Consider the following 288358-nt stretch of genomic DNA (forward strand, 5'->3'; position numbering starts at 1 on the left):
ACAATAACACTCTGTTTGTTGTGTCTTTTATATACATGTCATGAACATGTCTGCCTGTAAGTGGCACTCAGAGGATTTAGAGTTTTACAAATTGTTTACATTGGATGAGCTCGGCCGCATATTTTCAGCTATCCATCTAAGGAAGAGAACAGCTTCCATTTTACCCGACCCAGCTGTCCGGACCAGCCGTGCAGCAGCTCGCTCTGATTTATGCACCATAGCTGTGAACTGAAGCATTTCTATGTCCGTGCTGGGACTATTTTCTTTCCACTTACTAATGTAAATATTCCATATCGCTTCATCACTCCAACACATGCATTTTAATCATTTACTGTATTGTTATTATTATGGCTAGTGGGACTTAGAAATATTTCTCATTTAAACCACTGCACACCTCAGGACACTTTCTGATTAAGGTTGTGTGCATTCTGGAATAAAATTAAAAAAAAGAACTGGATGGCATCCGAGTGAGTTCAGTGTTTAATTGAACATGTTCTTCATTTGAGCCTGCCCAAGGACATCCTGTTGTCCTTTACCTCAGTCTCCTTAATATTTAAAAATAGTGTTAATGTACAGCCAGTTATCATGTACAGTTCGTTAGCCTTGACTCTGACACTTGAGGCTGAATGCATTTTTTGAAAATCGAGCCCAAATCTAACTGAACGTGGAACCTCTGCAACATAAGCAATGTTAGTCATTATGTATTCACAGAAAATTAATTAAATTGATCGAATTTTAAAAAGAAAAATCATAGAAAACTACTAAAAATGCCAAATATTCACTCATTTCCGCTTCAATCTTATTGGTTTCCTATATCTTATAAAGTTGTAAATAGACTATATTTTAAACAATGGATTGACCAACTGAAAAAAAATCAATATCAACTCAATCAATAAATCAAAACCAACAAAAAACTAATGTGTTGTGATCCATAAATGTGAGCTAAACATGTTTCATCTCATTGGAGCAGAGAGCAGTATCAGAAATTGCTCTAATTAATTTAGCCTGGAAGTGATTAATTCAAAGAGTGAGACTTTTCACCCTGACAAAGCTGAGATGTGTGTGTCACGCTCCGTCCATTCATCACTATTGAACAAGCCCTTTATGTGACTTATCTTTGTGACTTTCTCTTTCTGAACCGCTGACTTAATCCTCCCGAGTCGTCAGTGTTTCACTTACAAAAGAGGAAAGTGGGAGAGAGCGAGAGTTCGGGTGAGCTCGGCGACGACAAAAAAGAACCGTTTGAATCCAATGACGTGAGCGCCGTTATCGAAGTCGCAAAGTCAACACCAGGATTATCAACACTTCTTTAATTAGCCTTTAGCTGAACTATCACATAGCAACAGAAAAAAAAAAGTCATACACATTTCAGCTCCCTGAAAGAGAAGCCTTTTCTTTTAATACATGAAAATACCCATTTTGTTCTGTTAAAATAAATACTGAATAGTTTTATAAAAGTTCTTTTTGTTTATTATTATGGTCTCCTTTGGACAGTTTGTGGGAGTTCTTTTCTTTATATACACATTCATGCTGTAAGCTGCAACATAAATGAATAAATAAATAAAAAAAGAGATGGAAGAGATACAGGGCAGGAATGACACAGGATACAACTCAGGACATTTCACAAATGGCAGCCATTGCCAAAATCCTTTTTTGCACCACATTTATATTTGTAGATTTAATTCTTTACCAAATTAGGCCTGTAATCAGTAAATTCAAGCATTTGCCTCTCAATCAGAAGTTACCAAACTCATTGAAACCTCCTTGAGTCTTGAGACTATCACTATCTTGAGACTTAGACAGTGGCTGCATCTGAGCAATTCTGCAACATTTAAGAAGGCAGGTAAACGTACGGGTGAAATAAGTTCAAGGGACATTTTTCATTTTGCAAATAAAAAAGGCAAAGTGGTTGTTTGAGAACTTGGTGTCAAATATCACCTGTGAGGTTACATGAAGTATAGAATCCAGCATTCGAAAACAAAAGTCATACCTACCAGAAAAACCAGAAACACTGTGATTATTCTGGATTAACTCATGCTTACTGTTTCTGTATTTGAAGAAATATTAAACCGTCGACTGTGGAAACCATTTATTGTTATTTTGGAGGTGAATTCAACGTACGCCGTGGATCATGAGATATTTATGAGGCAGATTCTGCTGAACGTGAAGAGAAAAAGAAAGTATTCCAAACTGAATCAAATACTTTTATTTATTACTTTCACTGTCCACTGACTTATGCTCTCTCACCAGTCACCATGCCAACTTCATGCTGAAGGGACTGCAGAGTTGTACAAAGTTAGATAGGACTTACATACTGCATTTAGTTGGACTGTGTAAGTGAATACAGAAGCAGGATGCTGTTTTGGTTTTGCTTTAGTACTGACATTTCTGCAGTCTGTGATGCTTTCTGAGCAAATCACACATAAAATAAAATAACATCAGAACAATAATCTTCAGTTATGCAGAGTTTCAAATATTAACTTCGGTTCACTCTCTTTTATTGTCTGAAAAAAGCTCTGAGACGTGCTTGTGATTAAAGACTTAAATGTTATAGTATGGTTGGTCCATGTAGTCATGATTTTTTTTTAACACAGTAAAGCATGACACATTCAATCTTCCTTCTACTATTGTTTGTCATTGTCATAAAGACCAAACAGTTCTTGATGCTGCATTGAATTCTTGCTTTCTGCGGATGCAGAATTTGGCCTCTATGCATCTTTTACAATACACAGAATGGCAGCTTTAGAAAGAAACTTCTCTTTGATTCTGTGGGATTGACATTAAAACCTAATGGAGTCAAAAGAGACTTCCAAGAATTCAGAAAACTCTTGCGGTTGACCACAGCTCACCTCCAGCACTGTGAACTCACCCTGCCTGAATATGAAGTGCATCACTGATGATCATATGAAAACATCAGACTCAAATACAAACCAATGAACCAAAAATTTTGTAAAAAAATGAATACAAATTCCTTCACAGGTGAACGGATGCTCGGTTTCTTTGAAGCAGTGAACATAAAGTATTTTCATTTGGGGCACCAGGGTTTAATTAATTCTCGCCTCTTCTAACTGGAGCATGCTCAGATTGAGTTCGAGTTTCTTTTTTTTTTTTTTGTATCTCGTGATGTGTTTGCACATCTCCAAAAATGGCCTTCCTTCCTTACACTCATTGGCTCATGGTAGGCAAGCTTGACTTAGATCTTTGTGGAGCTTCCCACGCAGCACACACATGCAAGCACAAACATCTCCACACAAGAATGGACATACATGCTGCCTGACAAACAGATGTCATGGAAACTGCAGCCATGGAAGTGGGCGGCTAGTGGGCAGAGAAGTTAAGAAAAAAATAGATGGAATATAGAAAAAAAGACAGAAAAATGCACGGCACTCAAGCCACAGTCATGCAAAAACAATAAACAGATGTTTATTTGAAAAGAAAGTTTTTGGGTTTAAAGATGCTGAAAACTGGAATGTAATTACTCACAAAAAGGCTGAATTAAAAAACATCTCTGTTGTTATTGAGTTTATAATCTGATGTCATTCTCAGGATTTTGTCGTGTACGTAGAAGGACAGTGCGAGGACACGAGGGCTTTTTAAAGCTCATCACGAGGATGCGTTTTCAGAAAACTGAACCATTATTACCTGATGTATGTTTAAAGATGTAAGTCATCAATCATGTAAAAATATTTTCAATCATAGATTATCTATCAATATATAATTGTATAATAATTTCAAATCTTCACTAACTTTCACTGATTTTAAATTCATTTCCGTAGTGTTGGAAATCCATAATCATCAGCAAGTTAAGGCCAATTTACTTACAAAATATCAAAATATCCATTAAAATAACTATTTCTTTTATTCACTTAACTAATACAAAATATACACAATTTCAAGCTTCTTTAATTTAATATCAAAAATCAATATTTTTATTTTCTAAAAGAAATGGCATTACAGGTTTTGTTTTACAATCTCCAGTCTTAAGTTTTCATCACATACTGCAAAACTTTCTCTCTAACTGTATTTATTTTTTTTTTTAAAGAATGAACATTGACAAATTAGGATTTGCAAATGGGGGGAACAAATCAACAGGCAACTGGTCCTAACGCATAATTTGCACAATCAGTTTAATATTAAAATAGGTCATCTAGATCTTAATTATCTTCTGAACATTGAACATATATCGGAAAATAAATAATATTCAAATGCAATTCAAAAGAAAAACAAACAAACAAACAACAACAAAAAAAGAAACATCCACAGGTTGTTTTTGGGAGGGATTATCAACTCAAGGAATTACTGAACATCCCTAAAACTTAACTGTGATGACAACGCTCAATTGATCCTTCCTTAAATCACAAAAAAGTGCTTGTGCTTCAATTACGGAAGAGGTCACAGTTTCAGTCCATTTTTTGGAAACAAAAACAAAAAAAAAACAATTCAAACAATGAAATGTAAGTACTTGTTCATCAGCGAATAGGAAACATTTCCTATTTTGTCTATGGTTTGATGTCTCATTTGTACTGCAGAAAATTCAACAATACTGAAACAACCAACGAGAAAATCAGCATACATATAACAAAGTGTATAAGAACATCTTCATGAATTACTTCTTCGCCTGCTGTGTGTTGAGATACAGATGCTTCTGGTTGTCTTTGCTGATGTCTGCATGGCCTTTTAAGTATTCAGAAACTGAAACTACTATAAAACCCCAATCTTCCAAGATTGGAAGAATCCGAATCAGCTTGGAGAAATGACTTGAAACTGAAAATGGATTATGGGTAGAGGGAGAATGATTTCGACATTGTTTTTTATGCTTGCAAAGTTGAGTATAACACCGTGAACTGGGGATCTGGGGAACTAGGATCATAAGCACCAAAATCAAATGAACAATGTTTTACTTAATAAATTAGCTTTGACTTCCTCCTTCTAATACAGTAGCACCAAACTTGGTGAGATGTTACCAGAACTCTGTCCACTATAGAAAGCTCGAACTGTGGCGCCATTCACCAAGCTGAAGTGTCTTTGGGTAAACCACTGAACCGCCATGAGCTTAAAAGAGATCCTCCATCCCAAATGTTTATTTAAAACTTATGGATTCATGGATTTATCATATTCATGGATATCACACTTCAGCATGATAAACAGGACATTAAAAATTTAATGGGGAGAGTTCAATTTAAATGGTACAATACATCAACTGGCACCATTTATGCTAAATATTATACATGGTCCCTTAATATTTTTTTGGAAAGGGTATCAATTTAAGTGAGCTCTACCGTGGCACTGAACTATAGTATCTAGCAGATGAAGTCTGCCTGAATCAGCCTGACGTGTCATAGGCTCATATTTATGTATCTGGAGTAACATGAGGGATGGTGTCATTTCTGGAGGTTCAGTCTGGATTGGATCTGTCCTCTGAATCGTTAAACTGGGTCAATGGGCTTGTCTCCGCGGGGATTTGTAATTACTCGTCTGCCCAGTGATTCTAGTCAAGAGCTTTTTGGCTTTTCTTTGTGCCAGTGAATTAGCGCTCAGCAGTGTTTTTCATCTGATTAACTGATTTGAGAGTGCCGTTTTTTTTCTTCTATGCAAACATTTTTAGAACGTTTGCTTCTGTTTCTGTGTCTGCTTTCGCCTCTGGGAGACGTTCACTGTTTGTTTGTTTGAATTTCATAGTCGGCATTGGATTTTCTTTAACTTTTGATTAACGAAATACAAACAGCTTTACGCTAATTGGTCCTGAGGTTTATCTCTAAACTGACATGCAATCAATTTGGAGCAAAAGATGTTGCTAAATTGTGCGTATCATAAATAAAAACATGGGTAGCAACATTTAATTATTAACACAAAGTCTATCACTGATATAACTGGTCATTGGTTTTCATAAACTGGTTCTTTTATCCCTCTTGAGTTTATTTATTTTATTGGTTTCTTCATGGCAGAACTTCTTGGAAAATTCTTCGCTGTCATCTATTTCTGTCTTTACTGCTTGAATCTTGAAGCACTTTGGGCTTCACGTTTATGTGAAATTTCAGTATTCGTAGAATTGAAAAAAAAAACATAGTTGGGTTGAGTCGATCTTCAGAGGACAATCAGAAACATCAAATCACAAACTAAAAATGAGGAAAACAGAAATCTGGGGTCTATCTCACATCTTAACATTTCCAACCACAGCTTCAAGTCAAACTTGAAATAATGCTTTTGATGAATTGATTTTTTCTTTAGCTTCATCTTTCGACCACTTGGCAGCAGAATAGCTCCACAGACACGCAACCCTGACATATTAAAAAATATATACATTTATGGCTAATGGGTTAGAAATCAGTGGCACGTTGGGCAGACGAAGAGAAACAAAATCCTGTTTCTCTCCACCTGATGAATACAAGTCCACTTATTTCTGGTCTGGTCTCCACCATCACTTGAGCGAATTATCTGCTTCTAAATGTTCCATTGTTTTCACCAGCTGGTTATTAACTCTCTCTTTGCTGTTTGGTGCGTCAGTTTGGGGACCGGGAAGTGATCTGTTGAATAACATCTAAGCTACAAGTGCTGGAGGACACAAAAAGGTTTGAGGACAGAAAAAGGGACAAGGGTACAGGTAAACAAGTTGGCTATAGTGTTTTCTATTTCCATGAATATAAATGAATGGAAACACTTCCGGTACATTCTTTAACGTGGCCTCCGAGGCGAGCAAGGACGGAGGGAATAAGTGGTGTGTTAATGCGTGGAATGACGGGAGAAGGCCGTTTTTATACATACTTACATCACACATGTTGGCATATTTAGACACTCAGAGGCACACATGGAAACATGCATACAGACAAACATAGGTTGCAAAACCCTGCAAATATAATCTCTCCCTCTCTTACACACACACACACACACACACACCATAACCTTGCACATATTGCTCCAATGCCTGTTGAATCATTCATGAGTATGCGTTGCAGTCCTCTAACTTCTTATTGTGTGAAAGAACAATGATTCAGATGAAGCCTCGTGGAGTGTGAACTAGCAGCCTCTATAATAATGCACTTCAACAGTTTAGGTCAAGGATTTAACGCAGCTTTGGAACCGTTTTCCTTTCAGCTCAGTGAGGATTTAGCAAAGCTGGAAAAGCTTCGACCTGGGAGACACACAGGTTCTCCAGCTTTGTGTCTGAGACACGTGACGTCGACGTGATGTCAAAAGAAATGTTCTCGACTCTGCCGGGAATAACACTTTGAAAAGCTCATTTTTGGCAGCTTATTCTGCAACAACCTTCTAAGATCTGTCGCCAATCATTCTGATTTTGGAAAAACAACAGTGAGCATCTTAATAATAATTGGAAACAGGTCCTCTGTAGGTAATATCAAATAGCTTTGGCAACATAATTCACTTCCATGACTCCCAGTCATTAATCACATCTCATGCTGTGAAATTCTCCTACACATTCCACAGAAGCTGCTGGTTCTCCACAAGACAAGCTGAGCTTCACAGATAAGCTACCAGCGGGCCTGCTGATGGGATCACGGCCGCGTTCTGGCTCCCGATTCAGTTCGACTGGGACAGCTCAGTCTCTGCGGGCCTGCAGACGGGAGAACCAGTGTGACAAAAACAGCATCAGAAAAGACAGAGAACTAGTTTTTGTTCCAGCCCATGAGGGTCCCCTGCCACCTTCAAAGACCACAGGATGAGTTTCAGCTGAACTTCGAAAAAACCAGATGCACCCCTATAATGTCACATTCCTCGCCTGGGTTCCTAATGTCCCATCAGGGCTCTGGTTTCTGGAGCATCTGCAGTTGGATTTCAGCTCCGGATGTGTGGCTCTGTGGTGTGTTTCCATCGACTCTGTGGTGACAGTGTGAGGGCCGAGGTCGTTGGAGATGTGACTTGAGGAGTCTTTGTTGGTCACAAGCAGGACTCGTGGGACTCGTTGTGCAGAGACTTCTTCTCCTGCTCCGTGTGGTTCCCGTTGTGAAGGACAGAATACCTGAGAGAACAGAGGGAGGCGTGGGGAGAAAGAAATGATTCAAGTTATTAAGCAAAAATAAATGTTTCAGATTGTGAATGTGTGGATCTGCACTTTGAACATAAATTAAACTTTTTTATTATTATTAACCTCAGAAGTGACAACCACAGTAGCTGTAGCAGATTCAACTCTCACTAGTAACACATAATGACAAGCACCAAAAGTTTAATATGGTCAAACCACACGGGCAGAAAATTGAAGATTCGGAGCATTATCCCCTTGTGCTCTGCTGCCACTACTGCGACTGGCTGAGTAGTAAATCCACTACCAGGCCCTCGAACCAAAAAAAAGAGGTGCTAAGTTGATGCATTTTTTTTCTCCAGTCTGAAATGGCCTTCAGGGATGCAGCAAATATTTAACAGCAGAAAAGTAGCACTTCATCTACATCTTTAAAAAATAAAACAATTTCCATCCTGGAGCAGATATTTACCACTGTTAACAGACTGTACAGCAACAGTATAATCAAATAATTTACCATGATTACCAACATTACAATCAGTATCAGACTGGGCGCCCTCCTGTAGTCTATTCCCTGCCAAACAGTTCAGACTTGATAGGCTTTTGTAACGGGGATAATGCAATTTGTTAAAGCCTCATAACATTCCCCTGATGGCAAGTGAGTCATTTCTCAACACAGTCTGATCCCTGCTTACTGGAAAAGTGATCACTGAGTCTGGGTTAGAGGAGGGTGACTGAGAAAAGTTGTCAAAGCTGACCGCATGTTGACTCTGTTACGAGACATCGGTGGCACTTTAAGGAGAGATAGTAAAAAAAACAAAACAGACAGAGGTAACCTGAAGATGTGAAAGGCTTTTGGTCCGCGGCTGTTCAAAACTAAAATAATGCTGAGCAGAAAGACACACAAACCGATCCTGTCTTGAATCTTAATCTAGTTACATTTTTTATGATCTGATGAAAGTCCAAAAGAGTTTGTCTCACATTGATGTTTTCATTTTATGTCTGTTGATATGGTTTAGTCATTTAGCTGAAGATACAGAGTGACATGTTTGAAAGTGAGTAAACAATCTTTTTGTGAATTTCAACAGAACTGGTTTTATTAAATGTTGCCGTAGTCACTGCAAGTGGATATTTTGTTGTGACATATGTTGTTTGTTCAATATAATTATTTCAGTGCTGAGAAAAATTCATTGGATCACCATTACATTCCCCGTAAAGTGTATTCGCTAGTGTTCATTAAATCAATTGCATATAAACACAGTTTCTAGGAGATCGACGTTTCATGACTTCGGGTGTGTGACTGGCAGTATAATTAGTGGACACACCTTCTGAATCTGTAAAGTGAAGCAAGGTGTCTTAACCCTGAATCCGCTCTAATGGCCAGCAGAGGGCAGTACATGTGGATGCAGAAAAGATCAAATGTTTGTTTTTCTAAAACATATTTTAGTTACTGTTTAGCTGTAATACGAGAAGCTTTCTGATCAGCTAGGTCATTTTTCCTGCTCGAATATAGAGTCAAAACCGAACCCAGCCCAACAGCTTCACACTCTCACCCAATTTGGTTATTTCTGGCTCCATGAAACAAAAAGGGCAATGCCTGTAACTACTGCAAGTCTCTCTACAGCAAGAAGATCCTCCATTAAGTGTAAAAGTGTTGTGTAGTGTACCGCATAGAGACTTTCAAACTTTATTTCCATCTGATGTTTCCCAATGAAAGAGCTGATCCCACAACACCACCACGGCTGTGGACAAGTAGAGGCTGGGTTGTAGAGGATGATACATTCACAATGATACTTCAACACAAACACTGACGTCACAGCCATCGGGAGCGATTTGGGGTTCAGGATCCGGGGTTGAGCAAGACACCCTGAATACTAGACTTAGATAAGAAGCTTGAACTGCTTGAAAAGAAGAATTCAGAAGAACTGACAAACATGTATGTATCTCCAAAGTTGCTAACTTTAAAAAACAACAACCAAGGATATCTATAATTAGAAACTAAAGTAGTTTTTTTCTTTCTTTGTGGGCTGACAAAGCTGTCCTACTTCGTCGAACAAATGATCACAAAGCTGAAAACATCGCTAGTTATTAACCTAATAGGGCAATCAAGGTTGGCATGGAGGAAAACACAATTTTCACAAACTAATTGATCCAAACAGCCAAATCTAAGTTGGCGCACACATCTCCTGTAACACTCTGCTCTGAAAGAAATGAACCCAACAACCACAATGATAATAAGGTCATTTTTTTCCCTCTGCTGTATGTTACACTAATTTGTTCAAGCAAGCGTTTCTAATCTGACAAAAAGACACATTTAGCGGCACAAAGGATGAACGTGACACAGAGATTAATGCTACACGTCCAAATACGTATCGCAATTAGTTCATCCAAACAGTCTTGCACGCACAAATTTAAATGTGACATTACTGCACGGCAGCCAGCACAGCTCTTTTCAAGAGCGAGAAGCACATTCGGTGGTTACCTATTACAGAAACTCATTTAGCAGCCATAATGGCTCCATTTGTATACAGTCTATAGGCTTCATTGCATTTAATTGAGAAAAACGAATGTGATCACGTATGCATGTGTGTACGATCTATGTACATTTTGTGTATCTGTGTGTACGTGTATCCACACCGCAGAGGCCTCGCGGCGGGGTAAAACCATTACGAGCTGTTTACACAAACACCCCGACCAAAGACACTTCCTGCTGCCAAAGTGGCCGTGAAATTTACCTTCCCGACAGCCTCGAACATTTAGGGCTTTTCAAAAGGAAACAGGCTGCAGATTCTCGCCAGAGCGGAACCCAAAATTGCTGCCACATTGCGGGTTAAACCCTCAGCTGGTCTCCCTGCAGTTCTGCGAGAGCGACGGTGTTGCTGCATGTGCTCTTTGGTGGACACAAAGATGCGAGTGAGTTATGTCTGAGAGGACAGCTCTGGGAGTTATCGATGATTCTTTATTGATCTTTCACTTACAGCTCAGTAAGACATATGCTCCCAGTCGCCAATGAGTAAGGTAAATAAATGTCAGCTGTTGAGATGAAATGCATCATGTAAGCAGTGACTTACGCTCTCACTTGCTGTATCAATCTTCATGGTTTGAAAACTACACTGCTAAGATGTTTTATGCTTCACAACACTGAAATGAGTCTCAATGATGCTGTGAATGATGGTGCAGTCTGTGATGTGATACCACACATCCGGAGCCTCTCAGCAGCTCCATCAAAAAGCACCAGCTCGTTGTTTGACGTGAGATTTTTAGGATTTTCAGACACTTTTTCTCATTTCATGAAATGTTGGACAGTCGTGTCAAGACATGTTGGCTTCAGTTTTAATAATAACAGACTGCTAACAGACTATAAATAGTCATTATTTTCAATAAAACTTCTATTTTTCTACCATTTTGCTATTATTAGACTCCATCATGAGTCAAAACTAAAGTGGACCCAGGGCATAGCAAGTATTCTCGCTCCAGGGGGTCTCTCACATCAAAACAATTAAAAACAGATGTAGTCTGATGACAGCATGAAGCAGACGAGGTAATATTAAATATTCATTCATGTCAGCAACTAGAGGCAAGGAAGGAAATGTCATGCAACGCATCGTTACACAAATAAAATGACAAATATCTCTGGGTTGAATACAGATTTTTAGAAGATGTAAGTTTAAAGTTTGGATTTCAATAATAATTTCTAAATGCGAGGGGATGCATGCATGTATGAGTGATGTTAATATACAGACATATGTATAACAATGTTCAGGAAACTGCAGACTGAGAATTTCTTCCTTTCTATACTGGGATCAAATGAAAATTTGGAGCAGGACACATGTGGCTGCATCCATTCTGTGTTTATTCGTGGTTTTGTTTGTACACAGCTGAGCCACCAGGCCAACTGGCAGAGCTGGAGACAGGATGGAGATTTGTCTAATGAGGCCAGGGGAGAGAGGAATAGAGAGAGACAGAAGGCCCGGATTACAAGCAGACTAAACATTTCTACATATTTTGGGCAGCAATGTGGCGGACATTCATCTTGATGAAGTGCCCTTTAGCAAGATTTTGAACGTGATGTACAGCAGAGCTTGACATCTGATGTCAGTGTGGAGGAGCGGAGGAAGGGAAAGAAAAAATTCTGAATGAAGATCATTACGGTAGAATATGTGAGTTCATAACCTGGAACTAAGTTGGCAGAGTGCTAACATTGTATATCACACGTGATAATAACAGTTATTAGGTTTGATTATTGTTTGCCATCTGGTTTGATTTTCCAAGAAATTGAATGCAGCAGCTGTTTAAGTTTGAAATGTTGGACTTTCTTTTTCCCACCACAGTACAAATACAGCCTAATAGTGTAACTTTAGGACTTCTTGCTTACAATAAATACAAACTATTTATTGAAAACAAAATCTGATTTGAAACATAACCATCTGGGAAACCTCAGGTAAATCGGAGAAAAAGAAATCTTGTGCCTGTCCCATGAATCCAAAGGACTTTTCCTCCTGGCTGGTAGCGCCCTGAAGGACTTTAATAGACTGAAAGGGGAAGTGCACCGGTTTTACAAATTAAGGCCTGTTTACAGGTCTTGGGTTCTGCATATAAGGGGGGAAAAAGGTTGTATAAATCTTTTTGTGGCTCCAGAGGGAGATGTATAAAATCTGATGAAGGAATAATAACTGAGGCTGAAGATCTTACATGACATCTGTGGCTGCTCCTCGACTCTGCTGCAGGCTAGAGGCTTGAGGCTATTCAAGCTGCTACAAACGTAACACCTGAATCTCTGACAGAACTGTAGGCGGTCTAGGTGAACCGTGGGACCGATGTAGGAAACAGGTTTTGACTAGGAAACTAAAAAAGACAATGTCTCTGATTCTGCTGCATCGATGCTGATACTTGCTTGAGAATCGTGTTCTGTTTCCAGAAACACATTTGAGATTTGAGGAAGTTTGTGACCAGGTCTACATTTTTTTACAACTTGCTCCAACTTGCATGTGTCACTCAGAGCCCCATCAAACTTGTGATGCAAATGCTCTGTTTCTTTGTAGGTTTATCCAGTTGTATATAGAGACATTTGCGCCTGTTGATAACTTCTCTTGGAAGTCGAAAATTAATTGAGAGTTTCCAGACTTATTCGATGTCAACAAGTATGAAACTGACAAACAGTTCCTATTGAGTCATTTAGAGACTTTGGGTACTTTGGGAATGTTTTTATAACTACAAACGACAACAAGCCGTGCAGGATTTGTTTCCATACTGGACTTAGTCCAAATTAATATCCAGTTATTTTTGACATCAAACGTGAACTGCATCATAAAGTTTAAGAAGAAATGGATTGTCAACCCTGGATCATAGATATTTCATACATCCACCTGAAGGACACCAGTAAGTATTATAATAATTAAGTTAATGCATTTCAATCTATGGCTGACTTCACTGCTCTTACTCCTCTGCATTAACCTAAGAATGTGCTCATATGCTGAACTACTCTTGTTTTATTTGCTGAGTATATTAAGGAGAATAAAATAAGAGAGGAAATCTTTGCAAAGGTTCATTTTCTACTTCTACTTTATAAATTCTGAGAGGAAATTTACACCATGCATCCTCGAGTGTGTCTAGACATGCAGTAAAAGGAAAGACAGCTCTTCAAAAAAACGAATAGACATTTTAAAAGTTAATTTCATTTCTTTGTACTCTTTTAAATATATTGGCCTTTTCTTTTCATCGTACTTCTTTTTATTGAATCCAAACGACTTTGGAAAAGTTTTAAGGGCCTAACAATCAGAAATGAAATGAGTCATTTATGAAGTTAAAATATGGAAATGTTTTTTAACCTATTTTTGCACCTGAACAAACTTATACTTCTTTGATGTCCATGTCTCTGCACTCTTTACGAGTTCTTAGATATATGTGTGTGTGCTGTAAAAGGTAACGTTCCTTCTCTCCAACATATGTACTGTATGTTTCTTATTAAGCGTAAAGATTAGGGTCATAAATGTCCACCTGGCTGGCTTCATGATTTTACCAGCCAAGACATAAACAAAATATAAAGCCTAATTATATTTTGGCAGTTGTTGTTTACAGGGTTAGGGTTACATATTCACTGCATACACCAATGTGGACTTTTATTTACCCTTTTATGAACAAAGAAGCTTTTCTTAACTATTCCCTGTTTTCATTTGAACAGACTCCTTTATATTCAGTCCTGGAGCAACAGGTTGTTCTTGCAATAACTTGTGGTGGTGATATGAAGACTGTGACATGATGGAAATTCCAAAGTTGTGCTATAAAATGTTATTCGCATCTAGCACATTTTTTCAGATTTATAGAATTTATTAAAAAGGCTGCCAACACACCATATCCACACATGTGGTTTGATCTGGGCTTGTTTGGGACCTTTTGTTCCAATGCTATAGCAGGAACCTTTCAGAGAACAGCGTGGTTCCAACTTTGTTGAAACAGTTTCACTATGACAGTTTCATTGTGGATGAACTTGTCTGGCCTGCACAGTGACCTGAGCTCAACTCAGTCCATTCTCACTCCCAACTCATTAAATACGACAGCTTGGCAACTGGCCATACTCTTCAAACATTGATGCTGTAGGTACCTCTTTGGAGTCATTTCTAGAGGTGCTTATCGAGCAAATGTTTTGATGTGCTCTTGAAGTCAGGTAACTTAGTATCAAAGTCCACATATGGATGGAGTAGGGTGGATGGATGGAAACACAGGACTGATGATTACGCCCCATGTGAAGTTAAAAAGCAATATTTTAAGTCACATGTATTTTATCCAAACCACGATCGTGTCCTAAACCCAATGAAACTGTTTTCATGCCTCATCTAACCTTATTGCAAATGTTAAAACTCATAAAACTCAAAGTAAAACTCGATTGAACTTGAACTGATGTTAGAAGGTATCTACAGCATCATAGGTTAAAGTTTTTGATGAGCTGAGCATTTACCAATGATTGGCGACTGCAAGTTAGGCGTTTTCACCCAACATCAGCGTTGAACCTCAAGCATGGTTCCACCATGTGGTTGAAAGTCTGAAACTAGAGTATGTTATAGTAGCATACCATGTCAGAGTTTCGGGGTGACATGTTCAACTAGCAGTGTCCACATTGTTTTCGCCATGTGGTGTAAATATTAAAATAATGTAATGTAACACAATGATAGAAAATAGAATCCACCAACTTTGGCGTTCAGTCCAATGAATCTGCTTCACAACTCTATTGAAATTGGATCTAATTTACATTTTAAAGCACATTCGGAAAATGTTAAGCAGGGTATCAGATCTTTGGAGAAAAACACAGCACTTGTGCTACCTCAGATGTTACTGAAAGCCAGGCTGCATGGGGTTTATAACAATTAAACAGTTCATTTGCTGGAATCAATGATTGAAAAAGACCTATGCCAAAAAACACATTTTCTGATGTGCAGGTTTAGTGTTTTGTAGGGTAGACATTTTGAACAAACATCATTACAAACTCCTTATACCTTATCATCAATGTCCTGACTTTGTATGAATGACAGGGGAAATCTATATATTTGCAGCTCAAGGTGAAAACTGACTACATCTTTTTATCACCCAGTTTCTCCACAACTGAGCCAATCTTCCACTTCTATAGTCTATGGGCTGCCAACACCCTCCAACTCACTCTCTCTTTTGATGACCACTCTAGATCTCTTGGTCTCCACTTCAACTAATCACATACTCAGCTTCTCTATCTCCCCACTCGTCCTGATGATGCCACTCAGAATTTGTCCTGTCTGAAGTATAGTAATTGATCAACACAATCTAGAAGCCCCCCCCTCCTTTCTTTCTTCTCTTCTGTGCTGTAGGGTCTGTCTCTGTCAAGGCCACCTCCCACCAGAGCAGCAAGACCATTTCAGCCGGAGGCCACTTCAGGCAAAAGCATCGGACTGAAAAACGAGCACTCACAGCCCACTGTGATGCTGATGAAAGGAGAGGAAGGATAGGGAGAAGGATGATATATATGAGATGAATACAATAGGCTGAAATTTAAATAGGAAATATATTGCACAGCACTGAGCTGAGAGGGAGAGGGAAATTATGCAAAAAGTATTCAAAGTTTACACCCACAAAGTTTGCTTGTAGCTCAGCAACAAAAAGATGTGTTGAGCAAGAGCAGCGTGACTTTCCAGAAAAAAACAAAACAAAAAAAACAGAGATTTGATTTCTACACTCCTCTGACCTTGAAAGAAGATTTGTTTGCGACCCAAAGCTCCAAAAATGTGCAAGGTAAGCACAAAACATCACAAGTCTTCACTGTAAAATAAATCACAGAGGGCAAGTAGATAACTTCACCTCGATTACAATGACATTGAGTAATGTTTTCTGTTACGGGATGTTGGGGAGGGGAAAGGAGAGAGGTCAAAAAGAGGAGAGGAGAAGAAAACAAAAAAACAAAGGCAGTTTAAGAAGTTTTAATGTTTGCAATCTTTCGACCTGTGAGAAAAGTTCATGGTGCAATAGTTTCCAGAATGAAATAAAGTTGTAAAAATAAAACCCAGGAAGACGATCCACATGGCATGACTGCATGAGGGTAAAATGTTGATTGGAACTTTGGAGTCAAAAAAGCGTCAAAGTTTGCAGCCGGTCATTGCCAAAGGAACATTGCTGACAACAGGTCTACTGAAGGACTCAAAAACTTTGCCTTTCATGGGATTGAATCTTGCCGGTTAGTTTTCTTCCTTCCTGCTTGATGAGGCAGGTCTGAAGACATGTCAGAAGGCATTAGGCAGAGCTGAGAGATTCTTAGTCTGGGTCAAAGCAACCCAATCTGCTCCAGACAAACAGAAAAAGAGATAAAGTATTGCTGAAGGAATGTGGCCGCACAGATCGGTGTTGTTGTTTCCACAGTGATCGAGCACCATGAACATTTCATGTAATGTCAGAGGAATGGAAGTGGGAGATTAATGAGTTCTGGTCTTAAGTGGAAAAAAGAAATTTGAACAAAGGTTGTTAAAGAAAACTTTGCGAGCGCAAACTAGTAGCATAAAAACCCCAGAGCAGATGATTCAAGAGTTTATTCCTACCTCGTTTAAAGATTAAATTTTCTGCATAATTATTTAAAGAATATCTTGTCAAATGATTTTGAATTGCAGCCTTACTGCAGCCTTTCAAAGCTTGGACTCACACAGTGCAGGGACGCATGATCGTTCACTTTTGTCAGTTGAGATGGCGACTTTACAAGTCAGCTAGAAAGACATCTATTTTGGAAGCGCTATAACAATTGACTAGGACTCGAGTCAAAGTTAAGGATTTGACTTGAGTTGAGTTGTGATGACTCGAATGGCTTGTCTGTGTTCGTTTTATGTTTTCAGTTTGAAAATTAAAGTAATCTGAAGAAGTTTATGTGAGGGGCTGATCATACAAACTCTGTAGCCTGATATGAGTAACACAATCGCCAGAATAAAACGCTGGTGCAGCATCGCTGTACCATGGATATGTTGAAAGGTTTAAATACTGGGTGGTTAAGGTCTGGTTAAGTTTAGGCACAAATACTTTTGGGTTTGAGTTAAAAGACCCAGGTTTGTCAACAGAAAAACGGTTGTCTCAACTTCTTGCTAAATATCCAGTTTTGTCAAACTTTTTGAACAAGTTACATATTTGGACGTTGGAAGTGACTTGACTTGGGACTTAACTTGCCCAAGTGAAAAAAGACTTGGGACTTGCTTGAGACTTGGACCAGATGACTTGAATCAAATGTCGGTAAACAAGTGATCGTGCACTATGGTGCAGATCTGCAGATTAAGGGTGAACCAGATCACTAGTTCAGCCAAAACAAGCACCACAAAGATGAAAAGAACAAAGATGTGAAGGCATGTTTGAGTTTTATCATCTCTCACTGGATCATCAAATTGACATGACATGTTTCTCCATGCAGGGCACCTAAAACAAAAGTCAGGTTAGAATTAGGAACAGTCCAGAATACATTGCTGATACACTGCTGAGACGACGACTCCTCTGAGTTGCATAACAAAACTCCAGCTGCTCTGCTAATCAGGATAAAAAACACCACAGCGTTCCCCGTCTTCCCTTCGACGTCCCTCGTTAGGATCTAATGGCAGCCAGCTCCCCCCGCTGAGCCGTGTGGGATTAGATGGCAGAGCAGAGCTGCCTTTGCAAAGCGTCACTCGGAGCAAACAAAAACTTCCTTCCCCTTTTCCGTGACAGCGATACCATCTGCAATTTCAGGCATTTCAAGAAAACGAGGGAGGGTGTGTGTCATAACCCTGGCGAGGCCTCTCTGCGTTCTTACCAGGGCACTGCATCAGCGTGCAGAGGTGTCAGAATGCATGCTTAGATTCAGCCTGCTATTTTATGTTTTTCTTTCTTCTGTCTTCCTTGATAAGAGGTTCTAAGCCCATGGGACTGTGGGGCTCAATCAGACTCTATTGTTGACTGAGCAATTCTGAGTGCAGCAAGGGTGATGGACCTGGGCTATCTTGGGGAGAAAACAGTTTAATCGGAAACAAACCTTTTACTGATAACAGGGATGCTAGTCAACATGATTGGCACAGAGGAAAGGTGTTTTTTTTTTTTATATATGGGGACTGGTAGCACTCTGTTCTGTTCTCGAATACACATGAATATATTGGTTCTCGCTGACTGACTTCTTTTGCCTTCGATTATCCCATCGAGGACATTTAATCATCACTGCAGACCTCACACTGATTCTCCAATGATCGACCAGAGCACCTTGCAAAAAATATTGATCTATACATAGTGTAAATGCCATGTGACACCTCACATTTTTGAAAATACACACATACATGTTCTTCTATCTCAACTTGCTTGCAATGACTTGTTCCATAGATGACTTCCACATGAACTAAACATAAGAACGAGTTCTCTGAGGTCGCTATTGGTCCTAATTTAACGTTCTACATTAGAAATAAAGATAAGGTTGTCCATAGCAAATGAAATACTATAAAACATAATTACTATTGAATGCTTTAACAAACAAGTTTGGAGTGTCTGTGGCTTAGAAGCAGCCATTAATTAGCCAATAAAAGCCTTAAGCTGCTACACAAATATCCCCAATGGTCATTTTAAAAGTGAAAAGTACTTTTCTAAATTGTCAATATTCCTTCATTCCTCTCCTTCCTTTACTTTCTCTTTGCTGTGGGTCAGGTAACATCCAACAACGGATCCTTACTTTGAAATCAATAGTGGACTTTTTTAGTGAGAGTGTACTCTCAGATGGCTGTAGGCGTACTGAGCTGACCTGCAGCGTTGAGCTGAGCAGCACTGAGGCTGAAAACACTGAACCTCCTGCTCTGTTTGTCTCAGAACATTAAAACGAGGCTTTGGCCTGGACGCAAGCACCCAGGCGTGAGGGTGAAGCAGGCAGGCAGGCAGGCAGGCCTGTGGGGAAGCAAGCAAGCACAACACACATGCATGTCTCCAGTATGTGTGTGTGTGTGCGCGTACTATACAGCATGTGGACACACACTTGTGAGCTGAATCGTTAAGCAATAAGGATTCTTCGTTAAGAAGACGCTGCACCCAAAATACATGTAGAGTAGCCCGAGCTTTAAAGACAAAGGGAGGTTTGTGTGTTTCTGTGTGTGTGTTTTAGAAATGAGTGTGTGTGCTGCAGAAGATCAGAGGTTTGATTATTTCTGGATGCCTGCAAAGCACCCTTCCTCAACTAATTGCTTACATGACTGGAATGAGGAGAAATCACCACTGTGTGTGTGTCTATGTGTAACTGCACATACTGTATCTCAGCCATACCTGCATGGAAGTTAACTGCAACAACCCAGGCGTGAAAGTCCAATATGCTTCTCTGGCTGTTTTTATTGATACTTGACTCCAATTTTTAAAGCACACCATGGAGCCTAATCGACCACTAACGCTGACATATTCCTTCTTTACAGTATATAGATGCAGCTTCTCTTTTATCGTCATGTAACTTAACACCTGGAGGTCAACTGCCCCGGTAACTGATGGCAGCAGGTTGGAGGTTTTTCAAGGCAATTAATTGTTACTCTAATCAAGCTGATCACAGTAACCCGAAACTACAAAAAGTAAGAAAGCATGTGTACTTGTATGAACACTGTAAAACTGAGAGTATATACTATGTGTTTTATAATATATATTTTTACATGTATTTCACAAAGTTCTAATCAATTTTATGCAGTAGGTCTGCTACAGGACACTAAAGTCAAGTGCACGTCAGGACAAATAAATCCTGCACACTGTTGATTACTTGTACTCTTCGATTTAACTGAATACAATCAGAAAAGTTCTTTCATTGCAGAGATGTATTCAAATGCATACTACAAGTAAATAGTTTAATGTTTTTGCATATTAATTGTCTACTGGCGTACATGTAAGAGGAAAGTGCAGCACAGCCTTTAGTAAAGAGTGAATGTGCTTTGTGATGGTAACGTGTTCAACAATTGTTGTGCTCGTTTCCAAAATTGTTTCTGGCATCGGGAATTTAGATAATAACTGTAGCTATTCATCCCAAACGGACCAAAATAATACATGTGGAACTGAAAATAATCTTGTCTCCTAGAAACTGAACTGAAATTTACCTAAACAAATAAAAGATAATTAAAACCCACAACTGTAATGAGATAGCTTACTGCGGTCCATAAATATAAAAGGTCAGAGTTAATGACAAAACGTTCTGAACATGAGGACATGTTTTCCCCCAAAATGGAAAAGTTGGAACTAAATCTTTTTATTTTCACATCGTTGCGCTGTGTGAACGTTCATTATTTCTTGTTGGCTAACCAGTCGGTTTGGTTGTCTGGGCAAATGAGATCCTCCTACACTGACAAAAGAAGTTCGCCTATCTTTATGTGGTGAGAGAACATTCACGTTGACACTCCATTATCTACACCGCCCACAACGAGATTGCACAGAAGATTGCACAGACTGGGAGCAGAAGGCCGAAGGCATGAAGATCTACAGTAACTGGGTTAAGGTTCAAGCGGGGCCAAGCACTTCTCTGTGCTCTGCAGTCACAGATGTGCAGGATATGTTCAGTTTTATTACATTTATCATTCAATGGAAGTGGCGGAGAATAAGAATGTCGTGCAACTTTTAATACCAACATAATTGTCTTGGAGTCATCACCTGGGAAGGTTTCATGGTGATATCTTTGAGTCAACTAGGGAAGTTGTAGTATCTATAAAGTTACGTCCATCTATTTCACAACCATGTTATTGGACCCAGTAATTCTGGACTAACATGGACAAAGTCAGGCATTTTTCAATAAAACCTCAAAATGTCCAGTGAGTTCATTCGACCGCAGCTACACTAAACTAAACTCAACTACTGTAAAGCATCAGATCAGATATCAGACTTAACAAACTGTCACGACTGCGGTGGTGCTACGTTTGGATTGCCTCTCTTGACGTCAACATCATCACTGGAGATCAGCCGACTCGGTGAAGAAACACATCGAGCACGATCAATCAACTCTGCTTCAAATAACACATCTGTAGCACACTGCATCATACCGCAAGGAAACCGAAGGCACGAGAGGTCAGCAGCACAGGAAAGCCATGTTTAATGTCATCGTTTAAGGCTTTGACAGAGACAACTTTAAAAGAAGCGGTCAGTATTAGCATGAAAAGCTGATCTGATTTCACTGTAAACACAGAATGAAAACGAGCCTCCATGATTTGAAACCAGTGTTTGTCTTTGTTTTTCCTTCAAGTTATCAGTAAAATCTTAAAAAGCATTCTGTGTTTTATGAAAGAGCCTGTCAGCATCCGGATGAAGGAGCCATAATTTGACTGTAAACGCTTGTTTTGACATGTTGTTCTAAATATCTCGTGTTTGCCATGCTCTCCCGGGATTTTAAAACCAATGTTTGGTGTGTTTTTTTTCCGCCCGACTGAGGACAAAATCAGCCATCAGATCCTCTGTCAGACTTAAATAAAGAAAATGGCTGGCTCGAGTTGGACATGCATGCAAACGCACTCAAAGACCAGGTCGGAAACATACAATGATACTTTGTTTAACATGTAAAATCACTAATAACACATCGAGCAGACACTAGCAGCAAGAATGAGCACACAGAAGGAGCTGGTGTTTGCATCCCCACCTCACCAACAGAAGACTCAATGAACATTGCCTTGTCAAGAGTTCGATGCCGTCGGCTTTGACTGGTTAAAACTGTGGTGTCACGTCCATCAGCTCTCCACTCTGTGAGGGAATTTTCTATCTAGCGTGCAGCACACAGGGGCAAGCATACTGTATGTCTTAAGGTCACTGTAGGGACAGTCTTAAATCTTTGGTTTTGTCTTCTTGAGAACCTGAGCAGCTGTATGTTTGTGTTGAAGAAAGCAGGCGCCGTTCTGATCATGGCTATGGTAACTGAGGTCAGAGGATAGGGCTGTCTCAGTCGGTAGACACAACAGATAGGTAAACTAGCTTTTACAGAGTCACATAACAATGTCGGACCACTATGGGTAAACATATTTCTTTGTTGTATGAACATGAGCTGAGGGCATATAGACGAGCCGCAGAGGAAAGCATGTCATGGCGAGTATCGATACGTTCTCTGTTCTCCTTGGCCAAGCTTCAATCAACCGTTCACTATAAGACATCTTGGACTTACTCTCCACTGACGAATACAATACTCCACAACAACAACACATTCAGCCTCACTGACCAAACTTCAACAGGTATAAAGGCAAAATTTCTAATGGAGAACGACATAAAATAGATATTTGATTGATTTTTGATGCCAAACTACATTTATTACTGTAGATAATCTAAAAAAAAAAGCCTTCTGATTGAAAACAGTCTGTCTAACCTACATGGACATGTTCTGTCACAACTGTACCATCCCTGTTGTTAGACTGAAGCCACCAGTAGCCTACAGGGAGCGTTTAATCTGATCCCTGACGGCCTGACCTGTTGGTGACGAGGCTCGACAACACTGATGTCAGTCAGTCAGTCAGTCCATCTGTTTCCAACTCTGGAGCAAGATGTGCTCGCAGCTACAAGCCAGACTGCCATTAGTAAATTTGGTATCTATATTTATAATGCCAAAAATACATATTATGCATTCCATAACAACTTCCTCTCACTTTCTAGCAATTTAATTAAGTGTCTCTGAAGTTCTTATGAAGTTTATTTTATCAATATTTATATTCTTCATAAGATATGTGCTTCTTTTTTTGTCCACACACTGTGAATGCATTTCCCCTTGAGGATAATAAAGCTAAATTAAGAAATCAATTAACAATATCACACCACACACACACACACAAAGGACTGCAGCCTTTCTGAGAAGATAAGTGTTGGCGGGGTCCCAGATGTTTTGACAGCAACACAGCCCCTAAACTTCACCACAGATCTACCAGATGAAAAGAAATGTCTCATCAAATGAACCAATACGCTGAAGGCCACATGACCCTCAAATTCTGATCACAATTGTATGATCTATTAATCTTCAACAGCATTGTTTATTAGTTCAAACCTCTGGCTGTGTTAATAAAGACTCTCTGGTAAAGAATGAAGTGCTATTAGGATGATGGACAACATCTTTGACGGCCTTAGGCTCATTTGGGAGACACTAACCTAATTTGTCATTTAGGAATGAAGACTTGTTGAATCATAACCATCACTGGCAGATGATAATGATGACACCAGACAAATGCCCTCATAATGCACATTTCTCCATAGCTCTCTTGTTTTTTCTGCCTATTTCACCGACTTCAGGCCACTGCGTGAGGCACAGCGAGGAGGAGAAAGAGGAGAAGGAGGAGAGGGATGGAAAATTTCCTTTCTACGTGGAAGGGAGGAAAAATTAAGACTTCTGCAGCGCGGATTCCCGTGAGACGAGGGGGGAAACATCTTCATATTTACGTGATGCTCAGACAAGAAAATAAACAGACCTCCATCAACAGACGAGAGGTAATCATGAATGAAACCTCAGAGAGACAGAATATGTGTGAGGGCAGATTTGATTTTTGATGTTCGTGTGCCACAGAAAACGAGGAGAGAGAGTCTGTGTGAGTGCTGGAGAATGAGACAAGAAGCAAAAAGCTCTCATGCTGCTCAGAGGCACTAATAAAGAAAAAAAGTTTTTTTGTGCCCACTGTTTTATTTTCCAATCACAGAGTGGTGCCACCTACATCGGTGACAGCGTCACCCGTAGCAACACCATCACCACTCGACTCTGCCACCAAGTTGATGAAAAGTTCAAATTATTTTTTAACTTTAAACACGTCGTGGTTGATGTAAGCAGGTGTTGTCAGGAGAAACTCTCATTTATCTCCGAGTCTCAAATAATAATAGTATCTCAAATGAAGGCGTCAATGATGACGCATCGATCCGTCAATTATTGTGCGATAAAGAAAGAAGTACAGAACGTTAATCACAAGTTTTTAGGAGAAGCTTTAAATAAACTTTTGAGAACTTGTGCAGTCAGAGCTGTGCATCATCGGGGTTACAAATATTTGGAGGGATTTAATCATAAAATGTGTTTAAAGTGGGAATAAACAAAGAGGAATTTATGGCAATTTAGGCCAATAAAATGACACAAATGCAAAACTTGGTATTTACAGGCTCCATTTTCAATGTCGCAAACCATGAAACGTCTGCTTTAACATTTCCATTACCCCGTTTCTCCAAACCTACATCGAGATGACGAGTAAAACGTTTTATTTAGAGTACCGCTCAGTCAGATGACCCTTTACTCTCGTAAAAAGGTCGTGAATTTGTGAAATCCGCAAATAGTCAAGAACGAAAGTGCAAATTTAACAAAGCTCTGACACTACGTTTGCCTTTGTTTCTCTAAAGTCAAGCTCAAAATGCTCCCGCGTGGATTCTCGCCTTCCTTTTTCAGCACAACCATTCTGGCATTCACCTTATTTGTCCACTTATTGGAGTCAAAACACTGTCAGACATTTTCCAAATGGTGATCCTATGATAGCAATTTTTGGGAACAATAGTAATATTTCTGGAACTATTCCACTGGGATATTTCTCATCCACCGAGCTCGATACATTCAAGCTAAGCCCCACACCATCCAAAGTCATTAAAGTCGCTCAATTATTACCCTCTATCTATTTCTGTCTTTTTTTAGCACATCACTGTGGAATAAACTTTGTCCTTTGTATTGCTGTGTCTCTTTTTGGAAAATAAATAAATGTACCAAAGTGACGTACATTAACCTGATTAATAGACCTGTACAGACACATGTAGCCATGTCTATACTGTTAAAAGGAAACTGCTGTCTCTGACCCTGACGGAGTTGACAGATTTCTTGTATGTGTGAGGGAACAGCAGACAGAGATGGTGAAGTTAACGAGACGACAACCCACACAGAGAATCAATTCAATTAGGAAGTGAAAGTCCTTCCTGACCAGTTTAATGTGGTTACCGACAGAGGACGTCTCTCTCTAGCTGTTCTCTGCACATTTCATCTTTGTGTATTTCTTGTTCTCCTGCAGAAAGCACCACGCAGATACTCAAAGTGATGAAATGAAACGGTTGGATTTACAGGACATCTGTGCTTGGCAGATAATGCGTGTAGCTCTGCTTTAAAAAAGGAACGCAGCTTTTCGGGAGTTTGTCCCATTAATCAACTTGGCTGTTGCACAGTGACATCACCAGTTAATGGAGGTCAAGAGTGCTGCCTTGCTGCTGCTGCTGCAAAAAATGCAATTTAATATTATTTTTAATGAGTTGTGTAAGTGTACACAAACTCCTATCACCTACTACACAGCAGAACCTCCCTGAGAAATATTATGTTTATGGAATAATAATTTGTATTTCCGCATATTGTCACAGGAAAATGTCATTTCTGCCTGGATTATGTCCCGTGGAAATGTTTTTTTTATGATTGAAGGAAGCGCTACATGTAAAAAAAATATTCATAGATAGAGTGAATGCAGAGAATACGAAGTGTCCTGTCTGTTGCTCCTTTTGGCATTACATGCACTTTGGTTAAAGTAAAGTGAAAGATTGTGGTTTCAATTATATGTTAACATTGTTAATGGTCATCACTGTTAATCATTTTCTGTATTTAACCAAAACTATGACTATACTCGAACCCTAACCAAGAGCTTTGAGTGCCTGCACGTAACAATAAAAATGTGTGAAGTTCAGTATCTACGTTTTGTGACCTTTCTGGTCTTTATTCTAAGTGTAGAATGAGGTTTTTTCAGCATTAGTCTGTTGTTTTTGCAGACTTGAATCTAGTTTTTGGACTATGAAGATGCAAGTGGCCCATAATTATAGAAAACATGCATAATCTCTGTGTTTATGTTCTCATCTCACCAAAATCTGTTGAAGTTTCTTGAATGTGTTCCCTTCACTCGTGCTAAAGCTGAAGACCAGTTGTCTCTCTCAGTGTGACATATGGAACTAAACCAGTTTGAGTTCTCTTCTACTGTTATTTCTGTTACAATAAAAAGAGTCTCCATACATAGATCTTTCATCATAGCCAGTAACACACATTAGAGCGTTTCTCAGGCCCGAGAACCTCTAATGGTTCTAAAAGTCAGCAAAACATAACACAAGTGCTTTGTTTAGCTGTAAAAAAAAGCCTTTTCAGATCAGCTCCGACAGGGTTCACTGCACATTAAGCAGCCAGACGCACAAATGCAAAAGGACCGCTGACAGTGGAAAACACACATATACTGTTTTTTGATCTAGACTAAAACCTCGAAGCCGTTGCATAAAATACTTTAAATATAGTTTTGCTCTTTGATACGTCTCTAGTGAAATCCCATTGACTCAACTGTTTCTGAACCAATGACCTGATGGGTTTTAGAAACTGTACACTGAAGTACACACCTACTTCTTCTTCTCTAAGAGAAAGTAAACAGACTGATTTATGCATGATCTCATCCTTGACACGTCCAATGAGAGTATGTGAGTGTCAGTGACTGCCCGGGTCACCCCAGTCGGGGACAATGTCATTTTTTTTGTTCTGAATATTTTAAGCACCAAAAAAATTTGAAGGAAGACTTTTCTTTAAGAAAACAAGCTCCTGACTGACAGATGACCTACTGTGTGACAGTTTGAGGGGGCCAAATTTCAATAATATCACTCACACACACACATACACACCCTCATTCAGGAACTGTCCGCACACACAGAACGCCCTCAGTAGACATTAAATGCACCAAAGACATCTTTTAAGAATCCATGCCCAGCCGCAAGTACAAAATTTGTGAGTCAATGGCTACTAGTGCAAGGCAGAACAGTCGATCTGTGACCTTATTAAGTCATCACATTTACATTTAATTATTTTGCTGACGCACAGGCCAGAGTTGAACCAGTCACTGCAGAAAGGACTTTACCAGTCGATCCACCAGGGCCTCTGTCAGGCACGACATGACGTCATAAACGTTACACTCGGCCACTCGAGAAAACCCGAATCTTGATTTTTGTGATGCCTTTCCTTCAAACATACTTCATAATGATTTATTTATCCACTTCGGCAGCGACGGAGACATGAAAGCGTGTCATGTTTGCATGTAAGTATGTTTCCTCTGCATCCATTAGGGTGTCAGTACTGAGTCTGACTGACAAAGAAGAGTTCCTCCACAGCGCTGGATCTCCGATGGCTGGTTTAGTTGAGTGCATACAGCAGTACCATTTAAAGAGCTATGACAACTTTCACACTTATAGCTCTGAAAATGGCGCTGCCATCTGCAACAAACAGAGATGTTTGAGGCTGGCACACACACACACATGCCTATTTTGATCTTTCCCACACGGTTAAGACAGCCAGTGACCACAGTTTAGGATCAAGTCAGATGGCAACGTGAGGTTCCTCTGTTCTGGTCTGGAGGTCTGGAATCCACATCAGGACGAGACCAAATGAAAATCAGAGCGGAAAGAAAAACAACAGCAGAGCGGCGGAAAAGTCGGCGACAGGTTTGCAAACATTTAGACGTGTTCCGCATGTCAGCAGAAAGTCTGCGGAATGAAGAAAAAAAAAAAGTTTGTTTGTGACATGTGACACTTGAAACAAATGGTGTGTCCCCTTCATTTATTTAACATCTGCACACACACACTTACCGGCTATTCAAGAGTCTGGCATGAATATCCAGAATCCATCCATGTTCACACCAAATATATTGTACAGTGCACGTTTTGGTATCTGTGTGTATGCACTGACTGTATAATACATACTTTTGCATGTTAGTATTTCTAATAAAATTATAGTTGAAGTTATTATTATTATTATTATTATTATTATTATTATTATTATTATTGTTATTATAGCTGCTGCATCTGCATCAAATCCCGCATCGGACAGCTAATTTACTGCGTGTCACTCCCCCTCTCTCTGCCCCCTGCTTCCTGTCTATCTTCAGCTGTACTATCAATAAAGGCATAAAAAAATCATCTTTAAATATATATATATATTATAAAGGATACAGTCTGGACCTGCTCTATGTGGAAAGTGTCATGAGATATATGATTATAATCACCTTTTTCCAGTGCTGTCAATATAAAGAGACCTCGACAGCCTTTCTGTTCCTTCCTTCTTGTAGATTTATTGTACAGTTAAGCCTAAATGATAAAAGTTGATGTGCAGTTATGTCACACTAGTTCTCTTTGACCATGGTACAATATATTCAACATTGCTGTTTTATTTACTGGAAAACTTTTGGCTGTGGGCAGCCACGTTGTTGAAGCAATCATGGACTTCTGTTTCCTACGTGCTCCGGATGGATGATTTGATTTGACTTTGATCATCCCTCCAGGAATCAAATTTCAAGTCTTCCATAATCAAGCAAATGTGTGTGTGCAAGAGAGAGGATTTCAAAACATGCAACTCACACAAGTATGCTTTTGAATATGAATACATGTGTGTTTGTGTGTGTCGGAGTGTGTATCTGGCTGTCTAATAACCCCCCCGGGGAGACAGACAGTGATGAGGTGGGGTGTAGTTAGATGTTAGTTAGCGTGCCAGCAACAACAAGTGGACGAGACAGGAGCAGAGAGACTCGAGTGGACGATGGAAGCTTTTCACTCTCTAACCGTCTCTCTGATCCTCCCTGTCCTCTTTCTTCTCCTACGTGCAGAGCGTGAAGCTTCTGCAGTTTCAGGCTCTTAGATGCAATTTGCTGAGATTAAGAGCACGCGCTAAAGTGTAAGTCGTTACTGGAGTCATTACTTGAAATGGTTTACACACACACACACACACACACACACACACACACACACACACACACACACACCACAAGATCTAAGATAAATAAACTCAATATAAAACTGTTTTGTGCTGCGATAAATGATGTGAATTGTTTTAAAACTTTAAAAAATGTTGGCTCCTCTGTTGAGTGAAGAGAATTTGAAAACAAAGCTCAGCATTGCATTCTGCTCTGCAGCTTTCCATCCCCCCGAGGCAACACGCGGAGATGCCAGTACTTCTTCTCTTCAACATTTATCACGAAGCTTCTCCAGCCTGTTATGTATAAAGCTTTGATTTGCCTTATCCTTGCCTTGTCTTTGTCCTCTGAAACTGATATGTATGCATTCAGAAATGTCATTTGAAGGTAAACTAAATGAAAAAAATACTATTTGCCAATTTTATGAAGTACACGCACTTACAAAGTGAAAATGTATTTGCTACATACTAACACCTGAATAAACGACCTTCCTGTCCTGTCCTCTTCCTGTGTGATGACAACAACAGAAACAAATCCAGCCACTAATGGTGTGTCTGCATGACCGTTGCTGACTTGGCGCCTCATTCTACAAGGTGAGAATTATACGTCTCATTATGTTTCGTCTCTGCCCTCCTGCTGCTCCTGTTCTGTCACCACGTAGGTTTGGTACTTCTCGAAGAGAAGATTATTCTCACCTAACGAGGCCTCAGCATGTTAGGTCATCACATGTGCACTGATGTCCGCACACTGCTGCACTTTCATCCATTGCACTCTGCCACTGTACTGTGGACAAATCTACTCCTAACACGTGAGGAAGCCATATGAAATGCCTCTCGGGTGATATGATCAGTTTACATGTGGAAATAAACGCCCTCCTGACAGGCCTCCCGGTCTGCACAGTGAAAAACTTTCGGATGATCCACTGTGTGTTCATGCATGCATCTGCTGCTAATTGAAAGAGCCCAAACAGACAAATGATATATTGTTAGTGGAGTAGGCGGTCATGCAATGTGGCTTAGGATTCATTAGCATTTACACTGCAAATGATATGTTGAAAAAAAAAAATGCAGGCTGGTTGTTTCCAGGCACGTGTTAATACCAGGTGGAAACTGTCTCTTGTTTACAGTTTCTACCATGTCATTTAGAAAGTTCAGAAACTTCAACACACTTTTTTTCCTTCTTTTCATCTATAAAATATGGCTTGTGTTGCAGCCGCCGTGTTTCAGAAGGCGGGGAAGGAGTGTGGGCTCAGCGGGAGCGGTATCACGGCTACAGAGGTGTGCAATCAGGTCCTCATTGCAAGCGGCGATGGCGTTATTAAGAGGATTGCAAAAGCGAGAAAAGCATTGAATATATTTTTGCCTCCTTGGGGAGAAGAAGCAGTCCACACAAACAAACTTTCAATCCATGAGCTACTTTTTGGAGTTTCCCTGCTGTATACTGAAAAGCTGCAATGATAGTTTTCAGCCGTTCTGAGGACTTTAGTGCCGCTGACAAAAATCAATGCACCGCAAAGAAAAGACGAGTCTCTTGGGAATTACAGCTATCGATTATTAGTGTGGTCAACGTGATATTGTGTCACCGTCTTGCAAATAAGCACGCACTCAATTGCACTATTTTTTCTCTGCAGAAAGAAATCTGTCTATCCGTCCTCACAGCGAAAAATAACGATCGAGAGTTTCAGGGAAAACCTTGTGAGCATTCAAAGGAGGAGAAAGCAGAGAGGCTCTGAGAGAGACTCTCAATGTCGAGAGTGGAGGTTGATGAAAAGCCTTGAATTGTTCACAGAAATCCATGCGAGCTAATGATTTTCAAGTAAACAAATGAGGCTCTTTGTTATATTTGAATTTAGGTGTCTTGAGCGAAGACAGTCGACACTGAGCCGAGAAAAAGAATCAGATCACAGACACACAAAAGCACGCACACATAAACAAACCAACACTTATCAAATATGTCAGTATGATCAGTGGCTGAACACTTTAAATCACGAGACTCTACGTACTCCATAGACCCGGCTTCACGCGTGGCTTGCAGTCAAGTTAGCAAAAGTCTGTCTAAGACTTTCAAAATAAAGCTTGAGTTTGCATGTCATACATTGAAGCTTAGGGCCACTGACCAAGCCAAATTTGACAAGTCTGAGAATGATTAAGAACACAAACGCAATGACAAGAACAGAAAAGAAGAAAGAAGCAACACTGAAGAAAATCTGCAGGAGAGAAGTATAAGTATACAAGCCAAGAAGAAGAAAGAAACGGGAGGAGAAAGAAATAAAACAGGCAGCGGGAGGAAGAGAAAATGGAAAAAAAAGGAAGATGGAAACACACACACACACACACACACACACACACACACAGGTAATGGAAAATGAGCTAAAGATGATGGACTGGCTTAAACAGCGGCCACTTATCTCTTAAGATTCTCGATCAGACTCGCAGACAAAGGACAAAATGACACAAACAGTAATGACTGTACATCCAGAGAGTGAACGCTGAAAATAGTCCCAAATAAATAAATACACTATTATTCCTGTGTGAGTAACTAACATTTACTACACTGTTCAGCTGACTCAATGAAATAGGAACCAGTATCTTATGTGTAGACGGGACAAAACTTCCTCCCTGTTAAGGTCTTAGAAGTAAAATTAACTTTGAGTTAAACACATAATATTTTGTGTTTTCTCCTGCTTGCTGGTGCAGGTACGTGCAGGTAAAACATGTATTAATGTTCACCTGTGCTAATATCTGACCTCACTGGGTGTGTTTGTGTAGATCATGTGTTTTTCGTTGATGTGAGTGTGTAAGGCAGCAGACTCACTTGATAGAGCCTTGAGACGCCCTACACAAACAGCAGCTAGACAGGCACTGGCCTGGTGTTGCAGAACCAGAGCAGCAGCTTGGAGGCAGAGGAGCAGCCGCTGGAGAGACAGGAGGAGGAGGAGGAGGAGGAGGAGAAGGAGGGGAGAGGAGGAGGAAGATGAAAGGTTAAAAAAATAGGAAGAGGAGTGGAGAAGGAAGAATCAGCAAAGGAAGCGAAGAATAATGTAAAAAAAAGAAACATGCGATAGGAGATAGAGCAGACAAGGAGGTGAGGAATGGAGAGGGGGGAGAAGGAGAGAGAAGAGAGAGAGAGAAGAGAGAGAGAGAGAGAGAGAGAGAGAGGGAAAAACAAGGTTAGTTTACACCCAGACGACCCATCAGACAGCAGGCAAGACAAAGACTCCTGATTGTGTGTGTGTGTTTGTGTGTGTAAGTCTGAAAATGCATTATAATCACACAAAAAAAACCCTGCAAACATCAACATGAATCAAAATCCAATTAACTTGTTGTCATATAGGTTACATTATAGAACAATAGCAGACACACATGCGCACAAACAGCAATGCAATTTCATTTCAGTGTTCACACACACAGACTTAAAGCGACAGGTTCTCCCTTGAGAGCGCGTGTAGCATTACTGATGCACAGCGGAGCAGATCATTTTCAGAACACCGTATTCCCATGAGTCAGTTTTTGTGTTTAAGTTCGATGGTTAATTATATTACATAGATGAATAGACTAAAAAAATAACCATGTGAGTCATCTCCTCCAAATGAGCTCAGAGAACATTTACACAGAGTTGAACGTCTTTAAATTCAGCTCGGGTTGCTGAGCTCGGGTCCTTTCGAGTCTTTGAGCAGTGGTGGGAGTTTTCTGATGTTTAAATCACAATGAAAGTCTGCGAGTGAAGAGCAAATGTACAGTCTGTCCTGAAGGTGCCACAAGAGGAAAGGTTACGAGGGTCATTAAAATCTAACACTTCAAACTAGAAACTGCCTCCAGCTTGATTTTTACATGCGCAGGGCTCAGTGGTTGAGCAAGCTTTAATAATATCCAACATCCAGTTGAGAGTTTGGTTAAGTTTGGGAACAAAATGTACTTGGTATGTTTTCAGAAAGTCATTGTGTGGGTTCAAATAAGTACGCAAAGTTTGACTTCTGGTTTCAAACAGTAGTCTCCTGGATGAAAGTCTTGATTTGATTCCAACATCTTCCATTTGGACTCTTCTGCTCTTCATACTACTTGCACTTTTATTATTGCCAAGTAGACCATGGAGCCCTGCACGTGCAAAACTGACACTATGGAGTATGTAAAGTATCATAGTTTGACTAAAGCTATATTTGATGGATGGACGAACATGGTTTATCCTCTAAGGAGCACGAATGGAATGAGCTTTTCAAATCAAATCAGATTTTATTTGTATAACCCAAAGTCACAAAGTACATTTGCCTCAGAGGGCTTTACAATCTGTACAGGGAGTGACACCCTCTGTCCTTAGACCCTCGGTTCGAGTGAGGAAAAACCACATAAAAAACCTTTAACAAGGAAAAAAGGTGGAAGAAACCTCAGGAAGAGCCACAGAGGAGGGATCCCTCTCCCAGGACGGACAGACTTGCATTAGATGTCACGTGTACAGAACAAATCAACATTATTAAATAATCTTGTGTGCGAAGTTCAGAGAGAACCCAAAGTGGAAGGCTTCATTCTCTTGAGTCATGAATACAATCAACCAGGCCAGTGGCTGTCAAGAAATCTTGTCATGGATTTTAAATGTTTAACAGAGGCACCAAAAAAAAAGAAAATCATTATTATTTTACGGGGATGACAAATCTCTACTTGAAATTTCATTACGATCACATCAAAAAATCATGAGCTTGGACCAATATTTTCAATGGACCAACCCATCCATCAAAACACTCTGTAAGCAGCTGTCAGCAAAGGGAAAGTAGTGCCATGCTCTATTAATCTCCTCCTTCCCTCTTGATTATACTTTGTTTTCACACTTTGTCACAGTCTCTCTCTCTCTCTCTCTCTCTCTCTCATCCTCACATCAAAACAGTCAGTGGCTTTGTGGAAGCAGTGGACAAATCTGACATCTAATGAGCTCTATAACCAAAGCTGTCTTCTTTTTGACAGGGATGTAGAGCAGACATGGACATAACGAGCCCCAGAGACCTTTTAGTGGACAGAGAAAATGACAGACTGACAAATTATAGATCCATTAACCAGTGAGCAGTCGAAGACGGAGGAAACAGGCTGTGATATCTGACACTGAAAATAAAAGGGAAGCCTATCTGCGTTCCCAAATTTCTAAATTGAGAATATGTCCGGATACCGTTTCCTAAGTCAAAAGCATCTTGAACTGCGACTCCGTACATCTTAAATACTGACTGATGAGAAGCTGAAACAGAATCTTTGAGCACCTGAGCCTAATTTGGATAGGATAGGATTTGTCCCAAAGTCCAAAGACATAATTGGCGACTCAATTGGCGGTCAAAGGAAATGGATGTAAAATAGACCTGAGCCTGAAAAGCTCAGGTGAGATGTCTTTACAGAAAACGCCTTTTGATTTAAGAAGCAACCTGGTGGATATAAAATCTATTTCTCAAGTAATACAAACAGAATTCTTATTTTCAGGTGATTATACACAAATATATAGTTCTTCATGTTGTATTTAACTTCTGCCATATTCTCCTGAGCTCTCCTGACACTTGAGCTTTACATACAAAGGTTCTAAAACTGATGAATGAGAGTGGCAATGGTTCTTTCTCCAATAATCTTTTCACACCAACTACGGAAACCATTCAAACTTATGATGAACGAACGGCCTTTTCAGGGTTCCTGCTCAGCCCGATGAAGGGTCAAATATCGTGACATTTCTTTTAGGCACTGGCTGCCGGGACAGCAGTGGAATTAAAGTCTCTTCAACAAGATTTGTGACTTTCTAACTGGCTGAAGAGTTAAAAATAAAGCAGTAGCAAATGGGAATATTACCTGAGTACACTTTGTTTCTAACAAGACAACAATAATGGAAAGTTGTTTCAAGGAAATATGGGTATCTACAACAAATATTGCAACCAAGACCATTTTTCTAGAATTGTTGACAAAGGACAAATTAAAGTTGGGTTCGGGGAATGCACAGTTTGCAAATCTTTGTATAAGACTTGGAATTAGATCCTTTGGGATCGAGTTCAGTTGCCGTTGGATCGGTTTGGGGATTGATCTGTGTTTATTCCCTTTGAAAAATAGGTTTGTGATTCATCTCTACGCGTTCTAAAACCTCTTTTCAAAATGTTGCTGTTTCCACTCATCCTGGTATATCGTGATCTGTTAGAACATATTTGGAGAGCAGAGCCCGATAGTGAGCATGTGTGGAGTGTTAGCTGCAGTCGTTTGATGTGAGCTTGTGGTTGAACGCAGCCGACAACATCACACAGCAGCGTTTAACCCGACAGCCCGAGAGTAACGCTTCCTGTTAGGATTTTCTCTGTTTGATTTTGTTTATATCCGCAAGACAACGCAGTGCAGACACACACATGCATGGATGTGCGGAGCCCCTGCAACAAATATAGATGCCGTTGTGAAAATACAAACAAATATTCGCGTTCCGACGCTCCTCTTCCTCTCAGACAGACGCACACCTGTCATCTCCTTCCTTTTTTATCTCATGTGCTGTACACAAATACACAAGCTGACAAACACTGCCCGCATGAGTGTGGACAGTGTGTGTGTGGTATTGCCTCAGGTCAACAAAGAGATGCAACACACACACACACACACACACCGAACATTAGTGGGAACTTTGTGGTGAGATGAAGTCAGATCTATTTATGACGAGAAGTGTAGACGGGGAGAGAAAACGACAAGAAAAAGACACAACAGTGAGGAAGACAGAGCAGCGACGAGAGAAGAGACAGACAAATATCTTAAGAAGCAGCTTGCTCCAAATCCATCAATCCTAAATTAACGTTTTCACCTGTCGCCTTTCATCTGAAATGGAAAGGTCCTCATCCCTCATATCTAATCACATAATCCCCATATATCTATTTCCCCAATGTAGCGTTTCCTTGTTTCCCCCAAACACCCATGGACTCACACCATTACACTGTGAGATCCATGGGAAAAAGGTTTAAGAAATATTAATCCGCTGCCACATCTCAAAATCCAGCTTATTAAATAACTGGGTGGTATTTAATAGAGGCTTTGATATGTATATTACGCTGTGCAAAGCCACCGAATCCAGAGTATGCGAGGGTTACTGTAAAAGAGTCAGTGAGTGCAAAGAGAGTTCAGGCTGAAGTTAAACCAATTCGACTTGATGAGAGTGCACAGATAATCTACGGAAGGCAAGAAAGGCCAAGTGAGAAAAATCAAATAAAATCAGATTTTCTTCCATGAGCAAAGAAGTGGAAAAAATGATTTGGTCATAAAATAATCATAAACAATTTTTTAAAATCTGTGAAATAGGCAGGAAAAAAAAGAAGAGTGCACGGAGTAAATGAAACTCACCTGGAAGAAAACATGAATGAGCTTAGTCCAATTTAGAACATCGGGTTGTGGCGCCTCTTGTGGCTGAAATGAAAAAAAAAATGATCCTAATAAAAAAAAGTAATTAATTAAAAAAAAAAAAAAAAGTGATGGGACTTAGAAAATTTGTTGTGCCAGATATTATTTCTTTCTCTCTTGTCCGTCTGTGGCTTCCATACTAAACACTTCCTGCAGTAAAACTTTTGTTTTTTTGCACCATTAACCGATTTGAAGACTTTTATTGTGAAGAGGTTATTAGAAATGCTGAGGTTAGCAACCGTCTGCTAACTTATTACATAAAAGAAGAGACTAATAAAACACTGACACTTTTGAATGATTTAATTTGATTAATCAACAAGTGTCCTGCATGGTCAGCTGAAGAGATTCAGGCAAGAAATACTTTTTTTGCAATTTAGATTATCCTCAAGTCTCCAACAGCAAAAAAAAAACATTCGTGCCATGAGATCAACGTTGCTTACAGGTGGCTGCATGGCTGTTTGCTGTTCACAACATTCTCAGTCTACTCCTGCGATAGTTATTTGTGAAAAGCCCAAGACTCTTTCATCAATATAAGTGGCATGTATAGTGCCAGATATCATACCACATTAAAAAGCACTACGATCGCTCGTTTTTCTGTTCCAAATCAGTTTGGCACAGTGTCCATTTCTGTGTTCAGTAGCTGAGCGTCGTGCCAATATAAATAATAAAACAAGAATCAATGTGTGTGTCTGTGTTGGCTGGAGTTAGTTTGTTTAGTTGGCCTTAGTAGCCTTGGAAGCGATGCATGGAGCTGCCATTTGTCCGTGTGAACATGCCGCAGCATCTTGAATTCTTCAAAAAAGCACCGCACAGTATGTCGTCTGTGCGTGTCCGTATGCTCTATACGTGTATCCCTGTGTGTATTTATGTCTGTGTGTGTTTCAAAGTGTCTGACTCTTTATTCCGGCTCTCCTCCCGCCTCCTGCACACAGACAAAACACAGCAGCGGGGAGGCTCAGCAACAGCTGTATATTTTTCAGCCAAAGGTAATATTCCCAGCTGGAGAGAACTCAGTGAATAATGAAGAGAGAGAGCTGCTGTTTGTTCCACCGCTGAGTGCGATAACATTTTTACATCTCTAAAAACACCTCAGACCGTCTGAGGGAGAATCGACCGCTGACTGTTATTCTGGACGGTACATATTATTTGGATCGTATCGGTGAAACTAACTTCCAATCAGCCCGTCTTATGTGCGGCATCCTAAGTTAGTCGCTTCACTCAAAATTCAATCAAAGTCCAGACTTCACTGGACATCTCAGGCACGTTCCTGGAAAGTGCTGAGAGGTTTCCAAACCCTCAATGTATCTAGTCAACAAGGGGCATAAAGCAGACTTGGAAAGACTCCACTTGGGATGCACAATCAGACTCCACTGACTTCATTTCCTACAAAGACTTTAGGCCTGTCTATCAGTGGCTTGTATAGCTTCAGAGTTTTGGATTCAGCCAGCATCTTGTGGTTGCATTGAATTCTGGTCTATTGGTCCAAAATGGAGCGGATAAATGATCCGTGGCTGTTTGATTTTTGGGGAAGTGACACCAAATTAAAAAGCCCCTTCCTATCCTCCATGCGTCATTACTGCCACACTAACCCACTTTTTCTTGCCGGCGATGAATAAAGGTCATTACATGTTCATTAAGGAAACTTTAACACATTTGATTGAGGATGCTCCGAGGTGGAAAGTCTACACCAATCAAAACCGTCCGTCTTTTATAATGAGACGAAGAGATATAATTAAATGAGCTCATTTTCGCTTTAATATAAGATGCTAAAGTGCTAAATTGATTCCATTTGAAAAGACAATTATCTTTTAATTGAGGCACAGGGCGTTTGACAGACAGAGATTGTATTCTGTTATGTATCTGTTTGTGTATTCGAGTGTATGTGCGTCATGTACTGTATTTACAGGAACACAAGAGAAAGCAGAGGGGCGTGAAAACAGAGAAATTTGTCCACCCGTCTGAATATTTCACTTTTCTTTGAAAAGCTTACACAAAAATACGAGACATACGGCGTGGGGATTACCTCAGAGAAATTAGTTTTAGAACTTAAAATGATCAGGGATCAGGAGGCTAAAAAGAGCTGTTTAAAGGACACAGTCCTCTACAAAAATATAGCCGTGTCGTCTGTTGTCGTGGCTCATTGCAACACATATTTACATTTATTGAATGGAATGTTATGGGCGTAGTCTTCATGGCAATTATGGAAATCAGCTATAGAGACCAAAAACACTTTTTGTACCAGGCTGTTTATTTCTGCTGTGAAGTTGGACATTTTAACATGGGGGCTTATGGAGATTGGCTTGTTTTTTGCAGCCAGCCTCAAGTGGCTGTTTGAGGAACTGCAGCTTTTGGCACTACCGTGTTGCCTTCACAGCCTCAGAAGTTGCCGCTTGGTATAAACAAGAAGAATGAAGTAAACCTTGGCTTTATTTATTTGCCAGAGCGGCTGCTGCTCGGTTTACTGTGAAACTACGACCGCTAGTGGCCGTGAGCGAAAGAGGAAGTCAGGTGACAATCCTGATTCCCAAATATTTGGGTCGTACTCTGTTAATTTGAATTCCACTTATTCACTCACTTAAATAAAGGTCGAACAGGATTTGCAAATCATTGCGTCCAAACTTTGGAACTCAGCTCAACTCTGGAAATGTGACGTCACAACACAAAACCATACATGCATCCCTGTGTTTTATAACATCTAGTAGGAATGTGCTACCATACTTATTAGTATTACTAGTATTTCAGGTGGAATATAAAGACGACTAGTCTTTCCCAGTGTTGCAGAGAGTCATCTTAATTTACAACTGATACTGTACATATCTGTGTGGATTAATTAGGATTTATTTTCCTTACACAAACAGAGAGGAGAATTCAAAATTTCAGTAAAAGTGATTCTTTTTTTTTTTCCCTCCTTGCCGTTCGCCGCAGTTGAAATCACTTCACTGCTGTGTGTGTTTAACCACCTCTGTGTTTTACTGCGGATGGGCTTTGAAAGAAAACCTTCAGTGTGCATACCAGCTACATGAGTGCACAGTGGAAGACTTCAGGCTCTCGGTGTTTTCTCTGCCCGCTGCAGGTGGTGTTCGCCTTCGTACGGCGCGGCAGCGTGTCATAAATGATGGAAATGGCCTATTAAGTCGAGGCTTTTAAACACTCTGACATAAATCATGTAGACTGTCATTTACGGGACTGCAGAGCGAGAGATCCAGTATCAATATAAAGTTGGGAAAGCTCAGACTCTCTGAAACTGAGCTGTCTCTCTTCCAGTACTTTCTCCTGTCCATCTCATTTCCTTTCCATCTCTGCTGTTTTTATGCTTCCCCTTACTCTCCTCTCCCCCTTCTCTCCCCCTTACCTCCTCACCTTAAGTCCATCTCTCTCCTCTCTCCTCACCCTTCCTATTGCTTTAGTCTCTTTGTTTCATTTTAATCTTTTCTTTTACCCCATCTCCTTCTTACTTTACATACGTCTTAAATCTCTTCTGTCTTCATTTTCTATGCATCCTTCCTTTTATTCTCCCTTTTCTCTAAACCCTCCTCTCCTACACTTTCTTCTTCATCTTTTTGTCTATCTTGCCTTGTCCCCCGTCCTTTCTCCTCTTCTCCTTCTTTTCCTTTCTTCCCTTCCTCACTTCCTGCCCTTCCCCTCTCCTCCTTCTTCTGTCTGTTCCTTCTCCACACCTCTCTCTCTCTCATTGAACACAGTTTGTTCCCTGAGCAGCAACAGGCTTCAGATATATGACTCTAATGAGACTATAAACACTCAGCAGGCTTACTGTTAGTGTGTGTGTGTGTGTGTGTGTAATGGAGTGTATTAATATGCCTTGGAGGATAAAAGTATAATGTGTCATGCTTTGCTTCACTAATATTGACCGGTAGTACATCATATTCACTCTGTGTATTGGATTTTTTTCGGCTCATATTGTCATTAGGTGGACAAAGTGACCATGATCTGATCTAAAAGGTTTAAAGGGACATTTTTCATTTCATGTCTAAATATAAAACAGTTCCTGCGTCTTTTTCATTAGCAGGCAAACATCTGTCTGAACAGGAAAGAGTTCCTTACATAGTGAATCCACCAAACCTAAAAAGACAGAAGCCCTGTGTTCTGCTACATTATACTATCAGAATTGTTTTCCCAGTGGAGACAATGTTGAGAGCTCGCTCTCGCATACACACATGCCGCGCTGTATTCAAGAAATTCAGCCATCATTTCAAACATTTGTATGTATGTAATTCAAAAAAACCTCTGCTGAGTTTGAAGCCGCGCAACTTGAATACCAAGAAGCCAGGAAGTTTCACTCTGACGATAAAGTTCTGATCCAAACTGGATCAGTGACTTACAAAAGTACAACATTGTTGTAAATTTGAAGGAATAATTCACAATAATTCACCCATCACCGAGTTTCAGTAACTTCTCATTTCTCCAACACCCTTTTGTGCAGATGAAACTCGCTACATGCAGCCACATTCAGAGGCTGGTCTGTTTGAATCCATTGATTCCACCAATGTTCATCTGCAATTTGCAACTACAGTGGTCCCTCGTTTATCGTGGGGGATACGTTCTAAAAATAACCCCCAATAGACGAAATCCGTGAAGTAATCAGCTTTATTTTTTACAGTTATTCTACATGTTTTAAGGCCGTAAAACCCCTAACCACACACTTTTATACACTTTTCTCAGACAGGCATTAACATTTTCTCACATTTCTGTCTTCTTTAAACTCTCTCAAAGTTCAAACCTTCGCAGATTTAACAAAAATAAGTACAATACTGTATTAGTAAATGAAACCGTATTTCACAGTTCCTCTGACAGTGCCTTGGCTTTTTCCTCTAAAGGCCTTGGTGCAGGTGTTTTTTTCCGAGTGCAGAACATACAACACATTTTGTACAGTACTCCCTTAGCCAATCAGGACACCGAACACAATGCGCGTTCATACTGTACAGTACGCTGTAAAAAACAAGCATGCAAAATTACAATTAAAAAAATCTGCGAAACAGCGAGGAAAGGTGAACTGCGTTATAGCGAGGGACGACTGTATTCAAATGAAATCTATATCTCTCTGTTCATGTAGGTACAAAGAGAGACTCAGAGAAATGAGAAAATGAACAGCAGCGATCATATAGTCTGTTAATCTGTAAAAGCCTGCAATTTTGCAGTTAATTAAGAACAGTTATTGCTGTAAGTATTCTGACATCTGCTCGCCATCAACGCGCTATCATCTGACAAAAACTAGAATTATTCTTTATCTTCATCAGAATACACGTGAGGCGTTTATCAGGTGCGGGGTATCTAATTCTGCCTCAACCCAACTGTTTCAATCACATTCACAGCTGTACATAGAACAACAACAACAATAGGCCTCATCACCATTTATGCTAGAAAGCGTCAGTGAGACGAGTGAGTCATGACCTTTTCCCACTGGGAGCGATATTCATCATTCCTCTGCGAGTGATTAGCTCTGAAACAGAGGCGGCTGAGGGTCAAATGGGAACAAACTCCAATCTGTGTAAATTGAGCGAGCGGCATGAATGTTCTATAACTGGACCGTTTCCCAGAATGAGGCGGCCGGGTGAGCCGTGGTGCTGTATGTCCTTGTAAAGCCGCCGTGTTAGTTAAATTAAGTAAATTGTAGCTCTATTTCTGTGACGGCTCACATACAAATCCATCACTCTGGTGATCAGGATGACCCTTGAACCAAGACTTTAAACCTGTGAGAAGATGATGCCTGAACAATGACGCAGCACAGTGGGAACCTGAAGTCACTCTGTGTAATGCAGAGATTCATGATTCCCACCTTGGGTCACATTCAGCATTCTCAGGTCAAGCTGATATACTTTTAAAAGCCATTACCCTAGCATCATTCAACTAACTCACTCAGGCTGAATGGCCTTGCTGTAATGAGCCGTGGGATAAGGGTTATATAAAACAGGGTCGTACCCATAAAGTTTCTCAGTAAGATGCAGGGCGGCCTGTTAAAAACTAAATAGGGGGGAGTGAGTTGTAGCTTGTGTTTCTGCTTCCTTGACCCTACACAAGGCAACGCCAACTCTGCCATTTAATAGTGTCATCAGTTCCCTTTATTGATGTTGTAATAGTCAGGTGCTCCTATGAACACTGAAACAGGTTTGCCTTGCTGTGATAATTCTTCTGGTTCGCAAGAAGTGGCAACCTATTGAACTCAACACAGAAGTGCCAGAATCTGAATAAAATGGAGGCTGGCTACAGAACGAAACTCCGATGTTAAATGTCCAACTTTACAGCAGAAATCAAGGGTCAAAGTCAGGGGTTAGGGGTAGCGTTAGAGTTCTCCATAGCTAATTTCCCTCCAGAGGCAGGACTAGGACTCTTTTAATGCCATAATCTTGTTGTGCAAGTTGTGCTTTCTCTGCAATGGTGTAACAGTTCCCAGACCGAAGAAGCAACACCTAATAATGACATAACAATAGCGGACGTTCATTTGCATTTTCTTTTGCAGAATTACTAGATTTGACCACTATGGGCAGGAGGAAAGACTCAGTCCCTGACTGTTGTTTTCAGACAGACTTGAAAACTGTAAATGTCTCCTCTAACTATAAACCAATGAGTTAATGGTTTCACATAATTATGATAAGAAAGGCATTTTCATTTGAAAAGACAGAGATTTTTTTTTTTCAAAGTGGTAGTTTGACAAGTGCAGCACACATCAACTGTGAAGTACAGAAGAAGAAGCGGTCAAAGAAAAAGAAACTGGGATGAGCCAATCTGGGGAGAATTTTTGATGAAATTCTAGTGTCGGCACCAGTCGTCTCTGGGAAATAACACTGCAGTGTAGACTGACAAGTGTGTTGATAACACGGCTGTGCTGATTCCGCCTTTATACCCAACAGTGCAGCATGAGGTCCCCATTAAAGATGCACCGATTTCCACTAGGAAACATTTTTTTCCCCTGAACTCGAAAGAAAAGAGCGCTGTGGCAAAGTAAAAAGAACATTTTTAAAGTTTCTCTATAAACCTTTCACCTAATGCACGCCGTGTATGCTCTCCTGTGTCCTAGAAATACAAAGAAATTTGTATAATGTAGACAAAGGATGATGTTTTTGTACAATTTCATCCACTAACCAGCATATCTGGTACAGTTATTAAACATAATCCTTTATAGTTTTATATAGATGTAGCTAGGACATTGTCAGAGCTCCGTTATTAACGTAAAACACGGCTAAAAGAACTTGTCATCTTCATCCATAGTACAAAATCCATCGTTACATTTCATGCTATTTATTTATTACCAGCTAAGCTCATGCAAAGAGACAGCTGGCAGCTCACACATTCTCCTCCAAATTATGACAAATCGTACTGCATATATTACACCTACATATTACTGAGACGGGCACTTTTTGTCCTTACAAGATCATTACTGGTACGCACATTGGTGCCAGTTATCTGGACAAAGAAGCAGTGACGGTTTCCATCCTAAAATCTCAAATCAGATGTTAAGAATCATCTGTTTATTGAGGCCACTTTAAAGGCACCAGGCTGTGTGAATTCATTCTTAAAAGATGAAGCAATTTGTGTTGGAAATTACTGATGAATGTTGATGCGCAGAGCTGATTTTTGAAAGCTTGAGTGGACCAAAAAATCAGCAATCTGCATACAATTATTTGACAATTATATGAAATCTCTGCGGTCTTAGCATACACAAATGCTTAAATAAAAAGTGCTTGAAATGCATTACAGAGTCTTACCCATGTGCCCCATATTAATCGATATTTATGCTTAATAAAAGCAATTATTGTTGGTGCAAGAAGTCATTTGACATTCATACATCGTAATAAAAAGAGTTTCTGGGATGATGGACGGCCTGTAAAAGCATTTGCATGCAGGGATTATTTGAACATAACCACAATCTGTCTCAAGTGTTAAATTGTTTTCACTCTGTCTAACAACATATTTAACTCAACAACCTCATTACCCCCAATTTAACCCAAAAGATATTTCAAGGAGAGTGCTGGGAAATATTCCCCAAGCTGCTTTAGGAGTCCATTAAATTTTGCAGACCTACTTCCTGTTTTAAAATTTGACACACTTTTTTTTGCCATGCTCTCCGGGTGTCTGTGTGGGTTTCCTTCAGGTGCACTGGTTTCCCCCACCATCAGTGCACATATGTTAGGTTTGTTTCCTTAACCAAGACACTGAAGTTGGTCCCCTGGGCACGGCACTGCTCATAATACTTAATATGGAAAACTTGAAGTTTGTTTACAACATGTGTGAAGGTCTCGTATTCCTCACCCAATGGACCCAATGGAGTAAAACTGTGTGGTAACTCATGGAAATGGTGGCCAAACCTATAGAAGAGCAGTCATGTTTAAGTAATCTCATCAGTGTCAGAATTAAAACGTTCTTCACACCAGAGACACATCAATCCTGCTGCTCTGTGTGTCTTCATCGGCCGCTTCAGTTTCTTGATGTATCTCAGATGTCAGCCGTCTGATCTTAATTAGTATCCTTCTGAATTAGTAACTTAAGCAAACCAACTGAAGCTGGGAACCACAGACCTTTCTGCATATTCATTTTTTCTTTGCATGGGACAAACACCATCTTTCTACCTGTGACTGTACATCACCACAATCATTGCCAGCACTACTACTGTTACTGTAAGACAAACAAAACAATGTTTTCTTTCTGTTTTCTTGGATCTTGCTTTTTACATTTTAATGTCAAACTAGACTTAATGTTTTTATGTCTGATAACTGTCTTTGATATCAACAAGCTGCAGCATGGATTTTATCAAAGAATTCCTTTCATATGGTTTCAATCCATCAGTATTAAATCTTAATACGCACTGTTACTGTGAGACTTTGAGTTTGCGTTGGGTGACTTACGATGAATGTTTGTGTTTCACTGTATCGCTATCCCATAAAGGATCTCTTGTTTTATTAAAATTATTTCATATCCGCTTGTTTTGACTAAATAAAGGTTGTGCACGCTCCCCAAAAACTGTTAAAGAAGTGATGCAGCGGGGCGGTCGGTAGCGTAGTGGGTTAAGCAGCCGCCCCGTGTGTGGAGGCTATAGTCCTCGCTGCAGCTGGCCCCGGTTCGAATCCCGCATCGGACGGTCATTTACTGCATGTTACTCCCCCTCGCTTCCTGTCTATCTTCAGCTGTACTATCATTAAAGGCATAAAAGGCCCAAAAAATAAGTGATGCAGCGATCCATCATGTTGAGGGGCGGGAGCTTTCTCCAATATTTGCATTTTTAGGTGAAATATTGAATAGTATCACCTCCACAGGCCTGAGAAGGGCAAGCCTGTGGTGAGGAGTCTCAAGTTGGCAACGGGCCTAAAAGGTTGCGACACATTGCTGTAAAGATGAATTGTTGCCGTGTAGAGTTGACAATAGTGATTCGACCTTTATCCAGTTCATGAAAGTTATCACATTGTTTCAAACATCAAGAGACGGTTTTACGGCTGGTTTTATGGCAGATTCTAAAAACAAAGAGATTGAATGGAAGCTACCACAGCCCCGCACGTACACTTTGACTGACATGTGATCTCTGCAGCACCGGGAGTCAGTAGCCATTAATGGAGACAAAAAATACAAAGAACTGACAGACGATTACCGCAATCTGATTACCTCTCTAATTCCTAGTCTATGAAGGAGGAAACAATAAAAACTGATTCAAATTCAATCAGAGCAGCAGAGAGCAGGGACAATGTCTTCAGGTCTTCTGCTTTAGTGGGTTATCATGCTTGATGCAAAAGCAAATTTCCCGATTGGGACACTGCTGTTTCCTGTCATTCCAGCAGCAAAGTTATACGTAACACTTCCAGTTATTGGAAACAACTTGGCAGCCAGCCTCTGTGAATAAATCAGAGGTGAAATCTCACAGCTATGGTGGCAGAATCTGGTCTCGCTTCTTGGGTTATGAGTGTGTATATGCATGCCATTGCATTACAGGGACGTCTGAAATTCACTGTAATATTTTATGTTTTTATTTAGCAGTTTTGTTTCAAATCAGCCTCTTCTCTTTTACCTTGACATTATCCACACAAATCTATAAAAATCCTGAATGTCGTGCATGTCTCTGACACTTTACTGTGATCAACAACCGGAGTAAAGTACAGTTAAGTTATCATGCAATGTGGAGCATTGGCAACCAACAGAAACAGCAGCAACATAAGCACAACACATCTCCTCCTCTGCAGGATTCCTGTATCTTCACACACCAAAGAGCCCAGGCTGGAAAAGTAGAACCTGTCTAAGTGATCATTAGGCGATTGGTATTTATTAACAATCCTGTCAGCCTCCCACTGGTGATTATTTCGTCCGAATGGCCTCTAAAAATCTTTGAAGTAAAAGTGACTTGCAGTGTGTGTTTGTCCTTGCACTGTTGAGTCGTCTTTGTTTGTGTATCCGTGTGTGTTAGCATCATCTTCATCCGTCAAAAGTCTTGAATATTTTTAGTCTGACAGGCCCGCCAAAAGGGACTGAACCTATAACCTGCAAACCCAGCGGTGCACCAATCTATCAGGTGTGCGAGTGTACGAGTTAAACGTGTGTCGGTGACAGGCTATAAACAGAGACAAGCTTAAGGATATGCTGACAGCCCACATGTCCAGTTTCCAGCTTTCCTGGGAGAGTGAAGCGGACTAATAGATGTCCTCCACTATGAAGTCCAGAGGTGTCTCAGCACACTGTGTACGTCCTATCAATAGCACACTAGGAGGCATAATGAGATATTGTGCAGGAAGATACAGATAACTCCTGTCTTATATAAAGGACACAATTATAGTGAAATATTGCCTGTAGATATTTTGCAGAGGTAACAACATGCAGAAATGTCACCAGGCAGGAAACCATTTTATCATGCAAAGTGTGGTAAAACTCATAACATGCTCTGTAGTTAATGATGGCAAGAATGGATATCTGCCAGTAGGGGATATTGATTTCCATTAGTGTTGAACATATTTTCCTGCAGGGATCTTCGATTGACACTGTAGTCTTGAAGACTAGACTCCGAATCTCTGCACATCTTTCCTTTTATTTTGTTTAAAACCTCTCCAGATCTGAAACATCTGTACACCAGGACTCAAAACCAATCACTAAAAGCTGACAGAATGAGAAACACAATGGTTCATTCTTTCTCTTTCGTCAGACGTATGAATCATTTCCACGCGAGAGATCTCATTTGATCCAGTACATGTATTTCATGTGACACATTCACAAGAATGTTGTTGTGAATCACTCGATATTTTATATTCATAGGTTATGCATACAAAATCTACTGCCAGGAAATGTTGCCCTACAGCACCCAGCATCTCAGACCAAAGCAAATGTGCGCCACGGCCACCAGACTCCATTGACAAAACCAGTAATTTTACCTCACACGTAATCTTGAAATACACTTCACACTGGACAGTTTGTTAGTCTTTCTACTGTTCCAACAACCACAAACACTGGTTTGGATGAAATAAACTCTGAATTCCCCAGTTTGATGTGAAAATATGGCAACGTAAGCTAATCATTGGGGACAAATGCTTCTGTCAAAGTACATCCATTAACAGTGATAGATTTAGCCATTTTTTTACTGTTACATCGTTATTGAAAGGATTCCTAGAGAGAATGAGCTTTTTGTGAAAGAGAAAAACACCCAATACATCAATCTTGCTCCATCTTGCTTGGCAAAAAGTTATACCTCATGGAATATTGTAACATTGTTACTTCATTTAAACTGAACAGAAACAAAATAAAACTCACAAAACTATCTTTGTAAGTATTTCCACTGGTTCGACACTCACCAACTTTGGTTTGGTTTGAATAAATCATTAATTTTGCCAACGTAGATGAGAAAAACCAAAGCCATTTCAGTCGCTCTGCTCAGGAGGGAAGCCTTATCACTTTAACACACTTCCACACACTGTATCGTTTTTATAAGGCTCTAGAAGAAAAGAAAACAACGCAGGTTCATTTTTATTAGTCCTCTAATCTATCTTAGTTTCAACCTGGAAGAGGATGAAAAATTAAAATTCCATTACCTAAGGACTAACATCAGAGTTCACATCTGTTTCTGATTAAATATAGTTGGTAATCTACCATGAAATTAAGGACTGAGAACACAGACAGCCTCTGAAAATATTACAAATCACCGCACCGGTGGTCCCCAGGTATTATTATTCCTGTATAAATAATTGTAATGTCATTTCAATAGCTCTCACTTCTGAGTAAAATGAGTGTATAGATGACTACCATATGGGCAGGCTCACTTTAATAGCTTGTTTTCAATCCTCACTTCTCAACAGCTCCCTGGAGGCGGTCCAGAAATGTCAGACAGGGAATGAAAATGTTCTGTCGTACTGTCGACAGACTGGACATTAATTGATCTGAGCTTCTGTGTTGGTGTAAACACACTCACTGATTGCTTACAATGAACTCCAGCTCCATGATGTCTCGGGGTGTCAACACCATTTTAAATAAAAATTGTAAATTCAATATTACCAAAAGCCAGCAACCCCCATATGGTTTCCAACACAGAGTGAAATCACGTACACTTTCTAGAGCTCAAATACAAGTGTCAAAGGATCTGCAGCCTCAGCATGCAAGAGGAAGATGTCTCATGTACTGCACGCTCTGTTTAGTTAAAGTCTAAGGTCTCAAACATATCTGAACATTTCTGTTTTCTCTGGTCCGAAAGAAATAATCTATCATGCAATAAAAGTAAAACTACATCTGTAATTTATGGATTACATTAACCAGTTTAAAATAGGAAAGATAGCACAGATCATTTATAACTTAACCCTCTGGGGTCTGAGCAATCACCCACCATTGCAAAAGGAAATGATAGGGCCACTGATAGTATCTTAAAGAGTTAATTTATAACATCCTGTGATGTCTCTGTACTTGGAGAAAAGAGTGTGAATTATTGTTGTCACTGCCTAAAAGTCTCAAAGGCACTGACTCTTCTTAGAGGAGCTCAAACTGCCTTCACTCAAAGTGAAGGGACATTAAGCATCGCTGACCTTTCTGAAGTGCACTGCATGAGAAAGTAAGAATTAAAAAGTGCTACTGCAGCAAGATAAAGTTTCTGAAAGTCACTGAATGAAAGGCTGCCAGCCACGTTAAATATAGCACTCGTGCAACCTTGTTAGAAACTGTACCTTAAAGAGGTTTGGTGTAAAAATGAACATGATATGCTCAAAGAAGGTTATTTAGGGATTAAGGTTCAATAGATGCTTTAATTCCTGAACAATGAGGAAAATATCTTTCTTTTAAGACTAAACTGTCTAAACACTTCAGCAGTCTCCAGTAACAGAAGACTGTCTCCGGCCTGTATTTACATAAATGACATAATTGTTGTAGATGATCTTCTCTTTCTCAGTCGGAGGAGCTCACAGAGAGAAGAGCTGCTGGAAATTGTGAGACGAGGACGATATCAGAAATACAAATTCCAGACAACAGGGGAAGGATGTTGAATAAAACTGTCACTGGGATGTACTCAAACTACAGGAGATGGGGTGCTTCTTTAAGTGGCTGGGAAATCTTTGAGTGACTTTACGAGTTCATATCTATAAAAAGTGCCCGGGGGGGGGGGGGGGGGGAGCCACACGGCAGCCAACTGTACACAATGCTAAATATACCGGTGTTTTTCACTGTTAAGATGAACACAAATGTGTTTCTGCTTACTAAAATTGGCTGTGGAAGCTTTTCTTAGGTCTAATATGAGCAGGAGAATAAAACAAAAGGGAGGCAGGACTGTTTTCTTTGGCTGAGAATAAACTTTAAAAAGTTTCAATATGAAAAGTAAAGAAGCTGATTGTTTGTAAATTAATTTAAAATGAAAAATGTAAATTTTCAGTTTTTATTAGTCACATTCATGGTTACATCATAGGCCACGAGGGACAGTCAACTGGAAAAAAACAGAACATTTCTGATATACAGGGGCAAAAAAAAATAAATATTAAAAGTGATTCAATGAAACTGGTTTCTTGAAATGGTTCACAGCTTCTTTCATTTATATTTTTCACATTTTTATTATGATTTCATATTTATGATTCTACACTTTTCCAGTAGTTTGTTTTGCTTATGTTTACTAATTCTTTGTATGCAACAACAGCTTTGATCTGATCCTAATTCTCATTTTTTTTTTATCCAATCAAACAATCAGTTATATGCTCTATTTCTTTTTTTTTTAATTATTATTTTCAGCCTTTATTAGACAGTGACAGCTAGAAAAGACTGGAAGGGGGGATGAGGCCGCAGGTTGAAATCTAACCCAGGACTCAGCCTCAGTACATGGGGGACAAGCTCTACCAGATGAGCTACACTGGCGCCCCTCATGCTCTGTTTCATAACAGCAACTCGCCTTTCCGTTGAGTTCCAACTAAGAAATACAGACGATTGAAGTCGATGTGCTCTGATTGCAAAAGGCCAACGCTAAAGTCGATTTATCATCTTGGTATCATCTCTTAATCTGTTGTAGCAAGTCTCCTCTCTAATTAACTGTCTTGTTTGTCTCTCATTTTTAAATGAGACTGAATATTTGTATCATTTGCAGGCCGCTGTAGTGCTTGTGGAAGATCATCACCGATCTGCCATTGCCTCATTCGTCATTCTTGAATAGAGATAGGATCACAGAGGAGGGAGAGAAGAAAATATGCAATACGTCACGACGATGTACACGTTAAACCTCATAGTCTTATCATGGCCAAACATGTGCTCTATGTTTAGAAACAGTAATGGGTCGGGAGAGTAATGGGTCAAGACCGTGTATTCGAAAGCGAAGAGACCGGAGAGGATATTTACAGAGATAAAGTCGTGTCTATAACATCTAAAAACAAATCATTTTTTTATCACGATGTGCCGCTGCTACTTGCCTTTTGACCCCGCTGAACATTATTCAGGAAATGTCTGCGGTGATTACTGTACGCAGGACAGATGAACGATAAACAGCTCACTCTGTATTCCGTGAGATTACTCCTGCGATGTCCATATGAGGAAATCATGAGAAACTGAAGATGGAGTCTGGATTGAGTAGATACAGCAACCCAAAAACTGCAACTATGGCTGTAAAGATTCATTATCTGAGAATAGAGGGGTGACATTTTAAGAGAATAATCTATACCGTTATCAGAAAAAGTCATAACATGATATTTTGCATGATATATTCTTGTATTATAATGCTCTACTATGACATGGTTCTTTCCGTGTTCTCAGTCGCTCCATGAGTGCTGATATAGAGAATAACAGCACTGAGACTTTTACCTACATGCATTGTAACCATTTTGGCAATGGGCAACCTTTAAATTGAAACTATTAGCTGATAATAAACCTGATCAGCCACCATCAGTAATCAATACCCAACTATTAATCCAACCGACTAATAGCAGACAACATCAGGCAACCTTATCATACTTGACAGTTACCTAGTATTTCTGTAGTGGTGACGAAATGTTGAACATATTCGCAGTTTGAATTAGACTAAAGATCTCTGTGCTGTGTGAACACGATCAATGACAATGGCTGAGAGAGGCGTGCGAATCACAGGCGTACAGATATTCAGCAGAGCAGCATTCATGTGATGAAAGCACACAGAAGCTCCAAATACAAAACACAAGACGACACAATCTTTACATCCACTGAGGAAATAAAACAGGATCATCACACTAAGATACACAAATACGTTTGATTTCTTTGTTATAATTTCACTTTGAGTAGCGTTTCATGCCAGACAACATGGATCCAGACCCGAACACACACAAAAAGATTTGAGGAACTTACTTGAGTACATGTGTGGAGCCGTTGATCTGCGTGGCCGTGCAAGGAGCGTTGGCCCCCAGGATGGACGGCCTGCGGTACCTCTTCCTTCCACAGCACAGGATGATGAGGAAGGCACGGCGGAAGGACTTGTTGAGGAAGGCGTAGAGGATAGGGTTCAGCATGGAGTTGATGTAGCCTAACCAAAGACAGGCCGCCCACAGCTGGTCTGGCACTGTGTAGTCTATAAAGGGGTCCACCACGTTGGTGACGAAGAACGGCGCCCAGCAGAGGCAGAAACACCCCATGATGATGCACAGAGTCTTCGCCGCTTTAGTTTCTGTTCGCATGCGGTGGTTGCGTTGATGGTCAGCGGAGTCCGCGCCAGAAGTACCTGCTCCTCCCGCCCGCTGCAGCATGCTGATCTGCAGGGCGTGTGCACGGGCTGTGACGTAGATCCTCTGGTAGGCCAGCACCATAAGGACCAGAGGGATGTAGAAGGCCACCACAGAGCAGGTGAGGGCGTATGGCTTGTTGACCATGAAGACACAGGATGTGGAGTTACTGCCCTCGCTGTGGCGCCTCTCCTCAATCTGATAAAAAAAGAAAAGCCACATCAGAGAGTAGCAGCAGTTAGAGACGCAACTCAAGTCAAGACTCAGAGATACTGCTGCTGCAAGAGAAGCGCGTAGTATAAAGAATGGATGCTGTATGCGTCAGGTCACCAATTAGTTTAAGGCTGTCACCATGTTGGCAGTCCTGCCTCTTCTTGTCAGTGATTTCCTGCTCAGTCGGTGAGTTGAAACTAAATTTAATCAGACTGAGTTGTACTTTCAGTTGACTGTTAACATTAGCCCATTCTGACAAGCTTGGGAGTCTTGGAAGACCTGAATGATCAGATTCTCTCATATGAATTTGATCATATATCAATCCAACAGTTTCAGTGATTTTATTTTGAAATAAAGAGAATAGATGGAACTATTTAAACAGCTAATGATTGGTATGTGTGTAATTAGTAATTAGGCACTGAGATAAAGTATGATGTCAGTATGTTGGCAGCAACAAGTGAGGGCATAGGCGATGGGTCGACCTTTGAAAAAAAACCTCCTTTAACCAACAGTCAGTTGGCCAGTCTTTCGGTAATTAGTTGGCAATTAGACTAAAAAAGTAAAAAAAAAAAAACCAGCTGCTCCAGAAAGTAATCTGAGTACTGTAATGTATTTACAAACTGAATTCTGTAGCACAGTTATCCTATTAGCCTGTAGTGGTAAAAAAAGTTATTTCATGCTTTGCTAAACTTAAAATTAAAATGCAACCGACCTGAAACAGATTAATATTACAGCCATGCACAAATGACTCAATTCAATCATATGCACGCACACATGCATGACACACACACACACATAGAAATGCACACACTGGCACATGCATCAATTACAGTAAAATATGGATTTTTAAGAATAAACAGTTTGTAGAAATGAGTCCCCAGGTATCTACATGTGTCAAGCTGCCGGACAGCTCTGACCTGCTATACGCCATGAAGTCCAGACTTCATGACAACCCACTTAAAGTCCCACGCTCTCCTCAGCTGAGACTCCATAGTAAAAAAAAAAAAAAAAAAGGGGAACACGGCTCCTGAGGGAGAAGGAGGCTCTGCACGTCACCATTAATCACAATGAAGTCCCATCCCTGTTTTTACTCCGCTATCATCTCATCTCTGTGGGAAACTACAGCTCAGGGCTATGAGATGAATAATGCACAGATCGGTCTATATTACTGCGAGGACAGGATCCCTCGTGTGTGAAACTGAAGTTGTTGTTATTTTTTTATGAATAGGCTGGCATGTTTAAGTGCATTCAGCGTTAAAGTTACTGCCCTGCTGCATGAATGCACACGAGTAAGAGTAAAGTGTGTAGAAATAGGACAAAACAGATGAGCACAGTGAGATATAGATTGAGAGGGAACCCCGGGAGAAGTTCTTCTCACTGATTCTCTATTAATCTTTTGAGCTATAGAAAGCTATAATTATTTTTTGTTTTGTTTTGCAAATCATCTCAAAAAATGTCTGTTGTTCCAAACTCTTTAAAACCCCACACTCCCACACAGATTGCACATGTGGGAAAATTCTACCATCTTTACACCATATTAGTGTCAAGTGACTGCTAATTATCTAAACACGCTAAGACGCGTCGCAACCGCAATAAGAATGAGCCGATGGCTGAAATAAATCATTGAAAAAAATGATTTATTTATGGCTACAAATTTGAAAAAAAAAAAAACGTCTTACAATCTTCGAATCAAGGTGTCAAATAAGATTTTATTTTAATTTTATGGAGGGTATTTTGACCTCACATGAACATATGAAGGTAGATCTGTCATTGTTTAATGAATGTCAAAAGAAGGCCACGGTGGTTATTCTTTATCATTAATCTGCTGAATACAAAGAAACTCGTGAATGGGCTTGATCTGAACATATTTCACTGGCACACACCTGCGTTCTGGTTGCTTTGTTCAGTTTTGGAGCTGTAGTTTGTGCCAGAACTGACTGACTAACCAGAATATTCAACAGCTCTAATTAGACCCAAAGAGAGACGCTGCCACTGCTGCTGCTGCTGCTGCTGCTGCGCTAACTTTAGACTGCTAAACTTCTGAGTGTGCGTTAGAAAAGACATGAACACAGAGGTGTGTGTGTGTGTGTGTGTGTGTGTGTGTGTGTGTGTGTGAGATGTGTGTGTCACTGCCAACGCTGCCAAAAATAAGCCAGCCCGTCCTCCTGATGACAGTCAGCTCGGGAAGTAACTTTCGCTGGCGTTCGGATAAAAGCAGACAGGGGCGAGCGAGGTTAACAGTGGCTGGGGACTCTCTCTCTCTCTCTCCATCCTCTGCGACTTTGTTTGCACACCTGTCTGCGTGTCTCTCTCCTCTCTCTATACGGGTTTGTTTTTTTAGTCATCACACTCTTCTTCTCTTTACTCTTCCTCAAACTTTTCATTAATAAATCTGCATAAACAAAGTCTCTCAGACGTCGATGCAGTCAGTAATCTGATGTTTAATGTTTAATCAAGCTTGAAGGATGAGAAGTCAGAAATAAAGTCAAGAAGAGCGTAAACTCTTCATCGTTTAGTGTCTGATAGGTGGAAAATTGGTTTTATACTCTGGGAAGCCAACACTGGATGCATTTGCTCCCTGTGCTTTGTCTTTGTAATAAGAATCTGCAGCAGCTCCTTAGCTGAGGCAAGAGAATAATGAATTACTGTAATCTAGTCTTGAAGACACTAAAGCATGGGTTCATATTTCAGCACTTTTCCAATGATAAAGTACTGTATGTCCAAACAATGCACAATTGTACACATTTCCAGACAAGACAAAGTGATCTCTATAAACAGATTTGTGCATGTGAATGCAGAATTCGTAGTTAAAGGAGCAGGACTCTGGCACCAGAAGCATGCTGGTTTCCTTTTGTGTTAAGTCGTATTGATCGGTCACAGTTCAGCGGTCTTTGGTTGCAAGTTACCTGCCTCCATGTGCAGATATTAGTTCATAGAGATTAACAGAAATATGTTTTTATCATCATGTTTTACGTATCAAGTTGATAATCAGACTTTAGGGGAAGTTGTGGCCGTTGGCTACACCAGCAGTACAGAAACGAAGCCAAATGCTTCTTCAGACGATTGCACACTGGGTTTCTGATATTGACAGATAAGTTCTTTAGAGGACCAATGATAAGGACTTTGGACCTCTTTCTCCTCATTCTACCTCCGAAATTTTGAAAAATCAATGAGCTCAATATGAGTGAAGCTTCAGTGTTTTATTTATTATTATTATTTTTCCTGACTCCATAATTTGAAAGACTTTTAGAGGCATGTGGGGAATAAAGTACCCCCTATTTAAGAAAAAAACTAAATCTAAATTCAGTGAACCTTGAGTTAAACTCTCATTTCCAGGGACAAGAATTAGAAAGAAAGCAGGTTTAAAACACAGACCTGGAAGCTTTGTGCGAGACTCTGATACCTTCAAACTGTCTGTGAGTTTCAGAGACGGCGTTTTCCTCCTTCTCGTCTCATTCGGTTTGCATGTGACTTAAACAAACCTCAGTGCACAAACAAAGCTCTTATAACACTGACTCACCCATCGAATGCTTTACATATTCAGCTCGACACCACGTCTGTGGTGTCAGTGGCCTTCTCCCTCTGTCTCTGTGTCTGACATGTTGATGCTGTTTCCATAGCGAGAATAAAGCATTTCCTCCTTCTTATAAACAGTGCTCCCATCCATTACAATTTGTTTCTGTAGACTCTAATTGTTTTCTTTTTATGTTTATGTAAAACATGTTTTGTTGTTCTGTTTTTCCTCTCCTCCTCTCCAGGGAACTCCATTATACCATATACCATCATAGACATCCAGTGGAGATATTTTCATATTTTCTCCATCTCCATCCAACAGTTTCACGATGGATTTCCCATGGTGTACACACACACACACACACTACACATGGACATGCACACAGTACTTACAAGGTGGTCGATGCCGATGCTGTTCCAGCCCTGCATTATAGGCAGGAAAGAGATGAAGGTAGGAATAACCCAACAGCCGCCGATCATCAGAGCCACTCGCATGGGCGTCATTTTGTTCCGGTAGACCAGAGGCTGGCAGCAGATAGCGTAGTACCTGCAGGCAAATGATAAACGGGATAACCAATCAATGCAGCCACGCACAAAAGGTGGTGGCGACGGATAACAAGCTATGAGTGGACGGAAGAGTTGCACAAAACTTTTATAAGTGATTAGAGGCATTCAGCTCTAGTTCATCCATTAATTCATGTTTTTTTCTTTTCATGTATTTCAGCAGAAATGGACACCATTGAAATACTTGTTTATTTCTGGAGTTTTCCACCGTCACTCAGTCCCTCTGCCTTTGTCTCTTTTACATTTTTAATTAGCTTTTTTTTTCTTTTTGGCAAGACAAGAGACAGAGAGTGTTCGCTGCCAAAGTATTTGCAAAAAAAAATATACGCCAAGAGACAATAATTAAGCACTAGAACATTTTCAAAATTCAAACGTCGCCCCGTTTTCCCCTCGTGTCCCGTTCTCCGAGTACCCCCTCTCATCATCTCGGTGCCTCTTTTTGTGAGATTATATTCATTTTTCATTTCTCCATGATTACAGCTCTCTCTCTCTCACTTTGTGCCATCATCTCTCCCTCTTTGTGTTACACGTCTCAGCTCTTTTTCTCCACATTTCTTTCTTCCACTTTGGAGGATGCCGGGAGCTAAATAACTGTCCTGACATCGCCACATCTCCATCAGTGGCAACCGTTTTTTCTCCTTTAAAGACTGAGTCAGTGGATTTAGTTAGTTTGCCTCGGTCGCTGCGTTGCTGTAGATGTTCAGTTTGTCAACTGCAGCGTCCCGTCACTCGTACTGCGTGACTGTTGTGAGTTTGACAAGAAAACGCCTTGACTGACTTGCTACAGACACATTGTCACTTGATGCTTTCAGGGTACTTTTAAGAGATGCTTTCTAGGCCTGCAAGTGAGTCTCTGATTCTGGATGCATCGGGTTTTGTGTGGAGGATTCTTTTAAAGAACTTTTAAAGTCAGCATTCACTGTCTTCCACCCACTCTGACCCAGATCTGTCTCTTTTATTGTCTTTCTTCCATTTCTCTCTAGTCGATGCCAAAAAGCAGAGCAGCTTGGACATTAACAAATGTTCTTTCAAATAAATGAAACAAACTGGATTTTGCTCGTTTCCGCTGATCCTGCACAACATGGTTATTTTGAAACAGGAGAAGCTGAATGAGCACGTTTTAATTTAATTGTTTTATACATCTACATGTCTTTCTTAATTTGTATCTTACTCACTACCTAACACACACATTCAGTTTGACTCTGACTGTGTGTGTGGATGTGTGTGTGTGTGTGTGTGTGTGTGTGTGTGTGTGTGTGTGAGCTTGATATCAATCAGTACAGCAGGAATTCCCAGCATGCTGCCGGCTAGTGATATCGCTAAAGGAACGCTGTGGCTGAACTGCATGAATGGAATCACACGGATGGCAGAGAAAAACGATGAATGAGTGCAGGGAGAGGGAGAGGAGGACTAAGAGAGACAGATGGTGAGAGAAAAGAGAGGAAGAAGAGACAAGCAAGACGAGGGGGGAAAAAAAAGAAAAAAGCAGGAGAGATAAGTTGAGAAGGATGACAGGAAATGGAGACAGGGATTAATCCCTTTATAGAAAAGCTCAAATGACAGATGCTGCATTGCTTACTGTAACAAATCCTCTCTCTCATCTGTAATTTTACCTGCCTGCATGGTCAGTGACTGCATGTGTGTGTGTGTGTGTGTGTGTGTGTGTGTGGAGACACTAAGCACTCAGATCTGTTCCAGTGCGATAGGAAACAGATGAAGTTGACCAACCGAGCCATTCAGACCTCCATTACACTCTAACCTGTGTGTGTTTGCTCATGTGTGCTTTTGCGTATGATGTATGGATGTGGATGTGAATCCACGTCATCAGTGCGGTCATGACTTTCTGTTTGTATGCATGTGAGCATAGAGCTGCATGACCGAGTGCAGTTTTCTACAAAATATCATGGAAAATTCCCTTTCCATGTTCCATGTTTTTAAGCGCTGCAATGTGCGACCAAGGGCTAAATGCCTGGAGAAAGCTAAAAACATTCCAGTCTGTCTTTCTGTTTCGATCTTTCCTGACCTTGTTTTCTTGGAGAAATGATCCCACTGAATTGATCAAATCATCAGGTAAGATCGTCTTTTACCTGACAGAGATCAAAACCAACAGGATTTATAATTACATACTTTGGTCCATCTGACCTCCAGTCAAGTCAAGTTGGTTGTAACTTTGCTTGGAATTACATGATGTTACCAAACTCTATGACTTAATGATAAAAATCAATGCAGCCATGCTCTTAATTATGCATAACTTTAACCCTTTATAGAATGAGTGAGTTTACGGCAGTTTTTGGAACTTCCACGTTGGCTCCAATTAGGGATGTACTGATTGTGAAATTCTGGGCCAATACAGATACCGATGTCTATAATAACAACTCGACCGATCGCCAAAGCCAATGTTTTTTCTTTGTTACATGTATTGCAAACTGCATAATGTGGATCTTTCTCGAAACGTCTCAGAAGCATCTCTATGACTAAACGCTCACTTCTGAAAAGTTTCATGCAGGACGGACCGAAACCGCGGCGCGTACATGACGTGCCAGAGACGTGTGCAGTGGGGTTTCAGAGCCTCAAAAAAAAAGGAAAAAAGAAAGATTTCTTCTCAGCACAGGGTTCATGCGACATGTAAATCAACATATAATCATCGGCCACTGCCATTAGTGAATGTCATCCTTATTTGCCAATTCGGCCGATGGCAGTTAAAGGAGGCGAACATCGGCCGATGTTGATGTTCAGCCGATGCATCGGTGCATCCCTAGCTTCAATTCACAGCTACGAAGGTTACCGCTTGACACAAGCACAACTCAAAAGAATGTTACTCGTTTCATTGTCTCCAGGTGTTCCAATAGACAATTAATGCGGCCATAAAGGTACTTGATTAATCATGAGAATGATTGACAGTTTAATTATATAGTAAATAATCGTGTAGATTAAGCCTTCCTAAGATTAAATATCTAACACCCAAACTCATCCGCTGAGGTTTCGTATTTTTATACCCTTTGCTTATCCTCCGAAGGTTGACTGAACACCGGGCTCTGCAGCAGCAGTATTAAAGCTAATCCAGTTTATCCCATCGTCAGTCACTGTTGATGTTTTGCAGCCTCCCCTGCTAGGTCCTACCTCATTACCTACTTGCGGTGCATGGCATTTCACAGCCATCAGTAATTTGGAGTGGCTGTGTATACTGTGTGTGGTCTGCATGTGCTGTGGCATTAAAAAAGGTCAAGAGACCCTTTCTATTTGGACTGCCAAAATAGCCGTGTTGAAAGGTTGCAAATGGATTCTTTTAAGGATCCCCCCCCACCCCCTTAAGTGTCTCCAACACAAGTATTCTTGCATTATCCGAAAACAAGCATCCATACGCACAAACATGCACGTGGAGAAAAGCCTGCACACACAACCCCCCAGATGTTTAAATACATACAAAGGACCAATAGTATGCATGGATGTACAAAGGCACATACACACACATTAACGTAGGGAAGATTAGAAGCAGACGTGTTGCGGTCGAATGGCAGCATGTTCTGAGCACTTTAAATGGCCCCCGTTTCCTTTTGATCTACAAAACATCTCTCTCTGTTTATTTCTGACATTTTTATTCAGACGTTATTTATATGGACGCCGGGTTCTGAGAACAGTTAAACCCAAAGTACGTTGTTGCATTCCATGTTCACACATCGCTGAGAGACATTCGGGGTTTTCTTCACCTCAAACACGCGAGAAGGTTTTCTGACCAGATGGCGACCAGTTTTAATACTTCACTACCCATTCAATTTCAGACATTCACCATGATTAAACATGCATGAAAGAAAGCATGTTTTGGAATAAAGGTCCCATATTGTAGAAGGTGAGGTTTCCATTTGAAATGTTGCCTTAAAACCATCATATGGTTGTGATATTGGTTGTGACATGGACGAAGCATCAACAGAATAGCTGACCTAAGACGTCTTGATTTAACCCTGACCCTGAGGAAAGGTAGGAAAAATATACAGTGGCATTTTCTATAAATGTTACAGAGCAGCTAGTACACCTACAACAATGCAACCTTGGTGAATTAAAAAAGCAGCGAGAGCAACAACAACAATAGCACAACACACATCAGCGTTGCCCTATCTTTGGACAGTTTTGATGACAAATGATATAAAAAGGTAGTTCAGTGTCATGCTGATAAGTGGCTTAAGGGCTGATAAATTGCAGAATTCATGCAGGCTCCACATTAAGTACCCATTAATTTAAATATCTTTCATTATATAAGAGGTTGTCTGAAGGTTTTGCTGTTATAACGAGGCTCTGTTTGTCCTTTCAGTGGAAATAGTTTCCCTCTGACTCTGGTTCACTTTAGTCCACCTTCACACCATTTTGTTTACCTTCTGGTCTTTAATGTGGCTTTCAGCGAATGAGTGTATAAATATGATTTTATCTTATTTCATGTTGACTCTCATCTCTTCTTTCTTAGTCTTTTTCTTCTTAATCTTTACAGCACCTGTCTCTTCCTTAATTTACACCATTCTTTATCAGACAGTAATGTCACACATCCTGCAGAAACAAACACACTTGAATGAACTTGAGAATTCTTGTTAACTTCCTTTCCATCCTTGAGTTTAGACAATGACTTAAAGAACCAGTGTGTACTATGTGATGTAGGAGTTAGTTGCAGTTCCTTGAACAGCCAAGTGGGGCTGACGACGGAACAAGTCAATTTCCATAAGGCCCAATATTAAAATGCCCAACTTCACGGCAGAGATAAACATGTATTAGGGGTTGTTATAATGTGTATAGTTGATATTTACTGTAATTTCATTCAGACAAACGTTCCTGCACACAAAAAGAATTCAGGCAAAGAATTATTTGGTTTGGCATCAGGCACTATATAATCATCGGTATCTGAGATGAATTAAAGTGACTCCAAATATGAATCCATGAAATGATGAATGACTCAAGTTCCATCTCTTATATTTCTCTATCTACCTATTTCCCCCTCTCTCTCTCTGTGTGTCACTTTATCTCCCTCTCAGTTTTCCTGTGTTTCTGTCTCAGTCTGAATGCCTTTGTGTTGGAGCATCCTCCTTGTGGCAGTTCTGGTATTTTTAGTCCTAATTCGTTTCCATTCCGCCCTTTTCAGCATCTTCAGCTTATTGTGGGTGAATGAGAAGCTTTATCCTGCAGCTGTTCACTGGTTTTCTATGTTCTCTTACTTTCTCCCTGTTTTCTCCCGCACTTCCCCTTCTCTATTTCCCTCTGTATCTGTCTCTTTTATTTCTCTTTTCTCTGTCACACAACCTCATGTTGTCTGTCAGCCAAGTTCTTATGGCAGAAATACACCGGGGGCAACAGATGTTTCTTTTTCTCTGCACGACGAGCATCAAGTGACATTTCAAAGCTGCATATTTTCTTCTGCTTTCACTTTCTTTCTTTCTTTCTTTCTTTCTCTTTCTTTCTTTCTTTTTTTTTAATTCAGTGTTTATTTTCACCTCTGACCTGTTGAGAAGAAAGCTACAAGAAGATGAAAAGTCAGATGAGAAAGTCATCACAGCAGGACAAACACAAGTGTAAATAATATGAATCTCATACAGCTGCTTTGATTTCAAGGTCCTTGTGTTCCACATACTGGTTCACTGTCATGACTTTCTAGAGACACTTAATACAAGGAACACATGGTTATTGTTGTTGTCAACACCTGTGCTTCTCTCAAGTCAAGTCAAACTGTCTGCTGTGAAAAAGGCCTAATGTAAGGAGTTACAATGGAGTGTCTAGTACAGGTCTGAAGGCATACACACCAGTGATGTGCGGGTCCATGTTTGATCGACCCGCACTAACTGAAGTTTTAAACTAACCCGCCCGAACTCGGACTGCAGCAAATAATTGTGAAATATTGTACCCAACCCGCTTCCTGACCCGCATTTTAAAAAGTAGTCTGTACTCTTGATTAACTTCGTAGCGTCATCGGGCTACATAAAACTGGCATTACTGAGTTATTATATTCATTTAAAATGCGGTTTAATAGCATTGCTTAGTTCCATGTGTTGGGAAAATCTGGCTTTTTGTCCCGCATCAAAACTTTACTCGGCATCTTTATTTCAAACAACCCGACCGACCACGACCCGAATATCATTAAAAATATTGTTTGGTGACTCGTGACCCACGGGCACCCGCTCAATTTGGATCAACTGATACACACATATGTTTGAATAGAGAATGTTTTTGCATTTTTCAAAAAGGACACCGCTCCGACAGTGTCCTTGTGGCTCTCATAGATCTAATATACACCCATGATCGGTCCACACGGATCTGATGTAACCTTCTTCACATTAATACATAAAACAATCAGCATATTATTTTTTCTCCAGCTGAAGTTCAACTGGCCCTTTCCTTCTAGTTTCCCAACTGGAAAATTGGTCGTGAGTGGAAACAAGCACTCTGTTTTGCTTTTCTTTTGGTGAATGGAGTTAAAATTTGTGATACATTGAGATGGAAAAATGTCTTTTGTGAGCGACGCCAAAATCTTGATGAGCTACCCTACTGAAACCAAATACAAAGAATTCACGATTTAGTAACGTTCCCAATGTCATATGTACAAAAAGACAACTCCTAGTCCTAAACTTAACAGGTCATACTTCTTTCTATGCATGTAGAGATCCATAGATGACTTTTCCACAGAGAAATAATATAATAAGGAAAAAAACAAACAAAAAGAAAAGAAATACAACTTATAAAAAAACATTATCCAATGCAAGTTTTTGGCAGTCACAGGATAAAATCATCCATAGCTCAATTTCCCCAGCAGCTAACTCAGGTTAAACAAAAATATTAAAACACTCACAATGCTGCTCTGAATTAATAAAAGATGGATGCCACCACCACAAACATGACAAACCTCGGGTGCCAACACAGGCTTGTTGGACCATATTTTTTTTGTCAGTGATGTTTACTCCATGTTGTGTTTCTGTAACACTCTGTCAGCAGCTCAACAGAGCATTCATTTTGGGGTCAGGAAATATTTTCTACATATTGAGTGCTGTGACAATGTTTGACAGCGGTAAAAACATAAGTAAAGAGGCAAAATCTGAGATGACAGTATTTATACGCAGGTAGAAATGCGGCAGAAATGTTTGTCATTTTCTGTTTTTGTGTTTTCCGTCCTTCTAAATTTTTTTTATGTGACGCACTCAAAGATGTCTTATTGTTTCCTTCTGTGCTTCTGCTCTTTGTCTTACAGTAAACAGACGCTTCCTTTTAGAGATTCATAATATACTTGGAAATATGTTGTTTTTGTTCCTGCTCTGTTATTGTCTTGTTTTGTTCCTTTTCTCATAAATCCTGTTTTATTCACGATGCTGGAAGCTACAAATGACATCAACAGCCGTCCTTACCTTTCCCTCTCCTCTTCCTTAAAAGGGATAAACAACTGACTTTCACTCAGTTGTTTCCAGAAACTCTGAAACTTTTTTGGTTTGTTCGTGTAATACAGTACTTATTTTAATGCTGTGGCATAAATCAGTCCAATACATTCCTCACCAATCCTCTCAGTGGTGGTATTGATTGTTTCTGAAAAATAAATTAATCTCTCAAAATGAATAAGATATTAATTTGAAGAGGGACACTGACTCTTTCTCATTGAAGGTCAATCAATCAATTACATTTTTGTGTTTATTCCAAAAAGAAGTCTTCTAAGAGGAGTTGGAGATGTATTTCTTTCTTATTTTTTCTTCAACATATACTGTTTGGTGTCCCTCAAAGTTATTTGATTCCCAGCGCTCCGCCCCAAATGTCACTCAAACAGGCTGTTAGGGGATTCTTAATCTATGCTGATTGGCTGTCAGAGTTAAAGGTCGTAAAGGGTTCAGTATGCTTCAAACAAACCAGTGCGTAAGATTTCTACTACAGAGAACTTTGCGACGTCATAGAAATATGAGCACATATTGTTTGACAGTCCCTCCTGAAAGGCATTCATGGGGTTCCACCTCTGCACACCTGGCCAAGCACTGCAGACACGACACCCTGGAGTCCATCATTTTGAACAGAGAACAGAGATTTCACATGCTGTTTAACAAACCCACAAACACTTCATCTATGGTTCTACGGCATGAGCTGCAGGCGATGTCAACTGCTGAATAGGTTATCTTAGATGCTGTCAGCATCCGTTAGATCAAAACTGGAGAGCATGTCTCCATTGAAAGAAGAGCAAAGAAAGACACTTAAGGCTTTTCTCAATGGAAAAGACATTCGCCGTTCTCCCGACCGGTCTCGGTAAGAGATGGATTACATAATATGGTTCATTTGATCTGATTCATTGAAGTTTGCCCAATGGATGGTGATTGTTCCTGCTCAGTGCTTGCCCTTTGCCCGACAACTTCGCAGATGGTTTTCGACCATAGTTGTATACTAGATATCATCAGTTTTTCCAGTTTTGTCATCGTAACTGTTTACCTCAGAAGGGCTGATCGTAATCTTTTGCTCATGAGGCGGTGCAGGGTGCAGCCAATGACAATGATTGTTCTCCTTCGAACCTGCTCAGTATCCTGCATGTGTTTGTGTGTGTGGATCATCTATCAGATATCTGATTGCGTGCTTTGCCTGCGTCTCTGCATGTGCTGCTTTTACTTGGTATTCATGTGTTTCTCTTTTCAGAGCACAAACAGCAGCAGAGGTCAGCCCTCTGGTGAAAGGCCGTTTCTTTTCCCCGTTCCCGCTGCCGTCAGCAGCCAGAACGTAAAATGCCAAAAGCTGTCTGGAGGCCAAGGCTTTGAACTACAGGTCTGCATGCACCACAGAGGTGAACAGACAAGTGACAGACTTTTTATACAATGGCCAAAACCTGTATTGCTCATTCCATGTCCATCTCAACTATGCAACCTTTGGCCAAGAAAGGTAATCTGGACTTTTCCAATCCTGCTTTCTCATTAGTATGACAACGGAGTTGTTTCACTGATGTAAGCAAGGATTCTTTGCCTTGCTTGGGGGCATCTTAAGGGTAGTGGGAGAGGGTTCTTTGTTCAGCACCTCCAGTATCTTTTGCTTCCCCAGAAGGTCAAATATTCAATTGTACCTTTAAAGTTGAGGTAAGAGAGTGTTTCTCTTTCACTTCCTGTCAAACCGTTTTTGTATACAGAGTTCATCTAACCTCAAGGCTACATCTAACCTTAAGGCTACCAGTTTCTACATATAAAAAATGAAAACTCTTCGAGGAACCAAAAAAAAAAAAACGCTCTTCAAAGAGTCTTTTCATGTCGGTAGCTCAGGGGAATTAAATTTGCAGATCGCAACAAAAGTGGATCCTAAAGGATCATAAAGGTTTCATGGATGCTGAAGGAAGGCTACACACTTGAGAAAGTTCCAACATGCAGGGTTGAATCTAGGGTTTCAGTTATTTCTAGAAAGGAAATCCAAGAAACACGACTGTAGAAATCGCAAACAAACATCAAATTGTCAATCTCTCTGTTTGTCCCTGTGTGTGCTTTTCTTTCTTCCTCTCCTCTTATTACTTTGGTTACAGTGAATCTGCCGACCTCTGTAACTACCTGTGCAATATTTCTGTTTACAAGACTTTTGAATTTTTTTATTTTATTTTATTTTTTTTGTGAATGAGAGTCTAACTCTGTAGTGTTTATTGCATGTACTGCCAGTGAAGAAGAATTTCCTCTCAATTTAAATAAACTAAACTGATAAAGAACTATTGCAACAGCCTGCACTCTTTCAAGGATTGTTTAAAGAGCTAAAAGACAGATTCTGACAGACAGCTCTTTGTACCTTTTACTGGATATCGCTGGCCCCCAAATCACAAACTGTCGAGGGAAATCAAGTCCCGTCTCCCTCCCTGAATGGCCAACCTGCCCTTACCAATGGCACTTAACCCCTGTAGTTTCTGTGGAGCCATCCTGTGGTTATAATCAACGTATTTTGCCCTGACTTCGGCTTCTGGGGCTGAACTGCCTCTCAAGTCTCTTTCACTTGAACTATGACCCAACCACAGCCTAATCATGAGCCATGAACAGTCTGAGAGTTTTTGCCTTGACAACCAGTGTGCTTACAGCAGCAGACTGTATGAGCAGGGTGCTGTGGGTTGTTGTGCTTTTTTCCCCCCAGGGGTTTCACTACTGAGGTGACACAGAGGTTGGTTTACCCCTCTGGTTGGTGGAACCTTTGGAGCCTAGGGAAAGAAGTGAAACCACTACGTAAGGATGAAAAAAGTATGTACAGTATGAACTGGACACCAATCTAAAACAATGCAGTACAGGACAGTAGATGCAAGTAAGAGATTATCTATGCAAGGTCGTACCAATTCCAGCTAAATGATATTTATCAGACAAAATGACTAAACATTAGGATCTTTGATGGGTCAAAGCACTTTGTAAACTGTTTTCAAAGGTACAATATATTTAAGTTATTATTGGATGAGGTAGAAAAGGGCAAAGTCATCTACTGTTTATTTTTCGTTGGTTTGCGTGTTTTCATTGTCAGGCTTTTGGCGTTGTCATGTCCTGGCAAAAGGCAAATCCAGTTGCAGCAGCCCTGAGCAGGTCAAGTATATGTACTTCTGTGCACTGCAGAGATTACTGATAAGCTAATATACAACTTCCTAAATAACAACTGAACATGTATTATAAACCAAAAAAATCCACATATGACTCAGTTACTTTCATTGCAGTGCCACCTGGCACTATATGTGGCCCACTGGCCTTTTAATTCACAGCATGGTTTGCAACATGTTAAAGTAGTCGATTCATAGCAACAGGCAAATCACTGGTCCTACTCGATTGTCGAAAATAAATGGCTGTAAAGAGTTTAGCAAATTCTCCCTAAACAAGGTTAAAATATTTTTTTTTGCTAGGAAAACGAGCCCTTTTTTCTCTGAACTCTAAATCCATAATTCTTTGTTTGTGTGTCACACTGAGAGCACTTATCTCACCCTGGCAGAAGAACTCCTAAACAGAGAGCTAGTTATGGTTCTGAGTTATGTTAATGAAGGGGGATTACTGTCAAATCCAGTGTTCTATCTGCCAACGGTTGTTTTAATCTTTTAGTGCTTTTGTTTCTGTTTTTTTCTGCAGAATGTGAGTGTTTCTATGTGTTTGTTGAATTTAAAATATCCAGCAGAACACACATATACACAGACGCTGAGAGAAACAGTTAATCCGGGCTTTGTACGCTACCATATGGGGCTCCAGACTCTTTCTTACATTGTGGTGCAATTGGCTGAGTGACAGTTACATTAATTCTTGTCCTCATACTGCAGTTTTACATAAGAACCAACTTTCAGGCTCTCTGTCAGTCGGTCTGTCTGTCGCTTTAAACACAACCATAAACATCATCTTAAGTTGCGTGAAAACCCGCATTTACAGCCACTCATGAAGGTTAATATTAACTATTTATCATATCATCAGATATAAATTTCACTTACAGTAAATTGGCATGTTGGCATCTTGGAAAAATAATTACAATAAAGTTTTTTTAATTAAATTCTATTATGCATTATCTGTTTTCCCTTTTTACTTGGCTGTTAATTGCTCAGTAAGTATAGCACTGAACTTGAGAGGGGGAAGTGTAGCATCTGCAATGTTGCTCTTGAGAGAAACAACAACAAAAGAAGCAGGCAATTAAAACCAAGTGTAGGAGGAAGATACAGTGTATGGGAGCTGTGATATGATTCACCGGGGACAGCGGGAACTTGGGGGGTAATGAAGGGTGATTGCCTGACTGTAAATTGGTAAAGGAAGTTCCAGGATGCGGAGGCAGCTGTATGTATAGAAAAGCATAAAGCTAATGAAGACAATTGAATGAAGAGACCATTTCCTGCCTCACTGTTGCTGAGCTTCATTTAAAACATGTGTATATACCAATCAGCCAACCAATTATCTTGTTTTTATGTCAGGCAATGTTCTGCTGGGAAACCGTAGGTCCTGCCAGGTTTCTTTGACACGTACCGCCTACCCAAGGATTGTTCATGGAAACAGTATTCCCTGTTGGCAGTGGCCTCTTTCAGCAGGACAATATGCTCTACCAAACAGCAAAGAAATGGTTCAGAAATGGTTTAAGGAACACTAGTTCAAAGTATTAACTTGGCCTCCAAATTCTCCAGATCTCAATCCAATCGAGCATCTGTGGGATGTGCTGGACAAAGAGATCCGATCCATGGAAGCCCCACTTAGCAACTTACAGGACTGAAAGGATTTGCTGCTAACATCTTGGTGCCAGATACCACAGCGCTCCTTCAGAGGTCTATCGAAGTCCATATCTCAACGGGTTAGGGCTGTTTTGGTGGCAAAATGAGAACCTACATGTGCTATGATACAATGTGAGTGAGGTGGTCATAATGTTATAGCTGTATGTTATAGATCTGTTAGATATTTATGCTGCATTTAGTTCTCAGTCAGGGATGAAAATTGGACGTAAATTTCCAATCTGCAACCTCAAGTTTGTTCCCTAAACAGCTCGGCATCTAGTTAGGGTGGCACCAATATCCCGGAACACTTGTTTTTGTTTCTCAGTGTAGAAATCCTTAATGGCCTGATGCATTTTTCATGAACTTGAACACAAACTTTTAATGCATAGTATGCATAATATGCAAGTTTCTCCCTTAAATTTACTCCCTCCTGTTTTTTTTTCAGGGCTTACAATAGTAATAATAGTAATAGTTTCACTCTGGGTGTTCAGATTGAGGTGAAGGCTTACCCCATCTGGTCTGATTTCCTCACATCACAGGATGCCACCCCCGCTTTTGACACGCAACAGATACAAACCGTATTAAGTGAGCAACAGAAAAAATAATGGCAGGAATTTTCCAACCAACAGTTTGTTTACTCAGTAGCAGGCTCTATATTTTCCCATGAGGGAAAAGTAATATCACACAAAGCCTTTACCACCACGGCATATCTGATTTATGCAATATTAAGCAAATCCATCCCTATCAAGCTAACTAATCAATTGATGGCAACTTCAAATAGTCTGTTTTGTTTATGTCTGCTGCTGTGCTGAAATTTGTCAGATCCTGGAAATGCCAATGTGTTTTTTTTTTGTTTTTTGTTTTTCTTCCTCTGTGTTTGAAAATGAATTCCATCAGTCTGGCTGCAGAGGCAATAAAAAGAATTTATCTAGTCTACAACCTCACACAATGTGTGCTATCAGTCTGGAAGTCCTCTCTCCCTCGAGTTAATACCAAAGCCGTGAAAATGTAAGGCGTTGCTTAAAGTCGGATGATGTGCATCTGACTCACCCTTACAGCAAATTCACTGACTAAAGTCTCAGCCCTGGAAGAACTGTATGCGTTTGTAAGAACGGCACCAAGGACGATGCTATGAATAAGTCTCTTTTAGGAGTTTGCTTGCAAAACATGAAATGATGATTTGAGGAAGATTTTATTCGATAAGTTTTGTTGACTTTTTTTTTTTGTGTTTTCTACCTTCACGAAACCTCCTCAATGATTTACGAGATGTAGTGGGAAGGAGGAAAGCCTTGATATAGATCATGAGGGTGCCGTTGAGACCATTACAGCAGCGTTTTAATGACTTTGTCTATAGTGTTAAACAGGTATGGAGAGCGCTGTTTAAGCGAGAGCACCTGCGAATGATTTATTTCTCTTCAATTACATTTTTAATTGCTGTTGTCTGTCAATAAATCTACTGACCGATTTGTCCTGGGCAAAACACAGAACAAATCTACTGCATCAGCAGATCCGCAGATCCTAAGGACACAGACGACTATATATATATATATATATATATATATTGCCAACACGAATCCAAGGCTCTAAACTTCTGCAGTGCAATGAAACAGATCAGACACAGACATTTTAAAGTGCCTCCAATTGGCATTCTCCTCTGTCCACAGGCTAAATCCCTTCTCTTCCAAGAAACTGTTTTGTCCCACGAGAGAGAATGTACTTTTAGCAAATGAGCAAGTTTAACCTGCCAAAGTCAATGATGGTGCACGTATACACCTCCATCACTAAGTCCATTCTCACCTCTTCCATCACCATCTGCTACTGCTGCTGCCACTGCTGAAGACAAGGGCAGACTGCAGCGTATCATCCGCTGAGAAGGTGAACGCTGCAATCTACCCAACCCTCCAGGACCTGTACACCTCCAGCACCCCGAGGCGTGCATGAAAGACCCTTTACCTTTCTGAAATGTGAACATCTGCCTGCCACTGACACATAAATGAATAAATTCAACAGCTACCCGAGAGTAAAATCAACCTGTTGCCTTTATATTTTACCAGCATTTGGCTGGTGCTAATTTCTACACCAGACCCTCCATTGTGTCCATTTTAGGTGTCACATTACATATTGGTATTTCACAACCATTTGACATACATGCAGACAAACCTTCACACACTAGAACATTACACAACAAAACACAGCACCAGGAAGTCTCACCTGTCCAGAGCGATGCAGCACAGGTGCAGTATGGACGCGGTGGTCAGCAGGACATCCAATGAGGTCCGGACCAGGCAGAAGGTTTCGCCGTAGATCCAGTGCTGGTGGACCAGCTCGATGGCACCGAAAGGCATCACCAGCACCGATACTAGCAAGTCGGCAAACGCCAAAGACACGATGAAGTAGTTGGTCTTGATTTTCCTGATGGGGGGGAACAAAATGAGTCGAAAGAAAGTTTAATCATTTGAGAGACAGAAGAACAATTCAATGAAACAGTCGTGTTGTTTTGTGAGAACAAAAAATGACTTTCTGGTTTTGGAAAGGTGTGTAACATACTTTTCTGAAACCTCCAAATTGCATGTGTAATAAACCGTAGTGCGTAATTAAGTTGATTGTGATAGGATGCTGAAAAGAGGCCTGAGGTTTTAGGGTGTCTGTAACTGATGCGCGCTCCTCAGACCATCAGGACCAAAGTACAACAGGCAGGACGTGCTTTGTTATCTGCCCTAAAGAGGTAAAAACTGAACAACCTTCAAGTGCAGGTCTTAAAATGTCCGTCTGTGCATAATCATCTCTGCTGCAGAATGGCATGACCTGCTGAGGGTAAGAGGACTAGAGAACTGGATATTTAGAGTCACCCAAACAGGAGAAACATGGGTTTCCTATTGTTATTTGGAGACTGTTTGGAGATTGAAATGCCCTCGTTCTGTGGTTGTTAGTACTTGTAAATGTTAGCTCCAGTTTATCTGTTAAAACAGCATTTCTTGAAACACATGCACAAATGTATGCATAGTTCACTGCTGACTTACCATCCTATCTTTACAGATCGACCTGTAATTTGGTACGCTTGTGGACGCAGAAAAGGTAAAATTTGAAGAGTTTTATGATCCATATTAAACAACTTCTTTGTGTATCCAATGTCCTATATTTTCATGGAAAGAATTAACTACAGTAAGTTATTATGTTATATTTAATGGTTTAATAGTTCTTTAATTTAAGCCATTATCCATGGTTCTAGGCCCAGAACAGCGACCACAGAACGAGGTTAACCTCAACTCAACAAGGTTCACTGAGCAAATCAAAGGCAAACAGAGGGAGATGAGGACAAAGCCCAGGTTCTAAGTTTGTCTTCCAATACAAGCAAAGAGGAAAAAGAAAAGGTAATCGAATTTGAAAACAAACATTGGTTCTATTACTCACGAAACGATAGATTTCTGGAGAGCAGAACAACAACATCAAAATAGATCGATCGTTTCATTTCGCTCGTGTGGGAGGAAGGAAAACAGGCAGAGATGCTGAGTTGTGGAAGTGAAAAAGTTGAGAAATGTCAAACAGACAGCGTTTAAATGAGGTTAAAGAGAGAGATGAAGGTGGTTTCTTTCTGCAGAAAGTTACAATTTAGGGATTTAAATTCGTCTGAATCCACCTTGACTGCCGTAAATAAAAGCGAGAGGAGACTTTATCCCCTTTTTCTCTGATAAAAGGCGATTTTTCTTTGTCTAAACAATACTGTCACCAAGTATTGCTGTGATTAAAGACAAACATTACAATGAAATTGATCCACATTTTGTTTTTATCGCTCGTTATTTGCAACAGGGGTCTGTTTTACAGCCATTTCAGGGAGGGGTGGAGTACCGGTCCTGCAGTATCGCAGGTTTTAGGGCATCCTGAATATGTTTCCTTTTGTTGTTCTTCCTTCTCTCTTTGTGTCGCTCATAGTCTCTAATATTGTGCACATGCTGTGTGTCTGCGTTTTAGAGTGTGCGATTAGCCGCTCCTTTTCAGACTAGTTATTTCAGGTGCGTCATTTGTACTCCGTGTATGCGAACAGACACTGGATACTGCTGAGCGGGTCGGTGTGGGAGAGAGTGAACGGAGATACAAAGGCGCAGCTGCTGTGTGAATGAGTATTCTGTATTATCAGTGCAACTCAATGAAGGCAGTGAGTAACTACAGTATATCAGCCGGTAAAACGTTCGCACAGCAGTGTTTTCTCTCACATACACACACCAACCTGAGCCAATTTTAAACTGCATCCGGATACCATCAGTAACATCCTTTGAATATATTTACTACAGGCCTGTGAACAAACTTTTTTTAAGCATTTCAGTACGATGACATCTGTCTGCTTCTACAGCACATCCACAATTAGATACCCACTTACTGGTCCAGCTCTACTGTTCATATACATAAAATATATACATGTATGGAAAAAACTAACTGACACTAACACTGCCGATGGTAGGACAAACTTCCCACACTGCCCCCAAACAGAAAATGTCTAACATAATGGCTGACAGTGCTTCATAAGTTCCTGGTCAAAGTGACTTCTTCTATATTTCTTTCCATTGGCCGGGAGGGAGTCACTCCATTGAGTCTTAATGGAAAACGACCCTTCTTCTCACTTAATTTTATACCTCAGTAAAAAGTCTAAGGTCTCAGTTATTAGTTTCAAGTGTTTCATGCAGCATGGTGTTAATTTTACAATTTCTTCTCTCAGTTGGAGTAAAAAAAGACAAAGCAAGGTGTGCTTTAGTGCATGTCAGTCTGTCCAGCACACTTCTCTCACAAAACTCAGCTCAAATTGTCAAATCAGGCAGATCTCACTAAGTTACTTTGTTTTCTGTTTCCCCCCTAAAATGTGTCAAAAACATATTTTAGTTACTGTTTAGCTGTAATATGATAAAGTGTGTGATCAGGCAGGCTGCCAAGACCAAGCACAGCCCACAACTCACAGAACAACACCCACCAGCTCCACATTCTCATCCAAACATGACATCACATCAACTCTGGCTCCTAAAAACAAGATACCAATGACCATAACGCCAAATACCAGCCCCAGACCAATGGGTGACGTCACTGTGAGTTTATACCTGGTCAGACATGAACATAAATTATTCATGAAATAAAATAATTCCAATTGTTAGGTTAACTTTAGAAAAATGCCCTGCCACTTTTATTGATTTATTACTTACATCTCTCATTTGTCACGCTCATGCAGCCGTTAGTGTCGATTTTATTTCCGTTATGCATTGTGGAGAAATAGTGTGCATCAGTACCACCTTCAAAAAAAAAAATCTATTTTACATCACAGGCTGACACTTTAAGCTCTACCATATGTTGTTGTTTGTTTGTGAGGTTATGAACACCTCAAAACAAGGTTAGATCTGATATATATACTGTGCATTATGCAGCCGGGACACCGATCTGTCACCCACACACATGCATAAATATGTGTTCCCTCGCCTGCACTGTCTTTATACCGCTCTCTCTCTTTCACTCACACACACACACACACACACTTAGAGGGGTTTCTCCTGTGCAACTTTGTGCCTGACAAAGTCCAGAGCTGTTGACTCAAAGTGACTGTATACCAGCCAGCTGTTAAGTCAAGGGGCTTCACAATGGGGCTGACATTTGTGACCTTTTTGAAAAATCAGACAGAGTAATTTATTATTATCAGATTAATCAATCTAATCATTCATTTCAGCCCGATATCCCAGTGAGCCTGGTATGATAAGTCAAATGAAGGTCGAACGCATCGTCACAGGGTTTGAGTATAAAAACCTGTCACCATGATGGACCGCTAGGCCCTAAATCAGCTGACCGGCCGACTCTTCAGTCAGTCAGGCTGTCATCTTAGAAATAAATCCTGACAGGTAGCCAATCAGACGGACAATGATGAGATTTGGCAGTTTCTCATTCTCCCTATCAGAGTGGTAAACCTTCGCATTCGCAGATGAAGCCCAGCAGCCGAGCAGCTTATCAGCGAGCGTCGGTCATTCAGCCCGGCGAGTTCTCCACGCTCTCTCTGCGGCGGGGATGATCTCTCCGCGTCTATAAATAGCTTCAGTAAGAGGGGATGGCTGTAAAGGGTTTTCCATCTGCCTGTCACTAACCCAAACAGCCCCTTAAAAACTGATTGTTAGTGCTGGAAACAAGCAGCTGTCTGCTGCATGTGGGGCAACATGTAAATCATGTCGGACATGCACACACATATGTTCACAGACACGCATCAAGCACAAGCACTTAGAAATACTGCACACACACAAACTGTTGATGAATGGCCAGAGGTTTATATACACACACACACATACTGTACACTGAAACAAACGTACAAGACACACACAGTCAGAACAGTTTAGAAAACCATTAACATGCCGAGAGGGAGGAGGAGGCGTCATGTTTAGCTCAGATGACATACCGTGTTTAGCTTAAAGTGCGAAGAATAAATAAACTTTATTAAAAAGGAGTGTGTTTCTGTGAGGTTGGTGTCTGTACTGTTTCACGTGGAGAGGAGAGGAGGAGCGAGTCCCAAATTACAAATTGAGTAAATAGCGAAGCGAGACAGAGTTTGATCAATAACAGCTTGTTGTTCTTTATGATTTTTAATTACTGCGATTATATAGACGATGAGGCACTTAATGATGCTGAAACTTTGGACCAGAAGTGTTGGGAAAAGGTTTTAATCTTATTCTTATGCAACTATTCCCACGTGCGGCGTTTGTTAGGCTGCTTGGGTCTCCTCCAGCTGGTGAAAATTCAAAATGTTTTTTTATGTTGCCGGAGGCTGTAAATGCTTCTGCAAACTAATATTGAGATTAAAAGATTATTTACAGTAAAAGAAATGCAAAACCTTCAGAATTCCCTCATAGCCGTTATATTTATTATTTATGTAACTGTTGCATTTGTTTAGTACAATAATCTCAGTTTTTAATGCCACGTGGTTGAATGAAGTGAACAAAGCATGCGCTGCGCTGCACCATCACACCACTGCTCTAATCCAAATAAAGCCGTTTTGATGCACATACACATGAGCTGCACAATCACAGATTTATCACCTCAATTAATTATATATCTGATCAGTGTCCAGCAAACAAGTTGTTGTTTAGCAGCTTCTGAATAAGCCTCTGCTGGTGTCAGCTCTGTGTGCACGTGCACGTGTTCTCACAGCTTTACCTGCTGTCCAGTTTTTCCACCTGGCTACTTTGATGACTACTAATAACTGACTGACCTAAAAAAAAAACTGCTGGCTGTCTCGCCGCTCCGTTGACAGTTTTGTTGATTTTTTAATGACGTGCTCAGAGGTTTGCACCCACGGGACCTTCCCACTGAGGAGCAAGACAATGAGGCGGGGAGAAACAAATATGGTGTGTCATGGTTCTCTCCTCGGGGAGTTGAGACATCACAGCAGGGACTCATCAGTGTTCCTAAATACACACATACAGTACTCACACACGCAGATAAAACCTCACCCCACACATACTCACGACTGATACACACCTGTCTACGGTAAGTTAAACACACACACGCACATCCTGGGACAAAGGTCACCTTGAGCTCTCAGGTGTCACAAGAAGGACAGAGACGCAGATCGAGAAAGAAAAAGGGACAGAGAGAGAGATGACACGAGGAAAGAGAAAGAAAAACTGGAGAAGAAAGGAGGAGGACGAGGAGGAGGAGGAGGAGAGTGAATTATTGCGGAGACAGTTACTCCCACATGACCAGCCGTCCTCGGGATGACCTGCCAGCTCTGCCTGCGTCTCACATGCATCGTTCGCTTCACAGTGGATGAAAATCAAACTCTCTTTGTACAGCGTTCATGCACTGGTTAACATTTTGTGTGTATTTATATATATATATATATTTCAGTTTTGCAGGATATTGCGCTGTGGATGTAAATGTGGCACACACTCATACTCATTTATTCTCTTATTCCCTCTTAGATACACACAGACAGTCTGAGATGCTAAACCAAACCATTGTTGTCTCTGTATTAAATATTATTTTTAAAAAGTAATAAATCTCTGTCTCACCTGAGTTGTCGGTCCTTGCAGACGGCCACCATGACCAGCAGGTTTCCCAGGATGCTCATCAGCATGACCAGAGACAGAAAGCAGATCAGGGCTATCCGCTTTGGCATGCTGTCACTGTGGAAACGGCAGAAAAAGACAGAACAACAACACATCAGTTCTGATCAGGCAGAAACTATACAGTTTGTATCCGTCTACAGATTACGCACAGTTTAGCAGCACAGAGACGAGATTCTCATGTGCAAATCTGTATTTTCTTTCTCATTCCTCGTCATGAAGTGGAACTGCATCAGTGAAAAGTAATTGCTTGACTCAGCTTTTCTCAATCAAGCTCACATATCGGTGCTGTGATTGTCATAAAAACTTTTAATGAGACAGAACGCTCCATCCAAAGAAAGTTTATGTTGCTCATCAATTTGTCTCCAATCAAAAATCTGATAAAACATTTATATGAATGTTCACTCAGGTACCATCGAGAGTTATTTCCTGCATCTCCAGAGTAGCCCGCTCGATCGGGGTAATCAGCCAAGAAGTGAAACTCGAACATCAGGGAGGCTGCGTAATATATTGTGTAATGTGAGGAAGACGTTTATTTAAGTAAATGTCTTACTCTGCTCTTACTGATTGCTTCAAAAGGTTGTGATAACATTGAAAAGTTCAACATTTATCACAGAAAGTTAATACTTTTCACATTTGTGGCTGATTAGTGGTTACATCAGTATGAGCCACACCAAGCGCCACGACTGGAAAGACACCTCCTACAGAAACAGCTGAAACATAGTATACGGCTGCATAGTGTGTGGTCAGTGGTAACATATCTATAATGTAAAATCCTGAATATTAACTCTTATTCTGCAGTTTGTTTGTAGCTGTCCCAGTAATATTTGTTTTATAGCGTACTGAAGTATCAGATCACATGACATGATTAAGATATGTTGAGTCAGAAATGTCAAAAAGACCATATTATCTTAATGTTTGCATCTCAATAGGACTTAATTAGAATTACTCTACCTATGCGTTTCTCTTTTACATGCTGGATGTCAGTGTTTTTTCTATGACTCACTTGGTATTGAGTGTTTTGTCTTTTTGACTGATTGTTATTCAGAGTTCTTCAACTACCTCTTCTTCTTTCATGGAGAATATCAGTCACTGTTCTGTGCTATCTGTGTGCATATTATACACTGTGATGCATTTGTGAGGTATCATTAGTTACGCACCATAACTCCAGGTTGTATGAGTGAGTAAGTTGTAAGCACAGCCCTCTGTACTGTGGGCTTGAACCAATGGGGGAAACTCCAACACTCCACGGACCATTGGCGTAATCTCATCACTCATAGGGCTGCACATACACCTGACAATACATGAGGCACTACTAATTCATCACCCCATCATCCACCTATAACAGAATTGTCAGCATGTCTTTATCTTCTACATTATTATCCCCTGAAAAAGGGAACATCTCATCAGTGTTAAAGTGCTGAATGTCATAAACCCAACATTCTTGACACTGAACATTAAATTAAAAGCTTTTTGTTCATTTACTCAAACCATTTTCAGGGACACCTCTTTGTGCAGTGTGAATGAAACTGCAAAACATGTCTAAATCAGGCTCAATATAGATAAAAGGACCAGGTGCAGGGCGCAAATTCACTATCCATGAGGGAAAAATAACATATTTTATGGCATAAAACTGCAGATGTTGCATTTTCGCTCCTACATATACAGTACATATAACCTTGGCAAGGATTCAACAAAATGTCTCAAGGTACGGCTAAGGAGCCACATGAGTTATGAATCAAAGCCCTTGCAGTGAGTTGTGTGGTTTAAGAGCCCTCTGAAAATGACTTGTTTAATCTCAGACTTGTTTGACATTGGTAATGCATTACAGTAATCCTTCTGAGGTTTGCGGTGAAGGCTTGACAGAGAGGGAGCAACAGGAGTGTGTATAACTGCACTCCACAAGTATAATTTCAATTTTCTTTTCCCAATGTACTTGTCCTGCAAGTCTATAAAGAATCACAAGTTCAGGGGCAATTTGTGTCGGCCTTTTGTTCTCTGGAATATGCTAATACTCGCCTTTTACTGTATGATCCACTGCTGGAGTCAAGAGCTGTGCGTCGTCCCTCCTTGCCAAATTATTTTACTCTCACCATCTGAGGTTCAAAGGCGAAGTGATGTGTGCAAATGAGGCGTGTTCTTTGATCAGTGGTGCCAACGCGCTAATCGGATCAAATGGGAACTGACACGTTCTCAACAGAAGCATCATTGCCCCCCAAAAGCATCACACTTGTCTTCTTTCATCTTAAATTTGTAGGCTGACCTTTTCACTGAACGAAACATCGACATGGATAGTATTGTCGTAGCAACTAGCATTTAACACAGCTGTGGATATGACAGGCAGCGTACAGAGCCTCGCCTCATTTTGGATTTGACAATGCAAAGTAGAAGCTTTCAAAACACACTTACTGATCATTAGTTGCCTGTCAACTTCAGATACTAAAGCTGCTGGCATCTGCTTTCTAATTCTTTTTCAGCTACCACATTGTGACCTGGGAGCTGCACAGTAAAACCACAGTCGCTTGGTTATTCTTTAACACTCTGTCGAAAGGTAGAATGAAGTGTTTCCTTTTACATTACCCATCATAATTTCCCTGACTTCCAACCACAACACTACACATCTAACCTTTTAGACAGCATCAATCTCAAAACGTATTGGCTGTTGTCTGATGATTTAACCTCTGGGGCCAATGGCCAATGATTTGGAACTTCCGGTGTAGCCAGTGGATATCCAGAAAACATATATATAAATATTTGATTAGCAACTGCAACCAAAACAGACTACAACCGTAAACCAGAACACCTGATGCCAATGCGTTTGTCCTTTGCCTGCAGATTCTGCAATCACATGCAGCACTGAATCGGTAATTTGTCTAGGTGTTTAGGTTAAACTGAGCTAAAGTTGATTGAAAATGATGACTGGGTTCTGGTTCTATGCTTGAAGGTGGGACAAAAAGTCTGCTGTCAAAGTGGCAAGACGCAATGATCATCACACTGTGGATAACAGTGTACAATTTCAGGCAATCTTTTTCTTGATTCATGATGTTGCACTTGATTGGTCGCACAAAAAAAATTGAGCGAGGTAGCTGTGTGAGGAATGAACAAGAGAGGTTGACAGAGAAGTTCAAAAACCTTTTTTCCAGCTCTACACAGCTGCTTTGTTCCTGTGTGTAGTGGTTGTCATCTTGTCAGTTTTGGAAAGTTACAAAAAATGATTTCATGCAGCTCACTGCATTGTAACAGGAGGACGCGATTGGAAATTTAACTAAGCTATGATGAGTTGCCAAAAGTTGTGAGTGCGTCTTTGCCGCAGTTCCATGGCTTTAAGGTTTTTGAGGTGTAGTTTGAACCTGGGTGGCTTCAGTTTGTGAATTCTGCTGCCCTGACTTTATTCCACTGGCCAGAACTGAAGTGCTTTGACTAAGATGACCAAATTAATGTGTGTTTAGAAACAGGAGTCCATAACTCTTGGGAGCTGAGGCAGATACCCCGAAGACAGAAATTAAAGTATTCTGACTGTACAGTCCTAAAATACACTGACAGGTGAGATGTTAGACGCATTTGTGGCACCATGAATGGTCTATCAATCTTCTCTTTTTAATTGCCTTCGTTTTGCTCTGCACCATGGCCCTTTAAACTGATTTTCCAGCTGTGTGAAGAACTCCTTCTGCAAACTGCTATTTGGTCTTAAATCTTTATAGATCTGCGAACATGTAGAAGACACACAGAGAGGGAGAATGCAAAAGCCAGAGGTAAAAGGAAAGGACTGAGCGAAAACAGAAACCTTTTTTGACATCTGATATACATGAACTTTGACCTGCAGCTAAGCTGAACTTCTGGTAGGCAATCAGCAAGCAGCAGCCTCAATTAGACGTTTGGAGACAGATGAGGGGTGACTGGGGAAATACCTCATCCAGACAAGGAGTTTTAAAGCTCCAATCTGTCACTGGACAGCTGGTTTCTTTTGCTGCTCCAAGACAGAATGAACACACACTCTGCTAAATATGTGGCAACATCTTTGTAGAAGAATGTTTTGAAGGATGTCCTCAACTGTGCGAGGAAGTAAAAGAGATGGAACCTCAGTTCACCTTCACTACTCTGAGTCACTCGGTTCACAGCTATTCTCGAGTGTGGCTTCAGAGTGGCCCTATATCAGGTGGCTGTACTGAACGAGCTGCTGGAGTGCCGCTGATTGAATCTAAAGAGGCTTTTTCTTTTTTTTTTTTTTCAGCCCTGATGGATGGCAGTCAGGAGCCTCGGTGGTCCACACAGATGTTCTGGAATCAGTCAGAGGAATCACATGTCCGACCGCACGCTCAAGTGATTCTGTGTGAACCCAACTGAGGTGAACTGATTTCACAGAAGCTGTCATTCCCGTGAGCTTCTACAGGCTTCGAGTGTGTACGGCAAAAGTATCTGCTGTTGCATTGCGTACGTTTAAACATACATAATGCAACTTTTCTGCTCAAGTCAGAACAGAAGTGTGTTATTTGCTCCACTTTACCCCAGTTGGTAACCACCTCAACACTCTGTTGTAGCTGATGTAATTATAATCTACAAAATGCCAAAGGCTTTGGAGAACGCAGCTAGTCTGAAGAATAAATATTCTTATTTCAAGCATTGCACAACTTTTCTACCTCTCGTTGTTCTCCAGGTACAAACACCAATGAGAAGTGCATAGTGTTATACAGCAGTAAGTCACACACCACCAAGTATTTGACTGATTTTATGGAGAAAATGTGTTTTGGTTTTCTATCTAATGTCCTCGGACTGCTCCGCCTCAACTCTCTGTGATTTACTGACTTTCCTGATGGACAATGATGTAAACAGCTGTCATATGTAGCTGCTGTTAGCTCAGTTTGTTAGTTGGACTGCCCTGACCGTGAGCTCAGAGCACCCGGGTGTTGGTGTTTGTACGTTAGGTGTTTGGGACCATCGGGAAGAGGAGGTTTTCTGGTCTGGAGCACAGGGGAATGCTGACAGGGAGCGAAGTTAGTGCCATGGATGGAAGCAGAGGCGAAAACACCAAAGAAGACATTGACGGTAGAAGCTAAGTGGAGAAAACAAATGATCAAATGGAGGAAATCTGGGGTTGGGTTTTAGTCATTGAAACAATGTCATCTTTTAATTGTCATTTCCATCACCGTTTGCTGCACATTCACTAATTTACATTTTATATTGAACGTAAAAGCAAGTATGCATATGAGCAGACAATATGGGACATAAGAACAAACATAGAAGATCACATTAAAGCACTGTTACAGGCAGATAAGAGTGAAACTGCAGTAACGCAAAGAGGGAAAAACTGTCAGACTGCTAAATCATTCGAGCTGTAGAGTGCACAGAGGACTCTGATGTGAAACATCCAGTGCTGATACATGATTTAAGTGCTTCTCTTCTCCTGACAGTCCTAGAAAGCACTTGTTCATCTGAGGACAGGACAGCATCAGGAAACCTATTATTTCTGGGTGAGAGGTCCTGCAGGGAAGAGCTGTCCCATAAGAGGGGGAGAATTTAAAAGAGGGTAGGGATTGGCTGGCCATATTTTTCTGGACCTTTACAGGAAGGAAACAGAAGGATGATGACTGCTATTCATCGCAGACGCTTTACCAAAAAATATTCTGTAATGAGAAGGAGACTTTACATGAAAGCTGTGTGATTCTGTCTTTTTTTTGGCATCAGTAGCAAGTGATGCATCACTTTTGCCAATTTCTTTCTCGGTTGACAAAGAAGCTGCTGTAAGAAGCAGTAGTTGAAGAAATACGCAAATCTAAGATTTGTTTCTATTAACAGCTGGTTGACATGGTTGCCATTTTTCCATTTGTCGATACCACTGGGTAGTTGAAGCTGCGATTGGGTGTCAATGAACAAACCAGATCTGGGCAGTGATCCAGATCTCTGGAACTGTACTAGGTTTAGGCTAGCTTTGTGGAAGAAGCTGCTGGTCAGCTTCACTTCTGATAAATCATGTTTTTTTTTTTTCTGTCAGTTTTATATGGTAGAAGGCTATAAATGCCATGATGTCCATGACCCAGGGCCATTCATTCTTCAGCCCAGTGTTATAAAATGACAAATAAATGACCTTCAAATCTGGAGCTTTCATTTCTATGGCGAAGAAGCCAGTCAGAGGTGTGAATCAGAACAGAAGTTCATTCAGAACAGATTGTCATTGACATTTACAATAAATCTCCATGCCAAGGCTATCAAGACCACATTAATCTGTGGTTTATAAATAAAACTGTGACAATGCATCTACGTTAGATATTCAACTGAATAAACTTCTAATAACAAATGTGGCGTTAAACAGACAAAAAAAAAGGTATTCAGAGAATCTGGTCGTGTTGTAATTGCTGTTGTATCTCCAAGTAAATCAAAGACTTAAGATTTACTGGTTGCAGACCTTCTTGACAACAATAGGGCCAGGGATTGTTATTAGTCGACTACTATTTGGGAGTTTTTATCAGTTATCAAATTCAGGATACCAGCTGCCAGCTTCATAGATCTTACTGAACCAAATTTCTGTAATGGGGGATTTGCCAACCCACCACCAGACCTCACAGTCATTCCATCTTGTCCATTCAACCCTGTTCTCTCTGTTCCTGTTCACCAAAACATGTCCATTGAATGCATCCATCAGACCCTCTGTGGGTCTAATCAACAGGGAGTGCTTCCAACTTTACATTGTCTCTTATGAAAACAAAACAGCATTTTGGCTAGTGCCGCTGGCCTCAGTGGGAATCCCTAATTGCAAACAAAAGCTGTCTGGACACTGGCATTCCCTCTCAGCAGGCAAATACAAGTTGGCTATTCTGCAGACTGGCAGCAGAGGTGATGGGAGCTGTCCAAACTGGTATCAAACGCTGCCTATCAGCATCATAAGCAGCGACAAATGTGTTGGAAAACCGGGCTGGGTCATGGTAGAGTGTCCCACTGGCTCGAACCACGAGAGAACAAAAGTGGGGGGCCAAAGAAAGACAATAATTACACTTGAAAGCTCAAGAGTAAAAATAAATTATGAAAGCCTGTGGTTCATGCAGCTGGAAAATTTTGACAAAGGACAATAAATCATGCATTAGGCTAAGCGGCATGGGAATAAGCAGAAATACCCTTTCAACCCACTTAATAATAATTCTTTGTTAAATTAACAGCTCGGTTACTTTAGGTATTTGTATCAAGCGAGATAGCACAAGAAAAACTCCATATTTTAGTGACACTAAAGTCAAGTTCTATCACATCTGCATCCATCTAAAACCTCAAATATTTAGAAGTCCACTCATTTTTGCTCTGAAAATAAACCATCAGAAGACACCAGCATGGAAACCATTCAACTTAACACCTGTATGTGATCTTCTCAAAATAAACCTTCAGCTGAAAATTCCTACCAGCTCCAGGATCCATAAGTGAAGCATAATTTATAGCCTTTTCATTTCAATTCTGAAATTACACACCTTTGTAGATGTATAAAATTGCCCATCATGTTTTGACGTGGTGTTTTAGTCACAGTGAGCGTGCCCACCTCTAAACTGTTGGTCTCTGATTTGCCGTTTACTTGAGTCGTGTTTTTCCAATCCCAGAAGATTATTTTCTTTGCTGTGACGAGAGCTCTTTAAGCAAATGACTGCGGCTGCTGCTGCAGCTGAGGTTTGCCTGAATGACAGGTTTCTCTTTCTGCACCGAGCTGAAGGGTCAAACCGGAGTTTTGTTCCAATTAGGCTCTGTTATCTTTACCTCACGTCAGAAAGAGAGGTTTTATAGTACTATAAAAGAGAGAGAAGCAGAAAATCTGGCAATCTGGTTTGAAAAAGTTGGCAGTCAACGAGTTCAAGAGAGTGCATTGAAGTGTTTGTGATGGTTCCAACGTGGTTGCCGCGTTCATAGCTCAGTGTGTGAGGAACGTTATAAGTGACGCTTGGTCTGGTGTGAAAGAAAAGAACTGGTTTAATTAACTTTTTATTTGCCTGATGGGCTGCAGAGGTGCTAATGGGGAAGTAATTAGAAGGGCAGTTCTGGTTTCATACAACTTTATTTCCATAATTTTGTATAATATTTACTTTTAACTGGATCAATGCTCACCACTTCACTGTTTAGGCAAACAGTGAAACATTTTCTGAGAATGTCCATTGCAAACATTCATCACAGTTTACAGACTGACTTGAACTGTGGCCTTTTTCTGTCTAATGAGGGATTATTATTATTAACAGGCTAGTAAGCAAGGTGGAAAGTAACAATGTGGGTGTGGGTGGTCGATTGCTTGTACAACTTTCACACAGGGGACCAAAGTTCATGTCCTGATCTGTCAAAGACCTCCAGTTAGCCATGATCTTTCTCTCACCTTAAGCAAACTGTAGTTTCCATGTGTAGAGAGCGATAACTTTTTCAAATGTGTCACTGTAGGTAAAAAACAATAAAGAAATGTGATCACTGAATTTATTCTAGTGCTTTGGAGAATTGTTCACTATCGGCATTCATGTCTGGCAGCAGTCGGGGTGCTTTAACTCTAAATAAATGAGTTTAGATCATTATAGTAAGCTGTTGGCTTGTTTACAACCAGCTTAATTCTCTCCAGTTTGAATGACAGCACACAATTTGATTTGAACTGACAGAAATGATTTCATTTCCAGTTGTAGTAAACTCATTTTTGGTTGCAAAACTTGATTTTTCTGTGCAGCAGAGCAACAGATGAAGGAAAACAAAGACATCTAAGGAAATCAAAGAACATTTGAACGTAACCCTTAACTGTACTGCCTGTCATCAACACACATCTAAGTAATTAATATTTAGTCACAAAGCAAAACGATGCAACAAAATCAAACACAAGGAAGTGAAGCACAGATGGCGATCTGACTTGACCTGACATTTACCAGGATACATTAACAGGATATTTTTGGTTGCGATGATGGTAAGCAAAGCGTTCATGTGATTGTTTACACGGCTCATTGAAGCTTATTAAAGTTTGCACCCTGAACCCGCTGTTATGATTGTAAATGTCAAGTTTATGTAACTCCCTCAACTCCCCCGTATGACTGTCTAAAACCTGACAAATGCTAAGCTTTTGAACTCAAAGGCTCAGTCTGAAAGACAGCATGGCTGATCTGAGGTGCCTCGGATCATTTGCAGCCATTAATTTTACTAACTTCCCCAAACACAAATGCATCTTTTTCCACCACCCAAAACAGACTTGAGGATGTTCATGTAAATTCAATGCTGTAATTGGACCATATGCTGGAGGAACGACGCTCGAAAAACAAAATAGAGATGAAATACACACAAAGACGAAAATTAGACTGAATTTGACAGATTCGGCAGAGATCTCTTAAAAAGAGGAAAATACCACCTGCACAAGATGAGCTGCAGAACACACAAGGGGAGCAATCATTATCATCAACAGTGCACAACTGCAATCATTCAAACACACACACAGACACACACAGTTTCACACGATCTATTCAGGCTTCCCAAACATGCAGACACAGTTTCACATGTATATCAATCAAAACCCATTCATCCCTCTATTTTGTCTTTTTCTCTTGGTGATGCAGCATCACCTCCTTTTTAATAATGAAGCTACCTCCCCCGATCCCTCAAGCATGTCAAGTACAGTCCCGGCACAATGATTTTACCTTTCTAACTCAAACACATGAAACACATGCCCACTGGTGTGCTTAACGATGTAGTAACAACGCTCATTGTCCAGACAGTTTTTAAAGCCAGACTTGATTTTTTATAAAACATTCATATCTAAATCACAAAGGACGTCTGCAACAGCAAAAAGCATCCAAGTGTGAAGAAGATCCATCCTCTTCATGAATTTAAATGTAAATCAAAATAGTTCTGCCGTGAAATGCAAACTGTTTCATGAACAGCAACAACAATAGCAAAAGTTGGTTTACAGGTCAAAGACCAGCCACAGATGTGGTTTGCTAATGTCAATTTTCAGGACTTCTGGATCGAACTTCAAATTGTTTCATTGCTTGCCTTGCACATTTGACAGGCTTACGTCATGCTGCCGTCAGTGCTTAGACATTAAACTTACGTTTGAGGAGATCAGACCAACTTTGAGCAGACAGATGATTGACAAGAAGACCTCCTTTGCTGAAACATCACAACTCAACTCCTCACTGTAGCTCAAATGAATGTGCTACTTGATAAGCTGCACTTCGGGAATTTTGATTCATGTTTTGAAACCCGACAGACATAAAAGCTGTTTGGAAAGATGTCATATTCTGCTCAAATCAGATTCTGAATCAGTTTGAGGCGGTGGATCGTGCTTAACGATCATCTAAACTCACATTCACAGACTGGTTTTGTTGCTTTCTAGTAAAAAAACACATAGGAAAACATCTATCACAGCTGGTTACACACATCTGAATCACTATCCAAACCTTTGATTTGTTCTGCAATTAAAAGGTCTGTTGTCATGTTCATTAACCATAATTAATGAGAACTTTGGTGGCAGGTTTTGGAATTGGCACATTTGTCTCTACATAGCTACAGTCATGAAAAATAGTGACGAGCATGGATGAGAATGTCACCCACTGTGCATGTTGTTGTCAGTCCATGTAGATGAATAAATATAATCTTTGATCGTGATGAAAGACATTACGTTGACTTCTAACAGCCGCTTCCACAACTTCTTTGTCAGTGTCCAACAGTGCAGATTAATCATTGTGACTTTGAGATAAGATTAAGTAAGTAGCTCTTAAAAACAAACTTCTTCGTTGACACTTTTGAATACTTAGTGTACATTCTCATGTAACAACTGCAATAGGTTACGACTTCTGTATTCACAACTGCGATTTTCACAGAAGTTTTTAGTGAGTAGTTGGGAAGAGCTTATTTCCCAGCCAGTGAATAAAATGATGACTTCCAGTTTCAGTGTAATGTACAGATGAACCAGGAATAGCAGAGCCCATTTCAGGTCGGCGAACCTCATCTGCACTCTTGAGATGGTTGCCCGAATGTAATGCAGCAACCCTGCCTTCCTCAATGGGAGAGTTAATGACGTGTGACCAATGGTGTAGGCAGGGAAGGACGGTAAGTGTCCACAAATTGTCCTGATGCTAAATACGCCAGAGAGTGTTCAGAACAGAAAAAGACCTCAGAGTCTCTCAGCGGGATATCTGCCTTATAAGAAAAGTCACTAATGTCTGGGACGAGCAGTTGGTGCGGTTCAGCAAGGATGAAACCACATCTGCTGTTTTCTTTTCACTGAAATACATTGTGAATGTAGACTCTGCTGTAATGTATTTATTTGGTCTATTTCACTTCATGTGACCCAGATAGGAGTGAAGGAAAACTTGTGAAGGAAAGTCAAACAGAATCAGAAGTGTCTCTACTGTAATTTCTCATCTCTCGTGCATATATGTGACTGTGAGTTAGCCTCGTTTGGATCTCCATGGACGATTGAATCAACACTAGTCTTAAGCAATCAAACAGTGTATTTTGGAACCGTTTACAGCGTTATCTTATCAGGGCTCGGGTCGCCGTCTCAGCATATTTAGAAGGATGTTCCAAATGTCCCTGTTCCCAGCAACATATTCCAACTCCTCCTGGAGGATCCAAAGGCGTTCCAGGCCAGATGAGCGATATAGTCCTTCCAGCGAGTTCTGGGCCTGACCTTCCAATGGCATGCACCCAGAAGGCATCCTAATCAGATGCTCAAACCTCTTTCTGATGCAAAGTCACCTCACAGTAAAGTCTTTAATAAACAGATTGTATTTGCAATTGCATGATTGTTGCATCTTGCGGGCTTTGAGCTTTTAGTTTAAGTAGTAGTGGCCAATCACATTCGAGCAGGCTTTGGCTGATTGATAAAGTCATGTGGAGGGCAAAGGAGGTGAAAGCATGTTTGCTGAAATACAATTTCAGAACCCATTTCTAATTGGCAATAGCCAATTTCAACATGGATTTTATTTTCGGAATCGTCGGGCAATGTGTCGGGCACAAAATTAAGGATTGCATCCAATCCAGCAAAACAAGCATATTGGGAGAAGCACAAGCTTACTAACTCTCTCCTAATCAACTTCAATTTCACATGAATCATTCAGACAAACTGAAAGTAAACAAAGATTTAGCTTTGTGCAGAGTAATCCAGAAAACTGACCCAGAGTCAGAATAGCCACTAATGTAATATTAAGACTTCAGTTTCATGTGAATTCCCTTTGATTTAGACTATTGGTTGTTTATTTAAGTTTGGGAACACAATCCTGTTATTATCCTTGAACATTTTAATGAAGATCAAACTCCCCTTATTTTGTATTTAACTCATGGAGATGAAATCAGTCAAAAGAAGAAAGGAAAATATTCATAATTGTAATCTGATAATCAATCATTGATTTGTTTTATTTAAAGGAAATAAGTCATGTTGTGTTTGCAGACTGTACCGGGGAGACTTGTTTGGTAAGCAGATACAAAGTTTAATCAAGTTGCGCTCCAAGCAAAAGCCTGAGACTGTTTAGATAATGAACCCAGGAATAGACAGCAGAGCTCGTAATGCAATATTCAAGTGTCGATATTCACAAAATGTCAATGATTGTGTTTATGAATGCAATGAAGCTATAATTGCTCAGCCACAGGCCAGAAACAGATTTCAGCTTCAAACGGTTTGAAGCTAGAATTGAAAACGACGAAGCAGAGTCAACATCCAAGATGGTGATGCATTAAATCCTGATCACGCACCACAGCTGTATCTAATCATATCTAATTAATGGATCTCTAATTAACCTGTGTACTGTGAAAACGATACTTTTGCTACCATTATTTATAATTGAGACAGGCTGTAGCTCGAACCTGTGGCTGAAGACACGCTGTGTGCTCTATAAATACAGGCTGCTCAAAGAGGTCAGTAAAGGTCGCAGATTATTTAAAGCACCTTTAAAAAATGTATGGAATAATGAGGCTTTTTCCTGTCCACCTTGTGTCCAACCCTCCATCTCGCCTAAGAGGGTGAAAACAAATACGAGTGAGTCACAGTTCTGTATTTAGTCAGAAGTGAAGGAAACAGGCAGTTCATTTCTCCTTTTCCCCGAGCAGTTGTGTGATTCAAACTCAAATCAACGACAGAAAAGTCCATCAGACCATTTTTGTTAATGTGCGATAAGATGCGCTGCGAGTCATTTGAACCTAATTGTCTTCATAACAATTTTCCGGAGGCAAAAGTCGTGATTCTGGCAGCTTCCCATCCATATCCCGAAGTCCAAGAGACATGTGACAGTCCACTCAATTAGCTCAGCTTCATCCAATTACTTTACATCAGTTTCTATGGTTGTACATCCATTTCCTCTTCAATTATCAATCATTTATCGGCCTCCTCCAGATGTCAGCTTTGCCCGTATTCCAGAGGAAATCTGGAAATGGGTTGCACCTGGGGCCAGATCTGACTGTGAGGTGGGTATCGAGACATGTGACCCGTCACAGCGCCCCATCCTCACCTCCACCAGATTAGACAAAGGCAAGCTTCAGACGTGAGGCTAAATTACTAAATAACTGCCGACTCTGAAAGACGTGATTGACATCTCTTTAAATGGAAATGATTACATCATTTCAAAGTCTGAGTTGTCAGAGTTTTTTTTTTTTTTTTTTTTTTGAATAGGGAGCATGCCACTCTGCTGCTCAATTTCAAACCGACTGGCAGCACGTTATGAGTCAGAGCTGTCAGCTCGCTCACGGTTCATGCTCTGCCAAATTCATGGCAGAAGAAATACTCCCATTGAAAGAATAAGTGTTACATATATGAAACTCTAGCTTTTATGAAATGAGTAGTATGAAAGTATTTTGCAAGTTCATCCACATATATGGACTCAAACAGACACCACAGACAGTTATTTTAGCACTTAGCACACCGATCCAGCACACTTTTCAACACCATGAACGCAGCATTTTAGTTTCTGGGTACTTTATGTCAGAGTGGGCCTCCTGGCGAAAGGGCCACAAGCATGACTCAGAGGCTAGCGACAGCCTTGACAACAAAATATACAGATGAATCAGTGTTGAATTTAGATGGGTGGTGCAGTGTTTATATTTTTATATTGGGTTTGCTAATAATGAGTAAGGCAGAACATGATGAAAATCTTTCTGTGTGGCGAAATTTGTCAGGAACCTCCGAAACCTGATCCTGGACAAATCAGGTCGTCTGGTAACTGAGATAAAGCTCACAGCTGATTGGTGTCAGACATGGCAATCTTAAAGCCACACCATGCAATCATATTTTAAACAATAACGTGCTTTGGACTTTGTGGTAGTTTGAGACAAAGTCTGCACAATAACTGGGTGTCCCCAAATATAGAATTACAAATATTTATGTCTGTGTATGTACAGTATGCAAGAGCACGGAGAATGACACTGATCACCCTCTGATGCCATATTACATCAGTCACACACACAGTGAGAACACTTTTTGTGATAGACTGACTCATACAAGTTCAATTTCTAGCCCACCCAAACAAAAACACATTTTTAAGTCCAAAACCTACAAACAGTCACAGTTCGGGCGTGAGTCACAGGGTACAGTGTCGTTCACATACCGACAGACTACCAAGAAATATTGTTGTTTTATTAAACTGAGACATTCATCTTCTGAAGGCTCCTGGGCTAATTCAAACCTGTGATCCCAGCAGTCAAACACCAGTTTGGGTTGCCCAGCAACATGTTTAAATGACTCTGCTTTTCTTTGGTCCTCATCACACCAGCAGAGAGATCAGATCAGTTAAGCAAACGTCAGTGAATTTATGTGAATCAAATAATTATCAAAGCACTCATACTTGTTACCGGATGGTTTGCTGAAGTAATTACAGTGGTAGCAGTTGTATTTACCCAGAGATGTTCTGTATTTGTGCTACAGGCAATTAGACAATAGACTGTAAACAGAGCTCAACTCCAAACCTCTCATCTGATATCTACAACCTGTGATTAATAAAAATATAACAATATTTCAAAGGACGCCTCTTGGGGAAGAGATTAAGTCAGTGTTGACCGAACAGTGTTTCCAATTGTGGAAAAGATCTGATCAAAAATTCAGATCAAATCTTTGAAACTTACCAATAATACTCCACTAAAAGTAAAAGTCCTGCATTCAAAACTAGTGAAGTAAAATATTTAAGTATTATCAACAAAATGTACTTCAAGTTGGGGGTTAAAGTTGGATTTGGCAGGCGGGATAACCCTAAATCTGCTGTAACCCTATGAGCCGCTGTGGCTTCCTGCTTCCATCTACAGAGCGCTCACTTTAACCCCGGCTTAAAGTATCAAACATAAAAGTACTCATGGTGCAGTAAAATGTTCCCTGTGTTTTTTGCCATAATATCATTAGCATTCATGTGCATGTTGTATTTTAGTGTTATAGATGTCGAGCTCAGTGTAACTACTCTATATACGGTTTCCTAGTTTAATCTACTGCAATGCCTCATGGTCTGTAAGACCATCACATGTTTGACGTGTCGCTGTCCTGTAAAGAGTTTGTTTTCAGCTTTGTCATGATTTTTTTTTTCCAGCTAACCCAAAAAGGGTTTATTTACCCAGTATAAAGTTGCATAAAATGGATATACATGACACCTTGAGTCACTTTCAACCACTGACTCTTACCACGAGTATATAGCATGCAACTGGGGCACAACTATAAGGAGACCAAAGGGGAAGTGCAGGCCACTGCAGCAGAAGTCCCACTGCACTTAATGCCTGTGTTACACAAACAGCATGATGCAGAGGCTCTTCCATTTATATCGCCCACTTGTTTATCTATAGTTTGTCATTTTAACAAAGACGTCACAATTGTCATGTAAGCATAAAGCTTCTGTATGCAGACACGCTGTGAAAAACATGTCACAAACAGTTTTGGACATCTGGCATCAAACAGAGCGACGATATCTCTCCTATTTCTTCGATCACTCACAAAACATTTCTCTAAACTGTACGGTGGGCGGAGATGAGCCGCACAACGGTAATTAATCTGCACACCACACGAGAGAGTTTGCTGCTCATTAGTTTGCGATTGTCATATTTATTCAGGTTCTGACACTAACATGTGAGCGTTCACAAACAAATGGGGTTAATTAGAATCACGGCAGTCCTTCTTTAGCAAAGTTTCCACAGTCAGGTGATATAAATCTACCTCTCAATGATGTCTGAGGCAAAATCCAACAAGATCCTGGATTTGAAGCAGCAGCTCTAAAGCAGCATCGAGCGTGCAATGTGAAATATGAAATATACTGCAGCGACCTGGTGTTCTCTCTGCTGTTGTAGCGAGTATATTTTGGGACTTTCAGATTGCCGTGTGTTGGAGTGGAGTCTCCTGTGAGCAGATGGACGTCCGCTAAAACTTTTAAGATCTGGGATAAGTGCATATTCTCATACAAGAGTTACCGAGCTCAGAAAAAAGTAAGTGCATGTCAGGGAGTCAGAGACACAGAGAATGTTAATAAGGGAAGGAGAGACAGAAATGGAAAGACAGGCAGACGGAGAGCAAAGAGAAAGAAACCGAAAAAAGAAACAGACGGCCACAACCTGAGTGAAATAGACAGCTAGGGGAAAAAAATGTACAAATAGAGAGATGACGGAGAGGAGGAGAGGTGGAACGTCTGCGGGCCTTTTCCAAATCTCACCTCGGTACGACTGACCCACATTAATCCATCATTCGTGTCATTACGTTTGCTGAGCTCAGACAGCTTCAAACTTCACTTTAGGCAAGAAGAACGAGGGTCAAACTAATGTGAAATGCTCCTTTCTCTGTACTGCTCAGGCCTTCTGCACAAATTAACTATGAATGTCCTTTTAAACCTGCATCGAAACTTTATTTTATTTTGCAGGAGGGGTCATACCGAACACGTCTGGAGGTCATATCAAACATTTATGGAGTCTCTGCAGTAAGTGAGCATGTGGCAACTTTCTCAAGGACGTGGAGTGTGTGGCAATCGTTTATTTTCACTGGTTGTGCATAGCCAACAAAACTTGTGTACAACTGGCCCCAAAACTTTATGGCATGGACCTGAATGCAAACAAGTGAAGAGTGTAATCGTGCAAACTTGATTAATGATTAATTACATCCTCTTTTCCCCCCAAATCATTAAATCATATGAACATTAAATCATTCTACAGTGATCCTGTGATAATGTCAAAAAAATAACATAATGCAGAGACAGCGTCTTGGCTGCTCATCAGATCTTATGTTGTGACCACACAGCGTTTGTAAAGTTCTGGAAATATCTGAATTTTGGGGAGCTGCACACGGGGCTTTTCAGAGACGCGTCACGTCTACTCGCAGCATGCAGCAGCTGAGCTCTGCCACAGTAATCAATGTAAGCTGCTACACCACCTACAGAGACCACACGTCCCTGCTGCTGAGCCGCACAGACAAAGTGTGAACTTCTCGCTCCCCTGTTAGAGAAACCGCGGGGGGTGGACTCCGTGAAAGCCAAATCTGTGCAACACAATGAAACAAATGTGTCTTTGTTGAGCTTATAATCATGCATCTTTGTTGAACCGGCGTCAGACAGGTTAACGCTGTAATTATGGTTTGTTGAATTTGATTGCATTGTATGGTTCAATGTACGGAAAGCAGCACGGTTTACACCTCCTGAACTATTTCACATGTTTAATTTGCGCTCCACGGGAAAAATGGAGCCGCGCTGCAGCTCACAAATCACTGAAACACGAGTTCAAACACCATGATCTGGTGATCTGCGACTAATATGACGTCTTAAACATGTTAATTGCACTAAAGTTGCGAAAAGCTTGATTTTTTCTGAACGTCTAAGTTACATAGGAACGTGGTTTCAACAGTTTTCAGTGACTCGCTTCACATTAAAAGTCATTAAATACTGTAGAAACTGTTATGCAACATACAGCATGACATAAAAGTCCATGACTTTCTTTTAATAATATTGGAAATACATATTATATGATTAGTTTCCCAAAGAATGTACTCACTTTCCTTTTATATATATTTATATAGGACACGGATAATGTCGCTTCAAAGACGGTAACTATCTGCAACTTGCAGAGTGTACATTTATTTATTTGATTTATTTAGTTCAACCGCTCAGATGAACTGTCGACAGTGTTGTGTCTGGATCATTCTCAGAAACTGGACATTATCTCTTGAAATGCACTTCTTTAGTATTTTTCACCTGTTTTCCATTGAGGTAGCAGATATTTCTGAGGTGAATATCTGAAAGCACATCGGTGAACTGACCCTTTAACACCTGGGTAATGGCTGTCAGTGGACCACTAAGTTTTGATTAACCATAAGAAAAGTTCCCTTCTCCACCACAAAGTATGATTCTGATTTATAGTTCCAGTTCATTTTATCCAAAACGCCGACTTTGTTTGTGTCTGACTCACCTCAGCTCAGCTGCCCCTCCTCATGTGTGAAATGTACTGTGTTAATGAGACAAATGAACATTCACACACATGCATGTGCACACACACACACACACACACGTACAGGATGAGTCAGTTTCTATCCAAAAATACTTCACGCCTTGATTTTAATTCTATTGACTGAAAATCCTCCTGCAGGTTGTGTGAACAGCTGGACACCGACCAAGATCCACAGATTCTGAACGAAGACTAAGTGGTGCCCACACACACCGCAGAGTTGAATTACTCTACTTGTTGGGACCTTTATTCATATCTGACAGCCCTGTGGCTGTGTAGGCTGCAGTCTGGCAATCACACCAACTTTAGGCTGTTTGCTGTTTTCTCTCAGGACACTCACGTATGGAACGTTTCGATGCAGAGCCGTCATGTTAATGCATGTTGTTTTCTTCATGAGGGCATTTGCTTCACCAAAAATATAGCACTTTGCTTCTCCCTCTGCACTTGATTGGACGTGTCCTCTCTGTTGCTTGGTTACTTGGTTCAGCCGGCGAAGAAGCTGCAGTGTACCGACAAAATAAATCCATGTAGCTGGTAAAATGTGAGTCAAAGGGGGTTTTACTTCACACACGTTTGACTATTCAGAGCATTAGACTGATGAAATGCACATTCATAAACCTGCCTGTGAACTCAATTCATGTTTTTTTTTTTTAAAGCTGTCATGCCAAATGCTGTTAATGGCTAATGAATAAATAATGATACCTAAAATGAGAAAGCCTCATTCTATTACATATGTCATTAGACTGAGACGACTCATTGAAGATGGGATTTGTTTTTTGGGGATTTAGTTGTGGGTGGGGGCTGGTGTGTTTGTAACTTGGTTTCAAACTTTCTGCTTATCAAACTAAAAATACTTGTTTCCAATGTAAAAATGGCTTCAAATGTCTCCAAAGACTTGGCCTGCCGACAAGTGTGATTTTGGTTTGGTCCTTTTGAAATTTCAGATTAAAATCAGTAAATTTCAGGCTGACTCTGGCATAATTATATTTCAGTTGATTGTTACAGACTGACAGAAATGAACACAAAACACAACTTCTTTTGTATCGGTTTTAGAACATTGTTGAAAACGAGCGGTTCCTAATCCAAACAGCCGGTTGTGTGATGTCGGAGATCACTGAAGCATTTTGTGCTTCAAATTCTATCAGATCTGCTGAGAAATATCTCGACGTGATATCTCAAAGCAGACATTTGGCCAGTTATGAAAAGAAAAGAACAAAAACAGATCAACAGCGAGAAAAAAAAGTGAAACGCCAACTGCTTTACATGCGTTTTCTTTCGTCTTTTTCTCTTTGGAGATGGGGATTACAGTTCAGAGTTGATTCAACATTAAAGCTTGATGCAGAGTGAATATATAATACAAATCCTTAGATTTGAAGGCAGAGAGAGTCTGGCTTATACACCAGAGCTCCACAATATATCAAATTTTGTCTTTTTCATCTTTAAAGAATCCGACCAATCCACACAAAAGGGCCGGTGAGCTTTGCAGCAGGTTAATGCTAAGTGCTGTGCACCTTGATCCGATCTGGTCTGAGCGGGACCGATGTGACAGCAGATCTGCTCTGAGCAGCTCGATCCCCCCCTGACAACTCCACTCCTGTTCAGCCACGGTCGAGCTGACATCGTGTCACCAAAACACTGACGGAGGTGAGAAACAAACCTGTGAGTGTGTACGCCAGACAAAAACGCCACTTTGCTGCCTCAAAGCAACAGATGGCCAATTATGTGTGATTTTTTTGTTAATGGAACAGTGTGTAACTTTTATACCCTTAATATAACAGCTTTAAAATCACGTTGGTGCTTCACAGACTAATGACGTGAATCGTGCCTCTGCCATTCTGGATGTCCTCTGCCTGAGAAATGTAGCTGCTGTTAGTTAGTTAGCTTAGTCATACACAAGGGGAGCAATGCAGGACCTTATGACCACCAAGAAGAGGACATTCTCAGGCCTGAGACAAAGTTGTTGTTGTGCCAGAACAGGAGCTGCGTGAACGGCCCAACCCAACAGCAGATGAGACCAAGAGAACAGTGACGGAGGAACCTAAGAAGAGAAAAATAGAAAGCGACCAAGCCGCCGGAGTAAATCTGTCATGTTGGCGAGAGCTTGGTGAAATAAAAGGCTGAGCTGGGCTGACTGTTGAAGTAATATTAGCTCAATCATGACAAATACACGTGTAGAGCAGTTTGAAAGTGCAGTCGTCCTCATTAGAGCCGGTGTGTTTGATTATTAATGAGCTGAGATGAAGAACGTTTGTGTCACTGCATCTCTACAAACATAATGCGCATGCGTTTTGTTGTTTTGTCAAGACTGCTTTGATCCATCCATCAGATGGACATGCAGCTCATCACCTCATGTGGAAATTTCACAAGAACGTAGTCATGAGATCTGATGAAATTCCACTTTACACGATGCAATGCAACTCAGTTACTGCTACTGATGGATCGTGTGCTGCACGGTTGGCGAAATATTACGTAATTCATAGAAATACTGGAGCTTTGCGGCGAGAACCTTCAGCCTCGTCTTCGCTGAAAACTCAAGCGATGCTACGAAGGACACGGCCAAGAAAAATTATATTTCATCTTTCCTGTTGTGGCTGTATAAGTATAAATAACTTAAGGTTAGACCAAATTAGATTTCCATATCACCCAGGCTTCTGTTACCTTTTGACATGCCTGCATGAAGTTGTGCAATATCACCTTATATTATGCTATAGAAAATAGCTTTGTTCATCTGAATTTAATCCGTTAGGTCCGATAACATTTGGAAAGTCTAGAAGAGCTACATGATTAAAATAAAATACTTTTTTTTTTTGTTTATCTTCATGAAGTTATCAGAGTCTGTACTGCACTTATTCTCTATGGGCCACACAATGTAAAGATCTGGGTAATTTTATAGCTGGATATTAAAGTTTCTTGGCTCCATGTGCCACTCTCATGCAGTTTCCATAAGTATGGACAAAGCCCCGCTGTATCCAGATCTTTTAATAAACCCATGTATCACAGACCTCGATAGCATGTAGATAGCTGTAGCATAATCTAAGGCAATATTGTTCAACATTATGCAAATGTGATGAGCTGCACATGTGGGGATTTTTCATGAAATGCTGTTTTTTCAGAGCAACAGCCAAAAGTCTCAAAACATCTGCTGAGGCAGCTAAGTTCACACATCTGCTCTGTATATATCCAAACCCAATTATCTCAACACTATTAATCAATTTAAGGACGCATTCCTGCAAACTAGCAACTCATATTTGTGCTTTTCTAAACTGAGTGATCAGAGGTCAGAGCAGCGTCTTTCTTAAGGGCACTTCAGCAGATTCTTGGACAGTCGAAGGACGGCCAGCGACCACTTACTATGCTTCCCTGCAAGAAAATGTCAAATAGATTTGGAAGATTATCTTTAATTTCCGATCAATAAACAATCGTCTCTTTCCACCACAGAAGAGATCAAATTTGCCTTCCAGATTTGTCACTTGAAAAAACTGACACGTACTGTGAGAAAGTGCCTTCAGGCAAAGGGCATGAAAATATAACTCTGAGGCAAATTACTGTGCCCTCCTGAGACCTTTTGCTCTAAACAGGGGACCTTTTTTTTATAGTGTTTCGGAATTACACTTAATCAGAAAGTTTGATTTTCTACTCACATAAGTTTGCTGATTGGTTTTCATCTGCACTCTGCTTCACATGCATGAACACGCACACACACCGAGGTCAAAAAGCTGTATAGATTCAGAACTTTAAATAAAGTTCTCCATAAGTCAAGATAGTTGTACAGTTAAGACTGCACATATGGACAAAACTATTGTTTTTACTTCCACAGGTGTCTATAAATGTCTGACATGCCCTTGTGAAGATATAATCCATCACACAACAGTGTACAGTGTGTTGTTAGACGTACTGTGTCTGATGATTGATGACAGCAGCCTGAAATCATTAAAGAAAGCAGTCTGATCAGTGGCTCTACGTTCCAAATGTCTGGATCATGGATGTATCACAGAACTGGATACTGGACCCAAAAAGATGGACGAAAAAGTTTCTAGCTTCCGGTTCCCGTTTGACACATAGACTTTATGTTGTGATAACATCATGGATCTTTTTTGGTTCAGAGGAAGTTTTACAAACAGAATCTCCATAGATTCATAATATAAGGCGTCAGAATTGACCTTGTTTGCAGTTTAAGGATCCCATCTGTCAGTCAGTTTGGTGGTCTATGGAGAAAATGCTTTATGGACTGGAATTTTTCACTTCAAATATTTGGAGCAAGGCTGACTGGCAATGCAATACCTATGTGTTATGGTATTATGCATCCATTGTGTGCACGTGCCCCTGTAGATTAATGGCTTGATGTGTCGTCCCAGTCATGTGACGTACTATAAAGAACAAGTTAGGGGTGGATGGACGCAGGACTTTAAACCAAGAGACCTCTGTTTATTTGTGTGTAGATATTAAATGCCAACTTTCCTGAATGAAGTGACACATTTATGTTATATGATGTAACTTACGATCTAACCAAGAATTTATTTTTACTTGCTAACTAGACCGCAGAGCCCTGGGGTAGCTGGAGCAGTGTGAACATGTTGAAGGCTGTCTAATGAGATGTCCAATCGATATCATGATGTATATATATGTATATTGGTTTTTGGTGAGGTATGTAAAAATGTTTCTATATTGCAACAAATAAATAAATAAATAAAACACATTTTCAAAAAAAAAAATCAATATATGAGTGTATGAAAAGGTCAACTGAGCTTTTGTCATTTTTGACCTTTGTTGATTGTACACTAAAAAAAACACGAAGAATAATCATCCTCCACAAACAGTGACATACACTGTATACAGCATACACAGACCGCTAAAAGGAGGCAAAGGTCAAGGTGTTAGTCTTCTTCAAAGGGATTACATGAAAAGAGAGAAGGTAGGAGGCATAAGAGGTGTTTGGAGGAGGTCAAACCAGGAGGCATCACACAGTCGGCAGTCAAGCGGCTTGAACAAATGATACAGTCAGCGGCGTCATGTGTTCAGAGAGGACCCGGTTTTAAATAAACGATGGCGCCTGTCTACAGTTTCATCACCGTTCATGTAATAAAAGAACAGGTGTCCATTTTCTGAATGGGATGTCTTCAAGAAACGGTACACCTACTTCCACAGTTCGTTCTTTTCGCTGCACGGGCTTGTAAACAGAATCAGTTTTAAAGCGAATGTAAAGGGATTCGACTTGTTGAGAAGAATCAGCGATAAGGAATAACAAATGAGGCACATTTCAGCAACATGCTCACGCTGACTCGACAGCTTGCAGGTATCAGCGGAGCATTTTCCCTGCTGCCAACCGGTGTGCCGCTCTCTTATCTTTACCGCATCATTAATATTCTGCATATCTAAATTGAATGCCTTTCTGCTCTCTCTGCATGTTACAGGTGCAAATTTCACAGCTAGATTGAACATGTTTTCCATATCTACCTGGTAATCAGTAAAAAAAACAAGTAAAAATTGTGACTCACAAGTCCTGCACTGTGCAGAGAGCAAGTGAATTTCACGTTGTACATCATATTGTCTAAAGAAGGTATGCTTGTTATTTGAATCAATACACCACATATTCATTTCTGGATGTCACTGAAAAGATGTTGAACAGATTAAGAGACACTGAATGTTTGGTTCTGTTTAAAATAGTTCAAATGGATTTAATTATTTATTCCAACAAAATTATTATTATTATTAGACATTTTTGGCCTTTTTTCTAGCTTTATTTTTGACAGAGACAGGAATGTGGGGATAGAGAGATGAGGAATGACGTGCAGCAAAGGGCCACAGGTCGGATTTGAACCCTGAGCCACTGCTGAGCCTTCCTTCGTACATAGGGCGGATGCTCTACCAACTGAGCTAATCAACACCCCAAAACAAAATTAGGTTTTGACAAGGTAAGTTCTTTGCTGTCTGAATTCCAAGACCAAAAGTCGTGTCTCTCATGAAAGAAGTGGGTGCATCCGAACACATTCATTTAATTCCATTCCAGTCATTTAAACCTTGCCACCCAATCCTGCGTAGATCAAGGAGAAGTGCCACAATCCTCAGTTCCACGTTCCAGTCAATCTGTAAATATTTCCAGGCTAAATTACTGCCACTACACCAGATTTAGCAATTAAATCAAATTTAAATAGTTGGCAGACACTTTGTGCTCATTGGGATGTAAAATTCCCTGCCAAATAGTCTTCAGCTTGTCAGCTTCTCGGGCCTCTGTGCTTCAATTGTTTTCCATGTTGGATTTCAAGAAAAGTGTTGAATTGGTTTGCAGCATGAAACATAAAAAGGACGCTTACAACTTTCGGGTCCAATAACATCAAATAGAAGAAGCAGCATAAAACGGAATACAAATGTTATTTCCACGTTTTTTGTTTTGTACATAGGTGGGTTGAGATTGTCTTATAAAGTTGTATTCCATAAAGACTTTATATTTCTAAAACTTTCCCAGATTGTAGAAAAACATTAATTATGTGTATGAAAAAAAAATCTGTGTGCCACACGACAAAACAACAAGGAAGCAAGAAAATGTTGAGGTTTTGCCATCGTGTTTCCTCATCTCTCATTTCTCATTATACATTCATGCATTTCCAGTTTGTTTATCCATTCTGAGGGAAAACCAGGGTTGCAATAAAAAATTATATCGGATCTTTAATGATAATTTCAGAAGCCTATATGGGTTTTTGCCACCAGTGTTGTTTTCTTATTAATTCTGATGTTATATATTTCCAAAGAGTAGCTGTTTTTCGTATGTGTATCACAAATTCCACTAAACTAAATTTCCTAGTAAATCTGGAAAGGGAAAATGGTTATTGGATGGATATTAGGAGTTAGTTTATGTGATAATTGAAATCAATCCGATCTGTACAGAGCCAAATCATACCAAACGTCATGTCATGACACTTTCAATATAGAGCAAATTTAGATTATACTCCTTATGATGTTTACAGAGACTCAAGCATTCCCACCGCGAGCAAGCATGATCACCAGTGGGAGCAACAACCCTCTGGTCAGAAAAACAGAAGCAGAGGGCGCACACGATGGATTAAATAAAAGAGAACGAGTGGAAGCTCAACCAGTGAGAAATGATGCAGAAAACAAGATGTAAATATTACATCTGTAACTTGTGAACTTATTAAAGAACAAGTGTTTCCATCTCTTCTGTTTTGTAAATCTGAATCCATGAAACTTTTCTAATGAGAAACTTCAGAACGCACCAGTACACATCGATGGAAACGCGGCTAATTAACGCCTCACTGAAGTTTTTATGTAGCATCTTCAAAGAATCAGCAGATGCACAGCTTCAGCAGCAGAGAGAAAGTTCAGATAAACACGTGGAGGATGTTCCTTTACACATTGAGTTTTGCATATCCTGCGTGCGCCTTGCAGCCGTAAATTCTCTCTCCTGTTTCCTTCTCCCGCTCTAATCCCTTCCACACAGAGAAGCAGCTGCTGAGGCTTTAATCAGCGGTGTGGAGGTAGTGACGACTAAAACCACAACACAGAAACCCAGAGCAAACAGCCGTGTTTCCCTGTTTTCCTTCACATCATTAAAATACACTCCCAAGTGATGCTGCATGGCTGCCCTCTGTATGTGTGTGTGTGTGTGTGTGTTTGCAGAGAACAGCGTTGGTTTGTTTGGATAAAAGTGTCGGGTTTTGTGTGTTTGCAGAGATACCATAATGCGATTTTGTTTCTGAGTTTATCAAAAAATAATAAAAAATCTGAGATATTTGCTGTAGAAGTCTGTGTGTGTGTGTGTGTGTATGTGTGTGTGTGTGTGTGTGTGTGTGTGTGTGGGTGTGTGTGTGCGTCCCTTAATATGATCATAAACACTCTCTGCAGCCGTCTTTTGCATGTGTGTATCAAAGAGAAGAACTCAGTGTGAAAACACCGGGCAGGCTTTAGCTCAGGGCCACTTGTCAGCAGAAATTAGATAATTTTTCTGCACTGCAACATGAAATATGACTTATTCGTTTCAGTGGATAAGTTGGAAAAGAAGTTTTTTCTCCTTTAAGTTTTAGTTTTCCTCGTCCGCAAGTCAAAACAACATGTCTCAAGTTTGAATCACCTCTGGGAGTGACGGTTTGCGAAGGTGGCAGTCGAAGACGTTCCACCATCTTCATTTATCCTGCTGTTTGTCCCGTATTAGTGCTGCAGAGTAAGAATCCAGCACCTCCGAGTGATAAATGGTACGAGAGTCTTGAGCCCGGTGAGCGATGAAAGCAGGGAAATGAAGATTAAAAGATTCTGCGTAAGCCCTTAGATTTTATTCAGAACATTGATGTGAAATGGCTGAGCAGAACACAGAATACTGAAGACAGAGATGGGCAACGTTCGCAGAACATTTGAAATTCTTGACATTTTTATCAGAGCCTGTTTGATCTGGAAACCAGAATCTCTACTATAAAGTGTAGCTTCTACTAAACTACTAGTCATAAAGGTTGAGTGTGTTCTGCATCTTCTGTTTTATGTACGTCTGTTTTCATTCTTGCTTTATCTTTTTTAAATCTGTTCTCTCAAGGAGTTAAAAATAGAAATAAATATTCCCATACAGGCATGTATGCCCTGTCTACATCTGAACTGATGTTTTTTTTTTAAGATTATTTTTTTGGCCTTTAATGATAGGACAGCTGAAGTTAGACAGGAAGCAGAGAGGGGGGGAATGACACGCAGTAAAGGGCCGTCTGATGCGGGATTCAAACCGGGGCCAGCTGCAGCGAGGACTGTGGCTTCTACACACAGGGCAGATGCACAACCCACTACACTACACTGCCTCTGAACTGATGTTTTCTCCTGTGAATCTCAACCACAACTGGCCGATCATTTCCCCTGAGAGGTCAAATCCCAGCAATGGCACGACAACAATAATTTCTACACGCAGCCCCAAGTGAGTCAATTGCAGCCTTGGTCACATTACTGCAGAGAGAAAAAAAAAGATACATTTGGTTCCCCAAATAATCTTAAATGGCATAAAACTATAAAAAATAAAAAATGTTCTCCAAAGACTTCAGAGCCCTTGAACCAAAATTTTAGGAGCACAAACACGTTAATCCTCAAACTGAACCGAACTGGCTGAGTCACAATTGTCAGTGACTGAATCAGTCTCTTTGCTGACTGGTGACTGACAGCCCTATAATCAGCTCATGATACACAGTATGTTACCGTCTGGTTAAAAATCTTACTCAAAGACCACAAAAAGACACATGACTGAGCATGATGTGAAAATCTGTTACACATCTAGCTGAATAAATGACATAATAACCTCATGAAAGGCCTTAACAGCACCGAACATCACAGCACTTGCGATGATGGCATCACTCACAGAAAGTGAACTTCATCGTCGGTGACTGACTCTTTGATCTGAACCGAAGAAAACAATTTGAAAGCGAATTATAATTTAGAAGAATGCATTTGAACTTTCTGACCATGTGGCCGCTGTTAGTGCAGGATTCATTCTTGTTTCAGCTCCGAGTTCGACTCAAACAACCCGCAGAGAACATCTGACTCACGAACAACATTTCAATCAGCATCAGGCAGCTGCTTCTGGAGAAATGGGCTCTTGTCAAAGTAAGTGACCAGCAGCTAAACAGATAGTAAAAGTGAACTTAAACAGGGAAGTCGTGGGCCGCAAAAACCAAAACACTCAGCTAGGAGACTCCAAAACTCTCATTGCCCTTTAACAAACTAAGTTCTCTTTCTAGGTTTATCTGCTCAGTTATGACCTCTGCTGACACTCCCTCTTGTAGCATCTCTGTGTATGCTGAGCAGTGTGTGTGTGTCTGCAGCTAATGAGGTGTGGCCATCATTGCCTTCCTTCTTCCTGATGAGCTGGGCAACCCTGATAGTAGCAGTGGCTGGATCTCCCAGGTTGGGATGTACCTCTCTGTGTGAGTGTGGATGTCAATACTTTGGTTGACTTGTTAAATGCTGTAACTACTTGTGGAGTGGGCCAGGTATAGTTAAAACTACTGATTGTACTTTCCCCTTGTAGTCTACAGAGCTTCTCACAATAAATTAATTTTACCAAATACATCTGTTTTTTTGGTACTTCCATTTCTCTAAACAAGCTTTGTCGTCAATTATACACAACCATTTCCTCCATGCAGTATCTTTTAACAAAAGAAGCCTCTTGCAGGATGTGTTGTTTTCTGAAAGGAGGGCCAAAGATCAGGACGAGGCACTGGAGGCTGAGCCGGCACGTGCCTGGGAGTACTATCACTGACAGGTGGGATAAATCACCTTGTCAGGCATGAATGGAGAAGGGTTGGACTTTAATGGAACATTCAACCCATCCAACACACATACACTCTCTCCATTTCCTGCTGACTCCTGTCAGTCTGGGAGGAGAATTGACTCAGAGGCTGGGCGGATGTCAGTTTCATCACTGGAGAATTTGACGCCGTCTTTGGCGTGCTTTGATTGAGATATGATCCTGATCCTGAGTCAAAGGGAAGTCTGGGTTGCCTTTTTTTTTTTGTTCAGTGTCTCAGTTTGCGTGTGTGCATGCTCAGCTTCATGCATCAGCAAATCAGCTTTTTTTGTATGAATGGAGTATTTCTTATTCAGATTACGTAAGCAGTTGGTGAATGAATTATTCAGACTGTAATTTGAAGAAGACGGTGTACTGTGTCGGCTGCCAAGTCTGCACTCTGCAACACAGCCACCAAACAGCACAAGAAGGGCTTGAATGGAAGGATAGAACAAAGTAGGATAGACTCGGATTGTGATGTGAGCTGCTGCCAACCTTGCAGCGAAAAATCAATGCGTCAAAATGATCTACAGGTGGCTTGATATGACGGATGAATGGATCTTTGAATGTTGTGAAAAGATGCAGGGGTACCCTGCCACACCCTGCAGGCATTCATTATAAAAGAACTACACTTCAGGCTATACTCTCACATAACAGAAGAAAAAAGTCGAACTTCAGATATTGCTGCAAAGCTGCCAAATGTCAGCTGCACAATGTTCTGTATGTTTTCCAGACAAGCAACCTCTCGTGACCATGTAATCTAAGCAGATATCTGCATATGAATGCAGAAACTTTAGGCAAGGGACCGAGACTTTGGTACTGGTTTCATTCTGGTTTCCATTTGAACCCCAAGTAGTATTAACCAGTCACATTGTGGTTGCAACATGGAGAGCTACAATCTCGTAACTCACTGTCTATCAACAGATGATGATGAACATATCTGTTTAGAGATAAGCAGCAATCTATCTTTCTTATCGTTGCTGTATCAAATTGTTTATCAGACTGCAGGAGATCTTGCCCCAGATATCCGTTATCCATTTTCCAGCTACAACCGAAGCAGATGGAACAAACATTGGCTGCTGCCCCCAAAGTCTAATCAGACGATTGCCGAAGGGTTCAGAGATTCAGAGGAATCCTAAAAATATCTGTGGATGCCAACTCAGTGGATCATGGTTAGTGTTGATAAACTCTGGTCTCCACATCCTTATTTTCCTGTGTTGTTAGATTTTGAGGGTGCAGCATCTTCCAATATAGAGCAAAATCAATCACTTGAATTTGAGTTATGATGGTTCCATAACATTAACCAGCTGTTTAACCATAAAATATGCTGATCTGAGTGGTATAGTTGCTGATTACAACCCCGTCTCATCGCTCTCTCCTTTCTAGCATTAAAAAGAAACTACAGTGGCCACAGCTAATGTGAAAGGCCTTATGTAGAGGCAGTTCTTAGTTTGTCTATTCTGGGCTACTGTAGTACCATGGCAGAAATGCAGAAGTATCAAAGTGTCTGTAAATCCCCAGCAAAACCTCAACAGAATTTACAAGCCAGACACTCTTGAGGATATGAATATCTAGTATTCACTGTGTTATTTAATGGCCATGTGGTTATTTACAGAAGTGAGTTTTCTCACACTACAGTTGATTTGACTGAACTCTCTTCAACAGAGCAATCATCCAGAAAACAGGATCTGTCACAGGACACCTGAGGTGGTGAGGAGAAGGAAACAGCAGTGCGAAAGGGAAAACTGATTTGAGGAGAGGAAAGAGAAAGCTCACCGCTATCCGATCGCCCTGAGCCTGACTGACTGCAACATATTGACTTATAGCTCCAACACCCTGTTCCGGCATGGTTGCGCTCAATGGTTGCATAAAAGTTCATGACATGAGCTGTTACGTTGCAGGATGTGTTTGACCTGTCAGTGTTGGTTAAGATAGCAACAGTGCGACAACCCATGAATATTTACAGGGACACTTTGTTTCATGCACTCTTAGCTCAGGGTCCTCAAGGTCTTATTCAGTTGACGTCATGATGACATAACTGCTGGAACTGGTGCAAGTGCATGATTATTTAGAGATCCACACCTGCATGGACATTTCAGTCCACCTCTACTTGTCAAAACTTTTCTGTACATGTATGAGCGTTTTCTTTAACAGATTACTGATTAGAAAGGTTGCCTAGTCTAACTGTAGACACAGCAAATATCATCTGGCATTTAAGCAGCGAAACTAGAAGCTGTAGTTTTAAACTTGACAGGACAGAGGAAACTCTCCAGAGGAAACAGAATTAAACTTTTAGCTTCTAAAAATACATTTTTTTTAGACAGCTGTGATGGAGCTCAGGGTTAATCAGGAGGACAGCTGTTTGACTCTGAACCTGAACTTAACATTAGACCCCGACCAAACTCTGATGGCGTGGTGGGGGATTTAAATTATTAATGAAGAGGAATGGCATTTTATGAAAAGAAAGAAAAAAAAATTGAGTTGTTGTGTCCTTACTGTCAGCTCCAAACTCATCCTATTATAACTCAACACACTACAACCTGAATACAGCTGGAAATATCATATATAATATATGGACTAAACTGAAGGAGGATCAATTTTAGATACAGCAAAGTTCACAAAAGTGCACCATATAGGAAAAAAAGAAAAGTTCCTGCTTCATCTGAAAAGTATGTGATGTACCTCACATAACCTATCTTTTAATATTTGGGTTGCATCACACCCAGATCTACATTACTTGTCATGCCTGAATGATAATTGATGATGGTGGGGTCAATTTCCATATCCTGGCGTCCATATGTTGTAATAAACTTGGCATATAAAAAGTGCTAATTAAATGGTCGTGATTTTGATAAGATCACACAGGAAATTATTCCAAACCTCTGCAACATGATTACATAAAATATGTGTGACATGAAAAATGGATCATCTCGCCCACCTCGACTAACGGAAAGCGGTAAACGGACTCCCCCAATCAAGAGAGTCTGGAAGAACTGGGTAAAGCAATGATGGCTTATTCAAAATGAAGATTCTTTTGCTGGAAGGTATAAACTCAACGAGCTTAACATACATATATGGACAATTTACATGTTTCATTTGGAAAACTGGCACTTTATTTAGGCTGAATGACACTTTGATTATGTGTGTTTGTAACTGATTTAGAGAGAAAAATTAATAGCCCAAAGTCACGTGACATGACACGTTTATCCTCAGGTCCTGCTAAGATAGTCACAAATCTATAAAATTGGAGAGGAGTGGGTTATCATTTCAGCGTGACGCTACCATGGCACATTTTTAAATTAAAAAAACCTCACGCAGGAAAGTGTATATAATGTCGACCACATTTGGAAGTGATGTGAAAAAGTGTAACTGGGGGATAATCAAGCCAGAGGACAAACTCCTGCTTACTCCTGCATAGGCTGGATGTATGGTGAGTGAGAGATAAGACAGTGCTGTGATTCCATACTGACAGAACATGCAGTGCAATATGTGTGAGGTGACTAATTCAGGTTTTTGCCTTCTGGTAAATTAACAGTAACAGCTGATAGTGTCTCTACTAATTTAGAGATAGTGGGTTGGAGATTAAGAACTATGCTTATGATGATCATTTGGCTTGAACATCTGTGTTTTTGTATCACTTAGAGATCTGTGAAGCGACAAACCGACCCCATACTGTATGTGACCACACTACTTATGTGACACTATAGGGTGGATGTGTGTATGTAGGGCGCTGCGTGGGCTGGTGTGAGGCCGTCATAAATCGTATTGGCTGGCTTGGAGCTGTTTGCTTTCGCTCAAGGCTACTGGATCCCATTCATAACAAAAGTGGGTCATGTAGTGTGGACTTAAAATCTTATAAACAAGCTTTTCCTACTATACATGTGAGCCTTGCAGATGAATTCCCTAAATCTCATTCTTTATTAAACCTGCACATTTTCAGACTTTGCTCTGACAACAACATGATTTGCTTGTTTTAGTTGCCAGCCTCATATTTTAAATGTTCTTTTGTAATTTTTCATGAAGCTTGGTGGACTGTTGCCTCTCACCAAGGCAATCAACAGGTTTTATATATTGTGGTTGATCCAGATTTAGATAAGACTCCTTTCTTTCCCAGAATAACAGACAATTCTTTATATTTTGGGACTCTAAAGTTATCGCTGCATAGATCGTACTACTACGCCTTATATGCTTAGTAACAGCATTGACTGATCACTTAATCAGCGCTACCTTAGCGTGGATTTGGATAGACTGGATAAAAAGAACGCACACTGACTTTTTCTGCACAAAACTTTGTATTTTCCGGAAAATAAAAGATGAAATTCCCATCAGGATCCTTTGTACTTGAGTTCTGGTGTTAAGTTTAAGTAAAATTTTGGTTAGGTATGATTGTTTAATGCAAGAAATGTGTCTGTTCACCGAGGAATAACAGATATTAGATTATGTACAAATACAAACAGGGTAATTGGAAATCAGAAGGCTGATTAATGGTACTAAAACTAAAATTTAATGAGACGTCTGCAGAGTTAACAAGTCTAACTAAACCAAACAAGGGCGATAGGACTGATGTATTAGAGATGTGTGTGCTGTGCTGGGCTCCGACTCTCATTTCATTCATCACTACTTTAAAAAAGAGGCTTATTGTTGCCAAGGTAACTCAAATAAACACACAAACAGCAAGTTTTGGCATTAAACCAGGCTCTGACAGAAAGTGAGGACGAGCAAAATGTCCACAATAGGAAGCCATTTCTCCAACAACAACAGCAACAAACAACTTGTATTCAATCTGTCTGGAACAGCTTCATCGGCCCCTCTGACTCTGGTTAATCTTTCTTCTTCTGTGAGTCAAAGCAAGCATTTAGAAGAAAAAAAATGTGGTCCAACTGCGCTCTCACAGTGATGATTTCACAAAAATTCAAATCTCTCTCACCCTCAGGGCTAAAAGACATTAGGCCGAGGCAGAGGCGGCTATAAAATGACTCTTAACATTCCAAAGCGGCAACAAAAGACCACCCAACAGTTCGAGCAGGATCCCTGCTTTAATCAAAGCAACAAGCCCGAGGAAACGCAACTACAGAGCCAGCGAGCGGCACAGGAGAAATCCCACACACTCGATTGTTTCCTCAGCTGAAAAATCAAAAGATGAGAATAGTCTAAAAGAAGTTTAAGTTTAAGAAGAAATGCTGCAGCCATGTCAGCTATATGGTCTATGGGGATGTACATGAACAATCCAGAAACACACAAAAACCAGCAGGCACTGTGGCCGGTGAGAATTTATTTGAATAAGTTGTTCTCAATATTCTGTATTGCCTTGTATTGTCTGGTTTGGTTCAAAACTTAAGAGCTCTGAGATTTGTTAGATGGACTGATGTTTCCACCACAATTTCTTACACATCTGTATAAGTGATGTGACCCATTTCAGGAAGCGTTTCATCACAAATCCAGTGATTGCTCTACATTAAAGTTGATTAATGCTCACCTCTCACTGACAAGCTCCTCCATCACCGGCATCTGGCCTGCAGCGCTGACATTCATGTAACCATAAATGCAGAGAGTCCCTGCAGACAGAAGATCACAGTTAACAAATTACCATAATCATTTAGATTATTATAGGCTGAACTTTTAATTACAAACATAATACAATTTGTGCAGCAAACAGACTGGGTAGATTACATTAACATAAACTTATTAAAGTGGATCAAAATTATGCAAATGCAACAATTTACTTTGACATTTACAGTCCACTGCAAATTGACCGCCGCTCTGCTACATCGCAGGGATTTCTTCAGGGTTTTTTTTTGTTTAGCCAACTTTTTAAGCTGCAATAAATCAGTGCAAATGAATCCCCATTCATATAAAGTAAAACCAATTTAAGTTGCAGGAGTGAAACTGAAGTTTGAATTGCCTTATGCAACACCCAAAGGAAAACGCTGCTACTCCATAGGTGTTTTAATGTAAGAAAAACTTTTATTTTAACTTTAACTTGCATCGTGACTCTGTGGTGAGAATGGCAATGAGACCGTTTCACATCAGATGTTTGACGAAATTCCATGTATCCCCACAAATACTGAGGAATTTCTACTCATGGACCATTGAGAGCATCCTGATTGGGGAACATCACGCAGAGCAGACCAAGACCACAAGGTCCTGCAAGAAAGCTGAACATACAATAGGTGGTGCTTTACCCTGCCTAAAAGACATCTATACAAATGCACTGCAAAAAAAACAACAATAACAAAGCTTGATTGTTGAATGAATGTAAATTTTCACACCATGTGGGCGGCTTGGAGAGTGAAGGTCAGTCTGACTGAGAGGTCAAGAAGAGTTCATGACCCACAGATTAACAAAACCCATCATGTTTCAGCCATATGGGCAGAAATCAGTTCATTCAGCAGAAGAATTAACAAAATCCTCATCTACATTACGAATAGTAACACAGAGGTCAACACCTCAGATACTCGACAGAACATGTTATGCAGCATGAACGAGCTTTTTTTGTGTTAATAAATAGGCAACACAAGGGGAACAAATCCCCTGCTTGAAAGGAAAACGGCTAAAAGATGTCAGATAAAAAACAACATGAACATGTAACACGAAACCCGGTTTTGTGACAATCAGAATAAATCTTCTTACATAATATTCATTATGCCTCTCTCATACGTGCCAAACAAGCATGCACCCATGTAAGCATCAATGTATGTTACATCATGATGAACAGATGCCATGTTAAAGATGCTGAACACACATACACACACACGCATATACAGGACTTTGAGTCAACTGGTATCTGGTTGAATTATTCTGGTGTGTTTACAGTCATTAACACAGACTGGGAGCATCCAGTGGAAGTTAGTTGAATCTGAGGCCAGTCTTGGCTACTAAAAATATTTTTTTTGGACCAGTTACTTTTAAGATATCAAACCATTACCTCATAATAATGACATTATATTATCTCAAGGTGACAAAGGATGCTCATATTTAGCTTGTTTTAACCTCTAAAACCTCTATTTCCCCTTTTCACTTTCTCAAAATTGTTGTTTTATACTACTTCCAACAAACCACAAATTGCACCTTTTTATGATTCAAGTGTGTTTATCAGGGCACATTTCTCTGTGATACACACTTTTTTTTAACACTACAGCACTTTCATTCTTTAACTGTATTTTAATTGGACTGTATTTATTTATTTATCTATGTACCTGTTATGTTTTGTTTCTACGGCTTTGTTGTTAAGCACTTTGGGTACCATCTGGCTATTGTAAAGGGCTATATAAATAAATTTGATTTGATTTGATTTGACACTCTCTTGCTGCACTACTTACTGACTGTTAGTAATGCCCTACAAAACACAGTCAATCAACTAAAAGTCTGGGGAAAGGAAGACTGCTAGCTGGCAAATATGGATGTAAACAATGCAGGTCGCAAAAGAAAAGAAAAGAAAATGCCGTTTAAACTGCCCTTCTGAATATATAAAGCAGAACTGTATATGGCATCGGGGGAAGGTTATTTCCTACGAAAGTTACTCAGTGTGCAAATAAAACCAAAAAAAGTTACTTCCCACTGTAAAGAAACTACTGAGATGAATATGTGGCTCGCTTCTAGTTTAGCACTCAACTTTCCAAGTGTCATTCAACCAAACAAATAAAATTTTGGGTTTTGAGTTTGTGTATTCACTGTTTTATTGCCATTTCTGTCCACTGTGTCAAATGGCGCTCAAGAAAGACACAAGCTGACCTTGCAACAGGCCACAGTGCAACACTATCTTAAACCAACAGGCTAACTGTTATACTCTATAAGATCCATACTTACATTACATGTAAAAGTAAAATCCTTAATTAAGATCCCACTTTACTAAAAGATATCACACTAGAAGATATCTCACTTTTTCCATATATCCATACATGGAGTTACTTTTGACCCTGAGAGAAAGACGCATTCTAGAAAACGAGCAAAGATGATAAGGATTAGGGATGAAGGATGAGGATTAAGAGGCAGACTTAATTAAAATGTTACCATGACAGCCTCTATTTCTTATCTTTCATATCTATGATTGGATGATCAAGTCATGATCACCGATGACACTATCTCTCGTTAACAGTTTTGATGAATGCAAGGGATAAATATCGACACAACACTCAGCCGAGTCTTATTAAGCTGTTAGAAAAGCCTGAACAGCCTGAGGGGCTGCTGTAGATAAGAGGTCAAAGGTCAGCTGTGTAGCACTTTTCGACCCGATGACATATGAAAGTGTCGCTATAAGTAATCTTCACATACGGTTTTATATATGTGCCTGTCAGGAAGATTTATTCTCACATGCTACATGAACCGTACACTCAGAATAAAAAGGAAAGGGCTTTAATCAAGTGTCATACCCATACATAGGGGTACAGGTCTGTTGTCACACAAGAATCCTCTCATGCAAACACATGTAAATCCACCCGATGACCAAAACCAAACAAGCGTGTGTGTGTTTGTATGTACTTATGTATATGGATTCATGAGATACTGTGGAGGCACGCATGCACACACACACACGTTAAGCTTCCCTACATTTGTTTTTTTTTAATCATACAAGGTTAAGCTAGGCTCATATCTACATATTTGGATAAGATGTGCCGTGGATTAAAAGACAAATCACAGTAAAGCATAATAAATCTATGGCAGAGTATATTAAGTCTATCTTGAGTCAGAGGAAATTAAATTCTTGTGTTTATTGCCTGGGTATCCAGAATGTGAAAGCATCATGTAGAGTTTGAGATTTATTTTGGAAACTTGATGTACTAAAGGAATGTGGAGTCTGTGAACATCAACAGCAATCTACAGTCTACAGTCATTTTTACTTACACGTACACCTTAAGAAGCCTCTGACATACAGTATTTTTCCAAAGTATACGATCAATACATCATGCATTGCAAGTCTCTCACACATACACAGACTTACAATCTGATTGGCATTAATGAGGCTGGATCTAAATGTTAAATTTGGCTCACTTCTCAACACATCATGCAATTAAGACTCCAACACGGCACAGAATCTCCACACTATGATAAATGCATTATCGCCTCTGTATAATTAGGGCATCTGTCTGTTTGGTGAGTGCCAAAGTTAACACATGCTGCTATTTTAATGGCATTCATTAGTCATTTGTATGCAGGTTGAATCTGTTGGCAGCAATAGTTGGGTAAGTTACTTGACCCAGGTTGCTGAGCCCAGACATCCACATCTGAACAAAACCAGGTGATTCCTGGATAAAGATTGACTTAAAAAGTAGTATTTCTCTGCTATTAGCAGAGGTTACATTTGCTTGTGAAGTGTGGTTGCTGATTGCAAACCCTCACCTCACCCACCCTTTCATGGCATGAAGAAGAAATAGTCATGAAAGGTGCATTTCTGTGTATGCACCCCCCAAATCTTACACACTGGACCTTTACTGGACATGGTCATGGACAAAGGTGGGAAAATAACACCAGAATGTACTTATGTCACCATGTGAGCTGTTATAAGTACATATCAGTACGTGCTTATACCACATAAGTACATACTGATGCAGATTTTCCCATGTCTGTCCTACACATGTACAATGCAGGTCATGGCACCGGTGTAACTGAGCATTCCTTAATCCAGAACAGATTACTGGATCATCATAAGATTTGCCACCAGTCTGAAATCTCCTTGGCACTGTCTTCAGTTCGTGGCAGGCCTGCTGACTCTGTTCTATAATAGACACAGTCGGGGTGGTGAGGCGAGTTGAACGCATGACAGAGCTAATGGGCGAGACTGCTGAGAGGGTTTAGTGGAGTCCGTCAGCTCTCATCCAGTCACTCAAAGAGGACAAACAGAGCAACACAAGGAAAATGATGGAGTGAAGTAAAAGAAATGGAAAGGTGATCGCAGAAAAGGAAAATGATGAAAAAATACTGAGCAAGAAAGAGTCGAGGCAGCAAACATGACACAGCAAATTGTTGCGCTGACAGTTTCCTAATCTGGTGACTCAGGCAGACCGATTTCAGGGTCCATGCGTGAAAACATAAGTCGAGTTAGAACAGCTCAGGTAAGCTCATACTCCAGTAATGAGACACGTTGTTAAGATGCCTCGCTTCTTTCTGTCACTGCCGCTGTAGCATGGAAACATCTTAAAACTTTGGACCCTTCTGGGTACATCCTGATAGAAGCCATGGCAACAAGCGAAAGGCAGAGGAGCCAGGAAAGCCACATCGGTTTATAGCTTGCAGGCTATTCAAGCAAGTGGGCGGGATGGCACAAGTGGACAGAAATATTCTGTTAAGAGGTTTATTCATGGTAACATGAATGGGAAACTCAGCTGCAGGGTCTCAAAACTGCATCATAACTATTTGACCTTACAATCCTGAACCAGAGTACAGCCAACAGCCAACATTAATGTACATACATGTAAAGTGATAGTAGAGAAAGTCTTGTTGACATGTTTCCATCTATAAATTAAATTGGTCCTAATGGATCTAAAGTGGTTTTACTCTGTCTGGGTCTCTTTGCGGTCACTAAGAAAGCAGCTGACAGAACATTTCTGACTGAATCTCCCAAAAATAAATAAATTTAAAGTTCAGGGTCGAGCTGACTCTCCTTTTTGGAGAGGTGTCTGATTCGTGACGGTGTGTTCCTGTATTGATGTGACATGTCTGGCTTTTTGAAAAAAGATTGGACAAACTAAGTGCACAGGTCTAGAGAAGGTTATCCAACCAACAGTTCTCTTTACTGAGAATGCTAAATGGTTATTTTATTGCTTGTTGTACTTGAGCGAAACCTGAGTTTGGATAAATGTTTGTTGGTGCACTTAATCAGTTTTTATCTGTGTTATTTCTTGATTCTGAAGCTGCTTTGAACTCAAATTCAGGTCAGTTTGACCAAATATGTCATTTTAACATTCAGATTACTCCTAGGTATGTATCTATTCATGACACCTTCATAATCCCTTGTAGCATCATCTCAAATGCAGCTGTTCACCCCAAATACTTCTTCATTTTAAAGTGCTGCTGTTCTGCAGCTCATTTCCAATTTTCTCAAAGCTCCCCGAAGAAATCATCAACACCACCTTGGAAACAAGACTAAATAATAATGTTCACTGAAGAGGTAAATTGAAATTGTCACAATTTTATATTGAGTTTTTGTGGGTGGTGATGGCCTAAAGTTTACAGAAACACACTTATCACTTTCTCCACTCAGGTTCTGGAAAGTGTAAGGCAGCATGTCCCCCACTACCACCACCGAGGTTCCCCTGAGCAAGGTCTTTAACCCCAACTGATCAAGTGGGGCTGTTCAGTGGTTATACTGGGTAGCTTGCAGGTGTGAATGTCACCTGTGGCCTTTCCAGATTACTTCAAACATTCATTTTATAATGATAAATTGCAAGAGAGAGGCGGATAAAGTGACCCAGAGGGGCTGAAAGAATTAGATCCTGTGTGTCAAGATGGCGACAGATGCTAACCCATTTTCATTCACAAATCAAATCATTCCAGTTTTCTGCATTTTGGGTCTACAGAGCTTAAACACTAAAGTCCTTATCTGGTTGAGCCTGCCGACTCTCAGCATTTATGATTGACCCAAAAACAACATACTGATACAGACTTTTAACAGACATAATGGCTCAAAGTTGTAGTAAGTCCAAGGGTAACTTCTGAACCTGTGTGACGCTCTGTAATCTGTCTCCTGGGGTGTCACGTGACCTTCGGTTTAGACCCCGCTGGCACTCTGTCAAAATGTACCTGGGGTTTTAAATGACCCGATTTTCATGAAACATGAATCACTCTCGTGAAATAACACTATCAGCACTGACACAGTAGTCAAGTCAATGGTCCCTGTTCACCTAGTGCAGGACTTTGTCCTGACGAGAGCTGGAGTTTGGTTGGTACAGGAGTAAACTGGCAATCGTTTCTCCAGGTTTCTCACATGTGACATAAAGACTAGCAGATGACTCCAGACTACAGCATCATAGGGGTGGAGGGCTCGACTGTTTGTTAAACTCTGTGCATGAGCTGGTTCAGGTCCCCTTTAAGTTCAGCCAAAGGTTTCCAGTGAAAATTAAGCGCTGACCTCCTGGAGGCAATACACTGAGCTCCTGAAAAAATAAGTAAGGATCCCTCCTGGATATTTTTAGGCAATATGTTGTGCATCTACTGTATAGCTGTGGTGCTGTAAAAATACTGTAAAAATACTGCATGAAACAGTATCATGTTTATGTGGTATGTAATGTACAGGGGCTCGATTACAGAAACTTCTTCAGACTGAAATCTGAACTTTTTGATTAGTCTTTCCAAAAGTCAGACAGCCATTGATATCGGCCTGACGGGACCAGTGCCGATTGAAGTAGCTCACCTGGTAGAGTGTGCGTCTCATGTACTAAGCCTGAATTCCTACCACAGCAGGGTTCGATAACAATCTGTAGTCCTTTGCTGCCTGCCATCCCCTCTCTTGCTGTCCTCAGTTTCTTATCTATGGCTGTCACTGTGTAAATAAAGGCATAAAAAAGAAGAATATATATGTACAAGAAGAAGAAGAATTGAGTTTTAGTCAGCATTCCTATCTGAGATAAAGATGGAACACAGCTATGATTTAGGAATTGGTTCTGTGATAAACACTTTTTCCAATCTTTAGACAGGACAAGCAGTTTGGAAATTCTTGGAAATTAAGTTTTACCTCCGCTTCAGGCTTTCTTTAGAGCGTATGAGTGTAAAAGTGTGCACATAAGTGTATTCGAAGTACTGTATACACACTTCTAATACAAGTATCTGTAAGTATTCGAATAGGCTACTGTAAGCACAATGTACATTTCCACAAAACAAGCATGAAACATGACCCACATTACAAAGCTTGTTGCACATGCACCAGACAGCTAATGAGCAATATGAAAACACAGGAAATACCATAATCAGTACATTCATTAGCAGTTTTCAACATTTGCATACGCTTTTTAAGCATTTTACTGCCCAACAGAATCACAAAGTCCCAACACAGCAGTTAAGTTTTTAATGAAAGCTAATGACTGTAGAATTAATTCACCACCTGCACCAATTTCTGCCTCACAGAACACTCTTTACAACAAACCTTCCTGCGATTATTGTACTTTTGTGTTCAGCCACACATCACTTTTATTGAACCTCTGCTCTGCTCTACTGCAAAACAGTGGTTGTATGATAACCACAAGCTATTATCTCTATATCGCCTCGGCTACTCCAATTAAAAACAAATTCAAATATTTCTTCCAGACTCAAAAAGGGGCATGTCATATTTAGGCAGGAAAACACATAGTAAGTGGAATTAAAAGACAAATATGGACGCAATAAAACCAAAAACACACTAGACAAATCTATTCTGCCAGTTAATTCAATCTACCTTTAGCCTGCGGTGAGGTCAAACCAGCTTGTTCTTTATTGCGCTCAATTACAACCATTCTATTTATTGACTGCAGTACAGAAAAACCAGTTAAGCTCCTTAACTTCATTTAAGGTTACGTCACATGTTTACCCAACAACTGCTGCAAAAAGCTGAATTGAATTCAAGGCTCAGTGACGTATAATTTCTTTAGAAAGACGTGGGTACAGTCGCTGGAAGCAACACGGCACAGCAGAGATTTATTTCTAGGTTATTTACAGTGACCCAGGATTGAATTGATATGGCGAAAATATTTTCTGTTGGATGTTACACTCTGTTGCAATCTCTTTAGTTCAAGTGCAGACTGCACAAAATGTACAATTGGGAAAGTATTGCCAAACTAAAGAAACCTTGAGATGTTGAAGAAAAAGAAAAGTATTATTAAAAGCAGTGATATTCTGGATCATTTAAGTCTAACACCCATTCAAAACAGTGTTATTGTGTATGTGTGTGCCGTAAAGACTGTTCTGCCACCTCGCCTTGAAGACAGCTGCCTCTATGTGTGCTAAGACACATCTACAAACACCCTGGATGTGTTCAGGGGGCTTTAACATGAATGCAAAATGGTTTTACCCAATATCACATTATATATATATATCACACAAACGCACACACATTCAAACTCATTGCATACTTGTGAGGACCATAACAGCTCCCTAACCCTAACTGTAACCTTAAAACCAAGCGGAGCTGAAATGATCATCTGATTAATTCATTCTGCAACATAAATTAAATCTGCAGCAATTTAAATAATTGACTAAATGTTTAAGTAATTTATCGATATTACCCTGGACTCTGGCAAACCGGGGATTTATCACTATTTTATTAGACCAAATGATTAATCCATTTTTGGAGAAAGTAATCAGCAGATTCATCAATAATAGAAATAAAAGTTAGCTGCATCCCTAAAAATAAGTTTTTGCCCTTAAACAGCCCTTTGAGGTATGAAGGCTGGGAAATATATCACAGTACAAAACTAAAAGATTGGAACTTCTTGCACTCGGTGACCCAAAGTATTAGATTACATCTACACAGGAACACACACGCACTTGAGGCAGATGGGCTGGAACTAATTAGCAGATGTAAAGACCACACACACGAACCGAGAAAGACCCAGCGAGTGCGCCACCAATCCTCCAGATTTGTAGTTTTAATCCTAAATAAATCATTTTTTTATCTGGATCTGCATCGATGTTTACACTTCACGATAGATACCCCGTAACACATTTTCTTTTTCATTCCCATGGGCGCAGTAGTTAGTGAGACAAATTCCATGTACCCAAAAAAGCCAAAATGTTTGCACTGATATTGTTTTCTGCACACAAAAGTTAAGGTTTGCACTAAATCAAGTCAGATCTATTTATAATGAAACATCACAAGTTTGTCTCACAGGACATCCAACATATGACACCACCTTCCTTCAGGAATAAGGATGGAAATAAGGAAACGGGTTAATGTGTTTCTGAGATATTCTGCAGAAAAACACACACAAACAAACACAATCTAAGACATAACATCTCCTGGCGGTAATAGCTGGGTGGATATGAAGGACAGAGATTAAGCTTTTTCAGGCTTCTCATGAATTTCTCAGGTTAGGATTGCAGGAAACACAGGAAAAGACCTGAATGAGAGACACAGATAAAACATCGTCCGGGCGATTTTTATCATCCTGTCACGTCAGAATAATTAACAAGCAGGAGACAGAAGTAGCTCTTCTCATAACAGGAGCTCTGAGTCATGACCTATGCCAAGAAATGAAACCTGACTTGCCAGTAAATTAATGCTAGATGCACAGGTTGTACTTTACCTGAGAATAGAGAGTAAAGGTTATCAGGCTGTGGCCAATCTGAACAAGCTGTTTATATATTTACAGGTTTATATTAGTTTGCAATGTGTCCATAATGTTTTAGTTTTGACTGTGAAGTCATCACATCTCAATGGAATAATGGTATTATATATATAATGAATGAATACCTACTTTCCTTATCCCCCTGACTTAAAACCATCCATGTGTCCATCTTTTGCAGGGTCGCATGGTTGGATGGAGCCAATTACAGATGACATTGGGGTGAATGGTGGGGTCCACCCTCGACACGCTGCCTGTTCATCACAGGGCTGACAACATAGAGACTCACAATCACACCTACGGGCAATTCAGAGTTGCCAATTAACCTGCATGTCTTTGGACTGTGGGAGGAAGCCAGAGCACCCGGAGGAAACCAACACAGACACAGGGAGAACAAGAAAAGTCTACACAAGAAAGACCCCAGTTCAAAGCCAGAGCCTTACTGGTGTGAGGCAACAGCCAAACCACCACATCACCATCACTGTGCTGCCATAAAATGTAAATTAAAACATAAGTTAAAAGTTTAATTGCAGATGGTCGCCTAATTCTTGTTTCAGCATTTTCTCTCAGGCCTGAGAGAAACCGTAAATGACTTCTGTTGTTTGGCTGCGAGGAGAATAAAGTATGTTGTTCCGACAAACATCAGTCTAAAGTTAATAACACTGAGCCTTCACCGAGCCGGGGAAGAAGAGAACGATGTGAGGAGGCAGAGGAGAGCATCTGTGATCCATTTCTCCAAGGATCTGTACATCCGAAGGTCATCCTCCAGCCTCTCAGTCAGGCGCAGTTCAATTACCCAAAAAGTGAAACACAGTTCAGGCCAAACAGTGCAATGTCAATTTGATTTCACTTAGGCCTTCATTAGCCTAATGTTAATTATCAATTTACATTTTTAAATTTCATTAAATTAAGAACTGAAGTCAGCTGGCAATGTAACTCGAGATTCAACCTTTTATTTAGGCAGGAAAAAAATTCTTAATGGCTCGTGAAACGGTGATGGATGGAAACAAGCTTTCATTTGCATTTTCCTTTACAAAACTACTTGAAATTTGGTTAATTTGACATTTGGATGAAAACAATCATGAAATTCTGTGTTGAAAATGTTTACCAAGTCTATGAATTTTAAAAATAAAGCTGGGCATCTCCCAACCACTGATGCACCTCCAACATCCACCTCTCATCACCGATTCCTCCATATCCTTCCCCCTTTTTGTGTGTCATTCAGGTTTCATTCACCATTATTATATTCTATGCAGCAACCCGCTGCCCTGACCTTATCATTTTACATTTCCTCACACCAGCAGGGAGTCCTATACAGCACTATATGAGCGCTAATGCTTCCGAGTCAGGTGGCATGACCGAGACCTGGCACAGCTCTGGTACTTTCATGTGTGACGCGTGTCAAACTGCCTTAATGAGATGATGCAAATGCCATTTAGGGGATGGAAGCGCTTCCTTTCTGATTTTTCTCTCTCTGCACTCCACCACTTTAAAAACACCAACCAACCAAGGCCAAGGACTGTTTCTACATTTGCTTCATAGCAGTAGCTCTCACTTTTTCTTTTATTTGAATGACTTAGAGTGCAGAGCTTACATTCAGGGACACATTTAAAATTAGAAGAAAGACCTGTGAAGTGGGTTGAGGCTAAAATGGAGCAAAAAGGTAAGTGGATATTTGAGTTTATGTCATGAAATGCACACAAACATAACTTAACAGGATGACAGTCTTGTTCTGTCAACATTCAGCTGTTATCTAACATGATAGCTGACAAACGTATTGTGTTTAAGGAGTTTGGTTTCATGTAGCTTTAAAATGTCGGTAGATAAATATCCAGATGATAGACTACATTTGAAGACCCGTTAAATAAAAACACACCACAGGTGCAATGCATTTGAAAGACTGTGTGTGAAAGTGCATTTATTCTGATTATAGAATAATTCAGTGCATTTTAGCACTGAATGAATTTGCAGGATTTCATCTTTGTTTAGGAACAACACTGCATGAATGAGAAAGACAATGAGTGGCTGTTTTTCCTTTGCTCTTTATGGTGTTAATTTCCTGCGAAGATAAAAAATAAACCCTTAAAGTCTCCTAATGCCAAACAAATGGATAATTACCTATATGAACCTGAAGGAAATAAAGCTAAAGTTTAAAGTGAGTAGCCAGATGTATGAGTGATGCAGTGTAATGATCCACCTGTGTGGTTATGACCCCCCATACAACGTCTGTTCCCCATCTCCTCATTTAGAGCCTCGATATAGAACACACTGTTGAGGGATGCGAACTAAAGCCGGGCCCTGTTAGAGATCCAATGATCTCAACCAGGACCTCTGACAGTAAGGTCCCAACACTGAGGACCTGTCCTGTGAACACTCCACTGGGCAGTGTCCACAGGACATGGAGCAGGGACACAGCAGAAGGCCACGTCCTTGTTCTGGATGCCATCATTTACATAAATCACTAAGGGTGTTTTGCCTTTTGCTGCATTATGCTTTAAGGAAGCCAACACACCGAAACCCTGTGCAAGCAGTTTAGAAACATGCTGATCTGTCTCACTACACTGTCTACCCATTATGTGCAAATATATACTGTATTACATTACTGGTGCTTTATCACAATAAATAATGTTCAGCAGGTACAGCAGAGCCTATACACTGCCAACATTAGGGTACAATTTCAATTTTTTTGCGCTAATATTATAAAACCAAACATTTCAACTTCAACTAAAAGTACTTTACATATTAAATAATGTCAGTAGATTGTTTAATTACTATTACAACTAGTATGTACTTTCCTTTCAGTGCAGTTTGTATCTCATGGAGGGAGTTAAGCAAACTTATATGCCTTCATTAAGATAAGTTTGTCAAATTATATAAAATGTCCATTAACTATACACTGTTTGACTTAATCCCTTGAAATAGGACTGCATAGAGAGACAAGGAAGACAGAATGAATGCATTCTCCTGCTTCTTAAAAGACAAGAGAATTAACTTTTACCATTCAGGGTTAGGGGGTAAATGCATGTTCTTCATTTAGGACACGCTGATTTAAATCTTTGGTCCACTCTTTCGACTCGAGGAGGATTAAGAGTTCATCTTTGCCAGCCTCTATCTTCAGACCAGCTGCCATCCTACCTTGAATTCCTCCCTTAGGTTTTAATTCTCTCTTATTATCTGCTTGCCCCTGCATTCTGAGGAGCCCTCCAACCAAACTCTCATTACACGTAACTTTCCCCTTCGCTGTGTTTTAAGGAGCAACAGAAATGACCCTTTAGACATCTGGACAGACTTGCTGTTGAGTTTTCTTCCAAGTGCAGACACACAGATGACTCTGTTTGGTTTTATTTGACAGCGGTAATCAAATTAGCCTGTCTGTTGGTGAGGTGCAACCCAGCTGCCAACTGTGTGGATCTCCAGGCGGAGTAATTCTTCACCGTGAGAGAGTGGAGCTCCCGTGACTCAAGGCGGATGAAGGAGAACTATCGTCATTCTGGCAGAGAAGACTCTCCTGCGCCCACTAGACGAAGACACACTTCTGTACCTCTTGATGAATTTTCCAATTTAATTTAAATGCTAATTTGAGTTTGATGGCAGTCTCGGGCCTCTTCTCCCTCAATAGTAAGATGGATGCATCTCTTTTGAATTTAGCCTCAGTAAGCTCCTGTTCGTTGTCATGACTTTCAGTATATGCTCCTACACGGAGGGCACGGTTAAACAATGAGGCTACGCCTGATTTGCTAAACTGATAATAATGAACATGCTGTGATCTCTGGGTACACACGCAACAACACAAAGCAACTAAAACAGTCTGTTGATCAAATCCACCAAGGCTTTTTGGCTACTTTAATTTGCATAATCCACTCATGCTGCTCAAGTTCCAGGTTCATTAAGGCATCAATCCACTACTTGTGATGATGTCTTGAATCATTCATGTATGTCGCAGAGATGGTGGAGAAAGTCAAACAAGAAGAGACAGAGGGAGCAACAGAAATTAAGGAAGAAAGAAAAAGGAGTCAAGGCAACAGATCATAAATATCCAAAGGAGGGAAAAGGCGAAGCAAAAAGAAAAGAAGAAGACAGAAAGACGGAAGGTTATTGGACCTTGAGGAGAGTTATTTGACTCTGTGTCCCATCATGGTATTGATTCCTAATATCAGCTGACACTGGATGGTATTTCATGTGCATTCGCCCTGCTAAATGTCAGTATGCTCTCAGTTCAAGGCCTCTAACTTAAAATAAACCTGATAATAAGAAAAGAAGGAATCATAAAGGACCGCCAAGGTGAATTCTCTGAAGATTGCTTGTTAGGGACATGGATCTTAGCTTTGAGGTGAAGCGGGTCATCCGCTAATCAGTGGTTCGATCCCCGGTTCGATCCCCTCCAGTCTGCATGATGAAGTTTCCTTGGGCAAGACAGTGAACCGCAAATTGCTCCCGCTACTGTATATAAGTACAATCCATTTACCATTCGTCTTCTTCTCAGTTATGATATTTTATTTTACTCACCAGTTTCACATGCTGAGATCTGCAAATGTGGCAACACGACTCGACACAGCTTCACAACACTCCAACAAGTCATGCAACCAGATGAGGTTCGGATAATTCACAAGTTAAATCCAAGTAACTAACTATTGATGAAAGGAGAAACCGACAGTGACTGTGCCTCGTGCATTTGAGTGTCTGCACTGCACGTGCAGACAGTTGGTCAAACATAAAGCAGGAAGTAGCTCTGCAGGGTCAAATTGATGTTTGGATGTCTGAGAACTGTCAGAGATAGGTTGGGTCTCCATTTTCACTTCCTCATATGTGATTTCATAATGTTATTCAAACCTTTGAATGATCCCTCCTAAAGTTTCAGCCCTCCCTTTAACATCCTCTTTCTGTGAGAATTGCAAAGTAAAGAGGCAAGATGCTCCCAAAATACTTTGCATCTTTGCATGCACTCATACATTAACTGATCAATGCAATGGATCATTCACTATTTGCACCATGCTACAGAAATGGACTTGCTGTTGTTCCTGCATTGTGTGCTTGGATCTTTCCAAGTTCATATTTATTAGAAACACGCTTTCATTCTGTTTGGGAAGAGAAAAGCACTCCCATTCAATTAAACTTGTATGAATTAGAACAAATATAAAAATCCCAAAATATCAAAAACAGAAGGAGGGTTTCTTTGTAGAAGTTGTTCTATGCCAAAGCTTTTTAGCAGAGATTCTTATCGTGTACAATGGATAGTCCCTGTCTCCATTTGTGGCTTACTATATTCACAATGAAGAAGACTTGAAACGATTAGTCCATGAACGCATGACTTCATCTGCAAGCATTTTGATATTCAATTAACTTATCTGAGACAAATTGATTATTTTCTTTGAAGTTGAGTATCCATCTACTCTTTTGGACTATTGGTTGAAGAAAATTACATTTTAAGACATAGGCGAACTTGTGATATGTGACCATTTTGCTCTATTATGACATAAAAAAAAGACAATTAACTAATTAATCAAAAACATAAACAAACGTTAGTTGCCGCCCTAAGAAAGACGTGACTTGACAATGCAATACTTGATAATGTCAGTACACAGTGGAGACATAAACGTCAGCTGGCATTTTGTTCAGATATTGGCTTGAACTGAATGTCAGAACACTCAATAACAAGCTGGAGTGCTTCTTTAGCCCTGAGTAGTCATCAAAAACTGACCTTTCAGTACAGACTGTCTGTCCGAACTTCTTAGGTCCACAGGAACTTTGAGCGTCACACTGCAGGGTGACTTAATGAAGATTTCAAAAGCAAAAGCCATAAATACCTGCTGGACTGTCCAAAGATCACCTGGCGAGAAAGTGACTCACAATTGTGTAACCTCAGTCACTATCGCCAAAGAATCTCACACATGCACAAATAGATACAGCTCCTTTAAAAACGGCAGGCCAAAGATAGAAATGTCAGGACTGCTACTTAAAAGCAAAGTTGGTCCAGAGTTTAACGAGGAACAGAGAAGAGGAAAGAAAAAGGAGAAAACAGCAGGTGGAGGACGAATGGGAAGAGTACTCATGATAATTTAATAGAGCACTCCTGAAAGTCTTGCTTATGTAATAAGTGTCCTTGAGTTCAAATGCAAACACACAGTTTTATATATATCACCCTTGTGTCTGTAACCTTGGTTGCCTCAGTTCCTTCTTCCTCGAAGGCGAATGGCAAAACGAAACCATTTCTGCAGGCATCAGACCTGCAGGGGGTGCTACACAAAACATTGACCGTGTCATCCTGAGAGCTAATTCTCCACATTGTACTTTAAGCCAAAAAGGTTTTTATCATGTTCCTTTAAAATGCTGTTTGTTCTTTTTTTTAAATCCCAACTATGTTTTCTATTATGTACTCATGTAGCAACTCAAAGTAATCTTTAAAGTCTTCCACTTCCAACAGTTTTAATGATACGAGGAAGACGGAAATCATGTACTTGAAAGAGGACATGGGTACACGAAGGACTGGGATTTTCAAATGTTTGATTCACACAGGATTAAGTTTAAAAAAAAAGGTCAGGGAACAAAGTAATTACAGTCTTAATCTAACCAGGAAGTCAATGCAGAATAATATTATGTTAAAAAGAAAATCAAGAGCGGATGTTCCTCCGTAATCACTTGCAAAATCACTTTAAACTAACTACTGTACTCAAGTTTTTACCCTTAAGAATCAAGATACTTGTCAGTATGTTTCCATTAAATCACATTTTCATTTTAAAATAAAGTGAACACTAATAGCCGGGTTTAGTATTTCAAAGAAAGTCATTTAAAGCAGAACACACCCTCCACATTACAGTTAAGTTTATTACGTACTAAAGCAATGACTCCCAGTCAGGCCATCAACCGGTAACAAAGACACACAACCTTATTTCTCTCTGACCTATTAACAATGCCACCTCTTGTTGATGCATTACTTAACATAAGCCATGATTTTACAACCTAACACCCCCAACAATTTAGCGAGTCATGGCTGGCGGCCCGGGTTCCTGTCATTCATTGTCATCCGGAGCAAAGTCCAAAGCGAGAGCCGCGTTTCCAAACTGTTCCTTTCGTAAGACTGGAGCTTTTATACTGGTTATATTGGCAAATACTTTGAGTTTTATTGATACGCAGCCAATGATCTCACACCCTGTTGGTTTTATAACCAGAGTTTGCTTCTGGTGCAAGAGAGATTACCCTTGAACCTTCAGTTTGATGGAGGCAAACTGGCATAAGTGGGCAATTAGTTCACCGAATCTCCCATTACCAGATCTCAAAGATGCATTGGGTGTGTTCAGCCTCGATTGACTGCCAACTGGCAAACAACCTATTCCTGTTTAATGTGAAGATGTCTGGATGGCACGCACAAACTGAGCAATAAAAAACAGACACCATAGAAATCAAACGAAACAGCCATTATAGGAAAACGTATATGTCGTTTGTCGTTGCCTTCTGAAATAACTCTGAAGATCTGGTTAAGATTAAGTGACCGAAACTACGAAGTTAAAGTTCGAGGTTAGAAGAGGACATCAACTGTTGGTCAGAGTTGGGACACACAATCTGTATGTCTGATCATAATGGCTTTCTCCCTATGAGGTTTTGTGGTGCCATAACAACGTCAGACAACTTCTGCCTTCGCTTCTGACAGTGGATAGTTCACACGTACACAAGATATAAAAGAAGGAAAATGTAAGCAGAGAACATTTTAGGTGTTTGAACAAACTATTATAATTCCAAATTAAATGCAAATGAGCAAAATATAAATTGGAAATCCTCAACAAAATGGGGATTTTAAGGGATAATAGGTTCACAGATCAACCTACTGAAGGTGTGTTCACACGTAAAGGACTTTAGAGTTATGAAGTCACTGCAAAGAGTGAACACTAGTAGTCGCTAATTCACCTGTGGTGGCCAGAACTGAGCCCAAAGAGTTAAAATGTTTAAAATGCAGTGAATGTTTTGTCCTCATCCTGAAGTTTTATGACACCAATTCATGAACATACAGAGATTACAGGAGCAATAAGATATCGCAGAACTCAGTCAGTGTTAAACCTTGATCAAAATACTGTTGATGCTTTCTTGATCAAACTATTTACTCTCAACTGGAAACATGCTGGTTCTTCAGCTCCAAACTTGAAAGTCCCTACCAACGAGATAAATTCTGCTTCCAGAGGCACTTCTGCCTCACAGGATTTGTTTGTAAACTGAAAATCCAATAAAGACGTTATTAAAAGGTGGTCATTAAAAATGACATTGAGTCCTCTAAACACAAAGGAGGAGAGCAGGGATGACTCCCCCAGAGCCTGCACGTGTCCCTGAACCCATTAACTTCAATGATGTGTCTGTTAAATGGCATCGATGGAAGCTAGTAGGAGGAGGAGGAGTTTGGGCAACCAGGCTTCACCTCGACTCCTCCCAGGCTCTACGCCTTTGTCTATTTTTGGATTAGCCGGGTGCCAGCAGAGGCAGGACTGCCAAGATGGTGACACTTTTTTTTGTAATTCATTCCATTATTCACAAATGGTTCTGTATTAATATTTCAGTTAAATGTAAGATATGGATTTGTTATGGGGTATTTGCAATACCCCTGTAATAAATATGAACTGCTGTACATACATATTTGTTCTGATTACATTACTTATGATTAAAAACTAACAAGTAAACAACTTTGCTAATAGCCAAATATCAAGCAAGTACAACGACAAAAAACATAACAGCCAGATAATATTACCTTCTAGTCCAACAGCAAGAAGCTGAGCTTGGTGTTTAATAAAGCTCTCACCAATAACTAAAAGTTAATTTCAGATTTACTCTTGTCTGATGGCTTCTTCCTCAGTGACACTGTCAACATCCTTCCTCTTGGTCTCTTCACTATTAACTATGTCCAAAAAAGCTGCTGATCACTGCTTACCCGACTCCTGTTCTGGCACAACACTGACACCACTCTCAGTTAGCCCCTACCCCTTTTAGGATCTGAAAACGCCTTCTTTCGAACCATCCACAGCTCCTGTGGTACCAGCCAGACTCAGCTAACAGCAGCTACATTTTGCAGCAGTTTATAGTTTATCAGGAAACTCAGGGTTGAGGTGGTACAACATATTTTCCATAGCCTACACATTCCTGTGCATATCAATACATGCATTTATGCAATGGTCTACCTGGTAATAAGGTGCATAAACAACCAATGGAAGGTGTATTTTTGTATGTGCATGTATGCATGGATATGTGTCTGCATGATGTATGCCTGCAGATGTGCATTCAGATGAGGCCTGTATGTGTGTGTGTGTGTTTTTTTGCAGGTTTGCTTTACACCTGGGTGTGTGTGTGTGTGTAGGCCTTTTTTATGGCATGTCATAATCTTGGTAATCTTAAACAAGCAATTCCTGTCACGGTGGCACCAAAGTTGATAAACTCACTTGACCTCGGAGTCCACAGCTATGTGTCACATACAGTATTATAAACCATCTATCTACAAAGCAACTACTTGCTATCTACTAGATTAGAACCTTTATTCTGCTGAGAGTTGGAAACTTGGTACAATAAAAAGATTTAAAAAAAAAATGTTCTGCAGCTCTCCTCATTCTTGGAAAAGATGACAATGAACTGCAGAGAAGCAAACACTTTGAGTCTGGGCCACAGCTGGTCATAATGTTCAGGTGATAAGTTGATCATTAACCGAGGACAAACCTTGAACTCACATCAGCCCTGATTGCTTAAAGACAACCAGTAAAGATAATCAAAGTGTCTCTTCACAATGAGACTTCCGGATCTTAACATGATAAACTTTTCTTGGGTATGTAACCTTTCTTTTTTCATTGCAGGGCAAAAAAAGAAAAAGAAAAGAAAAACACGACTTACAGGGTGGTGAATCAGGCAAAAGTGAATGCAACCGAGACACACTGGGAGCAGGAACAGGAACATGGGGAGAAGACAGGAAAAAGAAACAACCAAAGACTGGAGAACAGAAGCAGACAACCTGTCAACTGAAACAAGGAAAGCACATTGGCTGAATATAAGAGAATAAATTAAGTAATGTAACACAGGTGACACAGAAAACCGGTGGGAAAAAGACAAAGACAGGAAATAAAGTAACACAAGACACCCCAGGAAACACTAAACAAGAAACCCAAAACTGTGACAGCCTAAATCATCACATCAAACTTTTTTGGCCATATACACCACTAAGCAGCTTCCATACGAATGAACAGAGCCCCACACCCATCTAGTTCTCTACATCAATATTATAAATTCGTCTCCCAGATGTTCCATATTTCCATGCTCAAATATACAGTAAAATATGCCATAAAACCAAAACCACAAACCAAGCTAAAGAGGGATGAACAGCGAGGGCTGCAAGTGGGCTAATAATTCTCTGTAAGTTCGTCACCGTAAGTGACAGAACTCGTCATCTGAGTTATTGTCCATTTAAAAACGTTGATGAATGAACCTTTAATACAACACTTGTCACGTCCTCGATAACCCTAAAAGCACCATAGCACCATAAAAACACACAAGTAGCCACTGTTTTGTTTTTAACATAATAAATCAGATCTTATAGATTCACAGATTTATAGCGCAGGTTATGGTTTGCATAATGCAGAAGTTGTTGCACCTGCCCCAAGTGCAACTGATTCAGGAATGGCATGTTTTTCAGGATATGACTTTACATGGAGCACCAATTGTTTTTTGCATAGACTTTTTTTGCCCCAATGTAGCAAGTAAACTTCTTACTTTTTTTTTTCTTCATCATCATCATCATCATTGTTCTGCCGTAAACTGAACCGGCTCAGATGTTTGTAGGAAGGAGCGGTCTTCAAAGTAGACCAGTCAACACAGTGGGGGCTCAGCTAAAAATAGGATCCATTACATTAGCTCATCACAAGTGCCCCGGCTTGGCTGGTGGGCTGACTCATTCCAACGGGTCAGTAATGAGACACCACTCACTGGGCCCCGAGTCAAACGCGCACTCAGCAAAGCAAAGCTAAGACATAAGGATGATACTCAACATACAGACCGCCAGTTCATTCTGGTGTCTCTAAACGGGACAGGTTCTTTGGCTCCACGCACTGAGAGATTATTTATGCCTCCATAGCAGCAGAGCAGTTTGCATAACTAAAACTCCATCCTGCACATTTAAAGTAAATATCACCCTCGGACACTCTTGTAGTGTTATGTTGAACACATTCCAGGACTTTTGCTATGATGAAGCAATGCCATTTATCTCCTCATTACAGACACCCTAAACCAGCTTTTGTCTATTTAAACTCTATTTGTAAATTACCTACGTTTTCAAGAATTACAACAGAGCCCAGAAAACCTACGTCAGTCACCAAACTTTCTGTTTACCAGAGGGGTGTAAAGATGAAGTGCAATACTGACCAAATGAGGAAGAGTGTTACCCAATGAAAAAAGGAGGTTTGGCCTTCAAAATGCACCAGCTGTATTACATCATAGGGAATGCTCACGCTTAAATTTCATCAGCACCCCTGTGCTTCAAAATATGAACTTGTAGGTACTTTAGTGCAATTTCTGGATATGAAGCATTAGCATTTTGGTTAGGTTTAGGAAAAGATTTAAAGTTATTTCACGTAGCTGACATAATCTGTGTAATGTGGCCTACATAAAACGTACTTATTATTTACTTTTGGTTTCACACAAGACACAAACAGCCGCCTCCTTGGTGTGTTTGTTGAACCCATCTGTCCACATGCAGACTCACTATGTGATCTGACTTCAACAGCACATCAAACTATAAAGTACAACTGTGTTTATAAAAAAAATTAAGGAGATTAAATCAAATCAACCTCCTCAAAGAATGTGGTCCGACTCAACAGTTCAAGTATTATTACTGTCAGATTATTGTTTACTGACACTGCACTTAGCTGGAAGATATTTTAGTGGAGAACCATGCAGAGGAATTAGTTGATCTACAAATCAAAACATGGCATTTATGTTATTTTCAGGCAATAAAACCTATTTTTAGGCCTATACATGTGGTTGGTGTCGCTCACACTGAGAGCAGTAAGTAAGCAACATCTGCATGTAGTGCGCTTGTCTTTTCCGGGAGGAAAAACTTTGAAAACATCCTTGTACCGCCCAGTTCAAACAGTACAAATGCACCACCAGCTATGCATCTGCATGTGCAACTTATACCGTCTACGTAACAGGATGGGGAGGGATATTTTAAAGGACTAATGGACAATGTTTCCGTGAATATTTTACCAAATTAAGCAAATCTGCCTGTTGTTCAGGGTCCCACTTCATGAGGCTTGTTTAGCGTTCAATGTCTTGTTCATAAATTAAAAACCTGTTACTTTTTATCGTGCATATGAGGAATGCCTTCAACCAACAGCATCAGCAAAACATTGCTGAAAAATTCAAACCATAACCACCTGAATCAAAGCTATTAAACTTATTATCACATCATCCTTATTGACAGATAAAACAGGCAGATATGTATAATTAATACTGTACACGACACATAATCAATTTGTCAAAGTCCATGTGCATTCATGAGAATATTTTTCTAATAACACTTACTGTGTTTTTTCCTCACAGCTGGTAAACTTACCTTACCTACTAATTATGAATAATTGTCAGTAATTACAGTATTTATCCTTAAACCTGTTCAAGAGATGATTGAGGCCACGCTGTCTGGTTAAAGCAGGGGATATTAATTGATTTGATAGCTTGAGTGTGTCTATGTAGGCAAATACTTTCTTGTAAGTTAATTATATATGATATCATAACAACATCCTGACATGTGCCCTGAAGGTTTCTTGTAAAAGTAAAAGTTATGATTATGTGAAACTATACACCTCAAACTGGAACACTGCGGATACCTATACCAACAAATGACACTATATTTGAGGACACATCCATCTGGTATAACGTTATGATGTGACGTCAAAATCAGACGATGTAGTATAAAGAGTGAGAAAGTCTGTGTATGGAGGTGGTTGGAGTGGACGAATGGGTCAAACATGGGTCAAGTCATATGAAAACAAACCGTATGTAACATTACTTATTTTGTCTTCGTACTTATATTAACCCAAAGCAAGAGGTTTTCGTGACAATATCTACTCAAATGAATATTTAAAAGTGTACCCAAAAGTTGCGTATAAATTATTTTTAACATCCTATTCATGGAACTTTGTGTTTCTTCTTTAGTTGCACACTCATCATTAGTCATCACCTATTCTTAGTCCCAAACTGCAGCAGCTGAAACATCAGGGCGTGAAATAAAGTGCACAACTACGTCTTCTACGTTTAACAGAAAATTGTTCAGACAACAGAGGCACTCGAGGAACACGATTTATTATTCTACCTGAGACTTGAACAGTGACATAAGTGTGCATCAGGTGCACTCGATCGAACTTGTCACACGAATGTCTCGTCAACTAAAGCTCGCCTAAAGACTGAGAAAGGAGACGAGATGTCGAGCCCATCTATGGCCACATTCTTCTTTACTGTCGATAAAACTGTCTTCTAAAATGTCATATATCTTGAAATTTACTGAGTTGTTTGAAATCAAATCAAATGATACAAATTGTAGTTGATTATAATTGATTGGCTTTTGTTGGATCCTGCAGTGTTACAAACTTCAATCAGTGAATGACCAGAAATGATTGTGCATCAATCTGATTACATCAGAAAAGTAAGAGGAAATAATAAAAGCTTTTTTAATTTGTCAGCCTCTTTATACAAGTGAAAGCAGAATGTTTAGATATTTCCAGCTATTATATCTGCTGTTAAGATAAGGTATGTGAAAAAAAAAGGAAGAAAGTGTTTTCCTACATTTTTTATATAAACGGTTTACTTAGGAAAGTCCATTAAAGCAGCACTCAGTCTTGTTTTTCTGGCATTTTCAGACAAAATGTTTTCCTGCCTCTGCATGCTTTGAAAAAAAAAAACAGTACTTCTCTTGACAAAATCGTAAATAAACTAATAAATCCATGTGCTACTTGATGGAGTTCCTCGCTGAGGGGATGATAAACTCCTAATTTTAGAAAGGAAATAGCTTGACACGACCAAAATAACAAGTTCCCTCCTCTCGGTTCCTCACCAGTAATGATTTGAATTTCAAACAAAACAACATGGATCACTTTTTTATTATTTATAACACAAACAGGCTCTCAGGTCACAGATATCCCACTATTAAATCAGAAGACTAATTCACCAGATAGTTGCTAATATATTAGCAGGCGACAGTTAGCTCGACTAGGGAACAGCGGGTGATGGGAACCTTGTCCTCTTCAATCATCTCCTATTGGAGCTCTGCTAAAAATAAGCCCTACCATGCAGCGCCTCAGCCCCGTACATGTGCAGCAGGATGCAGAGGGGACACTGTGGGGAATGAGGTCTGCTGGTTGGAGGAAAAATATTTACATACTATGAATAAAACTACAACCTCTTACAAGAAACATAATGGAGGGTTTCATCTTGATTAGTTCAACAGCTTAGAACAAATAGAAGAGAATTTAAGTGGATATTTTTTTTGGTTTGTTGGTTGGTTGATTGGATGATTGGTTGCTCAGTTGGTTGGTTAATTGGTTGGGATTACGTTCCCATTCTTTAACTATAACACAGTGCTGTAGTTTATTTTTCAGGCATTTTAGTGTCATCACTTCCGCTGCATCTCCAGCATCTATTTTTCATCAGCAGAACATATTTTGAATGAAATATTTATCGCATATTGTGTCTTCATGCAACAGACATCCCATTTCTGTCTGATGTTACTATAGACTTAAGTGGATATGGAAGAAAACGCATGCTACTGCAGCTGTAGATGCTGACATTGAGGGGTTGCCTGACGTTCAGGTCTGCATTATGCATTGTTGAAATTTGGAACGCGTTTGTATCTGCTGCATTGCAAGCCTCTGCGCTGGAGCCCTGCATGAACCCAAAGCCTGTCTTGGTGTTAAACCTTTATCCTGGCTGTAGCCCAAAACGCAATGGATGGACTCTTGTGTCTACTCTGTAGGCTTTGGTTACCCAGAACCCCAAAGGGTGTTGCTGTTTAGATTGACAGAACTATTTACATATATCCTCCTGCTATCTTGAGAAACTTGAGACTTTGGTGATCAAGGGATCATCCTTTTGGCACCATGAATGTGCCAAATGAAATGCTAATCCATTTACTAGTTATAGAGATATTTCAGTATGAATATGACGATTGTTATCACCAAGTCCAAATTTTGGATGTATAGGGACAGAAAATGTGTTAAACATGCCTGAGATCATGTGTGTTCTTCACTGTGATGAGAAGCCTTACACTGTTAGGCCTTTATGAATCTTGGAATTTATGTTTATCTGACTGCTGCAGTCCTTATACGTGATATATATAATATAAGTTCAAGTTAAGTACTAAAACTAGACTGTGATTTCAGGCAGTGTGTTATTTTTTTTTTTTCAATGAGTCAAGTCTCGAGGTGTTATTGGTGCCATCTTAGCCTGCAGTTATTGACTGCCGAAACAGCCCTGCCAGGATAAACTGATGAGTTCTCACCAACCTCACAATCTCAAGTAAATAGTCGGGCAGTTTGCAGACTGGCGTTCGTTGACTGATGTTCACGTGTCAGCAGTTTTGCTCTCTCTCTCTCTGTCTGCCTTCTTTCCAGGGTTGCTGCAGAGCTGAGAGACAACTTCTCCTCTGGCTAACACTCTCCTCGAACTGACTCTGAGAGCAGAGAGAGAGTTTTCTGTGGGTGGTGACTGTCCACCCTCCTCTCAAATGAAGCGGAAGTCCAGCTGGTGCATCAAGGCAAATGGATGGCGCTCCCAGGCAAACTAGCACACAACTAGGACACTAAGCATAAAATCTTTTTCTCCTCCCTCCCTCATACTCCCCCCTTCAATGCCAACCTTTGCCTTCTATCTGTCTACTTTCTTTCTGTTCTGCCAAAATCAGAAATATTTCCTCCCCTTTCTTTCTCTGACTTCTCTTTTGCTCTACTTCTCCTACATGCCCCATGGTGGACACGATTACTTATTTCAAGCTGAGCTGAAGAGATAAAAATACAAGAGAGAGAAGATCAGAAGAATTAATAGGTCATCTGTGGTAAAGTGCCACCAGATCAGTGCAGCTTTCCTGACGAATGCAAATATAAAATGATCCTTTTGTTGATTAGATCAGTGGTTCCCAACATTTTTATGCTTGTAATCCTTTCATATAAATCTTCTTGCAAAGCAATGGTTGCATGTGTAGTTCATTTAAATAATTGGCCAAGCAGGACAGCAGACTTTTGTTGTTCATGTTATTCTCTTCAAAGGAAGGCTGTTTGTGGTTGACATGCTGCCATGTCTACATAGAATAAAATGACAATTTGGGAGAGAGATTGCAGTGTACAGGTATTGTCTTTGCACCTGCAAAGACTCTTTAATACTTATTACGCTATTCCCAAGCCCTAGATTGGGAACTTACAAATGAATTTTGGTGTCTAGATCCTTTAAATGTGTCAAAATGCATAAATCAAAATTGTTTTCTGACCTCTGGTTAAAAGGCTGTGTCAGACATTTCACACGCATTATATTTTTGGAGCAGAGCTTTACAGAGAAGCTGCTAAAAAACCACTTCTCTCGTCTCACGTCTTTTCGCCTTCCTCTCCAGCCTCCTTCACACAGACATAGAAAAGCAAACACTTGGAAAGGGTTTCTGTTCTGCGGCGCCAGAACAGTTGGGGGATTGATGAAGAATGGAGCCAGGTGGCACAGGCCTGAGCCTCTGTGCACCATGCCCGTCTGCCCGCTAGCCTCCCTGAACCAGGAACTTGGCAAATATTCTGCTAGTGTGCAGCTGGATGAGTTTGGATCTGTTAAACCCTGCAGTGGTTCCCCCCTCTACATACATCCTGCACACTTCCGTCTTCAACATTAACACAAGGGAGGAATTTCGCTCTTGACTGTTGACTTGTATCAAGTAATCTGCTTGGACAGCCACAAGTAGTGATAAATCAACATGTGAAATATCTACAACAGAGTTACATATTTCTGGGATCCCCTGGTACTAATATGAAAACAGCTTTTAAACAGATTTTTTTTTTACTTGTGTGCAACTTTTACTATATATATTTTATTTGTTTGTTTATTTCAAACATGGAATTCAGATTTTTCAGACATGTAAAAATAAGTTCTATTTCACTACACCTGATTCTTAAGTTCTTTTCTCAAGTCTTTTCTTTCTATCCCTTTAAAGGGATGTGATTGTGTTGCATGGAACTATAAGTATTTATTTTATTTGTATTTGATCACACCCCGATTTCCTTCCTAGACACTGTATAATAAAGTCACCTGACTTCCTTCTTTTCTCCCGTCGTTATTACTACCACTGCCTGTGTAAACATTTGTCATTTTGGGAACCATAATGCTTTTCCTATGAGCTCAGTCTTTTACAATGATGTGTGAAAAGGTGACAATCTTCACAGCAGAGAAGCTATTAATGTGTCAGTTTACTAATTAATAATTGTTTAAGCCATGCATCAGACTGCCAAACCCAAGACCTGTTGTAGTCTGGCTCTTTGACTGTCCTGCAGTGCTCTGCTGCCTCTCTCCAGCTGAAGGTGTAAAAAAATAAAAAATAAAAAAAATCCGATACTCAACTTTTGTTTCATTTTGCTATTTCACATCTGGTACTTTCACAGATGGTATATATTTACACTTTCATCCTGAGAACAAAGTTGTTTACGGAGCCTCACAAACAGACACATTTTAGGTCCTGATGGTAGTCAGGATGCCACACAAAGCGCTGACCTGCACATCAGGAGCAGATTTCAGGTTCCCATAATGTGCATTTATCTTATTTTTCATCAGGAAGGAAAAAGGCTGTGGTGGCTGCAGAGGGATTTTTTTTAATCCACCTTCATCCCTCCCTGGACAGAGACCTGGTTGAAGTTAATTTTTTACTACATCTGATTCTTAATATTCACCTGGGGAGCTGTTAAGTCTCTTGCAGGGATAGAACTAATCAAAGTCATTCATCAGAGTGCACAGAGACGACGTTTATTGCGTGATGAAGAACAGTAGTGAGTTAAAATCCTTGTAAAAGTCCACGTACTTCCCCAGACGGCGAAGAACTCATCTACTAACGTTCCTGCTATAGTCCCTGATTACTTTTTCATTAGGCAGAGATAAAGACAGCATGAATTTAAAATTACATGTTCATTATTATTCATCTTTATTTTACATCTCCCAGCAGACATGGGCATGCAGCTGGCTGGCACTTAGGCTTCGCCCACAAGAGGAGCAGATTTCAACTGTTGGTTATAAAAATGTTCAATAGAGAGACTGTTGACATGAATATATATATATATTTTACATATTTTTAGTCGTAAATGACTTATAGGTACAACACATTTTGGAAGCCACGGAATGGGCTCGTCCACTAAAAGTGCTTGTTTTTGCCACTCATGCACTCAGATTGTTATATGTACAAATTCATGGAGCCTCGAGCATTGGCTGTAAGACTCTTGGTCCTTGTTCCCTTGCAGGGTAAACGGTCATCTATAGCTTCTTATCTGGCTTATGCTCGAGATAGCAGGAGGATATATGTAAACTATGTGAACCTAAGGGAACGACTTCGACAGACCTTTAGAAACAGCTGTTATATCTCTATGCTCAAAGCCATCAGACTCCATTGACAAAAAAAACAAAAAAACAGTAGCGTTACCTCTCAGACTTGCTGGTTTTTGGGTGACCTTAGTGTTTTAACACATGATTTAGAATCCAAACTAACATTTCACAAACCAACTGAAAGCAAACCAGAGCTACACAATACAGCTGCTATGCTTGACCCAAACTCTTAACTCATAGTCCTTTAGAATTTCCTGTTACCCAACACACTGATAAACAAGGTTCTTGTTCTCTGTGTATATACTGTACACTTGGCCAATAAACTGACTAAAATGTGGGAATGAATTGTATCTCGTGTTCATGCAATAGCATTTCAAGTACAGAACGTGGTCTTGATATGATTTTCTCTCCATGGCTGCACCATTGCTTCATAGTTTAATGTTTGTTATGCAATTAAATAGAAGCTTTGTGAAGCTACACGCCAGACTAACACATTTCATGACATTCTCTGCATGGAAGTCAGCGACATCACCCAAAGTCAAGCCGTCTGACACGGTTATAAAGGCAGAGATGACTTGCACATTAAGTTTTCCTTGTCATGGGAGGATTATCGACAGTTCACAGAGTTGATCTTCAGAGTTTTCACAGATTGAATGATTTTTCCAAGAGATGTGAGGATCAGGTGCTAAACAATGAACCATTAGAGAGAGAGATTATTATGTGTGTGCAGGCTGAGAGGACAATATGATTTCATGCATATGATCATGTTCACTTTGTTTAGAGGAACATATCTGAGATCAGCTGAGAGATCGAAACTTTACAGCGTCTCTTCAGAGCTTCTTATCACCGGCCGACTCAGCAGAAGACCAGTGAAACTCACTGATGTCAAACAGTGGGGATGCATTTAAACACAGCCTACAGCAGGTCACACATATATACACTGTGAATGTAAACACACACAGGGATGTGCAGGCTTTAAAATGCAGTCAACACATACTGTGGAGTTCAGACCTTTATCTGCACGGATGACACAAGAGGCCCAATTATCAACACGTGACTATATTTAGAACCAAAGTGGAAATTTTACATACAAGAAAACTGATAAATCCCAAGTGTGTGTGTACAAACCACACACACACACACACTGCACTCACACTCTCTCCGTCTCTCTCACACACTCTCTCTGGTGTGTTTACACCAGTGGCTCCCGCAGCGATTGTATCACTCAGCTACATCTCGTTCCCACCACTGAGTTTCCTGAAGATTAAAGTGTTTGTCTGACCGGCTGATAATCTAGAACCGCAGCACCTCCACCTCAGTTTCAATCTTCTTTTAAATCACTCAACCTGCGTGAATTAGATATCGGTTCAGTCTGTCTGAGGTAACACAAAAAGGTCAGGAGGAAGGTGCAGGAGGAGTGGGCAAAAGTTTTGTACAACTCTACATCTTGTTCTGCATTTAGACATTGAGGATCATGATAAAAAAAAACTAAGTAGAGGTCATCCCCAGGATGTGCGTGCGTGCAGTCGTGATTAAAACTAGTTGCTTAGCAGTAGCTTTTCTGTTCTAACAGAAATACACGTACTTTTGTTTAGAGCTGCTTCCAGCACATTAAGATGTGGTGACAGATGCTGCACGTTACAGTTTATATGAGAATGCGTCCACATTTGTCTTGAGGTGAAATCATGATGACATAAGACCATGTTTTTTTGTTATAGAGCTCAGCGAGGAGGAAAACAACATATGATGCTTCTGAATAATACACATCTGACAGTAATGCATCTCTGATGCATATATTGAAGATCATTTTCTTTCCTTTAATGAGATTTTCATTCTTTTTGTCACACTTACATCCTTTAAATCTGACAGTAAGCACCTCATCTCTCTTGACCCACATCTGTCCTGTCCTACATTACCGTCTGTGCCGCCCGCTGTCTGCTTGCGCCGGACAAATATATGTGTGCATGCCCTTATGTTTATGTCCAATAACGTCAGACACGGAGGCGCATTGTTTTCACATTTCAATGTTAACAAGATCAGAGGAGCCCTCGGTCACTTCTACAGCCAGCTGGTGTGATCTGATTGTCGACCTTGGTGGTATTTTATGTGCTAGAGATGCGATTACAGTGTGATTGGCCAATAACAGGACGGATTTGTGGATTTACAGGTCACACACACACACACACACACACACACACACACACAGCCCCCTCTACACTCACTAATACCTATGTGTCTGTCTCTTTTGTGTTTGTATCTTATACACATTTTCTTTATTTCCCTGCACTATCTACTGAATTTCCTTTTTAGTAGACTGTGAAGTCATGTTCTTTTCTTTTTTTTTTTTAGGCCAGACCTGACAAAACATTTATTTTGTGATCCTAGGATACATGTGACAGATAGAATTTTGTTCATCTGAATAAAACCACAGAAAACATGACACTGGTTTTAGGAAATGTTCATCTTCTTCGATGTTACTGGGTGTGAAACAGAGCAAAATACTTCTTTTTCCTGAAGCAACAGAGCTTTCCACAAATTTCATGGAGCTCTCTTCTCTTTGTATATATCCCGATAACTCACAGAAGAATACAACCCCAACCCCAGAGGACACAATGTCTGTGATTTCCAAAAACTACATGAAACGTAGACTCATCAGAAGACAGCAAACCTTTACACTTTCCATCAGTCCATCTCAGATGAGCTCATGTCCAGAGAAGTCAGCCGCGTTTCTGGATTTTTGTTGATATTCACACTATATTTTCCCTGCCTATGTTAGGCACTGGTTAAATCAGGCTGGTATAAACAGCTCTCAGGGAGGCATTTTAACACTGGCTTGAGTTTCACACTAAAATTCCTGTCTGTATTGGTCACACACATTAAAAAAAAATAGAAAAAATAAAACTGTACAACAACTGTATCTCATACAACCCCCAACCCTAACCTCAGCTTATCTGAGCAGAAATAGAAACACTCGAGACACAACGAGAACCATCTTGGTTGTTCCACATGCTCTCGTCCATCCATCTGAACTGGTCAGACATTTATGAAAAATAAACAGTGCAGAGCTCAGCGCTTGACTCCTGGCCTCTTTAAAGCGTCTGGGTAAACAGTGGGTCCAGTATAGACCAAATATGCCGAACAACGCTTCAGACAGCGCAATGCAACTTTCTGAGATATTGATGACTGACACGAAGTCCAGTGTTTAGATTTAAAAGGATATTAGCAGGAATTAAATATAATATTCATTAGTATGTTTCTTATTTGTGTAAGCAGAGGCCACCTTGAGCAATAAAGTACAGTTCTTCCTAAGTACTGGAGGCTGCATAAATCCAAAACTGATTTTAAATTCTGTTCTTATAAACTTGGCAGTTTGAAAAGGTCGTCGGGGGATTAAGGAGATACTACATAATGCTTTAACTTCGTTTGCTTGATTGACAGGTGTCGAGGAGTTTCTCTGTGCTCGTCTTACCTCAGCACCTTCTGGGTTTCAAGGCTTCACCTTCACCAATTAAGATTCTCTGGCTCCAGTTACAGACAGTATGGCAGAAAACCAAATTAATGAACAAGCAAAACGCAGCATGGATCAGCACTGACGGAGTCAGTCTGCCCAATGGACATCCAAGATGAATCCTAATGACTTTTGAGTTTTTTAATCCAGCAGAAACAACAGGCGGAAACTTTCACTTGTCCAATAGGACGACCGGATACCTCTAAACCCTGTTGATTTTGACCTGCATGTCTGTATCTGACTGTAAATAGGCCAGAGGCTCTCAAACTATTCTGGCGTGCCACCAATAAATATGTTTATTACCGATGATATGGTAAGCAACTAATAAAACAGGATCCCAGTTCTATCTCAGTGAAATAAAGGTCAGCATGACAGCATCAGCCATCTCTTGTTTGTTTATTTCCCTACATAGATCATATTTCTTCAACTTTTGCCCTTGTCATCCACGCCCCCCATCGCAGTAGCTTTACGCCCCACCAGGGACGGCGACCGCACAGTTTGAGAACCGCTGGCGTCAGAGGTCATCAGGTCAGAAGAATAAATCCAGGATTTCTTTTTTTAATCTAACCACCACATTCATCACACTCAAACCGCTCAACACAACTCAGTCGGTCCCAAAATGATGGAAGCAGAGATAGGTGATAGGAATCAAAGGAGTCTGATGAGGTCAGCTGAACCACATCAGGACCCGGTGGGAGTACATCCTCCTCTACTGTCCACTGATGGTGTCTTCACCTGACAGCACTATCAACAGAGAGGCGCTCGGTAAAGTGCTGCAAACAAATAGTTCAGATGGGTCCAGCTCTATGTTTCATCTATATTTTGGAAGTTGGGATCAGTGTGCTTGTATGACTTTATTCCTAACACCATCTGTGCATGCGTGTGCATGTGTTCTCCGAGAGTTGACCGCAGGTGGGCAGCCTTCAGAACCACGTTCACACACTCTTCTGTCTCTTTGAAGCGAGCTTTGATGTCGAGCAGCTGAGAAACACACTTTAGGATTACAGTGATATTTCATTTGGCCAGAGGGCTCTGACTTCTCGACACACACACACACACACACACACACACACACACACACACACTTTAGATGTTACGCACCTGAGCTGTTTACTCATACTTAGAGATGTCTGAATGTGGTAGTTTGCTGTTTCAACATGATTTTATCAGATCTGATTCCATTTCCAATTATTTGCCGCATGGCTGTCTATGTAAGTTGTTACCCTGGCAAAAAAAAAAATAATAATAATAAAAATAAATATATATATAAAAACATCTACTACATCTACAACTATAATTAGAAATTTCAAAGGTTCATTTTGGGGAATTCTTGCACGGTAAAACAGGGGAACCATTTTTCAGATTTTTAAATTAATCCAAAAATGTTAGAATCCATTCCAAATATCAGGCACCAAAAGAAGGAAGTAATACAGATCCCACAAAAATCTGATAATCTGGAGCTATTTTTGCTTAAATATGGAGATTAAAAATCAATTAATTAAGTAGGCTTCATCCTCTGGGGAGCCTGAATGTATGTTGTACCAAATTTAAGTCCAATCCAGATGGAAGATGTTGACATATTTCACGGGATAAGCAAAAACTTTAACCTTGAGTTGGTGCTAGAGTCAATATTAACGAAGCACCAGTATCAATAAGCCTTATCCCCAAAGGAAGGTGTATATTTTTCATTTCATTTCAAATTTTATTGAAATCCACCCATGATCTTTTCACATCCTGGTAATCAAATATAGACACTTCATTAATGTATCTACCAGGTTCCAGGTTCTTGTGTGTGTGAAGATTTTGTGAGATTTAAGAGTAAAAGAACATTTTTGTGGGTTCAGGATTTTACTTGTACAGTTTGTGCTTTTCTTACTGCCATTTCCAGCCTTTTTTTCTCTCTGTCATTTCATTCTGCTCTGCATGGCTTTTGTGTTTGACGTCAGAAGCTTATCAAAGTCAAAGTGTAGCTCGACTTCTGCTCCCCTGGGTGAACGTCTCCTCAGAAATGGAATAGGTATCACAGATGGTTGCTCAGGTCACATCATTCTTCAGTCGCAAATGCGATGCGACTGAAAGCAAACTCTCAATCCTGACTTTATAGAAGAGGAGCAGGGCTTCAACATTTTTAGTTCACGACCTAACAGGAGAACACTTAACCTTTACGGAGTGGGTATGCCGCACATTGATTTTAGAGTTTATTTAATCCAATAACGATTGAATTTAAATGTAAATTGAGAGCAAGAGCTAAATGGGTGAAATGTAAATGTAAGTACGCAGACTGAGACTGCAGCAAAATGGAAATCTGTGTGTGTGCTTGTGACGGAGAGAGATAAGGTCAGTCTGGGTTTATTAAGTCAGAAATCACAAGCTCTCCCATATCCCTCCCTTCATCAGCATCATTTAAATAATGAGGCAGGTTTTCACAAACAGAAAGGCTGAGTCACAGGTCCGGTCAGTACAGACTGTTGAATTTGAGAGTGTTTCACTAATGATGACTAAAAAGTAAAACCCTGCAAAGCCAGAAGATTTATCAAAAACGCAAAGCATACGCAATTATAATTATAATTACCTTTAGGCTGCCACTAACGATTATTTTCATCATAATTCATTAATCTGTTAATTGTCAGAAAATAGTGAAACATCAAATTTTTAGAGCCACAATTGATCCGTCTAATAGTCCAACACTCAAAGATATTTAGTTTACTGACACGTAAGACAAAATAAAAGGCAGAACATAAGCACGTATGAGAATGAATTACTTATTAATTAGAATATTTGGCAGTTTTCCTTGAAAAATGAGAAGAACAATTGCTGTGGTCCTGTGGCTCAATGAATCACCTGATACAGATGAACGCCTTTATGGTCATGCCACAGCTGTGCCTATCTGACCAGTGGTAATTTATTTGAACAAGTCAAGAACAAAATCAATTAACCACACAAAAGGAAGAACAGCCCTTCACCTCATACACCACCACTTGTACAGTACAAGTGGATAGAAGGTCCCTCTGGATCTGCTCCAAACACAATACAATTTGGCAACAAAACCCAATACTTTGTGTTGTCTACATCAAAAGAAGACAGATATGTTGTAAACCAAGCTACTGCAAAATGAATGAGGCCAGAAGCCCATCTCAGATGTCCCAAAACTGAACGAACACAGAACTCCATGTGCTTCAGTTTGACGAAAGCACCTGAGCCTTATTGGAAATGAAGGCAAACTCCACCAGCCCGCAGCCTGCATGCATAATAAATGAGTGAACGAGGTTGCTTTCTTAGAGTGTGCGAGCACAATGAATTCAACTCCAATAACGCCAACTTCACAAGAAAACAATGGGAAAGTGTTGCACAGGTCAGAGTTCAAGAGCTCTGAGACTTAACGGAGAGGCATTACCAGAACACGGAGAGGTTGTTTCATCAACTAAAAGGTAGTATATGCAGTTGAGAGGTTAAAAGAAAAAGTAGAACTGCCACATCGATTATTTATAGTTGTACAGAGGTCAGAAAAGGCGTGCAGCTGTGAGATTTTACCTCACAAAGGAACGGATTAACGGAATTAATCTGATCGCCTGGGATGAGTTTGATTGGGAATAAAGTGGCAACCTCCACTTACAGTAAGTGCATCATTGAACAGCCACTTGAGGCTGGCTACAGAGTGAGTCAGCGAGGCTTAAAATGTCAAACTTTACAGCAGAAACAAACATGTTTACAGATGGATAGGTGGATCTCTAGAAATTATTTCCACGTTGAATTTATAGCCCACATGTTAAAATAATATCAAGGCTCAAATGATGCATAATTACCTGTGTGGCTGTTACAGGTGGCTTGTGTAAGCATGCAAGCTTTATTCAGCCCGCCTCAGCTCCACCCACGACCGACGTCTTTGCCCATTTTTAGATTAGCCAGGAGGCGCAAGAGGCAGTACTGCCAAGACGGCGACAGCCAGAGCCTCCACACTCGGAGACTACGTCCATATTTACACTCTCTATGTTAGTTAAATTAGAGCAAGAGTTACCAAAATGTAGTCTGACTCAGTTTGGAATTTAAGCTGCAGTATAGCTGCTTGACCAGTAGAACTTTCTTTGGCTCAACCCACTGAATATTACCAGAACCGATTAGATGTTTTCCACTAGATAACCTCTGCCTCTGAGAATTATTTGTATCAATAAATCAAATCTGTGTTGAGTTGATGTTAACAGCTTTAAAAAAGAAGACATTATCGTAGGCTCATTTACTGCCAGAAGAGAACATTTAGGAGGCAAGATCCAATTAATCTCCATCCAAAAATCATTTTAGAAGTTAAGCTCTGCTGGATTCATTATCGCAGCCTGTTGGCACAAATCAGATGCATGCATATGTACACATACAGTATGTATACGGGCCCGCGATGCACTTAACAGAATCATCAACTCTCTGACAGATTCGCTAAAATTTCTAAATTATACACTGTGTTCATGTTATGGTTTCCGTCTTTATGCAGGTAAACGCTCAAACACACATTATAGACACATTCATACGGAGGTGTTTGTACGTCTAGACTTGAGACGAACATCATTAACATAAGCAAATTGCCTCTGGTCTAGGCAATGATTATAATTCAGCATCAGATTTCGAATGTTAATAGCGCCTCCTAAACATTCAGCTGGACGGCCCGTGCTTTAATTATATAGCACATCATTATGTTTACATCATTTCATTTACTGTAACAGAGAGTGACAGTCCCACTGAATGAAAGAAGGTGATTACCGAACCGTTCACGCCTCAGACTGCACGTCGACTGATCGCAATAAAGAGCTGTAGAGAGAAGCTGTAGCTACAGACGTCTGTTCGCCTCTGCATATACAGGAGTGAGACAGGTGTGTGCGGAGGCGACTGAGTCGAAGGAGCACATGAATGAATTAATAAATTAGACCACGACCACGTTATGCAAGATGAAGTCCAAACACACGCCTCCTACTGAGATGCTACTAGTCAGCTAACCCAGCGACCTAATCAAAAACGGTTTACGGCCTTTCACCTGAAGTGTGTGAGTCCTGGAGTGTACGTCACAACAACAAGGAGAGAAATTAAAGCACCTGAAAAGATGTTGTGTTGGTGGTAAGTTACTCTGTAATCTGCTGGATGAAGAAAATGCCCCAAATTATCCTCACATACTTCTTAAAGGTCTGACATCATGTCTAAACTAGACTACGAAGTTTTTCCATTGATTTCTCAGACCTTACATCTTTTGTCTGACAGTAAAAGATAAAGACGATTTTACTCTGGCGTAGACAAACCCACACACACATACAGCATAAAGAAAAATACATCGACACACACACACAGCCTCAAAAATCCATCAGAAAGGGGGACACCCTTCCACGAATGCAGCCTTGACGTTTTCTAACATGCTGTCGTGATGCTCCTCCGTTCAGTTTTTGGCTGAATGGAGTTGTCACTGCTCACACAGAATCTCTCTCTGTTCTCAGACGGACCGCCTGAGGTGAAACACTGAAAATAAACACAGACGCATACACACTCTCTCTCTCTCTCTTCAACAATGAGCCAGTGTCTCTCAACCCTTTATCTCACTCACTGTGTTTCCCTTCTCAGCTCTCAGCGTTTGCGGTCTCTTACATCCCGTTCTCGGATCCTTTTTCTCTTGTTCATGAACTCTGACTGGCCTAAGCTCGTGTGTTTGTGTGCAACAGTGTCGTTCTCCTCAGCCCTGGCAGCCTGCATGCATTCATGCACGATAGCACAATAATATTTGTTAAGTGGGCAGCAGTCAACAGAGTCCTTAACACGTAAAGCAAATTGCATGGAAATCTGTACTTTGGCAATTCTGTGAATGAGTGCAACATCAACATGGTAAACACGACTTCTTCTTGCACTCTCTACTTTTCTTTTCTTTTCTTTTGTCATTATTCCCGTAGAAATGCTGAGCCCACAGCTCAAGTTCTGGCGTGACACTGGCCCTGCTCCCCCTCAACATTCATCTCAACTCAACTGACATTTACACCTACTTCATGCAGCTATAGCACAAGTGCGAAACTGCAACCGAGGAGAGAATATGATCATATTTAAAACAAACCAGCACTGACTGTTAGTAGGGGATGGTAAACAAACACCTCCTGTGTAAAAGGCCAAATCATCACGCTGACTTTCTCCCTGAGAGGATTTGTGGTAGGATATCAACGTCACACCACTTCCCCCTGTGTGCTTTCCGACAGGCTGTCATAATTCACACAGCCACATATAAACATAAGTCATATTAGGCTTTCGAACAAATGACCAACGCTGGTCTTTTCCTGGCGATACACAACACGTTCTCACATCAACTACTACAGCTTTGTCAGCACCTTTAAGCTTATATGACGCTGTGATACCGGAGGCTGATGACTGTATCTTTCAAATCACAGATGATTGAATGCCGTGATATTTATCTTTAGTGACACTTCTTATTTCTTAGTTGAATTTGTTCTTTTTGATATTTTCTTTACAGTCAGTGGATATAGTAACAGAAAATTAACCAAGAGAGAGCGAACAGGGAAATCACATGGGATTACATGGTCAGAGGTTTAAAACCACGACACCACCAGAGAAAGATTTAATAATCAATAAATTATTTACGTACTTTATCGTTCACCTTCTTCTCTCTGTTTTATGTCAGTGTAAATGTTTTGGGCTTGTGGACTATTACCATTATTAAAAAGCAATTTGAAGTCGTCCTCTTGGATCCTGGAAAATTGCGATAAGCATTTTTTTTAAGTATATAAATATATTTCTTGGACAAAACACTTAACTTTGTGTTTGAAAAATTAATCGAAAGATTAAATCAATAATGAAAATACCCGCAGCCCTGCTTATCTCTGATTTTTTAAACTAATGTCAGGGACAAAAAGAATAAATGTGTCTCTTTGATCACGCCGTTTCTCTCTCTTCCTACCGTCTTTATTGCATGAAGCTTAAGGTGAAACATGAAAGTAGACCACGTTGTCAGGTTTCACTACTGAACACGCACAAAATGAGTAAATCAAACTGACTTCTTCGCAGACTCACTGCACAAGAACTACATTTCTTTCCTGAATCTCTCTCTATTTTTTTAAAATCCTCATCATCTCTAGAGACTGATTCCTCCCACTGTCAGCTCCCATCACCACCCTGAATCCTGCGAAGTCTGGCGTGATATCAGAGCCACTCGCTGTGTTTAGCTGAAGCTCCGTTCAGAAGCAGATCTGACAGTGGAGCGCGCCAAGGACTGGAGGTAATTACCTCTATTCAGCGGCTTCGGAGCGAACGGCGGGGCTGAGTGGATGGGAGAGATTCTGATGCTGCTTAACAATATGCAAATCACATCTTCTGTCCCAACACTGCATTCTCATGTTTGAATTAGTCTGTGTGTGCCTCCGCATGTGTGTTTTTGTTTGAACACAAGTGCATGTGAAGTCAAGTGCCGGCTTAGGACAATATCTCAGGCAATATCTCAACAGATTTATTAGAACCATAAAATCTCACATAAAAGCTGGTCAGGTCTCAAATAATACCTGCCCTGTCCACATAAACAAAGGATAAGGGGAAGACGTGGGAGGGGAAGGTGCACTGCACAAAACTATCTGTACTTGAATGTAGTAGATTACCGAAGTATTGTCAACAAGATCCTCATGAACAGAGTCGACAACGCTGCTGCTGTAAGCATTTTTTTCCCGTGCAAATGTGATTAAAAATAAACTGATTTGGGGTTGAGCGTAACTTTGTAAGTGTTTCCGTGTTATTCTAGTTCCCCTTGTTTTTCCTTTCCTTGTGTATCTCTCTTGTTTGTGTCGCTGGGCACGGCCTCCTCTTTCCTTCCCACCTGCCTCATCACCTTCCATCTGTTCCTCCCAGGTGCCGTCAGATCATTCAGCAACCATCGTGGTAACACATGCGAGATATCCCCACCCCTGTCTTCCACCTGCCGCGCTCAGCCCCGTCTTGTCTTTCTGTCCCATCTGGACCTCGCTAAACAACCACCACCAGCCCTGCACCAACCAGTGGATTCACTCTCACCCGGTTAACATGGCATTTGCCTGTAACTGCATTATGGATCCACAAGTCAAAAAAATGTAACTTTTTTCTTCATTTGTTCTTAAGTCATAAACACAGGAGATGGAACAAATGAATCACCATCATGATCAGTTCTATGTGTTTGTTTGTAACTTTGCATACTAGCTGAGATCTGCAATCATGGTGACATGGCTACAGTGAAGTACAAGGTCCAAAGATGTTCAGACAGGTTGTAAACCAACAGTATACTCAGATGATCTAAACCACTTTACTTGAAGATGAAACTGAAAGTGAGGGCACCTAAAATGTTGATAATAATCCTCCTGCACTAAACTACGGTCAGTCTTACTGATTTTATACGGATTGTTATTAGCGGAAGTATATAACAGCAATAATAAGATCCGAGGTGTCATGAAGCAGAATTCAATAGCAGTAATGTCACTTCACTATGTTGCTGCAGCCTTGGAAAGATGGAAAATGTACATCTCAGTGAATGTACTAAAAAAATATCTGGTCAAGCTTCAGGACAGTGTGTTGGGCATCCCGACAGGGTGAAGAAGGATGCAGGATGAGATCTTGAATCATCCTTAAGGGATGATTCACTGATGATCTGTACCATGTTTCAGTATGTTTCAATAATAATGTCCTTGCTATGTTTGTTAATGTGTAAAGCAACAGCAGGCTGTTTTGATTACTCATCTTTAATGACAAATGCATCGTGAATGCACTATGGATGCATTAACATTTCTACGGTTCTGCTTCCCCTCCCTTCTGCTGCCTCATCTTCATGTTAATGTGCTGTCTGGTCTGATCGTTGCTTCTACATGTGGCACAGCGCTGATTATTTACAGTCGGGTAAAGACTACAGCAGACGGCCTTGGTATGAACCCTGATTAAAACACTTCAGGAAAAAGTCAAGAATACATCATCAGGCTCAACATCCACAATTATGTCAAGTACTTTTGCAGCTTCAATGTTGGTCTATATGTGCATTTACAGTAATTGTTATGTCACGCCTGTTTGCATTTTCAGCCACATCTCACATAAATAACTGCATGTTTTTCTGCACCCTATTTGCATTTGACATTTAATGTCTTTCTTGATGTCCAAAAGTAGCCTGGTTCTCTACTTCTACAATTTGTACCTACATCTCCATTTGGAAAAACAATTGACGAGAGTCCCAGGGTCAGAAAAATACACTGTTGCTGCAAATCGGGCAAAAAGCCAGATACACCAACTGCTTCGCTTTTCCTGCAGGATAAGAACATCCTGCTAGCTCCATTGGCACCAAACAGAGTGGGTCAGCAATATGCTTGTCCAAAACAAAATCATTAATGCAGAATATTTGCATATATCCATCATTTGTAGACAACTGGTTTGGAATTTTTATTTTGCCAGCAAAATCTGGCCCAAGTCCTCAATCTGCAAATTAATTGTTTACCATTCCAAAAAAGGAAAAAATATATATTACTATAACTATATTTTGATACAATCATTGTTAGCAATGTTGGCTTTTTACAACTTAGTTTGTGCTTTTTATTATCTCATCTATCCCATGGTGCACTATTCCAATGAACCCATGGACCATGTCTGCCTCTAACTAGTAGTGGGCGACTGGACAAACACATCGGCTGCCTGTGATTGGCTAAATCCATCGGAAGATGTTTTATGGGGCAATTTTATATTTATTAGTCTGCCTCCAAACTGAGAGTAGAAGACTCACAGACTCTGAATATTTTCACATCCAACTTGGTGGACTGCTGATTTACTTCAACCAAACCAAAGCTGGTGATTGTTGGAAGTGTGTGGTGAGTTGTATTTTGTACATCTCACAGCTGAAACTTGCATCTGTGCAAAGTTAAAACATATCGCCCAACCCCATCTCTGGCTGTACATAACGACAAAGTAGTGTCAACACGTTTATACTGTCCTGCATGACCTTCACTGAATGTCACGCTGTTCTGTACCATGTGTACCAGTCTTTGTGTTACCAAGCTAATCAATGCTAGAATCACTTTCTTCGACAGCTGTATTGACGGCTCCATACAATGCAAACACATAAAGCTTACATTTGCACGGTGATGGCAGGAACAACAGGATGTTAGAGAGGACACATGTCAGTGTAAAGAGCACATCACTCACGTTGTTCATACACTGTTGGGATAAATCTGTATTATCCCTCAAAAAACTGAGTCAGCACTCAGATTTAAGCTCTCAAAGTACATACATTACTCAGTCCCAAACCTCTTTTTAAAACACTCCACCAATTTCATCTCATTGTTTTGGTATTTTTATCCATCAGCTCATCCGTTTTTACCAACCCCCGAAACATAACTGTTCCTAGCACTTAAGTTCAAACAACGGAGTGGTTCAAGACTTTCAAACTTTGGAAATAAGTCATCCAATAATCCATTTAACGCTTCTTTAAAAGTTCTGGTTCACTTGGAATTGAGGAGTGTAGGGCTAGTCCAACACAAAATCCATCCATCAAGTTCCAGTAACCCCTTATCCTTATCAGTGAGCGGGGAGGTGCAGCCTATCTCAGAAGACATTGGGCAAGAAGCGAGGTACATGCTGGACAAGTAGCCAGTTAATCACAGCGCTCACACATAGAGACAAACAAGAATTTATACCTACGAGTAATCTATGGTCACCAATTAACCTGCAAGTCTTTGCATTGTGAAAGGAAGCCAGAATACCCAGTGAGAACCCACACAGACATGGGGAGAACACACGAACTCCACAGGAAGACGAGTCTTACCAGAAACATTCTAGCTCTGAGGCGCCAGTGTCATCCAATGTCTCCCATTTGACAACACCTCGGTCACAAAGTTGAGTAACTTGACCTCCCCAGTGCTTCATGGGAGATCCTGAGGCATTCCCAGGCCTGATTAGATATACAGTCTTTCCAGTGTGGTCTGAGTCTTCCCAGGGGTCTACTCCTAGTTCACCACACTTCATTAAATGTCAGAACTAATGATAAATTCTTCCCCCAAGAGTCGTCAGCGCTCAAGGTTTTATCTTGACATATCTCTCTGATCAGCTGCCAGAGAAAAAACGTCTTGAACACAAAACAAAGAAAATGATTTTTGATAATTGATAAATGATTACTTATCTCAATCAAATGAAATGTCAGGCCAGTTGGCTAATCAATTAGTATAATTGCATCAAACTAAACTGGACTTAAAAACCAATAATCCTTCAGAGAGACTTATTTCAAAACCCAGTGCAAACACAGCTTCAGTCCACATCCAAACACTGATGCATAAATGTATGCACATACACAACCAAGCATATAGTTTGAACCGTGTTGATACACAAAGAATGCACACACACTCATTAATATTGTACACAGAGCTTCCAAAAGCATGCACAACTTGAGCTCTGCAGGAGAGCAAACCAAGAAAAAGTTGACATAATCACAGGCGCATCTGCAGAAGAGCTGTGTGCGAGGAGAGAGCCACATCTACGAGTCGAGAGAAACTACTGCTGCTCACAAAATATTTCTGTTTTTCTTTTTGTATCTTCTAAAATAAGACACCTTGTGATTTTCTGACAGCCATGTGTGCACTCCTGACTACTGCACATGTTGTTCCAGTGTAAATAATTCCTGTGTACACTGGTGAGGTGCCTGCGCATTGGCACGTCTGCATGTAAAGCAGAGAGGAAACTTAGCCATGTTTTTAAGCCAGTGTTTCAGAGTCAATCTGAAGACTCCTGATAACTCACACCTGGGGTGATTTGCATTGACTGTAAAATTGCATTAAAAAAAAAGAAAGACCTCATTGGTCCCTAAAGCTCGGAGTGGTCGTGGGCGAGCTGAAGAGAGTGTAAGCTGTGAGTGATACAGCCGTGATGCTCCGATCATCATATCAGTCATCTCAACAACACATTGTACCTGCACCTTTGGTCCTTGATCCGCTTGCATGTGTGTCCCATAAATATTACATAACCATCATAAGCACAGTAACTGCACATTAGTCAAGTGCAAGCAAAGCGTGACGAGTACATTTTAAAGAACTGATCCACAACCTTCCATGAATGAAATGCGATTAACGGCAGCTGTCTGTAATATTGTACAGAATTTAAATGTTTTACAAGAGAGAGGAGAGACAGATTTTAGAGGAATCTGACAAGAGAGTAACCGAAATAGTGTAAAAAGATCCTATGAAATGTAAAATATCACATCTAGGAAGAATTTGACTTTCCTTAAAAGAAAATCGGCAGTGTTTCGTTTGCATGAAGTCATTTAGTCAAAGAAGGCATTGCAAGGGTCTCTCATGCCACAAACAGTGGAAATTCAAATAAAAAAACTTATTTAGAAACTGTTTAAGTTCAAGAACAATGTGAGGAAGAGCAAAGTGAAACCACAAAGCCATATAAAAGAGTATAAATGAGAGTAACAAGCCATAAAAAAGCCAACAATCAAGCCCAGTTACGAACTGAAAACCCACGAACACAATAACACCCGATAATCCGACAATATTACTGATTATTCCACTGACTGATCACTTACAGGATCCAGCGGGTCGCTGCAGCCTCCTGCTTCACGCACGCCACATGTGACAGCTGACAGACACAGTGTGGATCTACAGCTCTCGTTATCGACAGATAAGAGACCGGAGCAGCCTCACACACACACACACACACACACACACACACACATCACACAGATCACATGTACAGTATGGAAAACTCTGTGATTCACATTGAAACAGCTCGATATGAGGCGAGTGGGAGATTCTGCATGTGGAGGTCAAAATGAAGAGGAGGGGTCCATGAAAAGTAAAAGCTACAAAATTAACTTTATTTTTACTATAGGGAAACTTTGACAACTAAATGATGTGATTTAATGTTAAGGAGTGACAGGGAACATACAAATACCATCACAAGCTTCTCTAACAACAATCTAATTATGTCAGAATGCCACATTAGAATAAACTCCCTCCTGAGAACAGAATGTGGTCAATGAATGTATGAAACTAATGTGGGAATGTAATTGTGGATCCCAGAAACCTCTAAAATGACTTTAAACTCACATGTGAGTGACACAAACTTCAAATTAAAGCTGGATTAGAAGAATATTCAAATGTAGCTTTTCATTCTCACCCTCTCTCTCCTGTTTCTGAGCGCCACCTTATCTACAGAGGTCAATTGTTCACACTGGAGACAACCCAGCTGGAAGAAGTCTGTTAATCTGCGAGGATTGAACTCACCATTTCCTTGTGGAGACGCCGGGTCCTGAAAGCATGTCACGACACTAAATCCCCATGAGCCAGAATCACAAAAGAAACAAACAATAACTAATGAACTGAACCTTTAAAAGGAGAAAGCACAGTAACCCGGAGGTTTGTGGCTGACGCTCGGGAGTCCTCAGAGGATTGAAATGATAAACGGGCGCGCAGCGGATACAAGTGGGAATGTGGAGAAAGTGTCCGCGCGTAAAGAGAAGCGAGGAGCGACGCTCGGTGCGCGCCTGGAGAGAGACGGTGGAGAGAAGGAGAGAGAGAGGAGGAGTGTGGAGAAACCTCGTGGGGAGCTCTTTGAGAGGGGTGAGGAGACCCTGCAGATATTTTTTTGAGACAGCGCGGAGTCTGACCGGACTGAGCGGCGGAGATGTTGCGCTATGCCGCTCTCCCTGAACTCACAGGGGACATTATCCAGCTCGGCTTTAGTCCCTCCTCTTTAGCCCTGAAGTAAAAGAAGCATCCGTCTCTCTCTCTCTCTCTCTCTCCCCCTCGCTCGTCATTGTCCCTATATTTGTCCAACATGATTCCCTTGGTTGTGGTTCTGTCACTGCTGAAATGAGAGATGTGATTGTGTGTGGGTCAACGGGCCACAAAGGCACAGTTTGTGTCTGGTCCTGACATAAATTTTTAAATATAAGCTCCTCGTCCTTAACTTTGACCCTTGAATGGAAGAATATAAATTTGACTTGAAGCTTGAATGTAGATTATCTTTGTGTCTTTATTGATTTATGTCTGTTTGAGTTATTAGTGTCAAATAACCAAAATTTAGGATGCAACGGTCAGAACAGTCAGAGTTCAGTGTCTCAGTGACGCATAAAATAAAGGTCAACACCGTATACACAGATATCTTATCGGAGAGTAGAAAGCAACAAACACTTTTTTGGGAGACTTTTCTTGAGAAAGGTTCTTGTGACTAAAACAACTTTGAATAAATCAACGCAGAGGTGACAGCCTCTGTGTGTTTTCAGGGACTGACCTTTTGCTTTGGCAAAGATGCATTAGCCCCAATTCTTATCACATTCATTTATTTTACAGATTCAAAGATTGATTGCATCCCACAGAGGGAAGCTCTCAGTGTACTTATAAAATGTCAATATAGATTTTTTTTATGTAGAACGTAACAAACCACAATGTTCTCCCCCGACTTTTGTCAGAAAGTTGGTTGTTGGAACATAGACGTCACTTCTGTGGATTGTCGGCACTACGGACACCAGGGATCTTACTCAGAAACTCTCCTGACTTCACCTAAAAAACTTGGAGAAAGGTGTCTGAGCTTCGGGGGTGATTTTTGAACATTCTCCTAGCGAGGTAGTGACAGAAACTTTTACATCAGTGAGGAGGTGTGGATGATCCTGTTGCTAGGTATGACTCATTGGTTTAAAAGATGTGATGTGCTGGTTAAAAAAAGGCGAGAAAACTGCACTCTGATGGAGAACATAGAATGGGCAGTGTGGAGTAATCATAGAATTTAGTCTCTGAAAACATGGTCATGGAGTCAACATCTGCTTATATCATTCGAAAGACCAACTTGCACAGGATGCATGGTTGTTATATGCTTACATTAATTTACCACGCTGGTAATTTTAAAACTTCTCCAACTGAAGCAAGAAAACATCTAATTGTTCATGGTCCCTGTAGCCTAGGGGTCAAAATGCTGAGCATAAACTACAGTTTTCCTGGTTTGAATCACTCGATGTCTCCACTATCGTTATCTAATAAAGGCATTCAATCACACAAAAGTGAACAGACCACACAGTTTACAATTTTACTCTCTAGACAGAAAACTTACAGTAAATCAGACTCTGTTTCTGGAAACACATATTTGTTTTGAGAATTAGGAATGTATTTTTCTTTATTATTATTTAATATTTTAAGGTTATCTGTCAAAGGTTTCAGAAAGACAGTGTATTTGGCCGACAGCCACATACAGAATAAAACATTTTGCATTGTTTCCGTGACATTACCCACAGGTTTCTGATGAGCCTCTGGTGTGGGTGGACCAGGATGGGATGAATGAAGCCTAGGTGCTCAAACAAGCCACCTGTGACAGCACCCACCTGTCAATCAAAGCGGCCTATGCATAATTTAAAGTCTTAATATAATTTGAATGTGTGAGTAACAGAGAAATTCGCCCTCAGTACAGTCACAAACAGGGAAACTATCCATCACCAGGCTATAAACATGTTTATGGTCCGAGGGACTTTTGGAGACCGACTTATTCTGTAGCCAGCCTCAAGTGGCTGTTTGAGGAACTACAGTTTTGGCCTCACTTTACAGCTGTGGAGGTTGTTTCCTGCCCTCCCCAGTCAACATTTCTTAACCTCAGTAAAACCTGTATTAGCTACACAGACAGTGCTAAGTCAGAAAACACATTTCTTTTTGTGTTTTGGACATTTGTCTTTTGGTAACCGGACGAACTGACACTCTGACGTCTTCAGGCAGGTTTCATCGTACGTTTTATCGTCTTACATTGGGAAAGTTGTTGAGTTAAATTAGATTCTCACCTCCATGTGGACAGCCAATTATTTTATAACAAGTCCAACTTTGGTTTAGTCATACTTGAAGTTTTACAGAGAGCGTGTTGCAGAAAAAAGCAGATCAATAAAGATGTTTCTACTTGCTTTCTGTGTTTCTGTACATTTGAACATATACAGGGCTCCCACGAATTGCATTTCTTGTAAATCAGTGAGCAGCTTGAGGTCAGGACCGTACCGTAGGTGAGCAGGATGTTTACACCTTCTCTTAATTAGACACAGCTCTTCCTCTTTGATCTCCGACTGTCCATCTGTCCAATGGTATCCCTCCATCCCTCTGCATACATTACATCTATCTTTTGACTTGAACGATATCTATGTATTTCTTCCCCTTTCTCTGTGTGTTATCCAGGCCAGTTGGAAATGAATATATCACCTCAGTTTGAGCCACTACTTTCTTTCTGCCTTAGGCCATTCAGTCTAATTTTGAATGCTGAAATGCCTGAGATGCATCAGTTGTATGTTTCTATGTATTTATTTCAGGTTTAGTCAGTGCTGTCTCAAGGAAGAATGAAGATGGCTGTGTAATGCTGACAATGCAATGTATGGAAATCTCTTCAAATTTAGGCAAAATTCAAGGAGTGAATGTTTTGTTACCGCGTCACAATGGAGCAATGGCACATTTTTTCATGTTAGGTGTCCAGCATTACCTTTTTTAAAGATTTTTTTTTTTTGGCGTTTTTTTTAGCTTTTTATTTTTGATAGATACAGCTGAAGAGTGACAGGAATGTGGGGGTGCTCTACCAACTGAGCTAAACGACACCCCAGCATTACCTTGTTTAAGTAATATGAGCTACAGTAGCTCATCTCTTGGATCTGACCACATGAAACCAGCCTTCACTCCCCACTTGCTTTAATGAGCCTTGGCCATCCATGAACCTGTCACCCGTTCACCAGTTTTTCTTCCTTGGACCCCACAGTGGTCTAATCATCACAGTTTGGCCCTTTTCAAAGTTGCTCAGATCCTCACACATTTTTTCTCTGCTGCCAACACATCAACTCTGAGGACAAATCATTCACTTGCCTCCTAATATATCCCACAGGTGCCATGATAACAAGACGATTACTGTTATTCCCTTCACCTGTTGGTATGTTATGACTGATCAGTGCATACGCTTGTAGTTAATTTGTCTTTCAATTCTACCATTTACTCCCACGAACGCTCACAATAATTTTCCTCTTGTCATTATCTGGAGCTGACAATTGTGTCGTCAGCTGGTCACATTGATCCAATCAGACTTGGGAGAGCTTTGTGAAATAAAAGGATGATGCTGAGCTTTGCTTGTTGCTTAGCTGCAAAAATACAAATTTCTATATGATGTTTCACAGGCCAATGACACATTAATGCCCTGAGGTTTTCACAAAATTTGATCAGTGGTGTCCGGTGCATGACGGCTAAACAGATGGCCCCACAGTCGATCTACTGTCCCACCCACGATTTATTCATTAGATATAGCAAACGCTGCAACAGAACAGTAAAGAGGCAACAATCCACCTCTCACTCTTGAGTCACAGTATTTACCAAATGCAGAACATCCATATAGAAGAATTAATATTTTCTCTAAACATTAACATGCACAAGGACATGAAAACAAATAAATACACACTGTAAGGTGTAAAGAGAAAGCAGAGGATGAAAATACATAAATACGGAAAGTATAAAAAAGAACTCATACAGTGAATATGAACAATATTCTCATGCAATATAGTGAGTACACATAAAAAAGGTAAATGCAGATTCTTTTGTGTGAAAATGTGCCAAGTGAGCACAGAATTTGACCCTGCACACAAAGTGTGTGGGCTTTTTCTTGCACAGATGCCAATACATGGATCATCATCATGATCGATAGCATGGTGAATAAATGAATAATCACTAAGCTTGTAGGTGGACCACTGGGCAGATCTCGAGAGGATTTAGCTAATGCAGTGTTTTAACTGAATTCACTGACAGGGCTGGATTTAGAATGGATCATAAATGGGGTAAAAAGTGAGCTGTGTCACCCCACCCCTGTGTTCATTTTATTCATTTAATATATGCACCACATAACGATAATCAACAGAAATTGAAACAAAACAGGGAGTTCCCTACAGATATCACTTCAAAATGTGTCTGTATAGTTCATTTGTGCCTGCAGCATAATACGTAACTTGTGTCATATGTTTATAACACAATATGTAATTATATGTAACATATATGATTTGCACATGACTTGCATAATTAACATACTTATTTATTCTATTCGTAATGAACTTACAGTACCTACAAATCCTACAATATCATTACTGTTAAAATACAGTACAGTACACATTACTACTACTGGCGACCTTGGCTCAGTGGTACCCCAAGGTTGGCGGTTAAACCTCGGTCTGACTGCTCGGCCACAGCCGAGGTGCCCTTGAGCAAGGCACCGTACCCTGCAACCCTCAACATCTGCTGCCTTGGCGCTGTGAGTTGATGCCCACCACTCTAGTGAATCTGGCATCTGTCAATTTAAGTGTGAAATGAATTGCTTGTGGTCACACTCAAAAAATAATTTAATGTGAAGAGAAAATTTGTAACTAGTCATACGTAAGTTACCAACAAACCTCGTTAGTTGTCTAACAGAATAATTAGCTCTGCTTAAATAAAAGAATAATAAGAAAAAAACACCATTAAACTCCTAATTATTAGACTTCAGTCATAAAAAGTAACCATGAAACCAAGTAGCTTGCAGCCTGTAAGCATCCACTGTCTCCCTTTCTCATATTCCAGGTCCGACACCACAGATCATTTCTACGTTAAACATGCTAATCGTCCTAATCAACCATTAACAGGCTTCTCAAAAAGCATGAAAAAACAATCCTTGATTCTTTGTGAGTGAGTTAATTTGATAGTTCAGCCAAGAGTAGACTTCATGAAAGCAGACCGACTCCTACCTAAGTGAATTTCAACCCCAGGAAGGAGAATTACATTCATTGGTTGTTTCTAAGAATAGCTTTGGAGACTTGGTTTACCGGTATTTCTGCGTTGTTCCTGAATGTAATCTTGTCATTTAACGTCCTTTGAATCTGGTTTTATGACCAAATAATGTCAATTTCTTAGCTATCAGTAACCACAGCGTCTTCATAACAACAACTGACATTTTTCTTACAAAGATTTGGACCTTCATGATGGTGCCCGCTGTGGTTTTTCAGAGATTTGTGGCTCAGCTGCAGAGTCTCTTCTTATGTTAAAAGCTTGCGTAGACAACCATAGAATAACAAATCTGCAATCAATTTGTGTTTAGAAGGCCAGCATTACGTGGAAGATGGTAGAAAAGTACTCACACAATCTTTAGTTATATACAGTTTTATCATTTTATGAACAAATATCTGATACATATCAATTTTTCATGGGTTTCACACACGTCAGATGTTCTCTAAATGCTGCCAACAGTCTTGCAACATCAATCTCCAGCCTGCCTAAAATCTCCTAATTGATGTCCGAACAAAGACATGTCTGTTAGTCTGTGTCATGATATTCCTTATGTATGTTTTTAGCCACCAAAGTTTGGAGAATGACCTCTCCGGCAGAGATAAAGTTCCATAAACTTTTTCCACTTCTCTCAGCAGTTCTTGAGTTTGTGCATTCAGTCCACCCGGAGAATCCACAATGTCAATGTCATTCAAGGCCAGCATCTATTATAGTCTTCACTCTCTGGATGGCGACTTTTATTCCAAGGCTGATCAAATTGGCAGTCCAGCTCTGATGTTTCAAGGTCCACCATCTGAAAGAATTCAAATTACCACTGTTGATGTGCATGGTGTGTGCACCATCTGTGTGTCTCTCAAACGAGCTCAAGCTATGTAGACATTTTTAAAATGTTCCATGCTACATGTGCCTTCACTATTGCCACTAGTTTTTATGTTTGTGCATACAAATCTTCTCTCACACTTGAAATTTCTAATATTTCAATTTGAATGGCACCACACATCCAGCTGACTTTCCCTTGAAACCACTCACGTGCCCTGGGCAAATGATTTCCATCCTGATGTCCCTTCAGTGCAGGCTCCTCATGTCTGAGGAATTTTATCAATCTAAAAGGCAGCTGAAACCATCCTGGCAATTTTCTGTGCCTTTCTCAGTCTGTTTTAAAAAGCAAGGCCGTTATCAGTTTGTGGCTGCGAGATTATAGCATTCATCCTCCACCTGTGATGGGATCTGATCTTTCCTTCAGTGTGGCGGAAACCCTTTTTTTCTTGCTTTGCAGCAAACAAAACAAAAAAAACTGTTTTTATATGACACATGGTGCAGACACTGCCACTTCAGCCTGAATGATCGCTTGAGTGTTTTTCGTCACACATCTTCTTCCAGTAAAGCTGCTGTTAAGACTTTCTACCTATTTCAAGCTCTCGAACTGGTCCAGACTGAGCAAGTGTAGTAGACACAATCATACAGCAACAGCAACAGGATACTGCTCTTAAATAAATATGTATCTTTGTTCTTGTTATGTTGCTATTCGTGTTGCTTTATTTATTTCTGCACCATTTGGTCACACTATCATCAAATCTCTCCTAATTTTAGCTGAACCCAACCCCTGAGACTCTGACCAGCCGTAATGAAGTTGTCACATCAGAGAACAAAACATCTTAAACATCTTTTTTTTAACATATATTTTCTAAAGGCACCTCATCATAAAACAAATGTCGAGATAGCCCATCATTTGTGGCAAAATAACCAACTATTTACACATTGTGTGTTCCATCCCTTGTCATTAGGGGGTTCTCTAACACCCTCAGCACCCATCTCTCCACATTCATGGTGTAGACAGAGTATACTGCTGTGAATGTGTGGATGGTTCCTGGCCACTGTTGTTTGGTGCTGGCCTCACCGGCCTGTGAACTAAACTCCCCCGGGGATAAATAGCATCATTTTGTATCCTAACAACCTCCTATACCAGGTGCATTAGAAGTTGGAATAGAGGTGCAGAGAAAGCACAACCAAACTTTCATCTTCCCTGATATGTCCAAATGGTTCTGGGCTTGCTGGGTCTCTGGTCTGGTGTAATGGCTTCCTGTGATGAGCTTTCCCACCTCACCATTTCTTTCTGTCCTCTCTCATTTCACAAAATCATTACGTGTGAGTCTGTTTTTTTTTGTTTTTTTTATATATATATAACACAGTTTCACTTCAGTTCATCGTGGCATCATCTAGGTTTATACCATTCAGATAGTTGTCATTGTCTGCTTGTAATAAGATGTATCCATATGAACTATATTTGTCAGTGAACATTTTAATTTATGCTTAGCAGGTGAACCAGCACCCCACTGTTCTGTGTTTTCACTCTTGATATTTTAGTCAAATTTCTTATACTTTACTGATATTTTTCTGTAATGATTTAACGCTATTTTATTGATATTGTTTTTGATGCGTTACCAATTATGTTGCACCGATTTTTCTAAAATGTTTCAGATGTTATACTAATATTTTTCTGATATTTTTGGGGGGAATATCTTACCTTTACCTTTACCTTGGTTGGTTTTGTAAATATTCTTTGTTGATCACAAATTCTTGTGAATTAGGAGTTTGTAGTATGTTCCAAACTCTTAATATTTTTTTCCAAAACACACAAGGTATTAGCCAGTGTCTGTTCTCTGTCATATTTTTATTTTATTATTTATTTTTATTTTTTTTACAGTTTTTCTCAATTGCTAAAACACAATTTCTGAAACCTTGCTCCATTTTCTGAAAACAATAAAAACAAAACAAAACAAAAAAAAACAGTCAGTAAACAAAAAATACCCCAAAATAACCATAAAATAGAAAACACATTGTTCAAAACATATAGTTCTCAGGGAGAAGTATATTTTTAATTTCAAAACAGATTTCATATTTTTCCATCATTGTCTTTTGATGAACAAGAACATGTTCTATCATAGCAGCTCAAAACTGATCAGGAATTACTACTCTGCTTTGCTCTTTGCAATTTCTTCTCCCTCTTTTTGACAGTACTGTACCCTGCATCTCACAAACGTGTCCTTTGTCTCTGTGATACTGTAAACACTTGTCCTCGTCCTCTCACGTAGTTTCTTCTATCCATTCTCAGACTTTCTCATCGCCACCTTCAACAACCTGTTTGCTCTCTGAACTGGCTCACATTGGTTGTGTCACATCGTTTGAAACAAGTGAAATGAATTTTGCGTGGTTATGTTTAATCAATGACATGTCTGCTTCTATTTGTATTTAATTGTTGCCACTTGTGTTTACCAGTATGTTTGACATGTGCATTAGAGTGCTGAATGTGTTTTGAGAATGAGAATGTGTTTAGAGTTTTGCTGAAAAGCTAAATGAGTTCAGCCAACTGAGAACTTTGTTCAGCCAATGGGTTTTAGTGGTTTAGCAATTGAGAAAAACAGTTTGGTGTTAGATGTAAAGTAAAGTTGAGTTGAGATAAGAAGAATTTTGAAATCTGAGGTTGCAAATTGTTAGACTGCTCCTTCTGGTCCGAGGACTAGAAGCTCACCCAGTTTAAAACAGTTTCAAAATCACTTCAGTCTTCAGGGCCAGACCGGCATGGACAAATATCTTATCAATATCTTAACAGAAAGGTCGAGCAGGAAAATGTCAGTGTTATAGAGTAATATATACAGATAACAGTTCAGCTTTGACGTGCAAATATGGATTGAACCATGATATACTGATATCTGACCTTTGAGATATTTTGAAATGTGACCTTTTGTACAGTTAGTAAACAGTTCATGTTGTTCTCAATATTTGAGAAATTGAAAACAACATTGAGAAAAAGACAATTAGATTATATGCGCAAAAAAATCTGTAGCACCCACTGACATTTACTCTTTTTCCTGCCAGCCCATAGTTTCGAAGGTTTGGGCCCATCTCATTATGCGCCTGCTGAAAAAAGAAATTCATATTAGTGACCTGTCTCTGTGAACCTCCAGCTCTCTGTGCCTCCTGTCACTGTATCAGTGAAATGACTTCAAACACAGAAGCTTTCAAACCGGGTCACATCTAATTCCCAGTAGCTGATTCAGACTCGAATGTCATTTCAAACCTTTGGTTCTAAAAAAACCTTTGTAATGTGCTGATCCTTTCAAATGCATTCATACCTACTAATGAGCCCTGATCACAGGTGGGCCTAATGGAGAGTGAATATCTCAACACGTTTTTTTTTTTCTTTTTGGGTTCATTTCATCATAAAAAAAAGAAAATCTGGCAAAAGCAATTTCATGAAACCTCCAAAATGTTTGTTTTTTTAAAACTCTGATTCCTGGATGAAATTGATTTAGACATTAATGAAGTGAACATGGGTCAAGAAGGCCATGCAAGCAGCTCTGTGAGGTTGAATCCATCATGCTAACATGCTGATAGTTAGGACTCCTAATATTTACCATATTCACCATCTTTATTTACTGTGTGATTATGCCAATATTTGTAAGTAGACACAAACAGAAAGTACAGCTCAGGCTAAGAAGAACTGAATTAGTTTGGTATTTAGTCATAAACCAAACAAAGAGATGAGGTTCGGGGTTTGAAAAGTTATTTCTCCCTGAGTGGGTATGAATGTGCTCATCAAATGTCATGGTTATCTAGCAAACTGATGCGTGGCTCAGCTGGTCGAGCGGATCTTCCAGTAATTGGAGAGTCACAAATTTGATTCCAAGCTCCTTCAGTCCAGTCGAAGTGTTGAAGAACCCCAAATTACTCCCGATGGAAGTGTTGTATCACTCCTGGTGAGCAACTGTTACCCTCTGTGGTGGATTATGTCATTCAATGAAAAGTGTTGTGGTCCATTTGCCACTTACTTCCGCAGAGGGGAAGGAGAGGCATGACGGCAAAGACGTCAGGCAAGCACACTGCATGCCAGGTGAAAAGGACAAGGAAGTTTGTTCTTCTGGTTTTGTTTATTTGGCCCAGTTATCCATGTGGTAAGCAGTTTGAGCTGCAGTAGAGGCTATCGTGGTACTTTAAAACCATGGATGTTCAACAAGACATGGAGTCAGTCTTGCCACTCAAATTTGGCCACATGCAGTACTGCAGCAAAGAAAATCACATGCAGCCTAAAAGGCATTTTCTCCACAGTCACTGGTAATAAAGACATCATCAAACACTACTGTGGACAATCAGTGGACTGCATAGCAAGGAAGTAAACCTGGAAATTAGAATTCTCATCTCATCTTTGGGTCCATGTTACGGACGCTGCTGGTTTATATTTGTGTGTAGTGTCTGTCTCACTATGGAAATACCAGGTGTGCGGTTGCTGGTTCCCGGTTGGCCCCAACTGGAGGAGGCGGGGTCACCATCGTCACACGTCCTCGAGTTGTGCAGGGCCGGGATTGTTGCGGCATCCTTCCCGCGCCGCCAATCAGAGGGCCCACTCTTCAGCATCACGGTCATTTAAACTGCAGCCGTCAGAGAATCCGGCGGCTTGTTTTGTATGTTGTGTTGTTGAGCTCGCCTCGTTTTGGAAGAAATTGTGATTGTAAACTAGTTTGATGACTGTGGAGGTTTGCTTTGTTTGCTTCCAGGACTGGGCCACTTATTATTTTTATTAGATCCACTAGTTCAGGGGTGCTGTTTATTGATGTGTTTTTTTGTTATCTATAGGTTAGACAGTGAGGTTTTTGTTCCTCGTTTTGTTTTTTCAACTTAGATGATATGGGCTCTGTTTAGAGTTCTTTTTGTTATATTTGTTTGTTCTTTTAATCAGCACTCGCTCGCCCTTTGTTCCCCTTTTGCCTCACCTCCTTTTGTTAAGAACAATTTGAACTTTCATTTCGTTTACTGACCACAACACCTTGGTCTTATGTTACTTCCTCATACCCCTATATCTGGTCGTAACAGTCCAGTATCCACAGTCTCACACTCTTTCTCATAACTAAGTACATCACAAGTCCCATAAAAAAGTACACTCTTTATAACTCCAGAACTTGAATCTTCACATTTTGATGTTTTCTGCAGAATGTTTTTTCTTCAGTCTGTACACCCATGGTTACATTGCAAACAGGAACTGTTACTAGCTATTTCAATATATTTTATTTTTTATTTGCTTGAACAACATGACTCTGCAGTGTGTGCATGTGACACTGATCCTTGATGTGACAGTTAGTTTTGTTTAATTTAAAACAGGAATCAAGACACACATTAAGTCAGAGATTTGGCATGGATCCTGAGCAAGCAGAAACTACATTCATGGCATTTCATGCAGATGGTGTGTGAGTGTGTGTGTCTTTAGAGTCAGTGTTTGTACATCATTTGTAATAATTTGTAGTCGTGAGGCCGGCAGACGTTTTGCAGTTTTGGGACAAACCCCACCCAGCTATGCAGAGGTCCATATCGCTTTCAGTTCCATTCCTCTCTACTTCTTCCTCCACATCTTAGTTTTTCTGTCGCTCTTCCATCCTTCACTTCACTTGTAATCATTCTCTCTTTTCTCTGTTTTCCGTGTTTTCCTATTCATTCTCTCCTCATTTCACCTTATTTTCAGAATGTTTTACCAACATTGCCACCGCCAGAAACGTCCACATTATTAAGTCACCTTGGCACATTTAAGTACAGGTTTTCCTCCTTTGTTGACATAGATTTTTTCTTAAATAACATATAATTACGCTGCTGTGTGCAGCTACATGGAACTTTTTAATTACACCAGCATTTAGAGACATTAGTATGATTACTAACAAATTTGTATGCTGGAAGAATTTTTCGCATTTTGCATGCAACTTACCTCGGGCTTGACGGGACATTATTGGATTATTTTACCACGAGACAGAAAGAGGGGAAATGTTTTCCAGATGAAATGTAACTGAAGAGTCTCTGCTAGTTTAGGATAATGTAGAATAATCACTCATTCTTCAATTCTAACAAAGAAGATCGGCTTTGGAACTGCAGAGAGAGTTTATGGGATGCAACAATGCAAATCACCAATTCACCTGCTTACAAATCAAGGTTTCTGTCTATTTATAATAGATCATACACTTATTACAATGCAGTGACGCCTTTAAAGTTTAATAACCAACAGACATGTGACAGTGGTTGGACTGTAGGCACTGGGCTTTACTGACTCTATGAAAACTTGCACAGTCAATTTATATCCTCCTTTCATGGCCAAATAATCTTCAATTTACTTTGTATTTTGGTTTGGCCCCATCCCCGTTCCCTTTTTCCATGCAGAATAATATTGTATTTATTCCTCTCTGTGTCTCCTGAGTTCCTGTCCTGATCTCTCCACATGGCTCTTTTTAATCCCTTTGCATGTATTATGGCTACAAATCGTGTGCAGCAGCATTCCTGTTATTTTGTTTGTGGAATATTGATTTGACTTTCTGCTTCCACAACTTCTCATCTCTGTGATGATTCAGCTTTTTACAGACGCTACTTGTGATGTTGCTGCATCCTCACGGCTCAGCGTTTAAGTCGGTGAGTAAATTATTACAGTCAAGATGTCAAGTAGAGGCTGTCTGCCTCCTTCCTTACTCATATTTTCCTTATTTTCCCCTTCCCTTGTGTTTCTGTCTGTCTCTCTGAGTCTCCGGGCGTGACCTCCGTTCCTTCTCACCTGGGCTTCATCAACCAATCAACCTATGCTGCATGAAACCCTTAACTCAGCCTTCCAGATTCCAGACTACGGTTAATTCTTTGTTAGATTTTGTGACTAATCATGATCTTGCTGTGCTTCGGGAAAACCACGACTGCCATCCTCTAGGATTCCTGTCAACACCCCGGATACCCGATCAGCGGCTCCCCCACCTGCACTGCACAGTTAAGAAAAAGCCATAAAAGATCCATTTGCATGGAAGTCATCAAACATTTCCATCTAATAATTACATTACATCTAAATGTAGAGATGCTCTCACACATCCTGTCAGCACTAACGGGCTGCAGTCCCATCAGGAACATTCTTCTGCCTTGTTATCCGACAGCTCTTTCCAGCTGCCGTTAACCCGGTCAATAATGAGCAGATTAAAACTAAGAGGTCACGAGTCACGTGAAAGTTTTCACTTACCGCAGAGCAAGAATGCTGTTGTGTTGACAGTCTGATGGACTGCAGCGAGAATGGACACGGCAAATATTCCCCTAATAGAATATCCATTTTGAAGATTGTTTTTCAGCCTGCGTCACACCTGTTCCAATCTGCGGCGAACATTATCGTCGGATAATAAGAGATCGTCTTAACATGAGTCATCATTTTCAATTTGAGCAACAATGTCTTTTACACTCACATGTCAGACTGAAACCTTTCATCTGAATCACGTGACTTGTTTCTTTCAAACCAGTAAGCTGAGCTCCAGTGTGTGTGTGTGTGTGTGTGTGTAACCACATTAAGCAGAGGCCTGCTGTTACTGTCTGACAGCTACAAAAACCTGCTCAGCACCCTACGGCTAAAAGTACAGACCGCTGCCCCGCTGTCTATCGCTAACGGGCTGTGGTCACTACCACATTCACAGTATGCTTTAATTGGCCGTCCAGACTGTTAGTAATCTCATGGGTGCTCATTTATTTGTCTGTTAGCCAGCGGAAAATATGATTATTGCAAAATGTCTAATCCATAATAACCGGAGCGTGTCTGTAATAAACAAATCAATGCTGGATAAAAGAGAAATGACCTGTGTGCGACAATAATTCATCAGATTATTAAGTTATTAAGTCAAATCTGCTGTTCTTTTTAACAAAAACACTATTTTCATGTACTAATTAAATCCATTCACTTCTACGCTGATACTCTTTTGATCAAACTCAAGCTACTGTCAATGAAACTCAACACTTCCCGTAGATGCTTCACATGCAAAGGGAGGAATAATCCCCCTTGTAGCCACTGGAAAGTTTCTAATGGGAAACAAATGTCTCACTAAGTCCAGTGCAGACTGGACTGAGATATAGGTAAAAGTATTTCAGTTAAAACAGCTGTTAAAACAAGGATGGGATATAACGGCGTCCATTCCACGGCCGGCCACGGCTCTGTGATGTCAAAGCTCTTTTGGTCCGTTCTCTTTAAATCTCGCCAGGAGCGTTTCTAAAGCATAAGCTTAACGTTGCTGGTCTATTTTTGATGGATGTTGCAACCTGCCGTGGAGCAGGGCGGAGAGACTCTTCATGGTGGAATCACACGCTCTGTCTAAAATGACCACGATAAGCTCCGGCCGCCACGCCACGTTGGATCCCGGTGGAATTTTACGCTCTTTTATCATCATGCAGAGCCAGTCTGGCCTGTATGCTCGCTACACAAGTTGCATCCGCACCTCCCACTCGTTTCAAAGCGGGTGTCATAGTTCACAACTCTGACGAGAGGATGCAGCCGATTCTCTGGTCCTTTTTCTAAAAAATAAACTTGTGTTCTCTGAGTTTGATGCCAGTCGTCTGTTATTCTTGAATCTAGCACAAGTATCAGATCATCATATCACGACTGAACACATTTCTTCCTCAGCTTCTGTTCGAGGTGTTCTCATCATTATCTGTAACAGGATGCGCTTGTAAGCTCTGAAACACACTCATTTGTCATGGACAGGTGGATGCAACTTTCATTTTTATCATTTTTTATTTTATCTAAGTGACATGAAATCAAAATAATCTGCTTACATGGATTTGTTTTCTAAGCTCACATGGTAGACATAATGATATTGACAGTTTAAAAAAAAAAAGAAGAGGATATTTACTGAGGATTTACAGTCTGTAGGCGCCGGGCAGTCAGATTGTGTTGGACTGATTTATTAAAGCGATGCGCCGAGCATTTATAGTGATGATATTAAAGAATAGAGGGAGTTGTACGCCGTGCAGATTGTGATTTGTGATGTTGGGTTATATAAATGAAATACTTGTGTTCCTGTTTAGAGGGAGGAGGGAACGGAAACTTGTACAAATAACTGCTGCACCTGATTTATCACTGGAGGATGCAGGAAACTGAAACTAAACTTTAACGTCAGAGAAAAGCAGGTATAACATCTGCAGCAGGGTTTTAATTTTAAACACAGCAGAAGGACATCAGCCAGTAACTGTCACAGCAGTAAATAAAACATGAAGTTACTTTAGAGTAACTTCTTTTTGTCTGTTTACAGCAATTAGTCCACCATCACTCATTTATCTGTTGGTGCAACAACATTAGTCTATTTAATTTATGTTTTTGCACATATACATATTTGCAGTTCGCAGAGCTTATGGTAAGGACTGGCTCAAACCATCACCTTAGTTATGATGCTCTATAGGCCTAGACTGCCGGTGGCCTTCTCGTGATACACTGAGCTCTTCGCCTCTTCTCTCCCTCTCCATCTGTACACACTCATAGCCAGCAGAAAGCTTTTGGCACGCCCACTTAGTCCCCACGGCGGTCTAGACCTGCTCTCTATGGAAAGTGTCTTGAGATAACTTATGATTTGGTGTTATATAAGTAAAACTGAAGTGAATAGAAACATTATCGTCGCTGTTGAAACGCACGTAACTTGTCATTTTCTGCAAATCAGACGATCTGCATCTACATCTGTGCATCTATGTCACAAAAACTCTATCTGTGGTCAACAACAACTCGTTCAAAAACATGTCAGGTGTGACCTTTTTGTTTCCTGATTTCGGTTTTGTTTTGCTCGGCTTCATCCCGTCTCCCCCAGCGCTTTCACTTCTCAGACACGTTGTTTCATTCATGAAACAGAGATGCTCCGACTGCTGGAAAAAATGAGGATGTTGACCTGATGAAACTGAGAGTGCAGGTCTCAGAGGTCTGCTATATTAATTGTCCTAAGAGATGAGAAAAAGTGTATGTTTCTAAATAGTTTGGTTATGCAAAGTTTGGGATATATCTTGTTCAGATAGTGTGCTTTTATGATTTGCTGATCTAATGTTGACAAACTCAGGACAGACAAAAGCATCTAGGACCTGCTAAGGAGGATCCGGGACCTCAGGGTTAGGAACCAGCCGCTGGCATAATCAGTCTTTGGGGTTGTTTAGGGGCCACACCTTCACTGTGACTCTGTTTGTCGCTGGCTCCTCACACTTCGCGTGGTGTGAAGTTGACTGACTCGTTTGAGTCAGTTACTTTTGTGGTCTGTGGTCGTTTTAGAACTCGGCTTGTCACGTTTCTCCAACATGTGAAAACAGGTCTGACACAGAGAGTCTCCTGTTGTGTGCTACATGTGAGAAAACATGACTCCAGTTGGGACTTTGTCTGGAGAGTTACCGCTCAACAGTGAGTTACTATGGTTACGAGGAGGCTCTGAGACTCCGTCATGACTCTCGTGAAGAGGTTTTTGTCTTTAGCTGTTTGCGAACCCTCAAACACAGCAAGAGATTCATTTTGTTTGTGTTCATTCAGTTATAAGCGGTGTTGATAGCACTAAGAGTATTTTGGTCCCGCCTGCTCTCAGATGACACACAGAAGCAGTTTCTGATCTGACGCCTCTATCGGGAGGACGATAGATCATTTGTTTGTGTCTTCCAACAATGCTGAAAAATAAGAATTTAACTGTCTGGACTCCAGATCCAAATAAGTATTCTGTCCTACTCAATCAACAAACAGCTCTGTCCCAACAAAGTCACAATCTCTTAAGTTGTTTGCATTTAATGATGCGACTGTAGTTATTGTTCAGTTAGGTTTATGGGTTCAGGTTCAAAAGACCACGGTTGATAATAAAATATGATTATTTTAAAGATTGTGGAGCTGAAGTGGTTTTAATCTGTGTTCATTTACTAAAAGACAAAATCAGAGGCCAAACACACAGACGGCCTACTGCACGTTCTCTAAGGAGGAAGTGGAAAAGTGCCGATAGTCTTCCTCACTTGATTCCCAATTAATATCTGGAGGGTTGCTGGGTTTGCCATTGCTCCGCTTGAGCAAACTGCAAACAGCCGGCTGCAAGAAGCAAAGGTAATTAGCTATGGATACACACTTATTGACAATGTAAACATCATTTCATCCAAAAAACTCCTTGTACACATCCATGTGTGTGTATCAGCCCACTATAACATAAACACACACACACACACACACACCTTGTATTAAAAGATGAGCTCCTGGGAGTAAAACTAGATTATTATTATTGTTTAGAGAGAGAGTAAAGAAAGACTGGACTTCTGCGTATATTTGGACAGAGATGTATAGGTGCCCAGACTTTACCTGCAGTCCAATTAGCTGCAACAACCACCTTGATACATGCAAATGGTGAAAGACTGCTTACCTTTATGAACAGATATCTGCATATAAATCCAGTACCAATACCCTATATATACATATATGCATTTTTCTACCAGTTTGTTTTCTGCTCAGGTGTCGATCTATTCATGAAGCTATCTGTATATCTACATCATGTGTGAGTGCAAATTGAGTTTGCATGCATACGACTGTGTGTATGTTTGTATGCTTCAGTGTGTGTGTGTATGTGTGTGTGTGTATCGAGCGCTTAGGCAACTGCTCACAAACATAATTAGCTCTTTAATCTGAGTCTCTGAGCAGAAACAAGTGGGATCTGAAAGAGCTCAGCGGTTCCCTGCTGCTGCCTGTTGCTGGGAGAAAACTGTCTCATGTTTCTTATTAGTCGATTCAGTAGCTGCCGGACGTTCAGTTGTAAGTAAATAGTACAAAGCGAGGGAATGTGTCTGACGTCTTGTGTAACGATTAAAAGGAGAAGAAAAACGGTTTTGCAGGAGGCTACCTGCGTTTCATTGGATTGCACAGCTGCGATCCTACAGCCATGAAAATGAAAATATAAAAGTTCAACAGACAGCATGTAGAAGTGAAATGGACCAGTAAGTGTTGTAAAATAACAGCCTGTCAGGAAACCAGGAACAAGAAATCAATATTATAGTACTGAGGGAAACACTCGCTGAAGCTGAAGTGTAAATTGAAAACAGTGGAATAATACAAGAAAAAAATAGTTGGTTTTCAGGTTTATGGTTAAATCAGACCCAGCACTGAATCACTCTATTTACACTCAACAAAAATGCAAACACTTTGTCTTTGCTCCAGTGAAGTTAAAGTTAAATGTGAGACTTTTTCTCTGCACACAAGAGGTTTACTTCTCTCAAATTTTGTTCGAAAATCTGTTAAAATCCGAGTTCGTGAGCACATTTGTGCTAAGGTAATCCACCTGACAGGTGTGTTATACAGCATGAATTTGACAGAAGGGAAAAACATTTTAAACATGAAGTTTACTTAAGGTTACACATACCAAGTCATGACCAGCCCTCCTCTGCGCCCTGTGCCGATATTCCAATTTATATCAAACAATATTCCAGCCAATAGCTCCTCTGCTTCTCACCTCACTGAGGTCTGTTGTATCTCCTGATGGTACTGCCTTTTCTTTTTGTTAAATAAAACTATGAGAAGCAACTGTGTAGACATTTGGTCTTAACATGTTGGGTTATTATTCTTCTTTAGTAGTGCAAGAGTAAAGAAGTGGAAAGAAAATGCCCAAAATCCACATTCAGGTTGTTTATTTGATGAATTTTGTCTATTTGTGTCTGTGGATTTTACCAAAAGTTAGCATAAGACAATGCCTCATTTGCATATTAAAACATTGAAACATAAAAAAAAAAAAACAGACCCACTACACCTGCAGTGCCTCAAAATGAACTTTACAACGCATATCGTTAAAGTGGGCAGCATGTGAGCATGAATGGTTTTTAGTCTCTACGTGTGATGAACTGGCCACATGTCAGCTGGGATTGCCTCCAGCCCCCCGGCTACACTGATAAGGTGTTATGGAAAATGGATGGATGGATTTCTTTTAAAAAATGAGGTTTATCAGTTTCTCAGACAGAAATCTCCACCTCAGTAGAGCTTGCATGCACCAAACCTTCAATTTTTCAACATTTTATTCCCAAAAACATGGTAAAAATTTAATTTGTTGGAGTCACAGAAAGAGATCCAAAACACCCCAAACATGTGGCTCGAATATGTCAACAAAATAAAACATTTTTTGAACTGGGCTTCATCCCATGTTCAGATTTCACAGTTGATATTTATCAGCTGGGGAAGCTTCATGGTGAAGTTAGAGTTCCGTAAAGTTTTCCCCCCATAACCTATAGTGTCTTTAGTTGCTTTAAATTCAAAGTCCTTGGCGAGAAGTTTGAATTCTCAACCAGCACCGGCAGAGTTTTTGCTACATCAATATTTGGTGCTTGTGGTCAAAACGTTTGGTTTGAAATACTAATGCATCTGGAAAATCTGTGTGTAGAAAGTAAATGAGGAACCTCGTCTACACCGCATGCCCTTGTTCAAGATCCGGTGTGTCAGCTCCCAGTACAAGGTACCTGTGAGTTTGAGCCGATGAACATGAAGCAGTGAACATCGTGATCACTCAAGTTAAAAAACTCAGTCATAGGTTAACAAGTTCACCGGCTTACTCCGAGGCACAGACAGAGCGTCGATACACGTCAAAGTGTTTTTTTTGCACTGACGGATCATTGAAACGAACCTGTTACAAGAAATCATTACGTGTCCCTGGAAACAAATGCTTAATTACTCTGTGCAGCCAGGAACAAACCCTTGTGTTGGACCTCATGTCATAAATACCTTTGAAAGGAGATGGAGCAGATCTGATGGTGTAATCTGTGATTTCCATCATTAGAAAGTCAGTTTTTGCAACTTTAGCATCACAGGCTTCAAAGTCTGCCAGTGTTCTAAAATATCCCCGGGTGGCAAATTATAGAAAAACTCACAATGTCTCCAGATTGGACGACTGCTTTGCGACAAAAGTGTTCAAGTTTTTCAAATTTTGAACTTAATGCAAAATGTGTGCTTCGCCGAAATCAGCAGGTCTCGCTGATGAATGATAATTACAAATGACGATGACAAAAAAAACAAATGTCTGCGATTATACTGATGCCACAAACATCAGTTTAATCAGCATTTGAATCCTGTTAATATTCACAGAACATTTCCATGCACAGGGAAAATCTGAACAAAACCGGCAAATCATGAGTAAAGAGGTCAAGGGTCAAACAATAACTGCTGTGTTTAAAAGGCTTTGTTCATTTTGAAACATAACAGATGGGAAGGATACAAGAGATTATGTTCAGCCTGTGATAGATGGAAGTGTTTCTCCGGCTCTGACTGATCAGTCGCCGTCGTCATGTGAAAGTTGTTCACTGAGTCAGCGTGATGTTTACAACAGTCTGTCGGTCACTGATTGAAATCGCAGGATGTGTTTATACCGAATCTAATCATGTTTTGAGTGTGTTGGATGTTCTTATGAAATGTAATTATTAACTTTTAAGTTTCAACCTGGACCTTATTTTCCCATTTTTGTGCAGCCAGAAATTGACTGAAATTGCAATCAATAAAAGTCCATTTTAGGTGCTTGTCTTTGCCACTCGCTGGCTCAGATTGCTATTATAAGTGTGTGACAACATTATGACAAGGGCTCTACAGAGTAATGAAATGTTTTCTGTACCTTTTGCTTGATCTGGCCTGTGTAATTTACAGGAACAACACCAGTGCCGGTTGCCTTCTTTCTTTCTTTCGTCCACTCGTTTAGGAGCTCTTGCAGTCTGAAACATGCTGGAATGCACAACAGTAACACTGGTAAATCACTAAAACCTTGAAGATCAAGCCATGGCATGTTAGCAACTGAGACGGGGTACAGGATCATTTGGACCTGGACTGGTGCTTTGACCAGACTTTTATGGTAGTGGAGTATTTGCTGGATCAGACACAGGTGTGCCTTGTTTCTGAGCCCAGCACACACACTGTCAGGAAGAGAAATAGAAAAAGGAAAAGCACAGAAAAGCCAAACAACAAAACTAACTTATTCAGATTTAATGGTCTCATTTTTGTGTCCCAAGAAGAAAAAACAGTCTAGAAACAATTTTCTGCATTTACTGAAATATATTTACAAGAAGCAAGACTTTTGTTTTGTACTTTTTTTGTAATGACCATCTGTGAATCAGTGGTGCAGGGAACGGAGCAACTAATCTAAATATGCTTTGATCATTTATTTTTGGCAGTTTGTATAGAAACAAACAAACAAAAAATGACCCAACAAATTTTCTTAAATCATTTTGTTCAAAATGCAAACATAGCTTATTTTCCATGACAACACGCAGTCAGTCCTCTGTGTCTTTCTGCTTATACTTTCTCCTGGTTCCCGTCTTCCCTTCTCTGATTTTCTGGAATAATATTGTAAATTAAAAACCAACTCTCTTTTTTCTCTTTAATCCCTCCTTTATCCCTCACTGCTTTTCCCCCCTTGCTGCCACCTTTCCTCTTGGCTGTTCTTTTGTCTGTTCTGCTGTCGAACATTTCTCACAGGGAAATTAAAGCTCTTCCCTCTTCGACTCCCACTTTCTCTGTTCTTTTGTTTGTTTGTGTTCCCATTTTATCCCCAGCGGAGGAAGAATTGTGTCATTTCTATTCTCCTTATCCCACATAATGATGTGATATATTGTCAAATGGTCAATTTCAAGCAAATATACTCTATATATACACACTATAATTTTAGAATCAAGATCAAACACCTGCATGCGTTCTCACCATAATCAAGCAGATGCGATAAGCCGAGCTTTCATATTGATTCCAGACTGCCTGACACCTGCGCATCAGATCCCACTCCTGTAATCAAGCACAACACAGACGGACGGACAGGAGATTAACGTTATCAGAGTTAAACTGAGATCCATTTACATACATCTGTGTGATCTGTGTTCCTTGCATGTTGAAATGTAGCAAATAATTCACATTTAGCAGCACATCAAGCTGCAAACGCATCACTGTCAGCCACAAGTGGAATCAATTTATTTTTATCCTTTGATTTATACTTGTTGCTCACCATCCATCTGCTGTTTGTCATGTTGCATTCAGTCTCTAACTAAAACTTTACTGATGTGAGTATGATAAATGTGTGCACAAGATGATGTGTGAGATTAAGGCGAGATGCCACAAGTGAAAACTGTTTGTTTGTTTTTTTCATGCACTGGTCAATTTTTAGATGAACATTTTCAGACTAGTTGGAATAAAATGTCCAAAATTCACATTTATGCTGGAAAGGGGATGAGACGAATTTTTTCAAGAGGTCTAAAGGGGGTTGTTTGGTCTGCTCTTCGATGTCTCCTCTAGGATGCCCTTCCAGTGGGGAAAATGTGATGTACAACCCTCTATGGTGCCCTTTCATGGAGAAAACATGAACAGTACCCTCTAGGATGTCCTTCCAATGAGGAAACATGATGAAGTGTCCACTAAGGTGTCCTTCCATTGGACAAAACATAATGAAGTGCCCTTCTAGTCGAGAAAACGTGATGCAGTGACATGTAGGAAGGCTTCCAGTGGAGAAACCACAAAGCTATGCCATAGAAGCATCCCTAAGAATGAGTTGATCTCTACATATCTCTTTGCATGGTAGTTATTGTCATGAGAATTTTTTAAGAAGAACCTTTGAATAAGGAGGACTGGATTCAAAGTATCAAAGTTTAAGTTGAATTTAATATTCTTGTACAAGAAGGAGCGTTTAACAGTGCAACACGCAAGAGGGTTACAGAGAAAAAGGCTCCTTGTGGAGCTCTGTCAGGTAGTTTTTATACAATGCATTCAAAATGGGCTGTCTCGAACATCTTCCCACTAACGATTTCCTTTTTTGGTTTTCCCCTTAGTAATGAACATTATGTTTCTTGTCCAAAATGACACTTCCTTTAGTCTGTTTCTCATGTCCTTGAACATTTTTAAAATTTCCTTTCCCAGGCAGCTTTAACAAATACATGCTAGATAAGGGGAATACAAAAAGACAAAACACACATACACTCCCTCTAAGAGTTAAAACACCTGCAGCCCAGTACAATCCTAATTTTTACAACAGTTATATTTAAAGTTAAGAAATAAAACAGTTTCAATCTAAACCAGGGATTGAAACTGCAACTTTCTGCATGCTGGTGCTCCACCACATACACCAGGTGCAGAGTTTTCAGACAATGAAAGAAATCCCCAAAGGACATTATTTAAGAAAAGACGGTCTCAATTATGCTTAAAACAAACATCGAGAAAACAATTTCAGTACCAAAGCCAATTAAACATTCAGACAGGAAAATGTGCTCAGGAACTCAAACAGCCTCATCTGAGCTTTGCTTTTAAGGAGTCTGCATTGAAGTTCAGCAAAAGGACAGCTGCTGACTTTGGTTATTTCTTTTCGTTTTCCTCACCAACATTTTTCTTCACCTTTCCTCAGTGTAATTTGGCCCACCCCTGACCACACAGTTTCAAAGCCTGTGCTGTTCCACCCATTACACCCGCACCATTTCATCTTCTTCGCTTACACAAATATTTTCATACTTAAGAGCGATCATTTTCTCTAAACTGCAGGGGGAAGGTATCAGAGTTTGACAAAGTCCAGAGTTTCACATTTGATTGAGTGTCGGTAAGAAGAGACTTCCACCCGGAGGCCTTTCCTGTCTCTGTTGGCAGTAGCTGAACTTGGTTTGACTTCCTCCAAAAGTTCTGAAGATTTTTCTGATTGCTCCACAAGTATTTGAATGTCTTCACAAACACCATCTGCGATGTGTAGGTGGCAAGAGGCAGGAAAATGAATTGTTGCATTTATAATTTTTTCCATTTTTCCACTTGGGGAGAAGATGATTGGGACGTCTGATGACTCACATTTACATACCGTTGCTACAGCGTGACGCCTTTCATAGACGTTATTCACTGTACTTCTTCACACAGTCTGCTCGTGTCTTCTTTGTCTCATGCTATTTTGTCCTTATATTCCACCTTGCTTTGTCTTGTTAATCAGTATGAAGTACTGACAGTCACAAAAACCTGCAAAAGAAATGCCAAAGCAACGTGTTTTGATCGTGTCTTTTTTGGATTTCTGTGGTTAAAGGTTAAGTTTATGACTACGACTTGAAAACATCTAAAAATCAGGATGTTTGATTTAAAAACTAACAAGTTACCCAGAGAAAGTGAGGGGCACTCACAGTGGCCTCAAAGCAAAATTGAATTCTAGACGGTCATTGGTCAAATTGCTGTGAACAAACAGAAAATCCATTGAATGACAGGAGCAAATATAAAATAAAAATACCTTCCTTGGCTCAACTCTGTCAAAAAATATGTCAGTGCTGTGGTTTGCTACCTACATGTTTCTCCACCTCCCCACCCTACATGATGAAGAAATCTTGATGGAGTGGTTTATTCCTGGTGGGTCACATATATTGTCGTTGCTCGTTTGGCATTTTCATTGCAAGTCCTTGTTTCTGCACCTCAGGTGGCCTCTTTCTGTGTTTACTTTCAGTCAGACTCAAAGACAAGAGTTCGAAATGATTCATGGAAAAATAATCATTATTTGGAAAGCTGTAGGAGGCTCGCACAGCTTGCCCCAACATACATTGTTTTCCTCATTTCCCCCCGAATCTGTACAGCGGAGGTGGCAGGTGCAAAGTTAGCAAAAGCCAGAGATACATTTATGGGAAATATACCAGAAATACTGGAAATATAAGCTTGAATCGACCTTTAAAGATAGAAGTTTCGCTGATCTGACACACTTCAGATCTTTGATTGAACCTGATGGAAAGATCTCAGTTACTAAAAGCAATGTCTGATTGTAGATTACAGTCCTTACGTGTCTGACATTACTTTTTTCTCAAATGTCAGGGATCGACGCAGACGTCTGAACATGCTGTCACTTACTGTGGATTGTCAAAGCTATATTAAAGAGATGATGAAGATTGTTTATATTGTACAACCAACTCTGGTTTATTCTTTGAACAGAAGCATATACAATAGTTTAAAATAATGTTCACTTCTTCAGCTTTTCTGGAACGTTTACTCAGACATCAGATTTACTTCATAAAAGCGTGATCTCGGTCTACTGCTGCTATTACCTACATGATGAAGGATGTTAACCCACTCCTGTTTGACTGTATTCAGACATAAATCAGACACATTCTGTCTTTGTCCTGGCACCGGTAATGTGCTGCGACATTGCCAAAACAGCTTTTGTGTCATTACACACAGCGATTATATGTGTCTAAACTGTAATAACCTACTGACTGATGATGCATAAACATGTCTAATGTATGATCCAATGAGCATTATTCTTATTTTCACATCACATCTGTTTACAAACACAAAATTATGCTCGGAGAAAAAAAAGCCTGCTGGGCTCTGTGCTTAAAACAATAAGACTCTCCATGAACTGTCACCCTCATTTCCTCTTTTGACCTTCTCTTAAGCAGGTTGTCACACTCAGCTCAGTCATGCTGTCAGTCTGAATCCATGTGCTGTGATTCAGGCATGAAGACAACATTTTCTGACAGCGTGTTAATTATCTTTTCTTTGTAAAAAGTGCATTTTTCTTTAGAGATTAAGGTTTAAAGCATTTAAATATCTCCTTTATTCTCATGAATCCCCCCTGAATCAAAAGGATAGATCACTAAAGCTTCCTCTGTTTAGAATTTGTTTTGTTTTTTATGCAGAGGAAAATCTTTGTTTCAACCTGAGACGCCCCTCCAACTGTCTGGTGGATCGATTTTGGTATAAACATATAATTTGTGAATACTGACATTGCTTTGCCAAAATATAAAAGCTGTTATTTAAAAGGCATGCCATTATGATGACCAAGTTTCAAAACTAAAACGCCATTAAGGGTAGATTTTTCAATATGATGGCATGCAAATTAGCAAACATACAATATAAAATTACCTGACCTATCGACTTTAAGAGGCAAGCATTGGACGAGCGGTAAAGGAAAAATCATAGAATCTCCAAAGTTTCTATAGTCAAATGTTGATCTGAATGCTGACCTGTGGAATAAGTAAAACATATATCCAATCCATGGCATCCAAAGTTCTCTGCAGTTCAAACTGTTGAATCAATCTCGGGGAAGAAGTATTCAAAATTTCACTTGAGTAAAAAGTAGCAACACCAGTGAAGAAATGATCCATTTCAGAATAATACGTATTATAATATTTGATTCTAATATATTGATGCATTCATGTGTTCATCATCTTAATTTTGCAGCTGGTAATTTTACTGACTTCATTGATCTTGAGGTAAAATTCACAACCTACCCAGCAGGATATAAAGTCTGATTTTACATTGTGTTGAGTTGTGTACTTATGTTTGATGTTCAAACACAGACAAATCTGTAATTTCATTGAGGTAGGGATCTGGATCTGATGTCCCTGGACCTTCTGTCTATGAGGCATGGTCCTGCTCATAGGCACCAGATCCACAGTAAAGTGGTCAGAGAAATGCGTTGGCCCTTCTAGATGAAGCTCTAATGAACTGCTAAAAAGTGCTGACCGTCTTTTTGCAGTCACATTGGTTTATGTCTTTAGGGATAATACTTATGGGATCAAGGGACACAAATCTGGGTCACTTCCACAGCAAAGATGACAGAATGTACACCACAGTGTGTAGAGTCCTGTGTCTGCTGTCCATGTCCATATACCAGTGAAGTTTAAGTTCAGAGACGATAAATGATTCCATTAAAAAGAAAAACATTTGGAGATACCACTTATTTGCAATAAAGAATATCAACTATTAACATTTTGATTAATGCAGGTAATCATATATGTTATGACTGGTACTCCACAAAAAGTAGGACTCAGAAGCAGGACTCAAAAAACAGTTCAGGGTTGAAACCCAAATCAGTTTACTAGTCAGAAGGAAGGTTTGGTACACGGTAATCAATCAGATCAGGCAAACAAATCCAAAAAGGGCTAGGAAAAGGCAGAGGTCAGTAAACAGGCAAAATACGAAAAACCAGGAAAATCCAATCACTAGAAAACTCACAAGGCTGGGACGTAATGCACTGATGTACAAAACTAACTGGCCCAGAGAGGAGGAGAAACACAGACTAAATACACAAGAGAGGGGAGTGGTAACAAGACACAGGTGAATCTAATGAGGGCGGGGCAGACAATCAAAACTGGAGGGAAAAAACACAGGGGCAGGAAGTGAGGAAGGGTAAGTTTCACAATAAAACAGAAATCATAAAGTTTCACAATAAAACCAAAAACAAAACACATGACCTTAAGAGGATTGACGAGATGTGTCAATATATATCAGTCTTATAAGAGGGAATAAATCATGTGTAACACATCATCAGCTGCAGTATGAATGTTTCTGTTCTGTTTCTCAGCAAAACAACAAATCACTGCCTCCCTCGCTGAGCCGCTCCGGTCCATATAATGACAAAATGAAATGTTTCTTCGATAGCTTACCTCCCATCATCAAGAACAATCTATCATAACACTCATCCGACGTGGAAAAGCACAACCTGCCAAATGTGTGCTCGCTAATTACTAAGATTTATGCGCAAACCTTTGCTGACAGATGTTTGATTATACATCAAGATGTTTCTTTGAGCTCATTCAAACTATAATGAAGATATAATATTGTGATGTGACCTCAGTGTCGGCAGCTGTTTCCCACCTTAGATGCATAGGAAAGACAATTGTGCCAAGATGAATAATACCTTATTTTTCTTTGAAATGTGTTGTTTGATGGAGGTTTGTTTGACAGTCAGTGATGCTTCACCTATAATCACATCAACACAAAGAAGTTAGCAAAAAATAAAGTTTTCTCATACACTCAAGCACATGGGATCTGTATCAGCATACATTATCTGCATAAAAAATGATAAGAAAATCAGATCTCTGTCCTCCAGAGCAAAGTAAGTGGAGGTACATGAGTATTTGGAGTTATATGCAATGCATCCCTGACCACTTCCAGGTGTGGTTTAGCTGATCAGATCACAATCAGTGTCAGTTCGCCTTTATATGTTCAAGCATTTCAGTCTTCTTCAGTTTCTTTCTCAGTGTTGTTTGGACTGCTATTTGTTTTCTCGAACCCTGCTTGCCTTTTTATATATCACCTGCTCCTTTATGGATTTGTTTGTTTGTTCGGACTCCCTTTTCTGGTTTTGTACTGAGACTGCCTGACTGTCAGCTATTATGCATTCAAATTTGCAATTGAACCATTGTATAGCACCAGTTCTGCATTTAGGTCCTTCTCCTGAATTTCCTCCTGAGTTTTTCCTGTTTGAACTGTGATAGTAAGTTCTATATCACTCTCCTTTTAACTCCCATTAGTGTCGAGTCCAGGACGTATCAGTAATTAATTCTCTCAAGTCAGCATAACTTTGACCTGATTCCCATTATTCTTGTTATATGTGTTTCCCTCCCACTCCCACAATGGCTCCTTAGCTGCTAAGTAGCTGGTTACTAATGATGTCTGTCTTCTATTTGGTGCTGGAAAGGTATGTTGCTATGTTTTCATTTGCTGTACAATCACCTGAAAATGAGAATTATTGTGTTTGTGTTACCTCAGAACCAACACAAGTCAGGCTTGAGGGCTTGAGGGCAGTTGATGTATGTAGACTCGAGATACATCTCATCTCTGGACACTGGCTGGCTGACTGGTTGTTTGCTTGACTGTTATGAAATGGAAGAAGGCACTATAAATAGCAAACTGCCTCGAGGACCCGTAATTCATGAGTGTATTTATTGTGGCAGAGTGTTGAGGGTGGAGGTCTCTGCATGTGTATCTTTCTGCATGAGTCTGTGTGTCCATATACAGTGTTTGTAGTATAGTGACAACAATGCTTTGGGGAATCTAAGTATGATCTGTGACCTTGGCCTTATGTTGCTCTGTTTTTCATCCTGAGTTATGCTAACCTTCACATTCTTGTGTTATCTGCCTGTGAAAAGATAAAAAGGTTCTGACAGACTGGATTAATGCGCCCACATAGATTTAGTCATGATTCAACCTTTGCTGTCCTCGTCCTGTATCTCCTGCCGTAGAGGCCACACTTTTCTTAAGTTCTTAATATTTTTTGCTACTAAAGCCAAATTAAATACTCCTATTAAAAATAGTTTGCAGCCCTGTTAGCATTCTTTAAGATAAATGCTAAAGACCATGATAATGGTCATGTTCACCATGTCTCCATCTTGGAGCATGTCAACATAACCCTAACCCCTAGTTACAGCTGAGATATTTAACTCAAACTATGAAATAATGGTGTTGTCCATGCTGTCCAAATCTTGTTGGCTGGTTGAGACATCATTTATCCCAAGTATTAACATACTTTAATAACGTACCTCCCCAAACTGCATCCTGTGGATTGGATAGCTGGACGTGGTGCCATTCCAATCAGGATCACGAAGCTTGTCAAGAAGATAGGTGATAATGGTCACACCTTACCAGCTGGAGCCAATGAAGGATAGGAAACCACGCACCCTGCTCTGTGTACGCACAAACACTAAGAGGAGTTACACATAGAAATGTCAGGAGCAGCCATAACACTCGGTTTATTAAGTCCAATATTCATTGTCTTCATTGGACAGTGGTTGCTGGTGATGCTTGAAATGAGATTGGTGAGAAAGTTCAGACTAAGCAAAACAGTAAAGTAAATGAACTGAAAAACCCCAAAACTCTGAACTGAAATAAGCTGAACTCCTATATGTGCGTTTGGTTTTGCTGACTGTGTATGATTTTTTTACATCCTACAAATGACATTTAAAGGGAACTTGAGCGGTCTGTCGCTCTTGCTCAGCTCAGCCAGCTCTCCTGTCTCTTCACATTGGTGCTGGGTTGATGTGAAAATAGCAGGGTGTGAATGGGTGTTTAATATGATGTGCTAATACAGCTGAACGTCAGAGTTGAATATATGGTCTCCCCAGCAGCCCGCTGGAACAGGACTTATTGGCTGCTGTTTAAAGCAAAGCAGTCTTCTCATAACTCCAGTGTCTGGGTAAATAGCAGCCCAGGGACTTGTTCACCAATTTTACTCAACAGCTCTTTCATTATGTTTTTCTAGTTCTCACCCTATCATTTCTTCTTTGCATACCTCTGTCCACCTCTTTTCTTTAGGGTCTTGGACTCAGTTTCCACAATGAAACAAATTACAGTTTGTCACCTTTTTTCTTTCCATCAAAAATGTTTTTTCCCCTTTAATTTTCTCTCTCCAGAAAGCTGTTTTGCTTTTCTTTTCCCAGAAAGTATGGATGTGAGATGTGTTGGTAGTATGTATCTCCTGACCCAAGGGAACCAACATGATTTCTCCTTAATCCCCCACTCAGGACAGAAAATATTGACTGTACTTCTGTGAAAAGAGGAATGGATTTTTTCTGCGTGAGGGAGATTGTTTCATGTAATTTCATTTCATCCAGTAGGATTTGAAAGGTTTACATAAACCGAGAGGAATCACAGAGATTTCCCAACCAATAGCACATTTTATTTTATTTCTTGATATTCTCCACTAAGTATGGAAGTTAGATGTGTTGCTAGAGGCAGGTAGTACGTATCTCCTGACCCAAGGGAACCAACACGATTTCTCCTTAACCCCCCCTCCCCTGGAAAGAAAATATTGACTGTACTTCTGTGACAAGAGGAATGGATTTTTTCTGTGAGCGAGATTGTTTCATGGAATTTAATTTCTTTCAGGATTTGAAAGGTTTACATAAACCGAGAGGAATCACAGAAATTTCCCAACCAATAGCACATGATATAATCCTTTAACTGAACTAATGTGGTTTCACGTGCCAACGGTAATAATTATTAATCATCCTGTAACAATGTTGGTATTTCATCACTTCAAAGGAGGTTTCTGAACATTCAGAACATTTGGTCACCATATCTTCTTCACATTTGATAAAGAAGGACAGTTTGTCACACATGTCATTCTGCAGTTCTAATTTTAGACTTTTAAAGATAATTTGCGCACTCAAAAAAAGGGCTGGAGCATGACAAATTGAGTTGTGTGTCTGGCCACCAGATGATTGTAAATCCGGTTCTCACCCTTTAACTCTGGTTTGGTCTCCACAACTCTGGGCTGTTCCGTACAGCTGAGATGAATTGCAAAATTGGGTGATTTGTCATTGTGTGTACCTCCTTGTACATCCAGTCCATTGTTAATATAAAAATATTGATTAGTGCCTCTTTAAGGAGTCTGTTCTCAACCTATAAAGAGGCCTGGAGCTTATCTCAAGACTTCAGCTTTAATTCAGTTGTACCTGAAGTGCAGCACCAAAATTCTATCTCAATTCAATGAATAAAGAACCACTTAAGATAAAAGTTGCATCTTGTTTTTAGAAAGTGACTTTACACTTAAAGAAACCTTACACAATGTTTAAAACATTATGCACACAGCTACATCATGTGACGTGTTGGTGTTGTAATGGCAAGGTGAGACAGAGAGGGGCATAACAAGATGAAGATTTAAGTAATCACCAACGTTCTTATGGTTCTTAAGATGTTTTATGGCAATAAATCCAATAATTGTCAAGTAGTTTACCTAGAAACAGAAAATGTCGCACATGGTGACACTAGAGGAAGACTAAGTATGATCTCATTACTTATGAAGGAAAACTATCGTGGGCATGAAACTCATATATCTGGGCCACTGTATGAACATGGCAGTTCATCATGGAGGACTCATTCTCACATGACATTTTCAGGTGATTATGCAATAATGAAAACATAGTTTGATATATTATATTCCATTTCTGCCTCTAGATTTTTCTAAATGTTCCTCATTAGACCTTTAAAAACAACATGCAATAGTTGTAATTCAGTCTGGACCAAAGTGGTGGACGAATACACAGTCTGACATTGCCGTCCATAGTATAAAAAAGTAGTCTTGATCTCATTTGTTGAGTTTGTTAGGAGGTTATGAAGGTCTTGATCTCATTTGTTGAGTTTGTTAGGAGGTTATGAAGGTGAAGGTTATAAACTTATCTGAGGAAGCTTAATAAAGTGGGCAGATAGACTGTAAGAAAACTAGAGAGACAGACAGCAATGCTTTAATCAGCAACTCTCAGCTATGACATTTAACAGGAGTGACTCAGAGGACAAACTTCATTGCTCACACACGCACACACACACCCTTTCAAAGGACACAAGGGGTTTGAGGGGTCCAAATGTCTCCGTGAGTGGGGGGACCGTGGGGTCAGACGTCAATCATTCTGCTGTGATCTGTTAAATGTCTTTTTGATATCTGTCCTTTAAATTGTTATTGACTTATGAACTTGCTCAGATGAGGTCACATATACACAAAAACACACATGCATGCATAAACACAAAACATGGTTTACTTTAACACTGTTGTCAAGGTAAAAACCTTCCATATGTTAAATGTCAGACAGAAAAAAACTGTCTTGTTTCAGCTGGATGCTTGGACATTTCTGACATTATCCCCAACGGATTTATCAGGTTTGCTAAGTCGGAAATTTTGATGGGTTCAACTATCGACCACTAGATGTGACATACCATAATACCTTACATATGGCAGTCATCTTACCTGGGTCCAGTTATAAACTTGCTGTAATTGGAACCAATGGTGAAAGATGCTTAAATAAATAAATAACCTTAGGTTTGCTTGGCTGCACTGTAAACAGATACAATTGCCCCTAGTGCCAACTCGTCTTTCAGCCTTTGATTTTATGAAGCTTTCGCCAACGAGTAAAAGGAAGTCCCAGATTTACTTGTCCGTTGACTTCTGGCTTTCTCTTCATCGGCTTCGTCGGCAATCAGACAACATCAAAAGGACAACCAGAAAACCTTACATTCATAAAACATGATACAATATCTGTGAACTAGTTGGTGTTGTGTGACTTAGTGTGGTAAAGTGCATACTTCTCGTGGGAACAGGCAGGGTGAGAATGGCAGAGATAACATTCATCTGATTGCAAGTCAAGCATCAACATGATGTATGTTCTGTCATTTAATGGAAGAAGAGTTACACTATGGTGCTTTAAGATGCACTTCGCTATCATCAGTAACCACAGGTGTTGCCACATCACCCAAGAGTGATTTCTTAAAGGCCCTGCACACCCACACAGGTGTTTTCACTTAGCTGATTACCTCATAAGTGATTAGACAAATTACACCTCTGCTCAGGTTGAAATTGAGGGGAGATATGTCACTGCACTGCATGTATAAGGAAGAGTGGTGAAGGTGTGTGCTCTGACAAAGCTAACGATGTGAGAGGAAGATGTCTCAGTTTATGTGCAGTTTGTACACACCTATGCAGACTAATGAGCGAAGTCATCTGTGTGGGTGGACCATGTGTGTGTTGGGTCTTTGAAGTGGCACTCCACTGATCACTTGATCACTACTCATCATATACAGTACTAGTCAGACACTGATGGTGCCATAGTGATATTATAAGAAAGCCTGTGTTCAGGCGAGTCGACACGGGTTGTCTGTATTGTCTACTGTAAACAGAAAGATGCTAGCTGACATTAGTCTCAAGGAATAAAACAACATCTCGCATTCACTTCTGTACTGACATTATGGGAAATAAATTTCACACAAAACCAATGACTTTTTAATTTCGTAGCAGCACATTCAGAAACAATAAACCAATGACTTTTTAATTTCGTAGCAGCACATTCAGAAACAATGCGGTTAGAAGCCCAGAGCTCCTCTAAAAACGTCAGCTTTAATTTAGTTGTACTCAAAGTGCAGCATTAAAATTTTATCTCAGTTTAATGAATAAAGAGCTGCTTAAGATAGAAAATGTTTTTGACCAGAGGGGATACTTTTTTATCTTCCTTTTGAAAAGTGACTTAACTAAACAAAACAATAAATAAAAACCAGAAACCTTCTACTAAAGAAAACTAAAACTATTTAAATATTCATATAACCCTTCTTTGCAATGCAATATATTCAGGCTATAATAAATTTATCAGATAAGAGCAAATACATGGGCGTACTAATTAAAAATACATTTAAACTAGCCTATTTACATAAAACGAATCAATATTTATTCAAATATTTGAGGACCACGGGTTGGGAGGACTGGATAAAATCCACCATTTCCACAAGTGGAACGATTAAAATGAGCCTCAATGTTTTCTTGCATAATTAATCAAGTAAATAAACTTGAATGATGTGAGGTAAAATGTACCATGTGGTGGTAAGATTTTAAAAAAAGTGTGCCTGATATGGTTTCCACTTTAATCCTGGTCACCAAGAACTGTCAATCATGAAGGATTAATTCATGACTATATCTTTAAAATATTCATAGTTTTCAACTGTGCATATTTAAACCTGTCTCCAAACAGAGAACAGAGAGAACTGCTTTGCTTATTGGAGCACGCAAGGCCGAGGTTAAGGAATGCAGACAACATTGTGTTCATGGAGTAACAGAAAACTCCCTAGAAGAAGGTCAGATGGACACCATTAAATACAGAGAATGGCTGAAAAATATCCAAAAGTACCTGACCAGAGGAATAATGGTGTGAGGGTGTGATCACAGGTGGGAGTGACAGGGGAAGAAGAATCATAGCTCCACAATAGGAGGAAAATGTGAAAAATCATGAGAGAGAACGCACTGTAAGAGTTCGTGAGAGTTAGTCAGCTACTCCATTGATCACTCGGCACATTTGCACTCTGCTTCACCTGATGTAGAGTAAATTATATTTCACTGAACTCAATTTGACTCGTGTTTTACTGAAGAAGAATGAAGCAGTGTGAAAGAGGGCCTGAGGAAATCTGGCCTAGCTGAGGGTTTTCTCACACAATGCAATCATCCAGAATTATTATTGGGTTCGCCATGATAAGCGTACATCATGAAGTTTAAGATTGGTTCCGTGAACCCCTCACGTTACCAGATAATCTGGGCCAAACATTAGACCTGACCAAGATGCAATCTGTGTGGCTGTGAAGTGGGGTCAACATAGAAGTTCCTCAAATATCCACTTGAGGCTGGCTACAGAATGACACCATCTCCATTAGCCACCATATTAAAACGTCCAACTTCACAGCAGAAACAAACATGTTTACAGCCTAGTACAGCCTGACTTTGGTTTCTGATACCCAGATGTCATTTAGCCCACCTCAGGTCCACCAGTGATCCACATCTTTACCCATTGTTAGATTAGCCAGGAGGTGGACGAGGCAGGACTACCAACATGGCGGCAGCCAGAGTCACATATTCTGAGCTTCAAAACAGCTTTTCAGAAACTTGTGGTTGACTTCACAGATACAACATCCATACTTTATACTGTCTATTAACCAGACCCCAAAAGCTGCCACCATCCATCACCGGCCTCCAAAACTAGGCAATAACGAAATTCAAATGCAATAGCCAAGTTCAAACTGTAGAGGGAGGTATCTATTCATATTTTACTACATGAAGAATTTAAATACTTTACACCAAAATGTCAAGTATTTGACATGAATCAATCAAAAATACTGAATACGACATAGATTGTGTAAAAATTGTATTTATTTATTTTTACTTTTTTGAAAAACTCTGTATCTCATTATTCCTCCAACTTTATAAAAGTGCAATAAAAAATTATGGAGTATCATTTTAAGGATTATAACCACATTCATTAGAAGTTGAACAGTAAAAATCTGTAGTTATGATATGACTGCTGTGAATTAGTGAGATATCTCTACATAAAATAACACCAGAAGATGAGTTGGATAGTAAAGCAAATGCTAATGTTGTTTTGACTGACAGCTGATTTCTATTGTATGTAGCAGAGTTTCTGCGAGGTTCATTGGATAAAACCGTCCACCAAAGTTATCTTAACATTCCCGCAGGCTCTTAACCCATGTCTTATCACTTTCACCCTCTGCTATCCATTATCCCCAACCCCCGTCAGACTCTTTAGCACTCTTCAGCGTTCATTAATAATGCTGTCAACCTCAATTCCCCATCAGGCAAAGCTCAAGTAAGCAGACTGCATTTCCCCCAGAATAATAACTGAGCTTTCCAGTTATAGCTTCAGTACAATTGTGCAGTTTTGGAGTATATTTTAGCTGTATAATTTCTGTCCAATAACCAGTCGAAGGATTATTCGAAACAATATTTCATTTATTGAAGAAATAGCTTTTTATCCAGGCCAGGGAGATTAGAGAAACATCATCATGAGGACAAAGATGCTTCTCATTTCCTTTGACCAAACTTCCCTCCTCCTTTATGTCATTTTCTCCTTGATTTGTCTTCTTTCTACCCCTTCTCCCTCTTCACGTTGGCATGGGAAGAGAACATTTGAGCCGGTTGCAAATGCTGTGATGGTTGTTGCACATTTGCAGTGACAGTGATAAGCAGCTCTCATTAATCATTGGATTGACACCAGCTCAAGAAACTCTTACATGTTGGCCCATGTGGCCGAGGCAATTATGCTGAGAACAGTAGTTAGAAACACAAGTGGGGGAGTTTTCCATTCCAGATCCAACCTCAAACCCCATCAGTCAAAAGTCAAAACTCTGGAGGTGTTAACAACGTGCTGATATAGCTGCCAGCTGTTGTATTATGTTGCATAACTGGAGTTCGCTCTTCAGCTAACCACAATTTTTAAACTTCTAATCTATTGTGCCCACTTATTTACACGATTTAGTGACCCTGATTTCAGAGTGTTATACCACTGTGGTAAATATGGACAGCTGTACAGATATATTTATTATGATTTTATCACTTATGATTAAAAGCTAGTTGTTGATAACAGCCAGCATCAAGCAAATGCAAAGACATACTAGACAAAACTAGATATTATTACTTAAAAATCCAACCGCAAGAAACCCTCCTTTTCTCTTCTTAGCTTCTTCCCTCAGCATCCTATTCTCCTCTGACATTGTGTCCACAAAAACTGCTGATCCAAGTTACATTGCCCACTTGCCCAGCTCCGGTTCTGACACGACACACCAGCACCTGAAAACCTCCAAGTTTTTCTCAGTCCAAACTGAGGGTCAAAGTCAGGGGTTATCGACTACATTGGTCCAAAGGCCAGATTTGTTCTAAGCAGACAAGATGGGGGCTACGTTGACACATTGGCAGAAAATGTGAATCAGCTTTAACTGATTTTCACGGTATTGAACTGTAATTGTGCCTGTTGACACCTGTACTTTATTGCTGGTAACAAAATGTGGTTTAATATTGCAGGTCACAGAATTCTGGAGCACCTGGGATCTGATTTTATGCTGCACACAGCATGAGTCTGCGAGCAGCAGGGTATAGTGAAGAACAGAGTTGGTTGTGAGGTTGAAGATGTGCAGCCTGTCGCCTCCAGCTCTGCATCTAACTGCTCAGTGTAGGTGCCCTTTCTTGTTCCATTACTTCCTGCAATGTTTCAAACTGATCTGCTGTCAAAAAAATGCCCAAGATGATTACGGTCTTTGTTTTGTAGGCACATTTTTTGATGAATGATTACTGGCAAACACACAGTGACTGCTGCATAATAACTTCTCAACAGTTAAATTCTTTCCATGTGAAGCTGCAGCAGTAGGAAATATTCGGTTTGATTTAGTAATTTAATACAGTATTTTTTCTTCTGAGAATGTGACCACCGGCATAAGTTTTATAATACTGTAAATATGTAAATATTCCAACTTTAATTAGAAGCTTTTCTGCAGGCTGGGTGGGAATCGTTGTGGGTCAAATGCGTCGTGCAGGCCTTCAGCTGACGATCCAGTTTAAGCATACAGGGTGTGTCATGTATTATAAGGACTGCAAAACTTCCTAAGGCAAATTGTGATTTGTGGTATTGGGCTGAATGACAAGTATAGAATATGACTGGGTTTAACTACAACTTACAAGGAACTTTCATTTTTTCAGCCAAATCCAGTCATTGATTTGCTGTCTACATAGATGAAGAACTTCAAATTCAGTTAGCGTTATCAGCCCTGAAATCAATCTGAAGGAACAGATGGGCCGTGAAGTTGCACATCTTGCTTGAAGCTGAGGATGTATACCTAGTTTAATGCCTCTAGTAGTAGTAGGAGGAGGACATTTATAGCTTTGCCAAGTAATGGAAAAAATAAGAACTTGGAAAGTTCTGAAAGGTCAATCTAAGCTCAAGTGTCTGTGGTCACACTTAAAATAATTCATGGAGAGCATAAATGGGAGTTATTGTCTTGATTAATGGTTGGGAAATGAGTATGACACTTTGAGAAAATGTTTGCCTTCGAAGCTCTTTGTCCTTTTCTAAATTATTGTCCTATGATTTGTGGAGGAGTTTGTGCAGCTCCTTTTCAGGAGCTTGTTGGCCCTTCATCAGGTTACCTTCCTGCAGTTATTGAAGATAAACTCCTCACGAAAACACCTTTGTCATGAGCTAAATGTTTCTGTACACTTATAAGAGATCTGTGGTGCATAACCGCATTGGAGAAACATCTTTCACGAAAGAAAACATCTTGTCTTTTAGAGTTTCGAGGCTGCAGTAAGGTGACCAGAGAGATTGAGAGGTCAGATTTAAGTTTCCCTGACAGCAAACATCTGTTGTACTCAAGTGTCATTGAGCAAACCTGAATCTCTGCCAAGTCTAGAGATGCTGTTCTACAGCCAACATATTTCAACTCTCAGTGGGTTGAATAAAGTTCATACCCTGCCACTGCATCCCCTGTTCCCGATGATGTTAATGTTTACCATCAGGTAAAATAGTAGCAGTAGCCTCTCTCTGCATGGATTGGTACATCAACACTTTTATTACTGCAGTGTTTGAAGCAGTGTTACTGCAAGAGACCTGGTCAGGCCTGTGAATACCGCCTCATTAGATCTGCTGCAGTCCAGAAACACAAACGGTCACACAACACATTACGTCAGCGTATTCCAGTAAGAGCTATCACTGCTCCATAACGTAAACGTCTGCTGCAGTTAAAGCTCTGGCTCTGCATTTGATCTATTTGAAGGAGATCAGCCACTGTGAAAGTGTGGAGGCACTTCTGTACACACAAACATTTGTAGAAGTTTGTAAAGATGCAGAACTTATATTGTGGGTAAATGATATATTAATTGATCCAACTCTCAACGAACTTGTGATAAATGAAGGACATGTTTACAATCAGTGTGTTCATTATTGCAGTGCAGATCGAGGCCTGAGGGCTTTGGGACACACTGAACCTCAGATTGTTTGTTTGTTTCATTTGTGCAACTCCGTCCTCTGAACCGTGGACATTACAGGAACTGATTTTCTTCACCGAGGCCTGCTGCTTTCATCCCTGAGTGGAGCTGCTGTACACAGGACAATCTGTCTCCTTTGTGCTTTATTTCTGTCCTGCTTCCTTTCTACTTTACTAGGAGTAGGAGTAAATATGTGCATATGTGTGTACGTATATATTTGTGTATAAATACAGCATATATACCACGGTCACTGAGACTTCTTGATTATTATTGGTTGGCATGCAGGTGTCTGTTTATTGTTTAACTACAATAATAGAACATGCAGTTTTACTTTCCCTTACATATGTTCATATTAGTGTAGTAGTTGCTCAAAAGTTGTTTTATCACTGATTTGAGTATGACTGGGTTTGACCTAAATGACCTGAAACTCACAGCAGTTACAGGAATCTTTCATTTTGTCTTCATTCTGGCGGCACCTGTGGACTAAACTGGTAGTGTTTTGTTCCATAGTTTCCAAGAGGGAATCTGCCCAGTAGCAGACATTACTGTTAGAAAAGCATCAATATTACATCGAGGCTGTTTTGTAACCAGTTAAAAATACCTCAGAGTGCATTTAAAAAAATTGCAAAGAATATATTTTTTTAAGTACTGTAATCCTGACTTCAACTTATCAACTCGTCTATTTTCACAGTCACATACAAACACACTCCACACATACTCACAACTTAACAGATTCAGAAAGAAATAAGAAGTAGACTCAACAACCTTATCTCCTACCAATTATAGTCATTGTGTAACTGTGTGTTTGGGGGAAACTAATGTTTTTGTTCAATGTCCCCTGTGAGAATTCTTTGCCATTTTAAGGCCTGTTTAAGGTTAGTGAAGCATCATGGTCATGGTGAGACATGAACCTGTACAGTACCACCGCTGGTGGTAAAGTCCAACTGAAATAAAATTACATGGTGTTTTTGGCTGCTACAGCATAGATATATCTGTTACATACACAGCTCTGTAAACCACAGGCCCTGTGGTCTCCTATAGGAAAAAATAATACAACCCAAAAGCGGGACATTATATCATAATAGCACCCCCAATCTTTGAGTGAATCAATCTCTGTCTGCACAGATCGAGAAGAACGCAGTAACATATTTCGATCATATGCAGACACTTAAACTAACAGGCACCAGCTTCGTGGTAAAGTCCTCTTCCTTTTATTTAACATGCAAACATGATCACACATCTTGCACCTTAACTTAGTTAGTTTAGAGGCTAAATAGCAGTTCAGCTGCAGCACACTGAACAGTCTAAATGGTGATATTCCCATGTAAACGTAGTTGTGAATATAACCATGATATTCGCAGGGAAATAATATCTGCGGATGTTGGTATTTGATTCGCTTGCTTACAGATTACAGCATTAATGTAGGTACAGTCAGATCCTATGGGGCATCCTATGGAATCAACAGCCTACTGGGCACTTTCCATTGGTTGTTCCAGGTAAGTCTAACTGTCAGGACACCCCAGGGCAGACCCAGGACTCGCTGAAGGGACAATATTCTGGCCTAGGAACATATAACTGCTGCCACTACAGCCAGACCTTGGATAATCAGAAAAAAGTGAATGGATATAGATTGCAGAAATATAAATTCATTGGCTGGATCATTTTTTAAATGAAACAGAGAACATCTTATCCAAATTTCTGATCAAGACATTTCTCATTAAGATAAATCCATTTACTGATTTATCAGATCAACATTCAAAAGCTGCATAGTGCTTCAACGCCCCCTTTGAATTCCACAAAAATTGGACATCCATTTCATTTGGATATTGGTGGCCAGAACAGCTTAAACTTCTAATCTAATCTAACTGATGGACAGAAAAATCAGCACTTAAAGTTTGTACACACAATATCCACACTGATATAAATAATTGCGGTTTATCCATTATCATATTCTTCATGATCATATAATAAAACCAAATGAACAGAAAATTCTCCAACGTGCCAGCCGGTTCACAAACCTTTCTTTGTATCTGCCTGTGGCTAAAGAGCCTTAAACCGGACTTTTCCACATTTGTCTTGGGAGTGAAGCCCAAGGACAGCAGCACTTCATCCAGAATGTGGTAAAAAAGAGAAACATGTCTAATAGCTTCATCCTTTCCTCCACCGTTGGAGAGGTTTTATCATAACCTTTAAAGAAAATGGATGACACCCATCCCTACTCTCATTTAATCCAAACACCATCCATTCTGCACTCCCACTGGGGGAGTGGAGAAGGAGATGAAGATGCCAATGTTTATTTTGGGGCAATTTTTCTTTATTGAGGCAGCGGGAGATGAATGCAGAGAAGCTGATAAAGAGGAGGGCATGAAGGTACACCGTCACACTTAATATACAAAACTGATGCGTTAACACTCTGAATTTCAACATCCAAAAAGTTTCACTGATGCTGTTACCAAAGGCTCCGGCAAGGTTAACACTATTTTGATGGCTCTCATCTGTAAACAGCCTGGAAACCAAAATTTGTTAGACAAAATACAGTAAAACTAAAGTTTAAAAAATCTGGAAACATAGCACAGAGACTGATTTAAAGTTAGAAACTAGATGGATCATCAACACTCTAATCCCTGGCACTAATGGAGAAATTAAAATCAAAATGTTATGTATAAGGAATAGTTCAGCATTTTTCATTTGCTTGAAGAGTTTTTTATTTATATATATATATTATATACTATATATATATATATATATATAATCATGACTGAACAGCTGTGTGTGAGGAGTTACAGCATAAATAGTAGCTTCGATTTGCTTTGTATTTTTCTACTGGTTAGCCAAATGATCTTTTAAACACAACAGCAAGAGTAAAACCTTGACATTTATTTATTTCCATGCACATAATATTTAAATTTAAAGCGAACCACTGGCTGTCTGACAGAATGTAAATCAGTTATATTGTAGCACATCATTAGACTGTGTTATGCTCTGCCTGGCACTGAAAAAAACATGACAGCAATATAAAAAATATGTCATTCAACATTTATTTATTTATTTATTTTTATTGTAAGCAATTGCAACCAATCATGGTCAACTGATTTGTGTGTGTTGGTTGCACAAACCCATATGCATGAATATGTAAATATTTATGTCTTCATGGTGTCATGTTTAGTTTGTGTGTGGTTTATCAGTCCTGTCACTCAGACTGATTTAGTGTCAACCCACAGTCCATGGCTGCATTTGTATTCTGTCTCTTTATTATGACTATATACGATTTTGCTCTTTGCTGTTTTTTTGTGTGTGTTTTGTAAAGTTGTAAAACCTGCACTGAGATAAAGTTTGTGCAATCCATTATCCTAGTTTATTATGATTTAATTGGAATAATCAATGATTGTTTTAGGCAGTAGGTGTAGTATGTTATTTTATTAGTAGTCTTGTGTTTGTTGTTTTACCCATCACCCCCTCCTCATCCCAGACACTCTAACAGGAACTGACAGCTATTTTCTGGTAAGAAAAGACAGACACGCTGACCTGGCGACGTCGCTTCCTTTCTTCCTGACGATGTCACCTCCCCTCTGGGCTGAGATGTCTCACGTGGCACCGCGGCGAAGGAGAAGAAAACAACCGGTCAGATCTCACAGCACGCAGCATGAAGGAGCTGGAAGACAGAGTGATGAGGCACAAACAAGTCTGACCTTAAAAATACCTGACCAAAAGAAGCAGAGAGACATCGAGTGTGGACTGTTTTGATGCTGTGTGCAGGTGAAAGTCAATATCCCCTCATTATTTTATTTATGAAGCTGTTTAGAAGCTAGGATTTCTTAGCTTCTGTGTAAAAATCTAAAACTAATCACAGCTACTGTGTTATTCAACAGGAAATGACTCATGATTTTTATCAATTAAGCAAGCAAGCAATTAACAGGATCCCACCTGACCCAATAATGTCCGGCCATTTTACATGGAAACCACTTTACAGGGCTCCACCCCGATGTAACACACAACAGAAGCAGTAAACTTCACTGATTAGTCCTTTGATTTACTATAAATACAAACCTCCAACTGCGAAAATCCTTTCACATCAGCCTCCTAGTGGTAATCAAAACTAGGACAAGTGGCCTTTTTTTTTATTTCTTGCCGCCTCCCACTTGAGCGTGTTAATTGCAGAAGGGTGTTAAACTCTGACAGCAAATACTGATGTCAGCAATTCAATATAATTCAACGTAATGTCATTGTCGAAGTCGTATCTGCAGTTGGTTAAGGGTTCATTGGAAACTAAAGAGTTGTATCCTGACCAGGGCACATAAATGCTCCAAAACTAAGTTTTTCCAACAGTTACACTTCTTGTCAGTGTGTATAAAAAAAGGTGTCAATAGACAAAAAGAGACAAATTTCAACATTCACCACCCTCTTTATCTGCAATCTGAGATAGACAGGGAGACTTCCTCCCTCCGGCCACACTATTTTATTCAATTGCTCTGTTTCGGTCCTCTCATTACACAGCACATTTCTTCCACCCATACAGCCAAAAACAAGAGCGAGAGAAAGACCAGAGAAGATTGATTTTCAGCGCGGCTCAGATTCCACCTGCACAGGGAGGTTTCGGGTCTGGACAGTACGGTGAGGTGCTGCGGTTTGGCATGCAGGTTGTGTTTTTTCAGCAGAATGAGCAGGGAGGTTTTCTTTTGGTAACTTCATACTTTGTTCAGTGTTGGAAGGGAGACGCATCAAGTACGGGCAAAATACAGCACTTTCAACAAAGTGGTTTACAGTGAAGAAAGAGTGAAATACATCCTTACTCTGGAACGAATAACGAATACCTCTGGAGAGTACAGTAAGTGGATTTGAGAGCACTTGTTCTTGCATGTCGAAGTTTAGGCAGACATAGTATGTGGGATTTAAAGCTGTATAGATTTGCTCCTTTATTTTACAAAGTGCTTTCCTCCATATTCTCCTCCTGATCTGGTCCTGATGATCTACCCTGTCTTCTAGAAAGTACAATTATTTTACACTAAATTGTTCTCCATTTGTGCTGTGCAGACAAAACCTAATCGCTGCCTGGATAACGTTCAGAGTTAATGTTTCTTTGAGTCACTTAAGTGCTACATTTATGAACCACAGTGGAGTTGGAGAGAGGAGGTCAGGGTGGATGGTGAGTGTACAGCGTGCTGCAGACTTTTTCTGCATTTACTGTCAACCTGATATCAACCTGACTACAACAAGTCAACAAGTCTACAACCTGTTTTGTGTTATTTTGTTGCATCATTTGCCCAAATGAAAATGTAGTTCTTGATGGACAGTGAAGCAAAATGCTGTGATCATTTCGAAAGATGTGCATGAGGTATTACAAGAACCCAAGATACTTGAAGTTTGACTTAAAGAAACAAGTTGACCCCAAGCCAAAAAGGTTATATTCACTATTTTCCAACAGGGAATCATGGCCACAGACTTGTACGTGTTGATCCAATGTGCTGCAGGTCACAGTCTGATGAAACCAACAATAACATGTCATACAAAAGCACAAATTCAAAGAGCCTTTTTCTAACTTTTACCTGCTTTATGTGAAATTCAATAACCCTTTTTGTTTTTTTTTGTATTTTGAATAGTTCATTTCAGTCAGATAAGCAAAAAAAATAATAATTAGTGCCCAATGCTGTAAGATTAGGGACCACTGGTTGTGAAAGACTATATTTATACATTTTACTGCAAATCACCTTGAATGTTAGCTTTATGGTTTCATAGCAACAGCAGCGCATAAAAGAAAATAACAGTGGACTGACGTCAATGTCCCTGGAGTGAAAAACTGTAGACTGGTGGAGGTGTTGGCCAATTTATCACAGCTGGAAAATATCATTGTTGTGCAAATGAGGTTAGTATGCCCAGCTGGCTTCAATATTGAAGTGCCTGGACACACACTAACAGGCTAAATAATGAAAGGTAAAATCACAGGTCAAAAGTGTTGTTTCCCTGAGCTACTGCTGCCAAAGTTGAAAGTGCATTTTCTCTTCATGGTTGCCCCAGGTGTGGTGTATCCAGGTGTCTGGCTCTGCAGCAAGATGTGTGGTTTAATCAGGGCTTAATTATGCAAGGTCGATGTTTGGTGCAGAGATCCATGAGGATCTGCTGTCCACAGGGAATAGGGAAGACAGATGCAAAGTAGTTACAGTCAATTAACCGACACTAATTCGCAATCCCACCTAAAGTCATTGTCATTGTAGAGCTGCTACTTTTGACTGCATGCCTCGACTGCTGGTAAACTCTGGCTCCAACATCATGAGGAGCTGCTTGCCAGTTTTCAGGTTCACCGTCTTTTCAGTCACTGAGTTTTAGCAGGAAGCATAAAAAATAAAAAATATTGTTTTCCTCCACAGCTCCCAACATTGACTGATGATAAATCTTGCACCTTACACATCTATCTGTCATCTATCACCAGTCACAAATTTACTCTTGTCCAGCAGCTTGAGTTAAACTATATAAAATGTAACCCCCTGGGCGAAAAGCTCAGGTTTCAGACTACATTTTTTTGGACTTTATGTGACGGGCCATCATTGGTCAACTATTCACCACAGCACTGCTGAGCACACCAGTGAAGTACAGAGAGTCACCATCTACCCACTCAGTTGAGTTATTTGTTATTTATTCATTGCTCTGGATTCTTCGAGCTGAAAGAAAGGGCTTGTTTCAGAGAAGAGAGATGATGAAGCTAATAAAATATAAATAAGGATGTTTTTGAACTGTGACTCATGCAAAGCTTCTCTGGTGGAGTCCCAAGGTTAAAAATATAGAAGTGGAAATGAGAGAAAATATGCCCCATTTAGTTATTTTTTCTTCTGCCTATAACAAAGCAAAGTATTGATCACAGTCTCAATGTTGCAGGAGCAAGAGCATTTTCAAGTTTTGTTTTTGCATGCTGTAAAAAAAGCAGAAAAAACCCTAAAAATAAGAAAGAAATCACCCTGCCCAGTAAAACAGTATTTTAATTAAAACAATCAAAGACGAAAATTTTTGACTTATGAAACAAAGTGAGGAAAGAAAAAACAAAGAGATTTATATAAAAAAAGAGATTTATATAAAAAAAGAGAGAATTCATCGTCAAAACACTCAGACTTCATCTTCATGATGCCGAGATGACAATTACAACTAGAAAATTTCTAAAGAAATTTTGAGTGTGTCTGACTATGGCCCCGTCGCCCCCATACATTATTACTGACACTGCTCAGTAAATTCAGTATTAATACAACAAGCGTCGTTTCTTCCTTCCTTCCTTCCTTCCTTCCTTCCTTCCTTTCGTCGTTTCTTTCCTCCTTCCTTACTTCCTTCCCTCCTTGCTTTTGTCATTTGTTCCTTCCTTCCTTTCATTGTTTTTTTCCTTCCTTCCTTCCTTCCTTCCTTTCTTCCTTTCCTCCTTCCTTTCATCGTTTTTTCCTTCCTTCCTTCCTTTCGTCGTTTCTTTCCTCCTTCCTTACTTCCTTCCCTCCTTCCTTTTGTCATTTTTTCCTTCCTTCCTTTCGTTTTTTTCTTCCTTCCTTCCTTCCTTCCTTCCTTCCTTCCGTCATTTTTTTCCTTCCTTTCTTTCTTCCCTCATTTTTTTTCCTTCCTTCCTTCATCGTTTTTTTCCTTCCTTTCTGTCTTTCCTCGTTTTTAAATAAACAAAGAAGGTAACAGCATCATTACTGTCATTATCTCTACATTCAGTTCAATAAGGCATTTCAATATAATGACAAAAAAAGGATGTAAGCATCAGTCACCTTCCATTTTGGTTAAAGCGTGCATTTATTGAAGTCTCATCGATCCACAAATACCTGACAAGCTGAAGAACCAAAGTCTGTTAAAGTGAGTGAGACGACAGATTTTCCTAGTTTCTAGCTATAAATGATTTCTGCAGCTTGACATTTGCGGCCACAATCGCAGTTTACAAATTTATTTTTAGACGACTTTTTCTCTCCCTCTCCACTCTAGCGATGACATCACTCACTCTAGCGCTTGAAAATTCTCGCAATACACACCCATTCATTTTTTGGGCGTGGTTTTTGGTGATTTTTGGCAAAACCGTTTGCCAAAACTCTTAGAAAAGTCAGAGCCATCGATTCCCGGCTGAGCCGCACGTTTTGATACCTGTTTTGTGTGTGTGCGACAAAAACTCTGGGAGAAAAAGCGAGCCAAAAATAATAAGCAGAAGAAACGTGGTGAATAACATATAGTGTGTGTTTTCAGGCACACTCAATTATATTACCTCACAGGTGCTTAACACAGCGTTCCCTGTCAATCTGTATTCACACAGCAAAAAACAACAGACAGGCCACAGTATCAACTCTGACAGATGATTATTTCATATGAACGGTGCATTCACCTACAGCGAGTCACCTCCAAAAGCTGCTGCTAAGGAATGACACGCATCGTCGCAGATGTTTAGAGACAAGCTGTCTGAGGGCTCACTGTGACAGAATGTGAATGTGCTGTATCTATATGTGCGCAGTCTATCCCAGTATATTATATACTGTCATTCAATTAGCCTTCACCTTCCACTGTGTGGAGCTCAACAGCTTCCAAATCTCAACAAATGTATTAGAGTTCTCAGAACAAACTAGTCTGAAATTCAGCCTGAATTAATTCAAATGCAAATGAGATTTTCATCCCTCCAAAGTCATGGACACAGTAGCTGTGGTTACGTATTTATTTATTCCCTGACACAACTTCTCACCCGTACACAAAGTTCTGATTGGTTGAATGCCTAAAAATACAAACTTAATGACTTCACTCACCATTTTAGCCACAAATGACTCATTTGGTCCCATAATTATCAATGTCAGAGAAGATCTGCTGACTAACTGCAGACTGCATGACTTTCAGCACTAGTAAAAAGACTTCAGAGCTGTCAGCTCATTTCCAATCAACCAAGCAATCTGTTGGGTCAAAGATGCAAATCACTTGTGCTGCGTGAAGCAATATTCCCTCAGGGTGCATTGTGGACTGTGGTTAAAGGATAATTAGAATCAACCCTGGACTTGATTCTTCCATTATTTTCCATAATACCAATCGATTCTGACCACAGCTGTGTTCATTTTGTTTTATTTAATACAGCCCTGTAGCATTTGAAATACTATTAAACTATAGAAAAAAAGACTAAATTTCTCACTTTGACTTTTGGTGCTTAAAGCAAAGTTTCAGGAGTCGGATCACATCTCAACCACGCCACTTCTGACAGTCCTATAAATACCCTCCTAACCCTCTGGTTCCCATGCTCTCGTATTCGTATTCTCAGAGGGGTCCATCATGCCCGGGTGCTACGGCGGATTCCTTACCGAAGCTTCCCCACACCGCAGCATCAGACCGAAGAAGTGCACAAGATCACGCTTCACTCTCAATCATTCATTTTGTCAATAAATCATTTAAACATATCTTGTTGATGGTGTGGTCCATGCGAGTGAAACAGCCTTTGAATAACAACTAACTGAACCCTTGTTTGGGCTGTATTTATTTCTTTAAGGGAGAGGGAACTGGGTAGTCTCACTGAATTTTAATTCCCATCTAAAAGTTTTTTCCTTCTTTTCTTTCTTTGCTTTATAATTGGGGCGGACAGAACCCTTTTGCAGTTGATATTTCATGGGGTATTAATGCAGAAGCGGTATGTCATGGCCATGCCAATCTTCCAGAGTTCATCAGGAGCATCTGTTTTTTTTGTTTTTTTTCACCTGTCATCTGTAAACATCATGAAGAGTTGAGGTTTCACGCTGCTTTTTCTTGTTTCATAAAATGAATCCTGTTACACCTCATTACCTGCTGAGGTTTGTCCTACTCAAAAGAGAAAGAGTGGGATCTGTCCATGGGGAGTAATTTGAAATTTGAATATATGATAGACATACCTAGCTGGAAACATGTTTGTCACACTAAATAGAGTCCTCATTGTTGTCGTCTCCCATGAGCTTCATGTTTTCACAGGCAAAGATTATTATCTAAGAGGGAGGAAGAGGAGGATGAACCACTGAACTTGTTCTCTTTAATGCTGCATCTTCTTTTCTTTATCATTGTTTGGGTTGGTAGAGTTTGTGTGTATTAATCTCAAGTCTCAACATAGATATCACTGTCACACCACAACAGGATAAAAGTATAGGTAAGGATAAATCGACAGCTAGTAAGATAGAAAGGATCCAATTGAGGTGGCTTGGGCATCTGATCAGGATGCCTCTTGGGTGCCGTTCTTTGGAGGGTTCTCAAGGCTCATTCAGCTGGCAAGAGACCATATTGTATGTCCAGAACACACTGGAGAGACTTTATAGGTCATCTGGCTTGATATTGCCCCAGGATCCCCATGGAGGAGCTAGAAATTGTTGCTCAGGAGAGTGAGAAGAACGTCTTCAGCTTTCACTGCAATTCAATGTTTTACAAAAACATCTGTCTTTAACTTTTTTCCTTTTTTCTCTACTTTTCCTTTATTTTTTCAGTGTCCTCAATACTAAATTCCCATGTACATAACATAGGCTGTAAATGTTCACACTTATGTTTTCCTTCTCAGTGCCTCACAATGATGTCTGTATTTGTTCAAATCCTCAGAAAGTCTTTTCATCTTTTAATGCTCCCCCAAATCCCCTGCAAGAGATTGACAGATGGGTTCATGGGCATTTATTATATCCAGTGGCATTGCTGGGTAATCACTTGCAGCCATGGTGCAATCTATCACTAAAACACACAACTCTTTCCAAGTAGCATGACATGGTTCCTTTTTTATATCTGCCTTCTTTTCTCTTTCAGGTCGGTGTGGAGGTTAATAATGTCCTCATTGTTTACTTACTGACAAAACAGCTTCACTGTTTTTACAATTTAAGACAATCAGAGGAGATGGTAGAAATCAAAATCAGATATCAGATGTATTTATATCACTTTACTTTTTCCACATTTTTTGTGTGTTACTGTCACATGAGATAAACAGTCAGCCATCAGTTAGGTCTTTATGGACGCATCAAAACTGAAACCAAGTAAAGGTTAAGTTAAAGTCTGCAAGAAAGCCTCTAGATTACAGTGTAAGGACTGAAAGGACGGAAATAAATTGCACCCTCTGGCCTGAATGCCAAGTGCTCTGTGTGAAAAATGTCAGGTACCACTCATCACCTGCTGACATGGTCCATATGGGGAAACAAGAAGTAGCTGCATCAAGCTGTGGTGATGCCTCTCAGCGACAGGGAGAAGGTGACTAAAGAGGTTTGTGAGGAAAGCCTGCTCCAAGCACATTAGATCTGAGACTGGTGTGAAGACTGAAACAATCATCTGAAACTGATCGACAAAAGTCTGTGGCAAGATCTGGAGATCACAGTTCACCATGGTAGAGGATCTAAAAAAAACCTGCCAGGAACAAAGACAGAAAATCAGGTTTGAAAAAGAGCCGGAGGTACAAAGTGAAGAGACACGGGTTGGTGTTTACGTATCGGCCTGTCACCATGACTACAGACACTGGACTTTAAATTAGATCTGCATGTGGTGTCTGAAATGCTTTATAAAAGTAAGACAAAACGAAGAGAAAAGTGAGAAGTGGAGGGAGGGAACTGGGAGATTAGAGGGTTTACCGTGTCTTTTGGGAGTTGAGATGAGTCAATCTTTGAGAAGGCAAACAACGCTGCAGGTTAATAAGCAAAAGGGCAAGAAGCAAGAGGCAGATCACAAAGAAGAAAAGCCGCTGTCTGCTCTAGTTGTCAGTCAAAGGCTGCAACCTAATCATTAGCAATCAGTTAAGGTTAATACAACGACTGGGAAGCAACCTGTGACAGAAGACGCACTGTGTACAGAAAAAAATGTCAACTCAGTCTGTCTTTGTTTTTTAAAGGTAAAGCTTCATGAACTGAACTGTTATTTGAAAGAATACCCATGACTGCATTGCATGCTATGTCTCTGTGCGATGTCTCTGTGCTTAGTCTGTGAAATGGCTCTGGTAGGACATGAAGCCATGTGGACATCGGACCAAAACAGCATCTCGACCGCAACGTCACGGATCCGTGCCCGTTTATGAAATCATTTGAGGCTCGGTTGAAGAACAGGAGGAGGTGCATGTTCCAAAATGTCCATTTTCTGATTAATAAAATTGATAATGTTGTAACTGAGTTTGAGGTAAATGTTACAAAAAATTGAAAATAATATGTGATGATATGAAAATGATAAATAGCATTTGTCGGTCTCTCTGTTTGATCTGATGATAAGCTGCTAAGCTGTTGTTGCAATGTGAGGAAACTTTGATTGGAGGTTGGAGACATTAGTAACTATGCCCTGGAGTTGTTTACTGGCTGGAACCACCTCTGTACACATTTTGAGAACCTTTGCGAATATCATATTCATTGGTTATTGTGTTTTTGTCTCGAAGTGAGATGCCATAGACAGTGTAGCTATAATGAGTAACACTGTGCAGAGACAGAAAGAGCAATAGAATAATACATTTAAGTAACAGTGCTGTTCCTTCAAGCAAAAATCCCATGTGTAGGCACATTTTACAGCCTGTGCATACCACTGATTTTTGGACACCACTGGCGACAAGAGAGTTATATAAATTATATAAACTTCACAACGCCTCCACTGACACATTAAAGCAAAGAGAGCTGCATAGCTTAAGGCATTGGTGATGGAGTGGTTGTTGATGTCTGTAGGTGTTCTCACCTGTCTGAACAGCATTCTTTGAGCCTTGTCCACTGTGAAATCCTCAAAGTCCTGACTGGACTGCCACCCACAGATGCTCCTTTAAAAAATTAGACGATTGATTGCATTAGTGGTGCTCCATAAGTAGAAGCTGTTGCTGTCTTCGGGGTATGTGGTCAGGCATCTGAAGAGCAGGAGCTAGCAAGAAAAACATTATAAAGTCATAATAGGATATGCCAAGTCTGTGTGCTCTTAGTTTCCCTCTGTTGTTGAGCTCAAAAGAAGACTACAATGGTTGTGTTTGATATAGTGGAAGAACAACAGTCAGTTTACAATGTTTTCCGAATTCAACCACATTTTGCTGACTTAAAACAAACAAGCTGTGGCTACAGATACCCATCTGTCAACTCCGGCATCATTGGTTACATGTTTTCAACACTGTGATGGTAAATGATAGATGAGGTTTTTAGAATCTAATTCAGAATCTAATTGTACTTTCTATACCCTAATAATACTCCAAACTTTCTTGCAGAAACAAAGAGCAGAGTTGAAAATGGCACTGACCCAACAGAAACACAATGTTCCACTAGCAGTGACTGACCATTTGTTTTATAGATTATCCAACTGCCCAAGACTACCAGTCTGCCAGGTCCAAGACCTCCTGTCCGATAAATGATGCCATAGCTCCCTATTATCAAAATATATCGGTTTCTCTAATGGGGTAAAACCCATAAACCCTCATCACACATGGGTCCAATGATACAGGGAGCTCTTCTTCCAGTACTGGATTATTTCTCTTTCATGTGAATTTCACATTATTTCGTTTAAGCCATGTATTTGAAACAGATATTGGGTATTTAAGCTTATTTGCTTAAATCATGTTTTGACAGAGGGCAAGAAAAGATAAACTCACTGATGGTCCAAGTTCATGAAGTCTGTTCATTTCTTGGTCCTGTGTATTGTTTTGTCCTTTGTGTCTTGTGCTTTGGCGGAGCTGAGATGCCATTAAGTTAACCAGGAACACCTGATCAGTGTTCTCAGCTTCTTAAGCCCACCTGCCCAGACACAAGTGTTTTACACTGATAACATGCGCCTCTCATTAACCATTGCACTCATGCACATTCACCCACCACTAATCCTGGCTTCCACGCTTCATTACAACCATTGTTGTTACATCTTTTACGTTCGGTGTGCATATCCCTCGTTTTTTGTGACCCATAACAGTGCATCATAAGTGGGAAAAGATGAAAAGATGCCACCTTGAACCAGAATAAAAACACATCTCTCAGCACTGGCTCCTTAGTTTGCCTTGAGACAATGTAGCCTTTATTTAAAGATGAGAACAGCTATGGTTCAAGAGACTGCTGGAGGCCTTTCCTGACATTAAAGAGGTGTACTTCCTGTTCTTTTAGGCCGTCACACCTGCCTTCACCTCCTTTAGCCTCCTCCTCCTGGAACAGCAAGCATCTATACACCTGCTGCATGGTGAGGTGCAGTGAGACACAAGATATGTTTGTGCCGTAGAACAGTTTGTGCCTTTTTTTACATTTGACATCAAAACTCAGCGGGTGAGACACTTTCTGAAATATTTCAATTGTTTGTTTGTGTGTGTGTTGTATCCCTGACAGGAGGGCAATTACGTTTTTGAGCGTGTTCAAGTGGGTGAAACTGAAAAGAAGATGTTGACATCACACAATGCCAAGTGGAGAAATTCCAGGAAGCTACCAGGAAACATTAGTCCTTCTTATAACCACGTATCCTTAAGTGGCTCCAGCCCATCATCGCAGGGGTCACCGGGTTCAGTTCACAGGGCTGACACATTCACACTGATTGGCAATTTAGGCCCTGTTTACACATACACGGGTATTTTTAAAAACGGAGACATTTCCCTTCGTTTGTACCTATCTTTTACACGCAAACGGTGAATTCGCCTCTGAAAACGAATCTTTCTAAAAACTCCGGCTAGAGTGGAGATTCTGGAAAACTCCGGTTTTGCGTTTGCGTGTAAATTGAGATAAACGGAGTTTTAGGCAGCGGATGCGCCAAAAGTGCGACCAATGTTTACTTGTTGCTATGACGATGCTCATGGAAGCATTATTCTGATTGGCTTGCAGAGGATTCGCCTTCTTCCTACACTGCCACCCACAGGCTTGGCGTAGTTATGACGGCGCTCGATGGCGTATTTATGCGGGTTGACTTTTTTGAAAACGATGCTATGTGCACGATGTTATTTTGGAAAACGGAGGGAGGGAAATATTCGTTTCTCAACATACCCGGCTACGTGTAAACGTAGCCTTAGAGTCAGCAATAGACCTTTTTCACAGCAGACATTTTGACATGAAATAGTCGGGTCAACGCAGGTGTTTCCAATGATACTAATTAAGGTTCTGTTCTATTATTTGTAACAGAGGTTTTCTAACAGGGTGCTACAGCAGCACTCAGACTCTGTTTGACCTGTTAATTAGTATCATTGGTAACACCTGTGTTTATCCTATTATTCCATGTTAAATTGGCTGCTGTGAAAAAAGGTCTATTTCCCCCAGTCAGGGTTCAAAAAAGGTACCTTCTTGCTGTGAGTTGACAATGCTAACCACTGCACCACCGTGCCACCCTCGGCTTAGCCAGCAGATATCTGGAAACCGGATATCTGGGCCAAGACTTCATCTGCAGTCCGATTAGCAAGTTGGTACATGAGAATACTGATCTCAGATCTAACAGATTAAAAGCTCATAAGAAGCGAAATTGTCATGATGACACTCTTGGTCCCTTACCTGCAGAGTCTGCATTCATATTGCAATATCTGTTTAAAGAGAACAAGTCATGTCAATAAAGAAAGTTGTTATGACCCTCACCTTTAAGAAGTGTTCCAGTACTAGCTGCCACTGTGCTTTCTCATCATATTCACCCACTTGCTCCCCTTCCACGAACCAGAGGAGCATGGCCACTTGGAAGAAGAGTTTTTTCTATTACCAACAAAATGTGTGTTTCAATGAACAGTGAACATTTTGTAGAGAAACCTGCAAAACTTTGCCCTTTAGCATCTCTTGGTAGTTACAGCAGCAGAGCTGCTTAAAACAAACAACAAAGGTCCAGCATTCCAGTATTTGGTGAAATATATTTTATTAAGCAGAAGACTTTTAAAATAAAGCACATGTGATTGCTAAGAAGATAAAAAGCTTTACAGAATCAGCAGTCTGGTTTGGATAATTGACACTAAGCTTTGTTGAACTGTAGTTTATAGTGATTCATTAGGCCGTTTCTGGAGTAATGCTTCAATTTGCATGTGTGCCGTCATCAATCAGAGGCTGGCAATTAACCACTGAGCACTATCTCGCTGCAACAGAGGCCCGGCATCACAGGACAACCCATTGGTTGCACAGAACACTGCTGGCCTTGGGTTAAGTGTGTATGTATGTGTGTGCGTGTGTGTTGAGAGGTCACAGGGGTTTAAATCACTCCAAAAAAAGACTGTTGTCAAAGCTCTACAGATAAATGGAGTTCTCAGTGCACACCAGGAGAGTGAGGAGGAGGAGAAACAGGATCTAAAAGACATTTAGGTTTAGTATCAGGGTTGTGCTGTGCAGTAAAATCATGTTCATCACAAGAAACTGCGTCAACCCTGTCATAAAATGATGTCAACCAGCAGGTTCCATTGTTTCTTGGATTACCTTCAACTGTGTCCATGTCAATCCCACAGGAACACCTCACTGGGCTGTGAGGTGAATTTGGTGTAGTGGCCAAATTCGGTCATATAGAATTGTGTGATGTGCACTGGCCCAAAAATCACTTTCCTTTCATGCGTTCATTAGTAAAAAGGGCATGGACATGACAAACTCCCCAAATTAGTCTTTGTATAATCAGAATTTGATCTGTCAGGTCCAGTAACATTTGGAAAGTCAACAAGAGCCGTGCGATTAATTTTCTTTAATCCAATTCATGTTTGCAGGGAGCTAACAGGAAGCAGCCAGAGAAACACACACTGTAACACATTTGCAACCGGCTTGAACAGAGTGGGACTCTGGTGCACATGCTTCATGGGCCCAACATGCATGCATGCAATGATCATCTTTCAAGGAAATGAAAGGGGCACCATCCTGTAACACATCTATGGACCCTGCTGGCTGGAAAGGGATTCTTTAATAGCACGACTGAGCATGTTGCTTCAGGTAAGATTGAAATGTGACCCAGGAAGTCCAGGGACGTCCAGTTAGAAGAAAGATCCATGAGTTTTAAGGCTTTTCAGACACCCAAAAAACACTTAACACCAATGTAGAATGACCAACGATTTTAAAAACTGGAGAGTTGTATCTTTTGTTGCGACCATCATGAGGTAACACTTTTTCCGCCTTTCAATCCTTCAACTTATCTGAAAGTAGAAAAATACACAAACAAAAATGTTATACGTAATCCATCATCCTGCTGCCTGAAACCAAAGTTCTGAATCTACATTTTCCAGACACTTCCAACCAAGTTTTGTTTTTAATGACTTTAATATCTTCCCCCAGCTCAGACCCTCGAGGCTGTACATTCCCAAAAGACTCGCCACGGGTGAAATTAGACCATCAGCCTAGTTTTACAGTTATTGCCTTTGTTGTGATCACAGATTTAATATCGCACTTGGCAATCACACCATGCAAACAAACATTTTGAAAATTCAGAGATGTTCTTTGCAATGGATGTTTATTTTATACAAGAAAAATATGGGTAAGAGATTTTGCTGCCCAAATAATAAAGTGATTAGTGCTCAAAGAGCTAAATCTGGTGAAGGCTTCATTAAATTCTGGGAGTTTCTCACTTGTGGTTCTCTTTTATTCTCTTGTAGGGATTGTGAATTATGTGAAAGGAATATTAAATCCTGTACAATGTGTCAAGAAGTCTAATATGTCTGGCAGATTTAAAGGAGGACAAAGATGTTAAAAACTTTTTTCTCCAGTATTTCTTATATTCTTAAAATAAGTCAGTGTCTACTCAAGGATCCACAACATATGACATATGTCACATATATATCACAGAGTCTTTTAAACACTTAAAAACCAGTCATGTATCTCCATGGAAACGAAGATAACACAAGTAAAACATGTTTATTTTGAGAGCAAATTGACACAAAATATAAATTTTGTTTTGATTAAATCTTTTATTTAGTTGGTAATGGTTGTATAATCACAATATCACATAGATTGGTGTGCTTTACCGTTGTTATTGGCGTGACAGTGACACGGTCAGGACCGAGGCACACTCTTATATAATTGCTTAAATACACGCCTTTGTTCATTGCCTAAATGAACCACAGCTTTCATAACAGAGCGTAGCCTCTGCACACTAATATGGAAAATATCTGTATTGTAAATGTAAATTCAGTGTCAGAGGGGACAGCATCAAATGCAGTGATTTACATCACTGATATCTAAAACAAACTGACCTTCCTTGACTCTAGTTTAATGTTCCCATCTCAACCCTTCAGCCCACCGTCACCTTTGACAGACAACATATTCCTCATGGAAACAGCAGATTATACAAAGTGTGTCTGGGTGTTATGTGCACAATGTTTTTATAATCAAATACATATTTACAGCTAAATGAATGCTGCAGTTACAGATTCATACAGTATCAAGAGAAAGTGCACTTTCACTGATGCATTCAGATGATATAATAGGCTTTTTGTTTGTGATTAAGTCTCTTTTTAAACAGATACGTAGGCTGTGTAATTGCTGTCAGTGTCAGCAGGTAACAGTAGGTGTTTAAATGAGCCTCAAATCTGCTGAAATGATCAAACACTGGATTCTCATTACTCACAGAGTGAGTTTCCCTAAAAATAAGATACCTACTGTGGCAAAAAGGGGTCATCTGCTATTTTAAAATGACTGACGGCATAAAATTAAACTAATAACACAATGACGTAACAGGGAGGCAGGAGTATTACCGTTGTAGTGTTGGGGTATTACTAAGGTCAACCCAGCGTGTTCAGTGGATATGTGAAGAGCGCTACTTTTGATGCATGGATGTATGATCAATGGATGGATGGTCAAGAGATGTGCAGGCGAACATATCACAGAATTGTCAGCCATGTGGTCCCATCAGATTCACACCAGTCTCTAATCCTCTGGGCCCTGATCAATATCATCACTGATGATCGCTGACGGTCAGCGTATCGATTAGGCCAGAGGAGATTTTCCATGGCACAGACGCCAATAAAAAAAAATTGACTGCATGTGTATAGGCTTATATGTATATATTGTTTTGATCTAAATTTAATTATCTGTATCTATGTTCGACAGAGTGTGGCTTAACAGGGATTACAACTTTAATGTCATTGTTCAACCTTGTATTGTATCATGACAAATGTATTACCGTAATGCCTTGAATAATCTCTCATTTGGGTGGTCGAGGATTTCTGGACATATGATGCCAGCTTTGACAAGAAATCCATCTCTGCTTTGCATTAATTAATGTGCATAGTGTGCACTCTCTCTCTCTCTCCCCCCTATTTTCCTTCCTTCCGAAACACATTCCCCAAAAGTTAATTAAAAGTTAACCCCCAACAGACAACTGAAGAAATTACAAATATATGACATCTCTGTAGTGAGTTTGTGATTATTTAGCTTAAGATATCTCTATCTGCCTATGAAGTGTCTTTACTGCAGTTTAGTCAGACTTCAACTCACGTTTGAAATGTTTATCACAGCAGCAGAACATAGTTAAAGTTAGGGGACCGATTGTATAAGAGTTGATTGAGACCATTCAACATACAATCTCGACTTCTTTCTTAAGCATCTTCAAGAATTTGTTGTCGACGGGATTTGTAAGATTCCAGAGAGATAGTGACTAATTGCTCTGAGCGACGCTGACACATTAGATTTTGATTCAAGGTCTGCATGAATGCACTAATCACACTAGAAGCAGGTTTACTGTTTAATGGATTTAAGGGGAGGAGGGGAGAAAGAGCATTAAGAAAAAATTGAAGTAATCAGTGTGAAGGGAGTACAAGAGTTATGTTTAAGCCTTAACCCGAGGGCAAAGAGGAGGGTTGATAATAAGACTGAGCACAGGGTGTGCCTAAGCCGAGGCTGCCACTTGATTTGATGTTACGCATACTGGTTAAAGGTTATTGGTGCTGGTATACAGGTGATTGGATACACTCATCTAAACCCCCAGCCTACTCTGAACTGATGGAGATACCTCATGAGCAGTTCCAGTTTGAAAAAACGCTAACCAAGTTTGAGTCCTAAAATTGTAAGTTCACCAGTTTGGTAATACAGATCTATATTGTTATTTTTGAGAATCTCTGACAAAGTGAGAATAAGAAGCACTTGACATGACAACAAAGATTATGCATTGCAGACCTTGTACTAAGACCATGGGTGAAGCACTCCACAGCAAAACCTAAAGGCTTCCCTGATCTCCTATCCAGAGTGTGAAATTTAAATTTGCTAGCTGCTATTCTTTAAAAAAGAACCATACTTACATTTATAGCTGTTTTCTATAAATATTTCAGCTGCTGCCTACATGTCCTACTGTCTGCCCTACCTCTTGGCTAATCTGGCTGAACACACTGTATAAGGACACATCTAAACTCACTCATCTACAAAGCCATCTGGCTCCATCTGATCCGCATCAGAACGAACCAATCTGATGCCACTTAAACAGATGCACAATTGTCCAAATCAGCAGAGGGAACCAAATAAAACGTTAGGGTCATTTCACAGGGGAACACAGTGGGCAGCAATGGCCCAATGGGATACAGATGTCAGCTTGTGACTTGAAGGTTGTGTCCTAAATCCTCAGATCCACGGGGAAGACAAAATCTGGACCATGGAAAGTGTCGATACACAGATAATAATGCTGGGATGACAATCGGTGTCTTTTTATGTAGCATGAAGTGTTTTGTTTCCTATGGCTGCTGCTTGATATTTTATTTTATACCTCCGCAGCTCAAACCTGCACACAGACTTAGATGGTTCAAAAGCCTCATAAAATTACATCATGTACATTGCATAGCATGTGTAATACCTTTTATCGGGTCTAACACCTCCCTGAGGAATTGGCACTCCTCCCACACTTCTTCCTCCAGAGTCTCTTCAGCTGAACGCTCCGAGGACCTCTCCTCACTAACTGCGAAACATTTCACACAAAACAAAGGTGAACATTTGCCTCCTCAAAAAGAATTAATGTTACATCTCTGCGTGTATGCCTGAATTAATGAGACTAAGATATAAGGCAGATGCACGCAGCTGTATCACTGTTCCTCCTACATGTACCCCGGAGTTCACATTACAGGCAGCTCGAGTCTTTTTTAATGGAATATTTATATAAACTTGCTATTTTGAGTACATATAAGTGCATTCATTGTGGCCATATGTGGTGTACTTGAGCCCCTAGATGGCGCACTCATAACAGTCAAAAAGTGTGGAGCGTTGGACACTTCTCGTCTTTAGTGGTCACCATTTTGAATACGTAGCAGAAGGAGAGGGGCACCCAGCCTTGTCCAAATTCCGAATTATCCAAATTAAGTCACAGCATCAAGTTCAGGTCAAAACCTGTCAATGGACACACAAATGTTACATAAGCTATGTACTTTCATGTTCCATCTAATACATCAACTCTTTGTGTTCTTCACCTCATTAGAAAATCTAATGGGAGTTTTGCATTGCAGAATGGCAGCGTTACGGAGACTTTCTGTGTTAAAGTAAATTAAAGTGATTAAAGTAAATGTTACATCTGTAGGAGAACAGAGGGGACATTTACAACTACTTGCAATGATTTTATTAGTTTGCATTGCAACTATTTTCAGCTTTCAGTTGCAGAAAGCAGCTGCCATGAACTTCAACTGTCTGATTGACTGACAACAAAAAACAAAAGACAGCTGAGAAACTGAGAAAAAGAAAAACAACAAATGAAAACCAAGCAAAAAAAAAAAAAAAAAAAGCATGTGAAGTTTAAAGCGGGTGGAGTATTTTAGGCAACACAAACACACCAGAGGATTTCCAGGTCACTGCATTTGCGAGGCGGTGTAAGTACGACGAGCGATGAAGGTGAAGTAATAAAGCAGCTTCCCTGCTGCTTTCTGTAGGAGTGATACCTCCAGACTGACGCCTGCATACCTGAGAGATTTTTAGGTTTTAAATGATGTTCATACAGCATCATACACTAGTATATACAAACAAACAGCCGGATTTAATTGTCTGTGCATGTTCGTTAGATTATTTATCTGTTATCTGCAGGTTTCATTGTTGTGTTCCTACAAACTGTTGAAAACATGTTGTACAGCATTAAAGTTTCATGGCTGGTTTTATTCTCTCTTGTGAATTTTGTAGTGATACAGCTTCAATTATACAGTGTATAGAGAAAGAGATGATGGTATGTATGCTATGTGCTATGTAGTCTTCATCTTAATCACAATATAGAAATAGTGAGATTTAAAACAGAATATTTCAGAGCTACTGTTGTATAGAGTTACACTCATTGTCGAGAATGTCCGCAGAGCCAGGCCAGTGGAATTTAAGTAACACTATCTATGGGGCTTAAGACAACTGATGGGAATGAAAAACTGGTTCCATGTGAGAAATCATTCCAAATTGTCTAATCCTTTGGAATCGTATGGCTTAGCAGCTCATTTTTTCCATGCTGGCAGAGGAAGAACAGTCCACAGCACGGCTTCATTTCTAATTTATTGCTAATTGTAATGTCTATAAGACGGTAATTTCATGGGTGGAAACACAGTAATATGGTGAAACATGTTTCTACACAACATGGGCTTAAATTCTCATGTACGACTCAACACACGAGTGCAACTGCCTCTGCTTTTTTCGACTCTGTTTCTCGTATACTCAGACTCAGAATACAGTTCTGTTGACATTGAAAACTTATGTAGGTCTATGTTTTTCTTTTTTTTTCACACAGATTAGGAATCAATAATGAAAACTGACAAGGAAATGGACGAAATAAGCAGAATTAATAATGACATCGGTATCAATAAAATTGTATCAACTCTCATACATAATAAAGCCATTGTGAAGTTTATGTTTTATTAAGTTTAAAAGAAAGATTGGACCTTTCTTCTGTAATTCTCTACATCTCCACAGTAAAACTTGGCGATATTAATAAAGGTCCATAAATATATACTGCAAAAATGAAGTAGTTCCGTGTGCATGGCCTAATTCTAACCAAATAAAATATGTAAAGAGATTATTAACTCTCCTGATAAAATAACAAAAGAACATGGACTGAAAACAAAACCTCATCTGTGAAGGTAAAAACAGGCTGCTGACCTATTTTTAGCTCTGCATTTTTTAAGTAACGAACCTCCTTAAAGCTGAAAAAACACAAGCAGCACTTTTCTATGTCTTATCTAGGTTATATCATTACAGACTTATCAAGATATGAAAAGAGGTTTGACAGCAGAGCTGCATGCAGTGACTAAGACCTCCAAATCAATCTCAATCAACAAAAGCAACACATGAAAGACATGGCATCATGGACGATGACGTAAGAGAAGGCCAGAGGATGACTGACCTTAATACAGTCAGGGTGGATGGCTGCCATTTTACATTTTGAAGCTGGGTTTGCAGAGCTCTCAGGTGGCATGGACAGGCAGATTGGTGCGCCATCAGCAGTAATGCGGACATTGTATCGAGCCGTTGTAGTGAAAAGGGAATCCTCAAGCTTTGGGTACTCCCAGAATGAATGAATGGATGAGCTTGTGGGTGGACAATGAGGGTGACTGGACTCAGCCTTAGAGATAGGGTGAGGAGCTTGGACATCCAGAGGGAACTTGGAGTACAGAACAGCTGCTCCTTTGTGTTGAAAAAGGAGACAGCTGCGGTGGTTCTGGATTCTGATTAGGATGCCTCCTGGGCGACTTCTTTTGGAGGTTTTCCAGGCACATGTAACTGGTAGGAGATTCTGGAGCAGACCCAGCTTGAGGGGTTGTATGATCCATTTGGCCCGAGGAACATCTCAACGCAGGATTCCTCAAGAGGAGCTGGACAATGTTACTGCGGTGGGGAATGTCCCTGCTAAACCTGCTACCACCGTGACCCAATCCTAGATAAATGGAAGATGATGGATGGATGGATGGATGGATGGATGGATGGATGGATGGATGGATGGATGGATGGATGGATGGATGGATGGATGGAAAGTGTATAATTCAAACAATCTGCAGTTTTGGGGTTGTACACTGTTCACTTTCCTCAATGAAAATCGATGCCAAAAGTACATGTCTCATGGTCACTGTTCATCTGATGCAAGCTGGTGTTACATAACGTCAAAATATTGACGGGAAAACTGTGCTTTTGTGGCTCACACTCGAGCTGGAACACTCAAATGTAACCTGTCAGTGAATCCTGTCTCCATATAGCATTTCTGCTCCCCACATCTGTTTCAGCCCAATAAAATCAGAAGAGTGTGCTGTTAAACGCTCAGTTTGAATGTTTTTCTCTGCAGACTGGTGAGTCACTGAGCGGGTGGTGGAGTGGCATTTATGGAGTGATTCAGATGGAGAGACAGACAGACAGACAGACAGACAGAGAAAATCTAAAGTTGGACTGCACATTTAATTGAGTTTAGAAATGTTCTGTTGATGATGACGCACGTAGACAGACAAAACTGGTATTTTTGTTGTCTGAATTGGAGCATTTATGTTTTTATCTTGTTTTCAGACGTGTGTGTGCTTCAGAAAGGTTTTACCTGGCTTTCTGTTTGTTTGCTGGCACTGCAAAAACATGTCATGTGTGTCCAGTAAATCAGAGTAATTCTGCTGTTGGACTCACGTAATGTGCATGAGTCAGTGGGCTGCGTTGTCATCCATGAAAGGAGAGCAGAAAAAAATGAGAACCCTGGAAGGACTTTAGCTGGATTGAAACCATCCCGACTTATACTTTTACACAAATCTTAAAGCAGCATTGCATAACTTTTTTTTACCATTTATTAACACCAGATGGATATAATGGTGAAAAGACAGAAGGAGGCTGCTTTAAGATGAACAACCTTATCTCTTTAGTCAAACAAACTAGAATGAGTAATGGATGGTGAGGAGGCCAGAAGAAAAAAACACTAGTCGCAGCAGCCAGCCATATAATAACCCACCTTGCACAGCTGGAGGGAACAACAACAGGGCACATCTGGAACCTGCTGGTCCTGTTGTTTTCAGTGCTCAGACAACAAATGTTTTTGTTGCCAATACTGGCGATACACGCTCACTAACCAGCTTTGAGATCTTGAGATGTTCGGATGTATCTGATCATCGCTGCGGGCAACGTTGTCCAGACATGTCCTTGACATCAAGACCTCACAAATTCCCATTCAACCCTTTTAATGACGTGTCTGCTTTGGCTCATTTCCACGAGAAACGCTGATCTCCAGCTTCATATTTGAACTGAATCCCTTTCTGTTCCTCCTTTATATATTTAACTATTCTGCCAGAGAACATCTTGTCCCTCTTTCTTTGGTTGTGTTGTGGACTGCGTGTTCGTGAGAAGGACTCGAAATCCAGAAAGTCACTGTGACCAAACTCAGTCACCTTGTATGGACTGCTCCTCTTTCTCCATCCTCAGAGGAGTGTAGTACCCCTCCAGATTGTGCACACAAGCACATTTTGTTCTGGCTGCATATAGACCGTCATGTTCCATCTGGCTGGGTCCAGACTCCACGAATCTATGGTCAATAAGGGAGATTGGCTTTGACTTCATGGAGACACGTGGCACTAAAACTCTGCCTTCGCACGTGTCAGAGTACAGCACCACATGCTCGACACGCATGTGCCACGTCCCCGTTCACCCTCATGTCATGTGGTAGTGTGCTTCTTTGTTGCCTAACTCGTACGCTGTAAGGTTGTATACTTTCAACTTCCGTCCTCACCTCTTGGTCCTAGAGTAGTGGGACTCTGATCAGATTTTTTTGTTCAGCTCAGGGATTTGGTTTTGTTTGTTTTCCCTGAGACATGAGAGGAGTATTCCCAGTTGGTTTGAGCGATGGCCACCTACAGAACTTGCAAACTTCAGATACATCAAAAGTTTTCAAAAATAAACCCTTACAGACTGAAACAGATGGGAACAGACAGAGATAGCCCTGTACACTGCTGTGTCGTGTCACTTTGACTCTGTGGTGGTCTGACTCTTTTTCATCTTTGTCACTGTGGGACTTTCCATTGAGTCTTTCGGTCGGGCTGCATGAATCTGAGTCTCTTTTTCTCCTGCTTCCTCTTTGTTGGATCTTATGTCTGCTTTCGTCACCACTCCCCGGCTCGCATATCAGGATCACATTAGTTTCTTTGTGCCTTTCTGTACCTGCATGCTCTGCGTACTTTACCTGATCCCCTACATTCTGTATGTCCTGTCCTTCATCACCTCCATTGGCACTGGCTCTGTCCTCATCTGCATGATCTCTCTTCTGGTGATTCAGTGGGAAATAAAATAAAATATGGGAATAAAATACAACTCCTTTAAATGTTTGTTTACTGGATTACTGAATCCTGGAATATTTAATTCTTTCTCTTTATCAATAACAAGCTCCTCTGCATCTTGAAGTAATCCTCCAAACACTTCTTCAGCAGTAAAAAGCTTTCTTCTTCTCATGGTTGACCTGAGGTGTCAGCAATTTTTACTCAAGTGCTATCCAGTGTTACCCCAAAACACCCTTCTTAGGGCCAATAGGAGTAATTGCACTTGAGTGTTCAGTTCTTCTGGTTTTTGATGAATAATTCTGGACTGGTTTCAATTTCAATTCAAATTCTTTTGACAGTAGAACGAGTTAATTGAGAACTTTCATTTGATACATATGACAGTAGTATATGATTATTATTATTATTATTATTATTATTATTATTATTATTATTATTATTACTGTTATTATTATTATTATTATTATTATTACTCACCTATTGGATTGGATTGCATTACAGTTGCTACCATTCTGTAATGTATATATAAATAATAAAATAATAAATATTGCTTGTGCAATACATAAGTGCAATCTTCCACACATGTATACTGCACTTTAAACAATCAGTCTATTCTTTGATTCCTTCTTTATACGGTTTTTACATATTGTATAGTTTACTGTTACTGGTTTTATTTAACTGTTATCTATACATGTGTATATAGTCTGTATATAGTGTTAAAATTGATATCTTATAAGTGTATAGTATAGTTTTTCTTGGGATTTTACTATCCAACCTCTAGTGTTCAAATGTTGTTCTTGCTACTAGTATCTAACTTTTGGGAGCTGCTGTAACGAATACAATTTCTCTGCAGGGATTAATAAAGTACTTCTGATCTGATCTGATAAAAAGTATAATAAATATGTGCATGTTACTATAATATATACATGACAATACATATAGGCCTACTGTGAATCAGAGTAACATATTGCTGGAGCTATTATACTATATAAATTATTATTATACTTAGTTTTACACTACTAATAACTTCAGTTTATTTTGATTACACTGAAACTACAGTTTCCCTTCTGAATCAGAGAGAACTACAAATCCCGCCGAACCTGTTTTTATTTTCTGCCTTCTGCTGCCATCTGGTGGACGACAACTGAACACCAAGTGCGTCCTGATTGGCTCAATTTGCGATGTGCTTATCTCTGATTGGCTGGTAAGGTTTTCCGCCTGTCCTTTAAAAATCATCCGTGCGGAAACACACATTTCTTAACGCTTCTCGTCTTTTTTTATCTAGTTTAAAAATGTTTTAATCTTATAAGAGTTTTTTTTGCACCGTTAATATTTTTGTCTGTGTAAAAGTGTCATTTTAGAAATAACACAAGTTATAAAAAAATACGTTTAGGGAGGACTTGTGTGGTTTCTCTCCGGAGGATAATAGAGGAAGGAGCGGGCTCGGTTTGTGGAGTCAACATTGTTGTGAGAGTTTCTCGGAACCGAACATGAAGAAGTTCGGCTCGTTGCTGAGCTCAGCGCTGGTTCTGCTGACGGCGGAGCTGTGCCTGGTGTGCGGCGACATCACGGACGGGAACACGGAGCACCTGAAGCGGGAACACTCGTTAATGAAGCCGTACCAAGGTAACGACGGCTCGGCTAAAGCTGCGAGCTAACGCCGCTCCAAGTTATCCGACGACGTCTGCGACCTATTCCACACTTTATGTCGTTAGCCGCGTTGTTATGGCAACACATTTCAAATCAAAACAGATTTTTAGAGATTTTTAAATCTAGGTGTTAAATCCTCGTCTCATGTCAACAGTCACAGAAAGTTAGAGACCAGGACATGCAGAGTATTGAAATGTAGTTTCCCTCTCATCCCAGTGCAAACATGGAATATAAAATATAAAGTAAAAAATATAAAAATATAAAATATGCAAGCTAAAAGACATCCGTGTGGCAAATGTGGCACAGTGTAAACAGAATTATCAGTATAAATATAAATCAAATCAAGCCCTTTTACAATAGCCAGATGGTACCCAAAGTGCTTTACAACAAAGCCGCAGAAACAAAACATTACAGGTACATAGATAAATAAATAAATAAATAAATACAGTTAAATTAAAATACAGTTAAAGAATAAAAGTGCTGTAGTGTTAAAAATAAATAAAAATAAATTGCATAAGACGCAGCAGACAGTGAGCACACATGAAGGAATGCTAATCTAAAAAAAAAGTGTGTCTTAAGTTTTGATTTAAAAAGGCTGAGATCAGTAGTGGTGCGGATGTCGGCGGGCAGTTTGTTCCACAGTCTGGGAGCAGCGCTGTACAGCACTGTTTAGGTCTGGACCTCGGGGGCCTCCAAAAATGCCTAACAAAACTAACAACTACTCTGTGCTCCGTTACACCTTTCTCAGCTTATGTCCTCCTCTGTAAGTCGCTTTGGATAAAAGCGTCTGCTAAATGCAATCTAATGTAATGTAACGTAATGCCTCCAGCAGAAGCTGACCAGGAGACAGTATGGACAGTATTTACAGTATTTACAGTTCACACAGTGAGGTCTATCAAAACTGAAATATGTAACTTTGTATGTGATTTGTTCCCAAGTCGAACAATAGCAGCTTTGTTGAACCTCTTCACATTTCCTGTGTAATCTTAGAAACTCAGTCGACTTCATGATACAAGGACTAACACTGCAAGAAATCAAGATATTTCACCATGCATGTCATTTCAGTTGCTTCATTTATAGAAATTATTTGTTCTGTTGTTCAGTATTTTTGTTCATTTCCGTGCAACATGAGAGGATCTAGTGTAAAAATCCATCGCAGTGAGCATCGACGACTATTAGACGATTATAAAAAAGCAAAGAACGTGGACTAATCCAGATATTTATTCACTTACGTCAGCGTTAAGAGTCTGCTGAAGGATTTTCAGAACGCAACGAAACGAATGGAATCCAGCGCACGCCTCAAAGAGTGTGTCAGATTTAAAGACTATACATAAGGGAATAATACAGTAATCAGAAGTTTAAACCAGTGTGGAGAAACTGAAATGCTGATATCTACATCCAGTGTTTAGTTTGTCCGTTCTGGGCTACTGTAGAAACTTGTCTGTACATATAAAAGGCTCATTCAACAAAAACATAACGACTCTTATCTTCAGCTGGTTGTACACAAATGAAAACGTAGTTATAAATATTAGATTCTGTAATTAACCTAAACACTTACACTCCTCCTCTTAAATTAAAGGCGTTTAATCAGTTTCTTTAAAAAAAAGAAACTGAACCTTATTAGTGTTTAATTAATAATTTCTTTTTTTAATCTTTCTCCGTGATCACAATCCAGTTTTGTTGGAAGGTGTTAGTCATGCTGTTAGTGATTAAATGAAGCAGCTGCTGCGCTGAAACTTGCACACTATGTAAAGAAAGTTTCAGTGCACACGCCCGGGTTGCTGCAGGTGCCTGAGGCCGTTACGGTTAAGTAGGTCGAGGAGTCGTCGTCCACCCCCCCGCACACTGCAAGCATTTTATTTGCATGACATGAGTCAAAACATGCGTAATTCAGGATGTCCGAACAAAACAAGCTGAGCGAGCTCTTTGAGACAATGGAAGTGTTTGTTCAGGGCGTGTGTGCAAGAACGTTTCACACAGTTTTCTAACACGGTGAATGTTGAGCGGCCGTCTTGTTCTCCGTGAAAGCCATTCGATGTTATCATGTTTACATAAGAAACTACAGCACACACTGTAAATGAACTTTTGATCGTTCTCCTCTCCGTGTCTGATCATGCCTCGTTTTTTTTTCTCTCTTTGTTTTGTAGGTGTTGGCAGCAACCCTTCCAGTCAGTGGGACTTCTGGGGAAGCACGCTGGTGACGAGCTCGTATGTCCGACTCACTCCGGATGAGAGGAGCAAGCAGGGGTCCATCTGGAATACCGTGGTGAGGAAAAGCAGCTCGTGTCTTCAGTCTGTACAGCGGTACACTAGTAACACTGCTTTTAATGTTGTCTGACAGACAATGGATGCCATCCATAGATCTTTCTTTTTCAACGCAACAACCATGACCCACCCTACTCTGACTGGCTAGTACTCATTGTCTTTGTTGGTTAGGTTACGGCTTGAGGAGTGAGCTTGGAAAGCCAATCAGAGTGAGAGTAGGGTGGATTATGACTTTATTATCCTGTGGGGAACAATGTTGTTACTAAATGACATGATCGGATTGGTCCATAGACCTGCAAACTCGCTGATACCTGATCCAGCATTTCATGCAGTGTCAGCGAAATTTCTGGTATCAGTATCAGGACAACCTAATAATAATAATCTGTCTGTTTTAAACTTAAGTTTGTGGCTGTTGCTGGACTGAAGGTTCTTCTGCTGACTCATGCATGTGGTTTGTCAGATGGTTTCTTCTTCACCGCAGTAGAAAGTCACTGCTTTTTCTCTCCTGTGGTCCGCAGCCGTGTCACCTGAAGGACTGGGAGATGCACGTGCAGTTCAAAGTTCACGGGTCCGGAAAGAAGAACCTCCACGGCGACGGCATCGCTATCTGGTACACGAAGGACAGGCTGCATCCAGGTAATGTTGGACTGCTTCAGCCTTTCCTGCCGAGTCACTACTTTCTGTGGAAGAAACTCGCCCGGCTTGATCTCACTTCATGTCTGCGTCAAAGTGTTGAACTTTGGATTTACCTTAAGATACAATACTCACTCATTACCAGTTTGCTCTGGCTGCGGATTCTTTTTTTAACCTCTACTTCTTTGCACAACGTCTTCCCGTTCAGATTTTATGATAGATATTCGGAGAGAGACAGACACAGCTGAAAGACAACATGACAATACAAAGATGAAATAGGACAGAGATAATGCAGCTTCCTCCTGGTTCAGAAAGTCCTCCAACCATTTATTTAAGTGAAAACAAGTGTTTTCAAGCTAATAATCCAATTATCTGTGCGGCTGTACAACTAATGCCATTGGACTGGATGCCTAGTAAGCGTGTAGCTGAACATGGTGCTGCATCCATGTTCAGGATGTTTGAAAGTGCTTCTGTGACTACATCCCAGAGGCCTCGACAGCTGGACAGAGGCATAGATTGTGCACAGGATCTCCCACATCCAGTACAAGACATCCTTCTTTTTAAGTCAAGCTGTGGGGATGTCTGCTCTGTGCGGTATTTGTCTGTCGTGTCACCTTAAATATCGCATATTGCTACTGTGAGGTAAAGCAGAATGCGTCATGTTATTAACAGTACATGAAGGTGGTTGGTATAAAGCAGCTCAGAAAATCAAATGTAAATCCAAAGATGATTTTGCACCTCACTCAGCTGTTCAGAAAACTGTCACACACTCACGCTCACTCCATCACAGAGCTTTTTTATCACCACGTTTGTGTTCATCACCTCAGCCCCATCGCCGCCGATCACAGAAAAAGTGTCTCGACTTGTCTGCTCACGTCTCACCTCATCTCTGCCTCCATCCTAGGCCCTGTGTTTGGGAACAAAGATCAGTATCTTGGCCTGGCTATTTTTTTGGATACCTTCCGCAATGACCTCCATGGAATGGATGTAAGTGTGTGTCGTGTGTGTGCGTGTGTGCGGCTCGAGGCGATTGACCGGCTTGTTTCTTCGCAGGGCCCGTCTTTTCCAACAATGCTCTCTTCCACGGGCTGGCCGTGTTTATAGATACTTACTCTAACGATGACGCGACGGACGTGAGTGGCGTCTCAGGTTTTACCCGTCAGCATGCCGCCTCAGTGCAAATTATTCCTTTGGTTTGCTTTTAAAGTTTTAAGCATGATTGAACTTTAAACCACACAGAATTTATTTTGCCATGTTTTCACATTTCTACACCAAAATAAAAATTCAGCCACATAAACTCTTGAGCATGGCAGCAGTAAATGTGCTGTTGATCACTGTCAAATGTCTTTAAGGAGGCTGGTTTTGTTTGAAGTCTGCTTCTTTCACATTGCAGCCGAAAGACTGTGTGGTCAATTCAGCTATTTGTAGCAAAATTCAAGACTGAAGCGAAGAGTGGTTCAGTTATTTTATTAAAAAATACTATTTGAATTAATATGAACAACATCCAGTGTGACCACCTATTTCGAAATAGATCTGCAGTGTGAAGGTAGCCTTTGTGTATAACGTGAACGTGAGCTGATGTATTACGTGTGCTTTATTTTCTGTATTCATTTGTCCGTCATCTTTATGTAATGGTGTGTAAAGATTTATGTGCTGATTCTTTCTTTTCTGTCGCCAGCGTTCCTTCCCGTACATTTCGGCCATGGTGAACAACGGCTCGGTGAGCTACGACCACGGCAAAGACGGCCGATCGTCGGAGCTGGGAGGCTGCTCGGCCGAGATCAGGAACAGAGACCACGACACGTACCTCGCCATCCGCTACTCCAAAGGGCGACTCACTGTACGTACAAACACTCACGCACCATTCCAACTTATTTTACTTTATTTTTAGTTTGAATACTTTTTTTTTTACCACAAGAATCTTTTATTTTCTAGTTTTTAACGACAACGTAATAAATCCACTCCCGCTTGTTGCAGTGCTGTGTTGTGTCACTTACATCCCGTGTATGTGCTGCAGGTGATGGTCGACGTGGATGACAAGAATGAGTGGAGGGAATGCATCGACATCGGAGGTGTTCGCCTTCCTACCGGGTATTACTTTGGCGCCTCAGCTGCCACAGGAGATCTGTCGGGTAAGCTGCACAACCTTTTTTACAGGAACATGTTGTAAACATTATATTACAGATTTCCTGATAATTTCAACTCATTATTTTCCAGATAACCACGACATCATCTCTATGAAGCTCTACCAGCTCATGGTAGAACACACCCCCGAAGAGGAGAACCTTGACTGGACCAAGATCGAGCCCAGCGTCAGCCTCCTCAAGTCCCCTAAAGGTAAATTAAAGTTACAGGAAGCTTGATTAAAAAATCGTGTTTCTTCCATGTCTGGATGAAAGAAAATGTGTGTATGGCGCAAAGAATTTAAAGTTTTAAAGATTATTTTTGGCCTTTTTAAGCTTTATTTTGATAGCAACAGCTGAAAAATGGCAGGAAATGTGGGCAGAGAGAGAGAGAGAGAGAGAGATGGGGAATAACATGCGGGAAAGAGCCACAGGTCGGATTCGAACCCTGGGCTTCTGCAGCGAGGACTCAGCCTTCGTTGGCTGCTCTACCAACTGAATTTCATGTTTTAAAAGAAGTCAAAGAACACCTAAACACCACAAATGATTTTTATGATTTTACTCGCTCAAGTGCAGGACGATGTGTGGATATGAATACCTCAAAAGACAAAACAGACTCTGCTTTGCAACAAGCTGTTAACACTCCAACAGCTCCCAAAAAAAACTCCCAACAAGAGCTGAGCCTCATGAACTTTCCTAGCTTCAGTTCTGGCAAGACATCAGCACCGCTCTCCACCAGCCCTCTGGCTCCCTCCTCACCTCAGGCCTGAAAGCAGTTTACCTTACTGTCCATCAGGAAACTCAAAAATCACAGAGAGAGAGGACATCAGAGAGAAAACCAGAAAACATTTCCTCCATAACAATGATCCAGATTAATCAAAATTAGTTTATCGCACCCACTACAAACCAAATTTAGAGTGAGAACAGGCACACTGGGTGCAGAATGGGAATGATGGAGGCACCATTCACCCGATCATTCAATCCAAATGATTTTGAAGCTGGAATTTTAGGGTAGAGACGGTTGTTATAATTATCCACACTGGCAAGCACTTTACAGAAATGGAGAAGTCACCTCTTGTCAACTCTAATTAAGGTAATGACTGTCAATCACACATCAGGCCCAGGTGGAACAGTGGTCTCCATGTGGACCAAACACAACCAGGCTTAAAACCCAGCGTCTGAATCAGGAAAATAAAAAGTTTGGTGGATGTAAATAATTTTTGAACGTAACTGTCAGTTCAAAAAGTAACTTCTATCATATTATACTCCATCACAAGCGGCTTTTCTTAAACAAATGAGACGAGCAGTGATCCTGAATCGAAAATGAAAGTTAACACAGCTGTTCTTCTTCCACCGACAGACAACATCGACGATCCCACCGGGAACTTCCGAGGCACGCCCCTCACCGGCTGGAAGGTCTTCCTGCTCCTGCTGTGCGCTCTGCTGGGAATCGTAGTGTGCGCCGTGGTGGGCGCTGTCGTTTTCCAGAAGAGACAGGAGAGGAACAAGAGGTTTTACTGAGGAGAGAGAAAGAAAGAGAGAGAGAGAGAGAGGGAGAAGAAAAGGTGTTTGCTGTGGAATGAACTGTTTCCAGATTGAGCACATTCAATGTGAATTTTTTTCTAAAGATTGTACAAATGTTTATATTTTCGAAGCACTGCATTTGGAGTGAATCGCGGTAACTTGTGATGTCGGTAAGGAGGCGCAGAACTAGTGGCGGACATTATGAGTGACGCTGATCAATGCTGTTTTTTGTTCTCCGTGTCCTCTGTGTTCATGAATCGCAGGGTTAGAACAGACTTTACAAATCCTCTTTTTCAGTTTCTTAGAAGGTTTTTTTTTTTTACGCTCGCGGGTGTCTACACTTTTCAGGTTTTCTCTGCTGCAAATGTGACGCTACAAAATGGTCACTTAGGTTTTCATCTTCCAAGCTGTTTTACCTGATTATTTATTGGAAGAATAAAGCGTCACAAAAAAAACATCATGAAGTAACCATGGCCTCCACAGGTCGAGCGTTATCCTGTGTTTGAAGCCATGGATGGAGTTCAGTCTTATTTGTTGATTTCAGCTTCTGTCGCTCTCATTCTGACATTTAGACAATTCAGTTTTGCTTGTTAGCCATTAAAAAAAATAATAACTGAAACAGAGTAACAACATGTTCCCTGCGTACATATTTGAGGGTAAATTATGGAATGTGTATTCTTGCCTGAAACCACTGTATGTTTACCACAGAATCAAGTTCTTAATTATCTTTTTGTTTTGTTTTTTGAATCGGCAAGAATACGTGCAGTGCAGAACAAAGATTACTTGTCAGTACTATGACGTCTCTGTCTGTTTTATTTGTTTTGCAGGTGTTGCTCTTTTTTTGTTTGTCTGCTTTGTTTACTTTTTCCCGTCCTCGCCACCCTCACTCAGCCTGAAATGTTGAAACTGTTCAATCCAAAATTTTGAGCTGACATATGTTGAAATCGGGGAACAAACTGACAGCAGAAAATATGAATACTTGAGAAGCCGGAAACGAAGTTTTACTTGATAAATGATTCGATGAGGAGGACGCAGGGTCATTTTCAATGTTTCAGCTGCTTGATTAATTGACTTTTAGCAGTACAGTCGACTGACATCGTCGATGAAAATTCAACTACTTGCATATAGTAGGTGCTTCACACAAAAAGTACCATCATAGTGAGTGTGACTGTTGTGGAGGCCGCCAGTTATTCACTAAACTGAGCAGCTTTCTACAAGTCGTCATGGCTAACTAGTATTAAATGTGGGTTGAGAGTGAAAGTATTGAAATGCGTGGGTTTGATGTGACGTTAGAGGGTCGCACGAGATGTTTCTGAGGGCTGTGGGTTTTCTTTTTTTTTTCTTTGCAGGGCCTTTTGAGCAGCGTTTGAGATTTTATGCAGAATATGCCTTTAAACTGTTTGTGTTGGGTTACTTATGCTACGTTGTAGTAAAAGCTTGGTGATTCAAGTCAGTTCTTCAGTATAATAAATACCAGAATCATAAACTGCTACCTGAGACAAGTGTAAGAATAAATGGAGTGCTAATTAGATGCTTAAATACACATAAGGAGTTTCTGAGTGGATTGTTTGAAGGCACATTTCTTTGTTCGTTTTTCTTTCAGCTTCAGTTTCCAGAATGCTTCTGTCTTTGCGTTGAACATAAAACATTAAACAAAAAATTCTGAAAAGTCAAATTAAGTACAGCACACTTTTTTTTTGTTTTAAATCTTGTTTTCCTGTGTTCTTAAAACCGTTCTGTTTGTTTCTGCCACATCAGTCAGTTATGTGATGAGACTTGATCAGAGATAACAAAATAAAATGGAAAAAGAAACTTTTTTGTGTATCGACAATTTTTAACATCACATACACCAAATCACCAGAACTGCCTTCTTCGCCCATCACTGTCCTTCCCCGCTGCTGAAACCCTCATTCACGCCTTCATCACTTCCAGAATTGACTACTGCAACAGCATCCTCTATGGCACACCATCCAAAACTTTAAAAAACCTACAGTACATCCAAAACTCTGCTGCTCGTCTGCTCAACCACACCCTCACCCGTGATCACATCACTCCAGTCCTCCAGAAACTCCACTGGCTCCCAGTTCCACAGCGTATTCACTTCAAAATCCTCCTCCTTACACACAAAGCCCTCCATAACCAGGCCCCTTCCCACCTCACTGACTTGCTCCATCGCCACAATCCATCCCGCAGCCTCCGTTCATCTGATGCAAACCTCCTGACTCCTCCATCTAGGACCAAGCACCGAACCTGGGGCGACAGAGCCTTCTCTGCAGCTGCCCCCTCCCTCTGGAACTCAAACACATCCGTGACTGTACTGACCTGCCCACCTTCAAATCTCTAACAAAAACACACCTTTTTAAAATTGCTTTTAATGTTTAATGTCTAATGTGTTTTTAGTGCACTGTCTTATATTGTTTTGATGTTTTAATGTTCTTCTATGTAAAGTGTCTTTGAGTACCCTGAAAAGCGCTTTCAAATAAAATTTATTATTATTAAATGTATTTAACCATTTATTAAAATTGGATTCTGGGGAAATTCCCAGCAGTATTCAAGCAGTACCTGCATGTTGCTAAAGTGGAGCTGTAACAGTGTTGTTGATCGATGACAGTTCAGTGTGTATTATGCATTATAAACATGCACAGCTTTCTCCCTCTGCTGGTTAAAACTTGGCTTGTGTCTCTCTTGCTGGGACACTTAATTGAACTGAGCCCTTGTTATCAAGTCCACCTGTGTTTTCCCTGACGTCCTCCACCCTCAGTCCGTTCCTTAATTCGCCGAGTTATAACTGAAGCTGCAAAGGCTTCAGAGGAGAGACAGGATTTAGATTTAGATTGTAAACGTCTCCTCCTGCACTGATCTGAGCCCCAAACTCTCAACACCGCCGCGTTTATTTCTGTTTTTATGTCTTGATAGCGGGGTGTGAAACATGGACAAACTGGATGATTAACCGTCTCACCCGCAGGGCCATTCACACAGTCTGCAGCTATATGCAGAGTTTCCCCTCAGGAAATATGTCAGGTAGGCGGTAAGCACTACCTAAATCCAGGTCCTGTTTGGTAAAATGAGATGGTAAAACAAGATGAGTATCAAAGGAATTCCTGCAGCACGGTGACTTCTTTCTTCACTTTAGCCTCTGATTGTGACTGATTGAGCCGTTTGTCTCTACATTTCCCAATTTGTGCAACAATTACCGAGAAGCAAACATGCAGTTTCACCTGTTAAGTTAAATCAGATAAATCCTCACTCCTCTCGTGTCAGCATTTCTTCTGATTTCCACCGAGGCGCTCTGCAACGTTTCCGTCTCAGATAAGGACGGATTCCTGCACTTTGAAGAAAACCCTGCTGTGACGATGTTACCTTGGAGGACATGAGATTGACAGCTAACAGTGGACTGTTGCTGCTGCACACAGTGGGCAAATATTTTTTTGAATAATTTATTTGTGTTTGGTGCGTGTCAGTCATTCAGAAGTTATAGCCGTATATATGTACGCACACAAAGACCGATAGACTCTATACAACATAGATGTAGTGTGCATAATGTCACCCACAGGTGTACTAGCCTGGCCGTCACAATCTTGGCAGTCACTCAAAGAGGCCACCTGCAGTCAAAGCGTCCACACTCCTATGTTGGACATTTTAATATGCTGGTTGACTTGTTCTGTAGCAAGTCTCAAGTGGCTATTCAAGGAACTGCAGTTTTTGCCACTTTAGTGTTGGTTTCACTTCCCAGCAACAGAGGTTGCCTCTTGGACAGACCCCATCAAGTAAGTCAAATTCAGTAATATCATTAGGTACTTATCCCAGCTGTGGCTCAGGAGGTAGAGCAGGTGGTCCACTGATCAGATGATCGGCGTGTGAATGGTTAGCTCCTAAATCTGATGAGCAGTCGGCACCTTGCATGGCAGCCAATGCCATCAGTGTATGAATGCGTGTGAATGGATGAATGAGATACGTAGTGTCTTCCCCAGATAATTCCAAAGTTGTCTTATTCACATGTTGCATGTTCTTAGCTTGGTCAGGTGGTCAGTAATCCATTATTTTTCACCTATTTTTGAGGGTGTGTAATTACACAGCTGAGGCCGAGTCTTCAGGAGGCTAAGGTAAGTTATTGGACGGTCGGTAAATCCCACTAAACTGTAGGACTACCTGCTTGTTAAACCACAATGTTTCGTTGAGTATTTCTATGTATGTTTAAGACAAGGATGTGATGTGTAGGAGTGGACTGGAAATAAGAGTAGGTCTTGGCTCCTTTTAATCCTGTTTTATGGTAATCCAGTGATGAGCTCTATTTAACTGTCAATCCATAGTTGAATTTGAGGTGTATATTTAAATTCATGGCGCTTCAAATCCTGGGAGCATGAAAACTTGGAAAACCTCCCACTTCCCACTTGTCTTGAATATATTAATCCTTGAATTTTATGCAGCCTCAGCACAGGATAGAACACCAACTCCTTTCCCCACCTGGAAAAAAAAAATCCCATTGTGCTAAACCACGTTAAGACACGTGAGGGCACTGTCGCCCTATGATTGAAATACTGAAACACACTGCACCAAAACTGAACAAGATGTAATACCCCTCCTCTCGCTTCTCAGGTTGTCCATCATGTCCTAAATCCTTTACCCTCCTCCTTTCTTTCGCTTTCCTTACATCCCTCCATGCTTGAGTCTACGTGCAGACACTTCATTGCCATCTTCCATTGTGCTCTCTGTTTCAAACCTCACTGTACGAACACACAGGCATGGATAGAAAAACATATATGTGTGGTCCTTGACTCAACACATAAATAGCGAACATTGTTTTTCTCACAGGAATCAGAGATAGACAGATGACTGGAGGATATGACAGGTGGACTTTTGCTTCAATTTTCCCACGTACCGACCGCACAGTGCTCACCGATGCTTTCTCACAGGACGTGAGGAAATAAAGGGGAATATGGGAGCAAGGAGGGATAAAGATGACAGTGAGGAATGGTGATTTGGATGGATAGACGGATGACATGGAGGGTGGAGAATTGAGTACTTGAATGTCAAAGCTCAGACAGAAAAGTGTACGGAATAGATGGGATAGATGGATTGGCGGGTGATGGCGAGGAGGTGGTTTGGAGAAAGGAGTGGGTGTTGCACCTTGCAGAATGTCACAGCTAAGTATTACTCATGGCAGGCCACGCTGTCTGCCACCTTCTCTGCCTTCTCTTAATGTCTGTTTCATCTGCTGCTTTTTGTCCCCTTCGTTTTCTTTGGCACACTCTCTTCTTAAAATAATCGCTCCTGTCTTTTCCCCCTCCCTCCATCTCTCTCTCTGTTTCTACTTTGATGGATTGCCGTAGTTTTCGAGGGCTTTCACTACAGATCAGGTTCTCCCTCCGGCTGCAGAGTTTGCTTTCCAGGTTAGACCAATTTGCAAGGCATTGCAAGTCAAAGGTCATTAATTTCAATCAAAATTCTTTCAGGAAGATAAATCAGAATGCATAATGTTTGTGGAGTATATTTATGGGAGTCCTTGGAGCTTACGTTTGTTTCAGGTTTATTGCGCGTGAAGTTCACGGCCCTGCAATTGTGTGTCTACCTGCATTCTGTAGGAAACTCATTTAAAATGGCCAAATGAAAAGAAATCAAACACACAGATAAAGTGGAATAATACACACTCCTATGCGTGTTTCCTTTTCATGCCTGCATAAACGAATTACTGTCATAATTTAATTAAAAATAGCTGCGTGCATTATCTTCAGCTTGTTGAATGAATTGATTTCATCACAGACTTCATGGCTCCTGTCCATCATGTTAAAATAATTTCCAGTGTATCAAAACACAGAAAAGCTTTGTATAGTAGGACGTTTACGGATGTTTATGTCACCAATAACTGGAACCAGAAATACACATCATGAGGTTGATATGTCTATATCTGAATTTCCAGATTCACTGAGTTGCACTGACTTTAGCACGTATAAACAGGGCGACAACTCGTGATTGTCAATTTTCCATTTTTCAGATAGAGCTGCTTATGATTGAGTTTGAAAAATATGGTTCGATTATAACTGCGCATCGTATCACACTTTTGTGTGTTTGTACAATCTTCCGTGGAGGACAAAGGCTCTTTGCAAATTGTTGTAAAACACTACCACTAAAGGCCCCGACTCACTGTACAATAACAGCGGTCTTGTCGGTTCATTGCATGTCACTTTGCGCGAGATGAGTTAACATCAGGGGGGTGCTCTGTGACCCGTGCACAGTGATAAACAGCCATCCGGACCGTGCCAGGCTGCGTCTAAAATGCTCATGGGGGATCTTCTAGTGACCTTCAAAAGGTATTCACCGCCTGAGAGGAAGCCTCAGCTTCTGAGTCTGCATGGTTCAGAGTTTAGTTTCACTCCTATAAGTACCTGTTCATTTCAGATCACTTTCAGCATTACTGCAGGTGTGTTAGGTTCCTGCTGACCTTCTGCAGCTGCTGCTTCACATTTGAGGCTTTTGACCTGAGAACTAGCAGGAGGCTTTTTGGTGAAGTGTAGGAAATATAAATTGTGCATTATTTCTGCAGGGGAAACAGTCTCTTCAAGTTAATTCAGACTGTACTTGTTCTCCAATGAGTAATGTTGAAGAAATACATGTATGTATGCAGAGACATAGCCTGAGCATTTGGGCTTTTTTTGCACCAACAATGTTAATGTTCCATCAGCCAGTGTGTTCTGCTTCATGTCATGTGCTATTCTGATGCGCTGATTGGTAGACAGAGTATCTTGGAACATCGTCTTAGATGATCAAACAAACCACGCTTCTTTTACTAGTGTCAACTTTCCTTTGGGGTGGAACCCAAAGTCACACTGTGTGCGGAGGCCTCCGGGGACGCAAGAATCACCAGAGTCATCAGGTTTAATGTTCTACAGCTAGGAGCTTACAATCCACTCGAGATTTCAGTGGAAATAGAAGAAATTGGTTGGATTGGGGTGGCCGGGGTTGCAGATCTTTGTCAGGTACTTAATAATGAGACAAGTGCTTATTCTAAACTTTTTATCCCTTGTAGACTGTGTTGTTGTTGTTGTTGTGGTAAGTAAGTTTTTACTGAAGACATATTGGAGCAAACACGATGAATTTCAGTGGAAAGCAAGCAGGAAAAATATACAAAACAATGGAAGCCAATCCTGGGGACAGCCTCCTGTTTGCTGTTGAAAACATGCATCTCCTGACAATACACATCCCAAGGGACTCCACTCCTCAGATAGCTATTGCTCTAGATTTTTACTATGTCTGTAATAATAAAAGTTGTTGTTGCTTGTTAAAGATATTTTGTTGTTGTCGTGGCTGTCAGATTTTGGGAATGTGTTGCTGTTGTCGGGCATTAATCTGTAGTGCCGTTCAACACTTGAAATGATTCGAATTTCCGCTCATTGACTGAGGACAGTACAGTTATGATGAGCGTTCAGTCGATCCTAATTCAAGTCTAAATAATGACGTGTTTGCTTGTTGAGTCTCCAATGTACAATATGTGTATTTTTCTGAAATAATTAGCCTGTTCTTATCCTGCAGTGTTAGTAAAAGCTTTATCCATGGTTTTTCCATTGAAGTTGTCAAATCCATAATGCTTGCAAACATTGCTTCTCAGTCGATTTGGTGCCATGATTAGTAATTCAGCAAAACTCACTGTGTTCCCATCACTGTGTCTTAATGAAGACAATCACTCTGTTTGCTGATGGCCCCATTAGAGCACATGGCGTACCATAATTAGATGAATTTTATGAAAAATATGTAAATGTCAGATCACAGATATGTGAATGGAAGTGTATTTTCTTAAAACATGTGGGCACTGTAGTTAAGGAGCATGTTAGGGGCTTTGGATCCACCAGCTGTGTGCATGCATTTTGGTGCAAGTAGCATTTAGTGACCAATTCATTGTTGGTTTCAGTCTTTTTATTAAATCAAGAATCGAATGATTTTTAATAACACAAATGGATACTGCATGTGACTCCGCATTTGTCCATTTGCAGCAACACAATAAATCATTAAATGCTTTCACAGTGACAGGTTTTATTTGGAAGCTGTCCTGCCTCCGAGAGCCAAATTCATTACGACCTTAATCCAGCTCCCTTTTCATCACTGAGACCAATTAAGCACTCTCACATCGAATCCTTCATATTACAACTTTCACTTTCTGCTTCTGTTGCTCCCCAGCTCCACCTCCTTCTCTAACCACACACACACACACACACACACACACACACACACACACTACCCTTCTTGAGATCGTGGTTATTGTGCATATAAATTAAGCCTCATTCAAACAAATAAGCAGCTGGACTTGACTCATTACATGAAGCCAAATTGGTTGTCCCACAGGTCTGTGTTTTACCTCAGCCAAACAGATAAAGTGTTCAAGGCTCAGATTGGATTTCACAATGTAATTTGATTTCTAAAACAAGAAAATCCAGATTTGAATGACTTGTTTTTGTAAAGCTTTCACTGCCGGTTCTTGCCATCAGGAAAAAGGAAAACCTGTTATTGAACGGTTCACACTTTGTTATTGGAATTTATTTGACTCTAATTGAGGCGTCCATTTGCAATTTCTACTAATTTGTTTTAATTAGTGTAGAGACTGACGCGCTTACTCAAGAGCAAATCAACACCAATATTGTCTTACTTTTAAAGGGGTTACAGCTGAATTTAGGCTTTGTGGCTCCAACATTCAGTTCTTTATCGTCAACAACTGGGAAAGAGGAGTGTGTTGATTTTGACGTCTGATAAGAAAAGACAAGCCGGAAGCAGTGGTTCAGCATCAGAGGAGGAAAAGAGCAGATTGTGAAATTGACCTCTGTTTTAATAATGATGGCAGAACAATAATAATGCAGAATCAATACTATGAAAGTACCTAGCCATCAGGGAAATTGCTGCCTTTCTAAGGTGTGATGGAGTGGCTGAAGCCATCCCATTGTGTTCCCAAGTTCTGTCACATTTGGGCATTTGTTGAGCAACTAGCTGGCAAGTGAAGTAGTGGAAGCCCAGCCCGGATCATGTTTAGCAGCTTAGCTTGTTAGTACAGCTGAGGTTAGTGGAGCATTTAATAAACTAAAATTGGCACCATACACTGCTAGAAAATGTGTCCACAGGTGAAGCAGTAACCCTCGTGGGTTGAGCTCTCCTCAAGCCTATGATACACGGGACCAACTTTATAAGAACGGCATCAGTGTCCTTGACACAATAATAAGATACCTACAGCTGCTCTCAGGGAGCACGTTGCATGAATAGGACACGTGGATGACCCTCATGCATGAATTACTTGCATGTTTCTGTTCCTGCTAGCCCCCATGAGTGCTCCTTCCAAGATTCTAATGGAGAATAAACATACAGCAAATATGCACATATGGGTAGTTTGTGCTGGTGGTACAACCTGCATTAGAATCACAGCAGGACTCCTTGAAAACATAAACTGTCTACCCCCAACTGCTACCGCTGCAAACGTCCGTACAGAAACAAAAAACACTGCCGCAGGCCCTCTATTTAGATATCTGCATAATTTAATGGAAAAAATGCAGGTTAAAATTAATGAATATCACCCATCTAATGTAAAAAAATAAAAATAAAAACTCGCTCCTCCTTCTTTCCTTCTCACATTCCATTCATACTTTTCTCCTTGCTCCTCCTCACTCTTCGCCTTTCACCTCCTTTTCTACTTTTTTTGGGACTTTTTACATACATGACCCACACAGGAAGGATTAGCTGGACATTTGACAGTTGCATTGTTCTATCGCGCGCACACACACACACACACACACACCGAGAAATGCTGCTACTTGCCTCTATGACAGATGGTCAGGCTAATTGGCTGCTCTCTGAGCTCGGTTGCCCCTGTGCCTGGGTGCTGCTTTGTCTGGTGTGTGTGTTTCATTGCAGTCAAAGTTTGCTGGGAATTTGTCAGTAGATCTGAGCTTCATTACTGCTGTGCAGCTCAGATCTGTGGGCACATGTTGGTAATAAGTAATGGTGGAACCCCACTGGCCACTTCTCTGTTAGGTTGTGGCCACAAAGCTGTTTTGGTCTATTCTCGATGTGACTTTAAACTCCCACCAGGAGTGTTTCAGAAGCAGAGCGTTTTGCCTGCCAGACTTTGTTAACTTGCTTAGATTTGTTCATCCTTCTCTGGTTTATGTGCTTCCACCGGATTTTCCAATCCGTTTCTGCGTCGACTTCTGGACAGCTCAATCTTCCCTGCCAAAGACATTAGTGTAGTCACATCAGAACTGTATTTCTTCATTGAAACACTGAAGAAAAACGATGTGTTCACCCTTCTCCTGACTGACTTCAATAAGAGTTTGACTAGTTCTTAGTTCTGTGTTTAGCTGCTGGTCCACACCAGAGTTCAGCTGACAGTTTAAACCTAAAAAGATCCAAACTAAATGTGCAAATACACTTTATCTGAAACAAGCCAAACAGGTCATGGGTGAAATAAAATCCTGAAACAGCTTCAGTATGTGAGTGCTGCTATAAATGAGCTAAAATAATACGGCAAAGTCAATCAGTCATCAAACATGTATCACGTAAGTAAAAACATCGGCACATGCGAGGAAAATGAGGCTGATGTGAAGTTGAAGTTTTATTTATTTTCCACAGTAAAGCACAGAGCTGATAGCACAGTGCTGTAGAAATAACCTGTTGACCACACAAACCCAGAGGCCCGAAGCAATAATAAGATAAACATCAGCTGACACAGAGAGGACAAGACAAACAGCAGATAGAGAGAGAGGAAACAGTGAGGAGAGAAGAGCATGTAAAGCTCAGCGATCTTCAGCTGATGTCGGGTTTTATCGGCTGGTTATTTTTAAAAAAAATAAAACGTCTGGTTTGGTCTAGTTAATGTTTGTATTGATGTTCTTTAAGTGAGAAATTCATACAGCGAAAAGGTTTGTAACCTCTTTTTGACTCCAAACAGCCTTTGCCCTTATTAACTAAAGGAACGCGCTGAGGTTTTGCACCAGTAAAGTTGAAAGACTGAAAATTGAGTGTAATGTCTCAGGCAATAAATGTTTCTGTTTAGAGGAGCATGATATGTCAGTGCAGTGACAAGGAGATGGAGGAGGAGGTGTGAGTGTCTGAGAGTGAGAGAGAGAGAGTGAGTGAGAGTGAGCGAGATCAGGTGCAGAGAGTGCAGGCTTGTTGTACACCATATGCTTGACGGACAGGTGCCGTGTTATGAATCAATAATATCCACCCGCACACACACACACACACACACTGAAAATGCCCATACACACAAGTGGACAGAACACGCACAAGAAGAAACAGGTTCCACGTGAATGAACACACACACACACACACACACACACACAGTAGGCCTCTGATGTGCATAATCTAAGTGAACACACAACACGTGCTGAGCAGACAGGGAATGATACCCCGCCACTGTACTGCGTGTGTCCGTCATACAGTGGGTCAAACCGGAGGATAACGGCTGAATTAAAAATATATCGTCTCCTCCATTTGCTTAGCCATAGGGAACATTAACAGCATCATTGGTCTCTTTCAATTCACTTCATGACGACATTAACAGCATCATTGGTCTCTTTCAATTCACTTCATGACGTCGGGATGTGAAACAATGTCAGAAGACACGAGGCTGTGGTTTTCACACGGAACGCGACTTCATCACGAACCATTAAAACAATTAACTCAATCATCACAAGCTAAAATGAGTGTGTCACTCGCTTATGAAGAAGTTTCAGTGGTGAGTTTGCTGAGCATCAGGCATTTTAGATGTGTATGGTGAGTTGAATCTCAGAGTGGTGAGTCCCAAAACCCAATTCTGACACTTACATCAGTGCATCTTTAGTAAAGATGTGTACATTTGGAGGTTTGACCTTTTGATGGAATACTTAAAAAAGAAGCTGAACAGCAACAAATATTCTTCTGGATGAACTTATTCTCCCCAAATAAAAACATAACCCAGAGGGGGACAAGGTGGAGTTCAGTGCATCCTTTGCTGATCCTTTCCCTTCTCTGCCACGTCTGTTGGCTTCTCCCAGACTGTCGTGCCGCTCCGCTTTCTCCTTTTTATCAGTTTGGGAAGGTGATTAGTACTTGCAGGTGTGCCACTTTGCTGCAGGAGGCGGTCCTTCAGCCACACAAGAGAGAGACACACTTCAAAACAGTGAATCACACACACTCACACAATTAAGAGTAATAAATGAATACAGTGCAAAATAACACAAAAAGGTCTCTCCTGGTGACTTTGTGACAGGATCACTGTGCAAAACTATTGGAATAGTCCTTACAAGGACTGGTTTGGAGGATTTAGTGGCATCAACCGCTCATTCCTGGTATGGAGGATGAACTACGGTGCATGCAACAAATGCAAAATGCTCTATCTAGAGCAAGTGAGTGTTTGGTTTGTCTGGGCTATAGAAACATGGTGAACTCCATGGAAGAAGACCCACAGTGTCTGTAGACTGACTGGGATTTTTGTCACTATAAGTTAAAGACTGCAGCTGCTCAAGGTGCACAGGGGGAAATGAAATACTGTTACTAAGTGTTACTCATGAACACTTTGACTGTTTGTGTGAGTGTGGAGGATTTATAGACAGATCTGTCCACAAATAAACAGCCAGCCACTTGCAGACATACACACTGTACCTTCACACATACAGTAACTGTCTTTTTATTTTTTATTTTAGTCACACACACACTTATCCCCGGACCTCCTGAGTCTAATCTTTGCTGTTGGCCCAATATGAACCTGTCAGAGAGCTTTACATCTCCACATTTCCATTAGTAGCCGGGTCAACTCTTTTCAGTTATGTGCAGGAAAAAGAGTGTGTGTGTCCGTATGTGTGTGTAAGAGTAATGAGAATTCCCATATCTTTGTCATAGACGGGACGGAAGCCTGAGTGGAAAGAGCATATAATAGATTCAAAGTGCTGATAGTCCTGCGGTAGACATCAATTCAACCTCTTTGCTTTGTTTAAATATAAAACACCTGCTAAGACTGTACGTATATGCAGAGTACTTGTTCTGTATTGCACTTTAGTGATTGGTCAGCTGTCTGCACGTACGCCAGAACAGGTCAATCGATGGTAGTCAATCAAGGACTCCATGTTACCCTGCCAGACCCTCTAATAAAGCCACAGTTAGCTCGCAGGGTGATGCACCTCTTTTCATGTGAGAGGCACGTCACCCAAGGCTGAAACATGTCCCCAAATACTGGACGTTTGTACCTGACCACTGAAATATCCACACATCTCTCGAGACTGACACGAAATGCATGGTTCCCACATCAACAAGATGGAATGGCCTAAAATTCAGTACAGACCTTCATGTTACTTTCTAAGGGGATTATGTTTTGAGGCTATCAGCGGCGTTTCAGAAGCAGGGCCACAACCGTGCCACGACTTCCTATAAAACACTCTCATAACCGTCTCCTCCTGTTTTGCTCTCATATTCTGCACCAGTCCGACCCACCCCATATCTTTCTCCTATTTCTTCCTCTCCTTCCTACTGTGTCCATCATGTCTGGGTGCTACGGTGTATTCCCAACAGACCAAACAATTACAATCATGTTGTTTTTTTAAAAATAATATATTCCTCATAATTTTCATGGTGCACCATCATGTTAAAAAATATCCTCAGCTGTTAAATGTTGCAAATATTAGTGTTCATTTCAAAGCCTGGCAGTAGATTATTTGTCTTATTAGTCATAGTTATTTTGCATCTTGCTCCTTGGCTTTAAGATTATTATTATTGTTTGCGTTCTATTTCTATTTCTCACCTTTATTTTCCGTTCACTCTCCACTTTGTCTCTAGTAATACAAATTGCTTTGCCTTTGTCTCCTCATTCTTTCTCTCCTGTCTGTCGGACTTGCCTTTTTTCTCCATTTCTACCTGTTGCTCTCCTTATTTCCCTCTCTCATTCCCTTTGTCTCTACGCTGTTTCTTTGTATTTCTTCCTTGTTACTCCCTGACATCATTTTATTTCCTCATTCTTCTTCCCTTTGTTCCTCTTCAATCCTGCAAATGTCCTCACCCCCTTTCTCTCTTGTAGGCACTTTGTTTTATTCTTGCTAACCAGCTTTATTCACATTTTTATTTCACTCTCTTCACATTTTATGCCTCATTCTCTCTTTCTGCATATTTCCCTGTCTTCCATCCCTCTATTATCTTTTTTTTTTTAGATTTTATTTCTTCTCTGCTGGCTAGAGGAGATCTCGCAGTCTTCTCACTCTTTGGTTATCATGAATTTTTGCATTAAAGCCAACACAGACCTCAGTACGCCAAATAATCCTGATGCTGTATTGTATTTTTGCTGTCTATCTCTCGTCCAGTGATCCCACCCCTTGCTTCATCAAAACACTGCAACGGAGAAATAACCACAAAGTGGCGACAGACAGCGTTTCATTAAGAGACATGACTTGTTTGGACAGAGAGACAGAGATTCATTCAACTCGCCCAGGGTGGTTCAGCAGACATGCCCCCACACTCCTGGAGTTGAGAGTACTGCCCATCTGATTTTGACACTTAATTTCAGAAACTTGTCGTTATTTTTAATCATTCAAATTTGGCTGGGTGGTTAATAACACTTTCTTCTTTGGTCTGCCAAACTCAAAACACATTTATTTTGGCTTTAGACGGACTTTAAAGTCCAGTATGAAGGTATCGGAGCATACTTAATGCAAAACAGAGTTGACAACATAAAAGTGCAGTTTAAAGTGTTTAAACATCAAACAGTAAGGTTCAGAGTGCCTAGGAATCTCCATGAACAAATAATTAGTGTCAAGAGCTCAGACTACCTCAGGCATTAATGAGTCTGATGGAAGCAGGCACAAATCCTGGAGTTTACAGTTTCCTCCGAAAGAAGAGACATTGCTGTTGACTTCACAGTTTGTGTTCAGTTGTGATGCCGAGGTCATGGACCTCCAGAGTAGGGAGGGTGAACTGTCCGTGACAGGAATCAACTAACCAGGTACTTTGTTTTAGAGGCACAGAGGTCAAGGCAGTTTCCCCCACATCACTGACAACATGTCCATCTCAGCCCGTCCGAGTTAGTTGTATCCTCGATAACGGTGTCGTTGGAGTGTTTGATGTGGGTTATTTCTGTGTCCGAGCTCCTGCAGTTATCCATATATAGCTCAGTGGGGCTCTAGTGGAGATGGTGGGAATAGAGCTGAATGTGGACTGACCATTTGGAGCAGCTTTTGTGCTGTGAGGTGGGGTTGAAATGTGTTAAAGGTCCACAAAGACCATTCTAACATACTCTTCTCAAGACGGGTTTAAATGCAGCAGTGTCACAATGGTATCATCCACTGATGATGGCAACATGATGATAGTCATTAGAGGCAGTAATGATGGATTTACTGTCAGTTGAAAAGCTCTTTTACAGCAGATCTGGTTATGGTTGAATTATTAAGGAGGCCAGCCAGTGTTTCGAAGCCTCACCACTTGTATCTGGCTTTGCCTTGCTGAAAGAGCTTCTCAATCTTCTCCCTGTACACTCTCTTGACTTGTTTTATTTTTTCATTCAGCTTGTTCTCGGTGAGTTTGGACTGTTTTCTGAGATAAATGCTACTTTATCTTTATTGAGTGTGTCTTTCAGGGCTGTTGCGATCCAGGGCTTGTTTGTTCTAACAACCGAGACAAGATGACCAAATATCTCTGCCTCTCAGGAAGAGAGGAACGCCATTTCTCTTTTCTTTCTCTTTTCTTTTTTTCTCATATACACTACCAAAAACATAATCTTTTAACACATTGTTGCTCTTTGTTCTTATTGGTACAAACATAACTCGTGGACATAACTATTTTATTTCGAAAGCCTAGCTTCATCCAGAAGGATCTTTTTGTTGTAAGACTCAGGAGGAAACTGAGAGAAATGTTGTGGATCAAATATTCAGACTAACTCTGTTCACTTAAGAATAACTTGTGTGTGATTGGAGGTTCAACAGAGCACACATCTGACACTGATTCTGACTCTTTAACACTAATGGCTATTAGTGATGCTGGGTGTGGTCAGAAGTGAAACATTTTGAAATCTTTCAGCCAAAGGTAGGCAGCAGCAAAGCCACTTGTGCACATCTTGTCTTGGCTCCATCTTGTTTTGGGCCCCAGAACCCAAGTGTGACCCACTTCCCACTGACTCCACTTCTACCCCATCTTCACCACTTCACTCTTCCTGAGTCAGCTGTGGAGAGGCCTGTATATTGTCGGCAGAAACGTCTCATATGGGATTTGCAATGTGTTCTCTTGACTGTCTAACAATTCCAAACACTCTTCTTTTGTCCTCGGCCAAACAAAAAGGTCTTGGAGGAGCTTTACATTAAACACCAGCCCCTTGCACCAGAAACATGCCCTCGCATGCTTTGTTTTTTTTTACTCTCTCTGAGACAATATTTACCCCTGGACCTTGAAAGATGCACTCGCCCCTGCTCTGAGGTTTTTTTCATGACTCATACACAAGCTTCCTCTCTGACAATGCCTTCAGCCTGAACCTTGCATCAAATATACAACCTTCAGTTGTTTCGTTGTTGTTGTTGTTGTTGTTTTCACATATATAAGCAAACATCATTTTATAGTGAGGCTTCCCATAAAACCAGAAACCATCCATAAGGGACAGTGAGGAGAACGTCAGCAGACACTGGCCAGCACTGAAAGGTTAAATTCAAGATAAATTAGCAGAACTTTTCCTGACTGAGGTGATCCACTGATTCTGCCTGCTTCAATGTCTCAAGCATAACTTCGGTTTGAATTTAAGGTTCTTTGATATCTGTCAGCAGAGTGATTGTAATCGTAATTTATGATCACTGGATATTCCAGTTTTTGATTAAACAGATTAATGATCACTTTGATTTAGAGGTTTTCTTCTTCTTTTTCTTCCTACAGAGTCAGACATGCTGTTTGAGTTCAGTCTGTATCAAAGCGTGTTGATTAGCAGAGGTTTACAGTCAAAATCCTGTTTAGATATTAATTAATTACTTGGGAGAAAGTTACAGTTTCATACTCTGTCAGTCATTCCTTGGATCATGTTCAGATATTACACAGCACTCTGTCAGTCATTCCTTGGATCATGTTCAGATATTACACAGCATCAACTCACCCTAAAATTCAACATAATTTGTATACTTAATACTTTTATTTATGAATTAATACTTTTTAAACAACATGATAAGGCACAAAAACACAATGAACATGAGAAACACAGCCAAGTGGGTGTGCACTGTACACCCACACTGTACAGGGACCCTCCAAGTGTGGTCCCTCCTGTAAAATGTGGCAATTTCAATCATTGGGCTGTACAAAGGAGGAGTAAAATCTTTTCTTCAACTTTCCTAATGTAGGAAATGACACTCCTATACTCAGGAGTTGCCAGAAGATAACTCTCAGAGACAGACATTTAATGATTTTGCACAGGATGCAAAAAAAGTGTAAATTATATATGAATGATATGAGTCTCTCATAACCAACAATTTCTGCTGAAATAAATCAACCTTTGATCACATTCACAGCACCTCGGATAATGGGCATATTCATTCATTTCCAAACCTTTGAGTGAGAAGATGAAAAACAAGCTGCACTCATGCAAATAAGGTTTATACATTCATTTATTTAAATTTACCGAAGCCTGAGTGAAATTTAAAGGGATATTTTTGACAATTCTGAATCATGCTTATTCACTTTCACATCAAGAGTAAGATGAGAAGTTCTTAAAATGTGACTGAATATGACTGACTACCTTTATCAAACCAAAAAAAAAAATGTCTACAGTAATATTACCTGCAGTAGACTGCAAATTAACGGCCAGAACGCTCTCTGTATGGAGAAGCAGACAGGAACCCATTACGGAAGCAGAGATATGCAGTGTTGTAGACAGGGTTAGCAGAAAAAAACTTGTTTTAGATAAAGAAAAGTTGTCTGAAGGCACTGCAAGGCGTGAAAATATTCTAAATATAACATACACTTAGATAGGTAGAAAGACAGGATAGCTCAAGAAAAACAAGAAATGGCTACCACTGGTAAATCAAAGCGCAACTATGACTAAACTACACTCTGAAAGTCAGCTCAGAACACTTTATAAATTACTATCAAGTACTCTAATGGAGGAGTGTTGTTAGTCCCAGGCTAATGTTCAGGGTGATTCCTAGAAATGATTCTGAGTTGCCCAAATAAAATAATAATAACGATAACTGTGGGTCCAGTACTACTTTAACTCTTTGTAATTTGTTACACTTGTCCACTCTTACCACAAATCTTTACTCTGGCCTTGGTGGCCTTTAGTTCAACACTAACTGGCCTACTTTGACAAAATGATGACAAAATGTGTGTTTAAAAGAGAGGAGCTCTGCGTGAGTTGAAGGCATCCTTGCTTGTATTCTCAGTGTGAACAATTTAGTGTCCCCAAAAGGACAAAGGGCATTCTTGTGTGCACAAGTATTCCCCTTAAAAAGACTACAATGAAGGGTGGTGCATTCACAGAAGCTGCGTGGTCTCCTCTCAACTCACTTCAAAAGTTTCATTTTGTTTTCACATCTAGTGGACTGTTTAAATCAGGAGCTTTGAAGACTTTGCTGGATCTCTGGTGGTCAGCATGCCTTGAAAAAGACAAAAAGCTTTGAGCTTTGAGAAAGTCTCCTGAAACTAAACACAGCTTTAGTGATAATGGTCGACCCTTTGGAGTTTGATATGAAGGTCATGTAAGGAGAATAAACAGTGAGCATGATAGAAGTGAGATACAAGTGGTCATCCAAGTTTCTAATGAAGGTTTCTCTTGTGTTTCCAGGCTTAGTCCTTCTATCAATGAGTAAACAGATCAGAAATAATTACCACTCACCAACCTGGAGGCACCATATGTCCATTCTTTATAAATCATATTACAAGTGTGCAACTGTGCCATTGGTGGAACTTGCCTTTGGTTATATCTGACCACATTTGCCTAAATCAAATTACATTAGATTAAGTTAAATGCCAAAAAAAATAAATAAATAAAATGAAGCCCATACAAAAGGAGAAACCAATTTGTTATTTGTGTGACAACATACCTGCAAACCAGTGTCTTGTTTTCATGCATCTGTATCATTAAAAGCAGATGGTGACAATGTTGTTCCAGGAAAGCTGTGCCATGTCTCACCAGGAGAGCTGTATTTCTCATGTAGATACTCTCCAGCAGAAGTCATTATACACTAATGGATTATATTTCTGTCTCATGTACCCCCAGCAGAGGTCATGCTCTGCAGAAGTCCCACACTTCAGGGTGCAATAAAAGCTGAAAGCAATTCTGGTCAGATTCTTTATTGCTCCTCCATTCCTGAAACCTGAGGCTGGAAAGGACACGGTGCAGATACAACTGCTTTCTATTCACTGTCCCCATGTGACTCTGAACCTCACTGGATCAGACTCTCTCTTTCTGCCTTCATCTGTTAAGAAAAACCATGCTGTCATACCACCATGGAACTATATTAAATATGCTGATCTGAATCAGTTTACAATCACATATGGCTTTTAAAACGACTTATAACATTTTTACAATTACAATGACGCATTCATTTCGATACAATATCTGCTTATAGCTACATTAGATTCGGTTATGGTGGTTTGATATCAAACAGGGATTAAACTAAAGCATTATTATCATTATGATCTTGATAAGTGTGAAAAGAACAATAGAGGAAACACACTAGCTTGCTAAACCTTAGGCAAGAACTGTGTGTTTGCTTTGTTCACTGGCAGAACACAATGAATCTCATTAAAGCATTGTTCTCTGTATATGTTTGTCCAAAAGGTTCAACCTTGGGTAAACTTTCATAAATGTAGTGCTGGTTTAGGGTTAAATATATGAAATTAACTAGTTTGTCCAATATATCGTCCAATATATCGTCTAATTAAAGTGTTTTGAAGAACCAGGCTGTAACTATGTTTATTTCTTCTGTCAAGTCAGGCGTTTTAACATGGGGCCTTACGGAGATTGACTTGTTTGTAGTGGTTGTTTAAGGAACTGCTGTTCTGTTCGTGACACTTCTGCATTGGCTTCACTCAACAGCACCAGAGATTGCCGCTTGGTAATGAGACCATAATTCCTGGGAGACTCCATGTGTAGGTATGTGTATAGGGGAGTTGTAATAGGTGTTAGCAGTGGCTGCACACAGTTGTTGATGATCTGTAAGAACATCACAACTTATTGCTTTCACACCGCAGCGAAAATAGGGTGAGAGGCTGATATAGTCATTGCTGTAAAGGGGAAACGGGAAGGGGCTCATGACATAACCTTGTGGGGCTCCCGTTTTGGAGACGATGGCGAATGATGTTACATTGCCTACACTGTCCGTGGTCTGTCACTGAGAAAGCTGGATACCCAGTGGATAAAATACATTATTTAACATCACACAGTCTATTTAGAAGCTGTTTGAGCCTTATGTGTCATGATATCATCAGGAGATGGAGATCTACTTTGCTGTGACAACTGTGCAAATGTGATGTAATTTCTTCTGCCCTACTGGATATGTATTGATTTTGCCACACCATCTAATTTTGCCAGTCACTTGTTGCACTTTGGCTCCAAAAAATAGGCCAGATTTTTTGGGGAAAATTATTTTTGGTGCAAGAACTTCAGAGTTCAACAACTCTAGGCTTGGCACCTCTTCCTTTTGCAATCTCTTCAATAGATTTCCCTCAATCTCCATTCCCCCATACCCGGTAAGTTTGGGTACTTACTATCACTGCTCCCTGGAAGTCATCCAGGTGTGTGGCCCAACCAAGACATACACACTCAAACACCAACAGACGTAGCCAAACTCCAGTCAGCCAGGCTAATAGGCTTAGTGGCTCCAGCTCGTACCTTGAACCATGTAATCAGAAAATTGATTCAGTCCCCTGAAGAAAACTCTGGGAGGTTATTCATATTAATACACTTAGTGGAGGAAAGAGGCTGATGTGGGACTTACTTATTCTATTATTGAAAATGTTTCCATTCAGTTATTACTGTAAGACGTGGTACAATGTAGAAATATGGTAATGTAGGTCATTTTGTCGGGAACACTGCAACTGTGCTTTGTACTTCTTTTGTTTTACCAAAGAGGAATTGTGTTTTTTTAATACTAGTATTGTATCGAAGATTAAAATATGGGTATTGTGACAAATTTAAGATTAAATTAGCCTTAACATGAACTTTGATTTTTGCCAGTCAACGCTCATCTTATGGATACCAAAATAAAAGTCTTCCAGATACGTACTGTAGGTTTGTTGGGTGCTGTTTCCTTGTTTAATATCAGCCTGACTTTTAAAGGCCCTTTTTATTGTAGTTATACATTTACACTCAGGATTAGTCGTCCCAGCATGGCTGTACTGCTTCAGCGCATACATTTATTCTCTCTATAATACACCTCATGCATTGTGTTTATTCCAACTTCCAGTCTTATTATAACTTAAACAATTGCTTTCACTACAGCACAGCAGGTAAATCTTTATTTGCATAGCTCTTAATCGCCGTCTGAAAAGAGTTAAGTCTCACACACATTATTCAGCTGTGAATTGTAAACAAACAGTGCTGACTCATCGTAGATCTTCATGGTCAGAAATGGGCCCAAAGTGTGCAATGTGATTTTACCAAAATATACATAAAATCACCCGCTGCAGAGAAAATGAGCTGTATTTAGCCAACAAATACCAAGAGAAGACCAATTAAGACAAAGCACATAGTGTAGATGTTGAAAAGTTGATGTTTTCCTAATGGAAGAGAAAGCAATGGAATTTAATTTAGCATGTGCCTCAAGTACATCCTAAATAGCAAATGCTCCACTGGCCACCAAGTATGCCCTCTGTTCTTTCTACAAACACGACTGCTCCATCTGTCAGGACCCTTATACGTCAAGGTCCTTGCATGGCTGCCATGTTTGTGAATGTGCTGCCGAATGTCAGCTGAATGAAAGCAAAATGAACAGTGTTGTCTTAGCCTTTTCCATCCTCTCTGTACGGAGCAGAACACACTGCCTGACACACATACACAAAGGCAAAACAGAAATGTACTGAAAACCAAACAAGGCATATTTTCACTTAAGAGCCACATCCTGTTAAGTGTTTTCTGACTGGGAAGGGTGGGCGCAGGCGTACTTCAACCAATCAGATCAGTATAATGTAGTCAAACCAGTCAGAAGGAGAGCAAAAACATCTTTTCCATCAAGAAAAGCCTTCAGTGTCATTCCTTGCCCTTCTTTCAATGAAAACATGATTTTTTATTTTATTTTGTGGCTCTAGCTGCCTCATGAGTGTTTTTGAGTTTCGTTTCAGTTTTGCTCTGTGGATGGTATCAGTTGATTGATCCATCAACGTCACCTTCATGACACTAGACCAGTTTTTACTAATGCCATTGATGATCCCTGTACCTTTCCTTTAGCACCGCCAATGGGTTGAAACCTTTTGGTTTATATCTTACCTCAATGTTTCAACAACTATTGATTGAATTTCTATGAAATTTGGTTGTGCAATTTATATTTCCATCAGGTTGAATTCTTTGCTGATCCCCCTGACAGCCCCAGTGACATTTTTGATCCTCAGCTTCAGCTGCACCTGCTAAACACCAGTTAACATTTTACCCAGTCTGTTCAGTCTTAGTTCAGCTCCTGAGGTGCTGCTGCTGTGTTGGTCTTAACTCGGGGTGTTTTACTGGACCTCAGTTGTTTTCAGTTAGACTCTGTAAGGCATACAGGCTACAGTGGGCATGCCTATAGAAAAAAGTGAGAAACTGAGGGCCTGAATCAGATTCTGTTATTAAGTTTCAACAGTTATTTAACTTTGCTAAATGCACAAGAGGAAAACATAATTAGTCTTAAAAAAAACATCACCGGAGTGTGTCTCAAGTCTGTGTGGATTGATCATCTCGATCGAGTGGACAGATGAAGCATATCTCTTCTGTTAGACAGGCGAGTGACAGACATTAAAAAACTCAGGTAAAACTGAAGCATTCTTTTTTGGTTCCTTCACATAAAAACATTTTTAATCTGTCAAAGCATTTGTCAAAACTGAAACTTTTAGAATCAGAGAAATCTACGACCCATCTGTCTCTGTCTTCCTTTTAAAAAAAGGCTCCTTAGCAGGAAGAGTAATTGTGTCATTTATACTCAAGAGTATGCAGATTTACCTCCAGACCAATTGATTCTGCAGGTGGTTTGATGGCCTCCCTCTCCCTGGGTGAAGGTATAATTACCAGCCAAATCAGATACAAGCAGCTATGGTAACTGTGCGGAGAGAGAGCTACAATTCAAGGACTCACAACAGATGGCACAAAGAAGCAAACATCTAAAATACCCATCACCTTTTTTTTTTTTTGCTGAAAGGAGCGTTTTAATGGGCTGCTAAAGAAGATGACTCCCTTGCCGTCAGTCTGATAAACAATTTGTTGATACAAGCACTGAATTTGTTCTCAACTGCCTGCTGGTTTTTACAAAGTAAAAAAAAAGTAATCTTTTTATTGGAGCGAACAGAAGAGCAAAGCTACCAAAATAGGCCAACAAGACAAGTAGTGAGTCACAAACAAGGGGCATGAATTAATGACGGAGAAATGGAAGTTTCATTACTGTGGGCTACTTGATGTACCGTGTTTCCTCCTCTCCAGGGGGAGATGGAACAAGAGCTATTTACCAGTTCTTTCCTTCTCTTCTTTTACCGTGTCTCAATCACGCTCTCTGTCTCTCACTGTGTCTGTCTCCACGACCAAAGTAAAAGCTATTAACCATTTATCTTTCCCTCTTGATTACCTTGTTCTGCCTCCTCCATCTCTCTCCCCATCTTACTCCCGAGAGTGCTGTGGCGCCAGAGGATCGAGACGACAAACACACACACACACACAGTCCAGCACCAAGTACAATTACAGTTACCATTCACCTGACTTGTTTTCCGTCCATGTAAATTAGCAAACACTCTTTTGAGTGCGATGGCAGCCCCTTCAGTGCTTTTAATGTCTTCCTAAGTTGCCATGATGTGTCTCTTTACTCCTACTGCTGGTAATGGATTTTGTGTCTACACAGTGCAGATAAGCCTTGTGTGACAAGCAGTTCAGCCTTAATGTTTGACTGTGAAGTGACACTGCATTGATCCTTGATGGAAAATTCTCATTTTACTCACACCCACACTGTACATGGAGATCCGAGATAGCAGAACATTAAGAGCTGGTAGGGATTCAGTGTTTTTTCTAAAGAGCTCTCATACAGGGTGGAATCCACCCACGTGGGAGTTGAACCGAGTTTGTTCAGTTGAAACAGGAGTCTTGAGACGATATTTCTTATCATTATGGACTTATCGGTCTCAGGGGTGTTTTGACTGGGACTTCACTATGTTATGCACTTGTAGTTCCTTTTTATTTTTCATATATTTTTCATGCTGATTTTTTTTTCCCATCAACACATTTTGATTTATGAGAAATATAATATATATAAGTAGATAAGAGCTAATTATATATGTTCCACGTCATTTTTCCACATCATAACACTACAGTTCGAGATTGCAAAACAGAAAATTTGATGCCTAATGTTGTCGTGCCCTCATCTTAAATCACTCTTCTCTAATTCCAATCAGGTTAGATCATTTGCATCAAGTCATCAAGTTTAGAGTCTGCCATGTTGTTATCTTGTATTGCTCTGTTTACAACAAGGCGGTTAGGCTCCTTGAATTATTAAACTTATTTAGAAGAAAAAACTAAATCTCTGTTGTAAATTGTAAGCTGTCTGTTGTCAGCTTTGACCAACCATACTTGGCATGGGCAGATGCAAACAGTGCAAACACCTCAGGTGCATTGACTTTCCATTTAACCTCCAGATGGAGTGGTTTCTATAATCTGGGTAAACTGCTGAGTGGTCTGATTGCTTTCCTCATGCCCTGTTGGACTTTGTAGCAAACAATAATGAACAGAACTATAAAAAATAAAGTTGTAACATAACTGGATTATCCTTTAATCTGCTGCCTTTGAAGAATTATTGTGAGATTTTCTCTCTAAAACTATCATTTGACACTGATGTTTTCTGGAGACTTATCCCAGTGATCATTTTGATGTTGTTGCCACAGATGCAGTTTCAAAATTGCTGGTCTGTGATGCTTATGTGTTTTTTGTTTTTTTCAGTCTCCCCTCTGGTTGATTACACGGTGCTGGGAGACACTTTTATCTCAGGAAAAACTTCAGACTCACGCTGAACAGACAAATCCACTATTTATGTATTTTTTGGAGCACAAATACGGACGCAGAGCCAGTGTGGGCTTGTTGCACAACTCCTCTCTAATGCATCATCAGATTTTGCAGTCTTCAACTAACTTGGCCTCATCACTATGGTTGTTATTTGTTTCTTTGTATGGAGTCCATCAATTAATCATGCAACACAGAAATTCTCCCTGAAGATATCTGTATGATAAGTCCAGACTTGATTCACAAATGTCAAAAGCAACATAACCAAGCTTGAAACATATACTTTACATCTCCATTGAAAATTATGCTATCATCCAATGCAATCAGACGCATTTACAAAACATGCCAGCCATCTTGGTAAGAATAGTGTCCTTGAGACACGGGATGTGTCACGGCTTGAGGAATTAGTCTAGGTACAGCAGATGGTATACACCAATTCACGATGACTGTGATAACTGCTGCTTTTCTGCAGAGTTGACACATTAACCCTGGAAAACACACCAGGTTCAACAGGACTCACATTTTCAAGAATCTTTCTCACCCATATGAAAATTAGCATCCGTGGGTCTCGATTTGTGAGTTAAACTTAATTACATTTTGTTGTTACAACCCATGCTAGATGGTTATGTCGTCGATGTCCTTGTAAAATCTTCTCAGGATGAACAAATCAGTAATTTTATTTAAATTCCCCAAAAATGAAGAGATGAAGCTGAGGGTTACAAACTTTCATTGGAGACAGCTGGGATTCACAGATGATCCACTTAAATAGGGCTGCACCGACCATCTCCCACCCCGTCTTCATCCACCCATCCAACCAACATCCACATCACAACTGAAGTTAACTTATGTGCTTGTGTTATAGTGGCATTAGGCGAATTAGTGCGCCGTAACTCCAACACAGTGACTAGGTGCAACGTTTCTTGTAACCTAATGTCAGTGCATGGAACGTTAAATTGGTCTCGTTTCCAGAGGAACATGTGGAATCCATGGGAAATCGTTCATGTGCACCAGTAGCCTGTAGCTATGACAGGGAATTATACATAGTGCTGGAATATTGTACTACAATGATTTTAACTCATATTTCATTCATATTCATATTTGGCTGGGTGGTTAATAACGTTTTCTTCTTAGTAGTAAAGTAGTAAGTAAAAATGCAATGAGATTTAGTGACACATTAAAGAATTCACTCTTTAATTTGTGCAGCAAACAATCTAAAAGATTTATTTTTGTCGAGTCAGGGCCAAGCAGCATAATGTGTAAAAGCAGCATTGATGTCGTAGTTGCTCTGTTTATGTTAATAGCCCCGGTGTCTCTCAGTGAATGTGGTAATGATTTAATATCCTACATTTTGTAGAATATTTTAAACGCTGTTACTTCTTTTGAAATATTAAGTGCAGAGTTTTTCGTTTTATTCATTATTTTGTTCTTCCCTGTGTTTCACTCTCTAGAGGGCAATCTGAACAAAGGTTTGTCTGCTCTCCTGTGCTTTTACTCTCTCTCCCTCTCTTTCTCTCTCTGAGAAGACTTGTGCTGACAGAGTGTAATGGAGAAACGCTCTACTGTGCCTCCTTGTTGGTACTGGCTGCACTCACATCACTGCCCAACAGGTAGGGGTTAGAAACACACACACACACACACATGCACCTGGGAAATCTGTGCTGTAAAGATCAGAGAGGATCCAGCTGGTGTGAGGAGATGGGACAGGTCAGAGGTTAATGGACAGAACACAGAGGAGAGAAGAGCGAAAATGAATTGGGTGGGTGGCAGAGAGAGAAAAGGAACAGTGGAAAGAGATAAACAGAGGGATGAAAGGGGAAAAGATGTAGGGCAAATAGCACAGGGGGTAAAAGGGGCAGGGTATACCCATGGTAGCAATTTGCACTGTCCGCCACAGATAGCACACTATACATAGATGCTGTGTGAGTGTGTATATGTGTGGTATGCCTGTGGATGATGTCAGAACTCACTGGGCTCACAGTATCGATACTGGCGAGACAAAACCTTGTTTTGAGTATTGACAGTAGCGTCAGTATGATCAATACCAAACAATGGATCCATCTGTCAAATCATAACCACATGAACATTATTCTTCATGCTGTAACTTTTACATCTCTGTGTACGTGTGCAGTGATTATTCATTCATTTTTACCATGCGCACTCTCCCGTTTAAATGTGTTAAATTATTAACAGACAATAATCAAAGTATTTCAATGAAATCAGTGATCCTGGCCCTGGTGTTACACGCTGTAGTATGAAAACCACATTTCCTGGTATTGCACACACTTACCAAGAACTAGTTCTTGAACCAGTTCACTCTGTTCTTTTCATCTAGTGTTTAATTTCCCATTCATGGTGTGGCACCTTTGGAAACGTTCAGCCATCTCGCTCAAGGTGAAACGTTTCTACAGACATGTCTTCACCTCACATTTGCTCTGGCTCTTATCCTGACAAAAAACAAAAAAGATAAAAATACATAAAATGAAATACAAAAAACACTTGGCTCAAGGTTCACTTGCTTTTCCTTAAGCTCAGAACAACTTAATCAAAAAAGTTTGGCTGTATTGCCACAAAGTAAATAATGTTATAACAGTTAGTTTCAAGCAAGTTGATTAGATATGAGCCATTCCATGAGTGGCATCACTGACCCCTTCCTGGACCCCCTGCAGTTCGCCTACAGAGCCAACAGGTCTACTTGGACCTCCGCTACATCCTCCAGCACCTGGACTCCGCAGGAACCCACGCCAGGATCCTGTTTGCAGATTTCAGCTTTGCTTTTAACACGATCATCCCGGCTTTGCTTCGGGAGAAGCTCTCCCAGCTGAGTGTGCCTGACTGCACCTGCAGGTGGATCACTGATTTCCTGTCTGACAGGAAACAGCGTGTGAAGCTGGGAAAACACGTCTTGGATGTCACCAGTCCGTCAAGTTTCTGAAGTTTGCGGATGACACCACCCTCATCGGACTTCTGATGATGACAAGTCTGCCTACAGGTGGGACGTTGACCATCTGGCGACATGTTGCAGCCAAAACAACCTAGAGTTCAACGCTCTAAAGACAGTGGAGATGGTTGTGGACTTCAGGAAGAACTAAGCCTCACCTCCCCCCATCACCCTCTGCGACTCCACAATTGACACTGTGGAGTCCTTCCGCTTCCTGGGAACTATCATCTCCCAGGACCTCAAGTGGGAGCTGAACATTAGCTCCCTCATCAAGAGAGCCCAGCAGAGGATGTACTTCCTGCGGCAGCTGAAGAAATTCAACCTGCCATGGATAATGATGGTGCACTTCTACTCCTCCGTCCTCACCTCCTCCATCACCATCTGGTACGCTGCTGCCACCGCCAAGGACGAGGGCAGACTGCAGCGTGTCATTCGGGCTGCTGAGAAGGTGATTGGCTGCAATCTGCCGTCGCTCCAGGACCTGTACGCCTCCAGGACTCTGAAGCGTGCAGGAAAGCTTGTGGCTGATCCCTCCCACCCCGGTCACAAATTCATTGAGACACTCCCCTCTGGCAGGAGGCTGCGGTCCATCAGGACCAGAACCTCACACCACAAGAACATTTTTTCCCCATCTGCTACTAGCCTTATCAACAAGGCCCGGAGCCCCCCCTGACACTGACTCTCTGCCTCTCCCCATCCAGACCTACATGCTACATTAACATAATGAATGTTTCTTATAGAGCTGTTGTATAAAAGCAATATCACACTCAAGGTTGTGGCGTTATACTGAATATCAGCACGATTCGGTCATCACCCCTGTGCTGATATTCTGTGCAACATCAGTCCCTCTGATCCCTCTAACGTGATATTGTTTTTGTAATATACATGATATACAAATGCAATATCTATGCAATTATTGGCTCCTTATACTACATGCACTATAGCTCAAGCACATTATGAAATACAATTTAGACTTGCAGGCTTCAAAACATAATATTGCTTATTGAGTTTGTGTCTAATTGTTTTGCACTTTCTCATAAAGTAAATTTGGTAATTTTCACAACAGACCTTCTGTTTCTCCTTGAATGTTTGTTTTTTGCATTTCTGGCAGACTCCTCTGAAGTTCTGTTTTCACCCTGTGTGGTTGCATTAACTCTAATGGTGTGTACCCATGTATCACTTTTGCACTCAGCACTCAGAATACATCCCATCTCTGATGTTGTCAGTGTAGCTTATAGTTTTGTCGTGCAGTGCATTTCTCCTCAAATACTGCAGCATTTACTGTGCTGCACAGTATGTTTTCTGGTCTGTGTAACCCAAATGTCACATGGTGGTGTCCTTGAGTGCATAGACCAAGCACAACACAGACCTGCTGTAATAGAAGAAATAGAGAACAGTTGTTCCTTATGAATGTATCCCAAATCTAACTTAAGGATTACTCGCTGTGTGCCAATTCAGGGGTTTGGTTCTCTGAAGCACATGGACCATGGTACAGATCCTTTGGATGCATTCAACAATTTACCAGCGCACAATGGGTCAAAATATTGGATGGCTGCTTTTCTCTGTAACATTTATAAGAGAACTTGTACTGAGACAGACCTAGGACATTTTCTGTAGAAATGCTGAATTTGAAGACTCCATTGCCACAGCTCATTCACTTGCCATAAAATTCTTAACCCATCTGTCTCTTTACCAGCCCTTTCTCCGTGTCAGTAATTCTGAGTGAACAAAGTGGGCGCACTATTGACACATGCTCAAACATCAAACGACATTATCAAGGTCAGACTCTCTCAGTCTCCCTTGGATACGAACAAACTTGTGAAGACGTAAACTAGGCTCCAAAATGAATCACCAAAAACTCTTCATACTAAGTGTGATCCAAGATCTATGAGCTCTATCAAGTTTTTCATTGACTGGTCACGTGGCTACAGCATTGATATGCTGTCAAAATACAGTTGAGCTCATAAATCCAACGACTATACCTCTCACTGTACTAAGATCTTGCACAGATCCCTCCGGTAGAGCTACTTCTAAACTTATAGACTGTGAAATCTGAAATAGTCTCCCTCTGAAACTAAAGTCATACCCTAAAGCTATAAAGCTCTTTTTCAAACTTATATTTTAGTTTTGTCTTAACTTACTGTTATTTACAGTGTTTTTCTTTCTTGTGTTTTGCTGCATTTGCTGTATGGTATGAATATATTTTTCATTTGACCCATCATGCATCGAGGTCTTAATGAAATATAATTGCTTTCTGTCTTGTCTTGTATTTCAAAAGGTCATTGTGATGTTTTTTAAGACAACAACGAATCCAACAAATTATATATCTATACAGTATACTGTTATAGATTATACAGACAATAATATGTGTGGCAGTGCACATTTGTGCAGCACCATTTTCTCAATGAATCTGGTGCTATTTTTTAAGGGAGTTCTGTCCAAGACAGGCAGCAGCACAAACAGTATAAAGTATTGCAACACAAAACCTCTCAAAAAGCAAAAGTGCATGACAAGCATTGAATTTAACTATATATCCAATAATATAAAGGACAGATAGAATGTGAACAACCCAAAAATCATTATATAAACCTGTTGTATAAAAATATTTAGAGTTTCTAAACTAAACCATCGTACCAACGAGTGTAAAGTTCATAGTCGTGAATCAATGGTATCATGTATAAAAAGATTCCCATAATCCAATATCGAAAGAAAGTTTCTTGTTAAGAAAATCACAACTTGTTTGTACAAAATAATTCAAGCCATGATTCTTTTCAGCAAGGTTATGGTTAGCAATATAAAATCTAAATAATCATGCTGAGTCTGTAAGTGGAATCCTCTCTGACTGGTGGGAACATTATTTTTTATACATGTTAGGAATTACCAAACTGATTTATGACTGGGACCATGTCTGATCTTACAAAGGATTATTAATATCACATGAGAAGTTACATGACACTCTTCTGTGGGTTCCAAAGTTCAGATGATTTTTGGTTTTAGGTCAGCCTAAGGTAACTGCGGCATACACTAGCCCTCTGCAGCTGAATTTGGATTTATGGATTTATGGATTTATTTTAAATAAACATATCTCTGATGAATTATCAACACCCATCATGCTGATTTTTTTTTTTAAAAATATCTTCTCGTTGCCAGGAGCAGTTCCTCCAAGAAACGACTTTTCTTTCCCACTCATCCTCAGGCATGGGTCCTCTGGGTGTCCAGCGCTGTATGCACACAACCAAAGATAATCAGCTTTCGCTGCAAGGAATCCACACTGCAAGAGGCATTGCCTGAGGAGATTAGGCAAGCTAGATCAAGCAACAAGTTTTCTATAGTCCATGCCAGAGTGAAAAAAAAAAGTTTACGTTGCACTTTGCACGTTGTTTTAGGTTTATACTGCAATTACAAGCAAGTGGTGGCTTGTAAAAAGATGCTGACAGAGTGTTTCTCTTTTTTTATTAAATGAGACGAGAGGGTGTGAATGTTCATCATTAACTTCTCACAACATGTAAAGCGAGGTGGCTCTAAACTAATGACTGCTATTAGCGCGCTAGACTCTGTAGAGGAGGACCTGCGGTGTCTGTAAATATGAAAAGGTAACAAAAACATAAACAATAAAAAAAAACTAAAATATCTTATTTGTAACACTTTTGTAATGCTGCAATGACATTAATTTAAATTTTACTTACTTACTACTTTACTTATTCATTGATCCAAGAAGTATGGATATTATTCCAGACTGGTTGATGTATGTTCTTGCAGTCCAGTCAGGAGTCACTGCGTCCATCTATTTAACAAGAATGCACAAAATGGTTTGCAGTATTTATTCTGGACACAAGAGACATATCCCCAAAATATAGCAAATGTTATCCAGTATACAGATATTGCTTCTTGCGAGTTACCAGCTGGGTAACTCATATTTGTGTCTTAACTTTTAGCTTTTGGTTTTGCATTACAATAATGAGCTAAGAAGCTACGTTGACCTACTACCTGGAGCTCCATGCTTAGTTGAAGCCAACACATCATTTAATAACTGCAGGTTTGAATGCTGCCTTTACACAGGACAGCTCAGCAGGTTCAGCTGCAGGGTACTGACTCCATTATAGTGATATATCTCAAATAATCTTTCTTGCTGACAGTGGTCCATCCAATTACCCGGTGCTGTTACTGTTTCAGAAGTGAAAGGGGTCACCTTCCATTTATCAAACCTTTTAGAAGGAATGTCTGAAATGCGACTGATTGCGCAGCTATGTGGCTTTTAAACGTCACGGAGAATCATAAAAGTAAAGCGTTTAATGACTTGATGAATCATGTCGAATATTTACAAGACAGTGCAGGTAATGTACCTGCAATAGAAGATTCCCTCTTTGTGGTTCAATCAATAGCACGACTTTATATCAGAGCAGTGCTGCTGCTGTTCAGTAATAAACATGGGCAGTCATACAAGAGGCCATCAATTTTAATCATGTTTATTATATTTCCCAACAGGTTGTGGCTTGTACAGTAAAGATGAAAAAGCATGAGCAAAGCAAAAACAGGCACTTTATTTGTCAGGGGTGATGTGGGTTGTGAGGTTTAAACTGCAGAACTTTTTTTTTTTTTTAAAGAGCTCATACTGTACAAAATGAGATTTCCATATCTGTTTTCTTAGTCAAGTGTACATACTATGAAAGTAATAGTATAAAGCTCTTGGTTCACAGTTACAGACAGTTAATTATATGACTTATAGTTTAACACAAACCGAGGGAACACATTATTTTTAATTCTGCATGGCTCCTGAGTCCTCTTGCTTTACATTATCAATAAATCCCAACCCCTGGCTCCTAATGCAGCTTCATCAAAACATAAATCATTATTAATTGACACAATTATGAGCACGCAATTTTAGAAAGAATTCAGTTTTACACTCTGTCTATAGAGACCAACCAGTGAATGCTGTTTCCATTCACTTCAAAGCATTGAGTTATTACCTGTTTTGGACTGTCTCTTTGGGACTAGTGTTTGGGACATGTTTGACCACGTAGCTAATGTTTTACAACTGCTGTTTGTTCAGGGGAAACACTTTTATTGTCCATTGGCACTCGTAATTGCTAAAGAAGTGTGTGTTCTTTTCCCCTCCTATCTAACACGGTTGGCAGCGATGAGTCTGTTCGCACCAGAAGGGACCTTTCTCACGGCAGACATTTTAACTTATCATAGCAGCAAAAGCACCTGTTCTTCCAGCACAGCGTGGCCTTGGCACAAAATCAATTTCGAAATACTGCAGCATCATTACCACAAATAATTATTACGAAAATCTAGATGTAGTTTTTTACTTTTGGCTTCAGATGCTGAAAGGAATGACAGTCATGCGTAAACAATTACGTTTTGCTGTACACATTTGCTCACTGTGACCATTTGTGAATAGATTAGGATGTTGTGTCCTCTGTAGCACCACTACAGGGTAGGTGTTTGACCGAGGGCTACAGTGGTAAGCGTTTAAGCGCCTCTGATGAGTATTTCTGCATGCATGCTGATAAGTCTGTATTTTAACTAGAAGACCGCATAGGGTATTGATTCTTACCAATGCTAATACATTTCTGAGAGGGTCGACCAGCACTGCAAGCTGAGGTGCATCCAATTAAACATGAGTTGGTTCAATGTTCATCTCTGCCTCTCAAGGCCGGCCTAGACATTCATGTAAACACACATACACAGTCTCAAACTAAGGATTGATACTATTCCACCACCATCTGTGTCCAGTCGATGCTGATTTGATTTGTGAATTCATTACAGGTGAGGCTGCAAGCTATCAGAGTTTCAATTATTACTGCATATGTGCACACTTAGCACACCGTGCGTAAGTCTTATTCGGTTCACATCTTCTTAGTTATACATGAACATATTAATCTTATATCGCATCTTGATGTTTACATTTAATCAGACACTGCCCTTCTTTGATCAGGGTTCAGATCATGCTGAAATGTTTACTCTATTGATTCCTTATCCTGCTCTGCAGTAGAAAAATACATATCATAATTGATCCGCCTACTGCTGTCTACCTTTTGATGTGATTTTCAAGAAAGACGAGCAAGTACAAGTCTGTAAGGAATCCATTCACGTCAGATATGAAACTAATGCACAATGTGCAGAAAATTCTATAAAACACATGATCTAATCCATCTTCTTGCTTCTTTCTACACATAATTCATCTATGCAGTGAACTGCAGCTTTAATGCATTACAACTGTAGCCGAGACAATGAGCTTTCAGATATATGCAGGTTAAAAGGTTTACACAGTTTTACAGACAGTGGCATAAAACATTTTACATATTTTATGTCATAATATGCTGATACTTGCCACTTAGTTAAAAAGCTCAATGGATAACATCATAGCTGACTGTAATGAGTGGATGAGTAATGGCGGACATGATACCATTGTATGATTTTCTAGTTTTTTTGTCTTGATTTTGAGAGATAAAACATACATTTTAATCTTCTGAGGTGTTTATTGCATGAGCATGTTGTGGTTTGAGGATTTGTAAATATGGCCACCCAAAGTTAGTTTGCAATCAATTCATCCATACATGCAATATTCCTATGAGAAATCTCGATCACCCTTGGGGATGATCGTATGACACAACTTCATTATTTAAGGTGCAGTTCAGCTCATCCCTGTACTTGTTTAGACCAATGTAACCCAGTTAAACTCAGCACTCTGCTGCATTTTGTGGCTCTTAATTAGCCAGCAAGTCAACCCATTTAATAGATCTATATTTAGATATTTGCTAATTTTATTATTGGTTTTAATTTGGACTCGTGTTTGAATTATTTATACAAAATTCAAAAATTCAAATTGATTTAAAAAGGATTTAGTAGGCTCAGTCACCTTGTGCCAATACATGCTGTTTTGCTGGAGTAGCCTTTCCCACATCTCTAACTTGGAAGTGGTAAAGTGACCTACAATTAGAAGAAGGAAGAAGATTAAAAAGGTATAGTCATGAAGTCAGCCAAGCACTCAATAATTTTCGACACTGGGTTTCATAAGGAAGGTGAGAAGCAGAGAAACTGATAAGAGTGATGGGAGAACGAAGAATTGATAATCTTGATGCCAGAGTGGCCTGAGTGATGAGATAATGGGAGAATGAGACCACAAAGAAACACTTCATAAATCCAGTCCTTGAAAGAAGTGAGCAGAAAGTGGGAGAATGGAAAGTAGATAAAACGGTCGGGAGATAAATGACTGCAAACAAAGAGTGATAAACCGGAAAAAGAGAAAAGTGAGAAGAAAATAAATGAAAAATAAGAAAATAATAATAAAAAAGCATCTAAAGGAGAAACATGAAACAGCACCTGTAAAGCTCTGATCTAAGAAAGTTGTTTCTAACTGCAGTGATTTTCACCCGTGCCTTTAAAAGAAACAAAATAGTCAGGGTTCAGACCTGTGGGTTTAAGAACATACTAAAACGTTGGTGGTTTGTGTCCTCTCCCAATGAGACCACATTCAATCATGTTATGCATGGGTAAATTAGTGTAGGAGCTCTAACCTAGAAATTAGCAGGTGGTATAGCAGGCTTAAACACGCCTCAGGCAACTTTTTACTGTGATGGCTCTGAATGTCCTTTAATGGCGCAGAGAGCTGGCGGGGATGTTGAAGGTGAAAGTGTTTGAATCTACATATTTTGTCCAATCCAGAACCCGTTTCTGCATTCTTGTGCTGAATTTGTATGTGATTCATCCATTTCTATCACTTTATGTCATTCAAAACAAATAGATCTATCTATCTAGATCTATGTTTGGATGTCTCGGGGAAAGGAAATCTTGAATTTGTGCTAATCAACATTTTTGTATTAACAATGATTCCAATGACTGTATATCATGTAAAAGGAGATTTGAATAATGAAACCATCAGAAAATAATCAGCTGACTCTGAGGTTTTCAGCTCTCCTGACAATTTCCACATCTTTCAAACTCATTGTTTGGGTTTACAGTTTTTTTTCAGAATCTCTGATCAACCTTGTTTCTATAAACAGCAGACAGCTGTTTTTTGTGAACAATCTCAGATAAACCCACTCATGCTGCATATCTAGACAAAGTTTAAGATGAGTTGGTGAATATAGTGGGGCATTTATTGATTGCACCACCAATGTGTCAAAACAGTTTCTTTTAAAATACCCTGATGATTCAACTTTAATTTCTCTTCTGAATGACAGCAATAACCCCAGACTGTAATGCTGACTGTCTAACTGAATGATGTGACAAAACACTCAGTACTAATATTGTCAGTACTAATAAGACAGATAAAATTATTCAAGGCTTTTCTCCTGATTGTCAGTCTGTCAACAATTTACAGTGTATTCAATTTACAATGTACTCTCTATTCAATTTACAATGTATTAAACAAGTCTACCAATTCCCGGGTGTTGTGATAGATGCAACCCTATCATGGACTCCTCGTATATTGTAAAATGATAACAGCAGCACATTTACTTTCACTTACACACACACAAAGAGTGGTCCAATCAGCTGAATGTACAATAGATGGTACTCTACCCTGCCTAAAAGACATCTAGACCAGATGCTGCAAAACCATAACGATCCCAACCACCCAGATAATGGCCTTTTCTCTCTGCTATGATCAGCAAGAAGGTTCCAGGTACATCAGACCAGCTCTCACAGCCTCAGGAGGAGCTTCTACCCATAGGCCACCAGGATCCTCACAATGATAGTTATATCTTATCATATTGTGTTGTATGAGTTATATTGGAGGGCAATGCCAAACAACCTGTTTTGTTCTGTTTGGTTGGATGGAATATACTGGACTGCTCATCATGTAGTGACATATCTTTTCTCAATACTGAAGATTAATTGACATTTGATGAATATTAGGTGTCCATATGAAGGGTGTGACTTGAAGGACACAAAGTAAAAACACTGGAAGCGCACACAATTGAAGTCGAGTTGGTCTTTTTTGAGCATACAATGATTGGTAGCACTCCTTACATTTTCCAAAGGGTTGAACGTAATCTCTGCCTGTGGGGGAGGCAATATGCAGCTTTCTCTAAAAAGACACAGGGGATTGATGATGTGGAAAAAAAATAAGAGGCCGGAGGGAGGGATGAATAGATGAAGGGATGGACAGGTACATAGATGGATTGAGTCAGGGAGGGCAAGCCGGATATAACTAAATAGAGGGATAGAGATGGAGCAGGATGGAAGGTATCAATGAATGGGTAGATAGAGGAGTAAATATACATAGATAGTGTTTAAAGGAGGTCATGATCTACACAGTCTGTGCTGTCTGGTGCTGTCAATGAAATTTCAGTAAGTTGTGTTTTCTCTCTGTTGCATAAAACAATGCCATCAATGATGAGGAAAATGTAGAATACATCTTGTGCCATGGGATGTTTTAGCAATGTGACTATATACAGTATTTCTATATGTTGGCCATATTGGTTCACAACTTTTGGGGTTTTTGTCATGTAACTTTGTACATATATTCATGGTCTCCAGAGGATGGAGACTAATGGCTTTGATTATATGTAACTTATATATAATAAATTCATGTATATGTGGATTGGCACAAAATTTGATGAAGACATTTATGCACACAAAAAGTGAGTCTTAGTCAGCTACTCTCTCTGAATGATCAAGTAAAACAGGAAGAAAATGCATTCCCAACAGCCTCAGCTCTACTTTGTTTATTTCATTGTTACGGACCTCAAGGGCTCGCAAGGCCCGAAACATATATAAAGAAAACATAACGACAAAAGTTGTCACTAAACCAATAATAATTTTTATTAATTCAAAAACAAACAAAATAATTCCCCAAGAAAAGAACAAAACAAAAGGGTTGGAGGTTCCTGGCCAAAACAAACAAAACGAGAGAGAAAACACTGAGCCAGCCAACGGCCGTCGCACCCAGCATCCACTCCCAAACTAAGCCTACCTAAATGAAAAGAAAAGACCGAAAACAGGACTACCAAGGAACCCCCGAACCAAAACTAAAATAACAAAACCCAAACGGCTCCTGGCATGGGGAAACCAGAGCCTCACCTTCTCACCGGATCACCTGCAGGGAAAAACAGAGAGAGAGACAAGAGAGAGACACCTCTTTAAGTCAGCTCATGCTGACGAGACAATGAGTCTCACCTGGGGTCTCCTCTGTGCACAGAGAGAGAGAGAGAGGGAGAGAGAGAGAGAGGAAAAGGGGTGGGGAGAAACAAACACACCCACACAGTTCTACTTCCTGGCCACACGTAACATTCATATTAAAAAATGTCAAGCATTGTAAAGCACTAAGTTAAAACGAGACCATGACAAACATAATTTGCTAAACATTAAGTTACATTGGTAGTACAACAACTCAGAAATGGTTGACACAAATTCTTAAGTTCAGGCACAGCTAATATGAGGCTTTGAAGATGTTAAAGTTATCCAAACCAGGTATGTATCTTTTTCCTGCTGCACCTCAGTCAGGAAATATGAAATTGAGAATAGCAACCAACAACAACGCTCAACAGATCACCATCAGCAAACAGATTGTAAAGCACCTATTGGGATTAAGAATGTCATGACTAAAGTTTCAGTTTTAAAGTTCGCACCAAATTTTCACAAGATGAGACCAAACTTAATCCAGTTTTTGTTCACTTCTTGCTCCTACCTTGTCGATTAAGACGTGTGAACCACAATCACAAGAGTTTCTTGAGCACACAGTCATAAATGTGCACAAAAATATGAGACTGGATGGTCCAGTCCATATGTACATTAATATAAGGCAACAAGAGTCTAGGAGATGCATGGGTATGGATCAGGGGTAACACATAAAACATTTTAAAATGAAAAGATGACAGAATACACTTGGTTGATGGATGGATGCATAGACAGGACTTGAGGGAGACACAGATTAGATTAGATAGAAACCTGGGTTTGACACACAATTCTGCTATTTGTAAAGAAAGCAGGAGAACAGAGGACATGCATGGATGGATGAATGTTGGAGACAGATACAGGCATGTTCCTATCCTTGGCATACTCATAAATCTAATCTGTGACAAGCCCTGTTCACCTAGCAGCCATGACAGTCAGGTATATATCAAGCACAGTCAAACTTTTTAGGGGAGGGAGAGAGAGAGAGGGTCATGGAGAGAGTAAGGCTTGGGAAGAGGGACAGAATTGGGTTTGTCGTTTGGGCCTGGATGAGGAAGATCAAAAAGGTTAGAGAATAGGGCACTAAAGTGATTTTTGGATTGGAGAGGGAGGAGTGGTGACTCAGAGCACAGTGGCAACACATTTCAAAGATGGATAGAGACAGAAAGGGAGGCAGACAGGTCAAAAGAAAAATGTCTTAACGGAAAGGGAGTTCTTGAGTTGATGCAGAGAAGCTGAAGTGGCGGCCTTGTGGGAAGACACATTGATGACTGCTCCTCAGTACAGCCGAATAATGTGTACCATGTTCTGTACTCCTGATGTTGAAGATTTAACTTAGTTTTAGCTTTTCACACACTATTTTTATAGTGTCTTACAAATGTTTTAACCAAAATTACCATTACCACAGGACATCTTAGACTCTTAGATCTTTTTTACAGTTTTCTCTGTGATTCCTTAATTAATGAATGAGACATCTAGTGACTTCAAGAAAGAATAATTTCTAATCTAGTTATTCGAAGGCTGTTCATGCAGATTTTAAATCTTCTTGTTGTTCATGAATTGCTTGGTAAAAATGAGATAGGCCTAGAGCAACTCTAATTACTGCAATACATGTATATCTTTTTGTCAAAATGACTGCTGTCTTCTTCACTGATACACTTCAGTGATTAAACCTTTTGCACTTTAAAATCAGCTACACTTCCTCTGCTGTAGACTCCTGAACCCTTCTTGACTACAACACCAACAATAATTATCACTGCGAAACGTGTCAGCACCTTTTCATACAGGGTCTTTTTATGTGCCATTTTCTAATTAGCATTTAATTACACGGTCAGGTCAACAAAAACCAATTTCTTTCCTGTCAGCTATAAAATAAACAAGACCTAACAGCTCCATAAACCCGACTTCACCATAAAAACTGAATCTGCTGTCCTATTCCTGATCAGTGGAGCAGCTACTGGAGTTTTCTCCTGATGACTTTGTTCACATACACTTGAGTCTTTAGTTTGGGAAAAATGAGTTTATGATGTCGAAATTAAATTAAACTGATTAGTTCAATGTTTTTCTTTGCTTTTATTGTTTACTGGTGTATTTTAAGAAGAACAAAAATGTCTCTAAATTAAACCTATTGTGAATACATGAGGTCAAACTTGCATCAGTCTGAAATCAGTCATCTGAGCCCTGTAAAGTTCATCAGCTCTTGTAAAATATAATGAAATTCTGATTAGGCTTCCTACGAGACATGTTTGTTCCTCTGAACCTGATGATCTTTACTTTTTTAAAATGGAATATTGTTTTATTGTGGAGTATCTCCTTGGTGGGGTGATAACACTCTCTTACTTTGATACAATTAATGTTTCATTTTCCCTAACAAAAAACTTGTCTTATCCTTAGTGTTCGAAGGTCGTTTGTATTAAGAAAAAAGGAGGGAGGGGAGCAGATTAATTTCTAATTAGCCTTTGTTTATTAGACTTCAGTGATAAAGGGGCGAAGGGTAACACGCTAATTGGAGCAATATGCTAATTTAAGGTAAACTAATTTTCTCTCACAGTGAGAGGTTTCATAGGGCCTGGAGGTGAATGCAAGGCGCAGGGCGTCGTGTGATTGTTAACGCTGATCGACAGCACATAACGCAACGCAAAACACATAGAGAGAGAGAGAGAAGGATATAGGTAGAGAGAATGGGTGACAAAGGGGTGGAAAGGTGAACTATTACTGGTTTGACATGGGCTTCTTTAAAGTTTGGACTAATCAGAATAGACCAATATTAAAGGAGCATGTAATGTTAGAGCAATGGGGTAGAGCCAGGGTGGCACTAGAGTCCAAAAAATGTTGTTGTCCAAATTTCGTTGTCCGTTTGAAGGATAAAGTAAACTGTACTGTCCAACTGTAACTCTCTATTCAATTAATGCCTGTCCAATTATCTGGGTAAATTTAGATGTGCACGCCCATGTTATAACTGGAAATACCCTATACTCATTTGCCACTGAATTTATTTTAGTCATCCAGAAGAAATGCAGAGTATAGTCAGTTGACGTCAAGTCCTGCAAGTCCTGTCCTTATAGGCCTGAATGTGCAAAACTGGTGAGCAAGAATATCAAAAGACAGGCTGTCGTGACTGATGCAGCTACAGGACATTGCTACCATCAGTCATTACTATGACAGAGGCTGAAAGGCCTTTATTTAGGACAGACTTATGATACTCGCCACTCAGAATTGTTGCTCCCAGCCATTAAGTTCATTCAGATAAGCAAAGGCCTGTCATGGGTCTGTCATGGACCAGCCAGCAATTTTAGAAGGCTGCATCTGTATATTTAAGACAGGCCATATTTTTTCTGTGGTTAGCTGTTAGTGTTGATAAATTCAGTCTTACCTCCATTGCCACAGCACGTTCCAGGTGAACAGTGGTTACACGGTTGCCTCACATTAAGAACATTTTGGGTTCGACCCTGTCAGGGCTGGTGTGTTTCTGTGGTTGTTATCTCCGAGTACTCCAGCTTCCTCCCACAATCCAAAGACATGCAGGTTGATAGGTCTGTTACTTCCTCTGAATTGCCCATAAGTGTGAATGATTCTTTGTCTCTAGGTATCAGACCTCTTGCTCAGTGTCACTTGGGATCGGCTCCAGCTTCTGACAACCTTGAAAAGGATAAGCGCAAAAATAAACGAGAGCTTCTGTCAGCATAGCAACAGTCCGGCTTGATTTAAAATTCAGCCTTTATATGGTAATCCACTGTAATTTACTATATATGTGTGTCAGCATATAGAGTTCTACATTACATTCAAATGTAATGTGTATGACACATATGTAACCATGGCCTAGACATGACAATTGCCATTCTCATAACATAGCCTTTGCATAATAGTCTGGAATCTTTCTGATTTCCAAGGGGTGTTATCCACAGCTCCCACTGTTCCCTGGCAAAGGGCTGTGCTGCATTTAATTTAGAGGCAACATCAGCAGCTACAGAGATATGGAGGAAATAGAGTGAGCTATTGAAGACAATTAGTTATGGGTCAAGCTCAGTAATAAAGACTATGTTCTATTAATTTGATGGAGGATGGAAAGAGGCCATGCTATCTTACATTCAGGGAAGTGTACAGAGAGCGCCATGAGGTCATGATTGGGTCACAAATTACTTTAATAAATCACTGTGCAATGTTAATTTCAGTGTAAGATGGCGACGTGGTATTGTCGTGGTATAACATCTGTTTCAGTCACAAGTTTAATTTGAGTTTTTTACAATTACAATGAAGAATAAACAACCAAATATTACCCTGAACATGAAGTTAAAAGTGGTGAAGTGAGCAAAGAAAAGGCAACATTTGAGCGCCGCTGTGAAAAAATGAGTTTGACAAAAAAGAATTACTGTCAAGGAAAGAGGAGTGGAAGTAGAGGCATTACAGGGGTCAGCATAAGTCATGCTTGAGGAAGTGTCTGACAGAAATGAACAGTTACTCTAGGATGGAGGAGAGTGGAGTGGAGAATGTTAGAGGTCACTATCAACAACGTTAGAGAACCAATGGAATCAATATCTTGCACTTACTGTGATCAATATGTAAAGTCCTGCAACAGACTCCTGATCATCAGTCAATAAGACCGATAAAATCCACGTTTGGTTCAGTGCATGTGCACTTGCACTCATGCATTTTATTTGATGAAGTGTGAAAAACTCACAACTGAGGCACATCAGCATTATAAATGTCACTAGAATCTTCTCAGCCCTGCTTGTTTATACAGCTTCATGCAGGAACATTTTTTTTCTTTTATTCTTATTCTTTTGTTTGTTCATATGAGAGCCTGATGGCGACCACCTGTTTACCGGAAGGTGTGACGACTGTCTTTTCACATTTCATCTTCATTGTGCAAGTCGATATATATTGTTCATTCAAAAAAAAATCTCTTGAAGTCTCTCGCAACACCAATTTTGAAGCCTTTCAGACTGAAATCAACCAACAAAAACATTTAACAGTGCCAGTGGTGGTATTACAAGTCTGGGGAAAAAAAAGGTGTTAAAAGGTGTCATTGTAGTTGCATATAACTAAACAAATGGTTCTTGCATGATGTCCTATGAAACTAAAAGGTAGAGTAGTTGTTGATATGACTTTTCATTCTAAGAACTCATCAAGTCAGTGTGCATTTATATCAGCATCGTTTGCATTTGGCTCCAAATTAGATTAACACAAAGTCAATACCAGTCAATAATATGACGCAATGCAGGTGCAATTACTCAGCAGCTGAAGGAAATGCTCTCCTTGTGTGTCTGACATTGGCATTATTATTATTTCTACTCCATGTCGTTAAATCAGCACCTGTGCTGTGTAATAAAGTTGGATCTAATCAAATTATTTCACTGTGCTGTATCAATAGCTGACATTGTCCTTCTAAGACGTTTTTCATAATCCAGCAATCAAGTACACTAATAAATTAATGTATAATTTCAAATATAATAAGACTGTTGAAAGCAACCACAACCAGTTTTCCAATAAGTTGATATACAAGATGCCTTGCATGTATATATGTGAGCTGTGTTAGCTGCTAACAAATTCCAATATGCCATTACTGTGCATTGTATTAAGTGTTGATAATATATTACATACCGTGTTCTCAGGGATGGAAGCAGATGGAAGTGTACACAGCATGTGATTTCTAGTTAGCAGTGATAAGAGTTTGTGATACATTTGATTTTATTCTCCATTACTTGCCAATGAAAAGCCATAAAGAAAATATTGGGTTTCACAGTTGGTCCATTATACATCGATATGTGTGTGTGCATATAAATGTTTTTTCAAACAACACAATCAAAAGCCACTGGATTTTCTATTAGTCCTCTTTCACATGATTGTGTTCATATTATGGGAAGGTTTCAATAGGCATTTGCGTATGTAAGCGTCATATTACCTTGATGTTGCTATGATACAGGAACACTTTCAGTAGGTCTATATATTACTTTCTAGCAAAATTAATATTATCTGTACAAACTACTATCAACTAACATTAACAACAAAAGTTAAAGTATCAAGGGACCACATGGGAGACAGAAACATACAGGGGCTACTAGCTTTCTGTTAGTATTGCTAGTTCTCTACTTGTACTGTAAACCTAAACTGTAAAGATACTCATAAATAACTGATATTAACACAATGCTAGATAAAGACAGTCATGGCAAGTCAAACGTAAACATGCCGGGTAGCCTGCAAGTAGGAAGGTTAGCTGAACTACCTGCTTCAGATTTTGGTAGCAACTACAACCCTTGAGAACTTCACACTTAGCTCTACTGCTTGTAGTATTTTCTACAGGTTGCCTTAGAGATATGTAACACATCAGTTATGCAAAGTTCAAACATGATTGTAGAGTTGAAGTAACATGGGTTGCACCAAACAAGTTAGCTACAACTCTGAGTTAAAATAGTACGCAACCAGTGTATAGCGGCTTATACATCTCTGAGCTGTTAGTCTCAATTAGATTGGGGAGTGGTTTAAAAAGAGCTGGTAAGCACTTCTTTCACACACATATTTCTTTTTCATTTTTAAACTGGCAGTCTCCAGCCCCAATCGACTCTGATGCTACTTGAGGCAAGTTATCAGACTTGACACAGTCCCTTGAGTCTGTCTCTTGAGTCGCAAAAGCCTTTTTTCCCTCACAGACAGAAATATTCCCCAAACACCTGGGAAGAGACTGAAATGTAAGATTGTAACTGACAGAACAATGACAGAGATGGGAAAGATACCCTCAGTCACACCAGAAGCACATTGAGACTTTTGTTAGAATTTAGAATCATAGATGTGTGGTAAAAAGTTTCAAAAATGTGAATGGAAAAGGAAATTTGAGTTATTTAATTGCACAATGTGATAATGGATAAACACATGTTGAATCATATGTTAGTGGGTGTACATGTGATGGCAAAAACTGCATGGAAATGTTTGTGTATTTTGCCAGAAACATAATTCCAGCTTTAAGGGGAAATCAAGAGTTGCAATGGGTTGGGTACTGTTGACATCACAGAACCTCTGAATTTATGTTCAACTGATGCAGCAGGCAGCTGAAAAGTAGAAAAAATTCATCATGTTAAGGTCAGATAGTTAAAAGCTGCCCTAAAAGCTTCTATTGTATAGTTAATAATGAAAAACATCAGTGCTGTTTTTACAGGTCTTCTGCGGACACAGGCAATTCCATTGAGTATCAACTGTCATTTCCCTTTTATATTTTTTATTCCAAAGCACTTATTAAACATGAAATTACAGGGTTTGGATCAATGACATGTGAAGTGATGAGTCAGTTTCCCCCCCTCCCTTATGTCTTTTTTATGTCAATTTAAATGTCGTTTTATTGGCATGCAAGATAAATGTTATCGACAAAGCATACAAATAAATGTGTATTCCAGTATTTTAGTGCATCTTCTCTTGTCTCTATCTCTCTCTCTCTGGCAGTCCAGGTGTGCCAAAGCTTAAAGCCATAGCGCCACCATCACAGTGATATATGGCCTCCCCTTTTTTTGGTAATTAGGTCTAACAGTTATGATTCAGTGAAGCTGGCAATTCACATTAAAAGCAGTGCATTAGCTGTGCACGCTAACATAATTAGCTACACTTTGAAGGCAGCTATAATCACAGAGCAGGAACCCCTGGGCTGCCCTGCCAACACGCAGGTTTAGCAACACTGAACTGATTAAAAATCTGTCATGTATGGACGGGGAATGAAATTTCCATTGGATGACAGGCTCAGTGGCAAACTGCTTTCTTATTTGGTGAGTGATGTGAGAGAATGACATCCCACACTATAAGAGCTTATCTGTTAAAGCTACACTAATCAACAATCTCATATGAACAATGGGTAAATTGTGTGTAAAATGCCTAATGTGAAATTGAGAGAGCATTGTCATCAGACTCTGCAGTTCCCCTCAGCTATATGGAGCTTTTTAGCCTCTTTTAACTCATCTTTTAACTCGCTTTTGTTTTTTTCTAAACCAAACCAAACCAATCTTCTGAGAATATTCACGTCACAGTAGTGACTGAAAACATATGCATTTGCATTTTCTTTTAAATGACTTGTAGCAAAATAGAACTTCAAGTCAGATCCACAAGATAGCTATGGAGCTACCACCTATTGACCTGAACTATTTTTTATTTTTTCATACATTTCTCATGAGATTGTGAGTAGTAAAGTCAGTGTTAAGTCAGTTAAAGAGGCTGGCTTAAAGTTTCTGCAGACTTGGTGTGGTGAATATACATTGTTGCCCTCCATGGGTCACATGCAGAATGATTCATCTAAATCCTTATGTAGAGTCCATTGAGACGTAGAAGCGCTCTTTATTTCCTAATCAATATTCCTCCCAAATATGGGAAACATTAGTGTGGAGCTCCAATCTCTGACAGTTCTGCAAGATGTTTCTTTTTTTCTGTGTAATAATTACTGCAGCAGATAAAAACATGTTTTACAGCCTTTGCCTCTCCACAGCTGCACTTGCCATTGGGATGCTTTCCTACCAACACCAGCCTTTGTTTTAGTGGCACACAGTGATCCTCCGCCATACCTTTGTTTAAAACCATACTTTTTTTTTTTTTTTTTTTTTACAATATTTTTGCATTAAAATGAAATGCTTAATTGATGATTAATGATTAATTTCAAATTGTGAGGCTAGAATTATGCTGATTGTTGAACTCCTTTTGTTTTCCCCATCCCTGGCACTGAGTGTGTATTGCTGTGGTGTTGGCAGAAGTTTCTCATTGAGAAATCACAGGATCAGATTTGATACTATTCTCAGTTTAGATGAGGTTTCTTCCCTTTTAATGGTGCTTGTTGTGCTCTTTAACACCATAGGTTGGGTTCCCCCATGTGCTTCTTTAATCATACATTTTAGACCTCTGATCTTGGAGCCTTTAGCTCCATTAGCCTTTAGATTTTTCCTTTTTTTTACCCCAGCAGAGGGTTACTGGCTGCTGCTAGTGTGATTAGCTGAGATTCATTTCAAAGGTGGCCATAATCACAGACTGGAAGCCTTGGGCTAATCTGCCAATGGCTGTGGATGAAAACAGAGAGGTGATTGAATATGCCATATATGGAAGGAGGGAAAGGGGCGATGATCTAATCAGTCACTGGGTGGCCTCTTTAATCAGACAATCGCTCAGACCAGCAGAAATCAGTCCTATGTAATACTGGATTATAAATAAAGGATTACAGATGGGCTGTGATATTTCACCTTTTTACAGGATACAAATAATCATGCTAACTGTGGCTAACAAAGACTGTAAATGTTGGATACTTTGACAGTCTTCACACAGCAATTTATTGTAAGATTCTTTATTTCATAGAGTTAGCCATCTTTCAGCCCATTAGACGTAGTACTGCAATCTATTCTAAAAAAAATGAAGTTGCTGAAACCATTGGCAATAGCCTGCATTGAATTATGAATAATTACCTTGTTACTGGCAGAATCCTTAACTGTTTGCGCAGACTATCGTTTGACTTCTACTGAAAAGCTCATTTAAATGACACGAGACCTCCGAAGGTTGACACTAAAGTGGATTCTTTGCAGCCAAAGAAGTAAGGGAACATTCAAGTTTGTTTGTTTTTTTTTTATATAAAATGCTAGTGCTATCCATCCAACATGTCTCCTCCTGTTCCCCTTAAGGCTGCTACAGACACTCTTTGTATTTAACTTTTCTTGTAGTGATTGTGTGTATGCTGTTAGGTATGTAGTAATTTAGATAATTTGAGTTAGAAAAGTAAGTTAGATAGTGAGGTTTTTCTTTCCCTTTTCGAAATTGTTTAAGTTGACTCTGATACTTTCGGCTATTTATTTGGTTTAAGCAGCATCTACTCACCCTTTTCCCCTTGTAGTCTGTCTCACCTATTTTTCTGTGATATTAATACAAAATCCTTGCAATAAATAACTTTACTAAGTATGTCTTGTTTTATGTTGGTGTCTTTGCCCTACACGAGCTGGGTCATAACAGCTTGTGTGGTGTCCCCCAGGGATTAATTCTGGGTTCAATCATGTTCTCTGTGTGCATGCTTCCCTTAGGCTGCTAAGCTCTTTCTTATCTTTGACCATCAGTTATCCTGAAAACAGCAACATATCTGTTTTAATCTTGATCACCCTTTGAAGAGAGACATGATTCAAAACTCTCTTTCTGAGATAAAACAATGAATAACTTTATAGTTTGTGTAACTTAACAAAAGAAGCCATAGATCAGACATCGTTTTGGAAAATGCGAAGGTCTGCCTTAATTTTAGAATTTGAGATTTCTGCATTATGGACCAATCAGGCTACATTCATGATTTTATTGAGAATCTTTACAAAGTCCCCGTAATCATAGTAACTAATGGTGCCAAAGGGGAGATAGAGATGCTGTGCTTCTGCGCGGCAAGCTGCTCAAGACGTGTTCACAAACACACTACAAAGTCCAGACCGGAGTTATTATTTTACACATGTAGAACACAGCAGGAGATTCTTTGCATCAGACGAATTCCTCCATGTTTTTGCTCACTCAATGGACGAATGTGCACATACATGTGTCTGCATAATTCAAATTAAAATTTTATTTGTATAGCCCAAAGTCACAAAGTACATTTGCCTCGGAGGGCTTTACAATCTGTACAGGGAGTGACACCCTCTGTCCTTAGACCCTCGGGTTCGAGTGAGGAAAAACTTGCCCACAAAAAACCCTTTAACGGAAAAAAAGGTGGACGAAACCTCAGGAAGAGCCACAGAGGAGGGATCCCTCTCCCAGGACAAACAGACGTGCAATGGATGTCACGTGTACAGAACAAATCAACAGAGACATTGTACAATTACAATGACTGACAAAATGATTACAGTAGCAGTGGAACCTGTGATAGAGATAGAGAGACACAGATGCACAGCAGCAGCAAATCATCAACTAACTATAAACTGTAATGGAGATATGGTAGCAATAATCTACTTTTGGAAACTATAGGAACCACAAGGAACCAGGCATTCTGAGAGCACAGTGTTCTAAAGGTAGTAAGGTACTATGAGCTCTTTTAGATATGGTGCCTGACCATGAAGAGCTTTGTAAGTAAGGGGAAGAATTTTAAATTCTATTAGCCAATGAAAGGAAGCCAAAATTGGGAGAGATGTGGTCTTTGATCTTGGTTCCTGTAAGAACACGTGCAGCAGCATTCGGTCAAATCCTGATCAAAAACATCTCCAAGATTCTTTACGGTGGAGCTGGAGGCCAGGGTGATCCCGTCTAAAGTAACTAAGTCTCTAGAAAGAGAGTTTCTGAGGTGTTTGGGTCCATAATTAATCAACACATAAGCTTTTTTTAAATCACATCACAAATGCTCAGATATAATAAACCCTGATGAGGACTAAAGACATTTTTCATGTATTTGTGACACTGTGAGAGCCCTGCACACAACAAGACACCCCCTCACGTCTCACACGTTGACAATATACTGAATGAGTGACATTTTAGCCAAGTGGTAGAGATGTGATGTTGACATTGGGGGCTAAGTAAAGAGAGAGTACACACAGTTTCATTTCAGGAAGGTAAGACAGGCAGAAAGACAGACAGATGGGCTAATGAACTGTCCATACAGTATCCTCCAGTGAACTGACATCTGTATGAGTGACACCCATCAGCAGCACTCATCAGCAGCAGACCCGCTGAGAGTTCGCTGTCGACCCTGTGGTAAAGAAGAAGAAAATCCAAAATAGAATCACAACATCCAGATTTGTTATATTTGTGTGACATTTAATGATTTTTTAATGTGGATATTTCGAATATTTATTTATTTATTTTAATGAATGTTGTTTTCAAGATTGTGGTGGATGGCTTTGTCTTTTTCTGCACTGGTAAGAAACATGTCTTCGATTTGACACATCACAGTAACCTTTTAACATCATAGGTTCAGGAGGTTTGCAGTCTGTAGCCATTTATTTTGCTGTTTCTAATGGAAACCACTCACTCAGACAGGTGCACATGCACCTGCTAATTAAGGTAATTAAATTACAAATGTAACACATTTAATCCCCTCAAGAACAAAATAAAATGACAGTTACCCCACTGTGGCTGCCTTCAAATAAACCTTGTCTAGTTAACATGTAGATCCATAAGTTTCATTCCAGACCTTTCAATGCTAGAATTGGTAGAAGTGTCAAATGAACAGAATATTGTATTTTAGCCACCCTAGTTCCCCAAAACAGTAAGAACTCTAAAATACTGAAGTCTTCATTATTTGGCTCCTCATCTCAAGTTAGGAAATCTATCGAGTGACAGCACAGACAGACCCTGTTCAGCTCATGACAAAGACATTCTCTCCCCTGCTCCTTTAACAGCCCACTTTCATTTCCAGTTTTATTTCCCTCAAAACAGGAGCTTGACTTAACGCATCATTCTGTGGGTGTAAAATCAAGGTACAACACAACTCTTGAGCTTTTACTGGTGTCTGCACAGATCAGGTCCGTACTTCAATGTTGTGGTACTCATGAATTCAGCTCAAGTGTCTGTTGGCATGGAAATTATACTGAAAGGGAAATGGATGAAGCCCTTACAGACGTAGAGGTTGTTTTATTTTTTTCTGAATTGTACTGCAATGGTGGCTTTTTACTTGAAAGGTATTTAATTGAGGAGAAAAAAAAAAGAAAAGTAATGGAAGCCTCTGCTGTAAATAAATCCTATAGGTGTAATGATGTTTTCACTGTTTTAAGCATGACAAATCTTTGACACAGAAAGAAGCTGAAATTTGTGATTATGAGGTATACATTTTAAGGTAAGTTTTAGGTTAGTGCCGCTGGGACCCGAGTCCTGTCAAGAGCAGCTTTTTGATTGAGTTTCACAAACGCATAAGGCTCCGCCAAACGGCAAAGCCTACCAAAAATAGGTTCAACTCATTGGCGTTCCTCTCCATGGAAGTCTTTAGTAAAAGGCAAAAGACTTGTACGTTATGAAGAGAAACCCGAGTAAGTAAAGCCCTGTCCTCGAGCGCAGCCAAGCCGACTGTGGCACAACCCTCTACCCTCATGGTGAGCCTCACTTGGCTCATTGCGCAAAGTCCCAGGCCACACCCCTGCCCCTCCCCACATTGGCTTTGTGGAGAAATCGAGTGAATGGAGCAAGCCCCTTTTTCAGCTCCCCATGCTAAAAACCCACTTAATGTGCCGCTGGGACCCGAGTCCTGTCGAGGGCAGCTTTTTGATTGATTTTCACAAACGCATAAGGCTCCGCCAAACGGCAAAGCCTACCAAAAATAGGTTCAACTCATTGGTGTTCCTCTCCACGGAAGTCTTTAGTAAAAGGCGAAAGACTTGTGCGTTATGAAGAGAAACCCGAGTAAGTAAAGCCCTGTCCTCGAGCGCAGCCAAGCCCACTGTGGCACAACCCTGTACCCTCATGGTGAGCCTCATTGCGCACAAAAGTCCCAGGCCACACCCGTTCCCCTGCCCCTCCCCACATTGGCTTTGTGGAGAAAGCGAGTGAATGGAGCAAGCCCCCTTTTCAGCTCCCCATGCTAAAAACCCACTTAATGTGCCGCTGGGACCCGAGTCCTGTCGAGGGCAGCTTTTTGATTGATTTTCACAAACGCATAAGGCTCCGCCAAACGGCAAAGCCTACCAAAAATAGGTTCAACTCATTGGTGTTCCTCTCCACGGAAGTCTTTAGTAAAAGGCGAAAGACTTGTACGTTATGAAGAGAAACCTGAGTAAGTAAAGCCCTGTCCTCGAGCGCAGCCAAGCCCACTGTGGCACAACCCTCTACCCTCGTGGTGAGCCTCACTTGGCTCATTGCGCACCAAAGTCCCAGGCCACACCCGTTCCCCTGCCCCTCCCCCCACTGGCTTTGTGGAGAAAGCGAGTGAACGGAGCAAGCCCCTTTTTCAGCTCTCCATGCTAAAAACCCACTTAATGTGCCGCTGGGACCCAAGTCCTGTCGAGGGCAGCTTTTTGATTGGTTTTTACAAACGCATAAGGCTCCGCCAAACGGCAAAATTGGTTTTTACAAACGCATAAGGCTCCGCCAAACGGCAAAGCCTACCGAAAATAGGTTCAACTCATTGGTGTTCCTCTCCCGAGTCCTGTTGAGGGCATTCACTTGGTCCAAGTCCCGTTTGTTTGTACACATTTAGTCTTACTTTTGTACTGTTGTCTATCACTTACATTAGTTCTGATAAAGATAAGAAATTGTTGAGATCTGAGAAAATGTGCACCTATTGCCATAGAAGCCGGTATGGGGCAAGAGACACAATCAAAACGTTCAATCAGATTATCTAATCTATCTAATACACTTCATTTGGTGATAGAAAGTAAATGCTGAATTGTTAAGTTTTTTTCATTTATTTATTTTATTGTGTGTGTGTGTGTGTGTGTGTGTGTGTGTGTGTGTTGCCCTGAGCACACATTTGTATTTGACAGTTGTATGTAATGGTTTATGGAAGAATAAGAAACTTGTTCAAATCTTCTTTGTTTGTAGTTTGTTTTCTGAGTAGAGAACAGCCTTGTTTGCTCTTTTTTGTGCACTGGACGTGTTGTTAACTATTTTAATACAACTACCTGAACTGGTATGACTCATTAGCATTGCTGTCTTGTATTAACAATGGAAGCGATCCCTGGATAAGTAATAAACAAGTCCATTCTCTGGTTTCTGCAGGAATTAAAATTAGTGCATTAGCCTCATGTCTGGTTGACGCTTGCATTGCGGACAGGGAAGACAAGGTGCCACAAAACAGAGAAAGCACAATAGCCTAAACCTTTAAAAAAATATATATATATATAGTATATATATATATTATTAATATTTTTTTTTTTTTTTTTTTTTTTTTTTTTTTTTTGTCACTCTTACACAACCATGTTCCAGCTAAATCTATCTAAAAGAAGCCAAAACATAAACAAACAGAACTCTTTTTTATTGGGAAAAGACAGAGAAGGTACTGACATATCCAGCTCAACATAAAGCAATGTCTGGGGTAGATAGGCAGCATCACTGACCTCAGTAAAATGCACAGAGCTGTCAACTAGAGCTGTACAATACATCAAAATTTTATCAAAATGTGCATGTTTTTGTATTTTTTGTTTTTATTTCTTTTTGTAATGCAGTTGGAGCTAAAGTACGAAGAAAAAAACAACATAAAAACATGGAAAGGACCAAATTTAATCACATTCTTGCCAAATGAAAAAAGTACCATTCTATTTTTATGACAAGTAATTAAATCTGTCTCTGAGATCTGGAATTGCGTATGCACAGCAAAGTCCTGAGCATTAAGCTGTGATGAGACACACACACACACACACACACCGAGGTGCACTGTTTATCAAGACATCACCAGTCACATCACAAAGAAAGACTGATTAATGGAGGAAGAAACACAGCAGTCCACGTACAGTATCCTCCGTGTGGTGCTTACAGACAATTACTGTAAACTTCATATCTAATCTTGCCTCCTATCTCAAAAATTACCCCAATTTAACAGGAAACACAGATTTTGTAGCCTGTAATGTTCAGTTATCAGGATGCGTGATTTGATTTGTCAACACATTTCCAGCCATCTCCATTAATGCTCATGCAGCCACTCTAATGACTTACGGGGCCCTCACAGTGGAGCGGAGCCATTTCTCTGGTGAAATGCACCGATAAAATTTACAAAGTGAGCAATAATGGATGAGTAGTTTTTACTGGGTGATTAGGCTAATGTGCTTTTAATTGGCAGGAGGGAGCTTCTTTTGTTAAGGTATGCAGAATTAGTGCAGTAGAGTAGACAAGTGCTGTCTAGCACCATGCTCTTCAAACAAATGATGAAAAGACTACATGCAAAAGCTGCAGGTACGCTCATCATTTCAATGGGATTTTGGAAAGCCATTATTTCTTTAATGCTTCTTTCATCATTATGACTTTACACTGTACATTACCTGTGCCACTCTCTCAACTCAGATTTGGTCTGTAAGAGAAACTGGAGTCGAAGAGGTATTGACCTGATTAGACCAAGTTATAAGATGGTTACCCAAGCAAACCCACCAGAAATAACACTCTGGTAATATGAAATAACATCAAAATTACTCTAGAAGCAGTGATGACCACACTGCCTAATCACTTTATGCTCTGTAGCATCAGGAACTTCCATGCTTAAACCACTTCCAACACAGATAAAATACAGTTAAGTCAGATGTTATCAAAGTGATGTCTATTTAAGACAAACAAGGGGAAACCATTGATGGATAGTGATACCTCTCAGACAGACTTTTCTTTTCTTTGTTTGTGGGAAGAGATACTGCTGTTCAGCTCAATCTGACTCTCAAGCTGTCTGACTACCTGGAGTGGACCCAGCACTCAAACAGAATAAGTCACTACAGTGTCAGTTTAATTGTCATATTTTATCATCCAGTCGTGGTCTTCCTTGTTTTTATTCTTCACCTGACAATTTCTGCTCTGTGTTTATTTTGCACTACATAGGTTAAATTACTAAGACTTTTATTGACTCAGCTCAGTTTGTTTTATTGTGCTTTTGTCTGCTTTTATTATCTCCTGTTTTATTTCTCTTTAAAATACTTTGTAATTTACATTATCTCCCATTACTCTTGGACCAGGCTTAATCAGTAATAGTGCATTTAGTACACCGCCACCAACTGTGAAAGCAGCTGAAGGTTAGTTACTCAAAATGATGTGACACCCCGTAAGATAAATGCATAAACAACCATAAAAAGCAGCCACAGATCGCTACATGGCTAAGTGGTTACTTAGCCTTTAGAAAATAGAGGACTTTGATCCACAGATAGCAATGAGCTGTCTCTGAACATAACACAGAAGGTGCAGCCTCTGATTATTACCCAGTGAGCCAAACAGCACATACTGAAACTGACTGATAATGTGTAATTAGTGAGAAGAGAATGACGGTAATTAACATGTTGATGGCATGCTATTTGATCATTGCACATATTGCATTATTCGCTCAAATGGTCAGTTTGAACAAACAGTCCGTTTGATTGCAGTCAATGTTGTATTTCTGATTGCACTGGGGGAAATATAACATAGGTTCATTTCTGCTGCCAGGGCAAATAGTTAATTAATTCACATTTCATTAGTTGAGATACAATATTGATATATTAGACAGAAGGGAGAAAACAAATGTGCCATGGGAGAGAAGAGGCAAGGCTTCATTGCTGTATTGAGTGGTTTTCTGCCAAATTGGGATGCTTCTCATTACAGAGGGTCTCTGCCTCAGGTTCATTCCATCTAATACATCCTCAATTCACTCTGCCTCTGATTGCACATTTGCACTGAGGATTCACCATATACTGTACCTATCCCAAACCATCCAGATGGTAAAGGAAATCAAAACCTTCAGGAGTGTGCACTGTTTTACACTGATTTACAATGCTCCACTACCCTAAACTCATATGATCGAAGCTTCTTGCCTTCACCCTGCAGAGTGTTTTCTATTGTTTTGTCTGTCTGTCTGTCTGTCTGTCGTCTTTGTGTGTTGCTAGGCATGGCCTCTGATCTTCCTCACATGATCCTCATCTCACCACCTGCGGATCATCCACAAATCAACCGTTACTGTATGTAAGACCAGTTCAGAGTTGCGTACTCTGTCAAATCATTCCAACATACAGCCAACCTTGTCAACCTTTTTTTTTCCATTCCTGGCTGGTTTAGTTCTGGGCACACCCCAGGTTACCTTTTTGAGGATTTGGAGGTGTGCATCCTGTCGCCTGCAGCTCACTGTGGTTGTTTCCTTATTTTTCTATTATTTTCTGGAATATTTCAGATTGATACAAAACATGTAAAGAAATTAGCATGTTTTTTGAAGGCATTTTTGGTAAATATTCACTGCTGGCATGCTGTGACGCTGCTACTTCATCATAATCATAACAAATACATGTGCACAAGTGCCCACATTAACCACAGTGGCACTGCACTCTAAAACTTGGAGTGCTAAATCTCATTGTTCCTCTAAAAACAGCATTTGATTAGGAACATTAATATCCATATTTAGTTATTAAAAGAAAAATAACCCTCATGTATTTCCTGTTCTTTGGGGATCCAGTGAAACAAGGAAATACGCAACCTCGCAAGAAAGGCATCCATCAGTATCCATGGTGACAAATGCTTGGTAAACAACAGGACACACTTGCACTCTCTCCAGTGTAAGCATCAGATTATTCTTACCCACCCTCCTCGCATGGAGTGCCCTCCACAGCTGTGAGTGTGACTTCATGTGGAGCGATACTCTGTAATGAAGGGGAGGAGAGCAGTTTGGGAAAGGACCTCTCTGGCACAACTATCTCTCAGGCCACATACAGATCCCACTACATTCAGGCCCTAAGCAGCTGCTTATGTCCCGAACTTGGTCCGATTCAAGGACAACACCCTTGAGCATGGCCTTCTGGGTTGTGAAATACTGACAGTTGCTAATGACGACGGCAGTGGCTGTGTGTAAATATGGGCAAAGGATCGCTGCATATACCGAGGAGCCGTTGAAATGGTGCAGGCTTTGGAAAGGACCCATGACTCTAAATTCAATTAAAACAAAGAAGAAAAAATGACTTTTATTGAACAGCTTACCTTCACATGCAAGTAGACATAAGGGGTTTCACATTGTTTTTTTTCTTTAATGGGTCACAATCTAAAACAGGTTGGCAACCTGCTGGAATAAAATAGACTTTAACTTGTAGCTACAAAAACAGGGACCATGGGGTGTCGATTAGCTCGGTTGGTAGATCATCCGCCCCATGTACGAAGGCTCAGCAGTGGCCCAGAGTTTGAATCCGACCTGCAGCCCTTTGCTGCATGTCAGTCCATATCTCTCTCTCTCCCCACATTCCTGTCACTCTTCAGCTGTCTCGGTCAAAAGTCATTTCTTGACTTTATGATTTTGCCGTTGCAAGTACCTTGATTAACTATTTTGTCAACTACAAACAGTTCGTATGACTTTTAAAACTAATTTTCCATAAAAATGCACCAAATCATTGTATGTGTATTAAAATTAAATCACAAATATTGGGGATGATTTTACTCACATTGTTCACATCAAGTCTAAAGACTGAGCAAATTAGTACTAAATGCGACTGGAAGCTGAGGACAAGGGTTGAACTAATGTGGATGAGTTGCCTTTTTGGTCCTTTTAACAAATTTTGGTCTCATACTGTCAAACTCAGATTGCACCTTCATGTTGTGTTATCTGCTTTCTATTTATGTCATTTCAAAGGTACACTGATGCAACCAGCATGTCATTTAATCTGTCTTCTCAAACAGCAATCAAATAGTGGAGAGTGTCACTCAGGACAAAAGTTAGAAAATCGGTCGTGTTATTGTTGACGGATAGGAACTTTTACAGACATACACACATATTGAACACACACATGCACATGCGCACACACACACACACACACACACACACACACACACACACACACACACACACACACACACACACACCCTGTTGAGCAGATGTCACAATGTAAGAAGCTGATCCCAGAGCAACAAGAACAAAAACAAGCATCATCCTCTCTTTGTTCTGTTATAAACGTATGATGTGATGAACAACAACCCACTGTTCTGTTGTCACACCCCCTCTCTTCTCTCTTCTTCTCTGTTTGCATGCCTCTCCTTCCTCCAACTCCAAGCTAAAGACTCCTTACCATCCTTACCTTTACAATGATGTGTGAATGAGAGTCACCTCAGCCGGATCTGGAGCGCTGACCCCCAGGCCGGTCAGGTCGTACTTCTCCCCAGGTTTCATTAAATTAGATTCGATTAAATTGTTTTTTCATCTTTTCTTTTTTGTTGGTATGTTTGACAATGCAAAAAAAATAACTCAGAAATGCAGAAGCCTGTGAGAATATATGACAGAAAGGCTGCACCTCAGCTGTTCTTGTCTATGCAAATTCTTGCGCTGGGCTTCATTATTCAGTGCTTCCTACTTGGCATACTTGGAAAGACGGCTGAGGCAATTGTGACACTGTGAGGGGAAAGGTGACTTCTGCCCTGATTATGTTCACAGGCAATTGGCTTTCCTGAGTCCAGTGTGTGGTTAGGTTTCAGTCTCATCAGGCAAACTAGACCAACATGTCAAACACTGTTAAAATGTGGTGTTAAATTACACCAGTAATACGTCTTGCTAAGCTATGAAATGTGATGTTTCATACTGAAAACCATGTGTATCTACTTGTGCTGCATGAGCTTAAATCACAGGTTTCATGTGAACTATAAAGGCTGACTTTGCTGTCGTTATGCCAAAGTAGGCTTCTCGTCAACTCCCCCTCTCACCCTCTGTCTTTCTCTCTGCATTGCAGTAACAGCGTGTCAGTCTGGTCGTCATAATGAATCCATTTAGGGCCGGAGTGATTAGGTCTGCCTTCTGCTCTGTT

The 288358-nt window shown here is 40.1% G+C and overlaps 2 protein-coding genes, 1 long non-coding RNA gene and 3 other non-coding genes across 12 annotated transcripts; 2 read left to right on the top strand and 4 right to left on the bottom strand.

Moving 5' to 3' along the window:
• Nucleotides 1–3952: 3952 nt before the first annotated feature.
• On the bottom strand, nucleotides 3953–157049 carry htr4 (5-hydroxytryptamine receptor 4). Of its 6 annotated transcripts, none has more exons than XM_019255203.2 (8): nucleotides 156332–157049; nucleotides 111247–111325; nucleotides 77084–77197; nucleotides 71268–71468; nucleotides 56726–56879; nucleotides 52236–52804; nucleotides 36429–36491; nucleotides 7887–7975 (listed from the first exon to the last, which is right to left on the bottom strand). In XM_019255203.2, exons 2-7 carry the CDS (start codon nucleotides 111300–111302, stop codon nucleotides 36461–36463), a joined length of 1125 nt encoding a protein of 374 aa, XP_019110748.1. In that variant the 5' UTR covers nucleotides 111303–111325; nucleotides 156332–157049; the 3' UTR covers nucleotides 7887–7975; nucleotides 36429–36460. The 6 variants fall into 6 exon arrangements, with proteins under 6 accessions (XP_019110746.1, XP_027133509.1, XP_019110748.1 ...); XM_019255202.2 differs by lacking the exon at nucleotides 36429–36491 and adding an exon at nucleotides 31918–32017 and having other exon boundaries at nucleotides 7909–7975; XM_027277823.1 differs by lacking the exon at nucleotides 7887–7975 and adding an exon at nucleotides 31988–32017.
• A 54495-nt stretch (nucleotides 157050–211544) lies between these two features.
• Nucleotides 211545–212925, top strand: LOC113746655 (uncharacterized). Its single transcript, XR_003463023.1, has 3 exons — nucleotides 211545–211642; nucleotides 212192–212411; nucleotides 212751–212925. It is a non-coding gene; the product is annotated as an uncharacterized LOC113746655 (long non-coding RNA).
• A 10125-nt stretch (nucleotides 212926–223050) lies between these two features.
• On the top strand, nucleotides 223051–231648 carry lman2 (lectin, mannose-binding 2). 2 transcript variants are annotated; one of them, XM_019255283.2, is made up of 8 exons: nucleotides 223051–223267; nucleotides 225439–225557; nucleotides 226075–226192; nucleotides 227094–227176; nucleotides 227868–228029; nucleotides 228207–228321; nucleotides 228407–228526; nucleotides 229673–231648. In XM_019255283.2, the coding sequence occupies exons 1-8, from the start codon at nucleotides 223132–223134 to the stop codon at nucleotides 229831–229833; spliced, it is 1014 nt and encodes a 337-aa protein (XP_019110828.1). In that variant the 5' UTR covers nucleotides 223051–223131; the 3' UTR covers nucleotides 229834–231648. The 2 variants fall into 2 exon arrangements, with proteins under 2 accessions (XP_019110828.1, XP_019110829.1); XM_019255284.2 differs by lacking the exon at nucleotides 227094–227176 and adding an exon at nucleotides 227243–227322.
• Nucleotides 231649–280848: 49200 nt separating this feature from the next.
• On the bottom strand, nucleotides 280849–280964 carry LOC113747369 (U5 spliceosomal RNA). The gene has a single exon (XR_003463606.1). It is a non-coding gene; the product is annotated as a U5 spliceosomal RNA (small nuclear RNA).
• A 254-nt stretch (nucleotides 280965–281218) lies between these two features.
• Nucleotides 281219–281334, bottom strand: LOC113747368 (U5 spliceosomal RNA). The gene has a single exon (XR_003463605.1). It is a non-coding gene; the product is annotated as a U5 spliceosomal RNA (small nuclear RNA).
• A 254-nt stretch (nucleotides 281335–281588) lies between these two features.
• Nucleotides 281589–281704, bottom strand: LOC113747367 (U5 spliceosomal RNA). Its single transcript, XR_003463604.1, has one exon. It is a non-coding gene; the product is annotated as a U5 spliceosomal RNA (small nuclear RNA).
• Nucleotides 281705–288358: the final 6654 nt, after the last annotated feature.

This window comes from Larimichthys crocea, chromosome I, assembly GCF_000972845.2.
Source record: "Larimichthys crocea isolate SSNF chromosome I, L_crocea_2.0, whole genome shotgun sequence".
In the NCBI taxonomy this organism is placed as follows: domain Eukaryota; kingdom Metazoa; phylum Chordata; class Actinopteri; family Sciaenidae; genus Larimichthys; species Larimichthys crocea.

What these genes read in the sequence shown, in the direction of transcription:
- htr4 (XM_019255201.2), bottom strand. Translation starts at nt 111,302, where the DNA reads ATGAATGTCAGCGCTGCAGGCCAGATGCCGGTGATGGAGGAGCTTGTC. An exon ending in TGCTGCATCGCTCTGGACAG is followed by an intron (nt 56,880 to 71,267) that starts GTGAGACTTCCT and finishes ATTTGCCTGCAG; the next exon opens with GTACTACGCTATCTGCTGCC. An exon ending in GGCTCCACACATGTACTCAA is followed by an intron (nt 7,976 to 52,235) that starts GTAAGTTCCTCA and finishes CTGTTCTCTCAG; the next exon opens with GTATTCTGTCCTTCACAACG.
- lman2 (XM_019255283.2), top strand. Translation starts at nt 223,132, where the DNA reads ATGAAGAAGTTCGGCTCGTTGCTGAGCTCAGCGCTGGTTCTGCTGACG. An exon ending in GGTCCATCTGGAATACCGTG is followed by an intron (nt 225,558 to 226,074) that starts GTGAGGAAAAGC and finishes TGTGGTCCGCAG; the next exon opens with CCGTGTCACCTGAAGGACTG. An exon ending in ATGACCTCCATGGAATGGAT is followed by an intron (nt 227,177 to 227,867) that starts GTAAGTGTGTGT and finishes TTCTGTCGCCAG; the next exon opens with CGTTCCTTCCCGTACATTTC.